General features: G+C 37.8%; 1 protein-coding gene across 3 annotated transcripts; it reads left to right on the top strand.

Annotated features, from left to right (window-relative positions):
- Window positions 1-131456: 131456 nt before the first annotated feature.
- Window positions 131457-286264, top strand: PDE5A (phosphodiesterase 5A). Of its 3 annotated transcripts, none has more exons than XM_068543365.1 (21): window positions 131457-131856; window positions 155408-155996; window positions 172071-172160; window positions 199980-200051; window positions 201702-201791; window positions 204835-204972; window positions 207341-207408; window positions 215693-215801; window positions 216853-216940; window positions 233339-233514; window positions 236718-236777; window positions 250002-250148; window positions 254885-255010; window positions 256825-256919; window positions 265155-265242; window positions 268963-269063; window positions 270753-270830; window positions 272701-272764; window positions 278099-278173; window positions 279510-279593; window positions 281739-286264. In XM_068543365.1, exons 1-21 carry the CDS (start codon window positions 131735-131737, stop codon window positions 281874-281876), a joined length of 2598 nt encoding a protein of 865 aa, XP_068399466.1. In that variant the 5' UTR covers window positions 131457-131734; the 3' UTR covers window positions 281877-286264. The 3 variants fall into 3 exon arrangements, with proteins under 3 accessions (XP_068399466.1, XP_068399468.1, XP_068399467.1); XM_068543367.1 differs by lacking the exon at window positions 131457-131856 and adding an exon at window positions 132220-132448; XM_068543366.1 differs by lacking the exon at window positions 131457-131856 and adding an exon at window positions 133116-133330.
- Window positions 286265-288358: the final 2094 nt, after the last annotated feature.

Below are 288358 nucleotides of genomic sequence, written 5' to 3'. Positions count from 1 at the left end.
TAGAGCCCATGTTCCGCAACAAGGGAAGCCACCGCGATGAGAAGCCTGCACGCTGCAACGAAGAGTAGCCCCTGCTCGCCACAACTAGAGAAAGCCCGCGTGCAGCAACGAAGACCCAACGCAGCCAAAAATAAATAAATAAATAAATTTATTTTAAAAAAAAGCTTGGAAGTTCCTCTTTTTTGGCATCAATTCAAAGGAAAATACTGCTACACATTTGCTTTTTGATATGGAGATTACTATGTTCTGATCTACATAGTGACTGATTCTCTTTCAAGTGGGTTTCAATTGATAGCTATAAGGATAAAAGCAACTAAGAGAAAAACAATAAATGTATAGACAACTTCTTAAGGTTTATTTTGTAATTATTTCACTTTGGGAGTTAAGAATAGGAAAACAAATATCAATTGTGTTCATAAGCTCATAAGAAAAAATAACAACTTTGTACTGAAGACAGCTGACCTGACTACAAGAATGTTTTGGTGCCAACAGTTTCTAAGCTTTGTTTCCCAGTTGAGCCACAGTATTAGAAACCTGACTTGTAAAGAGTAGGTCCTGAGGGAAATGGAATTCCCTCTTTTAATGAAGCAGCCATGGAGAAGATAGACCAGCCAGGAGCAGGGCTCCACTCCTGATTATAGAAGCAAAGAAGGAATCACTGAAGAAGAACTGAGACCTGGTCAAAGAAAACCCAGCAGTGTATGTCCTCCTTACTCAAGGACACAGAAAACCCACCTCACCCTTTTGGCTTTTGTTAGAACAGGGATCCTTGACAAAGATGCAGCTGCAATCACTAATATCCATCACCATTCCCACCTATTTCACTAAATTAAGCTTAATTCATGAAAATACCCTCCCTAGGACCAGGGGTGCAAAATTAGGAGAACTGGTTCTCTCTTATTTTTCCTTCTTTTCACTGCACCAGTAAATCAACTTAAAAAAACAAACAAACAAACAAAAACCTATGAGGAGGATTCATTCAAATGAGTTCAAGAGGGAGGGAGTAGCATAAACGTCCTACTTCCTACTAGAAAAATGGTACAGATGAACATATTTCCAGGGCAGGAATAGAGGTGCAGACATAGAGTACAGACATGGGGACACAGTGGGGGAAGGGAAGGGTGAGATGAATTGGGAGATTAGGATTGACATAAATACACTACCATGTGTAAAACAGATAGCTAATGGGAACCTGCTGTAATGCAGAAGCAGCTCAGTTCGTTGCTCTGTGATGACCTAGATGCGTGGGATGGGGGGGTGAGGGGGTGGGAGGGAGGTCCTAGAAGGAGGGATTTGCTTCGTTGTACAGCAGAAACTAACACAACATTGTAAAGCGATTATACTCCAATAAAAAAAAAATTAACTTCTTGCTCTACAGCAGTTAAAAAAAAAAATTGCTCTAGCACAGGAAATTCCCTGGTGGTCCAGTGGTTAGGACTCTGTGTTTTCACTGCCAAGGGTGCGGGTTTGATCCCTGTTCAAGGAACTAAGATCTCACGAGGCGCAGCCAAATACATTTTTTAAAAAATTGCTCTAGCATATTCAGTGGCCATCTTTAAAACTCCTTCACAATGTGCATAAGTGAGTTAATCTTGACTAGAACATTATCAGTTTTAGTGTTTATTCTAAACAGTTTTACTGAAAGTTATTTTACATATGAGTAATATAAACGTTAAAGAGTCATTAATAAAAGCATCAATTTTGTCTAGATGGCAGTCTAAAGTGTAAGTACTCCTGTGATACCAGGATTAAAAGTCACTATAGTGCCTGGGATGGTGATTCACACATAATGTTGTGGATCCAGTATCCATAATTGAAAGAGTATTTAAATCCATATTAAGACTGACATGAAGTTTAGTAAAATATGTTGAACACTCAGTTTCCCCCAGATGAATGCTTCAAAAAAGAATGGAAGATTTTTGGAGCCTAAGGGAAAGGGAAATTTCTACTGTAGCCCACGCAGTAGATACTTCTGTTTTATAGGTGCTTGTTTTGTTTTATTTCGTTGCTATGTGTTTAAAGTGTGTGATATTGTGAAATTATTATGGCTGAAATGTTTTCTATAAAAAAAATTCTCCTAGGGAGGGCTAAGGAAAACTCCCAATAAGTGGGAAAAGCTGAGAAATTCAAACAAGCAGGTATTGAGCAGCAGCTGGTCTCAGGATCTGTCACTCTCTCTGTTCAGCAAGTAAGTGACAATACACAAATAAGTGACAAATTTCTTTACCTGCCCAAGCCTCCAGTGGCTCCCATCTACCCTATGTAAAATTTCAAGCTCTACATATGACTTGCAGATCCTGTCAGGCTCTGACCTCCGTCTCCTCTTCCATCCCAGATCTATATATTTATTAAGATATACATTCCCAACAAAATGTTTCCATGTTCAATAATAATTTATCAATATTTATAGGAAATTCCCTGGTGGTCCAGTGGTTAGGACTCTGTGCTTCCACTGCAGGGGTCACGGGTTCCATCCCTGGTTGGGGAACAAAGATCCCACAAGCCACATGGCGCGGCCAAAAAAAGAAAAAATATAATTATGTTTCACTAATCAATTGTGTAATGATAATTATTATAATGCAACATAATCCAGAATAGAAATATTAATGTTTCAAGCCTTGTGGCCGAAGTAAATTTTTTTAAAAATTCAATTTCAATTTAATAGACATAATTTATTTAAAGTATAATAGGCTGATCAATGAAAGATTTTCAAGCAAAAGCATATATTATATTAGGATGACATGATATGGGATAAATGGAATAGAACTACGTATTTTAGGAGAAAAGAAACAATATAAAAATTCTTATAGTTAAAAAAGAGCTTGTCAAGTTTGAGTCAATTGTAGTACATCATCGTATTTCTAGAACCTAAAACAATGTGTGTTTATTATTCAATGAACCAGAGATATCCTCTTAACCCAGACTGAAAAAGAGAAATAAAATAATGGAAGAAGCAGAAGAGCACTAACAACTGTGTGCTCCAGGCTAGCCAAACAGAACAAAAACGTGTTAGAAGCAAGAATATAACTGTGAACCATAGAGAGTTCCAGGTGACACTGGAGAACTAGGTCTAAAATTAACTCATTGAAATGAAAAGTCTTAGAGATAAATCGGAAAAAGCATTTAGAACTATGCCTGGCATATGGCAAATCCTCATAAATATTTGCCATCCTTATTATTTTATCACATCATTATCATTATCAGTGGTCTTAGCCTATTTGGACTGCACCTAAGCACTCTCAGCAACTGGGGAATTTCCGAAGGACATTTTCAGTCTTCAGTCTTTGAGTGGACTCCCCTGAGCCACTTGACTGCCCTCCTTCTTGACTCCCATGACACTCACACCTGTTTCTATTTTGAAAATTCTGGTCACTATGTAATTCTTGTATAATTATATTTTCTTTTTCATAAGCTACCTACTGCTCTATACTTCCATCCTCAGCTCATCTCTCTTCTTAGCCTATATATTCTCTCTGAGTGATGGTTTCAACAACCCCTTTGGATCATTTCTAAGTCTGTTTATCCAGCTTTACCCTGTCCTCAAACCTCTGAACCACATGTCCATTAGGAGCAGATTTGGATGCTCCTAGTGGACAAAATGCATTCACCATTTTGCCCCCCAAAATTTTCTTACCTTCTCTCGGCTCTGTTAGCTAGTAGCACAGGCATTTTCCCCCTCACCAAAAGGAAAGATCTAGCATACATCCATTGCTTCTCTTCTTCTGTCAGCACTATTTCCTCTTATCATTAAGTCCTTCTCATATTACTCCTAGAACATTTGTTAATGCAGTCCCCTCCTCCTCCCCATTCCTTTCACATCACTGCTCTTGTTCAGGCCCCACAATCTCTCAACTGGACTACTGTAATGGCTTGTTAACCGGTCTCTCCAACTGTAATCTGCCCTCAAATCCACACTCCCTGACCATGTCTGTCTCCCTTAAATATTATTCAGTGGTATCTTATCCAGCAAAGGATCAAGTATGAGCCCTTTAACACCACACGTGAGGGCCCCCATTTCCTCACCTCTGTCTCTTCCAACACATTGTGCCATATCATGCTCCAGAAAGATGAAACTGCATGCAATCTTTACTTTGCTTGATCCTTTTCCTGAAATGTTTGGCCCACACCTTTTGTCTTAGATAATTCATATTCATTTATGCCGAGAAGCCTTTCCTGACCTCATCAGTCTGAGGGCTAAGGGTCTTGATGTATACTTCCTAATTATCTGTACAATATCTTTACCTATCTATCCATATCTGTAGGTCTTCTATTAGACTATGATTCCAGTAGGACATGAATTTTGTCTTATACAAAGACAAAATTTTGTCTGTTTATCCCCAGCACCTTATCACAGTGCTTCAGCTATAGTCACTGCACAATGAATGTTGAACAAGACTGAAGTTTTGAGTAATTGCACACAATTCAGGGCCATATTTGGGTAAACAAACAGGATGAAATAGTTGCTTCCCGGTGGAACTTAAAATCTGTTTTAAATGAGGCTTCACCAAGAACCTAAAAGGGAAATGTAAGAAGGAAAATGCAAAAGCTTACAAAGAATTCTAAAATACAAATCTAGTTACAGATTGTCCAGACACGTCAATTTTTTCTATTTCAACTTTATCAAGTTTCATTGCTTGAAACTTGAAAACAGAAAGACTGAATTAAATAGAGGTTTAAAACATGCCATGCTCTCTCTCATCTCCATGCCTTTACGTCAATTTTTTCTATTTCAACTTTATCAAGTTTCAATGCTTGAAACTTGAAAACAGAAAGACTGAATTAAATAGAGGTTTAAAACATGCCACGCTCTCTCTCATCTCCATGCCTTTACCCACGGTGCTATAACTTTCACAATTTTCTTCACCAGGTTAACCTATACGCCTTCAGTCTCAGCTCATCTGTATGTCTAAGGAAAGATGCCGCAATAGTTAAATGCAAAAGGCATTTCACAAAACAGTATGTATACTTTGATTCTGTCTAAAGATATATTTGTCTCTGTGTATATTCAATCCAAATGTATCCTTTTTTTTACACAAAACTATTCAAAAGGGTACATTATCTACCTCTGGGAAGTGGGATGGAAGAAGGACTGGCTCAGAGAATTTTTACTTCACCTTCATGATATCTGGGAGGAGTTCATACTTCACTTCTGTGGCGTCTGACTGGACCTGCCCAGACTGGGTCAGGTGCTCCTCCTTTCTGCTCCACAGCATCCTGCACAAACTCTGGAGCACAGCAGCATCCCAACGAGTTTTTATAGTATGTTATCTGAGTATCCGTGCCACTACCTACAAGCTTTTTGAAAGTGAAATTTATTTCTGTACTCCCAACTGGTACCTGACATATAATAGAAATTGTTTTTGTATTCTAGAAATTCAACAAATTTCAACAAATATGAACAACTGAATTGAATTCTCCATGACTATCAATCCTGGTGCTCTTTTTCAGGAACGGAAGTGGTCAGTTTGACAAGAAAAAGTGCTCAAAGCTTTGAAATTCAGTTTTTTTAGATACGTCCCAAGATAAGAAAACCCTCTATATTCAGTCAAATTTGCAAACAGCTTGCCAAAATTCAGGAGACTTGCTCTTATATCCTTGTCAAAAATATACCAACCCACTGAAAATAGGTAATCAAACAATTACTTGTACATGAAATGTTCATAGCACTATTCACAAGAGCCAAAAGGTAGACACAACCCAAATGTGGATGTATGGATAAACAAATTGTGGTGTATTCATTCAATGGAATATTATTCAGCTTTAAAAAGGAATGAAGTACTGATGCATGCTACAATATGGATGGACCTCATAAACATTATTCTAAGTGGAGGAAGCCAGACACTGAGTATCACGTGTTGTATGACTCTACTTAAATTAAATATCTAAAATAGATAAATCCATAGAAACAGAAAGCAGACTGCCAGTCACCAGAATATGGGGGACGGTGGGGAAAACAAAGAGTATTCAGGGTTTCCTCTTGGCATGAAAAAAAACATTTTGGAACTATATAGACAGAAGTCATGGTTGCACAACATTGTGAATATATTAAATGCCACTGAATTGTTCACTTTAACAAGGTCAATTTTATGCTACATGAATTTTACCTCAATGAAAATAAACATGCCAACTGCTTATGACTTAGAAGTAAGACAGAAGTACTTACATAAGGGCTAATTTTATGTCTTTACCATCATACACCAAGTATTTAAAGGGAGGGAAGTTAACATGTGATGTAAGTCTTATTCATTAATGGATAGCTAAATTTTCATGAGTATATTCTATTTCTATCCAGTTTTAAAGGTTTGAGGGAGATGACAAAAAAAGAACTACTGGGAGAGAAGGTCTATAGCAATTAATTTTTGGTATGTTCTAACTATAAAAACAGATTAGACGAATTTGCAAGGTTCATTTTTCTGCAGCCCTTAAATTTGTTTTTAAAAGCTAAATTTAGCTGAGCTCTTTCTGATAACAATCAGAATTAATTCTTTTATCATTATTAAATAATCTATCTGTATATGTGCTATAAACTTGAAACTGTAAAAACAGATGACTCAAGAATATGAAACTTAGATTCCTTGAGAATGATGTAATCACATTTGTTTGGATCCAGCTATTAATGTTATCCCAGATGGCATTGCCTTTGCTGTCATTTCCATGAGAAAATGGAAATGATTTTTCCATATGGAAAATGTTAAGGATTTTTAGTACAAAATAACATACATACTTTGTTAATAATACTAAATGGTATCTTAATGACATGGAATAGTAAATGCAATTCCTTATATGCTTACCTTATGGTGAAAATTACTTAGGCTTAATAGAGGGTTGCACAGGAATGCACAGTGCATGGTAAGGTGATTTTAAAATGTATTATATAATTTCTAGAAATACTACTAATATCCCAAGGGTAACTGTACAACTTATGGTTTCAATTAAGCTCAGCTCAACAAATATTGACCCTCTATTATATGCTGAACACTGTAAAAGGGGAGAAAAAGATAGTAAAAAGAGAATTACTACCTTTAAGAAACTCACAGTCTGATGAGAGCCACAGAATCCAAACAAGTTGTAACTAGATAGTTTTATGTATAATAAAGTATGGACATATTACAAAAGTAGTACAAGGAAGGTAGTAATGAGCTCAGTTTGGAGAAATTAGAAGGAATGGTACATGAACTGGCCTTAGTAGAATGAATAGGAGTTCAAGGGGTGAACAAGCTGGGAAAAAATTTTTCAGATGGTCTAGGCATATAAAACAACCTTGTCATCTTCGGAGAACAACAACCAATTTAATACCAAAGGAAGAGGAAGAAGAGGAGGGTGTGGGAAGAAGAGAAGGGGGAAAAAAGAAGGGGAGGGGAAAGAGGATGGGAGAAAAAGAGAAGCAGAAAAGGAAGAAGTTAAGAATTGAGAAGTGCCAGAAAATCTGTTTCTGGAGAAACAGATTGGGACCAGATTAGGAAGGGCTTTGTTGAGCTTGAACTACCTCTTCTAAGCATCAGGGAGTTACTGAAGGAACTCACCTGGGGAATGATATGGTCAGACTGAAATGTGGAAAGGTCACTCTGGTAACAATATGGAAAAACTGCAGGGGCAACTCTGAAACCAGGAGGATCAAATAACAACCTACTGTTATAGTTCAGGCTGGAGATGACTAGAGCTTGAACTAACATAAGACCATTGGTGACACAACAGAGAAGACAGACTTGAGATACAACATGAGTGACCACTTGGGTACTGAAGGTGGGAGAACACAGGAAGTGCCAAATAACTTAAGAGTTTTCTGGACTTTGGATAGTGGTGGTGGCATATCACTAATGCAGACAGGAAAAGAAAAGTGCAATTGTTTCAAGGTAGAGAAAGGGGAGCCACATTGCTCAATTCTGGGTATACAGACTGAGGGACTTATTAGACCTCCAGCTGAAGATACATATTTAGGGTTATTCATTTTTAAGTAATAATTTAAGACAGAGATAGATGACATTATCCAGGGAGAGAATATAATGAGAAGAGAACTAAAGAGAAAACCAAACTCAATCATATTTCAAGTAAGGGTTACTCTAAAGAAAATATCACAGAAACAGTAGGTAATCCAGAAGAGCATGATGTCACAGAAATCATGGGAGGAAATACTTTCAAGGAGAAAATAATCAACACTGTTAAATGCCAGAGAAAAACTAAGTAAAATAGAGACTGAAAAATGTTCATTGGATTTGGCAACTATGAGGTGAAAAGTAATATAGTGGTAATTTCAGCAGAATAAGGAAGGCAGAATTCAGGTGGTAAATTAAGGGCAAGGAAACAAAGGTAGTTTCTTTTATCCATTTATTATTTTATTTATTTAATCAAATTTTTATGCTTTATTTTATAAAGGTATTATTCCAGTAAGATGGTAAAGAAGGACAGAAATAAAAGAGGTATTCACCATAGGAAAAACGTTTCAAAGAGTGTTTTAGGCTTCTTTTTAATGTTTTTAATGTCAGTTCAGTCTTTTTTTTAAGAAAATATAACCACTGGCAGGTTGACCTCTAAAATTCTCCTAGTGGCAGGACAATCACTGCTGAAATTTTTGAAGGTTTTGAAACAGAAACTATAACATTTTAGGAAATCCTTTGCAGCAGAGAAACAGACATCGGAGAGCAGGGCACCCTAATAACTTCACATACTGGCATGAACAGCAAATGAATGCCTTCAGAGGTGCTGCATATCAAGAAGCTGTTGACACCATGGAGGTGGTAACACGTGGTGGTTAAGAACAGCTCTGGAACCCATCTGTCCAGGCTCAAGGCCTGGCTCTGCCACTTTCTCTCTCTGCGACCTTGCCTAATTTACCTGTGATCTTGCCCAAGTTAATTACATTGTCTTCAGTCTCAGTTTTCTCACCTGTAAAATGGAGACAATAACTCAATCTACATAATAAAGTGCTGCCAGGAGTAAATGAGATAACATTTCTCTGGCATTAAGTGATTAGAATGATGATGTTGATTTGGTATATTTTGCTAGATGGTGATGATGCTGATTATACATAGTTTGTAAAATCTTATTTAAAGCTATGAAACTGGATAAGACCATGAAGGCAATGACAGTAGACGGAAAAGAGAAGAGGTCTAAAGACTGTTCCAGGGCTATAAGATATTAGGATCTTGAGGAAGAACCAGCAAAGGAGACTAAATTAGAGCAGCCAGTGAAGTAGGAGGAAAACTTGGAGAGTAGACTCATGGAAGCAAAGGGCAGAAAGTGTTTCAAGGAGAGGATAATTGAGTCAAACAATACTAATAAGTCAAATAAAATGAGGACTGAGAATTGATCACTGGATTTAGCAAAGTGGAAATCTTTGACCTTGACAAGAGCAGGTTGGTGGACCTTTATATCCTATGTTAACATGTGTATGGCCTTGATCACTTACGTGCAAGCCACTGACTAGTATAGATTTTTGCTCATTACAGAATATGATCCAAATAGGGACAATGAAATGTGGCTGATGTTTGCTGGGGACTTCTGCAAAAGATGTTTACATGCTGTTCTCAGAGAACCAATGCAAAGATACACGTTCTGCCACTGGATGTGATCAAGAAAATGAGTATCACTGGGAATTGCTGGCAGACATTTTACAATCTTGAGAAGTAGTTGTTTTGCCACAGAGGAATAGATAGAAGTCAGGCAGAAAAAGAGTCACTAATGACATAACTGAATTACCAGTTATCTGAAGTTCAACAGACCTCTACTTATCCTCACCAAAGTCTGCTTGGCTCAAGATAGCTATAATAGTAAATAAATTCCATGTTTTATATAAGCCATATTAGATTTTTCTGTTACTTGCAAAACAGATATTCCTAACTAACAGTGCAATTTATCAAGGCTCAAATTACTTGATCTGGGTCAGGGGAGAGGCAATGGTTACTGGAAGGATTCTGGACAGTCAATAAAAATAACTCCCACCACAATCTATATATTACACATGACCAAATCCTGCTCTTCTTCATTTCTGTTTACTCCCCCATTTTAAAGACATTCTAATGACCTATAAAATTAATTAATTGATTTTTTAAAAACTAGAATTCTGTTCTGAGAGGATTCTGGGAAAGACAGCAATAAAATCTAAATGTATTATTTCCTATCCATTCCTACTTTGAATCTGTTTGCCTATCTTAAGCCAAGCAGCAGTTGGTGATGGTGAGCCATTGAGTATAAGTAAGATACTGAGTTCTGAAAAGGTCTTGGCAGAGGAAATAATGTTGGACCCTTTCCAACATGGGGCAAGCATGAGTCTGAAAACCAAACTCAGAGACCCTCAAGATGAAGTTCACACTTGGTGAATGCTGGGGAATGCTTCAAAGTTTTGTGCACCCCCAAGCATCTAAGGTTGACATGGTCTCTTGTTACATTTCTTAGCCTGACTAACGAGTAGGCTAAAATTTCAATATTTCTGAGGGCAGGAAAGTGTGAGTAGAAAGAGGAGCAGGAAGATTCTCTCTGCTGTCTAGATAGAGTCTGGCTGTCTACCTGCTGTACCATTCTCCAGGGAGTTAGACACAGGATGCCTTGCTTATCACTAATGAAACCACTGACACTCCAAGATCTGTACTCAGCTCCAAGCCAAGAAAAATAACAACCTGTTATGATAACAACCTGAAACAGAAAGATCAAAGAATATAGGTTGCCAGTGAAATAGAGCTCCTGGAGAGATTAATGACAAGTTGAACAAAAAAACTTGAAGAGCACTTTAGTACAGCACACACACACACAATCTAAATATGCATTTAAATCTAAATAGATAATGGTAAACTGTCTGGGAATGTGTTTTTAAAAGTACTAAATAAGAATTCTTAAAATGATAGTCTAATGAGTTTAGAAGTGTTTACCTCAGCAAAACCTAGGAATTAGGGACAGGGGCAAGGTGGGATTGAGGTGAAGAGACTGGGGAATAAAAATATTCCAAACTTCTCACCTGGTGGGATGCAGTGGAGAAGATAAGAAGTGAAAGCATGCTTACGGGCATATCTTGTTGGAGTGAGTGGGATAATAATTAGAAGTGGAATGCCTTCGTAGATAAAAAGGCTGGTCTTTCCTCTCACAACGTATACATATATCAAAGAATCACATTGCACACTTTAAATATATTACAGCTTTATTTGTCAATTATACCTCAAAAAGCTAAAAAAAAAAAAAAAAGAGAGCGAGAGAAAGCAGAGAGGAGAGAGAGAGAAAGAAAACAAGAGTCTAGTGAAGTATTAATTCCTTCATCCTGCTGTACCATTCGGACTTCTGTGTTCTAAGAGTCAATATAGTTCCTCCTGTGCTTAAGTTTGGGGACAAAAAACCTAGGTATCTCGTTTTTAAACAGTAGTAGCAGAGAAATATGTGTCTGACTTTGAGTAGCCGAACAGGGGTGCTTAAAGGGGTGAAGGGAAATGGAAGGAATAGTAACCTGAAAAAACCAGGGAAATAAGAATAAACTGAAAATAATAAAGTAAAATAAGAGGAAAAATAAAGGAAACAAATGAAAAGTATCACACGATATGCTCAATGTCAACGGACAATACACTTCTATTAAAAGATTCAGCCACGTGACCAGACGGCAGACAGCAGAAGCAAGAAGAACTATAATCCTGCAGCCTGGGGAACAAAAACCACATTCACAGAAGGATAGACAAGATGAAAACTCAGAGGGCTATGTACCAGAAGAAGGAACAAGATAAAACCCCAGAAAAACAACTTAATGAAGTGGAGATAGGCAACCTTCCAGAAAAAGAATTAAGAATAATGATAGTGAAGATGATCCAGGACCTCGGAAAAAGAATGGAGGCAAAGATCGAGAAGATGCAAGAAATGTTTAACAAAGACCTAGAAGAATTAAAGAACAAGCAAACAGAGATGAACAATACAATAACTGAAATGAAAAATACACTAGAAGGAATCAGTAGCAGAATAACTGAGGCAGAAGAACGGATAAGTGACCTGGAAGACAGAATGGTGGCATTCACTGCTGCAGAACAGAATAAAGAAAAAAGAATGAAAAGAAATGAAGACAGCCTAAGAGACCTCTGGGACAACATTAAACACAACAACATTTGCATTATAGGGGTCCCAGAAGGAGAAGAGAGAGAGAAAGGACCAGAGAAAATATTTGAAGAGATTATAGTTGAAAACTTCCTTAACATGGGAAAGGAAATAGCCACCCAAGTCCAGGAAGTGCAGCGAGTCCCATACAGGATAAACCCAAGGAGAAACACGTTGAGACACATAGTAATCAAAGTGGCAAAAATTAAAGACAAAGAAAAATTATTGAAAGCAGCAAGGGAAAAACGACAAATAGCATACAAGGGAACTCCCATAAGGTTAACAGCTGATTTCTCAGCAGAAACTCTACAAGCCTGATGGGAGTGGCATGATATACTTAGTGTGATGAAAGGGAAGAAACTACAACCAAGATTACTCTACCCAGCAAGGATCTCATTCAGATTCGATGGAGAAATCAAAAGCTTTACAGACAAGCAAAAGCTAAGAGAATTCAGAACCACCAAACCAGCTCTACAACAAATGCTAAAGGAACTTCTCTAAGTGGGAAACACAAGAGAAGAAAAGGACCTACAAAAACAAACCCAAAACAATTAAGAAAACGGTCACAGGAACATACATATCGATAATTACCTTAAACGTGAATGGATTAAATGCTCCAAACAAAAGACACAGGCTTGCTGAATGGATAAAAAAACAAGACCCATATATATGCTGTCTACAACAGACCCACTTCAGACCTAGGGACACATACAGACTGAAAGTGAAGGGATAGAAAAAGATATTCCATGAAAATGGAAGTCAAAAGAAAGCTGGAGTAGCTATACTCATATCAGATAAAATAGACTTTAAAATAAACAATGTTACAAGAGACAAGGAAGGACACTACATAATGATCAAGGGATCAAACCAAGAAGAAGATATAACAATTATGAATATATATGCACCCAATATAGGAGCACCTCAATACATAAGGGAACTGCTAACAGCTATAAAAGAGGAAATCGACAGTAACACAATAATAGTGGGGGACTTTAACACCTCACTTACACCAATGGACAGATCATCCAAAATGAAAATAAATAAGGAAACAGAAGCTTTAAATGACACAATAGACCAGATAGATTTAATTGATATTTATAGGACATTCCATCCAAAAACAGCAGATTACACTTTCTTCTCAAGTGCACACGGAACATTCTCCAGGATAGATCACATCTTGGGTCACAAATCAAGCCTCAGTAAATTTAAGAAAATTGAAATCATATCAAGCATCTTTTCTGACCACAACAATATGAGATTAGAAATGAATTACAGGGGAAAAAACGTAAAAAACACAAACATATGGAGGTTAAACAATATGTTACTAAATAACCAAGAGATCACTGAAGAAATCAAAGAGGAAATCAAAAAAAACCTAGAGACAAATGACAATGAAAACACGATGATCCAAAACCTATGGGATGCAGCCAAAGCAGTTCTAAGAGGGCAGTTTATAGCTATACAAGCCTACCTCAAGAAACAGGAAAAATCTCAAATAAACAACCTAACCTTACACCTAAAGGAACTAGAGAAACAAGAACAAACAAAACCCAAAGTTAGCTGAAGGAAAGAAATCATAAAGATCAGAGCAGAAATAAATGAAATAGACATGATGAAAACGATAGCAAAGATCAATAAAACTAAAAGCTGGTTCTTTGAGAAGATAAAATTTATAAACCATTAGCCAGACGCATCAAGAAAAAGAGGGAGAAGACTCAAATCAATAAAATTAGAAATGAAAAAGGAGAAGTTACAACAGACACTGCAGAAATACAAAGCATCCTAAGAGACTACTACAAGCAACTCTATGCCAATAAAATGGACAACCTGGAAGAAATGGACAAATTCTTAGAAAGGTATAACCTTCCAAGACTGAACCAGGAAGAAACAGAAAATATGAACAGAGCAATCACAAGGAATGAAATTGAAACTGTGATCAAAAATCTTCCAACAAACAAAAGTCCAGGACCAGATGGCTTCACAGGTGAATTCTATCAAACATTTAGGGAACAGCTAACACCCGTCCTTCTCAAACTCTTCCAAAAAATTGCAGAGGAAGGAACACTCCCAAACTCATTTTACGAGGCCACCATCACCCTGATACCAAAACCAGACAAAGATACTACAAAAAAAGAAAATTACAGATCAATATCACTGACGAATAGAGATGCAGAAATCCTCAACAAAATACTAGCAAAGAGAATCCAACAACACCTTAAAAGGATCATACACTATGATCAAGTGGGATTTATCCCAGGGATGCAAGGATTCTTCAATATATGCAAGTCAATCAATGTGATACACCATATTAACAAATTGAAGAAGAAAAACCATATGATCTCAACCGATGCAGAAAAAGCTTCTGACAAAATTCAACACCCATCTGTGAGAAAAACTCTCCAGAAAGTGGGCATAGAGGGAACCTACCTCAACATAATAAAGGCCATATATGACAAACCCACAGCAAACATCATTCTCAATGGTGAAAAACTGAAAGCATTTCCTCTAAGATCAGGAACAAGACAAGGATGTCCACTCTCACCACTATTATTCGACATAGTTTTGGAAGTCCTAGCCTTGGTAATCAGAGAAGAAAAAGAAATTAAAGGAATACAAATTGGAAAAGAAGAAGTAAAACTGTCACTGTTTGCAGATGACATGATACTATACATAGAGAATCCTAAAGATGCCACCAGAAAACTACCGGAGCTAATCAATGAATTTGGTAAAGTTGCAGGATACAAAATGAATGCACAGAAATCTCTTGCATTCCTATACACTAATGATGAAAAATCTGAAAGGGAAATGAAGGAAACACTCCCATTTACCATTGCAACAAAAAGAATAAAATATCTAGGAATAAACCTACCTAGGGAGACAAAAGACCTGTATGCAGAAAACTATAAGACACTGATGAAAGAAATTAAAGATGATACCAACAGATGGAGAGATATACCATGTTCCTGGATTGGAAGAATCAATATTGTGAAAATGACTATACTACCCAAAGCAATCTACAGATTCAATGCAATCCCTATCAAATTACCAATGGCATTTTTTACAGAACTAGAACAAAAAAATCTTAAAATTTGTATGGAGACACAAAAGACCCCAAATAGCCAAAGCGGTCTTGAGGGAAAAAAACAGAGCTGGAGGAATCAGACTCCCTGACTTCAGACTATACTACAAAGCTACAGTAATCAAGACAATATGGTACTGGCACAAAAACAGAAATATAGATCAGTGGAACAGGATAGAAAGCCCAGAGATAAACCCACACACCTATGGTCAACTAATACATGACAAAGGAGGCAAGGCTATACAATGGAGAAAAGACAGTCTCCTCAATTAAGTGGTGCTGGGAAAACTGGACAGCTACATGTAAAAGAATGAAATTAGAACACTCCCTAACACCATACACAAAAATAAGCTCAAATTGGATTAGAGACCTAAATTAAGACCAGACACTATAAAACTCTTAGAGAAAAACATAGGAAGAATACTCTTTGACATAAATCAAAGCAATATCTTTTTTGATCCACCTCCTAGAGTAATGGAAATGAAAACAAAAATAAACAAGTGGGACCTAATGAAACTTCAAAGCTTTTGCACAGCAAAGGAAACTACAAACATGATGAAAAGACAACCCTCAGAATGGGAGAAAATATGTGCAATGGAATCAACGGACAAAGGACTATCTCCAAAATATACAAACAGCTCATGCAGCTCAATACTAAAAAAAAAACAACGCAGTCAAAAAATGGGCAGAAGACCTAAATAGACATTTCTCCAAGGAAGACATACAGATGGCCAAGGAGCACATGAAAAGCTGCTCAACATCACTAATTATTAGAGAAATACAAATCTGAAGTACAATGAGGTATCACCTCACACCAGTTAGAATGGGCATCAGAAAATCTACAAACAACAAATGCTGGAGAGGGTGTGGAGAAAAGGGAACCCTCTTGCACTGTTGGTGGGAATGTAAATTGATACAGCCACTATGGAGAACAGTATGGAGGTTCCTTAAAAAACTAAAAATAGAATTACGATATGACCCAGCAATCCCACTACTGGGCATATACCTAGGGAAAACCACAATTCAAAAAGACACATGCACCCCAATGTTCATTTCAGCCCTATTTACAATAGCCAGGACATGGAAGCAAACTAAATGTCCATTGACAGACGAATGGATAAAGATGTGGTACATATATACAATGGAATATTACTCAGCCATAAAAAGGAACGAAATTGGGTCATTTGTAGAGGCATGGTTGGATCTAGAGACTGTCATACAGAGTGAAGTAAGTCAGAAAGAGAAAAACAAATATATATTAACACATATATGTGGAACGTAGAAAAATGGTACAGATGAACTGGTTTGCAGGGCAGAAATTGAGACACAGATGTAGAGAACAAACGTATGGACATCAAGGGGGGAACGTGGTTGGGGGGCAGGGTGGTGTTGTGATGAATTGGGAGATTGGGATTGACATGTATACACTAATATGTATGAAATGGATAAGTAATAATGACCTGCTGTACAAAGAAATAAATAAAATAAAATTCAAAACTTAAAAAAAAAAAGCAAATAGCAACTGAAACATATCACTGTTAAAATTTTGCTAACTATCCTTCCGCAAGTATTCCCATTCATTTATTCATTCATTCCTTCATTCAGCAAATAAGTTTTGAGTGCCTACTCTGTGCCCTGCGACTCACAGTCTGTGTCCTCAAGGTGCTTTTATTCTAGTCATGTCTGGTAGTAATAGTTTCAATGAAGAAAAATAAAGAAGGGTATTAAGCTTAGAGAGTGAAGATGTTATTTTAGATGACATCATCAGGGAAAATCCTTTCCGATGTGGTAACATTTGAGCAAAGATGTGGAGGTGAGAGCAGAAAGATGGGGACATTTGGGCAAAGGGGACGGCTGTGCTATTAAAGTTGTGAGACGGGACAGTATCTGACTAACAGTGAGGACAGAGGACCAGTGTCCCGAGGGAAGGGGAGAGTAGTGTGTCATGAGGTTAGAGAAGTTACAGGGGCCAGATTCTACTCTGACTGCGATGGAAAGCCGCAGGAGAGTATTGATCAGAGGAGGCTCCTGATCTGATTTCTTTTCAAAGACCCACTCCGGCTGCTGCTTGGGGGATGGACTGTAAGAAGGAAAGTGTGGAATAGGGAGAAGACTGTAGTTGGAATCGAGGTGAGAGCTGACGGTGCTTGGACTAGAGTGGAGCAGTGGAAGAAGTATATACACATACAGGTATAGCCATATACTTATACCATTTTACAGAAATGGCACCATATCTGTGCTGTACGTGTGGTTCAAACTTTTCTTATTTACTCCTTTTTCTTTTGTTTGTCTCCCCATTACCTGATCTCTAGCCCACACCCCTCTGCTCCTCCCTTCCGGTAACTAACATAAAAAGCCAGCCAGATATACAACGTTTCAAATTTATCTCCATTTTTATAAATCACACATGGAGGACTTTTTGATAATGCCTTTCTTTACAAAAACTGATTCATACTATCTTACTTTGCTGTGTGAATTTTCAATACTTTTGATAACTTTTCTATTTGGTTGTTTGCCTTTTTCTTACTTTGAAGGCACATTTTAAGTATTGACTCTTTTTGTATCATTTATTACAAACATTCTTTCTCATTTAGCATATGTATTCTGACTTTATGGTTTATGGTATTTTGCCGTACTTTAACAATATTTTGCATAATAAATTATGTCTATCCATCTTATAGTTTCTTGGTCTCCTTTCTTTCTTTAAATCATCTCACCTTAGCCATACATATATTCCAAATTTTCTTCTAAAATTTACTTGTTTTTGCTGATTAAAGTGTGAAATAAAAGTCTAATCAATACCTGATTTAATTCTTTACACAAACTCCATTTTGAGTACCAAAAATCTTGTTTTTCAGTTGGTTTCAGTTGTTTTTTAATTAATTATGCCACCCAGACGCCATTACAAAGGTCAGCAATTTTTATGCCAGAAAGTGTTGGTCTCTCCTGTAAAATGGTTACCTCTATGTATGTCTCCTTTCCTCTACTGCAATGTAAGGCCCTTGAGGACAGATTCTTGCCATTTATCTTTATGTCCCTGTGCTGATTTTGAGTTCGTTTGCCCTCAGGTCCATTTCTTATCTCCAGATTAGGAGACTCAAGAGGAAGAGGGCTAATGCCTGCTGCCTGCAATTCCCTGTTCCCTCATCAACCGCCTCCAGCTGGGTTCGATTAATAGGAAACACTAGGTGAGATTAAAGAGTGGGAGGAAGGGAGAAGCCAGGGCATTCCTCCTTCTTTTCTGAGTCAGCCAGCATCTCTGGAGACAGCAACTCTCCTCCATGATCCCAGTTCTGTAACCCTGGCCCCCAAACCCCTATATGATCACCCTCTCCTTTTGCACACCTAGATGGTAGTAGCTTCCTAATGTTGCCTTACTGTCCCCCGTTTGGCTTCTCAGCTCTTCCATCATCTAAGTAAATCAATTCTCAGCTTTAAATTCCCTATATTTACTTGATTCAGCCCTGATACATTCTCCATTAATATTTAACTTTGTGCCTTAATCAGAAGAAAAGCTCAGATTTTTTTAAAGCAATGAATATCATGATGGCCCTCCACACAGTAACACAATTACTGGGAACTGCTCATTCTTACCTATTCAATACCCAATGCAATTTAACTGACCACACATTGCTAATTGAGTGTCACATAGCCACCACCTCCAGAAACACAGCATCCCGTTTCTCCATCACCACAAGCAATGATACTATCTTCATTCACAGATTCTGCAGACTCTGGATTTAGTTCGCAATATCTCTGTTCTTCCTTGCCCTTCAATAGCATCTTTTCACTTATGATTCCACTAAATGTATAGATTATTAAAATCTTTCCTCTTTGGGCCTCCATGCTGTCAACTATCCAAACTGATCTGTCAAATTTATAAAGCAACTGATATCTCTTGAGAGCCCAGTATCTGGCAAACAGTATACAAACCAGAAGCTACAGGGTTACCATGATACAGTCTCTCTGAAATCTCAGTTAGCTGGTAATTATAATTCAGTGTGATAAAGGATGTTTTGGCAGGCAGAATTCTGAGATTTCCCAAGATCCCCTACCCCTGGTACAATCCCTTCCCCTTAAGTATGGGCAGGATTTGTGAATATGAGGGGGAAGTCCCTCCCTTGATTAGGTTATATTATATGTCAAAGGTAATGGGTAGTCATTCCTGCGATTATGTAATGTTACATAAGACTGAGTGTTAGAAGACTGAGAAGAAAGACTCTCCTACCGGTCTTGAAGAAGCAAAGACCTTGCCGTGTTGTAGAGAGGGCCATGTGTCAAGGACCTGACCTGAGAGTGGGCCCAGTTAACAGCTATTAAGAAAACAGGGACTTCAGTCTTACAGCTGTAAGGAAATGAATTCTGCCAACAACATGAGGGAGCTTGGAAGCCTAACTCTCCCTAGTCAAGCCTCCAGATGAGGACACAGCCAGCCAACATCTTGATCTTGGCCTTAGATCCCGACCCACAGAAACTGTGAGAAAATAAATTTTATTGTTTCAGGTGCTACATTTGTGGTTATTTGTTACACAGCAATAAACAATGAAAACAGATTTGACAGAGGTAAGCAGAGGATATTAGGGCACAGAGGAAAAGACCTAGCCCAGCCCATGGCCAGGGATGACTTCCTGAAGGAAGACCAAAAGTTGAGACCTGAACACTCTGCAAGGGTTAGTCTAGCAAAGGGAGGGAAGTAGAGAAAGGAGGGATCGAGAGATACTTCAGATAGAGAATCCTGGAAGTGTGTGTGTGTGTGTGTGTGTGTGTGTGTGTACGACAGAGAGAGAGAAGCACAGACTATAAAATCTTTCTCATTAGGTCTCTAGTAATTTTATCATAAATTTTACCATAATACCCTAGGTGCAGAGAACAGCTTCTTTGACTCACAGTAGGTCTTCTCCACCTGCCTCACATAACAACTGTTTCTTCATCTCCAGGATGCCACCTTGAAGTACCTCCTTTTAGCCTCTACCCAGAATCTCACACCTCACCACCAACAGTGCATTTGTGTAACAACTGTGTGAACCTCCGTTCATGGTATCCTTGGCTTCTCGATGGCTAGGACCACGTCCAGTTTATGTTCTGTCCTGTTTTAGTTTCTGTTATCATACCATAAACACCTGCTGACTGGCTAATTTATTTTCTGGCAAGCAAGGCTTAATGATATCTGAGCTATTCAAAGTAGAAAGAAACCTCTCTCATCCCCAGCCCCCAGACCACCATTCAGGTCTTCTTCTCTCATGGGATATTGAGGGGTTTGGAAAAATGGATAATGGGCTAGGAATTTCATTTTTATCTTTGTTACCAATCAAGTGTATGTATAGTTAAGCTTTTTTGAGTGCACATTATGTGCCAAGCATTGTGTAAAGCACTTTACATGGATTACCTCATCCTGTGCTCACAACAAACCTACAGATAGATGTAGTAGTATATTCCCCATTACACAGACATGGAAACTAAAGGTTAGGGAGATTTAGTAAGTAGCAAAGCAGGGATACCAGCCCCAGCATTGTGCATCTAGAGCGCAGGCTCTCAGTCACTATAGTATAGTGTTTCTTCAGGTCTCAACCTGGATATTACTCCAACCAGGAAGTCCTCCCTGACCACAGATGCACCCAAATGATTTTGGACATGGGAAGCTGTCTCCTCCTCAGGGGATTTTATGTTCAGGCACAGAGCTGAATTGACACTGCTTGGATTTAATCACAGTTCTGCCATTTATCAACTTCGTAATCTTAATCCCTTGAGAAAATATGATTACTCTTACTCTGACCCCGAGAGAGCTGAAGCAGGTACGTATACTTAGAGTAGTGCATTTCCTACTACCTGGAGACAAATGAAAATGAAAACACAATGATCCAAAATCTACGGGATGCAGCAAAAGCAGTTCTAAGAGGGAAGTTTATAGCAATACAAGCTTACCCTGGGAAACAAGAAAAATCTCAAACAATCTAACCTTACACCTAAAGGAGCTAGGAAAAGAACAAACAAAACCCAAAGTTAGTAGAAGGAAAGAAATCATAAAAATCACAGCAGAAATAAATGAAATAGAGACTAAAAAATAATATAAAAGATCAGTGAAACTAAGAGCTGGTTCCTGAACAAGATAAAAAAAAAAGATAAACCTTTAGCTAGACTCATCGAGAAAAAAAGGGAGAGGGCCCAAATCAATAAAATCAGAAACGAAAAAGGATAAGTTACAATTGACACCACAGAAATACAAAAGGATCATAAGAGACTACCATGCCAATAAAATGGATAACCTAGAAGAAATGGACAAATTCCTAGAAATCTACAATCTCCCAAGACTGAACCATGGAAAAATAGAGAATATGAACAGACCAACTACCACTAATAAAATTGAATCAGTAATTTAAAAATTCCCAACAAACAAAAGTCCAGGACCGAATGGCTTCATAGGTGAACTCTACCAAACATTTAGAGAAGAGTTAACACCTACCTTCTCAAACTATTCCAAAAAATTTTAGAGAAAAGAATGCTTCTGAATTCATTCTATGAGGCCAGCATCACCCTGATATCAAAACAAAACAAAGATATAATAAAAAGAGAAAATTACAGGCCAATATAACTAAATAACATAGTTTTAGCAAACTGAACCCAGCAATACATCAAAAGGATCATATACCATGATCAACTGGGATTTATCCCAGGAATGCAAGGATTTTTCAATATCCACAATCAATCAATGTGATACACCACATCAACAAATTGAAGAATAAAACCCATATGATCATCTCAATAGATGCAGAAAAAACTTTTGACAAAATTCAATATCCATTTATGATAAAACTCTCCAGAAAGCAGGCATAGAGAGAACATACCTCAACCTAATAAAGGCCAGATATGATAAGCCCACAGCTAACATCATACACAATGGTGAAAGCTGAAAGCATTTCCTCTAAGATCAGGAATACGACAAGAATGCCCACTCTCAGCACTTTTATTCAACAAAGTTTTGGAAGTCCTAGCCACAGCATTCAGATAAGAAAAAGAAATAAAAGGAATCCAAATTTGAAAGGAAGAAGCAAAACTGTCACTGTAGATGGCATGATACTATATACATAGAAAATCCTAAAGACACCTCCAGAAACTAGTAAAGCTCATCAATGAATCTGGTAAAGTTGCAGGATACAAAATGAATATACAGAAATCTGTTGCATTTCTATACACTAATAACAAACGACCAGAAAGAGAATTTAAGGAAACAATCCCATTTACCATTGCATCAAAAAGAATAAAATACCTAGGAATAAAACTACCTAAGGAGTTAAAAGACCTGTACTCTGAAAACTATTACACTGATGAAAGAAACTGAAGACAACACAAACAGATGGAAAGATATACTGTGTTCACAGATTGGAAGAATTAATATTGTTAAAATGAACATACTACCCAAGGAAATCTACAGATTCAATGCAATCCCTTGGTACCCAAAATACCAAGGGTATTTTTCACAGAAATAGAACAAGTACTTTTAAAATCTGTATGGAAACACAAAAGACCCCAAATAACCCAAATAATCTTAAGAAAGAACAGAACTGGAGGAATCACACACCCTGATTTCAGACTGTGCTGCAAAGTTACAGAAAGGAAAAGAGTATGGTACTGGCACAAAACAGACACATAGATCAATGGAATAGAATAGCGAGCCCAGAAATAAAACCATGCACTTAAGGTCAATCTACAACAAAGAAGGCAAGAATATACAATGGAGTAAAGACAGTCTCTTCTATAAGTGGTGTTGGGAAAACTGGACAGCTCCATGTAAAAGAATGAAATTAGAACATTCTCTAACACCATATACAAAAATAAACTCAAAATGGATTAAAGACCTAAATGTAAGATTGGAAACCATAAAACTCCTAGAAGAAAACCTAGGCAGAACATTCTTTGACATAAATGGCAGCAATATTTTTTGGATCTTGTCTCCTAAAACAAAGGAAATAAAAGCAAAAACAAACAAATGGGACCTAATTAAACTTGAACATTTTTGCACAGCAAAGGAAACCACTGACAAAATGAAAAGACAACCTACTGAATGGAAGAAAATATTTGCAAATGATATGACTGATAAGGGGTTAATATGCAAAATACATAAACAGCTAATAGGGCTCAACATAAAACAACAGTAACAACAACCCAATTTTAAAATGGGCAGAAGACCTGAATAGATATTTTTCCAAAGAAGACATACAGATGGCCAACAGGCACATGAAAAGGTGTTCAACATTGTTAATCATCAGAGAAATGCAAATTAAAGGTACAATCGGATGTCACCTCACATCTGCCAGAATGGCTGTCATCAAAAAAAACATGAATAACAAATATTGGCGCGGATGTGGAGAAAAGGGAACCCTCAAACACTGCTGGTGGGAATGTAAACTGGTGCAGCCACCATGGAAAACAGTATGGAGGTTCCTCAAGAAACTAAAAATAGAACTCCTGGGTACATACCTGAAAAAAACAAAAACACTAATTCAAAAAGATACACACACCCCAATGTTCACAGCAGCACTATTTACAATAGCCAAGACAGGGAAGCAACCTAAGAGGCCATCAACAGAGAATGGATAAAGAAGGTATGGTATATATATATATACAATGGAATACTACTCAGACATTAAGAAGAACGAAATTTTGCCATTTGCAACAACATGGATGGCTGTGGAGGGTATTATGCTAAGTGAAATAAGTCAGACAGAGAAAGACAAATACTTATGATATCTTTTATATGTGGAATCTAAAAATTAAAACAAACTAGAGAATATAACAAAAAAAAAAAAAAAACAGACTTACAGATTCAGAAAACAAGCTAGTGGTTACTAGAAAGTGGGGAGGGACAAGATGGGGTAGGGGACTAAGAGGTACAAACTATTATGTATAAAATAAAAAAGCTACCAGGATGTACTGTACAACACAGGGAATATAGACAATATTTTATAACAACTATAAATGGAGCGTATCCTTTAAAAATCGTGAATCACTATGTTGTACATCTGTAACATATAATATTGTACATCTACTGTACCTCTATTTTAAAAAAAGAAAAATATGATTACTATTATTCTGATCCTCAAGGGGGTTAAAGCAGGCACATATCCTTAGGATAGTTCATTTCCTACAGCGAAATAGCAAAATTGCTCTTAAGTCAAGCATTCCTTTCCAGGCATTAGGATGATAAATGTCAGGTATGTTGAAAGTTGAAATGTCCTTTGAAACATTACCTTAATGATACTTTTTAAGCTATTTATAATAACCAGAGGGAGAAGGGACTATAAATGAGTATTTTTACATTTGTGATCTTTGACGGTGAACTTTAAATAACACTGTTGTAAACTATGAAAAATTTCAGCTGATTCCCAAATCCCCAATAACTTCGCAATAAGGTAAAAAAGGATGGTGTTCAAGAGAGAAGCTCTGAGCAGCTATATACGCAATACAGCAGAGGGTGAGTAGCATGTTCAAGACAGGAGGTCAAATTGCCTCTTTCACTATTTTCGATGTAGCTAATGAAGGGCAAAACCTCAAAATGTTCAGCGCTCCATGACTTTTCAGATCAACGTTGGAAATTGTGAGTATAATTCATGTCGGATATTGACTTACTGAAAAATACAGATGTAGAGAGAAAATTTCAGCATTTTAATCTTTTCTAAATATGGTCTCCTTGAAATACAGCGGGAAAGGTCTCGACTGTGAGCCAAGACATGTGGGCTCCGATGCTGGCTCTGCCTTAACTAGCTGTGTGGCCTTGGCAAGTCCCATCGTCTCATCGGGCTTAGCATCCTTGTCTTTACAGATGAGAGGATGGGGAGCCTGACTGGAGGACCCCACAAGTTCCCTCCAGCTTTAATAGCAAATGGAATAAACAACTTGGTATCTTTTATTTATTTTTGGTATCTTTTATGTTTAAAGCAGATGATCATCTTTGAGAGCATACACTTTAAATAAAGCAGTGGTTTAAGGCATCTTGGAAAGGCATTTTCATGGCCACTGGCTGGAGGAAAATAGATGGCAATTAACATCTGGAGTCAAGACAAAAGTAAGTGACGTAAGAACAGTACTTAAATATTTTCCTGAGCATAGAAATGGAACTTTCAGGATTATCATTTTTAAAATTGTAACTTTTCAAAATGTACATGATTGGTAACCACGTGAAAAAATAAGCACAGCATAGTGTATATAAAACGTATTTTATAGAAACAGACTCACAGATTTCGAAAACAAACTTACGGTTACCTAAGGGGAAATGTGCGGGGCGGGAATTAGGAATTTGGGATAAACATACACACACTACTATATATAAAATAGATAACCAACAAGGACCTACTGTATAGCACAGGGAACTCTACTCAATATTCTGTAATAACCTACATGGGTAAAGAATCTGAAAAAGAGTGAATGTATCTATATGTATAATTGAATCACTTTGTTGTACACCTGTAACTAACACAACATTGTAAATCAACTGTACGCCAATTAAAAATAAAATAAAATGTATTTTACATGTAAATCTCAACTATAGAAAGCAAAGCCTTCTTATGAATTATTTTCAAACATTCAAATTAGATTTTAATTCATAACAGCCAAAATTTCCAGTGAACTTACATATATACATATATTTGTATATTCACATACTAATATAGATGAATTATTGCTAATCGGCTTAGTGAATTTCTAAGCATTATACATTTTTTTAAAACTAGGCTTCAATGTAATTATACTTCTTGTAACTCATCGGGACATTCTTGCTTCAGAGAGCTATGCAAGCCCAGAGAAACCCTTTATGTCTGAGTTTCACACATGAAATGGGAATAAAGTAATACCATATTTCCCTAAATCTTTACAGAGTAGTATATTCCACCAAAGTAAACTGGAAGTAGGGATTGAAAGTGCTTGTCAATGGTCTAACAGCTAATGGAAAGTCATTTCAAAACTGATGGAATGGCATTTCCCTTGGGAATTCGTGTGAATTTTACTGGCATGCTCCAAAATCTCTGACTGACTCCTGGTTTACCAATCAAGTTTTTGTTTTCTGTTGCTGTGTTGATACTTATTTGTCTTGCTTATTTTTGATTCAGTTTTCCCTCTCCCAGGAACTCTTATGAGCAAATGTGATGATCTGTAGGCATATTTTGAAACTGCATCTTTCGTATCACTGTCAGAAGATTATCTAATCCCTGATCTAAATTGTAATACAAATGCCCAATCTTATTTCTGTCCTAGTGAAATCAAACAGCTCAGAGATATCTCTCAAATCCATTATCTATCCTCTCTGCATTCTTCAAAAGACATAAACTAAATTGCTAAACCTCTCCCTGAGAGTCGGTAAACAATGAACAGGATGAAGGTACCCCAACAAGTGAGAGGGGAAAAAATTAGATTCTACACACTGAGCACACATACACACACATACATACACACATGGATGCTTATCTATGTTTTGACCAAATGCCACATTTAGAAAGTATTAGAAAAATTTATGTACGCTATATCCCTGTTAAGCATGGGATTACTGTGAATAATTCTAATTCTGCAGTTACCATTAGTAAATGGCAATTGTGTATCTTCCAGGTGGTCTTAACAATGAATGGTCTTGGTCTCCTCTGAATAGAAGGAGCTGCCTTCCAACATGGGTGATCTGCTACTTCTGAGATTTTTTTACTCTGGTTGCTCTGGGACGTTTAATGGTCATTTAATCAACCTTAAAGTACTCGTTGAACTAGCTCTAACTAAACATTGTGATTTAAGTGGTGAGATTAGTGAGCTATTGCTCCAGGGAAATTGATGTTTTGAACGTTTCTAGGGCAACAGTTAATCTCTCCCAGCAGCAAGTCTGTTGGAAAATAAGTGGATGGGAATATTCAAACCCTTTTAAATTAAAGGAAACACTATATTTGAAGATTAAGGTCGATGGAGAGATGCAAACACATGTCAAGGATACAAAGGCTCATGCTGTTTATGTAATGACACAGTTACTCAGAAAAGCAGAAATCAAGACAATTTCACTTGATTAAATAGTTTTTTGTTTCCGTAATTTTGGTTTGTTTTGGTTTACTTTTTGGTAAGTTACTTTCTGTGGTTTTTAAATACAGTTAACTGCTGATCTGCCTAGAGGTTTGGCTCTAGGAGAATCTGAAGTAACTGTGTAGCCCTTACAGCAATAGACAGGAATCTATGTGCAGAGCTGCAAAATAAGCAGATGCAAAGGAGAACAAAGGCAACTACTTATTTGCCTTTCTTTTTTTCGTTTTCTATGATCCTACCATTCTTCTTGGAACTACCTTTCCTCTCTATTATTTAATGTCCATTATTGATAAACCTGGAAAACAGATATTCCTCTTCTGTAACAGAACATTTTCAATTATAGTATTTTTTTTTTCCTTTCAAAATCTGCAAAGGCTGGATCAGGGACTAATAATCTCTTAGAAATGAGTGTCCTTTTTATATCTTTTTCCTCTCATGCATGGTGAGCAGGGGGTTGGGAAGTGGAAGACACAGTAGTTTTGGTTTCATATGCTTTACTGGGGGAGGAAGGAAGCCTTTCCATCTTCAGGAATCCTGCTGCATAATGCAGATATGGGTAAGAAGGATCAAACCTTTATCAACTGACATAATATTTCTCTAACTGATGACACTCCAGAGAGAAGCAGAAATTCAAAAAGGCTTTACAGAATAATGAGGGATGCTACTAAAGGAAATCTGGGAAGAAAATTAAAGGGGAACAAAATCACACCTGTAATCATATAACCTGCTAACCACCGGATTAGTAATCTCCCTAGATGGGTAGTTTGTTTGTTTACTGTTTGTTTTGGTGGAGAGGGGAAAGACTGTGGAGAGGGTACAGTTCTAAGAACATGAGATTCTCCATCCAAGGAAAAGAAAAGCTCATTGAACACTTAACACTTGTCCTTGTATACACTAGTTTAGTGTACCAGCTCACCCCACCTTCTTTCCTTTTAAACAAGTTCATGTTGTACCAGGTTCTCTCCTCCAATATCCACCAAGAAATGAAAGTTTTGTTTTTCTTCCTTTCTTACCAAAGTAGCTACAGAGAAGTGCTTTATTTTGTTTAATAGAGTAATTTGAAAAACAGGTCCCTGAAGAATCAGAGTAATCTCAATATACATAGAAAGAAAAATATAAGTGAATGGCAAGTTCCCAACAGCGCATTGTGTGACTGGCTGACCTCAGCAAAATGTGTATTTGCTTGTTTTTCTTTTTAACAAATGTGCTATTTTAACACCTGCTCACTAATGAGAGCTATCAATGTTTCCAACTGACAAACAGCCAATGCAGAAGGATTAAGAAGAACATGGATAATAATTTCCTTGTAGGTAGAAAGAAAAATTATCACTCATGGTGTGTTTAAAGGCGGTCTTTCTGCCAGTGTTATTAAGTTCCTTGGGGAAGGGAGAGTTCCCAGTGCTTTACAAAATAAAATTTAAAAAATCAATGTGTTCAACTTGTTTTACCTATCTGAGCACATTTTGAAGACCTTCTAAAGAAAAGTGTCGTTTTTCTAAGTTTTCTCTGATACAATATTTTTTTAGAACTACCTCTTCTTTTCATTATTCTAGATTATCACCATTTTGCCTCTCCTGTGTTAGAGCAAACACAAATAGATGAGAGAAGATTTAGCAAGTTAAAAATAATAAGCACTTTTAAAAAAAGAAGAAGAAGACTTGGTAAGGATTATTTGATTATGTGTTCTTCAGTAAATCTATTTCTTAGCTACACCTATTAAAAAAAAAATCACACCCAAGGACCATGATAGAGTACAACTATTGTGAAAGTACTCCTTATCAGCTGCCAATTGAAAAAAAAATCTCAGGAGGCAATGAATTCAGTCAACATAGACCTTCTGAGTTTCAGACCTGACCTGTTGAAAGGAATGAATAAAGTTAAGATGCTTTTATTTATAACTTTTAATTCTGCCAGATTAAACACCTAAATCTCTTTTCCCTAAATTATTAACATGTCTAGGTAGGGTGAGATTATTCAGAGGTTATTTTTCAAAAAATTTCCCAAACTCTGGCACAGGATTGGCAATATCCCTATAATGTTCTTTCATTTAAAGAGTGGTGCTGAAGGAGAAAAAAATCATTTTAGTTACACTTTGTAAACTGTCTAGTTGACAAAGAGCTTTCATAAGGGTATTTGTTTTGGTGAAATAAATTGGTACTGATGCAGAGAAACTGATTCGAGAGAAAAGGATGCCAAAGAGGAAACGATGGAGGGATATAAATCAAATAGTAATACAAGGAAGAGATTTAGTGACTAGCAGTAAATTGCTTATTCATGGCCCTTTATTGATATTATACTTCCAACAACATGCTATAAGTAATACTAAAATCTTTGTATTTTAGAGGCACATTTAATATTTACTCAAAGTCTTAAGGAATTCTTCACTCAATTTAATATACTTTTTTGCATATTTGATGTAAAATTCTAGATATAGCAAATATAGTGTATCAACTGAAAAAAAAATACACAACCTAAAAGTTGAGAATTATGTTTTATTCAGTGGACTTTCTGAGGACTTAAGCCCAGGAGTCAGCCTCTCAGATAGCTCTGAGGGACTGCTCTGAAGAGGTAAGGGAGGAACCAGGATATATAGGAGTTTTTACAACAAAAACCAGGTAGTCAAAACATCAAAAGATTACTGTTAATTAAAGAAAACCAGACAGCTCAAGTTAATAAATTTAGCACTTTTCTGTATATGGGAAGATTCAAGAGTCTGGGTTCATTGAGATCATTCCTTTGATATGCACCTTAACTATCTAGGGCCAGTATCCTGGTTTTTTCCATCCTGAATCCCCTCAAGGGTGCACAGTCAGGGCAGCTGCAGTGGCTGAGGGCTAGACGGCCCCAACATCCCTTGTTTACTGACATGGCAGGTGACATTCTTCTTCCACAAGCAAAACTATCCCATTCTTATCCCTACTGTTTTCCCTTCCCCTAGAGGTATTTGGAGGGTCATAAGGCAGAGTGTTTAAGATTCCACGTCCATACTTGGTAACCAGTTTGACAACCTCTTAAGCTCCGAGGATTATTTTATGGTCAGTACAAATTTAGTCTTAGCCAGTATGCCAGAGCTGGCTCATCCTGTCTTTAAGACCCAATTATTAAACTTTCAGGAGGTTTTGGAGCCAACCGACAGCACCTTGGTAGTTTGAAATTGGCTATGTGGGAGTATTTACACCATGTTAATTGTCACACCCACGCCCCCCCCCCCAAGCCTGAGAGATGGTTAATAAACATTTACCAGTACACTACTGGCCAGAGCTATTCTTTGACTTTTTCATAAAACGCCAAGGAAAATAAAACCAATTATATAATTCAGCTTTGACCAAAAAGCTAAAACATTTTATGGGTTTTTTTTAACCAATAATTTTAGAATTTCAGGAATTGGTACTATTAAATTTAAAGACTATAAGCCAATCAAATCATATTAGATTAGGCTTATCTGTACATAATTCTATTTATTTTAAAGCTTGAAATAATCTCTTTCAAAGAAATATATTCACTTTATTCAGATGCATTCAGTTAAGTGAGTTCCATGAACTCCAATCCCTTTCTTCTGCCCCTCCTCTGTTTTGAGGATTTAGCTCTATTGATTCCACAATTTGACATCCTCAGAATACATTTGTCTTATGAGTAACTTTATACATAAAAAAATGTATTTACATTATTAGCCATTTGGGATTATTCTCTTGAAGAAAGACCAAAAAAAGTCAGAAGACAATACAGTTGACCCTTGAACAACACAGGGGTTAGGGGCTCCAACCCCTGAGCAGTCAAAAATTCATTTATAACTTTATGTCAGCTCTTCATATCCATGGTTCCATATCCGGATCCAACCAGCCAAGGATTCAACCAACTGCAGATCATATAGTATTGTAGTACATATTCAGTGAAAAAAAATCTGTGTAAAAGTGGACCCTCATAGTTCAAATCTATGTGTTCAAAGGATAACTAATTGTAGTCAAATCGATAGAAATCAGAGTGACTGTAAATGTGAAATGTAAAATCCCCTGAGGAGGAGAGAAGGAGACAGCTTCCCAGGCTCAACATTATTTGGAGACAGCTGTGGTCAGGGAGGACTTCCTGGATGAAGTGTTGACCAGATTGAGATCTGAAGGGACACCACACAATAATGATTGAGACATGAGCTCTCATAAATTCCTAATGGACAATAAAAAGATACTAATATGTCTGCACATGAACCTACTAAAATTTTCCCCAACTAAATTTTTATACAAAAAACAAAGTTGTTTTATTCACTTTGGCTTTAGTTTCACATTTGAGGAAAGCACAATGCTGGTAAAGACTTCTTCTCTTATTTCTCTGGTGAAAAATAGGCCCTGGATCTCTGCATAGTAAGTACTTAGCACCTCTGTGGCAGTGTTCAATATAAACCAGATTATGAGAGTATCTTCTACGTTTACAGGTGGACCAGGTTCACAGTGAGGTGAGAGAGCTTAAACTTTTCTTTTTTCCTGGGTTTGGCTCTTGCTTAGTATCCCTCAGGAAATGAGCTGTTAAGGGATGTGCTGCCACATCAAAATTCTGAAAGAAGATACCTTAAAACCACCAAAGTAAACCTTCCTTTGGATAATTCAGCAGGCTGATTATAAGCACATTTCCTCACTGACCAACAGAACAGAAGTAAGTACTACAGCCAAAGGCTTGTTCCAGAAACACTTCTGACCAAATAGTTTTCTCGAGCTTTAGCTTTGTGGGTTCATATTTGATCACTTCAGCACTTTGCTGGTTAAACTCTGATATGAAATGTGAATCCCAGAAAGTGTTGTTTCATCCCAAGCAGCTGGAAAATTGCTAATTCCTTTTACCCTACCACTTGCTGTAGATTCAAAAAGATCATTCCAAATTCCCACTATTTATTCTGCTCAATAAATTGTCTTGTTCTGTGGTTTTTCAGGAACTTTAACCAACAGTCCTAGTATCTTTTTGTAAATGTTGTCTCATTTTAGATAACTGCTTTAAACAAATGATCTAAGCTCAGAACCAAACTTATGGCAGCAGATTCAGACTCAAGCCCTCCAGAGCACTGGTATCTATACTCCACATAACATGTAAGAACAGAGTTTCCTAGGTCAGGCAGGACAAGACCTCCACACCAGTGAACTCTTACCTCTTCTCTGATTCACATCACCATTATGTACAATTTTTCTCTAAATCGGTTTCTTTTAAAATAAGTCAAGTATCTTTGTAAAATTACAGACATTATAGTACTACTAATTTTCTTTAATTTGTTAAAATATTACTTCAATGACACTAACTCTGAAAAGTTATAAATGGCAAACGGCTTTTTCTTAGAGCATACAAGATACCAGATACTTCTGCTTTCTGTGAACCAGTGATGTTCATAAACTTGATCAATGCATAATCATTTAAGAATCAATTAGGATAGAGTATGAGCCGGTTGGTGTGAATCTGGCTGTGTCCACCACTTTTTAACATCTGTTAGGGCAGTGGCCAAGTGTCACGTACCACAGCTGGATTCTCCCTGAGTGAATGGCAGTTGACCAGAGGGGGACTGAAATGCAAGCGTTCCCTGAACATATGCTCTTGATTCTAAATAATTTGAGGCTCTTGTTTTATATCACTAAAACCAAAGAGTGTCCAGGTATGAGGGGGTCTAGCCCAGATGGAAGCCTAATCAAGTGAATCTCTGAGTGGGCCAAGCAGAACCAACCCTGTCCATCCCTTTCCCCAGGATCTGAGAGCTGATGGTCTCGGAAAGTGCTTTAGCCCTACCTCTCCCTTTAGTTCTGGGCTCTATGTCCAGCTCCCTCATCTAGACCCATTTTTAAACTGCTAGGAAACTCTGGGTAGACGGCATATCCATGTGGACCACACATCTGTATGATCATTCTCTGTATGTGTTTGGACCCTTTACTATGAAAAAGCCATCACAGGCCCCATTTAGCCATCTGATTCCAGGTTAGTTCCCTGTCAGACTCCAGGAATTTTGTTAAGCAAAGGAAGAAGCCTCTCCCAGTCAATCTTACCTTCTGATGCAGGCATGTTAGTTCTAGATAGCCCCACAGACCTAAGCTACAGTAAGGCCATCAGAACATTATATGATACGGGGCCTTTCTTCATGTTCGCAGCAATAGCTTATTAGATACTGAGAACAAGGGCGGGTTTTTTTCCTCCTGTTGTATTACATATTTTATTAGTAATCTAATAAACACAATATTAATATGTTTGTGCTGCTTAGTCAATGCCAGTGAGTTCGCACTGTCAGCATTTTGTATCACTATTTATCCTTAATATTTTTCTCTGGGAGTGCCTTTGAACTAAACAAAGAAGGACAATTCTTCCTGTTTTTCCATTTCCTTCTCCATCTCCCTGTCCTTTGGGCTGCTGTTATACAGAACACTAATTTATAAAAAGAATGGTGTCTCAGAAGTGATGAAATACAAAAATTTTAAGCCCCTTAATTGCTATGTTTGTTTCAATTCTTACAACACTGAATTCTAATTTAGTCTCAACATTCTGAATTAACATTCCAAGGATTCTTTTATCTAGCAATGATGCAAAATACCAAGCTGAGAGTCAATCACAAGAAGAAGACATACAATTTCTACACAATTTATGTTTGGTTTTGCATTCAGGCGCCTGGGAGAACACTAGAACAATAATGTTTGCCATTTTCAGGTAACTTCAGTTTCCAGTGTGCAATATAAAACCAATTTGAATAGGATTTTTAGCATTCTTTTCATTACTTATTAGACTCTCATTTAGTGAGACATAGTGTGTATATGAATATGTCATCTTATTTCTCGTTTCCCCCAAATACATGATATTATACTTTCAAGTTATGGGCTAAAAGTAGAAAAAAGATTCACAAACATTGTTTATGTTTGCTTTTGCCTGACTAACGGCAGTTGTATCACATGGCCCTGGCCAATGCTTGGGGAAGGCTGCCAAGTACACACAGACAGGCCAAACGTCACTAAAGATAAGCAAGTCACAATGCGTGGTTTGTGGTGGCACCAAACACCTGCTTAAAATAATTCCTCAAAATAAAAGAAATTCACTTAAGGGAAACGCAGCTTATTTTAAGAAATTTTCCTCTGGTATATTTCTTCTTTTGAAATTTCAATAATATCCTGTTGGATAGTCATTTTTGTTTGGGCAGCTTCTCATATGAGGGTCATAAATCACAAGGAGACACAGACCAGACTTGGTCTCCTCTGTCCCACACAAAGGCAACCTGGGACCCTTGATTAATGCTTTGCTTTCAAATTAATGCTAACTGTTGTTACATTAACTTGGGAATAAATTAAAACTATCAATAAGAAATAATAAACCTTAGAAACGAAACTGAGTTATTTGTAGCGAGGTGGATGGACCTAGAGACTGTCATACAGAGTGAAGTAAGTCAGAAAGAGAAAAACAAATACCATATGCTAACACATATATATGGAATCTAAAAAAAAAATGGTTCTGATGAACCTAGGGGCAGGACAGGAATAAAGACGCAGACGTAGAGAATGGACTTGAGGACACGGGGAGGGGGAAGGGTAAGCTGGGACGAAGTGAGAGAGTAGCATTGACGTATACACACTACCAAATGTAAAACAGATAGCTAGTGAGAAACAGCTGCATAGCACAGGGAGATCAGCTTGGTGCTTTGTGACCACCTAGAAGGGTGGGATAGGGAGGGTGGGAGGGAGATGCAAGAGGGAGGGGATATGGGGATATATGTATACATATAGCTGATTCACTTTGTTATACAGCAGCAACTAACACAACAATGTAAAGCAATTATACTCCAATAAATATGTTTAAAAAAAAAAAAGAAATAATAGATCTTTAAAAATAACCATGCTTGCAAGGGGTAGGGCTTGTGGTGTGATGAACTGGGAGATTGGGATTGACATGTATAAAATGGATGACTAATAAGAAAAAAAAATAATTAATTAATTTAAAAAAATAATAATAACCACGCTTTAGTAGAATAAGCTGAGCTATCGAAGTGCGGCTATACCTAGAGCAACACTGCGGTGAATTTAACCCAAAGGACTTACAACTTAATAAAGATATATGAGATGGCATCAAAGCATTTTGGCAAAATATTTTCTGCCACTTTCATGTAGTTTGTTTTAAAATATGTTAACTCAGTCTTCAGAATTTAAAAAAATATCTTAATATCTTCTATAATGTAACTGTTTAAATAGCATTAGCATTAGTACTTACTGGACTCTTTCCAACATTAGGGTTATGGGTTGAAATTATTGCTTTAATCACTTGAGCTGAGACATCTCTACTTTCAGCACTTGAGGCAAAGGAGCAGGAATGGCGACGCAACAGAGAGTACACTGATTTTAGCACTAACATGTGACTGATCTTAACTGACAAGTCTCTCTTGTCTATTATCACGGCTCTCACCCCATTATCTCTGTCTAGTTCCAACCTTCATTATCTCTAACATGGCCAGCGACAGTAGCTTCCTCTCAAGGCTCTGGGCCTCCAGTCTCCCTCTCCCCCAACCCACCCACTACTCTGCAGGAATCTGGTCATTTGACACCTTTCCTTAAAGCTCTGGCAATTGTTCAACTGCCTATTGTACTTGACTCTATTAAGTAAACCAATTTTCTATTAGGTAAATCAAATGATAAACCAATTTCTTCACAATTCATCTTTAACCTATTTCTTCAGCCTTATCTGTAACCATCCCTTATGCATTCGTAAATACCCTGAACTGTAATTTTTACCACAATGGCTAAAACACAGACTGTGTGATCAGACTGTCTCAGTTCTAATCCCAGTAGTACCACCTTCTAGACGTGCGAGCTAAAATTAAGCGCTTAATTTTTCTAAATTTCAGTTTTCTCATCCGCAAAATTGGTATCAAAACGTTGTTGTTAATATTAAATGACACAATTACTCAACAAAGAGTAGCTAGTACTAATCACAGCAAATTAACACTTTATTCACTCTCACTTACACGCCTTTACCCAAAGCTACTTGCCTGATGTGACCCTCCCACCTGGCATCCTTTTTTCAATGAATTCCTATCTGTCCCTCAAAGTCTGGTTCAAATGGCAACTCTCTTTGAAAGCCTTCCTGTACCATTTCACTTAGAAAAAGGTAGTTGCCCCCGCTGTGGTAATCTTACAGCATTTTGTGCATACTGCACTATTACAACATGCGTCTTCCTAGATCTATATACACCTTCTCCCCTACACTGTAAGATCTGCATGGGAAACAATAATATCTTTGCATCCTTGTATTATGGGTTGAACTGTGCCCTCAAAAAAATATATATTTAAGTCCTAATACCCAGTACCTCAAAATGTGGCTTTATTTGGAAATACGGTTGTTGCAGATATAATTAGTTAAGATGAGATCATAATCGAGTAGGATTGGCTCCAATTCAATATGATTGGTGTCCTTAGAAGAAGGCAGCAATATGAAGACAAAGAGACAGAGAAAACACCATGTGAAGGTGGACGCAGAGGTTGGAGTGACACATCTACAAGCCAAGGAATGCCAAGGATTGCTGGCCTTCACCAGAAGCTAAGAAGAAGAAAGGAAGGATTCTTTCTGAGGGCCTTCAACCAACACCCTGGTCTCAGACTTCTAGCCTCCAGAACTGTGAGACAATAAGTGCCTGTTGTTTTACGCCACCCAGTTTGTGGTACTTTGTTATGACAGGCCTAGGAAACTAACACATATTCCCAGATTTAGGGAAAAAACTCCAATATATTTGTGTTGAAGAAACAAAAGACTTTAAGAATTTCACTTATCAATTTGGACTTACAAAGAAAAATAGGAGCATATGTAGATGGCTATATTAGATCATCAAAAATTCTGGCTCTAAGAATCTATGATTCTGTGTGATTTCATATTTTAGTGTCATATTTTAACTTCCCCATCTAAAAATTTCTAAGATGATAGATTCTTAGGACTTTGAAAACTTTGCTACATTCCTCCTTGCCCTGTAACCTACACTGATTACTCATAAAATGAAAATTATTATTAATCATCAAGGCAGTGATATAAGGTTTTTCAACAGATGATTCATAAAAATGACATAATTATTCATCTTTATATGTTATCTGTAATCTAAGGATATTGTGTCTGAGACGCTAGAAAATTTTTCTCAAAGCATTTTTACTTATAACATATTTGCTCTTAGTGGTCTATTAATCTATTATAGTGTTATGCTGATACGTTCCCTACACCTAGAAATATTAACTTACACAGAAATAAGAGTGTAAAGACAGATAAAACTAATCTTATATTCTAGGCCAGAATCAAGGTCTACTCTCTACTTTAGAAACTGTAGCTAAGAAAGAGGCGGAAAGAAACCTAGAAGAATTTGGAACGAGAAATGTAATTTCAGTCATTGTAGTTAGAAGGGATAGTCATTGTATAAGTAAAAATTCCAAAGTATACAAGGAAGGCAGAATGCCATACTATTTGTGCCTAAAATAACACATTATGATAAAGTAAAACAATTTCATTCTTAGAGCATCGAAAATCCAAGATTATGAAAATGTGCTTTCTGAGATCTCTCTGAGCCTTAACTTTAAGAATCTGCAGTGAAGGTACTAAATCTGTCATAAAATAGAAAGCTCTGCCCTCCCTGAGCCAAATATCCAGTTTTCTGACACGTACATTTACTGTTGGCTCTAAATAGATAGCTCATCTTTTATTGCTCAGGTCTGTGAGCACACGAAGGAAGCCAGCTCAGCCAGTCCAAAGAAGCAAGCCAGAGTGACAGTCCAGTTCTCTGGCTTGTGGAATTCCTATGAGTGTACATGTTCTATTCAGTAATCCAGTAATCCAAGAGCCATGCAATAGTCAATAATCACAGGTTATGTTTTATCCCAGGCCCACCATTAGTTTTCTGTGGCAGCTTTGGGTAAGTTACTTTTTTTCTGAAGATCAGTTTCTTCGTTTGTAAGCCAGAATAATGACAGTGCCTGCTTCCTAGGATTTGTTGTGTGGATTAAATGAGAAAAAGCTCAGAGTGCTTAACATAGAGCCTGGCATATAATAATCACCCAACAAAAGTTAACTGTTATCTTCAACATCATTATTACTGGGGCGGGTAATAGAACCAGGAAGCAAGTTAACGGTAGGACCATGCCTATTAATGGACACATGATACTAACACTCTAGAACAGTGACTGGCAAACTAAGCCTGTGGTTCAAGTACAGTCCAAAGCCTGCCTCTGTAAATAATCGTTTATTGGAACACAGTCACTCCTGTTCTTTTACATGTAGTCTATGTCCACCTTCCCCTGAAGGTTGAGTAGTTGTAAAAAAGACCATATAGCCCGCAGATCCTAAAATAGTTATTGTTTGGTCCTTTAAAAAATAAAGTTTCATGGACTTCCCTGGTGGCGCAGTGGTTAAGAATCCGTCTGGCAATGCAGGGCACACGGGATCGAGCCCTGGTCCGGGAAGATCCCACATGCTGTGGAGCAACTAAGCCCGTGTGCCACAACTACTGAGCCCGCGCGCCACACCTACTGAAGCCTGCGCGCCTAGAGCCCGAGCTCCGCAACAAGAGAAGCCACCGCAGCGAGAAGCCCGCGCACCTCAACGAACAGTAGCCCCCGCTTGCCGCAACTAGAGAAAAGCCCTCGCGCAGCAACAAAGACCCAACACAGCCAAAGATAAATAAGTAAATAAAAATTTTAAAAATAAATAAATAAATACATTTGCTGATCCTGCACCAGGCCCTTGCTACCTCAGCATGTCAAGAATGTAGACACTCAGGCTCCCCAGACCTACTGAACCAGAATCTGCGCAGTTACACAACATCCCCAAGTAACTCACATGCACATTAAAGGTTGAGATGCACTGGTCAAGGCCAGGAGTCAGCAAACTTTCTGTAAAGGCCCAATAGTAAATATTCTAACCCTTGGGGCGATGCATCTCTGTTGCACCTGTTCAACTCTGCCTTCCTAATTCGAGAGCAGCCGTAAACAACATGTAAGAAAATGGGCATGGTTCTATACCAATAAAACTATTTATGAAGACTGAAATTTTAATTGCATATAATTATCTTACATCACAAAATATCCTTTAAATTTTTTTCAAACATTTAAAAATGTTAAAACCTTTTTTAGCTCATGGACCATAGAAAAACAGGCAGCAGGCTGGATGTGGCCCACAGTCTGCAGTCTTAGTCTAGGCTACTGGCACATCACTGCTGAGCCAATACTCTGCCCCTCCCCACGACTCTAAACACCTATTTACATTTTCTAGCTCATGTGGCTTTACAGAAGTTACATGTTACTTATCTGACTTATCCTAGAATATATTTCTGTTCCTCCTATATAATTTCTAACTTGTAATATATTTCTGTAAATATTTCTGTCAAATGATATGATGGTATACTACATCTTTTTTCATGAACAGAATAGAACATAGCACAGAGAAGCTGAGCTAGGAAGAGATATTTATAGATCTATCTATCTACCTATCAATAGATTTCATATATATATACATATATATGTGTGTGTGTGTATATATATGCACACGCACACACACACACACACACACACACACACACACCTGCCTCTGAAGGAATGAAAAATTGATCTTGATGAAGAACTCTTTGGCCCTAAATTTGAACCAACCATATTAAGCATTTCTAAATATGCCGTCAGGGTTCAAGACTCCTTATTTGATATGCAAACCTTATGATATACTGAGATTTTAAACAAATCAGTATCATAAAAGAAGCTTAATTCATAGAAGCCTTTAATTAATGTTTAAAGTTTACTGAAGTTGAGTTCAATAGAGACCTGTCACTAATAATGGGTAGATAAGAGGTCTTGGTTGAATTAACATAACATTAATAATTTAGGATCAGCAATTTAAGAAACATGAAAGTACTCAAAATTCATCAAGAGCACAATCTATATGAACTATTTGAACAATCTTACAGGAAACATTTATATCTAAAATTTTTAACCTGAATGAATTTGTTAGAATAGGTTCTGACTCCTGGTCTAGGCTAGTGCCACATCTTTATATATACTTTTGTTTTTACCTTATTGACTCTTTTTTATCTTTCTACCATCATTCAGTTTTCTCTCTCCTTTCTAGGATAATTTGTTCTGTGAGACAGGCTAAGATAAAGACCTTTTTACTTAATCTGACAAATCCTTTAACTGAAAATCATTCACTAATGAAGTATTTCCCCCAGTGTATTAATTAGGAAGATTTCAGCTACAAGAAACAGAAAATCCTCGCTTGACAAGCTGAAGCCTTATGAAATTTATTATTTTATATAAGAAATTCTGAGGTGAGGCAGCTTGGGAGTCGCTAAATTCAATGTCTCAACAACATCATGAAGGACAAAGGATCTTTCCATAGTTCTATACTGCATTCTTCAGGATGTAGGCTTGTCCTTAGGCTAACTACCTTATATCATAACCAGACAAAATAACATCTAGTAAAAATAATGTCTTTTTTTGTGTGTCTCCTTTTAATTGTGACAAAAATTTTCCCAAAGTTCCCCAGAAGACTTCACTTCTTGCACTAACCAGAAATGCATCATACCTATTGCTAAAATATGAACAGCCAAGAAGAATGGGAAAGCATATGGCCATATTGAAGAGGTTAAATTATCTGAACAAAAATCCCATATTGGAAAGAAGGAAGGAGGAAGGGTGCAGGAGTTATTGAGTAGTCAAACAACACTAATATGGCAACTGGAATTTGTATTTAGCAAGTTGTCACTAATAAAGCATAACCCATTCATCAGCCGGAGTTAAGCTGAAGGTAGCTAATTAATTTTCAAGAAACAGATAACACTGGGAGAGTCTGACAGTGACCGTATAACCCAAACATTGGCGTAATATAGATCTGAAGCAGCCAAAATGTAATTACAGAATTAAAGGCACATACCACAATCTGAGAATAGCTACAGAGTTTGGCAAAACCTAACCCTAAAACCTTTCATAGATCAACGTCCATCATGTGATTCAGCCAGCTGGTATCTGTAACCCCCACTCTGGCTCCAGCCAACTTTCTCAACGATATGATCAGTTCCAATTAAAATAATTGCTAACTGATTAGAATCTGCATTCTTTTTAGATTCCTTTCCATCCAGCTCAGTCAAATGTTTGTCATTTTAATAATATTCCATTGGCTCCTGAATTCCCCTCACATTTTTGTTGGCTCTTGATCATAATTTTACACTCGTCAATAGCAACCAACACTTGCTTTTACAGGTGGGACATTAGGGAGCAGTAGGGACTGTGGAAAAAATGAAGAGCATATGCTCCACTTATGGGACCAGCTGCTTCTCTGCTTGGGTCTCTTAGCTGATGCTAGTGATTTTCAATATGGTGAGATTTTCCAATTTTTCAAGAGAAATCAGGAATCTAGATGTTTATGTAGCAATCTCCCAATTTGTCAGTGTTGGCACTTAATTACTGGGTACTGATTACACAAAGATATTCATTTTGTGAAAATTCCTTGAGCTATACACTTTGATTTGTATATTATTCTGCATTAAAGTATATGTACTTGAACACAAAGTTTACTTTAAAACAAGCAAAAACGAAAAACCAAAATAAAGCAAACTTAAGTTAAAAACACTCCAATATGATCTACAGGCTATCAGTCCGTGACCACTGGGGGAGCTGTCTCCTACAGCTTCATTTCAGGGTGCTGTAGGTGGGAAGAAACAAGGCTTGGTCAATTCAGTGGCTGATGAGCGATAAGAGGACTAAAATAAAAAGAGAAGTTGGTGTATTCTCTTCCTTCTGTCTCTCACTGTCCATCCTTAGTGTCTACCCAGCAGCAGAAGGCACAGAAAGCTTGGTGAGAACAGAGCACTGTTTCTGAGACCCAGCTGGTGTAGCTATGCAGACTGTTACTGTTTATTTTTCCCAACTATTTCCTCAAGCCAGGAAACAAAAACCTATTCTAAATATAACCTATTCTAAAACTACTCTAAAATTTCCAAATATAACATAGAAAGTTCTCAAACAAATTTCCTTTTGTGTAATTTAAAAGTCTAAATTAGAAACTGACTGATATTTGTTAATATACAGTAGGACCTGACATGTTTCAGAGACACTTATCTTACTTTCCTGTTATGTTTTGCTCTTTTTCATAGGAATATAGTTATATGTTGAGTAATTTAGGATGGGAGTATCTCTTAGTGGGCTTCACAACAAGTAGTTTTGTTGACCTATTTATTTTAAGTATTTTGCTGCTAAACATGTGACAGTTATACTTTCTTTTTCCCATGAATGTGGGAAGACACATTTAAACACTTCAACTTGTGAGAATCTGCTTACTTCCTCTGCAGAACATTGAAGAAAAAAAAGTTGCTATTTGAACAGTAAGATTAAAGCATTTAAGATTTAAATGTGATTTAAAGATTTAAATATGATCAGATATCTAGAAATAACACACTCCATAAAGAAATTGTGAGAAATCACAACATAAATATATTGTAAATGAACAGCTCAGAAATGTAATATAATAGGAACATAAGTGATGCTACTAAAGCAACCTTATTAGAATAAGCAAAACAACACCAGACAAATTCTATTAGATTTTTTTTCACAAAGACTAGAGGAAAAAATAAGATAAAAACTGGTGGTATTAGAGTTTGCCATTCTTTAAACTTAAGGGTGAACTGTAGCTTGAGAATTTTCTAAAGGTTTAATGAATAATTATTTCCCTTTAAATCCAAAGTTTTTCCCTAAGAGCTTTTTGGAGAACTATCTGATCCTTGACAGTACACAGCCCTGGCTTATGAATAACGCAAAAATAGCTTAAGAGGGCAGGAGTCTTCTATGTATAGACTTGTGTGTGTACATACTTAAACTGTTTACAATGGAAACGTAACCAGAATAAAGATAAAATTACCGACTGGATTCTTAAATGACATAACTACTGCCTCAGAGTCTTGGGAAAACTATTGCTCAGAAGCTTCCAGGATTCCAAGAAATCAACCAGGAAGTCTAAGAGAAAATGTAAGAAGATTTTAATTAAAAGTTCATTATCTAATCTAAGGTGATTTGAGTGCTTCTATAGATGTTTATGAGATTTTATCACCTGTCCTTAAGGTTCATAAAACACATCACTTATACACACAACAACCATATAAGTCAAACTCTCTAAACTTTCAAGTTACCATCTAGCTTAAGACCATCACTTACCTTGATTTAGTACATTGCTCTAGATTCTTCTTAGATGGAATAGATATTGGGAAAGCAGCTAAAGACACAGACAAGCCACTGACCTTTATCTTTTCTCTCTAAAAGGCATTTAAGGGCTTCCCTGGCAGCTCAGTGGTTAAGAATCTGCCTACCAATGCAGGAGACACGGGTTCGAGCCCTGGTCCGGGAAGATCCCACATGCCGCGGAGCAACTAAGCCCGTGCACCACAACTACTGAACCTGCTCTCTAGAGCCCGCAAGCCACAACTACTGAACCCGCGTGCCACACCTACTGAAGACCATGTGCCTAGAGCCCGTGCGTGCTCCACAACAAGAGAAGTCACCGCAATGACAAGCCCATGCACCACAACCAAGAGTAGGCCCCCCTCGCCGCAACTAGAGAAAGCCCACATGCAGCAACGAAGACCCAAAGCAGCCAAAAATAAATAAATAAATTTATAAAAAATTAAAAAATAAATACAAGGCATTTAACAGAACTTCCTGTTTCAGACAGGTAAGATGTTGGTTTATGTATATTTTCATCTATACTAAGTATTGAGGCCTTGGAATCGGAAAGATCATTTCGGTTTTTCAAAAAATGAAGGGAAATTGAGGCAAAAGACATTTTCCATGTGTGTACTAATCTGTTACTTTTGCTACTTTGATTTTTGGAATGGAAGGTGAGATCCTATTGGAGATCAGACCCTAGCTTACTTCTTGAAGGCCCTTCCGATCCTGTGAAGTACATGACTCCATGAATACTTGCACAGACCCTAACAACAGCAAATTCAAATTGTCCCATAATAAGCTGCCCTTCAGACAAACAGTGACTCTTGTAGTGTATCTGACTTTTACTTCGAAACAAAATACAGGGTAGGAAATTTTCCAAGTTCTCATGCTAAGATTTATTGTCTGCTATTAACCAATGTTCCACATACCTTTATTTAAATCTTTCTTCTCATATTGAGAAAAGTTGAAACCTCCCCATCACCAGTATCAGCTGCTGTCATGAAGCTATAGTGAACAGCCTCCTGTGTTCACAAAGCACCTTACAGATCCCAGCATTCTTAAGCACTCCTGGTTCTTCTGCCTCAGATTCTTTTGTCCAAAGAGGTCACTGAAGAAGCAAATTCACTGATCAACATTTAGTTTGTTGGTTTAAAAAGAAGACATTTTGTGATTTATAGAGAGCATTTCACCAACACTATAAGCCATGCATGTGGAGTTCCAGAATACAGAAAACAAAATCTGTCTTATTTTCATAATTCCACATATCAACATGTGATAGAACAAACAGTAATAACAAATACCTATACTGTGAAACGCAAATCAACACATACTCTCTCACTCCATGCACACTTCTGAAATTATTTCCATACTATCTAGTTCTGTAACCTTAAGCCCAATGGATGGGTGGGGGGGGAAGCACAAATACGAAGCCATCACTAAAGCAACAGAAAGAACATACCCCGGACTTACTTGTTGGTAAGATTCTAAAAGCTAAGAATGGAAAGCGTAACAGGAAATAATAGTTTGTTTATAAACAGCTTGTTTACCGACCAAACAAGAGTTAGTCCATGAACGTCCTAACGTGGTCAAATCCATTGTTAAAATATCCCCTTATCTTACACAGCTTACAATTACTTCTAAATGTCACTCGCCTTAGTGACATCTCCCTCTCCTTGTTCTCTATCGCAACATGGTGTGTAAGTAATAATGAGCTGAACCAGGACTGGAGGCGCCTAGTGACCCAGGTGGTTTTCCCACTGGCTTTGCCGGGCACGGCTTCTGCTCCTTCTGCGACCCTCCTAGTTGCTGAGAGTGAGCCTGTCCCTTTAACCACCCCCCCCATGCCCCCCATAACCAAGTCATCTTTTAAATCCTGAAACTCCTCCGATTTCTTGATTTCTGCCCTTTTGAAGGAACTCTGGGTCCCAGTTTTTTGTTGCTGTTGTTTTGTTCTGTTTGGTTTTTGTTTGTTTGGTCCTTCTGGTCTCTGTGAATTTTCTTCGTATTTGACCCCAGGAATCTGAACTTCCCGCCCCCCCCAGCCCCCCCCCCCCATTCCCACTTCAGGAGTGACTTAAATGACGGAAGGCAAAGTCCTGAAAACGATCAAATTCCAACAGTCAGGGACCATTACAGACAGTGTTTCAGCGGCCACACGCCTGTGGCTGAATCCGAGGGCACCGAAAGGGAGGAGGATGCCGTCGAATGCACCACTGTTTGGAGGAGTTGCGCAGGAATGGCCAACTGGTGTTTGGCCAGAAATTCGGTTTCCCCTTCTATTCTCCTCAACGTGCGAAGGACTTGCGAGGTAAACTTACTCTTTCTAAAACATGTATGCTCTTTTTATCTCAATTCACTCTTCAAGCCTGAACTTGTCAAAGTCTCTTGCAAAAACACGTATCCCCATCACGGTACCCCTTACCCACCTCCCCTGGAACATTCCGTCACCGCTCTCGCTGTCTTGCTCCCTAGACTCGTCTGATATCCACCCCTCCCCCACCCCCGGGGGCAAGCAGGGCTAGGACACCAGACTTACCTTGGTCACAGGAGGCACAGGGCAGGTGAGGGTGGCAGGGTCAGTGGTTTCTGAGTGCCCAGGAGCGGGTGGTGTTTGGAGGGAGCCGTCCTCGGTTAAGCAGCACGAAGAGGAGACCGAGAGCAGCGGCCTGGGTCCGCAGCGGGAGGGCTGTAAAAGCAGACAGCGCCAGCACTTTCAGGCGGGCTCCATTCCGGTGGCCTCCTGCCCCACAGCCCCTAAGTTTCTAATACTGGGAAGGAACGGTGGCCTTCCCGTCGCTGAGACCTTCCTCGCTCCTTGGTGGGCGCATGTGGGCGCCTGCTCCGCTCTCTGCCCACAGGAGGCGCAGGGGCTCCCGGCTGCTGAGAGCCTCCAGCTTGCGCATGTGCAGTCTGCTTCCCGGAACCGGCCTGTGCCGGTCTGATCCTGTCAGGGCCTGTTGGACCAGAGTTTGGCTCGGCACAGGTGAGCCTCATCCAGGAGCTAGACCCTCCCACCCTCCGAAGCCCCTTCTACCCGCTGACCGGCGCCGCTGGCAGGATAGCTTGAGCCAGACCCCTCCTTGCCCTATCTGGGATGTAGAGAAACTGGAACCCATTTGGATGTGTGTGTGGCGGCCACTGCCCTAAACATCAAATTTACTGTGCTGTCCCCGCTTTCAATGGGGCCCAGCAGAGGGAACGGTTTTCACAGTACTTGGCGTGCCTCCCTCCCTCCCTGCCAAGATTCTTCCTCATACCTAACCGGCAGCCCGTCAAACCCGTGGTCCACGGAAACGCAGCTAGGGACAAGCGCCGAGGAGAAATGGGAATCTCTCCTTGGGAGAACAGGGGGAAAAGGCTGGAGAACTTGGTACCCGCGATGTCTCATGCCCTAGGAGAACAGAGGTCAGGAAGCGGTCCATGCTGTCCGGCCCAGCGGGCTGCGGGAGAGGAGGATGATGGTGACTCCAGCACAGCTGGGCTTGCTGCTTAGGGGCAGAGATGTAGGGAGGAGGCTGGGGCGGTATCATAGGAGACGCTTTCCCTGCAGACCCAAGAAAGGAAATTATTTTTGGAACTGGAAAGGAAAGACCTTGGGATCCTTTCTTCTTTTCCCAGGTCCTTAGGAGCAGTCATTTTTAAATTAATATAGTCGTCCTTCAAACGGTATTATACGAATTCAATATAATATATGAATTTTAAGATTATACTTCCATTTTTCTCTCTCATTCCTTGTGCCATAATTTTCATGCGATTTATTTCTACTATATGTTACTAATTGTTTCTTCAGACACAGTAGCTCCTATGGTAAGTTTTTATTTAACTTTTTAAGAAACTGCTGAACTGTTACCCAAAATGAGTGTGACATTTTACATTCAGCAATATGTGAGGTTCCAGTTTCTCTACGTCCCTGCCAACGCTTGGAATTGTTAGCATTTTCAGTGTAAGCCATTGCAATGGGTGTATAGTGATGTTTAATGGTGATTTTAATTTGCATTTTCCAAATGATTAATGATGTTGGGTATTTTCTCTTGAGCTTGTTAGCCATGAAGTGTCCAAATCTTTTTCTTTTGTCCATTTCTTAATTGGGATGGTCTTATTATTGAGTTATGAGAGTTCTTCATATACTCTGTGTATATATTGCGTTTACACACTTTGTCAGATATATATTTTGCAAATATTTTCTCCCATTTTGCAGCTTGCCTTTGCATTAACAGTCTTTCGACAAGTGAAAGTTTTGGTTTCAATGAAATCCAGTTTATCAAATTTTTCATGTATTGCTTATGATTGTTTTATCTAAGAATTCTTTGCCAAACCCAAGATCATAAAGATTTTCTCACATGTTTTCCTCTAAAAGATGTATGGTTTTAGCTCCTATAGTTACATAAATGACCTATTTTGAAATATTTTTGTGTGTGTGTGTGGTTTAATGAAAGAGCTGAGATTCATTTTTTTCCATACAGATATCCAGTTATACTAGTACAGTTTCCTGAAAAGACTATCCATTCCCCCTCTGATTTTTTGATACCTTTGTTGAAAATCAGTTGATTATGTGTGTTGATCTGTTTCTGCATTATCATTTCTGTTCCATTGATCCATGTCTATTCTTCACCATTATTATATTGCCTTGATTACAATAGCTTTATAAGCCTTGAAATCAGATGATATAAATCCTCCAGTTTTGTTACAGTTGTCCATAGGTATCAAAAGCCATGCATGCTCAAGGTGCTTAGATAAAATGGCATAGTATTTGCATATAACCTTCACAATCCTCCCGTATACTTTAAATTATTTCTAGGTTAATTGTAATACCTAATACAGTGTAATGCTATGTAAATGGTTGTAAATGCTATGTAAGTAGTTGCTGGTGCATGTCAAATTCAAGTTTTGCTTTTTGGAACTTTCTGGATTTTTTGGAGGGCAGGGATATTTTTGATCCACAATTGGTTGAATCAGTGGTTTTGGAACCCATGGGTACAGAGGGTCAACTGTATTTTAAAAACTCATTTGGAAATTCTAGATCCTTTGAATTTTCCTAAAAATTATTCAATAAGCTTGTCAATTTCCACTTGCACTCATTTATGAAAGATATATTTACTGGATATAGAATTTTAAGTTGACACTTTTTTGTGTCACCATTTTAGAGAGATAAGTCCAGTATCTTTAGAATTGCATAATTTATGACAAGAAGTCTGCTGTTATTTTTATCTTTGTTTTTCTGGATGCAGTGTATCTTTCCTTCCTTGATGCTTTTAAGATTCCCTCTTCAACATCTTTTCAGCAGTTTGATTATAGTGAAACTTGGAGAGATTTTATTATGTTTATTTCACTTAGGCTTCATTTTGCCTTTTGGATCTGAGGGTTTATAGTTTTTTTTAATCAAATTTGGAAAACTTTTGGCCATTGTTTCTTCAAATATTTTTCTCTTCCTTTCCTTCTTCCCTGGAAATCCAATTGCAAATATGTTAAATCATTTGTTATTGTCTCAGGTCACTGAGAACTAACTTTTCTTAATCGTTTTTTTCTCTGTGCTTCATTCTGAATACTTTCTACCACTGTTCAATATGTATGTTGGATTTGTGCTGTTTAAAAGTTCTTGTCTGTTAATTAATTTTACTATCTTTTTCATTTTGGATCTGTTTTATTGACTGACTTTTCTCCAAGTTATGGGTCACGTTTTTCTCCTTCTTCAAATATGCGGTAATTTTGTTTGGATGCTGGACGTCATGGTTTTATGTTTTTGAGTGCTGCATTTTATTATATCTTTTAGGGTGAATCTGAATTACCTATAGTGCTTATTTAGTCCCACTTTTAAGGTGAGGCCTTTCTGGGGTCTCTAACTAAATGCATCATATATTCACGAAGGTCTCTACTTTAGATTATGGGAACTTGAATGATTCTCAGACCTTTATGAACTCCAGAAATTTTTACAGCTTACAGCTCCCTGATAATTGTTCTGTCCTGTGATATTGTTCGTGTCCAATGACATATTTGTGGATTGATATTCAGCCAAAGATTCAGTGGGACTCCTCTGAAGATATCTGGAGCACTTCTCCATAGCTCCTTCCTCCTAGGCAGTCTGTTCCACAAATTCTAGTTGCCTTGGCTTCCCAAGTGATAATTTCTGTCTCTTCAATTCACTGACATACCCAAGTTTTGTTTGTATTCCACCCTTCTTCCTGTACTTCAGTGGAAGTTACTTCCAGGCAGAAAGCCTGGGCAACAGTAGGGTTCACCTAACCCATTTGTTTCTCTTTCATCCAGGATTACCGTCCTGTGTTGCCTACCATCAAGTATCTTAAAATAGTTATTTACTAAAATTTGTCCACTTTTCTAATTGTTTTTGAATGGAGGGTGATTACATATCCTTGTTATCTCTCATGGCCAAAACCCGACATAACTTAGAATGGGGTTTGGTTTTAGAAAATTCTGAGATTTAGTACCTCTGAAATAATAGAATTAAAACATACATTTGGCTGTTAAAAAAAAAAAATGTAGCTACCTTTATTATTTAATCTCACACATCCTCTGAAGTCTAATTCCTTCTACAAGCAGGAAAAGATAAAATAAAATTGGACTAATAAAATTAAGTCAGCTTCTTTTCATTTTAAAATATTTTGGGGAAAAAAATAAGTCAATTAAAGGTTAGTCACAACTGTTTCTCCCCTCTTACAGAGACTTCTCTAAATCTCTTTCCTCTACAACTGGCTTGTGGGTCCAGGCCAACATGGTGATATAGAGAAAGCTCTTTGGTTCACATGCTGTCTTAAGCAATTTTTCCTTTCCTCCCTTATCACTGAAGAGCCCACACCAATGCCTGCTGATGTATGACCAGTCTGGTCTTTTTCCATGGTTTCATCCGCCCCTGATGCCTCTGGATCTTATCGTGTTCCCTCATCCTAAGGTCCTTATAGTGATTCTTTTCTGTTTTACGGATGGTCTCAATCTGTGACCTTGTGGGAGGCCCAAGAGCCATCAGCCGACTTTCCTCACCATTTCACAATATGCAGAATTCTTTGAGGCAGTCTTCGAACATTGCCTCAGAGATTGCTCTTCTTCCCAGAGACTACATAGCACCAACACAAGGTTAAATGCAGGGTTTGCTATAGAGCTTACAGCATGTCCTCTTCCCTCTCCCCAGGGCATTAGCACCCAAGCAGGTGAGTATGTCCTCATATCTATACTCTCCCACTTCTCTTTCTCTAGTTTTCAAATCCTGTTCTTAGTGAAAAGGAACTCCCCATCCTGTTATAAGGGAACTTTCCTTGCGGTATAGTCCTTGTTCTCTTGATGCTGTGGCTTATAAATACAATACTACAGGAATTGAGTGAACCAAGCCCAGACTTTTACTTGTAAAGAGAAGCTTTTGAGCCTTATAAAACACTCTTGTTCTTTAACAAAGCATGACTTCATGAATAAAGTCTTGCAATGTATTTAAAAATGTCAGCTCTTAGACTCAAAGAGGAATAAAAGACCTCTTTGTTCTGTACCTACTCTCTGAAGCAATAAATGCCATTGATTCAACAGATAGGGCAATCATTAAACACCCAGGGACTAGGGAACAAAAAATAAACACTGATTTAATACCTGAAAAAATATTATCCCTTTTACCTTTATAGTAAATCTTTGCATGAGGATTGACTTTCATCATATCCTCTTCCTCTCTTCTAGCATCCACATGGCTTAGTTGTAATAATAGTAAGAGCTAAAATGTACTGATTGCATAAGTTATGTCAGGCACTTCTCTAAGTGTTTTAACTTCACTTAATCCCCATAACAATCCTATGTGGTATGTATTATCATTACTTCTATTTTACAGAAAGGAAAGCTGAGGCACAGAGAGGTAAAGTATCTTGCCCAAGATCACATAGACACTTTATCTTGGATAAAATTACTTAACCTTTAATTTTCAGAATTTTCATCTGTAGAATGAGGATAACAATTGTAATAATATAAATGAGGCAGTATGTATAGCAATTAAGCAAAAGCTTCCCAGATCCAGACTGCCTGGGTTCAAATTCTGTCTCTGAGTTACCAGCTGGTACCCTTGGGTTCCTTGAGCTCTCTGTACTTTAGTTGCCTCAACTATAAAGCAGGAAGGATGGTAAATGTATCTGCCTCTGAGGATTATTATGAGGATAAATGCATTAACATAAGTAGAGACTTGGACCCAAACATGGCACATTACAAGTTCTCAATAAATGTTAGCTCTTTTCAAAGGCTCACCCTACCTTATCTGAAATCCTGGAGACGAGGCAAATTTTAGAATTTAGAGACATTTTTTAGAATGGCAATATGGAACATTACCCTAGTAGGATCTGAGAAACACCCCTTGACCAAACATTAAGACTTCTATAGCAAAATGCACAAATATTTACTTTTAATGGGATAAATAAAAGCTAAAAATATCCTCATGTCAGTTCAGGTCAGATTTTGCTGTTGAATCAATTATTTCAAGATTTTAGTTTTCAGAGATTTTTATTTTAGACTTCAGATGAGGTATTATGGACTGTATTATTTCATATTGTTCTGAGGATTAAATGAGGTGGTCTATGTAAGCTAAGTCAAGCACAAGGCCTGGCACATAGTAAGTTCTCTGTAAGTGTGCATTTGTCATTGTTATTGAAATTAATACCGTTAGTATTACTATTATAGTAAATCCACAAAATCTTTACATCTAGAGCAGCAGCTTCATAGTTCCTTTGCAGTATTCTCCTAGACAGTCTCACAGATCACTTGCTATGAAGTTCCTCGATTTCCTTATTCTATCATATTTTATGCCTGGGCATGAAACTCGGCTATCCCCTTTATCTCCGCCACCTTCCTTGGTGAACAGTCCCTTATTTGATCCCCCAGCCTTGTCACTGTCTCATCAAGTCACAGTGAATGAAAGAACACAGCCTCCTAGAAAAAGGAAGAAAGAAAGAATAAAATAATGCCTGTCATTTGTTGAGTATTTGCTCTGGGATCAGTGCTAAGTAGTTTATATAATTATTTTTTTCATCGAAGAATAGTTGATTTACAAGGTTGTGTTCGTTTTAGGTGTACAGCAAAGTGATTCAGTTATATATATATATATATTCTCTTTCAGATTCTTTTTTTTTTTTTTTTTAATTTATTTATTTTTGGCTGTGTTGGGTCTTCGTTTCTGTGCGAGGGCTTTCTCTAGTTGCGGCAAGCGGGGGCCACTCTTCATCGCGGTGCGCGGGCCTCTCGCTGTCGTGGCCTCATTTGTTGCGGAGCACAGGCTCCAGACGCGCAGGCTCAGTAGTTGTGGCTCACGGGCCTAGTTGCCCCGCGGCATGTGGGATCTTCCCAGACCAGGGCTCAAACCCGTGTCCCCTGCATTAGCAGGCAGATTCTCAACCACTGCACCACCAGGGAAGCCCTCTTTCAGATTCTTTTCCCTTATAGGTTATTAAAAAATATTGAGTATAGTTCCCTGTGCTATACAGTAGGTCCCTGTTGGTTATCTATTTTATATATAGTAGTGTGTATATGTTAATCCCAATCTCCTAATTTATCCTCCCTCCTCCCCTTTCCCCTTTGGTAACCATAAGTTTGTACTCTGTATATGTGTGTCTGTTTCTGTTTTGTATGTAACTTCATTTGTATCTTTTTTTTTAGATTCCACATATAAGTGATATCATATGATATTTGTCTTCCTCTGTCTGACTTCCTTCACTAAGTATGATGATCTCTAAGTCTGTCCATGCTGCTGTAAATGACATTATTTCATTCTTTTTTTTTTATGGCTGAGCAATATTCCATTGTGTATATATACCATATCTTCTTTACCCATTCATCTGTCGATGGGCGTGTAGGTTGCTTCCATGTCTTGGTTATTGTAAATAGTGCTGCAGTGAACATTGGGTACATGTATTTTTTTGGATTATAGTTTTCTCCAGATATATGCCCAGGAGTGGGATTGCATGATTATATGGTGGCTCTGTTTTTAGTTTTTTTAAGGAACCTCCATAGTGCTCTCCATAGTGGCTGTACCAATTCACATTCCCGCCAACAGTATAGGAGGGTTCCTTTTTCTCCACACCCTCTCCAGCATTTGTTATTTGTAGACTTTTTGATGATGGCCGTTCTGACCGGTGCGAAGTGCAAATCATTGTAGTTTTGATTTGCATTTCTCTAATAATTAATGATGTTGAGCATCTTTTTATGTGCCTGCTGGCCATCCATATGTCTTCTTTGGAGAAATGTGAATTTAGATCTTCTGCCCATTTTTTGATTGGGTTGTTTGGTTTTTTTGATCTTGAGCTGTGTGAGCTGTTTGTATATTTTGGAGATTAATCCTTGTCTGTCGCATCATTTGCAAATATTTTCTCCCAGTCTGTGGGTTGTCTTTTCATTTTGTTTATGGTTTCCTTTGCTTTGCAAAAGCTTTTAAGTTTAATTAGGTCCCATTCGTTTATTTTTGTTTTTATTTCTGTTACTCTAGGAGACAGATCCAAAAAGCTACTGCTGCAATTTATGTCAAAGAGTGGTCCTGCCTGTGTTTTCCTCTAGGAGTTTTATAGTATTGGGCTTTACATTTAGGTCTTTAATCCATTTTGAGTTTTTTTTTGTGTGTATGGTCTTAGACAGTGTTCTAATTTCATTCTTTTACATGTGGCTGTCCTTTTTTCCCAGCACCACTTATTGAAGAGACTTTTTCTCCATTGTATAGTCTTGCCTCCTTTGTCATAAATTAATTGACCTCAGGTGCGTGGTATATAATTATCTTATTTAATTCTCTCAAGTACTTTATGGAGTAGGTCTTGACATTCCCTCTTTACAGACTGAGAAACTGAGACATGGAGAGGTTAAATGATTGCCCAATACTTTAGAAAGAAAAGTATTTAGAAATACTTTTTCTTATGCTTCCTCCTCCCCTCCTCCCCTGTGGGAAAGAATCATAGTTTATTCACGTTTTCTAAAGGATACAAACTGTTCCAAAGTATAATAACCACTGAGATTATAGATATTATTAAAATAGTAGATATTATGGGTAGGATTAATGAGTGCGATCAGATGCTAGATTCAAGTGAGATATATTTGCAAGTCTGCCTTCCAACCTAGGTAGTGTAACATTGTTGACTCTGTGAAATGGGGGTTCAAAGACATCTCCAACAACACACAAGGCTGTAACCTTCTCTTCTCAGCTCACCTTCAGCATTTTCCCCACAACCTCCATCTTATTCACTCCCTAAATCCTTTTTGTGTACTCTCTCCAGTCTATCACCCTCACCAGATTAAAATCTCCTTTGAAACCAAGGACCACGTCTAATTCCTCTTTCTATCCATCCCCAAACTACAATGTTTTACACATAGTGACTTCTTGATATGCTTTTGATGAAACAGAAACTAAAGCAATACCTCAGGGGAAATCTCAGACTGGCATTGCGGCCTCAACTGTGTCCTTATTTTACACATGCATCAGTCTCAAAATCAGCTACAGCCCTTACATTCCTTTGAGTTCCCAGAAACAGAAGAATCTGAGGTTCTTGTCAAATAACTATAAAAGAACATTTTAAACAGTATAGTATTTCTGCAGGCAAACATCCTCTTAATTATTCCTATTCTCTAGTCTCCGAAATTATAAAATGCACTCCCCTTTTCCTCCAGTTCCTGTGTGTAGGATGCAGATGTGTAGAAATAGGCTGTGGATGGAAACCCTCAAAAATTAAGCCCAAGTCAATTCAAGAATTAAAAAAGAAAAGAAATCCACAGACAATCCCTATCATTTCTTTATTTTTCAGTATTGCTTTCCTATAAAACACACCTATGTAAAAATGATACAATAAAAGCTATTTAAACGATACGACTTCATCCCAGTCATCTATGGAGCATATGCTATATAGCCATTTAATTTGAGTCTTTCTGTTCTCCAGAAAACCATCTTTGTCTCTTTTCCTTTAGTAAGGACTTTATTTGCATGACAGTTTGGGTCTTTGTGGGATACTGGCACTATTCTAGGATAGTGAACACTCAAATTTATGTTTCCATATTCACTTAAATATCTGCTGGGATCAGCATGTTCACATGGGGGGATTGAGGGGCAGCAGGAAGTGGGGGGGGTGGGGAAATTAGGAGACTTGTCTCATTTGTTTTTATCTAAATTACATATCACAGATCAATGAAAATAAAAACTTTTTCAAAAGATGATTTTCATACAATTAAGAGAATGGTAATTGTTTTGCTGGTAAACATATTAATAAATTTGTGGAGGTAACTGGAGGGAGGGCTAGGGCACTAAAAGATGGTTCCCCAAGCCTCTTTTTGGTGTAGCCACTATTCATATGCTACTTTATATGTTAAACCACATGATTCCGCCACTGAAAATGTAAATAAAATTTGAATTTTAAATTAATAAGCATTCAGAAGTAGAAGGCATTTCTGTTCTTTCTTTTTTCTATTTTTTTCAAAGGCATATCCATTGACCATGCTACAGATTCTGGGTAATACGAAGATACCAGAGATTTCAGGGTAGAAAGTGTGTGCCTAGCCCTAACTTTGGCCCATAAAAGTCTTTAAATTGCATCTTATAACTGTTGTCAAGTGAATTCATTCAAACAGCAAAATCAATTTAATCATATATTGTTTTAGTTTTATGATTAAATAGTTCCAAGGAATATATTTGAGTAATTAAAAAAATATATTTAACCTGAAAAATCCATTCTATGATAATAATAGGTAGTTACTCACATTTTTTCCTAATGTCTAAGTAAAATACTGGGGTTTGGATAGGGCAAATCAATTGTCTAAAGTCACTCAAAGGGCAAAAGTTTTGAGGAAAAGGAAAGTTTCTTTTCACCTTATTAATAGTAAATCCAAATCAACTGAATAAGTTAAGAAATAAAAAAATTCAATAAAGAGTTTCAGTTTTCATTTCATCTTGTATGCAATAAACATTAAATTCTAATTTAGATATATTTTATTTAAACATTTTGAAAATGAGAAATAAATGTCATCTGCAAGTGTTAAATAGTAGATGATTTTTAAGCACTTCTATTTTGTATAATCAATTTTTAAATTAAAATTTTATAAAAAAGAGAAGAGAGCATTTAAAAAAAAATAAGGAAGACGGGTGAGACATTTTACAGTTTCTCAGTTGCAAGGAACAGCACTTCCTTTTCTCATGATACCAGAAGCTCCCTGCATGGTGTACTGTGTCTTATTAGATAGAATGTGTCTCTCCCTACAGCAGAACAGTGATGTTACTTTCCCAACAGCTGATTGGGTCAGTCTGCCTCAGGGCACTCAGTTGACCACAGGTTATTACATTCCCAAGACTGAAGACCCTCCTTTTCTTTCCCCAGCACTTAATGCATCGTTTCTCTCTTTAGAAATTCAGGCTTCTTCCTCTGAGAAGTAATACGAAAGTCTGCTGAATTATGGCTCTTTCAAACTGGAGCTTGATCTATTTTTTCTTCTTTAATTCCTGGAGAGTAAATGGAAAAAATATGTTTAATTCCCGATGTAACTTTGACCTCCATTTAATAGAATGGACATTTGAAATTTTTGCACTGAAAAAAATTGTTACACAGTTATTTGAACTTTATTTCAAGAAGACTAGACTTCTGTTGGATTGAAAATTATGGGTAAAATTAGGGAATAAAGGATTCATGAACCAGGAATTGTCACTAACCTAGTTTATTTTAATTACTGTAGATTCTACAAGAGAAAAACATTCTCCTCCAGTTTACACAGTAATGAATGAAATTATGTATGGTGAGGGATCATTTTTGTGGCTCACAACTCTGGAGCCTGTGGAGCCAGAATGGACAAATGAAGTGAAGGTGCTTTGATGTCTAAATTCCATTGATAACTTTTAAGCAAAAATAACAGTAGAGTGAGTTGTGGAAATAGCAGTGGAAGAGAGTGGATGTCTGAAGAAAAATATTCACACAGTTGTTTAACATTGAACTGATCAAACAAAATAAAATTGTGAGCCATTTTCTTCTAAGGAAAATAGGATGTTTACATTCTTAATTTTCCTTTTTATCTGAGTCCAAGTATGGAGAATCTAAGAGTCTAAGGCTGGCTGGATCTCCCTATAATTCTCCTTCAGAGAAGCCTTCAGTGAGGAATTAAGAAAACCAATATTAGGGAAAGGAAGCTGTTTTAGTGCGAATGTGGGAAGCTGGGGAGAAGGGGCTAAGAATATAAAACAATAAAGTCTAAAAGGGAAATACATCCAAAAATCTAAATTCGTTCTCTTTTGCTAGCTATTTGACTAGCATCAAATGACTCAACTCTAATAAATTTAAGGCAGTAGTTTTTAATCAGGCATAAGCATCAGAATTACTCACAGAGCTTTTTCATAACGCAGTTGCCAAGATGCCACCCTAGGCTTTCTAAAACAGAAACCATGCAAGTGGGACATGGGCAGAGATCTTTTTTTAAAAAGTTCCACCAGTTACTCTGAAGCATACTTCAGCTTAAGAACTACTTTTCTCATATAGTCCATATTTCCCCCAGGCCTCACCACTCTGTGCTTACAAACAAAACCACAATAACAACTCTGATCGCCCTCCAGGTGTAATTGAGGGTCTCATCCACCCATTTCCATAGTCCCCAAATGCATAGCACAGGGTTGAAGAGCACTCCTCCAAGATTTTTCTGCCTGTCCTCCCTTGCTGAGGTCCTGGCTAGCGGAGTCACTTGAGAGTGGTACTTAACACTGGCTCCCTACTCAGAGTGCTGACTCCTATCCTGGTTCTTGCAAAGTAAAACCCCTCAAACCCAGACAGGCTTTGTTATCTCAGAACAAGACTGTGTTATGCCTAGACATGGTGAAAGGATGCTCCTTCACAGTCCAGAGGCACCGGCTCACTGAAAGACTGAGACCTAATCACAGAACTAGAGAACTATTCCCCTCCCCACACACCTCACCACCATATTAATAAAGGTCTATTTACAGCAGTTTCTTTTACCACTAAATCATGTTCAGCTCTCAAGAAAAATTACAAGGCATACCAAATGGCAAAAAAACACCGTCTGAAGAGATAGAACAAGCATCAGAACCAGATATGGCGGGGATGTTGGAATTATCAGACCAGGATTTAAAACACCTATGAGTAATGTGCTAAGGGCTGTAATGAATAAAGAAGACAGCATGCAAGAACAGATGAGCAGTCCGCAAAAACCAAAACAAAGAGAACAAAGAGTGAACAAAACAGAACAGAATATCCAGGGACTTAGGACAACTACAAAAAGTGTAGCATGCATGATGGAAATACCAGAAGGAGAAGAAAGAAAGGAACAGAAGAAATATTTGAAATAATAATGACTGGACATTTCCCCAAATTAATGTAATATGCCAAGCCACAGATCTAGGAAGCTCAGAGAACACTAAGCAGGATAAATGCAAAAAACAAAAAACTAAAACTAAAACCCTACACCTTGGCATACATTTGCAAATTATGAAAAACCATAGATGAAGAAAAAATTCCTGAAAAAAGCCAGAGGGGAAAAAACACCTTATCTATAGAGGAACAAAGATAAGAATCACAGCCGACTTCTCCGAAGCCATGCAAGAAAGAAGAGAATGGAGCATAATATTTATAGTGTTGAGAGAAAATGATGTTTTTCCCTAACCTCTATCCTGCTTCATCACCTTGGCCCCTAAGCCACATGATAGGTGCCTTGGTGCCAGTGGAAACAGATTCATCTTGCAGTCCATGTCACCACCAGGGTTCATACTAATTCCATGGGACCCATTAATAGAAGAGACAGCCTCCTGTCCACCCATATCCCTTTCCATTTCTATCTCCAGACACCCTCCTCTTTGAAGATACTTTCCTTCTATGTAAACTACCTCACCAAAATAGCCTCTTTGAACTTTTAGCTGCACCTTTTCATCAAACACATACCAAAATTCCAAATCCCAGTTTAGGTTGAGATGAGATCCCTATTACACTAGTAATTCTTTTACGACAATACCCTTTCTCTCAAGTTACCTAAAATCTAGCTAAGTCCAAGGGGATCACAAAGTCTTAGATCAAGTGAGTTGTTAAACTTCTGTGGTTACCCAGAAAATGCGGTTAACATCTGCATTTTCAAACCCAAGGACCAAGTGTCTTTTGGATTGCCCCATGGATAAGGGGAGCGAAAAAGATTGAGAGGGCATTGGGTAGAAAATGTATACTCAGGTCTCCAATCTTAAAAACTATTTGAAAAAGTCTTTAAAAAATGATACAGTGACCTTATCTACAAAACAGAAATAGGCTCACAGACGTAGAAAACAGACTTATGGTTACCAAAGGGAAAAGGAGGGGGGAGGGCTAAATTAGGGATTTGGGATTAATAGATACTACTATATATAAAAGAGATAAACAACAAAGACCTACTGTATAGCACAGGGAACTATGTTCAATATCTTGTAATAACCTATAATGGAACAGAATCTGAAAAAGAATATATATATATATATATATATATATATATATATATATATAAAAATCACTTTACTGTATACCTGAAACATTGTAAATCAACTATACTTCAATAAAAAAATAATAAATTACAGAAACAGAAAAAAAATATTAAAAAAACAGAAAACAAAAAGTTGCCTGTATCATGTCATCAGTTCCTGATCTCCTTGCCCCCTGCAAGCCTCCTCGGCTCCCTGCTTCACCCCCACTTCCCAAATCTTCTTGTCAGGGTTTTTTACCTTTGCAAGTGTCTCCACCATCCAGCCAATTGTTCAAGTTAAAAGCTAGTTGTCAAATCTGGCTCTTCCTTCTCCTTCCTCTCACCTCCCACAACAGATCTATAACCAAGTCCCATTATACTCTGAATTTCTATTGATTCTATTGTCCCTTTTTCTCCATTCCCACCATCTCTAGTCCAGACTTGACATCATGAAACTAATGCAATAAGCCACAACTGATATCCTCAAGTCCACTTTCATACCCTGAAAATTTTTCTGTGGTACAAATGGAGTAATTTCTTTAAATGTCTGCTTCCCTCCCTATTGAAAATCTTAAAATCTCCCTAAATCCTTTGAATGTCAGAGTCTTCAAATATAAATTGAGGATAATGATTTCTACACTGATGGTTATTATAGTAATTTGAGAGAATGTAAAATATATGTATAGACAACATGTATATAAAAAGCCTGATACTTTACTTGGCATGTGTCAGAAGTTATTATTTTTTTTCTTTCTAAGGTAATTGAGGGCATTGGACTAAATGGAAAAGCAAAAGTCCTTTTCAGCTCTAAACTTCTATGGTTGTATGTTACTAAAAGAAGCTGGGATGTACCTAAATTTTAAATTTGATGCCATACTCTTGAGATTTTCTATTGGTAATAAAATACTGAACCACATGGATACAGATATGACTCATATTAGGCTATGTCAAAGATGATAAAAATCACTCTTGTCTACATATTACACTTTGCCAGCCCCAGCTCTGTCATCTTTTTTCTCCTGGGTCATAGGTTGCTGAAGGATTGCTCAGGCTAGGGAGTCAAAAGGAAAGAGTCAGAGCTTCAGATAAGTCAAGCCTTAAAACAAACTGAAATAAGAGATTTAATATAAGCACCACTCATCTTATCTTTGTCTCAAATGGGCAGGGGTTAGGGGGGACAAGTTTCCAAAAGTGGAAGTGATGGATCATGTTTTTCATGTTAACCCTGAAGAAAGGAGAAAGGAACAGTCATAGAGAGGCATAACAGATGGTCTTCTTAGAAAGATTATACTTTATAATTTAACTGAACTGAATTGAATTTAACCCCCACTCCCACCCCAGGTTCTCCTCCACAGGAATCTGAGGGTCAAGATGCTGGGGAATGAGAAATTTGTAGTATTTCCTCTGGTTCCTAGAACTATTTCATGTCGTCTGAACCTGTATGTATATATGATAACTGGTGAATGGGTTGGCTCCTAAGTGTGGAGTAACTACTAGGCAAGGGATATGGATAAAGAATACAGAAGGAAAATGGTGTTTCTCAGCACCTTGAGATTCAAAATGAGCTGTGAAACATACATCTATATGTGTATATATATAGTAGCTTCTTCCAAATGCATAAGTCTATGTTCTGCTCTTTCCCTGATTGTCTTCTCCACATTCTAAACTCCTGCTTCATCATTCGGTTCTTGAAAGGGACCCCTTGGATCAATGACCTATCACATACTCAGTCATTCCTGGAATTTCCGCAGACTTGGGAATCACACCATTTCCTTTTCAGTCTGTAGTAGATAAACATATCTCTCTCAATGAATGAAGCAAGAGTTTATTTGCTTAAGATAAATAAATAAATGAATGAATGAAGTTTGAGAACTCCCCACAAAGTTGGTTCTTACAGCTTGAATCTCAGAGTCTTCACCTCTAAATTGTGGGTAGAATGCCTACCTTGTTGATTGTTACAAGAAACTGAGAGTTAGAAATGAAAAACCTTATACTCTGCTTGGCAGAGAGTAGGCAGTTATCTTTTCCCTTAATAAAGCTCAGCGATATCCCAAATTTGGAAATTAAATTTGCACACAAATCCCTAGGACTAGCATCATAAGGATTTTTTAAATAGTTCATAGCTCATGGTTCCAATATACATGTTTAAAAATGTCACATAATTGATGACATCCACTAGACTTCCAAGGACATACTTGGCTTTCTATTATGAATTCCAATACTTGAAAACCTTGGGGGAAAGTCTTCTGTAATAGGGTATGTCAAATACAAGCTCTGTTTTTGCTTATTTATACTAAATAGCCTCTAACCTCCAGTTCACTATGCTGTACGAGATTTATTTACAAAGTCTTCAGCCAGAGCTAGAGTTCCATGAGTTCTGAGTATACATGAACTTCCCTTTAGCAAATTATTTTGGGTCAGTTTCTCTGATGTGACTTTGATTTCAGCATGTTTGTCCACTTATGTTTAGAAACTACATAGTTATGAACAATTTTTTTCCAATGAGAGCTATTTTCTTTTAAGAGTATACTATTTAGAACAAAAACTAAATTTATTGAATACATTCCCACTTGGGTTGTAAATTAAATTCTGTAGACAATGACATGATCATTACATCTTAAGCAAGTCAGGAAGTTATATAATTTTCAAAATGTGTAGTGAACTCAGTTGACCCATATTTTGAAAAGCATTCAGATTTCTCCCTGTGGAATAATATGAATCACACACAAACCCACATTTACCTAGCTTTTTTAAAATGTAGGAAAACTCAGGTTTCTTTTGCTAAGTAAATTACATGTTATTCTTCAAGATAATTGTCGTGTGACTGCTTTAGTTGGCTAACCTTGTGTTCTCACCCAGATATAATATTATTTTAAAAGAAATTGTTTTTATATGAGGTATGGGGTAGGAGATTCTGAAAGTACAAAAATCCGTGTCCAAATCTTTAATATTTAATCAGGTTTTTTCAGCACATTCACAAAAAAAGCAAGGTGAGCATATTTGAAAGTGACATTCATTCTTATAATTCATTTTGATACTATTCTTTTTAGAGCTTTTATAAAATTATTTCCGAAGTGAGATGTTCATATATGAAACTTCATATACTGAAAATGCTACCTCCTGCAGAAATCTAACTCAACTATAGATTTAGTGATAAGCTGAGACATTGGCTTATCTTGAGACTATCAGGTGTGTGTAATGATAATGTAACCATAAGCACCTGTAGAACACTTACACTATTGAAAGTGCTTTTACATTATCATTTATCATTTAATCACAAATAGTTACAGACTTCAATAAATTTTTTTGGATTGGTCAAAATGTAGAAAAAAACCCTAAATTTATATCTCAAATAACTTTTATTAGTATTTTACTGATAAGGAGATAGAGCATTTAACCAGAAGAAATAAATACAGGTTATGAACAAATATGTCGGAGAAACGGTTTTTCATTTAACTATAAAAATGCATATACCATGACTACTATCAATTCTATTGAGTTTACTCTTGAATATATAACTACATTATAACTTGAATGGGTTCAACAAGGGCACTGGCCAGATGCCACAAAGCTTAGGGACTAGAGCCTGACGTGTTAAAGCTCAGTTAGGAATTCAACAAGAAGGAGCCAAAATCTAGAAAGGAAATGGAGGGTGCAAATCATTGTTCCTAAGAAGCACAGTAGTCATAGCTGGGGAAACCAAGTATGTGTAATAGAACCACAGCCTAGAGCAGGGCTGACCATGAGAGGCTGATCCAAGGGGGCAACAAACAGGTCCAACTGGACTGGAACAGGATCCAAAGTCCTGGGATTACTGGGTGTAGAGTTGGAGTGTGAATTGTACGCCCTCACGGGTCAGCTGGTACTTAGTTAGGTACAGGAGGTAGAACTTACTTAAAGGTGCATGTAAGGGAAGACAGATGAAATAGATCAAGTCTTGTTAGTCTTCACTTTGTGGTTATGAAACAGTAGGAATAGTGATGCAATTGCTGACTTCTTATTGATTTGGAATATTATTCAGACTGAATTTTTAGGAATCAGTTTCTATAATTAACATTTATAAGTAATTAGAGAAATTAGAATGATTATTAAATATCTACTAAATTCCAAATAAAATTACTTTTAGGTCATTTTGAAGAGGATAAAGCTTAAATCCTCCATCCTGATCAATAGGAAGAATAAAAGTATTTCATAAAAGCTTTAGGCCTAGCACATTGACATGATAGATATTAAAAATTATTTGTTGATTGAGCATGAATTATTTCTGATTTGTTGCAGTTTGGGGTGACTCCTTTACTAGTCTGTTAGTAAGTGAAAATAAATACTGCAATTCAATATTATTTTTGTTTTGTTTTGTTTTCCTTTTTACCTATGTGATTATATAATTCCAGCAAAGCCATTTGCAGGATTCTGAATTCTGATTTTAATTATACATATAGGGTCTTTTTTTGACTAAAAACTGTACTTAATTATCCACCCTTTTGTTTTCACGGAGGATGTTTCTGCCTTATGTTAGTTTTGATCTTTAATACATACATTTTTTTGAAAAATGTTCTGAGACATTTTTGTGTCTCATGAGGTTAAGGGAAATAAGTCTCCATTAGAGGATGTTGGTTGATACAGGGAAAATAACATGGTAAAATAGCAGCTCAAAGGTAAGTTTTCAAAATACCTCCATTGACTCAATGTGAATTTGTGTGATTCACAGAATCAAACTCGGGAACTGCTGGTAAGAAAGGAAACTAAAGAGCAGGCAAAGGAACAGAAATATGCCAAGGACTCAAGGGAAATTTCAGGAATAAAGAATAACAACATCTAAGGGCCTAAATAAAAAATCAAAAGTTGCACCTTATTGCATTTTGGCACCAGTGTGTGCCTTGAATTAAATATTTGAAATAGCATTTTATTCAGAGACAAGTATATAAATTAAAAAGTGAAATTAAAATGCCTGCAACTAATACCAATATAGAAAATCCATTCTTCTCCTCTTCTCCTGACCCCTACCCCACAGTAGGAGGTTGACCTTCACTATTTGTTGGCTCAGGAAGAGAAATCACACATCACCCCCAAAAGTTGACCTGACCAGGGCAGGAAACAGTTCTCCTGGGAATCATACAGCATTTATAAGTCTCTTGATAACTGCATCAATGGTGTCTAGGTTTGCCTCTTTTAGCTCCTATTTTTCTATGCCCTCCAAACCAGTGCAAGCAGAGAGGCTTTTTTCCTAGTCCTAGTGCAGCCCCAGAATGGCTGCTGTAGAAGTGAGAGATTGGGGGACATGATGTTGATTCAGTTAAGTCTGATAATCAAGACTGGATTTGTGAGAGGATTTGGGGAGGTAGATTTCTCTTCTGTGCCCAGAGCAATATGTTTTTGCACTCTTAGATGCTGCACAGTAAATTTAATGGTAACTGTGTGTTTATTTGTATGTGGCTAGGTGTTTTCCAATATCCTGAGAGAGTGCTGAAAAATACACACACACATAAACCCATACACACTTAGTGGAGAGGCAGAAAGACCAACTGAACTGTAGTAAAGCTTAGCTTAATCTTCAAACTAGAGAAATGGCATCACCATCAATTTAAAAAAAAAAACCTTCACAGTCAGACTGCCAGAAACCTCACCCAGGCCAGAGGTCCTCATCATGGCAGCCTTGGAGATAATCAGGAAAATTCTCTTAGAGACTTTGGCTGCTTAGCTCCAAGCGTCAACAGGGACAGTGATGTTATTTTTTAAATAATTTTTTAAAATATATTTTTCTGCATTTGCTTTATTTATTTTCGTATGTGTTGGGTCTTCGTTGCTTCACGGGCTTTCTCTAGTTGCGGCAAGCGGGCTTCTCTTGTTGTGGGATCTAGGCACGCGGGCTTAGTTGCTCTGCGGCATGTGGGATCTTCCCAGACCAGGGCTCAAACTCGTGTCCCCTTCATTGGCAGGCGGATTCTTAACCACTGCGCCACCAGGGAAGCCCCAGGGACAGTGATGTTAATCAACAGTTAGCTGTCCCGTCTTTGCCTCACCTTCACCTGCCACCACACCCACACATATACCCACGTGTATTCATGAATAGGAACTGTTTCTTTACCATCCTTAACACCTTCTGTATTGAGGTGAGTGGTCCCACATTTGTCTCCTTTCTGCTCTTTCCTCAGACCAGAGTGTCAAGATACGAGCATATGTACACAGAAACACATGGCGATCTCCTAAATATTCATTTGGCTAACAGTCCAGCAAATTCCAGTACTCTGAGGATTAACTAGTCACTTTATTTCTTTTGGAAAGCTCTACTATAACTGAAGCCCAACATTTTGTTTATGTTCCACTGTTTATCTTCCAAGGAACATGCTCAAATGTACTCATCATGACAAAGTACCTGCTGTGGAAATACATTTTACAATTGTGAGACATGAAGACTTTTTTTGGAGGAAGAAGGGTTATTATCGAATTTTTTAAGATTTTTGATCCCTGGTACGAGTGGACAAAATATAAGATTCTTAGAGATTTTAAACAACTTAACTTTAAGTAGTGTTTCCAGCCTCTCTTTAAAGTTAAGCAGATCCACCTTTATGTTAAATGGATTATTTGAAACCTATAAATACAAACAAGTTTCATTTAATTGTTATGACCTCCTCCTCCTGCAACAGCACTTTTTGAAGAACTGCTAACAAACAGTAAAAGAAAGATTTGCATTTCAGAGCCCTTTACTTCCCCAACCATGCACTAGTATGTATTCTAATGAATAATGCAAAAACTCAGTGGCAGGAAGCCAAAAAGAGAATAAAGAAAAGCAAAGATGGAGATAAAAAACAACTCCACAAACTATCCCATTAATCCTTGAATGACTGGGAACTGTTTATTAGTGAGCTCATTTTTTTGTTTCAGTTATTGACTAGAGAAGGCCGGCTTTGCAGAGCATCATAAAGCATGATTGAACAGAGGCTCTCTCAAAGGCTCAAGTCCCTATTTTTTCCCTACATGGATGTTAACACTAGAACTATACAAGTCATATAACGTTGAGAAAAGAAATTAAGATTTTAGTTTCTTCTCTAAATATATTTTCATGAAAGTAAATTGGAAATAAAAGAACTCAGGGACTTTATTGCTTGTCTCAATGGCTAGATTTTTGGCATTTATATTTAAACAAATAACTCTAATACGATGTAAGTGCTATATTCAAAATATGTACTATGGAAGACAGGCAATAAATTATATCAGTAGCAATTAAGATGTATATTCTTAGCCTTTTTGACCCACATTTTATTCAATTATCAGCATTCAACAAATATTTGTTGAGCACATATTATATGCCAAATATTTCCATCTAACAATGCCAACTATTATCTCCAGAGATTATTAAAACAAAGATTATTAAATGAATGGGGATTAATAGAGAGAGCAGATGATTTATTTGTCTTAGGAACATGAGAGGGAGAAAGAATTTAGAGACCTGGCTGGACCAGAGGTGTGCTGATAAATGTTTAACAACCGGCTGTCCAGGGTTTAAAAAAAAAAGGAGGCCCCATTTGTAGTGTTTGTTAATTAATGTGGTGTTAATACCACCACCACATTTGATTTCAGTCTACCAACCTGACATCACTGAATGTGGAGTTGGGAAGAGACAAATATAATCCATTCTCCTGATCCCTTATGAGCCCACTCTAGCACATCATTGTTAATACTCAACGATGACTTTCCGGGGTCACCCTGAGAGCCTATCTATGACTACATAACAGGAAGAACTGGGAGGTTAAATAGCTTTGCAAAGTGACTCATACATGCCCATAGATATATTTATATATGCCTACATTGTCTTTATCTCTCTTCTTTTAGAGCATCCAGTCTCACTAGCTGTCTTTCTTTAGCCCTCTGCTACACTGAGCAACTGACCTCTGCTACCACAAAGAGAAAAACAGCTTCTGCTATGGGAAGCTGGCAGTAACTTTGAGCTGCTTCTGCAATATGTTCCACCGTTTTGTCACACAGTATTAAAAAGAGGTGTACTAGGGGATGAGATTTAATAAAATCAGTAAATGTTTCTGCTTCATCAAGGAAATTCTTGAATAAAACTTGCAGTTTTCAATAAGAATATGTTAAAATAAAGAATTCAATGACTATAAGCCTTAATTAGAGCTAAATTTCCAGAAGTTTATCCACTATTGCTTTTGTACCATCAGTACAAATGTCAAAATAATTTAAAGGGCCAATAATATCTTAGTTTTATCATGAAAATAATTTTTACCTTGCAAGCCTCATAAAAGCATCTCTGGGCCTGCTAGGGGTCCATGGACAACACTTTGAGAACTACCACTCCAGTGTAAAGTCACAAATGTCTCTTGGTTTGGTTATTGCAATAGGCTCCCCACATCCATTCTGGCTACCTTGTAATCCATTCACCAACAGACAGCCAAAGTGGACTTGTAATATGGCAAATCTAATCATGTCACTTCCTACTCAAAACCCTCTTATGACTTCCCATTACTCTTAGGATTAAGTGAAAACCCTTATCATGGTCGACAGAGCCCTCTATGATTTGGTTCCTGCCTACTGCTGCAGCCTCATCTCCCTCTGTTCTCCTCTTCAATCTGTTTGCAACAGCTACGTTAGCTTCTTTCTGTTCTTCAAACACAGTAGATTCATTCTAGCCCCCAGAGTCTGCATGTGCTCTTCTTTGTATTTGTAATGCTTTCTCCACACTCCATTGACCTGATTAACTGGACTTATCTTGCAGTTATCAACTTAAATCTCACTCTTAAGAGGATTTCCTTACCTGTCCCTTGTTAGATCCCCTGTCATAAATGCTCACCTTCTTGTAACAATATAATTACTGATGTACTTGTTTTTGGGATCTGCCTCCTCCAAGACCATAACTGTTCTCAAGGAAGAGACTATGTCTGTCATGCTCTCCATAACAGATTAAGGGCTTTGAATGTTGTCTGATTTGATTGAAGGATGTCACCTAGTATGAAAAAGAAGGAATTGGAACTTTATCTACACATAAATGTCAGTCTTTCTGCTCCTTTGACTGTGTATAACACTGACTCTTTGGACCTCAAATGAGGGAGCAACAACCTTGAAAAGACTTTTATTATTTAAAAAACATGCAAGCTGGAGGTGCAGAGAACATGTCCCTCATTCCCCCCAGGAATTACGTTAGAGCCAGACCAGCATGGTTGTATTCAAAACTGAAACTCCAATAGTGAAGATTTTGTTATAGGGATAATTTTGTCATACCTAAATTTCTCTTTCCTTTAAGATAATGTCTTTCCAAGGAGGTTTCTAAATTCTTCATTGAAAGAGACTTCAAACAATCTATAGATGTGTTCCAGCAAATATCTGAACTCTGGCAGTAAGTGTAGCTCAAATGTGGACTTCCACTACACATTACCAGTCATTTTATTATCTCATCCATTCCTCCATTTTAGTAAAAATATTGAAGTATGTACTAGCTCTGAGTCAAGTCTATAACTTTTTGACTTTCCGAAAAAATTATCATACTCCCAAGCTTAACACCACAGTAAGTCTTACCTCTAGAAAATATTGTAGCTCTCCTTCTATTAAAGAAAAGTGTGCCAGAAATTAACTCTAGGAGGCTCAAAGTTCTTCTTTGGAGTATGCCCAGTGTGACTTGTATGTGTCTTATGCCAGGTGGATGACCAGCAGGTGACTGTAAACAGCAGCCTAAGAAGGTACAATTAGAAGTTAAAATTTTTAATTATTTTTGCTTGGTTCGAAATAAGGCACCAAAATAAGACTTCCCAAAATACGCCTGTAAATATTCTTTATTAATTCTACTCAAAATGAAGTTGATGCATCTTACACAATGCAATGTATGAACAATTCATATTATCAGAATTGCTTGGTGATGAAAAGTGAAAGTTGTGGTTAAATGGCTAAATATTTTATTTAAAATGTCTCAACTACATTTAGAAGCATGTGAGACATTGTTTCCTTTTTCTATTTCCTGCAGTATTCCTCCCAAAGCTAGAGTTTGTTTTAAAAAGATAAAGATTAAACACTGCAGTGAATTACGGCTGTGCTCACGTGCAAACATCTTTTTCTTTTTGCTTGTCTTTGTGAATATTTGAAATCTAATATTTATCACATTGTGTTTGAAAAAGAGACAGGTTAAAATGCAGCTTGAAAAAGAGAAGTTGGTAACCGTAAGAGATCTAATTACAATGAACCTACCGTAACTGGGTCAGCAAGAGGCTAGGAATGAATTTGTCTGTAATGGAAATAGGCACTTTTCTGGAACATTTACATAGCTGATATTGTGCCATCGCCTTGGATGTAATCAGTCATTTTTTTAGATTAGGTTTGAGAAAGGAATCCCAGGTTGAAAAGTTCAGAGTAGAAGGGTAGTATCTAGAGACGAGCTAGGAGTTGTGCTTGGAAACCTAGACATCGCCGATTGTTGAAAGGAAGAAAGCAGCAGGAGTCCCAATCCCGTGAGTGTGGAAGCATCAAGGAAAAATTCCATCCTCTGCAGCAGTTGGATGACATTGTCACTGAATGGTTTGGAATTTACCTATGTCCTTTTATATTTACTGTTTCTAATTTCCTTTTCTATTTGTAGTATTTGATTTTAGGCTGTTCGCCCAGCTGACGAGTCATACAGTGCTCCATAGTTCTATTGGGTCTCCTCTAAGGAAATTTTTGCTCACAAAAGCTGTAAGACTAAATGACTTATCTATGGCGTATTATACACAGATTTCTTGATCTCAAAAAAGCTGATGGCACAATTTGTACATTATCCTGCTTCTTGCTTTTGATTTTCTCCTTGCTTGCTCTAGGCATACGTTCCCCATGGTTAGTGCCTTCTCCAGAGCTAGAGCAAGAGTTCAAATTCACGCCAGTTATGTTACTAGACGAACACTTTGAGAAAGATACGGAAAATAAGAAATTACCAGCAAAAGTGAGGTTTTTAAATTATCTATGAAGATAATTGATTCATATTATACATTCTTTCTCTAGAATAGCACTGTCTGGTAGAACTTTCTGTGATGGTGGAAATGTTCTGTATCTGTGCTGTTCAGTGCAGTTACCATTGGTGCAACTGAGTAACTAAATTTTTAATTGTATTTCATTTTAATCATTTTAAATTTCAGTAGTCACTGTATGTATAACTGATTCACTTTGCTGTACACCTGAAACTAGCACAACATTGTGAGTCAACTATACTCCAATAAAAATTTAAACAAAATTTAAATAGCCACATGTAGCTAATAGCTACTGTACTAGTCAGCACAGCTCTCAAATATGCCTTTCAGTTATCATGCTCAGCTATACAATGTCATTTCATTAATTCCCAAACTACCAGTTTAGGAACCATGATTATTTGACTTGAATTGAACTAGTATATCACTGACTTTTTGAACTATGAAGAAAATGGCTGATAATCAGATTAATAATGTAAAAAAATTATAGACCAAAAGTTCAACTTTTATAGGGACAGGAACTCATTACAAGACCTAGTTTAGAACTATTAAAAGTATTTATAAATTAATATAGATAATAAATTTGTTAGATGATGAATCACTTTTAGTATTCATTGATGTGAAGCAGGTCTAAATGGACCTTTACTTGGAAACACTCTTGTGATGGTTAATTTTATGTGTCAACTTGACTAGGCTAATGGAAGGCCAGGTAAAACTTATTTCTGGGTGTGTCTGTGAGGGTGTTTCCGGAAGCGGTTAGCATTTGAATTAGTAGACTGAGAAAAGAGATCCTCCCTCACCAAAGCAGGTGGGAATCATCCCATCAGTTGAGGGCCTGAATAGAACAAAAAGGTAAAGGGAAGGCCTCATTCTCTCTTCTTGAGCTGGGGCATCCATCTTCTCCTGCTCTTGGACATCAGAGCTCCTGATTCTTGGACCTTATGACTCTGGGACTTAAACTACCAACTCCACAAGTTCTCAGGCCTTTGGGCTCAGACAGAATTATACCACCAGCTTTCCTGTCTCTCCATAACTGCGTAAGCCAATTCCTATAATAAATCTCCTCCTATATATATCTGTATATGTTCTATTGGTTCTGTTTTTCTGGAGAACCCTGCCTAATACAACTCTTTAATAGTTATTCATTTATTTGAACTGTATGCCAGACACTGGACTAGTGCTGGAGATTTTTAAAAAGACTTGCCTTCAAGAAGCTCATTTTTGTCCTAGAAATTAAATATGTATCTTTGACTTATTATAGTTTAATATTAACATAAATATTAATATATTTACCACCTTGAAGATATGCAAGGACATTAAACCATTTAATGTCCCCCAAAAAAAAGCTCATTTTTAAAGATGTCACCAGCACTTTATCTATTGTATGTCATATGTTTCTGAGCTTTTCCCAGGTTAGTACTAAGTAATGTTTTTTAATATTTCATTTAATTGTATTTCATACTGATTATTATTTATATGATTTATAGTTTCTTTAATATATTAGCATATAGTATAGTATATATGTGTGTATAATATATATCTCAAATATTTAAAGTTTTGGCTACATTTTTAGGTAACAATAAATTTAAAACTTTCCAATATTTAAACCATGATTTAGTTTTATATATAGTATATAGCACTAATGTACTAGTGTAAGTACTATATTCCTCATAATAAGCACTATAAGTTTAACTATATTTATATAACCATAAGAATAACTACACATATTAATACAGAGATAAGTAATAGTAATTTCTCCTTTTAATTTCTTGCATTATTATTTTAACACCTTATATGTGCTATCATTAATAAAAATGATGAATTGATTTGCATTTAATGAAAGGGACTTAATATGTTAGCCTTTCCAGGAATATTGAGCATTGGCTCTGGGGCCAGACTGCCAAATTGTTCAGTTCCTAGCTCTCTCACATACTAATTATAACCTTGAACAAGTCATTAAACTTATCCGTGCTTCAACATCCTCACTGGAAAAGTAGAAAATAATATTTGCCTCTTCATGGAGTCCTTGTGAGAATTACCTTAAAAGATTCATAAAAAGTGCTTTACATAGTCCCTGACACATGATAGTGCTCAATAAAACTTTATTATTATTTTTTTTACTGCTACGACTACTGGGAGTATTGCAAGACATAGATACATTTGAGACCCTGTGTCACCTACTTAGAGGAGATATTTGAGGAAGGGAAGCTTGCCAATGTTCATGTATTATTATAGTATACCAGGTAGTATCTGTCTTCATAGAAACTAAGCCAGAGTTTAAATACCAGAAGATTTTTACTCTAGGTATCTAAATTTGTAGATAAAATCTTCAAATATTTTCATTTCCTTGCAGAAGCTTAATTTACTTATATTTTTCCTCTCAGTACAAGGTTAGAAAGTCCACACTTTTGTAATTTTGTACTTTATTTTAAAGAATGTGTGTTTAACATGGAGTCATTGCAGAAGATTCTCCCATGTTGAAAACAAATTTACTTTTATCTTAAGGACATGTGTATATGAAATTTGAAAATGTAGTCTTTACCCTGTATGCCTCTAAAGCCAAGGGATGTATATATTAAAAATGTGAAAAACTTCTAAGAAAACTTTTCCATAATAAATACTGCCCTAGAAAGGATGTAATATTTGAGAAAGGCTATGATCCAAAAGCATGCTCAGAAATTTACAAATAGAGCATTGAATTAGATCTCTAAATGCCACCATGAACTCAGTAAACAGATTTAGCTGGCAATGCAAATCAAATTGGGAAAACTGAATATCTCAGTAATGGTTGCTAATTTCTCAAGCCTCAAAGATTTATGTCTTTAAATTCATGCTTAAGTCAGTATTATAGTATATGGAATGTTCCATGAGCTTAGTTTAAGCCCTACATTACAAGGTATGCACTTGTAATTCCACTCCTCAAACTATATGCTTATAGGACATTTGAAGGAAATAATTGGCTCCAGATATAATCTATTTGCCCTGATTGATCTTAACTGTTTAAAAGTACATGCATAGAAAATAAATGGAAAATAAATTTTAAAAAATATAATAATAATAATTGGCTCCAAACTGGAGAGCTAAATAGGGAAATGTGAGCAGTAAGCGTGCTTTTGAACCCCTGTTTCTCTCTTTGCATTAATTTTGAGACCATTAGCTGCTATAACAAATAAACTTACAAATGTATGATAGCTCAAATACAGTAAACATTTATTTCCCACTCATGTTAAGTCCAAAATGGGAATTCTTGGTTGACAGATGGTCTTCTTTGAGCAGAATTCAGAGACCTAAGCTTCTTCCAGTTTTGGATCCATTATTTTCAACATGTTGTTTCAATATGTCAGGCTAGTCTTCAGCTAATCAAAATGGGGTGGAATAAATATCATCAAGTGGAGTGGTTTCCTGGACCAGGCCTGGAAGTAGACCAGGCCACTTCTACTCATATTCCACTGGTTGGAATTCAGTTACATGACCACACCTCACTTCAAGGGAAGCTGGGAAATATAGCCCAAGATATGCCCAGGATGACAGGCAACAGTGCCACCCTCCTCTGGATAATCTATACCCTGCAGACTATAGTTTCCTCTCCTCAGTCACTAGTGCTCTCCCAGTTGTTTCCATCACCTCTTCAATTGCTGGGGGAAAGTAGTCTATTTAATTCACAGTTATGTGTCAGCCCTGGATGTGCATTTTAAAAGCAGAAGACTGGAGAATGATTACTCCATAAGAAGACAAATGGAGGAGTTTTGTTGTTTTCTTTGTTTTGTTTTTGGTTGTTATTTTGTGGGCTGGGTTGGTTGGTTGGTTGGTAAAACAGGATCAACAAGTACTTTAGGCAAGCTCCTTAGTCCACAAAAAAGACAAATTCTAAAAACCAGTCAATTTTTTGGAAAAAAGGGTGGGGGGAGGATACAAATGAAAGAATAAGTAGTATAAATAGCATCTATTTCATTCTGGCTTTTTTCTAATGTCTTTAGCTATTCACAATGTAAAGTACTGGCAGATTGGTGTCGCTACTGGTATTAAGTAAAAGATGTATCTCATCAAGTCAACAATAGAGACCATGTGTCTTAATTACTACGCTGAGTTAATATATAAAAGTAGAAATCGTAAGTGCAGCATGTTCCAAAACTGAAATCTTCACTTCCTTTCACAAACTTGCTCCGCCCACATACTTTCCCTTCTCTGTATTTTTTTTTAAATAAATTTATTATTTTTTTAAATTTACTTATTTTTCGCTGCGTTGGGTCTTCGTTGCTGCGTGAGGGCTTTCTCTAGTTGCGGCGAGCGGGAGCTACTCTTCGTTGCGGTGCACAGGCTTCTCATTGCGGTGGCTTCTCTTGTTGCGGAGCATGGGCTCTAGGCGTGCTGGCTTCAATAGTTGTGGCTCGTGGGCTCTAGAGTGCAGGCTCAGTAGTTGTGGCGCATGGACTTAGTTGCTCCGAGGCATATGGGATCTTCCTGGACCAGGGCTCGAACCCGTGTCCCCTGCATTGGCAGGCGGGTTCTTAACCACTGCACCATGGGAAGTCTTCCCTTCTCTGTTGATGAAACTTTATTCTAAAGTTGCACAAGACCAAAACTTTAGAATCATTTTTGACTTCTCTCCTTCTCTCATACCTCTTATCCAAGCTTCTCTCTTCTCTTATCCAGGAAATCCTGTTGACTCCATATTCAGAATACCCAGAATATGAACCCTTCACTGCTGGTTTGAGCCTCCATCCTCTCTCACCTGGATTACTGAAATAGACCCCTAACTAATTTCACTGCTTTTACTTTTGCCTACTCCCATCACCTAGACCTCCATCCCCCCTACACACACAGAGGGACTACTGTCAACCCATGGGGTGGGGGAAAGAAGCAAAAGTTGAAGCAGTGAAATTAGTTAGGATCTACTGCAGTAATCCAGGTAAGAGGCAATGAATGCTCCTACCACCTTCCCTCTCAATCAGTCCACTTTAGCCTGAATGTCCTATAAATATTTCATTGTGTTTCCCATCCTCCTACCCAGAATTTCCAAAACTTCTTAAGCCGATTTTTCATTTTCTTTTTTTTAAATTGAGATGTAATTTACATATAAAATTGTATTAGTTTCAGGTATAAAACATAATGATTTGATATTTGTATATATCACAAAATGATCACTACAAGAAGTCTATTAACATCCATTACTACACATAGCTACCAATTTTTTTTTTCTTGTGATGAGTGCTTTTAAAATCTACTCTCTTAGCAACTGTCAAATATGGAACACACTATTTGTAACTACAGTCCCCATGCTGTGCATTACATCCCCATGATTTATTTATTTTATAACTGGAAGTTTGTACTTGTGCCTTTTGAGCCCCTTCACCCATTTGCCAGCCCCCACCCCCCACCTCTGACAAACACAAATCTGTTCTCTGTGTCTGTGAGCTTGTGTTTTTAAAGATTCCACATATGAAATCATACAGTGCTTGTCTTTCTCCGTCTGACTTACCTCACTTAGCGTAGTGCCCTCAAGGTCCACCCATGTTGTAGCAAATGGCAGGATTCTATTTCTTTTAATGACTGAATAATATTCCATTGTATGTATAATACCATATCTTCTTTATCCATTTATCTGTCAATTAACATTTAAGTTGTTTCCATGTCTTGGCTATTGTAAATAATGCTGCAGTGAACATGAGGGTGCATGTAGTTTTTTGAATTAGTGTTTACATTTTCTTCAGGTAAATACCAGAGAAGTGGAACCGCTGGATCACGTGGTAGCTCTATGTCTAAGTTTAGGAGGACCCCGCCATACTGTTTTCCACAGCGGCTGCACTAACTTACATTCCCACCAATGGTGCACAAGGTTTCTCTTTTCTCCACATCCTCGCCAACACTTGCTATTTCCACGTCCGGTAGTTTCTTCATAACCGTCTTTGCTGTAGACACGTTTACCGCAAGCATTCTTGCTGGAAACGTTTTTGCCACATAACTACTTAGCCACAAGGCAGTTTTGCCATAAAAGATAAAATAACAAAAAATAAAAGAGGGACATTAAAAGGGACATAAACAGGAAACATCAAAAATGAATAATAAAATTAAAAAGACTTTATCGCAAAATACAAAATATTTGAATACATTTAAAATCTGTGAAGGTTCTTGGCAATACTGTGCAAATAACTTATTTTGTGGTTTGTACCTAAGCACTTGTCTTCAAAGTCTTTTTTTCATAGAATTTTCTGTCTTTTTTTCTTTTTTTTTTTGCTTGTTGATCCTTCTCCTTGTTGAGCATCACACTTTTTCTTTTTCACTAAAATTTCTTCCTTCATTAAGATAGACTTTCCAAATACTAGAATGCATATTTATAACTGAGCTTTTTATTGTGTTGTGAAAGCCTTCCACACTGTTGTTTGTTCGTGGAATATTATGTCATGTGTCCATTGAGAGACATTACAAAGTTCTATGGGAAATGTGGATCTGGCCTCTTTCTCCTCCCATGTAGTGTGTTTCAAAATAAAAAACCAATTCTTGGTGTAAAATCATCATCATCTGTCATGCTTTTTGTATGTCAAACCAAGCTATCAACCAGTTATTTTATCTTTTACAGCAAAATTGCCTTACAGCCAATTAGTTATGCAGCAGAAATGTGGCAAAAATGCTTGTGGTAAAGATGCTTATGGCAAAAGTACCTAGAAACATTATTTCTTGGTTTTTTAAATAATAACCATTCTAACAGGTGTAAGGTGATATCTCATTGTGGTTTTGGTTTGCATTTTCCTGATAATTGGTGACGTTGAACACCTTTTCATGTACCTGTTCGGCATCTGTATGTCTTCTTGGAAAAATATCTATTCAGATCATCCTACACCCCCCCATATTTAAATCAGATTGTTTGGGGTTTTTTGCTATTGAGTTGTATGAGTGATGTATTTTGGATATTAACCCCTTATCAGATAAATGATTTGCAAATATTTTCTGTCATTCAGTAAGTTGTCTTTTCGTTTTGTTGACGGTTTCCTTTGCTGTGCAGAAGCCTTTTAGTTTGATGTAGTTCCATTTGATTATTTTTGCTTTTGTTCCTTGTGCTTTCAGTGTCAAATCCAGGAAATCATCATCAAGACTGGTGTCAAGGAGCTTACTTGATTTTTCTTTTTTATGTAATATATAGTACTCTCTAACATATTTTATGATTTGCATAATTTTTATGTTCATTGTTTGCCTCTCTTCCAGAATGTACACTCCACAGAGCAGAGATTTCTTTTGTCATTTTTTCCTATTGCTACCTTTCCAGTGCCTAGAAGAGTACCTGACACATAATAGACTCTCTATGAATATTTATTGTATGTTGAATGCATTTTTCTAGACAGCAATATATAATTTTAAAAATTGATAATCCTGGCAGTTTTAAGCTTTTCTAGGTCACTATTACATGCTAAAGAAGTTTTATCAAAATTCTTGGGACCGGGACTTCCCTGGTGGTACAGTGATTAAGACTCCATGCTCCCAATGCAGGGGGCCCAGGTTCGATCCCTGCTCAGGGAACTAGTTCCCATGTGCATGCCACAACTAAGAGTTCGCATGCCACAACTAAGGAGCCCACCTCCCACAACTAAGGAGCCTGCCTGCCACAACTAAGAGACCCAGTGCAACCAAATAAATAAATTTTTCTTTTTTTTAAAAAAGAGAGACACCTAGTTCTAAAAAAAGCAAACAAAAAAATCTTGGGACCAATATTTCTCAAGATGTATTTGATGGAAAATTAATTTCACAAAGTACCCTTGCCAGACAAGTTTATAAAACATGGCATACCATACCTCCCTCTTAGAGATTTGCAAAGTCTATTAGTATATTATAGTCTCTGAGAGAGTATGCTGTAAAGAAACCTATTTAACTCTAATGCAGCATTTCTCAAATTTACTTAATGTAACTCTTTTCTCATGGAGCAGCTATTAGCATCCAATGGAATTATTGCTCTGCAGCTTATATTGGGGAAATATTGCTTTTGACCAATGGTTTAAAAATAAAAATATCCAAATGGGATTTAACCCAGAAATGAAAGGTGGGCTCAACATATGAAAATCAATCATTGTAATACACTATATTAACTAAATAGAAGATAAAAGCCACATGATCATCTCAGTAGAGTCACAGAAAGCATTTGACAAAATCCAAAATTCTTTCATGATAAAAACACGCAACAAATAAGGAATAGAAGGGAACTTCCTCAACCTGATAAAGGACATTTACAAAAAACAAAAACAAAACCTCAGCTTACATCAATCATACTCAATGGTGAAAGACTGAATGTTTTCTCTCAATGATCAAAAATAAGAATGTTCACTCTTAACACTTCTGCATAACATTAAACAGGAGGTATTAGCCAGGGAAGTTAGATAAGAGAAAGAAATAGAAGCATCCAGATTGGAAAGGAGGAAGTAAAACCATCTCTATTTGAAAGTTACATGATTTTTATGTCACACACACAATTAGAACTAATAAACAAGTTCAGCATGGTTGCAGGATACAAAACCAGTTTACAAAAATAATCATTTATATTAATATACACTAGTAATGAACTAGGAAATGAACTTAAGAAAACAATTCTATCGATAATAGTATCAAAAAGAATACTTAGGAATAAATCTAACAAAATAAGTGCAACATAAGTAACTGAAAACAACAAAATATCATTAAAAGAAACCAATGAAGACCTAAATAAATGGAAAGACCTGTTCATGGATGGAAAGACTCGATGTTGTTAAGATGCCAATACTCCCCAAATTGACCTACAGATTCAACACAATTCCTATCAAAAATATTAGTTGACATTTTATTCAGAAATTGACATGCTGATTCTAAAATTCATACGGAGATTCAAGGGAACCAAAATAGCAAAAAAAAATAAAGCTAGAAAACTCACACTTCCGGATTTCAGTACTACAAAGCTACAGTAACTAAGGCAGTGTGGAACTGGCATGAGGATAGACAAACAGATTAAAGGAAAATAATTGAGAATTTTACAACAAATTAATGATGGAGCTGAGATTCAAACCTAGGTCAGACATGAAAATCCATGTTTCCCCACTACCATTTAATTTTTGTTTTTGTTGCTCTCTGTATTCTCCAAAATACATACCCCAGGATCATGTACCTAGTAATCAGTCAATAAGTAACCAATGCATAAATGAACAGTGCTTCTGGTGATGACCGCTATCTTATAAAGGAGTGAGTGGCATGTAAGGAAGGATAATTATATCTTTAAGTACAACCCACCAGTTACCCTGAAGTCAAAGAAAGAAATTAAAAGCTATAGTTGTCTGTGTGCTGAATACAAAACACAGATGGGGTTTCTATGCTCTAACATCCTTCACCCTTCAGAATGGATTGGTAAGAATATAAGTAAAAATTATCAGCCTGAAATATAAGACACTAAAACTTAAGATCAAAACTAAAATTAGAATAACCAGGAGACTTTCACCTCAGATTCTAACTTTTCCTGCCAACCTATCATTTTCAGGGAGATTAAGATCAGTGTTGGCTATCTGGGAGGGGGAACATTACATATACACTAATACACATGAATTCTCCTGGGAAGTCCTGGGAGGCACCGTAACTTTTAAGATCCCTGGAAATTTTTAGTCTTGAAATAGATTCACCAACAAAACAATCCTAAAGAGTTTAACATCCTCAGCAACTAATGTGCACCATCTCAAACCTGGCTCCTCTGACACAGAGAATGAAATGCTACCACAATCAAGCCTGACAGTAACAATGTTGAAGCACTAAGTGGCTTTCTAACAAATTTAGACTTGACAGTTATTTTCTCTTTCTCTTGTCTTAGTGGATTAGTCCACAAGAACTCTGCACATTTTCTGGCTGCTGAGGGGAATACACACTAACCTATCTGCCTGCAGGCAGCCATCCAGGATGGATGCCCTGCAGATGGGGCTGTAGGGTGTACTTGTGACAGCTGTTTGACAACACAGGGGAAGGATGTCCAGAGGAGATTGTGGGTGACTGCTAGGCCAAACTTCTCAACTTCTCATTAGTCTCCTTTTATAGACTTAAGAGCTAACCACAAGCAGTTGCATGCTTTGATAAAAGTGGATCATAGAGGGCTTCCCTGGTGGCGCAGTGGTTGAGAATCTGCCTGCCAATGCAGGGGACACGGGTTCGAGCCCTGGTCTGGGAAGATCCCACATGCCACGGAGCAACTGGGCCCGTGAGCCACAATTACTGAGCCTGCGCGTCTGGAGCCTGTGCTCCGCAACAAGAGAGGCCGCGATGGTGAGAGGCCCGCGCACCGCGATGAAGAGTGGCCCCCGCTTGGCGCAACTGCAGAAAGTCCTCGCACAGAAACGAAGACCCAACACAGCCACAAACAAACAAACAAATAAATAAATATATAAATAATAAATAAATAAAAAATAATAAATAAATAAATAAAATAAATAAATTTAAAAAAAAAGTGGATCATAGAAATGGAAATAAATGCCATATTTGACACACATTTTAAGTTCATTTCTTTGGACAGTTGAATGTAAACCATTGTCTTCTATGGGGCAGTAATGTCTAACAGGTATTTTTAAAGGCTTTATATTTTATCTAACATTATTATATAAATTAAGCCATTTTAGGTAAAACAAATAGCATCTGAATATTGGTATTTCAATGTTTCTAACCTATAAAATCATCTAGAATAATTTGCTGCATTTTTAGAGCCTAAATTTTCCTGCTTATGAAAATAGCAATAATAAAAGTCATCCTTCTGTTTCTTGTGTTACCAGGAAAGCTATTGTGCAGATAGTGTAAAATATCCCTCTGGTATGAATTTAGCCTTGAATGAATGATGTGGGCCTGAACTAAAAGAGTACAGGACCTTATAGGGTACCTTCTTGGGAGCCAAACTTAAAAGGTTAATTTGTCTTCCTCCACTTGTTTAACTTTTGCCCTGATTTCATTACTTAGTTCTCTTAGCTTGTTATGTTATATATGTATTTTGTAAGAACCTGCCCAAGCCCTTTTGGAATAAAATGAGGGTATAAATAATCAAATTTTAATTAAATAGTATAATCATTTAGTTGGATTTTCTTAAGCACATGCTGAGTGATTACAGGGATGAAACAAGGAAACAGTAGAAAATTTTAGTGTTTTATTTAGGAACACCAGATTGTTAACCACTTAAAATACATAGACCACATATACATAAATAAGGCTCTCCTTAACATTTGGGAGAAATTTTAAAATGAAAAATTGCTGGGAGTGAGAATCAAATATTTATTAATATACTTTTATACTACATGTTATGTGCCAGACACTATGCTGGTTGTTTTACATGTATGATGTATGTTCTATTATTACCACTATCCACATTTTACAAATGAGGAAACTGAGGATCAGAATGGCTAAGTACCTTGCCTGAAGTCACACTGGGAAAAAGTAGCAGCCAGGATTTGAAGCCAGACAGATTGGCTACGGGGTCTATTACACAATTGGGCTGCATTACCCCTCCAAACAGCACAAGACAGTTGTGTAAATAGCTCTGTGAGTCTCAGTCCTGAAGGCTCAATAGCATCATCCTGGAGAGGGGGTGAGGGGAGATTAATACACATTCTGATATATGGGCCCCATTCAGAAATCATCACATATATTTTCTAAAATCCCTACAGGTGATTCTATTCTTGTACTCTACGTTAAGAACTACTGAAATAGATGAACCATCAATTTCAGTTTATAAACTAAAGAGCAGCAAGGACTTTGAAGGGATAGTCTATGTTCTGAGCAGGCTTTTTTTTTTTTTTTTTCCAACAAAAACTTTTCCAAATATTTATTTTCACTACTTCTTTTTTTTTAAATTTTTATTGGAGTATAGTTGCTTTACAATATTGTGTTAGTTTCTACTGTACAGCAAAGTGAATCAGCTATATGTATACATATGTCCCCTCTTTTTTGGATTTCCTTCCCATTTAGGTCACCACAGAGCAGTGAATAGAGTTTCCTGTGCTATACAGTAGGTTCTCATTAGTTATCTATTTTATACGTAGTATCAATAGTGTATATATGTCAATCCCAATCTTCCAATTCATCCCAACCCCCCTTTCCCCCTTGGTATCCATACGTTTGTTCTCTACGTCCCTGTCTCTATTTCTGCTTTGCAAATAAGATCATCTATACCATTTTTCTAGATTCCACATGTATGTGTTAATGTATGATATTTTTCTGACTTACTTCACTCTGTATGACAGTCTCTAGGTCCATCCACGTCTCTGCAAATGACCCAATTTTGTCCCTTCTTATGGCTGAGTAATATTCCATTGTATATATGTACCACATCTTCTTTATCCATTCCTCTGTTGATGGACATTTAGGTTGTTTTCATGTCCTGGCTATTGTAAATAGTGCTGCAATGAACATTGGGGTGCATATGTCTTTGTGAATTATGGTTTTCTCTGGGTATATGCCCAGGAGTGGGATTGCTGGGTCATATGGTAATTCTATTTTTAGGTTTTTAAGGAACTTCCATACTGTTCTCCATAGTGGCTGTACCAATTTACATTCCCACCAACAATGCATGAGGGTTCCCTTTTCTCCACACCCTCCAACATCTATTATTTGTAGATTTCTCGATGATGGCCATTCTGACTGGTGTGAGGTGATACCTCATTGTAGTTTTGATTTGCATTTCTCTAATGATTAGTGATGTTGAGCATCTTTTCATGTGTTTGTTAGCCGTCTTTATGTCTTCTTTGGAGAAATGTCTATTTAGGTGTTCCACCCATTTTTGGATTGGGCTGTTTGTTTTTGTGATATTGAGCTGCATGAGCTGTTTGTATATTTTGAAGATTAATTCTTTGTCAGTTGCTTCATTTGCAGATATTTTCTCCCATTCTGAGGATTGTCTTTTCATTTTGTTTATGGTTTCTTTTGCTGTGCAAAAGCTTTTTAAGTTTAATTATGTCCCACTTGTTTATTTTTGTTTTTATTCTCATTACTCTATCTGAGCAGGCTTTTCAAAATCTTTGGAATATAGGAATGATTAAAATGGGTGCAGTGTCACAGTGATAAAAACAGTTATGAGAATAATCACGACCCAAAGAAACCAAGCCATATACATACAGGTCCCAAGCTGTCACTATCCTGTCAACAAAAGACATCACAGTTGCAGCAGTAGGGAGTTAGATTCTATATTCAAGAGAATACAGAAATTTAAGTCCAAAGGTGAAGGAAGGAACACCAAGGAATAACCTCTCTTACAGCATGTGTAGGTTACACTTTCCATTAATAGAAATGGGAAGAAGTACCATTGTAAGGTAGCCACCCACCAAGCTAAATATACAGCTGCATACTCCATTTTTACTACATGAAAAAGAATATCCTTTTTAACCTATGTTTTATGGTCAAAACTCTGTGAAATATCTTGAACCACTTTAATTTGTGATAGAAGATCACAGAGATTGAAGGTTAATTTATTAAGTTCATTTATTCTGTACTTAAAAACAAGACTTTATTTGGAGGAGAGAGAGCAAGAGTAAAGGAGCAAGAAAGAGATTAAGTGAAAGAGGCTAAGTAAAGTAGTAAATTAAAGCTAAGGTGTGTATTTACCTTGAGAGTTGTTGATTCCTCATGGAGACATATGATGCAGTGCCTTTCAGTGTCAACCCTCCAAACCCTTGCAGTTATTTTAGTTCCTGGAGTTTTCCAGAGGCACAGAGGATTTAACAAATTACAGAGACTACATATGTGAATTATTCACTGGGCTTTTTTGGTGTATTTCCTTCATATCCACACTGCTAAATGCAATTGTGTTAGGTGCCAAATTCCTGAAAAAAAAATGTTGCTCTTTTCTCAATAATGTTTAGATGCTTCAGATCTTTTGGGACATGGTGGAGATATAAAGAAGTAAATTAGTATTATCTGTGCTCAAAGGCTGCCCGTGTTTATTCCTGCACTGATATCAACCTGATTTGCTAATGAGGTGACAATAAAATGGTAGTTATAGTTCCCTACTTATATTTCACTATGAGGTTCTTAACTTTAGGGGATAAACTGCTATTTGTGCCCAGAAACGCATTCTTTCACCTAATTTTATCTTGACTGCCATGTGGTAAAAAATCCTTAGCCTTTATGTGGCTGATTCTTTTTTCTTTCTTTCTCTTCAGGCTTTACAGTTTTTTGGAGCAGTTTTACTGTTTGAAACTATAAAAGAGCTCCTTGAGAATTTGGGGGACTAGCTCCATATCGATATGAATATGCCAAAGGACAACATTCTGTATCATCCTTCGAAGACTTCTATTTGCGAGGTATTATACCAAGTTGTTTGATCCTAAGGGGAAAATCTACCAAACGGTAAGAAAAGTGATAGCCAAAATAATCATCATCATCATCATCATCATCTGTCATTACCGATCATTTGGGCAGGTTCTAGGTTGTCATTTTCCCTAGCCTAAGTAGTTTGAAGAGGCAGGCTAAACAAATTAATACTCTGGCTAAGATTACAGAGCAAACAGTATTTCAAATAAATATTTTCTGGCACGGTAAAAGCATCTGATGATCTACAAGGCATTGTTCAGCGGGGGAATGTTATCTGAGGAGGGTCATTCACAGAAATTCCGAGGGCTCATCTTTCCCTCTTAACCAGCACTCCGCAGTGGCTGCGCTTGCGCGGCAGACCTAGACTCGTCAGTGAGGCAGGCGGGCAAGTGTAGGTGGAGTCAGCTTTGCGGAGCCAACGCCACCTGCAGAAGGGCTCCAAGGTGTCCATTTTGAGTCGAAGTTACAGAACACTGCCGTTTCAACCTTGGGTCTCAGCTCCATCTCCTAATTCAGCTTTAGCAGCCATTAATACAGTAACTCTTTCTCAACATTTGTGTCTACTTTTTACCACTTGAAACTCAGAGAACAGAGGGGGTGATTCATTGACTCCTAACTTTTTTTTTTTTTTTGAGTCCTAACTTTCGATGGCCACCTTAGGCAAGTTGCTTCACCTCCCTATATTTTTTAGGAATAAAATGCTCAATACTGAGGGTCCCTTCAGCTATTTCAACTTTCCTAAGTAACACATTTTTTAAAGCCAGCTGCAGCTGGCTGTAATCAAAAGTAGTCAAATGTACATGGATGTTGAGAAAAGGGAACTGTTGTGTACTATCGGTGAGACTGTAAATTGGTGCAGCCACTATGGAAAACAAAACGAAAGACCCTCAAAAAATTAAAAATAGAACTATCACATGATCCAGCAATTCTACTTCTGGGAATATATTCAAAGGAAACAAAAACACTAACTCAAAAAGATATCTGTGCGGCACCCCCCCCCCACCCCCCGTTCATAGCAGCACTATTTACAACAAACAAGACATGGAAATACCCTAAGTGTCCATTGTGGGATGAATGGATAAAGGAGATGTGGTGTATATATGCAATGGAATATTATTCAGCCACTAAAAAAAAAACAAGAAAATCCTACCATTTTGTGACAGTACAGATGGATCTTGAAGGCATTGTGCTAAGTGAAATAAGTCAGATAGAGAAAGACAAATACTGTATGATCTCACTTATAATCTTAAAAAACAAGCAAAAAACCAAACTCATAGAAAAAGAGATCAGGCCTGCAGTTACCAGAGGCAGAGGGTGAGGGAGGGGGAATTGGAGGAAGATGGTCAAAAGGTACAAACCTCCAGTTATAAGATAAGGGCTAGAGATGTAATGTACAACATGATGACTATGGCTAACACTGAAGAATGATATACAGGCATATTGTATTATTGTGCTTTGCTTTACTGCACTTCAAAGGTATTGTGTTTTTCACAAATTGAAGGTTTGTGGCAATGCTGCATTATCAGATGATGGTTAGCATTTTTTTTTAATTTTATTTATTTATTTTATATTTATTTTTGGCTGCGTTGTGTCTTCGTTGCTGTGCACAGGCTTTCTCTAGTTGCAGCGAGCGGGGGCTACTCTTCATTGCGGTGCATGGGCTTCTCATTGTGGTGGCTTCTCTTGTTGCAGAGCACAGGCTGTAGGTGCACAGGCTTCAGTAGTTTTGGCACGCGGGCTCAGTAGTTGTGGCTCGTGGGCTCTAGAGCGCAGGCTCAGTAGTTGTGGTGCACGGGCTTAGTTGCTCCGCGGCATGTGGGATCTTCCCGGGCCAGGGCTCGAACCCGTGTCCCCTGCACTGGCAGGCGGATTCTTAACCACTGCGCCATCAGGGAAGTCCCTGGTTAGCATTTTTTAGTAATAAAGACTTTTTAATTAAGATATGTACATTTTTTAGACATAATTCTATTACACACTTAATAGACTACAGTATAGTGTAAATATACTTTTACATGCACTGGGAAACCAAAAAATTCAAGTGACTCATTGTGATATTGTGATATTCGCTTTATTGCAGTGGTCTGGAACCAAACCTGCAATATCTCCAAGGTGTGCTTGTGTAGGCAAGTTGTTGTGAGGGTAAATCCTAAGAGTTTGCATCACAAGGAGAAATTTTTCCCCCTTTTTTCTTTTTTTGTTTCTATTCTTGTTTTATCTATATAGGAAGATGGATGTTAGCTGAATCTATTATGATAACCATTTCACAATGTATGTAAATCAAACCATCATGCTGTATGCCTTAAACTTATACAGTGATGTATGTCAATTATTTCTCAATAAAACTGGGGGGAAAAAGTAGCCAAATGTGCATTTCTCTAAAAACACCACACTTACGTTCAGGTCTACAAATTTGTGAGACTTTAAAATAGGAATTAAAAATACAAAATAAATTCTCATCTACACTATTTCCTTCTATTCCGTTAAGATAGTAAATCAAATATTAAAATATCTTCTTTTCCATTAAAGGAATTTTACAATTACTATTATTTTCTTACCCATTTAGGGTAAAGATTGCATCTAGAAGATTCAAAAGGTAAAAAAAAAAATACTGTATGAAAATATATATGGATCCAGCATGTATTCATGAAATAAATACTCCAGGGCCTATCATCTCCAAAGCCAAATTGCTGTGAATCAAAAACTGAAATATGATTGCAAACCATTGCAGTGACATATTTTTGCCTAAAAAGGAAAAGGATAGAAAAGAGAATAATTTCATCTTTTGAACATCTAGATGTGCTAAATACTATGTTAGAGACATTTATATGTTTATATAATTGAAACCCCTGCAACAGTTTTGTGATGTTGATATTTTTATCCCCATTTTTATAGAGAAGTCAGTTGAAGTCCAGAGAGATTGAACACTTGCTCAAAAACACACTGTTAGTAAGATCTAGAGTTTGAATCCCTATCTGATGAGCCCAGAACTCAAGTCTTTTCCAAATCATTCTCACCATGTGCTGGCATGAGTTACACTGGGTGGTGGCAGTGGAAAGTGTGCACAGCTATGATGACAGCGTGGTTTTTCACTTCTGACAGGATAAACTCCCTTTATACTCCCATCATCTATGTTTTTCTTCAAAGAGCATCTATTCAGTCATAAGCCTCACATCCTCAGGAAGCAATTGTCCCATCATTCTTAGAGGACTGTTATTTCCTTAAATGTTAGGTGGAATGAGGTCACACATCAGGCCCATGGCAACCAGTCTTTGTTTAATGTTTGATAATGCATTTGTCTTAAGGTCAAATGGGATTATTACCAGAACTCTACTGAAACATAAAAGCAAATGGAAAAGGGACAAAAAACAGGGTTGGGTCAGAGATCAAAAAAAAAAAAAGAAAGAAAGAAAGAAAAATAACCATCACAGAATGGATTTGATATTGAAAAGACAAAACCTGGGGACAAAAAAGCAGTAATAGAAATATATTTTACAAATGTCATAAAAATTTGTTTAAAAGACAGATTTCAGTTTTGCAAGGCAAAGGAATGAAATCAAGAAAATGCTTGCTTCTTTGCTGTAGAGGGAAAAAAAGCTAGTAACAGATGACATCAAAAACACAGTCTTCAATTTTACTCCTTCATATATTACATTTTATTGAAAAAAATAACATACATATAGGAAATATGTAGGCATTAGCCTACATATACATAAGTATACATCTCAGTGAATTTTCATAAAATGAGCACACCTGGATAACTAGCACCCAGGTCAAGAAATAGTACCTTTCCAGGATTCCAGAAGTCCTCCTCGAGCCCCTGGCAGTTCACTGCCCTGCAGAAGTAACTCTCCTGACTTATAACACTATAGATCAGTTTTGCCTGTTTTTATCCTTCACATAAAAAGATCATAGAACGTGTACTTCTTTGTGTCTGACTTCTTTTGCTGGACACTATATTTATGAGATTTCACCCTTATTGTTACGTGTAGCAGTTGTTCACGTTCATTGCTAAATAGTATGTCATTGAATGAATAAAGTGCAGTTTACTTATCCATTCTATATTTATAGATATTTGAATTGTTCCCAGTTGTGGCTATTAGGAATGCTTAAGAATATGCATATTCATGTACCTGACTTTCTGTAGTTCACATATCTGCCATATATGTACCGACGAGTGGAATTACTGAGTCATTGGCTGTGCATTTGTTCAGTTTTAATATTACGAAAAGTTATTCTGAAGTTGCTGTATCAATTTACATTCCTGCTAATGGTATATGAGAGTTCTGGTTGCTCCAAACCATTGCCTGAGATTGGTATTGTCAGTCTTGTTCATTTTAGACATTCTGGAGTGTGTGCCGTGATATCTTAGTGTGGTTTTAATTTGCATTTCCCTGATGACAGATGAGGTTGAGAACATTTTCACATGTTACTGGCAATTTGGATACACTTTATTTTTTTGTCAAGTGTCTCTCCATGTAAGTCTTTTGCAACATTTTCTAATATGTTTTCTATCTTTTTTTTACTGATCTGCTGAAATATTTTTTTGTATTCTAACTGTTGGTTTGTGTATTGCAAATATCCTCTGCTTTGTGGCTTGCCTTCCTTGATATTATATTTTATCAACAAGTTTTAATATAGTATGATTTATCAGTATTTTCCTTTTTGATTAGTGTTTTCTGTATCCTGCTTAGGAAGTCTTTCCCTACTCCAAGTTCATGAAGTTATTCTCCTGCGATATCTTTGTAAACTTTTTTGTCTTACCTTTCACATTTAAATCTTAACATCACTTTGAATTGATTTCTGTGTGTGGTAGGAGTTTCCTTTCTGAAAAAATACCTGTTCTAGTCGGTCATCCAGGACAAGAGGTAGCACAACAGGAAAATCACACTAAAGTGAAAAAAACAATTTAATTGTAAAGCAGTCTTAAAATATTGTATATGTTTAGATTACTTGTGCTTGAAGATGGGATCCTTATTTATAAAATGTATTGGCAGCTGTCACTATAGAGTCAGCAGCTTTATTCTGAAAGGATAAGAAAGAAAAATAAAGTGACTTTTTTTGGACACTAAAGAATACAAAGCCCCTAGTTATTTATGGTGGTGAGGGGGTAGTCAACTCCCTATTCAGAATGAGTTCAGGAGCTTTAGCAAGGGTTTTACAGTCAAAAAGAACTAGGTTTATATTTCACTCCTACCACTTACCAGCTGTAACTGCTGCAGTTATCTAACTCACTGTGTGTTCTCATCTGCACAATTAAAGTCATACCCATCTCCGTGGGTTAAAGGGAGGAGACAATTAGATACCATATATGTTTTATTCATTGTTGTGTCTCTAGCACTTACCACAGCTTATGTCACACAGTAGGAGCTTAATATTGCACTCCCATCTGTTTACACTGTCATTACCAGTTATCTACACTCTGTTTAGAATAAATAGAGGGGCTCCCCTGAGGGTAAAAAAGCAAGAGGTCCTGAAGCAACTTCGAAAACATGAGACTATATACTTTCATAATTTGGTCAAAGCAAAATTAGTAAGACAGCTTAATGTTGATACTCAAGAAGAAAGTAGAATATCATTATTTTGAAATGTCCTTGAAAGGCCAGAAATAGAGTAATTAGCATGGCTTTGCAAACCCAAGTAGTGCTGGAAAGACCAGTTTAATTTCTTTTCCTTATATATAGCAATGCTGATAAAGGGAAAACTCTTTAATCTAATCACTAAGAGCTTTCATTTCATCCTACCCAACATTCCTGGGAATATACTAAATTCTTGCTCCTCAAAGTGTAGGCCTTAGTCCTGTATCAGCAGCGTAAATATCACCTGGGAGCTTGCTAGAAATGCAGACTCTCAGACCTACTGACTCAGAACCTGCATTTTTAGCAAAATCCCCAGGGGATTCTTAAGCACTCTAATTTTGAGAAGCACTGGACCAGATAGCAGATTAAAGTGTCTACTGATCTGGTAACCCACACTTAAAAAATAAAGCTAGGAATGGAAACAAGGATAGAAAGGAGGCGGGGAGCGGGTGTCAAGCTGAAGAAATGGTAACCATCCTATATAAGGTCAGTTTATTTGTTAGCAAGGTCATTTTGACTGCAAGTCCCAGGAACTGGGCACTGCATGCTCTCAGCCAGGGCTATTTATCTTTCCATTTATCACCATTTTTTGGCTCTTTTCTCCACAGTTTCAAAAAAAAATCATAATGATTGGATCTTACTTGTACTTTTGATTTCTATCTTAGCTTAAAGAGGACTGCAGGCAAACTGAAGGGAAATAAAATGGAGGAAAGGAAGGAAGCAAAGTCTCTAAAAGAAATTGCAGCTGACATGCTTCATGGTCTCTCATTCAGATACTGATTCGGCCAAAAACTATTCTCCTTTTCAATCTCTGACTTAGAGTCCTAAACTCTTTATCTATACTTTCTATGTCCTCCCTTTGAAGAGAAAAACAGCACGAATGGATTGGGCTAAAGAGTTTCTACAAAAGTATTTTTTGTTAGTTGGTTTGTAGAAGTAAACTCTGGTGAACTGAATAAATGAAATGGGTGGCCCAGATCACTGTAGTGGTCTAAGAACCTAAAAGTTTGTGAATTGCTAGGTGGTTAAGTCCATTCTATTAGTGGGTACCCCAAAGACTTACTGTTTATGGTTTAACTATCTTTGTTAAAGAATGTTGGTAAAAATAATGATAATAGTAACAATCACTAGTATGTATGGATTGGTTAATGTATGCCAGGCACTGTGCTAAGTGTTTTGGATATAGTCCCACATTTAGTTTTCTCAATAATATAGATGAGTTAGGGAGATTTTATATCAGCATTCATTTACCGAGTCCCAGTAGGTAAGAGGAAAGTAAAAGTCACAATAACACAAAATATTCACTAATAAGTTGACCACTTATAGAATGAATTCCCACTCAGACAAGCATCACTTCTATTTAATGCAAGCATCCCAGTACAGGAGCCAAAGTTTCTGTCTCTCACTTTCTTGTTAATTGTATGACACATCCAGCACCACAGTGAAAACCAAAAACAAAGTATAATTGCAGATTTTGGAAAAGGTGAAGTTGATAAAAAAAATATGTTGGAACACTGTTCAGATCACAGGCAAAGACATTAACAAATGAGGACCTGGCAAAATTTAGAATAGTTAACAACCGAAAAAGAGAAAATAAGCAAACTGTTAGCAGGTTATGTTCTTCATAAAAGAAGAATTTATCAAAAGATTATGATCCTGCTAAAAAGCCATATGTGAAGTAAAGATTGTCTGTCATGATATTATATAATTTTATCCCCAAAAGTATACCAAAAATTAATAACTGATTCATTCTTTATGCAAAGAAATAACTTTTTGAAACGTTAACTATGAATCAAGAGGAATTCATTTTCATATACTTTAGCTTGAATTTTTAAAGATGAATTTGCAAACTGCACACAATTTGCTATGAATAATATAAAATGATATTTGAAGTGTATTCATTTTAAGTGGGTTTTCCTTTCAGTATCAATCCTGCTATTTTATTATTATCCATTTTTTAAAAATTGAAGTATAGTTGATTTACAGTGTTGTGTTAATTTCTGGTGTATAGCAAAGTGATTCAGTTATACATATATATACATATTTTTTTCATGTTCTTTTCCATTACGGTTTATTACAGGATATTGAATATAGTTCCCTGTGCTATACAGTAGGACCTTGTTGTTCATCTATTTTATATATATTAGTTTGTATCTGCTAATCCCAAACTCCTACTTTATCCCACTCCCATCCACTTTTCCCGTTGGTAACCATTAGTTTGTTTTCTATGTCTGTGAGTCTGTTTCAGTTTTGTAAATAAGTTCATTTGTACCCTTCTTTTAGATTCCACATATAAGTGATATCACATGATATTTGTCGTTCTCTGTCTGGCTTACTTCACTTAGTGTGATAATCCCCTTTAGGTCCATCCATGTTGCTGCAAATGGCATTATTTCATTCTTTTTAATGGCTGAGTAATATTCCACTGTGTATATATACCCCATCTTCTTTATCCATTCATCTGTTGATGGACATCTAGGTTGCTTCCATGTTTGGGCTATTGTAAATAGTGCTGCTATGAACATTGGGGTGCATGTATCTTTTTGAATTAGTGTTTTCATTTTTTCCAGATATATACCCAGGACTATGATTCCTGGATCATATGATAGCTCTATTTTTTAGTTTTCTAAGGAACTTCTATACTGTTCTCCATAGTGGCTGCACCAATTTACATTCCCACCAACAGTGCAAGAGGATTCCCTTTTCTCCACACCCTCTCTAGCGTTTATTATTTGTAGACCTTTAGATGATAGCCATTCTGACCAGAGTGAGGTGATACCTCATTGTAGTTTTGATTTTCATTTCTCTAATAATTAGTGATATTGAGCATCTTTTCATGTGCCCATTGGCCATCTGTATGTCTTCTTTGGAGAATGTCTCTTTAGGTCTTCTGCCCATTTTTTGGTTGGGTTGTTTGTTTTTTCAATATTTATTTGTATGGGCTGTTTGTATATTTTGGAAATTAATCCCTTGTCAGTTGCATCATTTGCAAATATTTTCTCCCAGTCCATAGGTTGTCTTTTTGTTTTGTCTATGGTTTCCTTTGTTGTGCAAAAGCTTATAAGTTTGATAGGTCCCATTTGTCTTTTTGCTTTTATTTCTATTGCCTTGGAAGACTGACCTAAGAAAACATTGGTACTATTTATGTCAGAGAATGTTTTGCCTATGTTCTCTTCTTGGAATTTTATGGTGTCATGTCTTATTTATTTATTTATTTTTGGCTGCATTGGGTCTTCATTGCTCCGTGCGGGCTCTCTCCAGCTGAGGCGAGCGGGGGCCACTCCTCGTTTCGGTGCACAGGCCTCTTACTGCAGTGGCTTCTCTTGTTGCAGAGCACAGGCTCTAGGCGCTCAGGCTTCAGTAGTTGTGGCACGTGGGCTCAGTAGTTGTGGCTTGCGGGCTTAGTTGCTCCGCAGCATGTGGGATCTTCCCAGACCGGGGCTCAAACCCACGTCCCCTGCATCAGCAGGCAGATTCTTAACCACTGTGCCACCAAGGAAGTCCCATGTCTTATATTTAAATCTTTAAGCCATTTTGAGTTTATTTTTGTGTATGGTGTGAGGTTATGTTCTAACCTCACTGATTTACGTGTAGCTTTCCCAATACCACTTGCCAAAGAGACTGTCTTTTTTCCATTGTATATTTTTGCCTCCTTTGTCCAAGATTAATTGACCTTAGGTGTGTGGGTTTATTTCTGGGCTCCCTAGTCTGTTCCATTAATCCATATGTCTGTTTTTGTGCCAATACCATGCTGTTTTGATTACTGTAGCCTTGTAGTATTGTCTGAAGCCTGGGAGGGTTACTCCTCCAGCTTTGTTCTTTTTCCTCAGGATTGCTTTGGCCATTCTGGGTCTTTTATGTTCCATATAAATTTTAGGATTATTTCTTCTAGTTCTGTGAAAAGTATCATGGGTAATTTGATAGGGATCACATTAAATCTTTAGATTTCTTTGAGTAATGTGGCCATTTTAACAATATTAATTCTTCCAATACAAGAGCATATTATATCTCTGAATCATCTTCAGTGTTTTATAGTTCTCAGCATATAGGTCTTTTCACCTCCTTGGTCAGGTTTATTCCTAAGAATTTTTTTTTGGATGGAATTTTAAAAGGGGTTGTTTTTTTACTTTTCCTTTTTGATATTTCATTGTTAGTGTAAAAAAATGCAACCAATATCTGTATGTTACTCTTGTCTCCTGCTACCTTGCTGAATTTGTTTATTAGTTCTAATAGTTTTTGTGTGGAATCTTTAGGGTTTTCTATATGTAGTATCATGTCATCTGCATATAATGACAGCTTTACCTCTTTTCTTCCAATTTGGATACGTTTTATTTCTTTTTCTTGTCTGATTGCTGTGGTTAGGGCTTCCAATACTATGTTGAATACAAGTGGTGAGAGTGGGCAAACTTGTCTTGTTCCAGATTTTAGCGGGAAGGCTTTTAACTTTTCACCATTCAGTATTATGTTAGCTGTGGGTTTGTCATAAATAGCTTTTATTATGTTGAGATGTGCTCCCTCTATACCCAATTCGGTAAGAATTTTTATCATGAATGGATGTTGAATTTTATCAGATGCTTTGTCTGCATCTATTGAGATGATCATGTGGTTTTTGTCTTTTCTTTTGTTGATGTGGTGTATCACATTGATTGATTTGTGTAAGTTGAACCATTCTTGTGACCCTGGGATGAATCCAACTTGATTGTGGTGTATGATCTTTTTTATGTGTTGTTGGATTCAGTTTGCTAAATTTTTTTGAGAATTTTTGCATCTACATTCATCAAAGATATTGGCCTGTAATTTTCTCTTTTGGTATTGTCTTTGTCTGGTTTTGGTATCAGGGTGATGGTGGCCTCATAGAATGACTTGGGGAGTGTTCCTTCCTCTTCAATCTTTTGGAAGAGCTTGAGAAGGATCAGTATAAATTCTTCTTCATATGTTTGAGAATTCTCCAGTGAAGCCATCTGGTCCCGGACTTCTGTTTGCAGGGAGATTTTTTCGTTTTGTTTTTTTTTAAATTACAGATTCTATTTCACTTCTAGTGATTGGTCTGTTCACATTATCTATTTCTTCTTGATTCAGTTTTGGTGGGCTGTATGTTTCTAGGAACTTGTCCATTTCTTCTAGGTTGTCCAATTTGTGGGCATATAATTGTTCATAGTATTGTCTTATGGATTTTTGTATTTCTGTGGTATCAGTTGTTAGTTTTCCTCTTTCATTTCTTATTTTGTTTATTTGGGTGCTCTCCCTTTTCTTCTTGGTGAGCCTGGCCAGGAATTTGTCGATTTTGTTTACCTTTTCAAAGAACCAGCTCTTGTTGTTATTGATTTTTTCTAATTTTTTTTAAGTCTTTGTTTATTTTCTCTCTGATCTTTATTATTTCCTTCCTTCTGCTGACTTTAGGTTTTGTTTGTTCTTCTTTTTCTAATTCTTTAAGGTGGAAGGTTTAGGTTATTTATTTGAGATTTTTCTTTTCTTTTTTCCTTTTTTTTTTTTGAGGAAGTCCTATATTGCTATGAACTTCCCTCTAAGAACTTCTTTTGCTGCATCCCATAGATTTTGTATGGTTGTGTTTTCATTGCCATTAATCTCAAGGTATTTTTAAATTTTCTCTTTGATTTCATTGTTGACCCATTGGTTTTTTTTTTAGTAGCATGTTGTTTAGTCTCCGTGTAATAGTTTTTTTTCTCCTTTCTCTTTCTGTGGTTGATTTCTAGTTTCATGCTGTTGTGGTCAGAAAAGATGCTTAAAATAACTTCTGTCTCCTTAAATTTGTTGAGGTTTGTTTTGTGTCCTGCTATGTGGTCAATCCTTGAGACTGTATCATGCACTCTTGAAAAGAATGTGTAGTCTGGGTTTTGTTTTCTTTTTTTGGATGTAATGTCCTGAAAATATCAGTTAAGTCTAACTGTTCTATTGTATCATTTAGGATCTCTGTTGCCTTGTTGATTTTCTGTCTGGGAGATCTGTCCACTGATGTGAGTGAGGTGGTAAAGTCTACTATTATTGCATTCTCATCAATTTCTCCCTTTATATCTGTTAATATTTGTTTTCTGTATTTAGGTACTCCTATATTGGGTGCATATATGTTAACGAATATAATATCCTCTTCTTGTATTGATCCTTTTTTCATTATGTAGTGTCCTTCTTTATCTTTGTTGATGGCCTTTGTTTTTAAAGTCTATTTTGTCTGATTTGAGTATTACTACTCCACTTTCTTGTCATTTCCATTTGCATGAAATATCTTTTCCATCCCATCACTTTCAATCTATGTGTGTCCTTTGCCCTAAAGTGGGTCTCTTATAGGCAGCATATTGTAGGCTCTTATTTTCTTATCCAATCTGCCACTCTATGTCTTTTGATTGGAGCATTTAGTCCATTGCCATTTAAGGTAATTATTTATAGATAGGTATTTATTGCCATTTTAAACCTTGTTTTCCCGTTGATTTTATATTTCTTCTTTGTCCCTTTTTGTTTTTCCTTTTGTGGTTTGATGGTTTTCTTTTGTATTATACTTGTGTTCTCTTCTTTTTGGTTTTTGTGACTGTATTTTATGTTTTTGATTTGTGACTCTATTTTATGTTTTTGATTTATGGTTACCCTGTTTTTCAAGTATGTAAACCCCTTCCTATCTCTACTTTGCCTTAGACTGGTAGTCATAGAGGCTCAAACACATTCGAGGGGAAAAAAGTCTACATTTTCTTACTTTCCTCCCCCACATTTTATGATTTTGATGTCCTCCTTTACATCTTCATGTTCATCCTTTTGCTGTTCATTGTGGTCATCACTTTCACAGAAATTTTTTTAATTCTTTTTTTTTTTTAATCTGAGTACTGGCTTATTTAAGTGATTTACTTTCCAAATGTGATTTTCTCTTTCCTATAGATTCTTACTTCTTTTCTCTTTAGAAAAGACCTTTCACTATTTCCTTTAGGATAGGTTTAGTATTGCTGTATTTTTTTAGTTTTTGCTTGTCTGAGAAATTTTTTCTCTCTCCGTATATTCTAAATGATAATCTTGCTGGTAGAGTATCCTAGGTTGCAGGTTTCTCCCTTTCAGGACTTTGAATATATCTTGCCACTCCCTTCTGGCCTTCAACGTTTTGGTAGGGAAATCAGCCTTATGGGGGTTCCCTTATAATTAACTCTTTATTTTTCTCTTGCTGTCTTTAGAATCCTCTTTATTTTTAACTTTTGCCATTTTAATTATAATATGTCTTTGGTATAGGTCTGTTTAGGTTCATCTTGTTTGGGACTTTCTGCGCTTCTTGTAACTGGATATCTGTTTCCTTCTTTAGGTTTTGGAAGTTTTCAGCCATAATTTCTTCAAGTACTTTTTTGATCCCCTTTTCTCTTTCTTTCCTTCTGGGATCCCTATTATGTATAGATTATGGTGCTTTGTATTATTCCATAGGTCTTGTATATTGCTTTCATTTTTTTCATTTGTTTTTCTGTCTGCTGTTCTGATTAGGTGATTTCCATTATCCTATCTTCCAGATCACTTATTTGCTCTTCTGCATTATCCAGTTTTCTATTGATTGCCTTTAGCTCAGCTTTTGTCTCGGCAAATGGGTTTTCTAATTTTAACTGGCTTCTCTTTATAGTTTCTAATTCCTTTTTCCAGTAATCTGCATTTCTATCAATAGCCTTTCTCAATTCCTTCAGTATTTTCATTACCTCCTTTTTGAACTCCGGATCTGGTAGACTGGGGATGTCTGTTTCATTGTTTGTTCTTTCAGCGGAATTCTCTTGATCTTTTAATTGGGAGTGGTCCTTCTGCTTCTTCATTTTACTTATATTTCTCTGAATCTATGCATTTAGGAGAAACAGTTTTCTACTGTGGTCTTGAAGGGCTATTTTTATGTGGGAGTATTGCCTGCCACATCTTTCCTCAGTGTGTGTTGGCCGTTATCCTCCTGATAAGGGGTATGATTGCTGTTGTGGTGACCAGAGCCTGCACTGGATGTTGAGCGGGGCCTCATCTTTGCTCTGTGGTTGTCACAGCCCTGTCGGGGGCAGGGTCTGCTCCCTGGTTGTTGGAGTAGACACCCCCTGATCCATTTCTGAACTGCAGTATGAGGTAAGCAGGACTGGAGCATTCCTGCTGGGAGAAGAGTCACTAAGTATTCCTCTGCAGGAGCTGTCCACCAGGAAGTGCACTCCGTGGTGTCACCTGTCACCCATTGTGTGGGCTCACAAAATACATTGTGTTTGGCACTGCCCTCAGCCCGAGGTCAGGCACTGGGACTGCCATAGTTGCGCACCTGGACCTGCCTTGGGAGCTACTGAGTCAGTCCTGACCCTGGCCCTGCCTCTGCATGCTTGACTGCAGTAATCCACTCAGATGTCCCACAGGCACTGAGTTTACAAAGCTGCCTGTGGTACATAAATCCACAGATCACACAGCTGCTGAGACACTCAAATTTCAGCCCTGCTTCTGAAGTCATGTGGCCCCTGGGAATCCACTAGGATTTCAGCCTTGCCTCTGTGTACAACTTGATGGTGCTTGCGTGCTCCCAGAGCTGGTAGAGGTGGAGCTGCACCCAGTGTGTGCATACCAAGAATGAGACTGCTGTGGCTGTCCCTGTCCCTCCCTTTGAGCGCACAACTTAACAATGGGGCTTCAATGGTGGAGCCAGGCTCCTTCCTGCTCACACCCCCAGTTGTGGCTTGGACCACACTCCAGCCCCTTCAGGCTGTCTCCATGCAGCCAAGCCCAGTTCTCTCCCCAGGTCTGTTCTCTGAAGCTTGAGTTTCAGCACCCAGGCCCTGCGCTCACCAGCCACCATGAGGCCTCAGGCTGGGGACTGCAGTGAGATGGTCAGGACCTTCTCTGCAGGTCTCTCTCTGTTCTTCCCACTACAATCCAGCTGCTTCACTCTCCTCTGAGGCTCTGAAGCCCCCCTTCTGTCCCAGCTCATCTTACTGCTGGTGAAGGGCCTTCCCAGGGTGAGTGAAACTTTTCTCTTTCACAGCTCCCTCCTAGGGGTGCAGGTCCCACCCCGATTCCTTTTTTTTTTTTTTTTCTTTCATCCTACCCAGTTACATGGTGATCTTTCTTGCAATTTTGGTTGTATGAGATCTTGTGCCAGTGTTCAGTAGGTATTCTGTGAGAACTGTTCCACATGTAGATGTATTTTTTATGTATTTGTGGAAGGAGGTGAGGTCCACGTCCTTCTATTCTGCCATCTTGATCCGGCTCTTATCCATTTTATATATAGGAAAACTGAGGCCTTTATATGGCTCTATAAATTGACTAAGATCACAGCCAGACATCCATTCTGCAAGATCCAGTCTTAGTCCTTCAGAGTATTGCTACTAAAATTAGGATTCTAAAATCATTTCTAATAATAAGAATTTGACCAATGAAGCCAACAAAATGAGACAGAGGAACTTTAAATTCCTGACCTCTAAAGTTGTTGAAAGTAATATGATGATATAAGACATAGAATAGGACCTGGGGAACTCACTGAATTTATTATTTGGGGGTCAAGATGCATCTTCTTCCTTAGAGAAAGTGAATGTAACTGGGACTGAGAGAAAAAGTTTTCTAAAGATATGGTATTTGGTGGAAAATTTAGTACAAAGCAAATCTGAAAGACGAGAGAACATCTGTAACCATAAAACCATGTCATCAAGCCCAATGCTACATTCTGCTCAAGTTTACGGACTGTGACCATGTCATTGATTGCACATCCAAATTGAAACAAACGATGCAGTACCTATGGGAACTCTGGATACAACCTTTCATTTATAGACATAACTGTAGGTCCCAGACTACACAGGTGTACATGCTAATTGCAGCAGTGACAAATCCCCTCATGATATAAACTGAATGACAAATGGAATATCTGCTGGGCACCACATCTTTTAATTCCAATTGCTAGAATACATAGCCTTGTCTATTCTTACTTTTCATATATTTGAGGAAATTTAGTCTGCTCAAATTTTTAGTTAGATAAACATGATATCCTTGGGGGAGAGGGGAGAGAGAACAATTTTTTATGGTTCATTATCAGAGCTCCCACTGGCTCAAATTAATTGTAATTTTGTTAAAGATGTAAACAACAAAAAGCAAGAAAGTTTACTGGTGAGAAAGATGTACTTGAACTGGGGAAGTTGGATGCTTTCCAATATCAATCTCAACTTGAGAACAATCTCAACCCTGTTAGTCAGTATAACAAAGAAATCACAAGACACAAAATACATACATAATTTGCTTTACTTTTTTTTAAAAAAAGTCACTGTATATTAAGAGACAGAAATATGAATGCTTATCACTTTAGACTTCTAGGACAAAATAAAATAATTGTGTATAATTGGTAAGATGAATTACATGGTGATTAATGTTTAGTTGTGCACATTTGCAAGGGTGAAGTGACACTAAGCTGAATGTTCCAGCATGCACTCACATGAGGGTAAAGTTATAATATTTAAGCTAGGATATCTAAGGTAAGGTTGCATAGAATGGGTGGATTAGGCTTTATACAACTATATAAACGTATGATAGTTTGAAGGAAAAGTCAGGGAGGTCTTTGAGGATATAACATTTTAATAATAATAATAATAATGAAAATCATAGGCACACCACTATGGATCCAGGGTGAATTAATTGTGAATGAATGAATAAATGAATGAATTAAGTATTTAGTCAATGACTAAGCTAAAAGCCTACAAACAAAACTGAGAAATGCTTAAAGTGTATGAATGCAAGATCACTGGATGAATATTTATGTAAGCATGGGAAAAACAGAGCAATCACCCCAACAGGATATATTTGGACATGTCAACAGAAGTCTCTCAAAAGCCCTAACACTGCAGAAAATGGCCTGCAGCATCTGGCCCTAACTTATCAGCTTGGAAAATCCATCTGGGCAAATCATTGTCACCATTTTTTGGTGTAAACTAAAATAATCGTCTCCTCAACTAGAGACTAGAGTCCTGGCCACAGTCACAGTCACCTCATTTGAAAGACTCAACCAAGGGAATGTGTGTGTAAGGGTACAAACAGGCACTATAACAAATGTCACTTCACCCTACCATATGTTCAAATAAATCATCCAATTTGTAAAACCCACTATCTATATTGAATACCATGTTAGGCAACAGAAAGGAATTTATAGTATGTTTATGAAAGTTTTCAAATAATACTAAAGACAGGTGGGTTAATTACAGACAAAAACAAGGTAATAGCTAGTTACCAGGAGAGACTGGTTAAAAAAAAAGAAAGTCTAAAGAGTCACATAGGACAACAAATTAAACGTGTTATCTCAATCCTTAGCCCTACACTGTCATATAATGCTTACATATAGGATAAATAGGAAAATGGGAGTTAAAAAGTATTTTTCCCTCAAAGTTAATCTGTGTCAAATCAAGAGCTTTGTATTTGGGGGCCTTATATTGCCCCCAAAATTGGGAAACAGTAGAGAGTCTTGGAAGAATCTTAGGAATAACGAATAATTTAAAATATGCTAAGTCCTGTGAAACGTTAAAGATGTATAGATAAGAGAAAAGAATAGCTGTCTTCTGAGAGTCTTAACCTCACATTTATTTCAGTGTAGTATAAAACAAAATATTTGTTTACTGATTTTAGATAGAATGGAACTCTTTATAACTGTTTTACAGGAGGATGATATCAAACCCTTATAACCACAATGAGCTACCAGTTCATACCCACTAAGAAGGCTGTAATAAAAAAAGATGGACAATAACAAGTACTAATGAGGATGTAGGGAAATTGGAATCCTCATATATAGGTCATGGAAAAGTAAAATTATGCAATCACTTTGGAAGACAATTTGTCAGTTCCTTAAAAAGGTAAACAGAGGGCTTCCCTGGTGGCACAGTGGTTGAGAATCTGCCTGCCAATGCAGGGGACACGGGTTCGAGCTCTGGTCTGGGAAGACCCCACATGCCATGGAGCAACTAGGCCCGTGAGCCACAACTACTGAGCCTGCGCGTCTGGAGCCTGTGCTCCGCAACAAGAGAGGCCACGACAGTGAGAGGCCTGTGCACCACGATGAAAAGTGGCCCCCGCTCGCCACAACTAGAGAAAGCCCTTGCACAGAAACGAAGACCCAACACAGCCAAAAATAAATTAAAAAAAAAAAGGTAAACAGAGTTATCATGTGACCCAACAGTTCCATTCCTTATATATACCTACGAGTATTGAAAACGTATGGCCACATAAAAACTTTTACATTAATATTCACAGAAGCAGTATTTCACAGTAGCCAAAAGTAGAAAAACCCAAATGTCCATCGATTGAAGAATGGGTAAACAAGATATGGTATATCCATACAGTGGAATATTATTCGCTCATAAAAAGGAATGATATGTGCTACAACCTGGGTGAACCTTGAAAACATTATGCTAAGTGAAAGAAGCCAGACATGAAAGACCACATATTATATATTTCCACTTATATTAAATGGTCAGAATAGGCAAACCTATAGAGGTGGAAAATAGATTAGTTGATCTGGAGAAGGGATGGGTTGGGGAGTGACAGGGAATGGGGTCAGAGTTTCTTTTGGGGGTAATGAAAGTGGTCTAGGATTAGAAACGTTTTGGAATCATATAGTCATGATGTTTGTACAACTTTGTGAATATAGTAAAAACCAGTGAACTCTATACTTTAAAAGGGTAAATTTTATGATAGGTGAATTATATTTCAGTGTAAAAACTGTATATGTGAGTAACTAATATTAGGAAAATAGTTATTGTATTTTAGAAAAAAATGTTTTATCTAAACTAAAATAACTTCTGCAGTTTAAAAATATTCATTAAAAGGATAGTGCACATCAGCTGTTCCCTCTTCTTTAGAAAAGATGAAATAAAAACAGTGGACTGAAATGATAAGATTAATTATACAAGGTCTCTGCCTACATAGACTTCCCCGTACAGTGGAATAGACAACATGCAGACAAATAATTACACTACGTGAAATACATGGGGAAAAAAATGAGAGATCTATACAAGGTAATATAACATACAAGAGAGAAGGTCTATCTCTTGGTGACATCAGTGCTTAATGAGCTTCAAAGTTAGTATAAATAGATCTGCGTCTTGACGGAAGAGGGCATCTTCCCCAGACACACAGGGTGTGGAAACACATGCAGATACAAAGAGCATGTCGGCTTCATGGGTCTGCAAGTCATTCTGTTGGGCCAGAACTTATAGTTTTTGCAGAAGAGCTGATTTGGCTCAAAAGGTTTTGTGTTTACAAGGAATGAAACGATGAGCTTTATTCCATAGGAGATGGAGAGCCATCAAAGATAATACTCAAGAAAGTCAACTATTCAGATTTAATTTTAAGCAGATCATGCTGGCAGCAATGTAGGTCAAGGATTGGAGGACTACAAGACTAGAGGCTGAGATATTCTTAGAGAGTAAATGGTTAAGGCAAGTAAATGTTGAAGCACTATTGGCAGTAATAGAGATAAGGCGACCAGGTATGGAGATACTTAGAAAGGCACTGTGAGCTGAGGGAAGAGGAGGAATTGAGAATGACTCATTTCTGACTTAGGCAGGAAGATGTTTGTTTGTGTTGTTTCCATTTCTAATAAAATTACATTTAAATTGTAATGTTGAATTTGAAGTGTTTGCTCCAAGATTAGAAATCTAGTTGGTAGAATTTTGAGTTTTCAGCGAGGGGGAGAATGTCTGGGCTGGAGATATATATTTGAGGGGTCATTAGAACATTCCTGAACTAATGGGAGTGGTGGATAAGATTGAGCAAGAAGAACTGATAGAAAAAAGAAAAGAGGGCAAAGGCCAGAAACCATTAGAAGCCTAGATTATGGATAAGGCAGCATAGAGCCTGGCACACATTGCTCAGTAAGTATTTGTTCAGATGAGTGGACAAGTGAACATCACATTTGCTCCCAAGGATAGCAGGTAGGATGAGGGACTGAATATGGAATCAAGAAAGAAGGATGCCACAGAATCTTCTTTCCTAGTTGTTAGTAGGTCACAATAAGAAATAAAAATCAGTGCTCTACATTGGTTGGGCATAAAATTTTGGAAATTTTAAGCAAAGAGATGAGATTGCTGAGGAAATAAGTATGAATAGAAAAGAAAGCTGAAGACTGAGTTCTAATCAGGAAGAGGAGGTAGATCCAGCAACTGAGAGAGACAAGCAGCCAGTGAGATGGGGGTAAAGGGAGAAGGGAGTGGTGTCTTGGAAACCAAATGAAGAAAACAGAGAAGGGGTAGTCATTGCTCCAAATGCTGCCAATAAGTCAAGATGCGACTGAGAATTTTATGTTGTATATGGCAGGGTAGAGGTCATTAGTGACCTTAACAAGTGCTCTTCTATGAAGCTGAAATGGGAGAAAGCTTAACTGCAGTGGGTTTAAGAGAGAGTGCTGTGGAGGAGTCAAATATGTGGGTTCAAATAAAAGATCCAGGCAGAGAATGAGGAAGTGAGGAAAATAGAAACAGGTATGGAGTTCTAGCATACAAGCAAGTAGAGAAATGGCAGAGCTAGTGTGGGATGAGGAGTCAAGAGAGGGATTCTTTTTAATGAGATGGGAGATATTCCACATGCTTTTAGCTGGTGGGAATAATTTAGTGCAGAAAGAAAGGATGATGCCGAAGAGAGAAGGGATCAGCCTAGCCTCAGAGAAGTTAAGGAGGAACAGGACCCACTACACAAGCTGTGGGGGGGGGGGGGGTTGGTAAGAGCCATGCTACTGCAGGAAAAGCAGAGGATGTGGGTCCAGATGTAGGAAACTCAGTAGATTTGGTAGAATTTAATTTTGCAGATAAGAAAAAAAATAGTAATAAATAACTTCCCAAGAACCAGGAAGCCAGGATAGTTAATTTAATTTCTGTCTAAAAATTGTGACATGTTAAATGTTGGCCTAAATGAGACATAGTATTATTCCTTAAAAATAATACTATTATTTTCATAAAGTAATTTGTCTCTTAGTAAGTGTAAGAATAAAATGCTATAAAAGTTTGAATATAGGAGGTAGCTGGTTTTTACATATCAAATAATATGACAGCAATTATATTGGAATCCATGTAAAGGAAACTTTAACACGACTGGAAGATTTCTAGGGTCACTTAACTAGCCTGACGTTAAACAGGAAGCCATCAATAGCAATATTTACTTTAGGAATACATATCTAAGTCAAACTCAGAGGGGTACATTTCCTTATAAAATAAACAGAAAATAAATGCTCTAATAGCTATCTTCCCAGTAATAGTGTATTTTCACAAAACACTTTTAAATAATTAGAATTTATTAATGTATTTTCACAAAACACTTACAAATAATTAGAATTTATTTTACATAATAGGCATTCAAAAAAAATCCTTTTTAATGAATACACAGATGGATGAATAACTTTGAAGAAACATTGAGGAGCTTTCTGGATCCTATGAATAGTCCAATTATTCTTCAAAACATGAGTTACCTTCCCTTATATTGGGCAATAGAACATTGCCTGTTTGGGTCCTAAAGCAAAAGAAAAAAAGCATTATAAGCTCTAAGTCAATTAGCTTTTGTAGAACTAATTAATATAAGGGATAAATTTATCTGAATAGAGTCGTATTTTTATTAGATAGTGGAAGAAGGCTTGAGCAGGCAAGGTAATAGAGATTTCAAAAGGCACTAGGAAACATTTATTTTCTAAATTCAATGCTCAACGAATGTTGGTTATGATTATAATTATCACTATTCATGTTTTCACTAACTTGTTTTGCAACTAAAGTTTCTTTACAGTTAGTGATTAGTTTTTCTTTACTGTAAATACAGCAGTTGGGATACTGTCTGCACCTTATCAGGTGATAATGTGACTTAAACAACCTGGATTTTTATGTCCAACAGGGAAAATAATAATATTTAAATATTACACTTTGCATATATATATTCAATAAATATTTATTAATTTGGTTTAAAGATTGTACCTATTTCACATGAAGTAATAAATGTTTAACATAATAAACCATCAATCCAAGAAAAGGTTGGAAAATAGTTACTATAAGATCAATTGGGGACAATACTGTGATTATATATGAACAAATTCTGACCAACAGAACAGATGTCTTGCTACTTAAAAACATAGAATTATTGCTTTTTGCAAAATACATAAATACAAAGTAAATGTAAAATGCAAAGAAGAAATCTCTCTGGGATGCCAAAAGTCAGTTCTCTAGCTTACAGAAGAGCTGGATAGTTTTTACCCCTTTACACCAAATAAATGTACCATAAATGCTAGTTGGGAAGGAAAGCAAGTAAACTTAATCTTTTTTTACATAAAAAATAAATGCTTTTTTAAAAAAAGTTAATAATTTGATTATAGACCATAAATAGTCACTTAAATAAATTCATTTAAATTTTAAAAGTAAATCTGGGTCCTATTTTATACTCAAGAGCATTATTCAAGTCACAAGCGTACTTTTAAATTTGAGTGTAAGTGAAATGGTATTTCATAAGTGCCAATTAGGCTTCTCTGCTAGATCTTTAAACAACATGGACACATTATTTTAGGTTAATTGCTTGAGGCAGTCTCACTTTGAAATCCCATATTGGTAGTTCTGTGATCATTTCAATTCAGAATGCTTGCTAAAAATTTTATGTATTGCTGTCATCTACTCAAGGATCAAATGTTCTTTTTAAGGTACCATTACAACTTGAAACAAATTTTAATGGCTCTGATTCTAGTGATTCTCTTTAACTGTACCTGAAAAGTAACTCATGGCCTTTTCTTAATTTGTTGGATTTTTAAAAATCAGCTAATTTTTTAAAAATTTTAATCATGTTATGTGGTGTTAAAAATATGCAGAGGTTCTACAGCAATTCATACACAAATATATACCCATCTTCACTCTTCACCTTCCTTTGCCAGGTAAATTATTACTTGGGCTTCTTGTTATCACAGGAAACTTGTAATTTCACAAAACACACAATGTACAATGTTAGGGAACTGAAACTTGATGACTTCAGATGAACGGGTATATTGTAACTGGCAAGTTTTTAAACTAATGCAGTCCTTAGGAGGTGTTTATTTGGCTTGGCGGGCCCCTAGGTATAGACTTCTGGGTTTGCGTAGGTCTTACCATTTTGATACCACGAGCAAGGACTATCTTTTTTACTTGTTTTATTGACTCAGCATCAGAATAAAGTGTTGATAGTGCATAGATTAGGGTACTTTCAGCAGCAAATGACAGAAAACCCAACTCAAACTAACTTAAAGAATCAGACATTTATTGGCTTACTTAGCCAGAAGACGAGAAGAAGGAGAGGTGTTTTGGTTTCTTTAAACACTCCCACACTTTTAAAAATATGGGGAGATTGCGGATTTCTTTGCGACAGGGATGGGGTGGGGGTTAGAACTAACTCCCCAGAGATCAGACAAGGTTAAGGGAGGGCTTGGCTGCTGTTTTTAAATGCAGTGTTTTATGTTCCCTTTCTAGAAACCATCTGCAGCGTTAGGTCAGAGCGCATTAAAATGAGCCACTTCTGAACAAGCAGCACCCAGGCCCTAGGCCCTGCTGTGAAGGCCCCGGCAAAGGTTAGGGCTTGGTCTGCGTGATGTTCCTTCCCGTGCTCGTCCAAGCGGTGTTCTGCCTCAGAGTTCAACTTGCATCAAGTCACCTAGCAGAGATCAGCCATTCCTGGGCTCAGTGAGGAGGTTTGTTCATTTCAGGTGCCCTTAGCAAATGACTCCCAAGACATTTAAGTGGCCAAAGCTCATTGGTTAATGAGGAGAGGTATGCCATGTATAACAGAGTTACGCAGTTCCTGGATCAGGAGTGAAGTTTACTTAAGCAAAGCTTTTGTTACTATTAGCCTGTTGCATCCAGATTTCAAGACTGGGAAGGATTTGCCTCAAAGCACGCTCCAAAAATTCAACTGAGAAATCCCAAGGAAGCTGCCTGAATCTCCCTGTATATTCTTATTCAACATCATGTAAGGGACCAGACAAATCAAATTGCTGGTTTTTGCCATGTGGCTGACAGGATCTTGGTGCTCAGGCCGGGTGTCAGGCCTGTGCCTCTGAGGTGGGAGAACTGAGTTCAGGACATTGGTCCACCAGAGACCTCCCAGCTCCATGTAATATCAAACAGCGAAAGCTGTCCCGGAGATTTCCATCTCAATGCTAAGACACAGCTCCACTCAACAACCAGCAAGCTCCACTGCTGGACACCCTATGCCAAACAACTACCAAGACAGGAACACAACCCCACCCATTAGCAGAGAGGCTGCCTAAAATCATAATAAGGTCACAGATACCCCAAAACACACCACTGGATGCAGTCCTGCCCACCGGAAAGACAAGATCCAGCCTCACCCACCAGAACACAGGCACTAGTCCCCTCAACCACAAAGCTTACACAACCCACTGAACCAACCTTAGCCCCTGGGGGCAGACACCAAAAACAACAGGAACTATGAACCTGCAGCCTGTGAAAAGGAGACCCCAAACACAGTAAGTTAAGCAAAATGAGAAGACAGAGAAACACACAGCAGATGAAGGAGCAACGTAAAAACCCACCAGACCAAACAAATCAAGAGGAAATAGGCAGTCTACCTGAAAAAGAATTCAGAGTAATGATAGTAAAGATGATAGCAAATTCTTGGAAATAGAATGGAGAAAATACAAGAGACATTTAACAAGGACCTAGAAGAACTAAAGAGCAAACAAACAATGATGAACGACACAATAAATGAAATTAAAAATTCTCTACAAGGAATCAATAGCAGAATAACTGAGGCAGAAAAACGGATAAGTGACCTGGAAGATAAAATAGTGGAAATAACTACTTCAGAGCAGAATAAAGAAAAACGAATGAAAAGAATTGAGGACAGTCTTAGAGACCTCTGGGACAACATTAAACACACCAACATTCGAATTATAGGGGTCCCAGAAGAAGAAGAGAAAAATAAAGGGACTGAGAAAATATTTGAAGAGATTATAGCTGAAAACTTCCCTAATATGGGAAAGGAAATAGTCAATCAAGTCCAGGAAGCACAGAGAGTCCCATACAGGATAAATCCAAGGAGAAACACACCAAGACACATATTAATCAGACTATCAAAAATTAAATACAAAGAAAAAATATTAAAAGCAGCAAGGGTAAAACAACAAATAACATACAAGGGAATCCCCATAAGGTTAACAGCTGATCTTTCAGCAGAAACTCTGCAAGCCAGAAAGGAGTGGCAGGACATATTTAAAGTGATGAAAGGGAAAAACCTACAACCAAGATTACTCTACCCAGCAGGGATCTCATTCAGATGTGACGGAGATATGAAAACCTTTACAGACAAGCAAAAGCTAAGAGAATTCAACACCACCAAACCAGCTTTACAACAAATGCTAAAGGAACTTCTCTAGGCAGGAAACACAAGAGAAGGAAAAGACCTACAACAACAAACCCAAAACAATTAAGAAAATGGTAATAGGAACATACATATCGATAACTACCTTAAATGTAAATGGATTAAATGCTCCCACCAAAAGACATAGACTGGCTGAATGGATACAAAAACAAGACCCATATATATGCTGTCTACAAGAGACCCACTTCAGACCTAGGGACACATACAGACTGAAAGTGAGGGGATGGAAAAAGATATTCCATGCAAATGGGAATCAAAAGAAATCAAATATCAGACAAAATAAACTTTAAAATAAAGACTGTTACAAGAGACAAAGAAGGACACTACATAATGATCAAGGGGTCAATCCAACAAGAAGGTATAACAATTGTAAATATTTATGCACCCAAAATAGGAGCACCTCAATACATAAGGCAAATGCTAACAGCCATGAAGGAGGAAATCGACAGTAACACAATCATAGTAGGGGACTTTAACACCCCACTTTCACCAATGGACAGATCATCCAAAATGAAAATAAATAAGGAAACATAAGCTTTAAATGATACCTTAAGCAAGATGGACTTAATTGATATTTATAGGACATTCCATCCAAAACAACAGAATACACTTTCTTCTCAAGTGCTCATGGAACATTCTCCAGGAGAGATCATATCTTCAGTCACAAATCAAGGCTTGGTAAATTTAATAAAATTGAAATCGTATCAAGTATCTTTTCCAACAACAATGCTATGAGACTAGATATCAATTACAGGAAAAAATCTGTAAAAAATACAAACACATACAGACTAAACAATACACTACTTAATAACCAAGAGCTCACTGAAGAAATCAAAGAGGAAATCAAAAAATACCTAGAAACACATGACAGTGAAAACACGACGACCCAAAACCTATGGGACACAGGAAAAGCAGTTCTAAGAGGGAAGTTTATAGCAATGAAATCCTACCTCAAGAAACAAGAAACATCTCAAATAAACAACCTAACCTTACACCTAAAGCAATTAGAGAAAGAAGAACCAAAAAACGCCAACGTTAGCAGAAGGAAAGAAATCATAAAGATCAGATCAGAAATAAATGAAAAATAAACGAAGGAAACAATAGCAAAGATCAATAAAACTAAAAGCTGGTTCTTTGAGAAGATAAACAAAATTGATAAACCATTAGCCAGACTCATCAAGAAAAAAAGGGAGAAGACTCAAAATAAGAGAATTAGAAATGAGAAAGGAGAAGTAACAACTGACACTGCAGAAATACAAAGGATCATGAGAGATTACTACAAGCAACTATATGCCAATAAAATGGACAACCTGTAAGAAATGGACAAATTCTTAGAAAAGCACAACCTTCCAAGACTGAACCAGGAAGAAATAGAAAATATAAACAGACCAATCACAAGTACGGGAATTGAGACTGTGATTAATAATCTTCCAACAAACAAAAGCCCAGGACCAGATGGCTTCACAGGCGAATTCTATCAAACATCTAGAGAAGAGCTAACACCTGTCCTTCTCAAACTCTTCCAAAATATAGCAGATGGAGGAACACTCCCAAACTCATTCTACGAGGCCACCATCACCCTGACACCAAAACAAAACAAAGAAAGAAAACTAGAGGCCAATATCACTGATGAACATAGATGCAAAAATCCTCAACAAAATACTCGCAAACAGAATCCAACAGCACAGTAAAAGGATCATACACCATGATCAAGTGGGGTTTATGAACCCAGGAATGCAAGGATTCTTCAATATACACAAATCAAACAATGTGATAAAACCATATTAACAAATTGAAGGGGAAAAACCATATGATCATCTCAATAGATGCAGAAAAAGCTTTCGACAAAATTCAACACCTATTTATGATAAAAACCCTCCAGAAAGTAGGCATAGAGGCAACTTACCTCAACATAATAAAGGCCATATATGACAAACCCGCAGCCAACATCGTTCTCAATGGTGAAAAACTGAAACCATTTCCTCTAAGATCAGGAACAAGACAAGGTTGTCCACTCTCACCACTACTATTCAACATAGTTTTGGAAGTTTTAGCCACAGCAATCAGAGAAGAAAAAGAAATAAAAGGAATCCAAATTGGAAAAGAAGAAGTAAAGCTGTCACTGTTTGCAGATGACGTGATACTATACATAGAGAATCCTAAAGATGCTACCAGAAAACTACTAGAGCTATCAATGAATTTGGTAAAGTAGCAGGATACAAAATTAATGCACAGAAATCTCTTGCATTCCTGTACACTAATGCTGAAAAATCTGTAAGAGAAATTATGGAAACACTCCCATTTACCATTGCAACAAAAAGAATAAAATACCTAGGAATAAACCTACCTAGGGAGACAAAAGACCTGTATGCAGAAAACTATAAGACACTGATGAAAGAAATTAAAGATGATACAAACAGATGGAGAGATATACCATGTTCTTGGATTGGAAGAATCAACATTGTGAAAACAACTATACTACCCAAAGCAATCTACAGATTCAGTGCAATCCCTATCAAACTACCAATGGCAATTTTCACAGAACTAGAACGAAAAAGTTCACAAATTGTATGGAAACACAAAAGACCCCGAATAGCCAAAGCAATCTTGAGAAAGAAAAACGGAACTGGAGGAATCAGGCTCCTGGACTTCAGACTATACCACAAACTACAGTAATCAAGACAGTATGGTACTGGCACAAAAACCATAAATATAGATCAGTGGAGCAGGATAGGAAGCCCAGAGATAAACCCACGCACATATGGTCACCTCATTTTTGATAAAGGAGGCAAGAATATACAATGGTGAAAAGACAACCTCTTCAATAAGTGGTGCTGGGAAAACTGGACAGCTACATGTAAAAGAATGAAATGAGAACACTCCCTAACACCATACACAAAAATAAGCTCAAAATGGATTAAAGAACTAGATGTAAGGCCAGACACTATAAAACTCTTAGAGGAAAACATAGGCAGAACACTCTATGACTTAAGTCACAGCAAGATCCTTTTTGTCCCACCTCCTAGGGAAATGGAAATAAAAACACAAATAAACAAATGGGACCTAATGAAACGTCAAAGCTTTTGCACAGCAAAGGAAACCATAAACAAGACGAAAAGACAACCCTCAGAATGGGAGAAAATATTTGCAAATGAAGCAACTGACAAAGGATTAATCTCCAAAATTTACAAGTAGCTCATGCAGCTCAATATCAGAAAAACAAACAACCCAATCCAAAAATGGGCAGAAGACCTAAACAGACATTTCTCCAAAGAAGACATACAGATTGCCAACAAACACATGAAAGGATGCTCAACATTGTTAATCATTAGAGAAATGCAAATCAAAACTACAGTGAGGTATCATCTCACACCAGTCTGAATGGCCATCATCAAAAAATCTACAAACAATAAATGCTGGAAAGGGTGTGGAGAAAAGGGAACCCTCTTGCACTGTTGGTGGGAATGTAAATTGATACAGCCACTGTGGAGAACAGCATGGAGGTTCCTTAGAAAACTAAAAATAGAGTTACCATATGACCCAGTAATCCCACTACTGGTCATATACCCTGAGAAAACCATAATTTAAAAAGAGTCATGTACCACAATGTTCATTGCAGCTCTATTTACAATAGCCAGGACATGGAAGGAACCTAGGTGTCCATCGACAGATGAATGGATAAATAAGATGTGGCACATATATCCAATGGAATATTACTCAGCCGTAAAACGAAACGAAATTGAGTTATTTGTAGTGAGGTGGTTGGACCTAGAGACTGTCATACAGAGTGAAGTAAGAAAGAGAAAAATCAAAACTGTATACTAACACATATATATGGAATCTAAAAAAAAAAAAAAAAATGGTTCTGAAGAGCCTAGGGGCAGGACAGGAATAAGACACAGACATAGCGAATGGACTTGAGGACACGGGGAGGGGGACGGGTAAGCTGGGACGAAGTGAGAAAGTGGCATGGACTTATATATACTACCAAATGTAAAATAGATAGCTAGTGGGAAGCAGCCGCATAGCACAGGGAGATCAGCTCAGTGCTTTGTGACCCCCTAGAGTGGTGGGATAGGGAGGGTGGGAGGGAGACGCAAGAGGGAGGAGATATGGGGATATATGTATATGTATAGCTGATTCACTTTGTTATACAGCAGAAACTAACACACTATTGTAAAGCAACTATACTCCAATAAAGATGTTAAAAAAATAAAATAAAAATAAGGGACTTCCCTGGTGACGCATTGGTTAAGAATCCGCCTACCAATGCAAGGGACATGGGTCCGATCCCTGGTCCAGGAAGATTTCACATGCCGCAGAGCTACTAAGCCTGTGCACCACAGCTACTGAGCCAGCGCTCTAGAACCTGCGAACCACAACTACTGAGCCCGCATGCCACAACTACTGAAGCCCACCTGCTTAGAGCCCGTGCTCCGCAACAAGAGAAGCCACGGCAGTGAGAAGCCTGCGCACTGCAATGAAGAGTAGCCTCCGCTCGCCACAACTAGAGAAAGCCTGTGTGCAGCAATGAAGACCCAACGCAGCCAAAAATAAATTAAAAAAAAATTTTTTTTAATAATAATCCTTTTAATCAGTTTGAGTTTACCTTCTATTTTCTTCAGAGATCCTGACTGAAACAATTGTAAATAATCACGCAAGCCAGATTCTCTAAAATAGTAACTCCTACAGGTGAAACCACATTTCATCTTGTGGGTAACCTTTCCTCTAAGCACTCCTGGAATCAGAAAGAGGGTAAGGGGCTGTGAAGGGTTTTCTAGGCTACAGACCCAGCTAGGCCCATGTAGGTGTGAACGAGCCTTCACATGGTTCCAACCCCAGCCTGCACATCTTCCACCTGAGACTCCAGGTGTAGTGGATTAGCAACCCTGCTGTACCCCATCTGAATTCCTGACCCACAGAAACCATGAGACATAAAAACTTATTATTGTTGCTTTAAGCCACTACATTTTGAGGCACCTTGTTACACAGCAACAGATACTTGTCCTCTCCAGTGTCTGTCCACTGAGGAGCTCCCACCCTCTTTCTCTTTTTTGCTGTCCATCATCTCTGACACCTGTGAGAAGAGGTGGTACCAGCACTCACTGACCCTAATCACACAGCAGAGCAGGGTGACTCATTTCTCCCGTTTCCTAAGTCTTTCCTGGCAAGACTTCACAGCATAACACAGTGGTAAAGAGTGTACACCCTCTAGCTGAACTGTGTGGCTTCAAGTACTAGCCTAGCTCTGCCACTTACTAGCTGTGAGCCCTTGAACCGGTAATATAATCTCTACATGCCCCAGTGTCTTCATTTGTAAAATGGCTGATAAGGTTATTAGGAGGATCAAATGAATTATTATTTGTATATTGTTCCAGAGCGCCTTAAACATAGAATGTGCGACATAACTGTTTGTTAAATAAAATAAGACAGTATGCCAGAAAATGACCACTTTCCTCACAAAGCAAAAGAATGGGTAAGACTCACTGAATCCAGAAAATGTAAAGTATGGCATTAAAAACCTAGTCTCTTCTAAAGTATTCTAAAGTATTTCATTAAGGGTAATGTACTAATTACCTGATATGACTATACACACATACTGTTTTGCTAGTTTGTCTCTGGCTTTCTAAAGCATAATTTTGAACCTCTTACATAGACTGTAGCTTTCTCCCCTGCTCTTTAATAAATCTTGAGACCTGTATATCAGGTCTGGTATATAAGCCAAGATCCTGACAGGAAACAGATGACACTCGGCGAATTTAATTAAGTGACTTTTTTTTGAAAGGTGGAGAAGATTTTTAAAAGGCAATAATAGGGGCTTCCCTGGTGGCGCAGTGGTTGAGAATCTGCCTGCTAATGCAGGGGACGCGGGTTCGAGCCCTGGTCTGGGAAGATCCCACATGCCGCGGAGCAACTGGGCCCGTGAGCCACAACTACTGAGCCTGTGCGTCTGGAGGTTGTGCTCCGCAACAGGAGAGGCCGCGATAGTGAGAGGCCCGCGCACCGCGATGAAGAGTGGCCCCCACTTGCCGCAACTAAAGAAAGCCCTCGCACAGAAACGAAGACCCAACACAGCCATAAAATAATAAATTAAAAAAATAAATAAATAAAGGGGAAAAGATGGTTCAATTAAAAAAAAAAAAAAAGGCAATAACAAAGGATAGTACAGCTAGAGATGGCACGGAGCCGTTAGCTCCCACAGGCTGTAAGGCAGACGTAGTTCTATGGAGAGGGTTGTCTGTAAGAGACTTTGGCAGAGGGACACAGCCAACCAGGGCTGACCCAGCTGGGAGGTTACCAGGTGTTCGGTTACTTATTGCTGTGAAACAATAATCACATACTGTGCTCACAATTTTGTGGGTCACTAACTCTGGCAAGGGCACAGCAGAGATGGATTATTTTTGCTTCACAAAAGCCTGGAGTCTCGGCTGGGGTGGTTTGAACAGCTGGAGATGTTTGAGACAGCTTGACAGGGGTCATATATCTGGGGCCTCAGTACGGTTGTTGGCTGGGTTCCTTGGTTCTTCTCCATGATATATCTGCTGGGATTGCGATATCCTCCAAGATATTGTCTTCACTCACACGTCTGCCTCGGAAGGCTGGAACAGCTAGGGGATGGCCAGCATGTCTCTCTCTCCTCGGTCTCTCCGTATGGCTCCCTCCAGCAGGGAAGTCTCGGGGTAGTTGACTTCTTACAAGACAGCACAGAGCTCCAAGAGTGAGTGCTCCAAGAGACCTAGGTAGTGGGGGCTTCAAGGCTTCTTGTGATGCCATAGCCTCAGAAGTCTCAAAATGTCACTGCCACTGCATTCAATTGTTCAAGCAGGCTACTTAGGCCAGCCCTGATTAAAGGGGAGAGGAGAATTAGACTCCACCCTTCCATGAGAGAAATAGCAAAAAAAATTGACATCATGTTTAGTTTACCATATCAGGTTATTAAAGATTCTGAGCTCATTTTCCTCCAGGCCTGCCATCTCTTTCTGATGCTCCCTATAAACCAAGGCAACCAATAGCCAGAGGGCAAAAGAGCTTGTTTATTTTTAATCCTGCTAAAATCTAATAAAATGAGAAAACTTACAAATTTATAAATATACAAATTTATATTATACTTTAATCACATATATTATTAATATCAATACAGTCATATTCATATTATTTTTTTAAATTGAAGTATAGTTGATTTACAATGTTGTGTTTCAGGTATACAGCAAAGTGAGTCAGTTTTATATATATGCGTGTGTGTATATATATATACACACACACACACACACATATATATATATACTTTCTTCAGATTCTTTTCCCTTATAGGTTATTATAAAATATTGCGTATAGTTCCCTGTGCTATACAGTAGGTCCTTGTTGGTTATCTCTTTTATATACAGTAGTGTGTATATGTTAATCCCAAATTCCTAATTTATCCCTCCCTCCCCCTTTCCCCTTTGGTAACCATCCGTTTGTTTTCTATGTCTGTGGGTCTATTTCTGTTTTGTAAATAAGTTCATTTGTACCTTTTTTTTTTTTTTTTAGAATCCACATATAATTGATAGCATATATTTGTCTTTCTCTGTCTGACTTATTTCAGTTAGTATGATAATCTCTAGGTCCATCCATCTTGCTGCAAATGGCATTATTTCATTCTTTTTTATGGCTAATATTCCACTGTATATATATATACCACATCTTCTTTATCCATTCATCTGTCGATGGACATTTAGGTAGTTTCCATGTCTTGGCTATTGTAAATAGTGCTGCAATGAACATTGGGGTGCATGTATATTTTTGGATTATAGTTTTCTCCAGATATATGCCCAGGAGTGAGATTGCAGGATCATATGGTAACTCTATTGTTAGTTTTGAAAGGAAACTCCATACTGTTCTCCATAGTGGCTATACCAATTTACATTCCCACAAACAGTGTAGGAGGGTTCCTTTTTCTCCACACTCTCTCCAGCATTTATTGTTTGTAGACTTTTTTGATGATGACCATTCTGCCTGGAGTGAAGTGATACCTCATTGTACTTTTGATTTGCATTTCTCTAATAATTAGCGATGTTGAGCATGCTTTCATGTGCCTGTTGGCCATCTGTATGTCTTCTTTGGAGAAATGTCTATTTAGGCCTTCTGCCCACTGTTTGATTGGGTTGTTTGTTTTTTTTGATATTGAGCTGTGTGAGCTGTCTGTATATTTTGGAAATTAATTCCTTGTTGGTTGCATCATTTGCAAATATTTTTTCCCATTCTGTAAGTTGTCTTTTCGTTTTGTTTACAGTTTCCTTTGCTGTGCAAAAGCTTTTAAGTTTAATTACATCCCATTTGTTTATTTTTGTTTTTATTTCCATTACTCTAGGAGATGGATCCAAAAAGATACTGCTGCAATTTATGTCAAAGAGTGTCCTGCCTATGTTTTCCTCTAGGAGTTTTATAGTATCCTGTCTTACATTTAGGTCTTTGATCCATTTTGAGTTTATTTTTGTATATGGTGTCAGAGAATGTTCTAATTTCATTCTTTTACATGTAACTGTCCAGTTTTCCCAGCACCACTTATTGAAGAGACTGTCTTTTCTCCAGTGTATATTCTTGGCTCCAAAGGAACTTGCTTATATGGTCCTTATAGGTCAGCTTTCTGGGGAACAGAGTAGGACCTGGAGGAACAAACAGAAGATATCCAGCATATCCAATGAGTCTCTTAATCCTCAAATACTTGTTTTAAGGCTTTCAAGCACTGTGCTAGAGTTATATAGGAGTGTGTTCTTGAGAACATAGGAATGACCAAGAGGAGAGAATCATATAAGCCCTTCATTACCTACATTTGTATTTCCTATTATTGTACCTTTCATTCTTGCAGTGTTAATCTGTGTTCATATAGAACAGTGTTCTTTGGTTTGCGCTAGAATTTCATTCCCTACATACCCTCAATTTCTGGTGCTTCAATATCCCCTCCAGTTAGACTCCCCTCCAACTGGAATCCCACCATTGAAATATTCTTGGCAAATCGTTCTTACACAGGGTGGGTAGCAACATGTTAGTCTGTGTGTGCTAGCATGCTGAGGCTTGGGATGCAGTGCATTTGTACCCCAAGAGACTAGCAATGTCAGATACTATGTCCCCTTCCATCATGAGGTTCTATTTAAAAAAAATTTTTTTTTCTTGATGGAAGGCAGGGAATGGTAGAGTATCAGGTGAAGGCCTTAAAATCATACTGTACATCCTTTTCTGTTTGGTTTATCATCGGAATCAAATAGTTAATACCTTTTTCAGCAAAGACTAGTAAAGTAGCATTCTTCTTCTATACCTTCCAGAATTTTTTGCTATCCAGTAATTTTAAAACATATTACAGTTTCATTTTAAACTAAGTCTCATCACAGTTTTCCAGATTCCCCAAGTCAGAAAGAGCTTTTTTCTCCTGAACTGTCCACATACTTCTAGCGACAAGTGGTGTAAGACACATTCATATTTCAACAGGATGTCTGACCCTTCTTGTCCTGAGATTAGGTGATTCTGAAGAATGGGTGGTAGGAATATTCTTATAATTCATTCCTACAGCAGGGCAGCTAGCAAAAACTTAACAATAAAAAGAATTGACTTTGAACCAGATAAAGATACCCCCTTAAACCAAATTAAATGTATACCTATGAACTTCCTCTTAGCTGGATCCGCAAAACGCCTTCAGCCACTCCAGTGATATTACTGAAGAAGTCCGAGGAGGAATTTTGGGTGGAAAGAGTCAGTTGTCTTAATCAGTCAGCAGTTAAATAGTTGCAATGATGTGGTCACATTGCTAGGGACTCGCTCAGAGACTCAGAAGGGGTCCTGTAAATGAATGATCCTGGAAGCTTCTGTAACTTTGGGATAAATCCACCTCTGCCCCTTTTGCAGATGATTTTTCCTCAGGGGGAACCATTGCTCTTCTCTGCCTTTTTACCTAGATCAGGGACATCCTGATCCAGCTTGGCACACTGTACCCGCCCAAGTCCTGCCTCCCCCAGCCGCCTCCCAATGCTAAATCACAGGTAATAAAGATACATGTTTTAGTTCCTCTCTTCCACATGTTCCAAATTCCTTATACAAATTAACTCCATCCTAGGGACCTTTTATACTCAAGGGGTCCTAGGGCATGGCAGCCTTTTGTTTCAACTGTCATTCCCCCTTCAAACAAGGGAAACCTTCCTATACCACATGTACATAGCTAAAGACAAAACATCACGTGATTCTTAGCAGAAGATCTGATTCAAAGAAACTGTTGCCTCCTTTCTCACAGGTTGGAAGTGTTCACTTAATTTTTAATTTCCCCCCCTCAAATTTTACCTACAGGTATTGCCTGCTTCAAGAGGCACCCTGTTACTTTTTTTAGGTGACTACAGCAAATACATGTACATATATTTATCAATTACATACTATAATATTTTAGGTTATGATGTGGAGCATACACAATATACTGTTCTCAAGGACCTTATAATCTGGTATTCAATACTTTACTTAACATTAAGCAACCAGCATGTGCCAGACAGTATTGTGGGAGCTGGGACCCAGTGGTGAATAAAACAAACTCAACGTTGTGGAGCTTACAGACATCAGGAATAAACAAACAAATAATAAATATAGAATATATTGTCAGAGTAGATAAGTGTATCAAGAAAAATAGAGCTGTGTTTGACAATGGTCTGATCGTGTGTCCTATTTACTTACTCAGAAGACCCTTCTGAGGTGATACGTGAGCAAAGATCCACATTAAGTGAGAGGTTGAGCTATGCAACTCTGGGTTTTTTCAAGTCAGAGAGGGCAGGTGTGAAAGCCCAAATTTGGGAGATTTATTTTATCTTAATAACAATAAAAATCGTTAATGAGTTACAAGCGCAGTAAATAATACATCAGAAACATTATTCATTCATTCAATAAATGATTACTGAGCCCTATTATGTTCCTAGGGATATAAATATGAACACAAGGTCCTAGAGGTGTTCAACTAAGACTAGCATGAATAAGACACAGGGCCTGCCCTCCAGAAGCTCATGTCTTGATGTGGAAATAAATTTCAAGTAGAGGATTACAATACAGGGCAATGGTTGAGCAGGTGCTATGAGATTACTTAAAAGGTATACCTAAATGAGCCTTGGGTGGGAAGTGGGACCCGTAGAGGGCCTGGGAGTGTGAGTTTCCTGGAGAACTTAATCTCTAAATTAAATCCAGAGGAAACAGTAGGAGTTACCCAGCAGCCAAAGAGAGCAAACTTCAGCCTCTTGCAAAGTCCTGGGAAAGTGAGAATATGCTACATTTAAAGAAATGTGGCACTGATGCTTCTAGAATAAACCAGGTTCAGATCACAAATGGCTTTATATGTCCCACTGAGAAGACTGTCCTCTATCCAGAGGATAATGGGGAAACACTAAAATGTTTTAAGAGGGAAGTGACTCCATCAGGCTTACACTTTGGAAAGATCACTCTGCCTGCAACATGGAGAATGCATGGCTTCAAGGATAGAAGACAGGAAGTGGGCTGGAGAAAAGGGGATGGATTTAAGAGTCATGATGTAAGATCAATCTTCAGGACTCCATGATTGGTTGGAAAAAGAGAAAATTATGAAATGAATTATTTACACCAAAAAGGTGACTTCAGAGAATAGATTTGGAGTCAGTTTTGAAAGATGTGCTGGATTTGAATAGATGGAGTGAGGAGTTTAATAGAAAGGAAAGGGCTAGAAATCCCTTCATGTAGCTATTCTCCAGGTAAGAACTACTGAGCTCTAACTGTGTGCTGGGCACTCTGAGTACTAAAGTATATTTATTATATCCCATAATAGAACAAGTCTATGTGAGCCATTGTTACTACTGTTACAGATAAGGAAACTGAGGCATTGGGCAGTCACACAGCTGGCAAACCAGGGTTATATAAATTTCCAATCCAGACTACAAAAATCAGTGCCATTACTTTATAAACATTTCTCATTTTACCAAAAAAAAAAAAAAATGTTTCCCACCAGATCATAGGTGAAGTAATTTTGGCTATTTAAAATATACAAAGAAACAAATTCGCTCTCAGCATAAAATAAAAACACCAAAATAATGTCACTACTGAAGAGATGCAAAAAGTCTAATGCAGACTCTGAAAGCATTCAAAGAGGAATTTCCCAAAATGTTTTGAGCAATGGCAACACAGTTTATAAAAACATATGGCCGGGCTTCCCTGGTGGCACAGTGGTTAAGAATCTGCCTGCCAATGCAGGGGACACGGGTTCGAGCCCTGGTCCGGGAAGATCCCACATGCCGCGGAGCAACTAAGCCCGTGCGCCACAACTACTGAGCCTGTGCTCTAGACCCCGCGAGCCACAACTACTGAGCCTGCATGTCACAACAACTGAAGCCCATGCACCTAGAGCCCGTGCTCTGCAACAAGAGAAGCCACCTCAATGAGAAACCCATGCACCACAAGGAAGAGTAGCCCCCGATCACTGCAACTAGAGAAAGCCCGCGCGCAGGAACGAAGACCCAATGCAGCCAAAGATAAATAAATAAATAAATATTTAAAAAAACAACACATGGCCTTCCAAGGTAACTATTGCAAAGAGAAAATCACTTGCATTGATCAATTCTAGAGTTTTAAGACATTATTGAAATGTTTTTCAGGTTCCCAGGCCTAATATGAAAGAAATTTTGCAGGCTTTACTCTCATGCTGGAATAGCTTGCACAATACTTCTAATATATGCACCACCTCAGTGATTTCATTGACAGAGAAGAATGAAAACAAATAAACTGAAGGAATTGGGGCCTGTTCTGTGGAGTATTTCCTTCTTTCGACTGATTTACTGATTACTCTTCTTGGAAGTGCTATTATTTAAGACAACATTTTATGTAAGCATAGCTGGAAATTTTATCCTAGAACTTCCAGATATTATGACTGCATGTTATCACCTTTAAATATATTTTTCATTTCCCTATAAGAAAGGAATGGGAAAATTGAGTCACTGTGACTATATCTATCAATATAAAGACTGAACTTCTAGCTTCATCTAGATCTCTGTACAACCTTTGTTTATTTAAAAAATGGAGTATTTTCAAGGCATGTATCAAAGTGGAGTGAAAATTTTTGCACACCTTAAGTATCGTTAATTTGGCAGTCTTGTTTGAGTTTTAATTGATTTTACTAAATTGTAAAATGTTGATTTTTGTTTTCAAAGAATTGAGTCAAAGAAGTTTATCCAAAAGTTACTCCTAAAAGATGAATGTTATCTCTAGTCATGAGGTTCTTTCTTTTTCTCTAGCATAATAATTAAATCACACTTTTCCTTATATATTTGGAAGGAGGCAGGCTTCACAATGGTGTCTATGCAGCCATCTGAGATTTTTTAAATGAGACTGAGCATCAACTAAAAAATTTTTTTCTATAACTTATAAAGGAAAGACAAATGACTCTCTAGGCTAGAATCAAGATCAACAAACCTGTATCTCTTGGTTTTCTTGTAAAAATACACATTTTTGTTCCTTTAACCTTCAAAGAGTTTATTTTAAATGACCTACTTTTAAACTGGTTTTTAGTTAAGTGTGTCACACCTGGATGCAGTTAACTTAAAAGTGTTTCACTCCTTGCTATTTCTTTCTAAACTAATTATTTTATTTTTAGTCATTCTGACTAGCACAGGATATTTTCTCTAGAGAATGAAATCTTTTCTTTAGTAGGAAAGTGGATGAAAAGAATATAGATTTGTTCTGGATGTAGGTGTTTTAGGTTATTTCATGTTTCTGTGAATGGTTAATATTATATATCAATTAAAACGACATCATTCCTCTGTTTTAACATATTCTCCATCTGCAGGTGAAAGGGCAGCGAGGAACCTCAAGGTTCCCCTCTAGGGAAAAAGTCCACAGTTGTTTTTCATCATGAATCCATCTGTGTTGCATCCCTCTGTCAGGAAAGTGTGTCTAGTATCTGTCCAAAATCTCTCCTGTTTTAATGTAAGTAAGTCCATTTCCTCTATGTGTGACCTTCCTTGATATGAAGAACAGCTGCTTGCCATCCTCTGTGTAATGTCTTTTCACGTGCATCAGCCTTTGTATATCAAAGTGAATTCTTGGCTGCTTCAAGAGACTTAGGTAGAAAACCCTATGTTTGATATGAGGGGAAAATGCTGTGTACTGATTGGAATCATGACACTGCACTATGACACAGTTTTATTATTCATCGGTTGGCTCTGTCTTTGAAATTGAGAATTATGGTCTGATTTAAATTCACGCATTTAAAATATTAGGCTGAGCCCTACTGTGCAACAACTTGAAACATGTGCTCCAACACTGTCCTCAGAAAACTGCTATATCACATGAGCCTAGTGCTGCTAAGAATAAGCTGGTCTTATTAAGCTTATTCTAAAGACCACTTCTAAAGACCACTAAAAGAAATAACCCTTCCCCAGAGATCAACTGCTGACATATTTACATACATACAATAAGCAAAAGTACTGCCAAAGTACTCTAAGAAAAAGCCCACATTTCTTTTTAAATTGACCCAACAAATATCTACTGAACACATGCTATGTCCCAATCACTGTGCTTTATTATACAATATTATTCTAGTTGGATTCCTGAGGTGGCCTCCATGACCCCCTCATCCTGCTGTTTACACCCTGGTATGATCCCCTCCCCTTATGTGAGGGCAAAACCTTGACTTGCTTCTTTCAACTGAAAAAAATGTACAGCCTGAAAGTTGAGAATTATGTTTTATTTGGTGGCCTTACTGAGGACTATATCCCAGGATACACCCTCTCAAACAGCTCTGAGGAACTATTCCATAGACGTAAGGGAGGAACCAGGACATAGAGGAGATTCTGCTGGGAAACAAAACAAAACAACAACAACAACAAAAAAACCATGTAGTCGAACATCAAAAGACTACTGCTAACTAATCACATACACACACAAAAACAACAACAACAAAAAACAAAACCCAGGGACTTCCCTGGTGGCGCAGTGGTTAAGAATCCACCTGCCAATGCAGGGGACATGGGTTTGAGCCCTAGTCCGGGAAGATCCCACATGCCACGGAGCAACTAAGCCTGTGTGCCACAACTACTGAGCCTGTGCTCTAGAGTCTGCGAGCCACAACTACGGAGCCTGTGTGCCACAACTACTGAAGCCTGCGTGCCTAGAGCCCATGCTCCACAACAAGAGAAGCCACCGCAATGAGAAGCCCGCACACCACAACGAAAGAGTAGCCCCCGCACGATGCAACTAGAGAAAGTCCGTGCGCAGCAACGAAGACCTAATGCAACCAAAAATAAATAAAATTAAATAAAATTAAAATTACAACAAAAAAAACCCAACAACCGACAAAACCCAGACATTTCATCTTAATGATTTTTAGTGCTTTTCTATTTATGGGAAGATGCAAGAGTCTGGGCTCACAGAAATTGTTCCTTTGTTATGCATCTTAACTAACAATATCTAGGGCCAGTGTCCTGCTTTTCTCCAGCCTGTATTCCCCTCTGGGCACACTGTTGAGGCAGCTGCAGTGGCCGACGGCTTGATGGCAGGCAACATTCATTGTTTACTGAAATGGCAGGGAACTTTTTTTTGTCCACATTTCCAACAAATAGAATATGGCAAAGGTATGTATGTATTTATGTGATTATGTGTATGTGACTGTTTGATTACATTATTATAAGCTTATACTGCCCGTCTTGTTGGAGGCTGCCTCCCTTGCTGGCTTTGAGGAACCAACTGGCCATGTTGGGAAAATCCGTGTGGCAAGGCACTGACAGTGGCTTTGAGAAGCAGAGATTGGCCTCCAACCAATAACCTGTAAAGGTCTTCAGCCAGAACCCAGCAAGAAAAAGAATTTCTCAGTTCTACAATCACAAGAAATTGAATTCTGCCAACATCCTGAGCGATCTTAGATGAGAATCCTTCTCCAGTTGAGCCTCAGATGAGACTGAAGCTCTGGCTGACACCTTGGCTGCCTTGTGAGGCACCTCTGAGCAGAGGATCCAGCTCCACCAACCTAGACTCCTAATTCACAGAAACAGAGGTAACGAATGTGTGTTGCTTTAAGCCACTAATGTTGCGGTAATATCATTGCATAGCAATAAATAATGAAGAGCTCCTCAGTCTTTGTCTTTCTTGACCTTGAAATCTTTGAAGCATACAGGCCAGTTATTTTGTAGCATTTCTCAATCTAGGTGTGTTTTATGTAAATCCCTCAATCTCATCCTCATGATTAGATTCATGTTTTTGGCAGTAATGACACAGAAGTAACGTTGTGTCCTTCTCAGTATATTCTATTAAAAGGTGTATACTGTTGGTTTGTCCCAGTATAAGTGATAATAAATCGAATCATTTGGTTAGAGAGGCATCCACAAGGTCTCTTTGTTGTAAAGATACTATTTTCCCACGGTAAGTAATAAGAAACCTGTGAGGAGATACTTTCATTTTATTTTATTTTATTTTATTTTACTTATTTTTTATTGGAGTGTAATTGATTTACAATGTTGTGTTAGTTTCTGCTGTACAGCAAAGTGAATCAGTTTTATATATATATATATACACTCTTTTTAAGATTCTTTTCCCATATAGGTCATTACCGAGTATTAAGCAGAGTTCCCTGTGCTATACAGTAGGTCCTTATTAGTTATCTATTTTATATATAGTAGTGTGTATATGTAATCCCAATCTCCCAGTTTATCCCTCCTCCCTTACCCCTGGTAACCATAAGTTTGTTTTATATATCTGTGACTCTATTTCTGTTTTGTAGATAAGTTCATTTGTACCGTATTTTTTTAGATTCCACATATAAGTGATATCATATGATATTCGTCTTTCTCTAGAAGTCTGACTTACTTCACTCAATATGACAATCTCTAGGTCCATCCATGTTGCTGCAAATGACATTATATTTTGTTCTTTTTTGTGGCTGAGTTATATTCCATTGTATATACGTACCACATCTTTATCCATTCCTCTGTCTATGGGTATTTAGGTTACTTCCATGTCCTGGCTATTGTAAATAGTGCTGCATTGAACAATGGGGTGCATGTATCTTTTCAAATTATGGTTTTCTCCAGATATATGCCCAGGAGTGGGATTGCTGGATCATATGGTAGCTCTGTTTTTAGTTTTTTAAGGAACCTCCATTCTGTTCTCCATAATGGTTGTACCAATTTACATCCCCACCAACAGTGTAGGAGGGTTCCCTTTTCTCTACACCCTCTCCAGCATTTGTGTGTAGACTTTGATGATGGCCATTCTAACTGGTGTGAAGTGATACCTCATTGTAGTTTTGATTTGCATTTCTCTAATGATTAGTAACGTTGAGCATCTTTTCATGTGTTTGTTAGCCATCTGTATGTCTTCTTTGGAGAAATGTCTGTTTAGGTCTTCCACCCATTTTTGGATTGGGTTGTTTGTTTTTGTGATACTGAGCTGCATGAGCTGTTTGTGTATTTTGGAGATCAATCCCTTGTCAGTCACTTCGTTTGCAAATATTTTCTCCCATTCTGAGAGTTGTCTTTTTGTCTTGTTTATGGTTTCCTTTGCTGTTCAAAAGCTTTCCTTTGCTGTTCAAAAGCTTTTAAGTTTAATTAGTTTAATTAATTTTGTTTTTATTTTCATTAGTCTAGGAGGTGGATCAAAAAAGATCTTGCTGAAATTTATGTCAAAGAGTGTTCTGCCTATGTTTTTCTCTAAGAGTTTTATAGTATCTGGCCTTACATTTAGATCTTTAATCCACTTTGAGTTTATTTTTGTTTATGGTGTTAGGGAGTGTCCTACTTTCATTCTTTTACATGTAGCTGTCCAGTTTTCCCAGCACCACTTTTTGAAGTGACTGTCTTTTCTCCATTGTATATTCTTGCCTCCTTTGTCATAGATTAGGTGACCATGGGTGTGTGGGTTTATTGCTGGACTTTCTATCCTGTTCCACTGATCTATATTTCTGTCTTTGTGCCAGTACCACACTGTTTTGAGTACTGTAGCATTGTAGTATAGTCTGAAGTCAGGGAGTCTGATTCCTCCAGCTCTGTTTTTCTTTCTCAAGATTACTTTGGCTATTTGGGGTCTTTTGTGTTTCCATACAAATTGTAAAATTTTTTGTTCTAATTCTGTGAAAAATGCTATTGGTAATTTGATAGGGATTGCATTGAATCTGTAGATTGCTTTGGGTAGTATAGTCATTTTGACAATATTGATTCTTATGTGAGGAGATACTTTAAGCTATGTAGATATCCCACCCATCATCACAGTCTCATTCATTAGTTTTAGCAACCATTAATAATTTTTTAATTACTTGATTCCTTTTATATTTATTAGTTGGCGTTCTACTGTAAGGAACATTCCTTTCTCTTCTATTTATTTGCTTATCTAGTTATTTATATCAGTATGGAATCACAGTTTCTTATTTTAGTCAATGGTTTAAAATTTGTTGCTATCAATATATATTTTGATATTCCAATTGCTGCAGACTTGTACATTGGAAGCCCCTTTCATATATGTCCTCTGTTCTGATATGTTGGTATCATTTTTAAGTCTTTCTTATTTTCTGTCAAAACAAGATTTTCCAGGCATATTTTGTATTTTCCCTGTCACAAACGTGGAATCTTTTCTCCAAAGACTCCTGGTTTCTTTTAAAGTGAAGAATGGTATTTAGAAACCAAAATCTGGGACTAAGTGTACTCATTGTCACATGAATGTCATTGCTTCTAGTATCTCTCAGTGACAGTGGAATATATACTGAGATAAGTTTATTAAAATATGTGCAAGACATGTACACTAAAAACTATAGGACATTGCTGGGAGAAATTTAAAAGATCAGAATAAATGGATAAATATACTATGTTAATAGATTCTAGGACTCAGTGTTATTAAGATGTCAATTATGAAGATGTCTTCTGCTTAGCATCTCACAAGGCTGCAATCAATTTATTGTCTGGGATCATGGTCTCATCTGAAGCTTGACTGGGGAAATATCTGCTTCTGTGCTCACTCCAGTTGTTGGTGGCATTCAGTTCCTTGCCGTTATAAGAGTGAGGAATACATTTTTCTTTTTGGATAGAGCTCCTTGTAGGCAGTCAGCTGGAGGCTGCCCACAGCTCTTAAAAGCTGCCTGCATTTCCTTGTCATGTGGGATTTCCCCACATGACACATGCACACACACACACCCACACACATTTAATTTTTAACCTCCAATTCCATTTCAACACCACAATGTACCTTCTAGGCTTCCCGTTCAACGATGAGAAACCTAGATCCCATTATATGTGCAAATGTATTTACTCAGTTTTTTCAAGCCTGGAATATATAGGTTTGCTGCAAGGAAACAGAAGATATTATGTGGTATTTGAAAAAAAACAAGGCAGGAAAGATGTCATGACTTTTATAATTTGTGTTCTCTTTTTTGGAAAAGGAATTTGATCATCCATGGTTTTGTTTGTTTTTTCTAGTTGTTTGAATAAAACCTTTAGCAGTAGAGGTCAGTAAAAATCATGCAGAACCTTGTAAGCATGTTAGAGAGTTTGGGTTTTATTCAATGGGAATACATTGGAGGGCTTTCTGTTAAGTCATTGAATGTTTGTTTGTTGTAAGTAGCATTCACATCATTTTCCAAGTTATTTCCTGGTAATGTTTATTATTTACTCATTCTTCAACTTATTCTAAAACAAGATTTGAGATGGTTAGAGCAATCCATACCAAAAAGTTAGAACATACATAAAATAATGGAGCAAATTGGGATAAAGAATAAATGGAGCTGGAGAACAAAAGGCCAGGGTGAGGCCAGTTCAAAATATGCTTAACTTTAAGTACTTTAAAGTCACAAGAGGTATTGTTTTATCTGAGTTTTCTAGAGACTAGAACATTTTGAAATGCCTCATCCTCCATCCCTTGAGATATACTCACTCAGGTTAACAGGCCTTCACAGTAACCCTCAACCCAACATCTACACTACACAGAAATGAGACTCATGATGGGAGAGTCCACAGATTGTTTGTCTGTCTTGCACAAACTTTTCGGAAGCCTTCCTGGTTTCTGATAATTTAACCCTTTGACGTTAGGAGAGAAAATGGACATTTGGATAATGCCTGTTTATTTAATCATGGTAGCCAGCCAAGGCAAGCAATTCAAGCCAAAAATTCACTCCATCTTTAGTAGGACGTAGAGTTTTAAATTATAATTGACCTCTTGAGAGGAGAAACGCGTGGCTTTCCACAAGGAAAAACTGAACACTTTTGTTCATGAGCACTGTAATCACTATCACAGTAACAAATTAGAAGAGAACTCTCATTTTAAAATCTGATATAATTTATTATGCATTACTTCATACTCTACTCCTTTGCTTGGTTTTTATTGGTTTGTGGCTACTTGCATACAACAATGAAGTTTCAAAGAAACTGAAGTTACAAAAGGACAATTATTTAATGCAGGAAGTATAAACCATTGCATTGGGGGATTGGAAGACATTTTTTTAAGTTCTCATATTATCTGTTTAATGATGTGTTTCTATGTGGTGAGTAATGTCTTACATTCTTGCCAAGAATATTTTGAAAGGAGTTTGTTAAAAGTATGTGGGCTAAATCACTTTTGGTATATCATTGCTAATGGTGTCATTCGCACGTTGTGAAACACAGCTCCAGTTTAATTTTGCCAAAAAAATTAGGTCATGGCAAAATACCACACTAAAACTGCAGGGAGATGGGGATGAGGGTAAAGCAAACGAAGACACCAATTCTTGTTTGTAAAGCATGATAGGGATTGGACAAAACAGGGTAGTAAGACTGAGCCCTTTTAAACAGATACTTTTTTCATGGTGTGTGTGTATTAATTCCAGTTCAGTATAAATGAATTAACTTAAAATTGGGTTAACTGGCTGCTCTGGTACCTGGGTAGGGCCCTTACTCTCAAGTTAACCTAATTGTACGGAGACGCCCTTGTTTTCTGACTTCATACACAAACCATCGTGATTATTATATTTCAATCTACCTTTTTGTTTTTCCAGTCAGGAAAAGGGGCTTAATGCAAATTAAGCCTTTGATGAGAAGGCACTTAATTTATAATAATTATTGTTGTTATTATTAACATTAAATCACGGGAATGGCTTTGTTGGAAGTTACCCACCAGGACCTGCAAATCTATTGCGGTGACACACGCCCCAACTCTCCTTACCCAGGAGTGAGTGGTCCTTGGCTGGGGCGCTTTGAGCCACTGCGCTGGCTGAGCTCCGAGGAAGGTGCGTCCCCGCTCCTCCCAGACCCACGCGCTGGGCTGGTGGAAAGCGAGGCGGGACAGTCATCGTTCTCCCAGGCCTGAGGAAAAGTGCCCGGGCTACCACCACTTCTCATTTTCGGGCGAAACTAACCCCAGCTACCGCTCTCTGGGCTTGGGATGGTTCTCCACAGCGCAACCTTCCCCTTCCTAGAGTGGGACGCCCAGCGAACACACCCAAAGTCACCTTTGCGCGCTCCTCTGGAGCCGGCTCGGCACACAGCGCACCCCAGCGGCCGCCTTGGCTTCCTTCTAGTCCTGGCCACTAGGCTTCCGGAGAGCTCGCCAGTCGCCGCCGCGGCCGCCTCGGAATCTTGGGACTCGAGAGACTGCGAGAGCCAGTCTCAGCCAGACCCCAGGGAAAGCGCGGGGCTGCTGCACCCCGCCACACCTGGGAGCGGTGAGGACCGGGAGAGGCGGGGCGCGGCAGGAGGGTGGCCCGGTGCCTGAGCAGCTTCGCCGAAAGCCGGCCGGACTGGAGCAGGGCGAACGGGGAGGGTCTAGAGGCAGAGTCCAGCTCCTCCAGGGGAGGGACCCCAGCTGGGGTGGAAAACCAGCACCAGCAAGCTGCAGAGACGCGCCGCGCTGATCATGGAGCGGAGCGGCCCCGGTTCCGCGCGGCCGCAGCAGCAGTGGGACCAGGACTCGGTCGAAGCGTGGCTGGACGATCACTGGGACTTTACCTTCTCTTACTTTGTTAGGAAAGGCACCAGGTAAGAAGAGGACCCACGGAAGACCCTGCCGGGGCATGGAGCGTGACCTGGGGCTGATCTCTCTCCCCTATTGAATTTTCCCCTTCGTTAACCATTAAACCGTCTCCACTCTCAGGCCCTTTGCTTTTGAAGTAGGGCCATGATCCTGTTACGGTGTAGAGACCTCGACTTTAAGGCGAGTACAGTCGAAAAACCGTCGGATTCGATCCAACTTGCTCACAAAGTTCAAATACAAAAATGAACGTGCCGACCTCCCCCCCCCCCATACACACACACACACACACACACACACACACACAGGCTGCCACTCCTGGTATTCCCTGGGAGCAAGATTATTTTCATATATCTGCGCTCACGGGCCTTCCTCTAGCCCTTCTCTAGCCTCCTTGTTCCCCTAAATCTCCTTAGCGAAACCAAAACAGTTTTTAAGCCCATTCCCTGCAGCTCCGGAAGCACCGTTTCCAACGCGTTCCCTGTGGCTCCGCTCCTCCCCCGTCCCTCTTCGCCCCGGCCCTGGCGGGGCGGGGAAGCCCGGGTAGGGGCGAGACCACGAAGAAGCCCAAAGGCAGCAACATGCCGGAACCTTCCCAAAGTGAGTGCTGTCGCCTTTTGCCCCCTTCCAGTCCCCTGGTTGTCCCGCGCTCCCCCTTTCCTTCGCTTTTGCGCGCAAGGCGGCGCCGCCGAACGGGCTCCGCGGAGGGGTTCGTGGCGTGCACACAAAGGGCGGTGGGGAGGCGCGACGGCGAGCGGACCCCGGCGGGTGACAGGTCCCGCAGCCCGAGGCGACCCCAGAGGCCAGCTCTTCCTGGTCTGGAGCCAAGCGCTGGGGCGGCTGCTGCGGAGGGCGGGGAGGAGGGAGCCTGTCCTTTGGGAGGCGGCTGCGCAGCGAGCAGTCGGGGCGCGCGTGGGAAACGCTCGCGGGAGACTTGGAGAGGAATTGAGGCTGAAGCCGAGGGGCTCGGAGGGTGGAACGGAGAGTGCGTGGCAGGCGGGTGCCCCGAAGCCGGAGGAGTTGGTGTGAAGCCGGGGCGCGGGCAAGGCTGCTGCGCTCGGACTCGGGCTGACTCCCAGACGCACCCCTTTGGAGAAGGGGCCCGAACCTCGCCGTCGCCGGCTCCCGGCAGCGGCCTTCGGGCAGCTGACGCTGGCCGCCTCGCCGGGAGGGAGACGCACGCGGGGCGGTGATGGTGAAGGGGCCGGCCGGGGCTGGGCGCTGGGCTCCCACTCGCCGGCGCACCGCTGCGACTCGGCCGGGCGCTCCCAGCCAGTGGGCGGCGCCGTGCGAGGCGAACGGGCGGCGGCGGGCGGTGGCGCGACCGCGGGGGCGGTAGGGGAACCGGCTTCGAGTCAACGGCCTCACCTGGGCACGTCGTCGCCCCCCGGCGCCTCCTGGAGTCCAGGGTCCGCCGAGGCCGCCTGATCTGCACCTCCAACTCACCACGTTTGCTATGTTGCCTTTTGGGGACAAAACAAGGTACTTGCTTCAGCATCCCCCCGTCTTTCCCACTTTCCCCGGGGGCGCGGTGGGGGCCGGGTGCTGGGGGGTGGCACCCGGGTCACACCGGCGGGGCGACGCTTCACTGAAAATGGACTCCATGAGATTTTTGTCTTCCTTTACTTTCCTGTGGTTGTAATACTTTGAGGTCTTAGATGGGGCTCTTTTTAACTCCGCGTCTCCTAACGAACGTTCAGAGTTGGTGTCGATTTGATCACTTTCGGGCGTTTTTAATAGAGGCGGTGGCTTCGGCGCAAATCTTCTCTCTTCTCTTTAATTACTCCGCCCTCCTTTTAAAATCCTCTTGGCCGCTTTCGCCTTCTATCAAAATCCTAAATCTGGAGCGACCAGAGGATAAACCCTGAATGGAAAGTGGTTTCTTTTCGAAGAGGACTTTTCTGCGAGTTTGGGGTGAGGCACTAAAACCATCTAGGTCTGGAATTATCGATTGCTGGGAGCCAACAGGTTTTAGAGGTCACCTTCTCCGAGGCCATCTGTCCCCGGTTTGCTTTCACCCTTGCACACTTCCACTCCTCCACCCTTAATGAACTATAGCGCATAGAATGGGGAATGGGCAGGAGAACTGGGCTGATATTTTAAATGTGTAGGAGGATGTTCTTTAGAGATGTTCTTCAGGCAGATTATTAAGAAAGAACAAAATTACTTATTTTAAAATCAGCGTAAATGTCCTTTATCTTTTTTTTTTTTTCTCCTCTCCCTTTAAAGACATAAACTTGGGATTGTTTGGTGGTAGGTTTTAACTCATACATAAAAACACTTCACTTTGACAGCCTGCCAAAACTTTGAGTTACTTTTTTTGGGAAAATAAATTGAATGAGTTAAGTTACATTTCTTTTCACATTACTTTTTTTCCCAAGTAGCACAGGATTAAAATCCCAATTCTCAAAAGTACACTGCTTAGTGTAAAATTTAGACCATCTGAGACTCTATTAAAGGCTTTTTTCTTCAGTTAGGGTTTTTATATTACAGTTGATGTTGACAAGAGGCTGAACCCTTTCTGTGATATATATGTGTGTGTGTATAATCTTGAGAGAAGAGTTTATGTTGAGTGTAAGCCGGAAAATGAAAGTGTAAGACATTCAAGAGTAGGGCAGGCCCTCAATTTTAGGAGTTACAAGGCGCTGAAAGTTGTCAGTGTGAAGAATATAATCTAAGTCTTATGCGTAGCCAGAGGTTTTTTAAGAAACAGTATTCCAGTTTGGGCTTATATTTGATGGCATTAACTGGAGACTTAAAATAAGAATGAGAGATTGGGCACTAGTTGATTATAAAAAGGCCAACCTGCTGAACACGGTGTGATTCACATGGTTGTGATCAAATCTTATTACAGACACCTTAACTTTACAGCTAAGTCGTTTGTTTGTTTGTTTGCTTTAACAAGAAGATCACATTACTTTGCTTTTTTCCCTTTTCTTACACAATGTAAAAAATGAATACTGTATGTGATTCAGGAAACCCATGCAACCGAATAGCAGCATTTGGTGAGTTTTAAGATTTTAAATACATTTGGATTCACTGAGATTGGCCATCTGTGCCTGTAAACAGTCTCATTGATAGAACTATTTCTACCTTATTTGATTTAATTGTTGTTTGACATTCATGCATGCTTCTCTATTCTCTCCTCAGACTGAATGGTCTGCATTCAATAGTAGTCACTGAATAGAAGGAAGGTTCTGGCACTAAACTTTCATTTAAACACCTGTGAATTTTGGTTGACCTTGAAAGCAATTATTGCTGCTATATTACATTGTTTCCTATAATTATCTTCAAATACAGAGCTAATACAGAACTACACCTCCTTAAAAGCTATAGCTTGCAGCACACAAATAGATGCTTTTCAGCAATCAAAACCTGTTTAAGCGAATTTTGAGAGTGTCAGTTGAACAATTTGTAACTTAATCTATAGGCATAAAAATTACTTTGAGACTAGTAACTAAAACCTATGGAAAACCTCCACCCTCGCTATCATAGAAAACTGCAGTCCTACGAGTTTGAGATGCTGTGTTCATTAAGGGCTTTAATGCTTGTGCATTCACAGATGAAGCCTTTCTGCTGCTAATGCCACTTTAACAGCTGTTGTTATTCTTGACAGCTTATTAGAATAACTTACCTTTCATTAGTTACTAATCAGCTCTGTGATTGTGCACGATGTTTTAGATCATTTAGAATTGTAGGGGTAATATGATTGACTTTTTATTGCTTTGTTTTGTGCTAGACAAAAGCTTGAGAATATTTGGCATATACTGGAAATAGGAGATACTAAGTGAGGACAACTTTTTATGACCACTTGGATCAAAGTCCAGAAACAGAAGTTTTACACTCGCATGTAGTTTTTTATGATAGACCTTTTATTTGACGCTGCAAAGCTGTGGTGAATTAGTTGATGTTCCAGGTCCTGAGTTTGGGATTCTTTCTTTCTTTCTCTCTTTCTTTCTTTCTCTCTCTTTTCTTTCTTTCTCTTTCTTTCTTTCTCTCTTTCTCTCTTTCTTTTTCTTTCTTTCTTTCTTTCTTTTCATATTTTTTTCTCATCTCTAAAAGCTGTAACTTTTTTTTTGCAAGATATTATCTTAAAGTCAGATGACAAGTATAAAATAAATATTGCTATTCAATCGTAAAAATGATTGTTTCTATGATCATATAGGAATATAAACTCACAATTTTCAGACACGGTTTGTTAAGCATATTTTGTTAAGCAGTCACTAGTGTTGAAGATAATAAAATCCTGTGGGTATTGACTCAGTCTGGCTTTGATATTATTTCTAATATTTTCATTATGGTAATTCTGGTGTAATAATGTCCTTTTATCCTTGTATTGCTTATAACCAGGGTCCTTATAGCCAGCTCGAAGGTAACTTTTAGTGCTCTAAAAGTACTCATGTGGATTGAATTTGGATAGGATTGAATCTGGAAGAATCCGTAGGAGCCCCTGAAATGATGTTTCTCATTGCTCTTCTATCACTAGTGTTCTCAAGGTTTCATATTCAGTTCCATTTTTAAAGCCCCCAATACAAGATCATGATTCCTAAAACTGTGGTACAACTAATGCATTGCAATTAGTCATTCAAAATAAATCTATTTGCTTAGTATAACACTTAAATAGGCTTGTGGTACAATTCAGTAGCTTTTTTTTCAGTTTGTGATCTGAAGATCTATTGGAATTGCCAATATTTTCTTAATATTGTCTTCAGTACCTAAAGATGAGCAGTTTTTAGCATTTTGATTATGTTGTGCAACAAAATTTCCTTTTTAAATAGTTCCACCTAAAGAAATGACTTGAGTCTGGTCTCTGATATCATTTCTTTTAAAATATTTGAAAGTGCTTTCAAGTTGTATGGGTAAAGTTTGTACCTTCACCCTTATCTGATTACAGAGAGTATGTCTTACTAAGTTGCTTCCCTTCCTCCAGATTTGAAAACATGAATTAACTTAAAACTGCTTGAACTTCCTGCTACATTTTAATAATGCTTGGGAAAGAGTTCTTTCATACTTGAAAAGGCTTTAAAAAAAAGTGTTTGGTATTTATTAGTTTGTCCCCCAAATATTTTTCAAACTAACAGTTTATTAAACCTGTAACTGTTGTGTTGAGTTAGGTTTTTTTCTTTGTTCTCAGGGCTAATTGTAGGATAAAAATTCTTCTTAGGATAAAAACCTTTGGTAAGGACTGCAGGGCAATTAAATAAATCACTGAGTTGATTGACATTGGAGGGTTGAAAAATGACTAATTTTTGAGTTTAGAATGCAGACTAGCTACCGACTTTGCAGGACTTCCTGTGAGATTACTTTAGCTGGACAGATGTAGATTCAGTTGACCAATGTTATAGCTGATTGATGTGGCCTTGGAAATATCTGTTAAATCAGGTTCTCAGTAAAAAAAAAAAAAAAAAAAAAAGTGCCTGTGAATTACAACCTAAGAATAAAAACTGAAGAAAGTCTTTCCACGTGAGTCATTCATTTGATATTTAGCTCTGTAATCTTATTTACCGACTTGGTATTCTCATTTTATTTTGAATCATATTTTTTTTCATGGTGTGAGTGCTTTATTCATTTTCTCTAACTGGTAGGAATTTATACTTATTGCGAACTAAATATTTAAGGCAGGTAAAGAAAACAGTGTTAAGTTCATAAGAATCATTCTGATGAATATTCTAAAAAGCTTTAAAAAAGCCATATATATGGAGATATATATATATATATATATATATATATATATATATATATATATATATATATATATATATATATATATATATATATATGGAGATATATATATCCATGTGCCCCCTTTGTAGTTTGTAGTGAACATGCTTTATAAAGTCTTAGGTGCCATTGTTAGCTTCTGTGTTCTTTGAGACCTTTCTCTTGATTCTGAATTGTAAAGTAAGATTAACTTTTTGCAAATTGTCTTCTCTGAATAATTTTATTACATCTAAATTTGGGAGAGAAAAGATCCCTACCTGATATCATATCCCTGGTAATAATTATTTTAAAAAAAGCATCACTTCTACTTTCTGTTGAATAAGTATAGTGAGGTCATAAGAAGAGAAAAGATCCTGATTTTTTTTTTCTTTGTAACATCTTTATTGGAGTATAATTGCTTTACAGTGGTGTGTTAGTTTCTGCTTTATAACAAAGTGAATCAGCTATACATATACAGATCCTGATTTTTTAAGCTGATGAAATAATTAAAACACACACACAGGATCTTTGAACTTTAGAGTTGGAGGAGATCATGTAGTCCAGTGTCTTTCAAATTTAAGTAATGTTCCCCTGTTAAAGAAAGACATTCTTATTGATACCCAGTATCTTAGTTAAAAAGCTTTTGGTCACAAGTGACAAAAACTCAACTTGAACTCATACATAATTAACTCACATGATTGACGTTCCTGGAGATTGGTTTGGGTGTGAAATAATCTTGTCAACATTCTTTTTGTCTGTATGTCTATCTAATCAATCTGTCTTCCTTCCTTCCTTCCTTCCTTCCTTCCTTCCTTCCTTCCTTCCTTCCTTCCTTCCTTCCTTCCTTCCTTCCTTCCTTCCTTTCCTCCTTCCCTCCCTCCCTCCCTCCCTCCCACCCTCCCTCCCTCCCTCCATCCGTCCTTTTGGCCCTACACTGCATTGGCTTTATTCTCCGGTAGGCTTTCTTCGTGAGCTGGAAAAGTTTCTTCTTGGCAAGGTTATGTGGGTCTTAAATTTCTCATGTTTGAAAAGTACCTTCTTATCCATATCAGCCCTCTCAAAATTATTTGGCCTTGCTTGCATCACTTGCCTGCTCTGGGCCAGTCATTGTGTCCAGAAGAATAAGGTTGTCTCACTACTTTGTTGGGGCAGGTAACCCATAGTGTGATATGTTAGTGGGGGGGAGGGGGAGGGGAATTCCCAAAAGAAAGTGATGTGAGTGCATCCACAAGTTCCAGATATCTGCCATACCTAGTATTGACTTTCTCTCATTTTAATGTGTTATATGAGGAATTCTTAAGAGTAGGTATAATTTAATCGTAGCATTTATACAACTGTAATACCAAAATAAATGTATAAGTTAATTATGAATAAAATGATAAAACTCTAGCCAAATGCAAATTGACCACATTCATTAAATCATCCTTGTAGAGTGAATGTGGCCCTGATTGGGATGCAGGGGGGTCTGGTGAGGTCAGCTTGCCTTTGCTATAGTTGCCTTGTGATGATTCATTTCTCCCACTGGGTCTCTCATAACAATCATGAAACTTTTAGTCCTATAGCACAATACACCAGCTTTTGGTTTTTATTTGGCTTGAAAGCACATTTACATATTAAATCTACCTCTTTTATTTTCTCTTTATCCCAGAACCATTGGGCGGCAGTGTGATTGTAAATACAAATACAAACTTGACTGCTAAAATTGCAGGATAGTATTTGATTATAAGGTGGTCATCCCAGTAATTTAAAGTATACATCTTTTACTTTTTTTTTTTGGTTTTAATTGTCATTAGTGTGAAAACGCAAAATTGAAGCATTTCCATAGAGAAACTACAGATCTTCAAAACATAATTGCTCTGGACTCTCAGGGCTTCTCATACCTCATATTCGGCCATGCCAATCTAGTCCAATCTTTCCCATCTCTAAGCTGCTAAACAAATCGGTTTACATATTTACAGCATAGATTTTGGTTATTAGGTTTTCTTTCAGATGCAAGTAAGTTTTCCTTTAAGGAACATTTTCCATACATGTGATTGTGAATGCATGGAAAATTACAAAACATGTCTCTTCCAACTCTTGGTCAAATTTGAATGTAAAACCATGTGAAGCAGTTCTGTATTTTATTTATATTTGGTCCCAGTAAGCTTCTCAGATGTTTTCATAGCTGGAGAAAACTTGGGAACATTAAATAACTTTAGACAGCATTTGTTTCTAATCCATGCCAGAAGCAAGGGAACTACTCACTGTAACATCAGAGTAGAGATTATTGGAGGAATCACTTGGAGGTGTCCCAGATAGCCCGTTTTATTTGATATACTGTTATAGTAGGTTAATCTTTTATTCTTCTAAACTGTTGCTTTTTTTTCTTTTTTTTTTTAAATTGAAGTATAGTTGATTTACAATGTTGTGTTAGTTTCAGGTTTACAGCAAAGTGATTAATCTTTTTCATATTCTTTTCCATTATAGTAAACCATTGCTTCTTAAAGGGGATGCTGTTTGGCATTTGGTAGTGATACTTTTTGTTGTTGTGAGAAACTGTTCAGCGTATTGCAGGATGTTTAACATCCCTGGGCCCCAGACACTAAATGTCAGGAGCACCTGATTATTGTGACACACACTTCCAAATGCCCACCAAAAGCTGGCACCACTACTTGGTTGGGAGCCACTGTTCTGAACTCTTTAAAATTTACTTCAATTTATGGTGGTTAAGGGCCCCAGATAGGACAGATTTAAGCTTCAACCCCAGAACTACCTCTTTCTTAAAAGTATGACCTTTAGGTACTTTAGGTACTTTATTTCTTTGCTTTCTCTGTAAAATGGGAATAATAGCATTTACTTCTAGGGTTCTTAAGAAATTTAAAGGAACTAATACATATTTCCTTATCTTTTATAGAGTGATTTTCAGTAGGTTACTATTTATTTTACCTTGAGAATCATCAGTACCTTAATTATAATTGCAAACTTTGAGAGTCATCCCCTTATTCTGATAAGTGGGAGTTAGAACAACAGAACAGGGATTTAATAGACTTTGTGTCCTTCTCATTTTTTAGACGAATTTTTATTAATGGTTTAAACGGAACCTTTTGTGGATTGTGTAAGGTACTGGAAAGGGAATTGGAATGGGAGTCCAGACCTCCCGACTGTGTCCCAAGCTTTGTGACTGGCCCAGGTTAATAAATCTTGGCTTTAAAATGGGAGGTAGGAGGGGGTGAGAAATCAAGGCAGAGAAATTCATAAATGAGTTTAAAAATCTCTTTCAGCTCTAAGCATTCTCGATTCTCACCAGAGGAGCAGAGTATCAACTTCTTAGATTGAATAGTTTTCTTTAAGTATTTTCCAAGTATGAGTGGTGGATCTAGGTCAAATTTTACAAACAACACAGCTAGAACTGTGTAAAATAAGGATCCAAGAGCAGGAGAAATATCTAACATTATATTTTATGTGAGTTATTTTTATGTTTTTCCTACAGATAAAGCACATTTCCATATAAATTATCAACCATCCCTTTTTAGACAGGAAACTAACACACTCTTTGTAATTCTGGTTTTAGTGGTTAATTCATATGAATGATGAAAAAAGCACTGGAGAGAAAGAGAAAGGGGTGAAGTTTTTTTTTTTTAATTTATTTATTAATTTTTAATTTTTTTTAATTAAAAAAAATTTTTTTTTATTATGGTTATATTTTAATCAGTCATCAATTTTATACACATCACTGTATACATGTCAATCCCAATCGCCCAATTCAGCACACCACCATCTCCACCCCACCGCAGTTTTCCCCCATTGGTGTCCATACGTTTGTTCTCTACATCTGTGTCTGAACTTCTGCCCTGCAAACCGGTTCATCTGTACCATTTTTCTATGTTCCACATACATGCGTTAATATACGATATTTGTTTTTCTCTTTCTGACTTACTTCACTCTGTATGACAATCTCTAGATCCCTCCACGTCTCAACAAATGACTCCATTTCGTTCCTTTTTATGGCTGAGTAATATTCCATTGTATATATGTACCACATCTTCTTTATCTATTCGTCTGTCGATGGTCATTTAGGTTGCTTCCATGACCTGGCTATTGTAAATAGTGCTGCAATGAACATTGGGGTGCATGTGTCTTTTTGAGTTACTGTTTTCTCTGGGTATATGCCCAGTAGTGGGATTGCTGGGTCATATGGTAATTCTATTTTTAGTTTTTTAAGGAACCTCCATACTGTTCTCCATAGTGGCTGTATCAATTTACATTCCCACCAACAGTGCAAGAGGGTTCCCTTTTCTCCACACCCTCTCCAGCATTTGTTGTTTGTAGATTTTCTGATGATGCCCATTCTAACTGGTGTGAGGTGATACCTCATTGTAGTTTTGATTTGCATTTCTCTAATAATTAGTGATGTTGAGCATCTTTTCATGTGCTTCTTGGCCATCTGTATGTCTTCTTTGGAGAAATGTCTGTTTAGGTCTTCTGCCCATTTTTGGATTGGGTTGTTTGTTTCTTTAATATTGAGCTGCATGAGCTGTTTATATATTTTGGAGATTAATCCTTTGTCCGTTGATTCGTTTGCAAATATTTTCTTCCATTCTGAGGGTTGTCTTTTCATCTTGTTTATGGTTTCCTTTGCTGTGCAAAAGCTTTTATGTTTCATTAGGTCCCATTTGTTTATTTTTGTTTTTATTTCCATTACTCTGGGAGGTGGATCAAAAAAGATCTTGCTGTGACTTATGTCAAAGAGTGTTCTTCCTATGTTTTCCTCTAAGAGTTTTATAGTGTCTGGTCTTACATTTAGGTCTTGAATCCATTTTGAGTTTATTTTTGTGTATGGTGTTAGGGAGTATTCTAATTTCATTCTTTTACATGTAGCTGTCCAGTTTTCCCAGCACCACTTATTGAAGAGACTGTCTTTTCTCCATTGTATATCTTTGCCTCCTTTGTCATAGATTAGTTGACCATAGGTGCGTGGGTTTATCTCTGGGCTTTCTATCCTGTTCCATTGATCTATGTTTCTGTTTTTGTGCCAGTACTATATTGTCTTGATTACTGTAGCTTTGTAGTAGAGTCTGAAGTCAGGGAGTCTGATTCCGCCAGCTCCGTTTTTTTCCCTCAAGACTGCTTTGGCTATTCGGGGTCTTTTGTGTCTCCATACAAATTTTAAGATGATTTGTTCTAGTTCCGTAAAATATGCCATTGGTAATTTGATAGGGATTGCATTGAATCTGTAGATTGCTTTGGGTAATATAGTCATTTTCACAATATTGATTCTTCCAATCCAAGAACATGGTATATCTCTCCATCTGTTGGTATCATCTTTAATTTCTTTCATCAGTGTCTTATAGTTTTCTGCATACAGGTCTTTTGTCTCCCTAGGTAGGTTTATTCCTAGATATTTTATTCTTTTTGTTGCAATGGTAAATGGGAGTGTTTCCATAATTTCTCTTTCAGATTTTTCATCATCAGTGTATAGGAATGCAAGAGATTTCTGTGCATTAATTTTGTATCCTGCAACTTTACCAAATTCATTGATTAGCTCCAGTAGTTTTCTGGTGGCAGTTTTAGGATTCTCTATGTATAGTATCATGTCATCTGCAAAGAGTGACAGTTTTACTTCTTCTTTTCCAATTTGTATTCCTTTTATTTCTTTTTCTTCTCTGATTGCTGTGGCTAAAACTTCCAAAACTATGTTGAATAGTAGTGGTGAGAGTGGGCAACCTTGTCTCGTTCCTGATCTTAGAGGAAATGCTTTCATTTTTTCACCATTGAGAATGATGTTTGCTGTGGGTTTGTCGTATATGGCCTTTATTATGTTGAGGTAGGTTCCCTCTATGCCCACTTTCTGGAGAGTTTTTATCATAAATGGGTGTTGAATTTTGTCAAAAGCTTTTTCTGCATCTACTGAGATGATCATATGGTTTTTATTCTTCAATTTGTTAATATGGTGTATCACATTGATTGATTTGCATATATTGAAGAATCCTTGCATCCCTGGGATAAATCCCACTTGATCGTGGTGTATGATCCTTTTAATGTGTCGTTGGATTCTGTTTGCTAGTATTTTGTTGAGGATTTTTGCATCTATATTCATCAGTGATATTGGTCTGTAATTTTCTTTTTTTGTAGTATCTTTGTCTGGTTTTGGTATCAGGGTGATGGTGGCCTCATAGAATGAGTTTGGGAGTGTTCCTTCCTCTGCAATTTTTTGGAAGAGTTTGAGAAGGATGGGTGTTAGCTCTTCTCTAAATGTTTGATAGAATTCACCTGTGAAGCCATCTGGTCCTGGACTTCTGTTTGTTGGAAGATTTTTAATCACAGTTTCAATTTCATTACTTGTGATTGGTCTGTTCATATTTTCTGTTTCTTCCTGGTTCAGTCTTGGAAGGTTATACCTTTCTAAGAATTTGTCCATTTCTTCCAGGTTGTCCATTTTATTGGCATAGAGATGCTTGTAGTTAATTTATTTATATATTTATTTACTTATTTATTTATTATATTTTTAAATTAATTAATTAATTATTTTATTTTTAGCTGTGTTGGGTCTTCGTTTCTGTGCAAGGGCTTTCTCTAGTTGTGGCAAGCGGGGACCACTCTTCATCGCGGTGCATGGACCTCTCACTCTCGCGGCCTCTCTTGTTGCGGAGCACAGGCTCCAGACGCGCAGGCTCAGTAGTTGTGGCTCAGGGGCCTAGTTGCTCCATGGCATGTGGGATCTTCCCATACCAGGGCTCGAACCTGTGTCCCCTGCATTGGCAGGCAGATTCTCAACCACTGCGCCACCAGGGAAGCCTGGGGTGAAGTTTTAATAGGAGACCTAAAAAACACGATCATGCATTGTGTTTTGTGGGTCATTCAGGGCCTGCAAATTTTTCCTCTGTTTTGTTTGAGGCACTCTGCAAATCTCCCCAAATGTTACTGTTCCAGGGTAACCTCCTTGAGACCCAGGCATCAACCTACTTACAGAATTCCCCCAAGTAAGCCCCCTTGGGTAGGAATTAAAATGGATCAACTTTAATCCCCAGATCTCTTGTAGCAGAGTGTTGAAGCATTGTTTTATCAAGTATTAAAATCATTCTCCAGTTTAGAATTATGGTTATTATGAAATATTGCTATGGTTTTTATTTTAGATAATTAGTTGTATATCACATTTGTTGTCAAACAGTTTTATTATATCTGTGATATTTTGAAAAAATCGTCCCCCAAATTCTATAACTTATTTTTAAAAATTAAGTTCTGAGTAGTAATAGAAAGTGATTTTTCTCAACTACATGTTCAGCTCTTAATCTCTCTGTGTTATTCAGAAAATTTGTCATATGTAAGTGTGGTTATTGGTCTAGGGAGTCTATGTTTTTTCAATTCTAATTTGAGAAAATACCAACATTAAAACAATTTTTTTTTGCACAAGTGTTTCTATAGAGAAATTAGTGCTTTTAAACTAGGAGCTTAAAAAGAAACAATGGCTAACATCTAGTTATTCTGTAGAAACCCATGAATAAATTCTTTTTATTTTTACAAAAAAATTAATTGCTTTTGAAAATATATTGCAGTTAATGTTCGATTAACTTGGGAATTCCCTGGTGGCCCAGTGTTTAGAACTCAGTGCTTTCACTGCCAAGGACCCAGGTTCAGTTCCCAGTCTAGGAACTAAGATCTTGCAATCCATGTGGCACGGCCAAAAAATAAAATGTTCAATTAACTTAAAAACAGTAACTATCACATATTAAACACTGTGTACCAGACTCTATGCTATCACTCTATAGGCATGATTTCCCTTAATTTTCTTAAGAAGCCTATGAGGCTTAATGCCGTTATCTCCATCTTATAGAGAGAGTAAATAATGCACCTGAGGTCTTATCTTAGAAGCAGCTCTGGAGTTGAAGCCTAAGTCTGTCCCACCTAGGGCCCTTACCCATCATTTTCTACTGAAGTTCAGTATCAATGTTAATGGAAGCAACGCAAAGACTCATAGATTTAATGTCATGAGGAATTTAACTCAGGAAGAGGCTAAAGTTTCTCCTAGGGCCTCTTAATGTGCAAGCACATTACTAAATGAGGTGCCTAGAGACTTTGCCCAAGTGGGTTTCATTTCCATATATTATTTTAGAGTATAAAAAGTAGGAACTCTCCAATAACATTTTAAAATAGAATGGCTGAAAGTTTAGGTACTGGACTGTTACAATTATATTTTTAGTATTAGAACACAAGTACCCTAAGTACAGTATATTTTCGAAGAATTTTTATCCTCTGATACATTATTTTAGGCAAGAGTACAAAGCACATTAAACTAGTTGCTGTACAAGTAGGTTTCATCTAATTATGTTTTTAACTCATGAGAATTATTATGTTTACATCAGAATTTTTCACTGCTTCGTAAATTTTTCTTTTCCTTTTCCTTACTTTTCTAGATGCCAAGAAATATTCTATCTAGACAAGGTATTTTAATTATTTTTCCCTTTCAAGGCATCTGGAATACTGAATATATATTTTAAGGTATTTGTCTTTTTAAGATTCGTTTTGTAAATGAGTGAACAGTTCAACTTTGGTAGAAATTAAAGTTATTGCTGCATGGAGCCCCTTTGGACACAGGCGTGTGTGTGTTTATCTCTTTTGCTAATCATATTTGAAATGTTATGTGAGAGCTTGCATCCCATATGCAATAAGTTTTGCATATCCTATTTAATACTTCTAGATAGTAGGCATTTGGAAGAAGCTGTGACTTGTTTAGATTAGTGGAAAATTTCTAGAACACAAACCATAAACCGTAGTTTTTCTTCCTGTGATAGGTAATAATATTGAGTGAAAATGAGAAATTGCAAAAGGGGAAAAGTTTCATTCTTAACAGTATGTGTCATCATACAGTGACCTTCCATTTCTTTCAATGAATATCACTAATTAATTTGTAAAAATTTTGTAAAGTATGAGATGAAGTGTAGCTGATATACAAAAACTTAAACCTATTTAAATATCCATTAAAAAGATATTATTAGCTTGGTACCATTAAATTTAATCATTAACTTAATTGAATCTATCATTTTAAGAATGATACACTTTTCATCTTCTTTAATAATAGGAGCACACAGGGTGTGTGGTATGAAATATATAGCACTTTATTTCTGCCATGTGTGTAATTTTGATGAGATAAACTCTTTGTTATAACCGTTATAAAAAATGACAATTCACCTTCCAGGCTTTCTACCCCCCAGAATTCCTTCGATGTTTTTTTATCATTCACGAATGAATTTATTCATTCCATTCCTCTGTGTAGTACTAAAGACCCCAAATGTCTGACAGTGGAAATGTCAAGCTCAGCCTTTTCCTGCAGCAGCTGCTAGAACCTGGCCGCCTGGCCTTTTGCGTATAGTTTTGTAGGGTGATCCACCCACATTGAAGCACTGTCTTGAAGAATGCAGTGCTGTTAGTGCTATAAAGAAGCCTCGTGAAATCAAAATATGTTAAATGGTATTCCTCATGACACTGATTTTTATATTAAATCATCATTGCATGGACAGTTTGAGCTGCAAGAGTCTTCAGTAAAGTAGAATATTAAGACAGTAAACTTCTGATTGGATTCATTGTTTTAAAAGACTTGAGTGCTCGCTTCGGCAGCACATATACTAAAAGACTTGAGATTTAAAACCCAAGTCACATTTATGGTAAACTCGTGACAAGTTTTTATCTTGGCTTTATTTCCTGGTGTCTAATTAGTATCAATCTTTTGGGTTCTTTACTTGCTCAGTGTGGGAAAGGGTTCCTTAGTGAGCCCTGAGCAGCATCTGTGGTACCTACAAGTTTGAAACCACAGATGGTATTCACATTCATGTCACCTGAGAGGAATAACTCCCAACATTGATTTTGGTACCCTCCAGGGTTTCTCTAGTTATTTTAAGACATATTGTAAAAGTTTAAAAACAAAACTAAATTGAATTTACCCATTTTAAAAAGATATATAATACAACTCATTTATGAGGTAAGAAATTTTTTGTGTAATAAAATATGGAAGGAAATAACTGACTGGAGGATAATAAAACAGATTTTGGTGAGGAGAGAAGGAATGATTTGGATGGGATGTTAAACATCAGGATCTTGTCATCGATTATAAATTCTCGGCATTAATTTTTATTGTATTTCCCTTGGCCGTGGCTTTATTTCAAGGGTCCAGGGCCTATTGTTTTTCATTAACAGCCTTGTAAAAGTTAAATCAACTCAAAGACTTCAAGAGGGCCGCTCTGCTTGTGATTGCAAGACAGTTAACAAGGACTTGCTTATACACGAAGGCAGAGTCTCCAAGTTATTAGCGCTTGGAGCAGAGGGTAAAATACCTTTGTGGAACTTGCATACATTTCATTCTTTCTGCTCAAATGGCTAGGATGTAACTTATGGAGAGTTATGATGTAACTCTTCTATTTAGGGGGAAAACTTAGTGGGATTCTTTAATAAATGACAATCTGCAGTATCTGCTTTGGACAAGGACTTTGAATGCTCAGGATGCACGTAGCCAGCCTATTTCCAAACGCTATTAGACCCACTCGGCCTATGGACCCATACCACCTGGAACACGACCTCTTTCCCCCTCACTTTCTCTGATTCTCTTGTCTGAACTTTATGAGGAAATGAACAACCATTGCTCTTTACCCCAGCCCTATGTCTCCATTGGAATGAATACTAAGGGTCTAGGAGATAGCAACATCTTAAAAATATGGAAGAGATTTTGAAATGCTTCCACATGCATTTTCTTTTTCTTTTTTTAAAATTTTATTTATTTATCTATTTATTTATTTTTGGCCGTGTTGGGTCTTCGTTGCTGCTCATGGGCTTTTCTCTAGTTGCATCGAGCAGGGGCTACTCTTCGTTGCAGTGTGCGGGCTTCCCACTGCGGTGGCTTCTCTTGTTGCAGAGCACAGGCTCTAGGCATGTGGGCTTCGGTAGTTGTGGCGCACTGGCTCAGTAGTTGTGGCTTGCGGGCTCTAGAGCGCAGGCTCAGTAGTTGTGGCGCACGTGCTTAGTTGCTCCGCGGCATGTGGGATCTTCCTGGACCAGGGCTCGAACCCATGTCCCCTGCGTTGGCAGGCGGACTCTTAACCACTGCACCACCAGGGAAGCCCCACGTGCATTTTATAACTTGTCTCAAACATCAGCCCTGTGTGGTGGGTGAAGCAGTAAGAAGTCTTTCCCCTGTTTGAAAATGGAGAAGCTGAGGGGCAAAAGGAGATGACAGGAGTTGACCAAACTAATAATCATCACCTACTGGCCTACTGATAATGTAAGAAGTTGTGGGAGTCTTCATGACCTGTTCATACAGCTGACCATTTTTATAATGAAGGACTTGTACTCTGGAGAAAACGACCTCCAGAGAAGTTGTGATTGGTTCAGCCTCACATCTGTGTATTCTTATAGTTGGAACTAGAGTTGTTTCCTGATGGCCAGTTTGGTATTCTTGACTTTATACTCTGCTGAAGACAGTCAGCACCTTGCACTTCATGAAGAAGGTAGAACAGGCAGTATTTCCCCTATTATGTAGAGGATGAAATTGAAACTCAGAAGAAGAAAATTGTTTGCCACTGGTCACAAATCCCATTGGCAGCAAATGCTAGAATAATGATTGGAATTTTGGATTTATGGCTGAAAAACACAACTTCTCAGGGTGCTTTGTAAGTCCCAAGAATTTTTAGCAATTAGTCAACCTCCCTTTTATAAGTAGATTGCAGTTTGTTTTTTCTCTATTAAATATATGGTATGGTTTGGACAGTAAAATGAAAAGGCTTGATTTAAGGAAGAATTTTATGCCACAAATTATTAATCCAAGAGCTTTCAAAAGGTTCAGTTATCATACACAGGATCACAATGTGGTACACAGGATCCTTCGTGCTCTTTCGATGATAAAATTAGTATTAGTGGTTTGATAGCCTGGAGCTCATTAGTATGCTCCATAGGACCTACCTTTTCTTTGTTGTCTATCTGCCAATAATTTCAGTTGGGAAAAACAGAACATCGAACGACTAGTGTGGCCAGCTAAAATACAGGACACCCCGTAAAATTTGAATTTTAGATTCTACTTATATTAAAAAGTTATTCATTGTTTATCTGAAACTCAGTTTTAACTGGGTATCCAGTATTTTTATTTGCTAAATCTAGCAGCCCTGAGAATTACTCTTCTCTTGAACACATTTATTATACATTCTTTTCAGTGCATCATTTTAGGTTTATAAACCATGGCCTGTTTTCAGAGAAACATAGGCATGGGATTCAGTTAGATTTTTTTCAGGACACAATCCTTAAGAACATTTGTTCTCTGAGTCCCTTGAGGCAGTGTTTTTACCTCAGTGGTTTAGTGTGCCGTCCTTTTACGATCTGGATGGAAAGAATTAAGTTAGAGAATGTGTATTATAAGTGATTTTATTCTCTCTATGCCTTGTGTGTTTAAATTTGATTTTTGACTCTTTCAGATGCAGCTAGACATTATGAAGTGTCTTCATGACAAACATTGATGTTCTGGGAACTTCTATAGTCTTACAGGCTGTAAGACTTGGAATAGGAGACCTAGATTTGATTCCTGATTTTGCTGCAAGCTAGCAGAATGTGTTTGGTTCAGCCATTTAATTTAGCTGCATAATTGAGAAAGTAGGATTGTTAGTGCCTGCCTCACCAGGTTTAAATAAAATGGTGCTTTTTTTCCTTCCAGTATCACTAATGTAAATACTTTTCAAAATATCATAGACTCAAGGAAGAGAAAGAAGGGAAAATAGAGATCCTGTCTCAGGCCATAGAAGTGATTTGCTCCAGTCAGAGCTACCAGCCAAGTTTCTTGAATCTCATCTGGCATATTTACCCTCGTATTTGACATGTTCATCTTTCCATCTTTCTTCTTTCACATGCAGTTACGTATAACTTCATATGACAGCAAATTCAGTACGTGTATAAATTAACTTCTGGACACAATATAAGCTTCAGTTTAGGGAGGAGAGGTCTGGGCTTGCTCACTCCTGTATCCCTGGTGCCCAGCCTAGTTAGTGCCTGACACTCTCAAGGACCTTCATGAGAATAATCCATTCTAGAGAAAAAAGACACTTAAAAGTGAATCCAGTTAAAACCGAAAAATATCAGTGAAAAGGTTTTGATTGGAACTTTATCTTGAAAAATGGAACCACAGGTTATGAAAGTAAATTTACCTTATTTTGGACTTAGTAAAATTTAGATTATAATGAAAACTCCAAGCTGATTTGTAAAATACACAATTTTCTGGCAAGACTATGCCATAAACCAATATCTTTACTTCTTATTTGACGTTTGCAGCAGGATCCTAAAGAGAGTCTTTTTCCCCAAATATAGGTTTGAAAAATTAATATTTGAAGATGTCATCAGTTTTTCCAGCAGCCCTTCTTAATCTAGAATGCAGTTATTTGAATAGAATTCTCTTTTCAGGTATTTGTTATGTCATGATCCTTGCTGTTTTTTAATTTTTTGATTGTTAGCTGTTTTTTTATTGAGCTTAACCCTTAATTATCAGTGGCTTTATGTAATATTAGAATAGTTCTCCAACATCACTTTGGTTTACTTCTAGAAATTCTGTATCTTACATAAGAGTTTAAATTTCAGTCTGCAGGTGATTTGTATTTGCAGAGATTGAAGTATTAAAAAACAATCAACAGGAGATGATAGATATTAGTCTTAGGAAGGACGGCCCACTTCATACAGCCACATAGTTCATGCACTGCAAAACGTCAAGGGAAGCCTGAAGGGAGAGAGGTGTGAGAGATGATTTAACTTTATTTACGGTTGGTTTATAAGTGATTGTTTTGATGTTATGATAACATATGTTTTCCATACACAGGGATATATCTACAGGGACTCAGATAATCAGTAAGGTGGTCATGAGAAAACCCTTTCCCCCATGACTGGTGATTAATAAAAATTGTTGATTGAATCACTGAATATACCAGGTCTACTGTTCCTGTGTCATTTAATACTGAGTTCATCTCTCCAAGAGAATATCTAGAAATGAAACACTTGTGAGACTATTAAATATAATAATACAAGACACCTAACAAAGAATTTTTGGACACTGGCTCTGTTTAAGACATATATTAGGCCCTACAGGATATATGAGGGTAAATTAGCCATGGTCAGTTATGAGGCTTACATCCAAGGGGTGATGAACAGTGTTGATTTTCTGTAACAAATATATCAGCATTCACATTTTCAAAAGACTGTTGTCCCTTTTAATGCAGGTAATTTAGGAGTCTTCATTTATTTATTCATTCACTTCACTCAAATATTTATCAAGGACTTAGTATGTGACAGGCGTTTTCTAAGTACAGGAATGCAGTCGTGAAGAAGACAGACAAGTATGAATTTATATCTCATCGGAGGAGGCAATAAGCCAACAGATTAATAAACCAGAAGAATAGATGATAGTAAGAATTCAGATAGCGTGGGGGGAGAACGTAATGTGTCGGCGCCACCTGAGGTGCAGTGATCAGGGAAGACCTGTCTGCACAGGAGATGAGGAAGCTTGTGATCAGCCAGGTGCAGGTGAGGAGAGCTTTCCAGACTGGGAGCAGTCTGACGTGCTTAAGGAGCGTCAGGGAGGCATGGGTGAGAGGGACTATGGTAAGGGATTGAAAGAGTTTGAGTTTTATTCTCAATTCAGTGAGAAGCCAAGTAGGGTAGTTAAGATGTTAAGGTTTACTTTGCTCGAAGATTACTCTGGCTACTGTGTGGAGAATGGATTGAAGGGAGGCTAGTATAATATCAGAGAGACCAGTTAAGGGGCTGTGGCCACAGTCCGAGGTGAGAGATGGTGGGGTTTGGACCAGGGAAGTGGTACAGGAGATAGAAATGAGCAGATTGGACTATAGGGTTTTAGAAGTCAAGGTGACAGGACTTGGCTGCTGGATTAGAAGAGAGAGTTGAAGGAAACAGAAATCCAGAGTAATTCCTACGTGTTTGGTTGAGTAACTAAGGAGATGATGGTGCTACTTACTAATATGAAGAAACCTGGCAGGGAGTGAGGCTGGAGCAAGATGAAGGGTGGGGCATTAGGAATTCTGATTTCACCATGTTAAGGTGTCTGTTTAGACGTTCACATGGAGCTGTCAAGTAGGTGGTTGGATTAAAAAGTTGATCACCATTTTCCAATGAGAAGGTAAGAAATAAGATGAGGCTGTGTTTCAGGTTTGTAACTGAAATAGTTAAAATGCCTCTTTTTATATTGATTTGAGAATTTAAGTTGCATGTACGTATTTTTAAATCACATGATATGTTAATTTAAATGTATCGCTTTTTTTCCTGTCTTACATTTTACAAGACAGTTTATTCAAATGCTTCCTGTACATTTTTCACATGCATGTCTGACATCAGTGTCTTTGGCACTACTACCGTGATTTTGGAGGTTATGTAAGCATTTCCCAAGGTATGTTCCCCTCATTTCTATCGAAGTTTTTGAGATACAGCATTATTTTAATATCAATGTATGTTCTCATCACTGGAAATTTTGTCTCAAGCCATGGCATGCATTTATAAAACATTAGGCAATTATATTTTAAAAGACTCTGTGCTAGAGGTATACACCGGAGATCTGTACAGTATACTTACTGCATTGCTTTTTTAAAAACTTTTGTTTATTATTATTATTATTATTTTGGCCGTGGTGCATGGCATGCAGGATCTTAGTTCCCTGACCAGGGATCAAACCCGTGCCCCCGGCAGTGGGGACGCAGAGTCTTGACCACTGGACCACCAGGGAAGTCCCTACATAGGTTTTTAAAGAGAGCTTTAAAATTTATAACTATATCTAACACTTGGAATTATGAGGTAATCCTGATAATATCTGTGTTATCTATTTTTGACCCATTTCATTCTGGACCGGTGCCATTTCAGGGTAATATATATTTACCAAACAGTAGAGTGTTGTTCAAACTAAAATAATTAAGGGAACATTCTATAAGTGAAAGACTTAGTAGAGACTCTGAAAAAAGGCTAACTCTTCTTTCCCCCTTCTGGATCTTCTTTTTTCACTTAATAAATTGTGGTGATTATTCATATCAGTATCCATGACCATTTTTAAATCTTTGTCTAGTGTTACATTTATAAATGTGCCATGATGTGTCTTCCAGGCTTCTGTTTGTGGTATTAGGTTTCTTCTTATCTTTGCTGTAACAAACAGTACCACAGTAAATAAATACCCTGGTACTTCCTTTGCCACATGTGTAAAATCTGTGCAACAAAGGATAAATGCATTTTAAAACTTGTTAGATATTGCCTACTTGCCCTCTGAAGAGGTGTTATCAATTTCTACTGCATCCGAAAGGATGAGAGAGTGTCTGTATCCCTACACTCTCCAAAATAGTACACTGTCAGACTTTTTTATCCTGGCCCTTTGGTGAAAATAATCAGTAAGTCATTGTAGAGTGGAGATTGCATTGCTCTTATAGGCCAGTTCTTTTAAATATCCTCAATGGTAGCAAGTTTTTGTCTTTTGAAAGTAAATTTGAGTTTTGGAAAAAGTCAAGTCTAATGCATAAGATATATATGAAGTTAGCCATTACTCTAGGTTTTTTGCGGTTTTATTTGCTTGTTTTGAGAGGAAGGCTCAGTGAAAAAGAAGATCTAACTTTCAGATAAAACTAATATTCTTATATGGCTTATGAAATTTTTTAGAAGTTAGTTTCAAAAGAAGAGTTCCAAAAATGTCTAAAGTAATGGCACCATCAATTGGCATAAGATTACAGCTGCCCAAGAGGAATTATTTGAATTGAACAACAATCATTTGGATATATATGATCCGGTATATTTGTTTAAAAAAATCACCCACTGTGAAGGCTTTATCTCAGACAGGTTTCTTCATGGGATGGCACATTAACAACATAAATAATTTAAGTTTTCTCGGACTGAATTTTTTATACTAGTTATGCTTACTTTTTTGTTTTCCTCCTTTATATAAGGAATAGATAATCTAGAAGAAGAGATCATTTTTACCATTATCTGAACAAACATTATCAGGATGATATTAATGGAAATCTACAATCTTTTTACTACATACCAGATCAAATTGTTTATATTTTTCATTTCCCTTTCTAAATCTAATGTATATATAGCAATATAGATAACAATTATCTAAAATTAAGCATATTAGCTAGCCAAATTCAGATACATTTTTAAAAATATTTAACTTCAGAACAAGTTGTGTGTTTTAAATAGCAAATTAATTTCCGTATCTATGTTTTCCTAAGACTATTGTTAAATTTAGTGTCTTTTACTTTAATACAAATTGATTTTGAGAGGAGCAGACTTGACACTTGATGTATGGTAAATCAGACATCTGAAAATACATGTGTATAGGAGTCAGGCTTTATCAAAGTGTTCATTGAAGCACCTGTCCTCTACAGATTTTCAGAATAAAACTGTCTTAAATAAACCATCTTGTTTTTATTTTCTGTGACAGATCGAACCATCACTGCCTCAGTTTACCATGAGAGGATTTTTAGAAGCTTTCAGGGGTAGCAATATTTAAGGAGGGGTGTTCTTAAGTTTTTTTTTTTTTTTTTAAGATTTATTTATTTATTGATTGATTGATTGCTATGTTGGGTCTTCGCTTCTGTGCTAGGGCTTTCTCTAGTTGCGGCAAGCGGGGGCCACTCTTCATCACGGTGCGCGGGCCTCTCACTACCGTGGCCTCTCGTTGCAGAGCACAGGCTCCAGACGCGCAGGCTCAGTAATTGTGGCTCACGGGCCTAGTTGCTCCGCGGCATGTGGGATCTTCCCGGACCAGGGCTGGAACCCATGTCCCCTGCATTGGCAGGCAGATTCTCAACCACTGCGCCACCAGGGAAGCCCCTTTCTTAAGTATTTACTGTGTCTACATGTTCTTTTCTGCAGAGAAATGGTCAATGCATGGTTTGCTGAGAGAGTTCACACCATCCCTGTGTGCAAGGAAGGCATCAGAGGCCACGTGGAATCTTGCTCTTGCCCCTCGCAGCAGAGCCCCCGTGCAGAGAGCAGTGTCCCTGGAACACCAACCAGGAAAATCTCTGCCTCCGAATTTGATCGACCTCTTAGACCCATCGTTGTCAAGGATTCCGAGGGAACTGTGAGCTTCCTCTCTGACTCAGAAAAGAAGGAGCAGATGCCTCTAACCCCCCCACGGTTTGATAATGACGAAGGGGACCAGTGCTCGAGACTCTTGGAATTAGTGAAAGATATTTCTAGCCACTTGGATGTCACAGCCTTATGTCACAAAATTTTCTTGCATATCCATGGCCTCATCTCCGCTGACCGCTATTCCCTGTTCCTCGTCTGTGAGGACAGCGCCAACGACAAGTTTCTTATTAGCCGCCTCTTTGACGTTGCAGAAGGTTCAACACTGGAAGAAGCTTCAAATAACTGTATCCGCTTAGAGTGGAATAAAGGCATCGTGGGACACGTGGCAGCTCTTGGTGAGCCCTTGAACATCAAAGATGCATATGAGGTAAATAAAACTGTTGGAACAGAGGCGGGGTGGGGGGTGGAACATGGGTGGGGCATTGGACAACTACTGTGAATCGTGGGGATATTTGACACGGAGATGTAATAATGTGTGTACTTATTTAAAATGGGAATATATGGCAAGAGCTTTCCCATCTTTTTTTTTTTTTTTTTTTTAGATTTTTAGAAATTTCATGTAATGTCTGAAACATTTCTGTTAACATATTTCCATACAAATAACCCAATGAAAGTTTAGTATTAGTTGTTTTGTTTGTTGTTTTATACTGCAGGTTCTTATTAGGCATCAATTTTATACACATCAGTGTATACATGTCAATCCCAATCGCCCAATTCAGCACACCACCATCCCCACCCCACCGCAGTTTTCCCCCCTTGGTGTCCATATGTCCATTCTCTACATCTGTGTCTCAACTTCTGCCCTGCAAACCGGCTCATCTGTACCATTTTTCTAGGTTCCACATACATGCATTAATATACGATATTTGTTTTTCTCTTTCTGACTTACTTCACTCTGTATGACAGTCTCTAGATCCATCCACTTCTCAACAAATGACTCAATTTCGTTCCTTTTTATGGCTGAGTAATATTCCATTGTATATATGTATCACAACTTCTTTATCCATTCGTCTGTTGATGGGCATTTAGGTTGCTTCCATGACCTGGCTATTGTAAATAGTGCTGCAATGAACATTCGGGTGCATGTGTCTTTTTGAATTACGGTTTTCTCTGGGTATATGCCCAGTAGTGGGATTGCTGGGTCATATGGTAATTCTATTTTTAGTTTTTTAAGGAACCTCCATATTGTTCTCCATAGTGGCTGTATCAATTTACATTCCCACCAACAGTGCAAGAGGGTTCCCTTTTCTCCACACCCTCTCCAGCATTTGTTGTTTGTTGATTTTCTGATGATGCCCATTCTAACAGGAGTGAGGTGATAACTCATTGTAGTTTTGATTTGCATTTCTCTAATAATTAGTGATGTTGAGCATCTTTTCATGTGCTTCGTGGCCGCCTGTATGTCTTCTTTGGAGAAATGTCTATTTAGGTCTTCTGCCCATTTTTGGATTGGGGTGTTTGTTTCTTTAATATTGAGCTGAATGAGCTGTTTATATATTTTGGAGATTAATCCTTTGTCCGTTGATTCGTTTGCAAATATTTTCTCCCATTCTGAGGGTTGTCTTTTCGTCTTGTTTATGGTTTCCTTTGCTGTGCAAAAGCTTTGAAGTTTCATTAGGTCCCATTTTTTTATTTTTCTTTTTATTTCCATTACTCTAGGACGTGGATCAAAAAAGATCTTGCTGTGATTTATGTCAAAGAGTGTTCTTCCTATGTTTTCCTCTAAGAGTTTTATAGTCTTATATTTAGGTCTCTAATCCATTTTGAGTTTATTTTTGTGTATGGTGTTAGGGAGTATTCTAATTTCATTCTTTTACATGTAGCTATCCAGTTTTCCCAGCACCACTTATTGAAGAGACTGTCTTTTCTCCATTGTATATCTTTGCCTCCTTTGTCATAGATTAGTTGACCATAGGTGCGTGGGTTAATCTCTGGGCTTTCTATCTTGTTCCATTGATCTATGTTTCTGTTTTTGTGCCAGTACCATATTGTCTTGATTACTGTAGCTTTGTAGTAGAGTCTGAAGTCAGGGAGTCTGATTCCTCCAGCTCCATTTTTTTGCCTCAAGACTGCTTTGGCTATTCGGGGTCTTTTGTGTCTCCATACAAATTTTAAGATGATTTGTTCTAGCTCCGTAAAAAATGCCGTTGGTAATTTGATAGGGATTGCATTGAATCTGTAGATTGCTTTGGGTAGTATACTCATTTTCACAATGTTGATTCTTCCAATCCAAGAACATGGTATATCTCTCCATCTGTTGGTATCATCTTTAATTTCTTTCATCAGTGTCTTATAGTTTTCTGCATACAGGTCTTTTGTCTCCCTAGGTAGGTTTATTCCTAGGTATTTTATTCTTTTTGTTGCAATGGTAAATGGGAGTGTTTCCATAATTTCTCTTTCAGATTTTTCATCATTAGTGTATAGGAATGCAAGAGATTTCTGTGCATTAATTTTGTATCCTGCAACTTTACCATATTCATTAATTAGCTCTAGCAGTTTTCTGGTGACAGTTTTAGGATTCTCTATGTATAGTATCATGTCATCCGCAAACAGTGACAGTTTTACTTCTTCTTTTCCAATTTGTATTCCTTTTATTTCTTTTTCTTCTCTGATTGCCGTGGCTAGGACTTCCAGAACTATGTTGAATAATAGTGGTGAGAGTGGACATCCTTGTCTCGTTCCTGATCTTAGAGGAAATGCTTTCAGTTTTTCACCATTGAGAATGATGTTTGCTGTGGGTTTGTCATATATGGCCTTTATTATGTTGAGGTAGGTTCCCTCTATGCCCACTTTCTGGAGAGTTTTTATCATAAATGGGTGTTGAATTTTGTCGAAAGCTTTTTCTGCATCTATTGAGATGATCATATGGTTTTTATTCTTCAATTTGTTAATATGGTGTATCACATTGATTGATTTGCGTATATTGAAGAATCCTTGCATCCCTGGGATAAATCCCACTTGATCGTGGTGTATGATCCTTTTAATGTGTTGTTAGATTCTGTTTGCTAGTATTTCGTTGAGGATTTTTGCATCTGTATTCATCAGTGATATTGGTCTGTAATTTTCTTTTTTTTTAGTGTCTTTGTCTGGTTTTGGTATCAGGGTGATGGTGGCCTCATAGAATGAGTTTGGGAGTGTTCCTTCCTCTGCAATTTTTCGGAAGAGTTTGAGAAGGATAGGTGTTAGCTCTTCTCTAAATGTTTGATAGAATTCACCTGTGAAGCCATCTTGTCCTGGACTTTTGTTTGTTGGAAGATTTTTAATCACAGTTTCAATTTCATTACTTGTGATTGGTCTGTTCATATTTTCTGTTTCTTCCTGGTTCAGTCTTGGAAGGTTATACCTTTCTAAAAATTTGTCCATTTCTTCCAGGTTGTCCATTTTATTGGCATAAAGTTGCTTGTAGTAGTCTCTTAGGATGCTTTGTATTTCTGCGGTGTCTGTTGTAACTTCTCCTTTTTCATTTCTGATTTTATTGATTTGAGTCCTCTCCCTCTTTTTCTTGATGAGTCTGGCTAATGGCTTATCAATTTTGTTTATCTTCTCAAAGAACCAACTTTTAGTTTTATTGATCTTTGCTATTGTTTTCTTTGTTTCTATTTCATTTATTTCTGCTCTGATCTTTATGATTTCTTTCCTTCTGCTAACTTTGGGTTTTGTTTGTTCTTCTTTCTCTAGTTTCTTTAGGTGTAAGGTTAGATTGTTTACTTGAGATTTTTCTTGTTTCTTTAGGTAGGCTTGTATAGCTATAAACTTCCCTCTTAGAACTGATTTTGCTGCATCCCATAGGTTTTGGGTCGTCGTGTTTTCATTGTCATTTGACTCTAGGTATTTTTTTATTTCCTCTTTGATTTCTTCAGTGATCTCTTGGCTATTTAGTAACGTATTGTTTAGCCTCCATGTGTTTGTCTTTTTTACGTTTTTTTCCCTGTAATTCATTTCTAATCTCATAGCGTTGTGGTCAGAAAAGATGCTTGATATAATTTCAATTTTCTTAAATTTACTGAGGCTTGATTTGTGACCCAAGATGTGATCTATCCTGGAGAATGTTCCGTGCGCACTTGAGAAGAACGTGTAATCTGCTGTTTTTGGATGGAATGCCCTATATATATCAATTAAATCTACCTGGTCTATTGTGTCATTTAAAGCTTCTGTTTCCTTATTTATTTTCATTTTGGATGATCTGTCCATTGGTGTAAGTGAGGTGTTAAAGTCCCCCACTATGATTGTGTTACTGTCGATTTCCTCTTTTATAGCTGTTAGCAGTTGCCTTATGTATTGAGGTGCTCCTATGTTGGGTGCATATATATTTATAATTGTTATATCTTCTTCTTGGACTGATCCCTGGATCATTATGTAGTGTCCTTCCTTGTCTCTTGTAACATTCTTTATTTTAAAGTCTATTTTATCTGATATGAGTATAGCTACTCCAGCTTTCTTTGGATTTCCATTTGCATGGAATATCTTTTTCCATCCCCTCACTTTCAGTCTGTATGTGTCCCTAGGTCTAAAGTGGGTCTCTTGTAGACAGCATATATATGGGTCTTGTTTTTGTATCCATTCAGCCAGTCTATGTCTTTTGGTTGGGGCATTTAATCCATTCACGTTTAAGGTAATTATCGATATGTATGTTCCTATGACCATTTTCTTAATTGTTTTGGGTTTGTTTTTGTAGGTCCTTTTTTTCTCTTGTGATTCCCACTTAGAGAAGTTCCTTTAACATTTGTTGTAGAGCTGGTTTGGTGGTGCTGAATTCTCTTAGCTTTTGCTTGTCTGTAAAGCTTTTGATTTCTCCATCAAATCTAAATGAGATCCTTGCCGGGTAGAGTAATCTTGGTTGTAGGTTCTTCCCTTTCATCACTTTAAGTATATCATGCCACTCCCTTCTGGCTTGTAGAGTTTCTGCTGAGAAATCAGCTGTTAACCTTATGGGAGTTCCCTTGTATGTTATTTGTCGTTTTTCCCTTGCTGCTTTCAATAATTTTTCTTTGTCTTTAATTTTTGCCACTTTGATTACTATGTGTCTCGGTGTGTTTCTCCTTGGGTTTATTCTGTATGGGACTCTCTGCGCTTCCTGGACTTGGGTGACTATTTCCTTTCCCATGTTAGGGAAGTTTTCGACTATAATCTCTTCAAATATTTTCTCTGGTCCTTTCTCTCTCTCTTCTCCTTCTGGGACCCCTATAATGCGAATGTTGTTGCCTTTAATGTTGTCCCAGAGGTCTCTTAGGCTGTCTTCATTTCTTTTCATTCTTTTTTCTTTAGTCTGTTCCGCAGCAGTGAATTCCACCATTCTGTCTTCCAGGTCACTTATCCGTTTTTCTGCCTCAGTTATTCTGCTATTGATTCCTTCTAGTGTAGTCTTCATTTCAGTTATTGTATTGTTCATCTCTGTTTGTTTGTTCTTTAATTCTTCTAGGTCTTTGTTAATCATTTCTTGCATCTTCTCAATCTTTGCCTCCATTCTTATTCCGAGGTCCTGGATCATCTTCACTATCATTATTCTGAATTCTTTTTCTGCAAGGTTGCCTATCTCCACTTCATTAAGTTGTTTTTCTGGGTTTTTTTCTTGTTCCTTCATCTGGTACATAGCCCTCTGCCTTTTCATCTTGTCTATCTTTCTGTAACTGTGGTTTTTGGTCCACAGGCTGCAGGATTGTAGTTTTTCTTGCTTCTGCTGTCTGCCCTCTGGTGGTTGAGGCTATCTAAGAGGCTTGATGGGAAGCTCCTTTCCCATCTTTTAAATGTCAGAGTTTCTTTGCTAATGTCTGGGTCAAGGATAGAGGCCCGAGAGAAGTCTTGTCCTGTTTTTCTCCTTAATGATAATTTAACATAGGTCATCTCATAGTTGTATTCTTTCATCTTTTTACCTGATCACTATACATATCCCCTATCTATGTTATCTCCACGTGAACTTCTGGGGATTTACTAAGATTCTAAAATGATAGGTCCAAAAACCATCAGAAAACCAAACCCATAGTCTTTTTAAATTCATTCATTCAGTTAATCATATTCATTCATTTGAACTCCCATTGACAGCAAAGTCTGATTTTCTTTCTTTCCACTCTTTCATTTGTTTTATTAAACAAATAAATTTATGGATAGCTTCAAAAAATGGAAATTTTTGCCCTATAGTATTTCGATGGAAAGATTTGATATTTTGATGGAAAGATTTGATATTTCTTCCACTTTTAATTCAGTTATGGACTTAAAGATTACACTATATGATTCTTGAAATTTCCCATTTAAAATTAATCTTTTATTACTAGAATTAGAGGTTTTAAACAAAGCATCTTAATTGAATGACACTTAGTATGTTTATGAATTATGTTCTAGCTACTTATCACGTGGTACACTATGAAGGTTCCATAGTAATACTAGCTTGAGGCTCCTCTGTGTAATTTGAGGGGTCATAGATGTTTTAGTCACCCCTGTATTCCTGATGCCTAAGACAGTGCCTGGAACATAGATATAAGTCTTAATAAATAGTGATTGGGAGAAAATTATAGTAGGTGAGATAAATAAGTAGAATGGAAAGCAGGTCATAATAGATCCGGGGAAAATGTGTTAGGTTCAGGGAAGCAGGAGATCATATATAATTGGGGAGATGGAGAGAGGTTTCTTTGAGGAAGCAGTGATTGATGTGGACCCTGGAAGATGGGTGAGATTGCAGTAGATTGAGTTGTGTGCATAGTGAGATCCAGATGTAAAGAAGTTTGCAGAAGAGACAGGAAGTTGGACCCTGTGGTGCTCGTATGGAAATGTGTGGGTGACAGTCAGTATGGATGCTGAGGAGCTACTGGAGATTACTGGGGTCTTGAGTGCCAAGCTGAGGAGTATGTGTTTGATTCAGAGCTATGAGGAATAACTGAAGATGGCTTGAAAGGGGAACTGGCATGATTCCGACTGTGATTTAGAAAGATGAATAATATGTTGGTCATAAAATGAATTGGAGGGGAAAATGCTGGAAACTGGGAGGATAGGTTATTTTAATAGTCTGAGGAAGTAAGGAGCTGAACCAGGGCACTGGCCTTCAGGACCAAAAGGAGGGAATGGATTAAAGATGAAGAAGCGGAATCTGCTAGACTTGGCAGCTAATAGGAGATGGAAGTGAGGAGAAAAGAGGAGTTGGAGAAGACTCAGGTCTTGAAGTTGGTTGAATAAATAATGGTAACTGGTGGGGAATACTGAGGGCAGGGATCTGGGGAGAGATGTGATAGTTCGGATAGGTTAAATCCTGAGATAGGTTTCAGAATCCACTCTATACCAGCAGTCTTTTCCATTTTGATTCTTCACGGAGCTATCTCCATGACCTCTTTGAGCTCTGTGAGTAACATCACACCATGGCAGACTCCAAGAGGGGTATTAAGGACACAGCTGCAGAATCGCTGCCAAGTTTGCAGAATTCCCTTCCTGTCTTAGGTGACAGCTGGGTTTCCGCTTTTCAATGGCACTATAGTCCCAAGTACAGTGGGACCATAAATATGCTTCAGCTTTGCTGAGAAAGCCTTCATTTGTCTGCATGGTCCTAAGTTTCTCCGGCCCTGAGGATTTCTTCATTTATATACAATTTATTTAATTTGTTTACCATCTTTAGAGTTTTGATGGTATAATTTTTGTCTCGCAGTTAGTAATAACTTAATTCTTGTACTGCCATCTGAAATAGGCCCAGTGTCCTTGATTTGCAGTGACCCCAGGGTGAAGCCTCTTAGCTGTGGATTTCTCATGTTGCTGCTTCACCCTCGACACCCTTGATCTGTGTTTATAGAGGCCTTGCAGAAGTGATTCCTGTCCCAGGAATTTCATTAGAAGTTGTGGGATTGATCTGTGACATAATTTACATCGGTATTAACAGTGGAAGTCAGTTGGCTAGTGGCTAATTCATTACTCAGCCCACTCATAGCTTGAATAGTCAAAATACTGTCTCATAGCCTTTTGTGAAAATAATCAGAATATCAAAGTATATTCTGTTTTCTGAGTCCTACTTCTTTAAATATGTGTCTGTAAAAATGACACATTTCTTCAGCTTATGTGACCATAGAACACTTAAAAGTTATAATGCAGCAGTAGAAAACCAAGAAGAGGCCATGAAATAGAGTAGTGCTCAGACTGAAGCCAAGAGTAAAAATAATAGTCTCCTAGATAGATTAATTGTAAGAAATGGTCAACATTTGATTCACTTTTTAAAACTTTGTAACAGAATGATATAAGCTTGGGGATTCAACTGTTTTATTACTAATAAAATAACACATTCATATTTTAAAATATAAGACAAGATCGACAACTTAGACCAGTGAGTCTCAATTAGATCACAAATACCAATGATGTTCAGTCACACATCCTCTCCTCTTTCATCAGCCCATCATTCATGCAACTTTCTTGAATATGGCAGAGCATTTATTAATAATCAAATATTAACACATAATAATCAGAGCAGCTGTATAAATGTGTTGGCATTATCCTCATATATAAAAACTAGATATCATCCAGTATCTAGATTGGATTGTGTATTAGTCAGTGTTCTTCAGAGAAACAGAACCAGTTGGATAAATAGAGATAAATAAGAAGTGATTTACTGTAGGAATTAGCCACTTGGATATGGAGGCCTAGAAGTTCCACAGTCTGCCTTCCATCTGCAAGCTGGAGAATCAGGAAAGTTGATGGTGTAATTCAGAGTCTGAAGGCCTAAGAATCAGGGGGGCCAATGGTATAACTCTGGTCTGTGTCTGAGGCCAAAAGCTTTAGAACCAGGAGCTCTGATGGACAGCAGGAGGGCAAGAGAAGATGGATGTCTTAGAGAGCAAATTTGTCCTTCCTCTGCCTTTTTTGTTCTATTCAGGTGCTCAAGGTATTGGATGATGCCCACTGGCATTGATGAAGATCTTCTTTACTCATTCTACTGATTCAAATGTTCATCTCTTCTGGAGACATCCTCACAGGCACACCTGGAAGTAATGTTTTATCAGCTATTTGGGCATCCCTTAGCCTAGTCAAGTTGACACATAAAATTAACCATCACAGATTGCCTGAACCCCTGGTTCCATGTCTTATGGAAGCCTTAAGACTCCACAGGATTTCCTATGTCAAAGGATTTCTATTGTCTAAACAGCTCTCTTTTTCCTAAGTCAACTGGAATGCAAAACTTGGGCTCTTCTCCTGTTTCCATGGGACAGCCTCTCCATGGATACCATGATTTCTAGGGAGAAAACTTGGAGGATCTTAGGGAAGGGTCACATTGTCACTCCTGTGGCTTCACCGTGGAGCTGCTACTCCTCCCACTCCCACTTCATTCCTCCCTTTTCAGTCCTTTTCCAGGTAAATAAATCTTCACCATCTCTCATCCTGCAGGTCTCACTTGCTGCTCAAGTGAATTTCTGGTGAATAAAATTATTTCCAAAATGAATTTCAGAGGAAAGAGATAACAATAGCAACTGTTCTAATTTTGATAAATTCTTTAATTTTGCTAAATTATTATATTTGATAGTTTTGTCATGGTGTAGTTGTGCCCCAGGGGACACAGTTTGGGAACTGCTATATCTTTGTTCAATGTTCTAATAATCTCTAGGTATTCCACTTTGTGGAAGAAAACCAGCGCATGTAATTTGGCAAGTCTACTGTGTTATTTCCTTTTTGTTTCCTGTTATTTTTATTTTTATACCATTTCAAGCTTACAGAAAAGTTGCAAGACCAGCATCAGAAACTTGTGTATACCCTTTACCCAGATTCTCCAATTGTTTATATTTTGCCCCATTTGCTTTATTATTTTCTTTTCCTATATATAATACATATAAGTAATATATGCATATTATTTTTTTCTGAACCATTTGGCGACATTTTTACTAAATATTTCAGTGTATAGTTTCTAACAAGAATGTTCTCTTACACAATTGTGATACATTTGTCAAAATCTGGAAATTTTATGATACAGTACTTTTATCAAACATTCCATAGTCAAATTTGGCCAGCTGTTCCATGAATGTCCTTTATAGTTATTTTTTTTACTCTGATCAAGGCTCTAATTCAGGATTACATATTGCACATACTTGTCCTATCTCTTTGGTCTCCATTAAATCTGGAATAGTTTCTCAGTGTTTCTTTATCTTTCTTTACATGTAGTTTGGAAGAATACAGGCCAGTTATCTTGTAGAATGTTTTTCTTGAATTGATTCAAGTCACGCACTTTGGGCAGGAATACGACAGATGTTGATCTTGAGACCTAGTTTGGTTTTACAAACAGCAATCAATTCTTTACTTCTTCTACACCAGCTGGGGTGTCCTACAATCCAGCTCAATTCTGACACTAGCTCCTGGAGTTAGTGCAGACCCCACAGGTTAAGGACTGAGTCCCATAGTGCTGTCCCCACTTCAGATACCAGCCCTAAATAGGATACCCAGGCTAGCCACACTTATGTCTGGCTAGCTACAAATTCCGGGGTTCCCTGCTCAGGTTTAATAATTTCCTAAAATGACTCAGAACTCAGGAAAACACTAAAGCACTACTTAAAATTACAGTTTTATTATAGAGGATGCAGTTCAGAAATAGCCAAATAGAAGAGGTGCATAGGGCAAGGAGCGAGAGGGGGGGACACAAAACTTCCATGCGGGGGGCGGGTGGGGGGGCGGCATGGTGCACCACCATCCCAGCACACAGTTATCTCCACCAACCCAAAAGTTCCCTCAGATCTGATGGCTTGATTGCTTAAATCATTGGCCACTGGTGATTGGACTCAAGCTTCAGCCCCCTCTCTCCTATCCAGAAGTCAGTGGTGGGGCTGAAAGTTCTAATCCTGTAATCACTTGATTGGTTTTCTTGGCAGCCAGCCCCCATCCTGAAGCTATTTGAGGCCTTCCGTCCCCCTCCCCCTGCCCCGTGAGTCTTCTCATTAGCATGAACTCAGGTATGGTTGTAAGGGGCTTGTTATGAATATATAAAGAATCTCCTGTCACTCAGGAAATTCCAAGGGTTTAAGGAGCTCTATGCTAGACCAAATATATTTTTTATTATACCACAGACCTGCTTAGCATATGTTACCAGGTAGCATATGATGTTACTTTACCCCAGTATTGATGATGTTAAATTTGATAACTTGGTTAAAGCGGTATCCACTAGGTTTTTCCACTATAAAGTTATAATTTTCCCATTGTAATTAAGTATCTTAAGAGGAGGTATTTTGCTATTGTGTAGATATTCTATTCCTCATCAGTACCTTTACCAGTTTTGTCATCCACTGATTTTCCAACTTCATAATACCTTCTATATATATTAGTTGGCATTCCAATGTAAAGAAGAGCTTTGCCTTCTTTATTCATTCATTATTTATTTATTTCTATCATTATGGACTCATGGATTTTTATTTTGTTTAATGAGTTATGCTCTGTTACTATCTTTATTTATTCAAATTCTCGGATTATATCAGATTTACCGGCTCCTATGTCTTTTTGATATGTCCCCATCACTCTTGGCATTTTCTTGCTTTCTAGGGGAGCTGAAAGTTTTAACTGCTTAACAAGATGTTCCAGACTCATCTTTTACTTTCCCTGCCCTAGCCCTATGATCATTCTTTTTCTTAAGGAGCCCTGGTTCCTTTCAGTGAAGGGGATGGTATTTAGAAACCAGGATCTAGGCAGTAGGTGTGCTCACTGCTACTAGTTTATCAGCAGACAGAGCTAGAAAAAAAAATATACACAGACACACATACACTTATATTTTATTTATTTATTCCTATATCTAACGACTCACTATATGCTAAACAATTCTTACCTCCAACTTCATTCTAACACCTCAAGGTATATTTTTTCTTCCTCTTTTCTTAATATATATAATATAATATTATATATATTATATATGTAATATATATATGTTTTCTCAGATTCTTTTCCCTTATAGGTTATTAGAAAATATTGAATATCGTTCCCTGTGCTACACAGCAAGTCCTTGTTGATTATCTATTTTATATATAGTAATATGTATATGTTAATCCCAAACTCCTAATTTATTACCCTCCCCTTTCCATAAGTTTGTTTTCTATGTCTGAGGGACTGTTTCTGTCTTGTAAATAAGTTCATTTATGTCTTTTTTTTCTTTTTTAGATTCCACACATAAGTGATATCGTATAATATTTGTCTTTCTATGTCTGGCTTACTTCACCTAGTATGGTAATCTCTAGGTCCATCCGTGGTGCTGCAAATGACATTATTTCATTCTTTTTTATGGCTGAGTAATATTCCATAATACACACACACACACACCAAATCTCCAACAAAAGAGGCAAGAATATACAATGGATAAAAGACAGTCTCTTCAATAAGTGGTGCTGGGAAAACTGAACAGCTACATGTAAAAGAATGAAATTAGAACATTCTCTAAGACCATACACAAAAATAAGCTCAAAATGGATTCAAGACCTAAATGTAAGACTGGATACTATAAAACTCCTAGAGGAAAACATAGGCAGTACACTCATTGACATAAATCATAGCAATATCTCTGTGGATTCGTTTCCTTATTCTTCATATATTTGTGCATGTGCTCAAGCCATGTTCCAAGCTCTTCACTCCTTTCTGTAGAATCTCTTGTCTTTCTCTTCAAGCTGAAGAACTCTCATTAACACTTCTTTAGTACTGGTCTGGTGGTGACGAATTCTCTGATTTCGTTTATCTGAAAATGGCTTTATTTTGCCTGTAATCTTGAAAGATATGTTCACTGTCTGGACGATTCTCAGTTAATAGTAGTTTTCTTTCAACACTTAAAAAGTTCTCCCACTTTTTTCTGGTTTTCATTTTTCTTATGAGAAGTCAACCAGGCTTCATTTTTCACCTTATATGTTTCATAGTATATATCATTTTCACACTGTGTATATATTTAAGGTTTTCACTAACTTTGGGAAATTTTTGGTCATGTGTTTAAATATTTTTTCTGCTCCATTCTCTTCTCTTTGGACTCCAGTTGTATATATGTTAGACTATTTGATGTTGTCCCACAGAACATTGAGGCTCTGTTAACTTTTTACAGGGTTTTTTTGGTCCTCTCAGTCCTTTTGATTAGATACTTTCTGTCCATCTGTCTTCAGGTTCACTGACCCTTCCATTGTTTCCAATCTGCTGTTAAATCCATCAGTGAGCTCTTCCTTTTAGACTTTGTACTTTTCAGTTCTAGAATTTCCATTTAGCCTTTTTAAAATACTTTTTCTTTCTGCAGAGATTTCCATCTGTTCATTATTACCATATTTTCTCTTCAGTCCTTAAATACATTTATAATAGCTGCTTCGAGGTCCCTGTTTGTTAATTCCAACATCTGAATCATCTTGGGGTCGTTTTCTATTGACTGCTTTTTTTTCTTCACTGTGGGTTTCAATTTCCTGTTTCTTCACATGTGTTGTGATTTTTTTTTATTGTATGCCGGACATTGTGAATGTTTTGTTGCAGGGCATTTGGATTATATCAACTTCCTTTAAAACAGAGCTGACCTTTGTTCTTGTAGACAGTGGAGTTACTGGAAGATCCTTTCGGTCCTGTCAGGTTTGGTATTATTATTTGTTAGGATGGATCTACTTTAGTTTTAAATTTAGTCTTAGGGACTGCTGCTCAGGTCCTTACCCCCAAGGAGTGGCCTTTCTGTGTCTCGACTGAATGCCTGAGGTGCCTAGTGAGGTATCTCCTCTGGTGGGGAGAACCCCAGTGTCTTCAAACATTTTTAGAATTGGTATCACCATTCACTTTCAGCCTTCAACAGGTAATCTTTGCTAGGTCTCTTAGAGTCTTGCCAAATACATGTCTGAAGTGACTAGCCACTCAGTCTTCTGCCACTCCTTCTTTACACCCCTAACCCCACCCAAAGCACAGCCTCTCTTATCAGGTACTTTGCCTTGCACATACCAGCTACTTTAGAAGCCCTGAATTCAGTTCTATTTGGAACTGTTACTCTGCTTGGATACCACCTGCCTGCCCCCAGGAGGAACCGGATTATTGCAAGGCAATCATGTGTATTCTCTTCTTCACTGTGTGTAGTTTAGTTATTGCATGTATTTGGTCTAATCTTGTATTTTTCAGCAGGAGGGCAAGTCTGGTACTAGTTGTTTTATTATGGGAGATGGATATCTAAGCTTTGTGGTTTTTTACACTGTCATGTTCTCATAAACAGTGAAAGAACTAATCACAATAATAATGAAATAATAAATAGTGCTCCATTTTTCTTTCAATGTTTCCTGGACCTAGAGGGGTTAGAAGTCCTCTATGTGTTTATAGCCCCTGCACTGGGTACATTGTTAAAGGAAATATTCTTTGAGATGCCAAAATTCACTTAAAGTGATTTTGAAGCATACATTACTCTTACCTCCTTCAATGAAGAATGAAATCCAGGGCTGCTGCTTATTTTAAACTTCCAGTATGCACAAAAAAATTCTATGAAAGTGCTACTAATTTCAGACTCTTGCTTTGATTAGATAGTTGGGTTTAATCCTCTTTTTTATAAATTGGTCTCGTAATTCAGATATTCATTAACAAAATAATTGCTGAGGATGCATTTCTATTCATATTTTGATTATTAGCTTGCAGAATAATTCACTATATAAATTCATGATTTTTAACTTCTTTTAATTTATCCGTATCAGCATCCTGTCTTCTTTCTTTAGATACCTTGCAATATAGCATGCTATTTAAGAACTGTTTTTTGGAAACATTGAGCCAAGGTTTTCTCTTTCTTTCAGTATAACTTTGAGCATGTTTGCAGAAAAATTAAAAATGCAGTAGTATATATTTATAATATAAAATATTTATATTGATTTTCCACCATTTTATAACTTTTCTTTTGAAATTGCCTTTAATGCCATGTTTGGTCCTCTCGTGGGGAAAATTGGCCTCATTTCTGACCCTAGTTGATGGAATCTAGTGTAATCATTTACTTCATTCACAACTTTGGCTTTGCGTGACTTTAGACTAATTAAAAAAAAAAAAAAAAAAAACGAAATGACCTTCAAAGATGAGGATTTTTCCAGTGTGACTATTCCATATTTTCTGAAGGGAATTCCGAAAGCAGAGTTTTTAGAACAATAATGCCATTATTAGGTTGAGCATCTAAGTTCCCAAGGCTATTGCTTTGAAGGGAACAATATTCATTCAGATGTTTATGTTCTGGTATGTTTGCTTCCGTTCTAATTGTATCTCATATACTGGTCTCTGTCCATTTCCTTGAGTATGTTTTTCCTCCTACCTGTAAGATTTGCTTTAAACTATAGTAAGCTATAAGTGATCATGTTGGATAACTATGATATCATTTGTTAATGAATTCCTTCATTTGTTTAACAAATGTTTTTGAGTTCCTGTGCTAATCTTGGGAATACATTGTGGTGAACCAAAAAAAGCCCCTCATAGAATTTACAGCCTACCTTTGACCTTCTCAATCTGGTTTAATGGAAAATAGCCTGTATCTTTCTTTCTTTAACCCACATTTAGAACTTTTACGCCTTTCAGCAGTCCTTTGTGATTATTGGATGTGGGAAGATGTGCTTTGTAAGAGAGGAAAGAGATTCAAAAGATTGAGGAATTGTTTATAGTCTGATGAAGGCCATGCAGTTTTATTATATACAAAAAGAAAGAAAAGATAAGATTTTAATTCTTATGAAACACCTGAGATAGAAATACAGAATACTGAGGAAATATATGTATATAGTCATTACAAGGGAAGTCAAGTCAGTATTGAAAAGGTCATTTTGGAGGTGGTGGGTTTTATAGGAAAAGTTTCAGACCAAAGATGCTTTTCTTTTTCAGAAGAATCAGTGCGATGGGAATAGGCAAATTGTATTACAGAGGAGGAGAGTTGCCACTTTTTCCTGAGTTTAAATGAGGCTATCTAAATTGGTTAATATTTTGAATTTCCTTTATTTCTTTTTTTTTTAAATTTATTTATTTATTTATTTATTTATTTTATTTTTGGCTGTGTTGGGTCTTTGTTTCTGCACGAGGGCTTTCTCCAGTTGCGGCGAGTGGGGGCCACTCTTCATCGCGGTGCACGAGCCTCTCACTGTTGCGGCCTCTCCCATTGAGGAGCACGGGCTCTAGAGCACAGGCTCAGTAGTTGTGGCTCACGGGCCTAGTTGCTCCACGACATGTGGGATCTTCCCGGACTGGGGCACGAACCCGTGTGCCCTGCATTGGCAGGCGGACTCCCAACCACTGCGCCACCAGGGAAGCCCTCCTTTATTTCTTAACATTTGTTTACATCTGTATTTTTTTCATAAATACTAGCTGCTAAAAAACCCTTAAATTTATCTTTGTCAAAGATGATATGTACTTGTATGATTTGGTGCCTTTTACAATAATAAAATTGTCATTCAGAACAACAAGGTGAGTCGACGATTAGATTTATCTAATCCTATAAATCAGAAAAATCAAATCAATCTTTGAACAGGTCAGTCACTAAATTGAATTTCTTCTTCCTTACTAGGATCCTCGGTTCAATGCAGAAGTTGACCAAATTACAGGGTACAAGACACAAAGTATTCTTTGTATGCCAATTAAGAATCATAGGGAAGAGGTAAGCCAATTTTCCATTTTGCTCTAAAAGGTCATTTAGAAACATTTTTCTTTTTGAAAAAAATTTTTCACTTTGCACACTTATGAAATAATGCTGTAGTGACAAGTTGACTATAAAGTGCTTAAATGTTCTGCTTGATGTTTTTTATTTAGACTTTAGTAATAGGGTTGACTCCTGATACTTTACTTTCACTTAGAAATAAATTTTAGACATGTCATTTCTTTTTTTTAAATAAATTTATGTATTTATGTATGTATTTATTTATTTATGGCTGCGTTGGGTCTTTGTTGCTGTGCACGGGGTTTCTCTAGTTGCGTTGAATGGGGGCTACTCTTCGTTGCGGTGCACGGGCTTCTCAATGAGGTAGCTTTCTTGTTGCGGAGCATGGGCTCTAGGCTCGCGGGCTTCAGTAGTTGTGGCACACGGGCTCAGTAGTTGTGGCTCGTGGGCTCTAGAGCACAGGCTCAGTAGTTGTGGCACACGGGCTTAGTTGCTCCACGGCGTGTGGGATCTTCCTGGACCAGGGTTCAAACCTGTGTCCCCTGCGTTGGTAGGCAGATTCTTAACCACTGCGCCACCAGGGAAGTCCCTAGACATGTCATTTCTTTACCCCTCTTTCCTGAGGACCTTACTGAATCCTAAGATGTATAATTGTGATTGTAATCAATTTATTTCATGTTGTATTTTACACATCTGAATAATGCTTATTTCATAAATGGTTATCCAATTGCAGTGGTAATCAGCTGATTTTTTTGTTTGGATTCAAAATGAGGTTTTGAAAAAATAGAAATTGTATATAACACCAAGCAAAATTTATTGTGAAATTGTAACAAGCAAATGAAAATAGGTTGGTTTATATTTCACCTAACTAGAAGGTTTGGATTCTGTAAGCTCTGAATTCTCTCTTCATTTTACATTTATTTGAGAAAAAAAATAGTTAATCATCATTTAAACTGAATGCTTCAATTGAGTGTCCTCAGCCCTGTCTACACATTACAATCAACTGTGAGACTCTATAAATATTGCCAATTAAATTAGAATCTCTAAGGGCAGGGTCTAGATAGGGATACATTTTTAAAGATCCCCAGATAATTCTAAAGTGTAACCAGGGTTGAAAATCATTTTCCTAAGTGAAAACAAATAGATTGAAAGAGCCTGTATTTGTGGTTCTTAACCTTGGCTGCACATTAGAATCACCTGGGGAGCATTTCGAAATTCTAATGCCCCCGAGTTTCACCATAAATCAGAATCTCTGGGGTTGGGACCTAGGCATCAGTATTTCTTAAAGCTCTCAGGTGGTTATCATGTGCTGCTAAGGTTGAGAACCACTGCCAGGGATACAAGAAACACTTTGCTGGTTCTACTTGATGTATATTCAGATTCTGACATCTTTCCTTTCCCTCCTCCATCCAGTCCTTTACCAAGTCCCATAGATTTTTTTTTTTTTTCTGTTAGTGTTTCTCATTTTGATCTCTTTCTTTTCATTCCTGCTGCCTGTACCATAATTCAGATCTTGAAGTAATGCCTGAACTTTTAAAATATTCTTGTAAGGGGTTTCTGTACTTTAAGTCAATTTCCCTTTAATCCACCCTGCATATGCCCTTGGGAATTTTCCTAAATCACGGTTTTCTAAATCAGTGCTTCTAAAACAATAATGTGCCTATGAATCTTAAAATGCAGATTCTGAATTCAGTAGGTCTAGGTGAGACCTGAGTGAGATTCTTTTCTAACAAGCAACAAGTTGATGCTGATGCACTGGGTCTACAGATAATTTGATGAGCAGGATCCTAAATCAGTCACTTATCAGTAGTCTGAGATAAGTTCTCAGTGCCTTAAGAGTTGCTACATGGTTTCCTAAGAGGGTAGTTACAGCCACAGTTACTAAAAATTCCTGCAGCTACAACATGCATATGAGATTAAATAATTAATTAGCTAATTAATTGTGAATGAATAAATAAAATTGAAAAGTCTATGCCATGCACGGACCAGTGGTGTTCTTAAGCAGATTGCCAGATAAAGCAAATAAAAAGCATGTCTTATGCAATATTGGGGACATAGTTATACTAAAAAATTATTTGTTGTTCATCTAAAATTAAATTTGACTGGACATCCTATATTTTATCTGGCTGCCCTAGTTATAAACCAAGGATTATGATTGTGTGCACTTAAAAAGATGATGTTCAGCTTTTAATTTGTAAGTATGTTTTAAAACCATGGCCTGAAAAACAACTTTGTACTGGCTGAGAGATTCAGCTTGAGTCATGCTCTGGTTAAATATCTCTTTTCAACTAGCATGAACAGTGGGGATTGGGGGAACCCATGAGAATGTGCAACAAAATCACCAGGGTGAAGTAGGTGAGACTGCCCTTCTGTAAGAGAGCATCCTCTGGATACACGCGTTTCTGTCTTTATGACTACCAGTGAGGATGATTGAAACTAAAACAACAATAACAAAAATCCCCACTGTATTGAGGTATAAATTACGTACCATAAAATTCACCCATTTTAAGTGTATAATTTGATGAGTTTTTGACAAATGCATGTACAGTCATATAACCACCACTATAATCAAGATACAGAACATTTCTGTCCCCTCAGATATTTCCCTGTACCCCTTGTAGTTGATCTCCTCCTCCTCCCTCAACCCCCAGCCCCTGAGAATCACTGATCTGTTTTCTGTCACTATTGTTTTGCCTTTTCTAGAGTGTCATATAAATCATATAAGTGGAATCATACAGTATGTAGTCTTGTGTGTCTGGCTTCTTCACTTAGCATAATGCTTGTGAGATTCATCCATGTTATTGCGTGTCAGTAGTGTGTTCCTTTTTATTGCTGAGTGATTATTCCATGGTATGGATGTGCCACAATTTGATTATCCATTCATCTGTTGATAGACATTTGAGTAATTTCCAGTTTTTGTCTGTTAGAAGAAAAGCCACTGTTTGCATATAGGTCTTTTTGTGGACATGTTTTCATTTCTCTTTGGTAAATATATAGGAGGGGAATTTCCAGGTCATATGGTGGGTGTATGTTTAATTTTATAAGAAACTTCCAAGCTCCTTTCCAAAGTGGCTGTACCATATTGCTTTTTTATCAGCAATGTATGAGAGTTGCAGTTGCTTCACATCCGAGGCAACGCATGGTATTGTCAATTTTTTAAAAATCTTAGCCATTAAATTTGATTGCATGAATGAATAACCCCACTCTCAGCCAGGGGTCGTCTGCTCAATTACAGACCTCATTAAAGTGGGTTCAGCTGCAGGTCCCCAGATTGTGATTGTCCAGAGCTCTCCTTAAGATTTCTGCTGGGTTCCTCAGCCTCCTCAGGGCTATCTTCCTCCATGCTCCCTCATCCTCTCCTGCTGTCTCTGTTTCACCCTATGATGATTTGATATGAAGGCTGAGCTCTTCACTGGTTTCCACAAAAGTTTTTTCACATGAAGCATTTCATGAGATAAACAACCTTCAGTAACTTCACTGGAGTCTTAGTAACTTTACTGATGGGAAGGTTTCCAAACAGCTTTTTAAACGTCTTGCTGACCCTCCCTATTCTCTGTCCTCTCCCCCTTGTTCCCTCTCCTCCCACGCTCACCCTGCCCGGTTTGAAATTATTTCCTGTGAGAATTATTTCTTCAGAAAAAAAGGAATGAAGAGAAACAGTCAGAAAAACAGGCATACTCTCAGCATGGCTGTTGAAGTATAAAAAGTACTTTGGCTGACCGAGAACCAAGGCCCCTAAGAAGATGCCATATACGACTTCCAGAATTATCCTTAAATTTATAGCTACATAAACAAACTCAGGGCAATGTTTGCTGTTGTGTACACGTAATAGAAAGTACTCTTTCTCCCACGAAGCTTTTGAAATCAAAAGGGAGGGTCACAGTAAGGCTTTTGGGAGTAATTGTTAAGATTGCTTGCTCTGGGCTTGAATCCCATCTTCACCACTTACATGATGAGTAACCAGGATGGAGCTGGTTAATCCCTTTGATCCTCAGTTTTCCTCATCTGCAAAATAACGGTTATAAAAGGACCTGCCTCACAGGGTTGTTGTAAAGGTTAAATGTGTTTGTGCATGCAAAGGGCTTACCATACTTTCTGGCACACTGGGAGTGATCAATAAATGTCAGCTGTTATTTTTTAAAGGAGACATAGAACTAACTGAACTCTTATGAGAAACAAGGAATGATAAAGTTGTATGCAGAGGTCATCAGCCACATAATAACCAAACAGCTGGGATCAAGTGACAAGCAGCACAGTCCCTGACTTAACTGGTCTGTTACCCTCTAACAAACTTTAAGCGTAAAAGAAAAATATTTTTCATTGTTTTTCCTCATAAATGAGGCAGAGTAAATTTGGTTTCTTCTCTTTGTGTTAGTCCAATTGTATTGAGTAAGCCAACACTGATTCCAACTAATTACCAAGAAGCCTAAGAAAAAATGTCATTACTGACTGTTTATAAAACGTCTTGGTACCTTTTAGTGACCTCAGTTACTTAAGGTACCAACTCTGGAGAGCTGCTTGAAGGGAGCAGTTGAATATTGAACACTAAAGTCTGAACTACAACAGAGTCCAGAAAATTCAGGAAGATTTTTAAGATTCAGTAAAATGTATAATCACTTCATCCGTCTCTCGTGAAGTATTTAAACTAATTAAAAATTTTCAGGAGTTCTTTTCATTCGTGTTATAATCATAAGTGTAATAGTGCAATGCCTTTTTAGAAGTCAGGATCATAGATATTCCTAAAACTTCCGTGACAGAATTTTTTTTTTTAAATCACAGAGGATAAGTTTTTGCAATTTTCCCCTCTCCATACTCCCTTCTAAGACAATGGCGTTAACGGGCAAAGTGAGTGTGTGTGTGTGTGTGGGAGTGGGGACTGAAGAAGCTAGAGGAAGCTGAAATAATTTATTTTGGAAAGGTCAGAGAGCTACTGGCTAGAGAAGATGAAAGAAGACAAAAAGTAAAGGGGTCCGGGGAGAGAAGAGAGCCAGCCCAGGCTCTATAACAGAATGGCTTGAGGGACGACAGAGTAGGACTTTGGAAATAACTGCCTATCCTGTGGAAACTATTCTAAGGACTTGACATATATTAATTCATTTAATCTTCATAACAACCATAGGAGGTAGTCATTATTTTATTCACACTTAACAGATGATGAAACTGAGACACGGGACATTTAGGGAACTGGGCCAAAGTCACGTAACTAAAAACTGGCAAAGCTGAGCTTCAAACCTAGGCAAGAGGGTTTCTTAACATTCTGCCGTGGGTGATGACTGCACTCTCCTTTCTTCCCCCTCAGTGTTTTCTTGAGCCGCTGCAGTAAACATTTAGGTTACTGTTGATTTGGGGGTGGGAGGTACCCTGATGTGAGATATGGCTCCATTTGGAAGCAAGGCTTGAAGGTAGAGACAAGGAGAGCTGGCTATATTCTGATGGCTCTTCAAAGTTAAGTGTTGACACCACCCTGCAGACAGACTCTTTAAAATGAGAGAGAGTGGTGGCGGGGAGAAAGAAGGGCAGGGAGCAAGGGGGGGCGGAGAGAAAGAGGGATCAGAGTCACATCCTCTATAATGTCTTAAGGGGAATCCATCCAGTAAACAAGAAGAAATTTCTACCAGGGATAAAAGAGTTACAGGAGCATGTTTCATGTTAATCTGGGCCAGTGTGCTCTGTGATATGCACAGGAAGCATCATGAAAAAAATTTGCAGCAAGTGTGTGAATTTTTAGAGCTGCTGTTAAATTTCTTTCAGGCTTAACACTGGATTTTTCAGACCTGGGCACTTGGATCAGTTTTATATTTTTGTCACATGCATTAGTTATTTCTATAACCAGATGGTTCTTTTATGTTTAGTAACGAAGTTCAGGGAAGCTCAACTCTTTCTCTCTAGCTCAGATGACCTATTTCTGAAATAGTGCCCTCTCTTGAAGTATTGCTTGTTATGACATGGTGGAGATGAGTGCTTTTTTTTTTTTTTTTTAATTTATAGGGGCTGCACCATTGAGGTAGAAGCCAGGACATTGTGAAATAATGCAAGTTCTGTGAAAATTTCGTATTGATCTGAGGTAGAGATTATATCCAATAATGTCAGGCTAGGCTGATACCTGTTTTCTCTTGGTTGAATGTCAATTCCAGTTATTAAGTAAAAATCTAATTTGGAATCAGAGCTCTTATCCTCCTTCTCTGTTTTTATCATTTTGATTTTATTTTATCATATTTGATGATATAATTCTTTGATGCAAATATAGCAGTTGTAATAAAAGATTTATGATAAGTTTTTTTACAGTGTAATAAAGGAGCATTTTTATCTAAATATCCAATTGTTTTTATCTTCTTTTAAAAGAACAGTGAAAAACTTCAAAAAATATGGGCAAATTTTATGAGATTTTTATGAAATAAATATAATACTTTGATGAATAAAAGAGATTTAATGCCTGCCAAAAATCATAAAGTAAAGCATTAATGGAATCAAATGTGTAATTCCAACTGCATTATATAAAAGTAAATGTTTTCTAGAATTTAAGCTACATAACTTTATCTGTTCATCCCCCCCCAAGTTAAAAATATTCTCATCCCCGCCCCCCCCCCCCAAATTATCTTGTTTTGAAAGTAATTGTTGAATCACTGCAATATGTAGAGTCCTGGTCTAGGCAGTGAGGATATTAAAAAAATGAAGCAAGGAAGATACTTAGAAACTTTTTTTTCATTTTCAATAAGAGGGAGATCTTATATACCAAAAAACAAATATCAGTACGAGGTAACAAAACAAATGTTAAATGAGTTAAATATTCAGCACCCAAGTTCAAAGGAAAGTCTGTGGATTTCAAGAACTGGAGGAATCACAGAGGAAGAACGAAAGCTGTGGTTTCATACAGCAGATCCCTGCTGTGTTTATCCCACAGGCTTAAGAGAGGAAGCTTGAACATGCTTTCTGTGAGAGGGTGGAGACAGGGTAGATGCTTGCCTATGATATTCTGCTCACACTACTGACTAGGGCTTTTCTTAAACTTGTCATGTAAGCTTGGAACAGATGAAGAACATTACAGCTTTATACATAATCCTACAATTCCAAGTCAGACTAGATGAAAATATAGCTATAAGAATAAGCAGAGTTTAATTGCAGACTGTCAGTTGATCTAGATCTATTTTGGTCTTAAAGAATTGGCTAGTTACGTGTTTTTTGAAAACTTATAAATTGTCCATTGCATTTATTCCCCTGTGATATTTTCTTGTAGCTTTGTTTTAGAAACAAAACAAAAATACTCCGAAAAGTTTCCGTCGGTTCTGGACTTGATATGGCGATGGTGAAGATCTTTTCTTTTTCTTTTTCCACATTACCCTTTAAATAATAAACAAGTGTATTTTACAAAGAAGACGGTAACCGCTTTCCTAAGGGAAGAAACATTTCTCAAGAGCATCAGATGAAAAACATAATGCTAGTAGGTTCAAAATCCCTGAGGTCACACTACTGATCCAGGAGAAGAAGAAAGAGTGAATGAAAGCTTGAGACTGAAGATTAAGTTAATGGTAGGCTATATTTACCCAAATCTTATTTTGAATGCTCAGACAATTTGGTTCAGACTGAATGCTATGATTTATTCAATATGGGTCTTCATTGGTAGTTTTAGAATAACCATTCCAGCACTTGTTGGAATGCATTGCACTTTTAATTTGATAGAGCATTTATAAGTTTAATTTTGAGAATTTTTATATAGATCCTGAATTATGACTAGTAGAGGTCTGAAACCAGTTGCAGATAAGCATAAATAATTTCTCTGTATAATATCTGACCCAGAACCACATAATTAGACCTGGGGATGGATTTTGATTATTAAATAATTTTCATGCATTCTTAAAGAGTTAAGGTGGTTGTCAGTGAAATTTCTGCACTCTCTCTTTCTCTCTCTCTCTCTCTCTATATATGCAAACATCTACATTCATCTAAGAGCCAAGATTATATAGGTAAAGTGCTTTATAAACTATGTACTCTGTATTCCTTCTTATTAAATCCTCAGCTAAAAGTTCCTACTTGTTTCTCTTCTACCATAGAGTGGAAATTAATATTCTAGGCAGAATTTAAATAAAAGTATAAATTTTATCTTATAAAATTTTTGAATCATATTTTTCTTTTTTTTTTTATATCACTTGGTAGCAGTGATAAAATGAAAATGATCTGGATTTAGAATTCCAGATCCACTTGATTATTACAAATTATTTGATGATCGTAAGTATGTTAGTGATCTCTTGCAGCATAACACATTACCCTAAGCTTAGTGATTCTGAACAACAGCCTTCATTATCTCAGTTTCCGTGGTTCAGAAATGCCAGAGGGGCCCAGCTGGCTGGGTGCTTCTGGCCCAGGTTCCCTGCCTGTGGCCGCACTCAGGAGGCAGCAGGGGCGCCTGACTCACGCTCGAGCGTGCACTTCTCGGAGTGCTCACTCACGTGGCTTTTGGCAGGAGGCCTCAGATCCCGGCCAAGCGGGCCTCTCCACAGGTCACTCCGTGTACTCAGCATGTGGCGGGGTGAGCAAGGAGGAAGCGGCACTGCCTTGTATGACCAAGTCCCCAGACCTGTTCACCTTCGCCTCACGGTAACCGTTCGTCAGAAGCCAGGCATCAGGTCCAGCCCAGACTTGGGGAGGGCAGTTAGGTTCCACCTCTTGAAGAGAAGAGTATCAAAGAATGTGTGGAGATGTTGTGAAACCACCAAAAGTACTATGTGCATTTTGAGGCTTTAGTCTCTTTCCTTAAAACTGGTCAGATGATAAATGAGGAACTCTGCTTGTTAATTAAAATAATATCTTAAACAACAAGGGCCTACTGTATAGCACAGGAAACTATATTCAATATCTTCTAATAACCTGTAATGGAAAGAATCTGAAGAAGAATAGTTGTGTGTGTGTGTGTGTGTGTGTGTGTGTGTGTGTGTGTGTGTGTATAAACTGAGTCGCTTTGCTGTACACCTGAAACATCATAAATCAGCCATACTTCAATAAAAAAATAATATCTTAAAAATTAGTGCTTCTCAACCTTTCATATACTAAAAATAATATGAACTACCAGAGGTAACACAGACTAGGTTTAAATAAGGTGGCAAGTTGGGGTGTGTGCTCTGCCAGATGGGCTTGAATCAAAGGGAAAAGAGGAAGTAGAATTAAAAGAGGAAGGCTGAGGAGAAGAAGAGGAAGATGCCTGCCGTTTGAGCTGCGGCAAACCATCGAGGTATTAAAAGTCTTCTAAAATGTTATGTCACAAATGCAGGTCTTCATGAGATCACTGTTTGTGTGTAGCTTAGGTACTTTGCTGCTTAATGCCCATGGAAAATGCTCACTGGTGCATCCTTATTATTTCTCTGCACCATTGTTTTCTGCCTCCCTCATGGATCAAGATTGGAGGGAACCTGTCTAGTAAATACCTTGGCACTGGAGGCGAGGCTGTGCAGCCAAGCTGAGGCAAGATCATGAAGTGTCCTCAAACTGCCATGTGAAGGAGGTGCTGGATTTTTTTTTTTTTTTTTTTTTTTAAGCCAAGAAACATTTGCTGTCATTTAAAGATCTGTGTGGCCATAGCGTTAAGGATGAAGAGTTTTCTTTGTTTAATCTCTAACCCAGAGCCACATAATTTGACACTTGATAGATTTTGATTTCCATATTTGTTCATACACGGAGAAAGTCCTGGGTTTGGAAGCAGGGAAGTTGGTAAGGAGGCTTTTGCATAATCCAGACTAGGAGTGGATTTGTTACACTGCTGTTTAGGTGGTTGAGGGATTGATTTGATGGAGGGTTAAGTAGAAGGAAGAATCTAGAATACTTTCTAGTGGGGAGAATTGTGATATTCCCTAAAATAAAACATGCAACGGAGAGAATTGGTTTGTGGGGATCAAAACCATTAGCTCTTTTCGGGGGTATGTTGTTTTACTGTCTATTCCTTTCTCCTCTCTCCTCAAGTCTCAGCACTGCATCCCCACCTCCACTTTCATCTGGTGGTCTTGCTTACTCTTTCAGTGAAAAATAAAGCAGTTACAGGAATAATTCCACAAGAGAACTTCCCCAGTCTCTTTCCCCCTGCTCTTGCATCTGAGTTTACATCCTCTGGTTTCCCTTTTAAATTAACCATCTGTGAAATAGCAAAGGTCAGTCTCGCACTTGTGCACCAGATCTCATCCCATCTCATCTGCTCCAAGACGCGGCTCAGCAGCTCTCCCCTCTGTGACCAGAGTCACCAAAATTCCCCTCTCTACCAAACTGGTTTATCAGCATACAAACACACTGTTATTTCTCCCATCTTAAAAATGAAAGCAAACGCTCATTGGACTACATACCTCCTTTCAGAGATCACCATTTCTCTGATTACCATCAGAGCTAAACTCTTTGAAAGAGTTGTCCACGTTTGCCATTTCCGTTTCCTCCCAGTCTCCGGAGCATAATCCACCCAAGCCTTCACCCTCACCGCTCTGTGGAAACCACTCTTGGCAGGGTCGCATGGCGTCCATAGGGCAGGAGCTTATGATCATTTCTCAATACTCGCCTTACCCGGCAGGTCGGCAGCATGTGGCATTGTTGATCACTCATTCCTCCAGGACAGAGTGTCTTCACTTGCTCTCCAGGACCTCAGACTCCCCAGTTTTTTCCTCCCATCTCTCTGACTGCCTCTCTGTCTCTTTAGCTGGTGCCCGCTCATCACAACACTGCTAAATGGCTCAGCCCTGGACCTTCACTCACTGCTTATGTGATTTTATTTACTCTCATAGTTTTAAATACCATTTGCATGCCAACCAAACTTATATTGCAACTGTATTGTTTCTTCAATTTAAACTCATATATTCAACTGCTTACTTGCCTTCTCTACCCATATATGTCTAACGGGCATCGTGAACTTAATATGTCTAAAACATCACTCCTAATCTTCCTTCCCACTAAACCTGCTCTATACTCATCCCCACCACACTTAACTTCTCTGTCATCCCAGCTATTCAGGCTAAGTTCCTTAAAGGCTAAAATCAGGCTAAATTCCTTCTTTCTTTCCCCCACAGTAGATATCCAGCTGATCAGGAAACACCCTTGACTTTCCCTTCAATCACTGCTCTCCACCTGTACTTCTACCACACTGGAGCTTCAGTGTGGAGCCATCAGTATGGAGCACCTGAATTATTATAGTAGCCTCCCTAACTAGTGTCCCTGCTTCAAGCCTTTAACGCCCTTCAGTCTATTCTCAACACAAATTTTAGAAAACATGCTAGATCTCATCCCTCCCCTGCTCAGAACCCTGCAGTGGATTTCCACTTCACTCTCTAAGAAAGGTCCCCCATGACCTGGCTCCTGAAGCCCCTCTTATCTCACCTATTGTCTCCCCCTGCCAATCCTCTCTAGCACACTGTTGTTGTTTTCTCTCCACCCCAGGGCCTTTGCACTTGCTGTTTCCTTGTCTGAAGTTCCTTTGCCTAGTTCTCCACATGGCTCAGTCTGTCACCTCCTTCAGGTTTCTACTCAAATGACATCTCAGGAAGACTTTCTTCAGCCATCCTTATTGACTATCTACCATTATTTCTATCCCTGCTGTTTTCTTCATGACACTTAAGCACTTAATCACCATTCGACATACTACATATTAACTTACGGGTTCATTTCTGTTTCCCCTCCCTAGACTGTAGGCTCCATGAGAGCAAGGTGAGACAAGAATGCCTCACAGAGGAGGTGACATTTAAACTGCATCTGTGGTATGCAATAATGCTAGCTGACCTGAGAACTTCTTTTTCAAAAATGTTTCTCTGCCGTCTTGAAGCATGGAAACCAAAGTAGATTGACAAATTAAGGGATTTCAGGTAGAAATTTAATCAAGGCTATGTGGTAAATAGTAGTAGGACTAAGATCTTCCTGCCGACCCTTAGAGATCAGTAATAACTATTTTGTATTGATGTTATCCTCCCCATTTTAGATGAAGAAATATGGACTTCATCAAGTTAAGGAAATTTCCTAATATTCCATATCTATTAAGTAGCAGAGCTGGAATTGATACCCATGTCATCTTATTCTAAGGCTGCATTTTTCTCACTGTGAAATAATTACCTTCTTTCATCTTTATTAACGATTGTACCTGAAAAGCTACCAGTCAACTCTTTTTACTGTTTTAGTTTTTGAAAATGCAAATTATGGACTGGAATAATAGAATGATTAAAATCTAGAGTTGCCAACAATGATTCCAAATTAAATGCTTTGTATATTATCTGACATAGCTGTGTGGAGGAGGGCATGTCTCTTTGTGCTGGTAACACCTAAAACGAGGAGTTTTGCTAGTGAGACTGGTGTCTGTCTGCATCTGAGCTTTCATATATGATTATCTTTTCAGGCTCATCTTCCATTTGGAGGAAAAAGCACTTAGAGGTAAAATATTATGTTCTCTATACGAAGGATTTGTTGAGTGTAAAAAAATTATAAACACACATACATTTTTCCCCTGGATCTCTTAAGTTAAATGTTAGGAATATCTAGCTTCTATGATGTGAATATCTAACTGGCTATGATGCAGTTAGGTGGTCCAGTAGAGGCAAGAACACTGATCTGAACACTTAGTTCAACTCCCATTGAGATGGCGTTCCTTTGATACCACCTTTAATTTGCAAGTGAGATTCAGCCTATTCAGTGTTTTCATGCATGAAACTTGCTTTCTGCCACTTTTGCTGTGTTATTTCTCCTCTGTTTGTATTAGGTCCACATTTATGAGCACACCCCTTTACCCTGTAATTATCAGGAAGCTTTACTAGCACAGCACCTGGCCAGCGTATAGAGGCATGGACCTGTTGTAAGTGCAGGCAGTACTGGAACAAACTCAATCCTGGGTTAACAGAGTCCAAACCCAACAACACTGTCCAGGGTGTGCTTTGCAGGCCAGCACCTGGCAGAACGCAGGACACCACCCTGAAAATAAATCATAGTTATTAAATAGATCCAAGGCTCTGAAGTCACTTTTGGCAATGTCATGTGTAGTGGTGGGCATAACAGTGATAGAATTATTCTGATACAAAGTACAGTTTGTACAATATATATTGAGGACACAATTTTTTTTATTGTTATTTTGGACTTATTCCCAATTAGGCAGAGAGATAGAGTTTGAAAGAAAGAGTTCCGACTCTAGCAAAACAACTGTCTTGAGTGCTGGTTTAAGATCAGTGATTCCTTGAGCAACTTTCTTCACCAGTCTGCGCTTAAGGTGACTTGTCTGTGACGTTTCAACATGAGGTACAGACACACAGTGGGGGGTTTGACAGTGGTCATCGTGAGACAAGGAACGTGACAGTGCCCACCACAGAGCTCGCCACCTAGTGGAGGTTCAGAAGATGGCTGTTCCCTCCCTTTGGAGTGTTGCAAGGCCAGACAAACGGAGGAATGGAAAGTTAAATAAAAACGGTGAACACTGCGCGTACACTGCCATGGGAAAGACAGCAGGCTCCTTTCTGCTGTGTACCCTTTGCGTCTCTGTCGTTTTTAAAGGGCACAGAAGGAGACTCTGCTCATAATGGTTATGTGCTGCTCTGTCTCAGGCCTGAATCTCTGTATCCCAATGGACAGAAGGGTCTGATTAGAAAGCAGCAGGTCCCTGTGGTTCTAAGACCTTTACACCTCATTGCTTAAAAGCTGGTGTGGCAGAGAGTTTGGTATTTGGCAAGGAAGAGGAAATTGTGTGTGTGTGCGTGCGCTCAAAGGGATAAGAATAAACGCTAGGATTAAGAATTGTTCCCAGCAGCCCCTTGTCTGGAAGGAATGCAGTCTCAGGTTGGCACCTCTCCCGCTGGACGTTCCCAGGGCAGGACAGCTACTGACCCCCAGAGGTGGGTTTGTCCCGGTGCCATCTGGGGAGCATCCGTCCTGCCTGGTAGCACGGAGCAGACGGTCAGGACCTCAGCGTGCTCCAGGACAGCTGAGAACTCAGCACGTGGACCACCACGTTCAGATATCATCAGTAATTACAAATTTACTTTTAAGACTTTCACATACTTTTTGAAAACCAAATTAGAGTTTACATACAGTGAAATATGCAGATCTTCATGTACAGTTTGATGAGTTTGACAAATGTTTATTCATCTGTATAACACCCCAGTCAAGACAGAGAACACTTTCATCACCTGTGTCAATGCCCACAACCCATGGGCAACACAGTTCTGATTTTTATCATCAGAGACTAATTCTGCTTTTCCTTGAATAACCTGCTTATTTTTGAAACTGCATTATTACCTGTTTTCGCCTGAAACATAGGATTCTTTATGTTACGTAAGTAGTTCTTGGCTATAAAAATGTGTCTTTAAGGTTTATAATCAAAGTCAAAGAAAGCAGAACTTTTAAGCTGCCACTTTGGATTTGTCTTTGTTTCTTTTTTTAAAATTTATTTTATTTATTTATTTTTGGCTGAGTCGGGTTTTCGTCGCTGCGCGTGGGCTTTCTCTAGTTGCAGTGAGCGGGGGCTACTCTTCGTAGCAGTGCACGGGCTCTAGGCGTGCCTGCTTCAGTAGTTGTGGCACGCGGGATCAGTAGTTTTGGCTCGTGGGCTCTAGAGCGCAGGCTCAGTAGTTGTGGCACACGGGCTTAGTTGCTCCGCAGCATGTGGGATCTTCCTGGACCAGGGCTCGAACCCGTGTCCCCTGCATTGGCAGGCGGCCTCTCAACCACTGCACCACCCGGGAAGCCCTGTCTTTGTTTCTTAAAGTTATAGTTTTGAAATTGTTCCATTCCCTTTGATGAAAGCATGCTTTAAAAAGATAAGCATATGTATGGGGTCTGAAGACAGTCTTGGATGTACTGGAAAACCAGTGGTCTTCATGATTCCTCTAGTTTAAACAATAGTGCTTACGAACCTGTATTTTATATACACTAGTGCTGGTTTCACTTTCCCCTGCGGGGGAGTAGCAGGAAGAACACAAGCTTTGGGATCAGACCTGGAGAGCATCTGGGTCTGCACATTCTTGCACTACCTATTTAACTTTTCTGAACATCAGCTGCCCTTGTGATAAAATGGGAATCATAATATCTACCTGAAAGGGTTGTGACAAAGGTTAGATGGATTAACAGACAAAGTGCCTGTTACGTAACAGGCCCTCCCTTTTCCTTTTCTTAAGTGACAAACTTTTTGGCATTATAAGTTTTTTTCTTTCTTTCTTTCTTTCTTTTTTTTTTTTCTTTTTGGCTGTGAATAGGTTTATTAACTAACTATATTAGGGCCGCTGGCCATCAATCATGTATTTCTGATGCCAGTTATCTTCAGGGCACTGCTCTTTATATCTTTCAACTTCCTAGAAGCTTCCCTTCACCTTGGCTCCCTCTTCCTGGCCACCCAGGCTGTGAGAATAGACTAAAATCATCCACTTCTATACGCGTTGCTGTCTTGTCTTCCAACCCTGGAAGATCGATACACATACTCCTGAGAGAAACAGGTGTAGCAGTGCCTGTACATACAGAGGGATAAAATGAGTCCCAGCCAAGTAAAGTCAGTCTTACCATTTAAAGAAATATCAAACCTTGATTCTCAAATTCATTAATGAAAGCCAGACAACCCAAAACAACAAAAAGGTCAAAATTGGCAAAGGTACACATAGGCAACACAGAAGAAGGAAACCAATGTAGCCAGTAGTAACTAAAAACCAATAATAATTAAAAAGCTCTCTAGTAATCAGGGAAATGCAAATTAAAGCAATAATGAGATACATTTTTATACCCAACAGATAGACAGAGGTTAAAAATTTAGCCTCATAATACTAGGGGTTGGTTAGGACGTGAGGTTAGCAAGAACCCTTGTACATTGCTGATAAATATAAATTTCTGTAATCCTTTGAAGATTTCATCAAAGAAGCTCTCGCACATGTGCACAAGGAGACCCATACAGAGATGTTCAATGTGGATTATTTGTAATAGCAAAAACATTGCAAACAACCCAAACATTTGGGGATCAAATGAGCAAAATTTGGCATGGAATACAATGAGACTGGGAAGGAAAAAGTCCAATTTGTTGTTATCTTACTTTAACTTAAAAAAAAGAGGAAACATTAGCAAATATTAATGCTTAGTAGTTCTGTATCAATGGCTCTCAAAGTGTTTTCTGTCCCTATGCCAGCAGCGTTTGGCATCACCTGAGAACTTTTAGTAAAACAAGTTCTCAGGAGCCAACCCAGATCTCTGACTCTGAAACTCTGGGGGTGGGATACAGCAAGCTGTGTTTTAACAAGCCCCATTTTACCACTGTTCTAGATGACAAGGACATGGATATTTACTATATTTTTAAAATTAAAAATTAAAACTGACAATCTCAAGCTTTTCTTTCCCACTCTCCCAAAGCCGTTTTAGGCTATAAGTTTCAACTCCATAAGTAAAGGCTTATTAAGAGTATGTATTTCTTACTGACACACGAAGTTTTTGTATGTGGACAGATCTCTTAATATCAAGCAAAGAGCAGAGAAAAAAATGGGCAAAATTTTTTTTTTAACATCTTTATTGGAGTATAATTGCTTTACAGTGTTGTGTTAGTTTCTGCTGTATAACAAAGTGAATCAGCTATATGTATACATATATCACCACATCCCCTCCCTCTTGCATCTCCCTCCCACCCTCCCTATCTCACCCCTCTAGGTGGTCACAAAGCACTGAGCTGATCTCCCTGTGCTATGCAGCTGTTTCCCACTAGCTATCTATTTTACATTTGGTAGTGTGTATATGTCAATGCTACTCTCTCACTTCGTCCCGGCTTACCCTTCCCCCTCCCCATGTCCTCAAGTCCATTCTCTGTGTCTGCATCTTTATTCCTGTCCTGCCCCTACGTTCATCAGAACCATTTTTTTTTTTTAGATTCCATATATATGTGTTAGCATACGGTATTTGTTTTTCTCTTCCTGACTTACTTCACTCTGTATGACAGACTCTAGGTCCATCCACCTCACTACAAATAACTCAATTTTGTTACTTTTCATGGCAAAATAATATTCCGTTGTATATATGTGCCACATCTTCCTTATCCATTCATCTGTCGATGGACACATAGGTTGCTTCCATGTCCTGGCTATTGTAAATAGTGCTGCAATGAACACTGTGTACATGACTCTTTTTGAATTATGGGTTTCTCAGGGTATATGCCCAGTAGTGGGATTGCTGGGTCATATGGTAGTTCTATTTTTAGTTTTTAAAGGAACTTCCATACTGTTCTCCATAGTGGCTGTATCAGTTTACATTCCCACCAACAGTGCAAGAGGTTTCCCTTTTCTCCACACCTTCTCCAGCATTTATTGTTTGTAGATTTTTTTGATGATGGCCATTCTGACCGGTATGAGGTGATACCTCAGAGTAGTTTTGATTTGCATTTCTCTGATGATTAGTGATGTTGAGCATCCTTTCATGTGTTTGTTGGCAATCTGTATATCTTCTTTGGAGAAATGTCTGTTTAGGTCTTCTACCCATTTTTGGATTGGGTTCTTTGTTTTTGTGATACTGAGCTGCATGTGCTGTTTGTATATTTTGGAGATTAATCCTTTGTCAGTTGCTTCGTTTGCAAATATTTTCTCCCATTCTGAGGGTTGTCTTTTCGTCTTGTTTATGATTTCCTTTGCTGTGCAAAAGCTTTGAAGTTTCATTAGGTCCCATTTGTTTATTTTTGTTTTTATTTCCATTTCTCTAGTAGCTGGGTCGAAAAGGATCTTGCTGTGATTTATGTCATAGAGTGTTCTGCCTATGTTTTCCTCTAAGAGTTTTATAGTGTCTGGCCTTATATTTCGGTCTTTAATCCATTTTGAGTTTATTTTTCTGTATGGTGTTAGGAAGTGTTCTAATTTCATTCTTTTACATGTAGCTGTCCAGTTTTCCCAGCACCACTTATTGAAGAGGCTGTCTTTTCTCCATTGCATATTCTTGCCTCCTTTATCAAAGATGAAGGTGACCATATGTGCGTGGGTTTATCTCTGGGCTTTGTATCCTGTTCCATTGATCTATATTTCTGGTTTTGTGCCAGTATCATACTGTCTTGATTACTGTAGCTTAGTGGTATAGTCTGAAGTCAGGGAGCCTGATTCCTCCAGCTCCATTTTTCTTCCTCAAGATTGCTTTGGCTATTCGGGGTCTTTTGTGTTTCCATACAAATTGTGAAATTTTTTGTTCTACTTCTTTGAAAAGTGCCATTGGTAGTTTGATAGGGATTGCACTGAATCTGTAGATTGCTTTGGATAGTATAGTCATTTTCACAATGTTGATTCTTCTAATCCAAGAACATGGTACATCTCTCCATCTGTTTGTATCATCTTTAATTTCTTTCATCAGTGTATTATAGTTTTCTGCATAGAGGCATACAGGTTTTTTGTCTCCTTAAGTAGGTTTATTCCTAGGTATTTTATTCTTTTTGCTGCAGTGGTAAATAGGAGTGTTTCCCTAATTTCTCTTTCAGATTTTTCATCATTAGTGTATAGGAATGCAAGAGATTTCTGTACATTAATTTTGTGTCCTGCTACTCTACCAGATTTATTCAGTAGCTCTAGTAGTTTTCTGGTAGCATCTTTAGGATTCTCTATGTATAGTATCATGTCATCTGCAAACAGTGACAGTTTTACTTCTTCTTTTCCGATTTGGATTCCTTTTATTTCTTTTTCTTCTCTGATTGCTGTGGCTAAAACTTCCAAAACTATATTGAATAATAGTGGTGAGAGTGGGCAACCTTGTCTTGTTCCTGATCTTAGAGGAAATGGTTTCAGTTTTTCACGATTGAGAATGATGTTGGCTGTGGGCTCGTCATATATGGCCTTTATTATGTTGAGGTAGGTTCCCTCTATGCCTACTCTCTGGAGCGTTTTTATAATAAATGGGTGTTGAATTTTGTTGAAATGTTTTTCTGCATCTATTGAGATTATCATATGGTTTTTCTCCTTCAATTTGTTAATATGGCGTATCACATTGATTGATTTGCATATATTGAAGAATCCTTGCATTCCTGGGAAAAACCCCACTTGATCATGGTGTATGATCCTTTTAATGTGCTGTTGGATTCTGTCTGGTATTATTTTGTTGAGGATTTTTGCATCTATGTTCATCAGTGATACTGGCCTATAGTTTTCTTCCTTTGTGACATCTTTGTCTGGTTTTGGTATCAGGGTGATGGTGGCCTCATAGAATGAGTTAGGGAGTGTTCCTCCCTGTGCTATATTTGGAAGAGTTTGAGAAGGATAGGTGTCAGCTCTTCTCTAAATGTTTGATAGAATTTGCTTGTGAAGCCATCTGGTCCTGGGCTTTTGTTTGTTGGAAGATTTTTAATCACAGTTTCAACTTCAGTGCTTGTCTGTTTATATTTTCTATTTCTTCCTGGTTCAGTCTCAGAAAGTTGTACTTTTCTAAGAATTTGTTCATTTCTTACAGGTTGTCCATTTTATTGGTATATAGTTGCTTGTAGTAATCTCTCATGATCCTTTGTATTTCTGCAGTGTCAGTGGTTACATCTCCTTTTTCATTTCTAATTCTGTTGATTTGAGTCTTCTCCCTTTTTTTCTTGATGAGTCTGGCTAATGGTTTATCAATTTTGTTTATCTTCTCAAGGAACCAGCTTTTAGTTTTATTGATCTTTGCTATTGTTTCCTTCATTTCTTTTTCATTTATTTCTGATCTGATCTTTATGATTTCTTTCCTTCTGCTAACTTTGGGTTTTTTTTTTTTTGTTCTCCTTTCTCTAATTGCTTTAGGTACAAGGTTAGGTTGTTCATTTGAGATGTTTCCTGTTTCTTGAGGTAGGCTTGTATTGCTATAAACTTCCCTCTTAGAACTGCTTTTGCTGCATCCCATAGCTTTTGGGTCGTCGTGTCTCCATTGTCATTTGTTTCTAGGTATTTTTTGATTTCCCCTTTGATTTCTTCAGTGATCACTTCGTTATTAAGTAGTGTATTGTTTAGTCTCCATGTGTTTGTATTTTTTACAGATCTTTTCCTGTAATTGATATCTAGTCTCATAGCACTGTGGTCGGAAAAGATACTTGATACAATTTCAATTTTCTTAAATTTACCAAGGCTTGGTTTGTGACCCAAGATATGATCTCTCCTGGAGAATGTTCCATGAGCACTTGAGAAAAATGTGTATTCTGTTGTTTTTGGGTGGAATGTCCTATAAATATCAATTAAGTCCATCTTGTTTAAGGTATCATTTAAATCTTGTGTTTCCTTATTTATTTTCATTTTGGATGATCTGTCCGTTGGTGAAAGTGGGGTGTTAAAGTCCCCTACTATGATTGTGTTACTGTCGATTTCCCCTTTTATGCCTGTTAGTATTTGCCTTATGTATTGAGGTGCTCCTGTGTTGGGTGCATAAATATTTACAATTGTTATATCTTCTTCTTGGATCAATCCCCTGATCATTATATAGTGTCCTTCTTTGTCTCTTGTAATAGTCTTTATTTTAAAGTCTGTTTTGTCTGATATGAGAATTGCTACTCCAGCTTTCTTTTGATTTCCATTTGCATGGAATATCTTTTTCCATCCCCTCACTTTTAATCTGTATGTGTCCCTAGGTCTGAAGTAGGTCTCTTGTAGACAGCATATATACGGGTCTTGTTTTTGTATCCATTCAGCCAGTCTATGTCTTTTGGTTGGAGCATTTAATCCATTTACATTTAAGGTAATTATCGATATTTATGTTCCTATTACCATTTTCTTAATTGTTTTGGGTTTGTTTTTGTAGGTGTTTTCCTTCTCTTGTGTTTCCTGCCTAGAGAAGTTCCTGTAGCATTTGCTGTAAAGATGATTTGGTGGTGCTGAATTCTCTTAACTTTTGCTTGTGTGTAAAGGTTTTAATTTCTCTGTCGAACCTGAATGAGATCCTTGCTGGGTAGAGTAGTCTTGGTTGTAGATTTTTCCCTTTCATCACTTTAAATATGTCCTGCCACTCCCTTCTGGCTTGCAGAGTTTCTGCTGAAAGATCAGCCGTTAACCTCATGGGGATTCCCTTGTATGTTATTTGTTGTTTTTCCTTCCTGCTCTTAATATTTTTTCTTTCTTTGTATTTAATTTTTGATCGTTTGATTATTATGTGTTTCGGCGTGTTTCTCTTTGGGTTTATCCTGTATGGGACTCTCTGCGCTTCCTGGACTTGATTGACTCTTTCCTTTCCCATGTCAGAGCGACTATAATCTCTTCAAATATTTTCTCAGTCCCTTGTTTTTTCTCTTCTTCTTCTGGGACCCCTAGAATTCGAATGTTCCTGCATTTAATGTTGTCCTAGAGGTCTCTGAGACTGCCCTCAATTCTTTTCATTCTTTTTTCTTTCTTCTGCTCCCTGGCAGTTATTTCCACCATTTTATCTTCCAGCTCACTTATCCGTTCTTCTGCCTCAGTTATTCTGCTATTGATTCCTTCTGGAGTATTTTTAAGTTCATTTATTGTGTATGCATCACTGTTTGTTTGCTCTTTAGTTCTTCTAGATCCTTGTTATATGTTTCTTGTATTTTGTTCATTCTGTTTCTGAGATTTTGGATCATCTTTACTATCTTTACTCTGAATTCTTTTTCAGGTAGGTTGCCTATTTCATCTTCATTTATTCAGTCTTGTAGGTTTTTACCTTGCTCCTTCATCTGTAACATACTTTTTTGTTGTTTCTTTTTTATTTTTTTTTTGATGGGTGGGGCTGTATTCCTGCTTTACTGGTTGTTTGGCCTTAGGTGTGCAGCGCTGGAGTTTGCAGGCAGTTAGATAGAGCTGGGTCTAGGTGCTGAGATTAGGACCTCCGGGAGGCCTCAGTCTGATGAATATTCCCTGGGGTCTGAGGTTCTCTGTTCAGTGGTTTGGACTCGGAGCTCCCAGCACAGGAGCTCAGGCCTGACCTCCAGCCTGGGAACCAAGATCCCACCAACTGGTTGCTGGGGGTTCCTCCCATCCCCTTAGGTGTCCGTGGTCCCCCACCAGTGCCTGGTAGGTGCTCTAATTGTGCGGAGACACGAATTCTACATCCTCCTAGTCCTCCATCTTGACTCCGCCCTTTGTAACAGCTTTAAATGGAGTATAATCTAATGCATACAGATCAGGAAGCTGTCTTAGAGAACAGCATTCTCTGGCCCATTTCAGTTCCTCCTAGATCAACAAGCAGGGTGACCGCTCTGGCCCAGACCAAAGAAATCTACGACCTCACTGAAGGCGGGGGCTCAGGTCTGGGCGACCGTGAGAGGAGGGGCCAGGCCTGTCCAAGGCGACCCCTCTGAAAGCCTGAGCCAAACCTGTCCTTTAATGTGCTCCATACGTCCCAGAGCCCTCCCTTAACACAGGCCTCACCAAGCACACCAAAATGGGCAAATTTTATTAACTATTTTTCAGATGTGAATTGTCCAGTAAGTACATCACCTAAATAAAACTTTGATATCTGACACTTCTCCCATTATCATCAAGAACAAATATCTGTGAAGCACTGAGTACATTCAGAGTCTGATGCTTCCTTAAGACATAAGATATAAATCATGTCCTTAGGAAACAATTGAGTTGGATGTGAACAGAGAAAATGAGGTTAAAAATGAGAATACCTCATTGTCAGATTATAGCACCCTCAGCTGCAACACAGAATTTCAGAGGGCTTTGAAGGGAAGCTTTTTTGGAGACAGCCTCAGCCGAGAAACTAGAAGGTAATATTTCAAGGAATGACGTGAGCAAAGGTCTTTGTAGCATTCTACTTCAAAGACCCATGTAAGTGATTGTAGTTCAAGTTGAGCATATGGAATCAGAGTCTTCAATTTTTGTCCTATAGATGGATGCATGGAACCATTAAAAGCTTTGAGTAATGAGATGACTTGTATGTGCAAAGTAGTGTTTCAGGAAGGGAAATTTGGACTTAAGTGTCATAGATGGACTGAGGCAAGAAAACAATTAGCAGTGAGATGCCAGGGCTTTCAAAGAAAGTGAGGATTTAGATGGTGAAACACAAGATATAATGTGGGGTGAGGAAGAGTGAACAAGGAATGGGAGCATGTATGAGTAATTCTAATGGAACATATTAGTTTGTTATTGCTGCTGCAAAAAACTACTGGAAATTTAGTGGCTTAAAACAACACAAATGTATTATCTTATAGTTTTGGAGGTCAGAGTCCAAAATAGTTCTCACTGGGCTGACACAGAGGGTCAGCAGGGCTGTGTTTCTATGTGGAATCTCTAGAGAAGAATCTATTCTCTTGCCTTTTCCTGCTTCCATGGGCTGCCCACATCACTTAGCTTGTGGCCCCTTTCTAGCTTCATAACCTGCAGCCGCGGGACTTCCCTGGCGGTCCAGTGGTTAAGACTCCACGCTTCGACTGCAGGGGGTGTAGGTTCAGTTCGATCCCTGGTTGGGGAATTATGATCCCACATGCCTCTAGGTCAAAAAACCAAAAAAACATAAAACAGAAGCAATATTGTAACAAATTCAATAAAGACTCTAAAAATGGTCAACATCAAAATAACAAAAAACATCTTTAAAAAAAAAAAAAAAAAAAACCCTGTAACTGCATCTTAAAATCTGTCTGACTCTCCTGCCTCCCACTTTCCATCATAAGGATTCTTGTGATTGCATTGGGCCCACCCAGATGATTCAGGATAATCTCCCTGTCTCCAGATCCTTAACTTAATCACATCTGCAAAGTCCCTTTTGTCATTTAAGGCAGCATAGTCATAGGTTCCAGGGATTAGGATGAGGACATCTTTGGAGGCCATTCTTTTGCCTACCACCTGGAATATGACCATAATTTGCTGATTGCCTAGGATTTGGAAGAGAGGTGGAAAAGCCTGGATTGGTCATGTCAACCCTCTCAGTTTCATTTTATCTGTAAAACAGGGGTGGGCAAGAGGATGGGGGTGGGATTCCCTTCCAAGCCTAACACTCTGACTAGAATGTCAGCTCCATGAGTACAGGGATTTGTGTCTGTCTTGTTCACTACTGAGCCATCTTCATTGTCTAGAACAGTGACTGGTATATTAAACGTGTGTATTAATTATTTGTTGAATAAATATTTGTTGCTGAATGAATGACCGAGTCAAGAGAAAGTTTGAAAAGAGCACTGGGAAGAATTCTCCACTGGCTCCTGTCTACGTTAAGTTCTTGTTTCCCTGGTGAAGTAAGGTTTTCAGCTCAGGTTACAGATGGTCTAGAATCCGGTCATTATAATAGAGACATTCTGCAGGTGGGACAGAGGGATAGCTAAGATTTGTAGAGTTTGTTCCTTTTCTCCCTGGCTTTTAGCCTCCATGCTGAGCATCCCCTGGAACTAGGAACGGGGAGAACAGGGAAATGTATAGTAGGGATTGATGTATGGCCTCAGTAAGGGTCGGGGCAGCTGCTGATTGAAGAAGAAATTGCTCGCTGTGGCAGTGATCACTTGTCCCTGAAGCGACCAGCTGTCACATTCCTCACTGATCACCCAGCGAGAATCAAGTCTTGCCCTTTGCATTCCTAAAAGAACACTTGACCCTGTGAGGACATAATATTCATTTATGCTCTGAAAAGTGCCAGTGCAATAGAAAACAGAGAAGCTTTTTTGTGCTTTAAAAAAAAAAAAAATAGCATAAAGTATTGGTGTTTGAGAGTACTGCAGGTAGATAGCAGGTAGGCAGAAGTGATTGGGCTTCTGATATGGAAGCTAAAATTTTTAGGGGCTTTGCCTCTCAGATATGAGGTCTGACAAATTCTTGCCATAAAAGCTGTCCTTGAAAACTGACATTTAAAAACCTTGTCTTGAAGAAAATTAATTTGTTTAAAGGAGCAATAGATGGTAGAAAGAGGAAAGACTTTTTATCAACACAAGGAGGCCAGGGGGTGCAAGTTTTGCTAGGCTCCTTGAAATTTGGAGAATCAAAGTCTTTTTGTCTTTTACTGTCTTATGTTACCTTGGACAAACACTATACCTTTCCTCTGATTTTTATCTGTTGCTTTTATCAGTGGTATATTTAAAATGTCATCCAGCTAAGTATTGAGGCACATGTGAGTATCAGATATATTTTCCTGATCTAATAGTCCCTTGAAAGAACTTGACTGTTTTTTTAAAAAATAATTAATTATATTTAAATAATCATCCCTTAAACAAATTAACCTCTAATATCTAAATCTATAAAATTACTAGTGAGAGAAATAATTGGTCACCGGAAAGGATGAAAAATTCTTCACTGGAAGTCTTCATTCCATGAAGTTGCCTAATGATTAATATCTTGCCCTGATGTTAGGGGAACAAAATTAAATATAGTAAAGAGCTGGTGTTCAGCGGGTGCAAAGCAGGGTTTAAAGCCTGTGAACAAGACTTCTGGTCAGTTTGCCAGACTGAACAGGTGCAGAACACCACCCACCTCCCCATTCTGCAAACAAGTAGAGAATAAAGTTTCACCAAAAGCAATTTTAAAAATTACAGATGAGCTCAAGAAAGGGAAATCCCAGGGTATCAGAAACAAAGAGGGGAACCCAGGGTAAGCAGCGTGAATGACCAAAGTCCAGATGGGCTTCGGAGATGTGAGACTCAGGATGGTAGGGTGAATGCCTGCGGGTAACATCTGCAGGCAGGGGTGATGAGTCCCCTCCACAGACACGGTGGGAGCAGGGAGGGGAAACTAAACTCCCACGGGAAGCCTAGGTCTGTGAAGGTTCCATCCATGGAACCAGGCCTGGAAAACTTTTCAGCAACGAGGAAAGCTTGCCTCTGCCTGCAGCTGCGAGACAAAGAAGAGACACCAGTGAACCATGAGAGCAGGGCTTGTGCCCCACAGGGTGTGGAGTTCAAGTTCACGCCACCAGTGCAGTGCCAGACAAGCAGCAAGTCGCTATGCCTGACACTTCATGACTCAGGGGACATGGGGCTCCCATGGAAAACAGTCCCTGCTATGGGTGAGCTTACACTCAAAACTCAGTATGTTCTAAGAGATGAAGGACAACTGGCACTAGTATTTAAAGGAAAAAAAGAAAGAGGAAGAGAAGGAGGAGGAGGAGGAGGAGGCGGCGGGTTTGAGAAATGAATCAAGTAGAAATTCTCGAAGTGGAGAACAGCTATTGAACTACGTGAACGGTGTTGTGTTGGTTGAAAATTGTCTTGCTTATGGTACATTGACTCACACGGCTCCAGGTACAAACAGCACATCAATACATGCTTCTTGTAATACTGTATAATTATCTGAGAAGGTTTGCATAACAGTCTCTTTATCTGTTTTAATCTCTTCTTCCTTAAAATGAAGATTTAAAAATTTGACTCTTTTATCAAACCATTTATTAAAGACAAATAAAAACTCAAATGTCATCATTTCTGAGAAACCTTCTCTTTTATGCATATTTGGTCTCCCTTCTGTGCTCTTAGCAATCTGTGGGCATCTGTATCATCAAAGTGATCAAACGTGTGCTGTAAATATATGTTTATGTATCACCCATTCTTGATTCTTGAGCTCCTTCCGGGTAGCCTTTCTCCCAGTTTTTATCACTCCTTGGTACACAGTAGTCACCACAATATTTGTTGAGTAAATGAATGAATGCTTAAAATAAAATCACCAACTTATACTGGTAGCACTATGTATTAGACCCCAGTGACCCTCAAGAGGCTCCCATCAGTTATATTCAAGTGAATGTGCCTGGCTGCAGTCCAGACGTTTTGACCTTAGACAGAAGCTTTTGTAGGCATTTTGTCATTGAGATTGGAGCATCGAGAAATCTGTTAGCCAAGAGCTAAAGAGTGTAAAATAGGTACAGGATAATTGGATGATTCTCCTTTTTAAAATCAACATCTCTTTACTCTGTCGTAAGGTGGGGAGGAAACGTGTTGAGAACAGAAAACGACATCAGACAAGAATGTATTTCTCTGTCCTTGCTCTGCTATCTTGGAAGGGAATTTTTTATATCCATTTCTTAAAGCTAAGGGGCTAGAGTGAGCTGAGAAAAAAGGATGGACCATCCACACAACACTCAGGACTTTATATTTCTAAAGTATAACCATTTAGAGGATAATAGCTTTTTACACTGATATTAAATTGTAGAAGGAGGAAACAAGTAGAATTTATAAGTAGTAAAGAGGAAGCAAAAGTAAGTTGAAGGTCTTTAAAAGACTAATAAGGTAATAACACAAACTTCAAGTTGGACCTAAATGGGTAAGTAAAATATACTTTTAATTAGGAAGATGAGAAGGTTCTTAAAAGTCTTGCTAAATGTTTTGTGGAAACTTAAGACATATTCCCAGAGTTTAGCTCAGTCTTCTTAAGACGTAGTTTATCTTTCAAACGCCTTCTGATTTGAAATAAGGCTCAGTCTGTTTTTCAATAAAACTTCTTTCCACCAAAGTAAGTCTATTGAAGGTAAGATAATTTTCAAGTTCAGAAATTTCAAAAGAAGTTGGAAAACATCCCTACATTAAGAATTACTTTTACCCTAATTGGTCCTCCTGCATTTTAAATTCTGTGACTGGCCATTGGTCCTATTTCATTTTTAGTAAAAGAGCATTTAGCCCATTTGAAATATTATATTTAAAACCAATATAAAATGTTCATTTAATCATATATTCTATTTGAAATGTGATATAAATTTAATGTTTATTTTTTATTCAAAAGCCATGAGAAATACTCACATAAAAAGTGATTGCCAGTAATTTCTTTCACAGGGCAGCATGAAATCCCAGAATCAAATATAGTTTGGGACCCAAGAAGTTAGAAACATTTGAACTCTTATTAGGAAAAAAGAATGTACAAAATGATACGGAACTAGTTCAGATGCTGAGGGGTTTGTTTTGATTTTGTAGCTTATTGTTATTTTAAAGCACATGTAGAAATTATTTTGTAAACACGCTTTGGTGAATTCATACCAATAATTTCAGTCAACGAAATTACCAATGTTCTCTTCTTATACCAGGTTGTTGGTGTAGCCCAGGCCATCAACAAGAAATCGGGAAATGGTGGGACATTCACTGAAAAAGATGAAAAGGTACCAAAACTTGGGTCTGGTATGATCTCAATTTAGGAAGATGCTTTCTCTTTAGAGTTGTATAGACCTCTGGGATTAGTGATTGCTGAAATTGTTGATCACAAAAACATTATGGTTTAAAATGATCCGAAATGTTCTAAAGTGTCTCTTGCCTCTGGCTAAATCAGTGCTGACCTGAGTTTGGAGTCGTTGTGGTCTTCAGTCAACAGAACCCCGTCCCCACTGCCTCCTCACCATGCCACCAAGCCTCCCCCGGGGCTGTGTGCATGTTGCGGCCATCCGGAGGGTGATACGGTGTTCTAACTCTCTCATTTACTTTTCATCACTGCTATCAAGAAATTCAACATTACGTAAAATCCCTAAAGCACTGCTCCAAGTTCAGTGCTGCAGGTCAGCTTAAAATTAGAATTGGCTCCTGGTGAAGCAAATGCAGAATGTTTTATAAGCTTTACACGCAGACGGTGGGGCGCCAAGGTGTGAATTCAGGCTGAATGATGTGAATTTAGCTTCAGAAAGAGTGGCAGTCAGCATTATTTTATTACCCTTCTCGTCCAACTCTGAAGGAATACATTCCTCACGCCACATCGACATGCTTTCCTTTTAAGGACAGAAGCCCTTAAACCTGTTTATAACTTCATTCTGTCAGTAGGTTTTATGATTTCTCTTCTTAAATATGCAATTATATGTATATCATGGAGCTCACTGAATTCTTCCTATTCAAGCCCATTGCTATTTCGGTCACTCCCCTGAAAATTAGTAGGAGCTTTTGGAAGACATTCCAACAAGGCAGAGTTATTTTTGTCTCATGTTGTAGGCTGTGTTGGCACTAGTGTTGGTCCCCGTGTCTTAATTGCTTCAGAACATAGCAAGTACCTTTTTAAATCAGTGTAATAGACATCTAGTCTCCTGTTCCATTAATGACACATGAGGATATTTGGCAGGGAACATGGTTCTAGACTGGCTATTTATTCCGTTATTTGTTTACAGTCCATTAATGTAAACCCCTCTTGAAAGATTTGCATTCTTAGGCTGTATCATCTCTTGGCAAAATAAATTCATGCTTGTGAATAAAGTATGCCATGTAAAGATTTCCTTTCATCAATAATTAGTATAATTATGAGCACATCACCTTAGTATAGTATAATGAGGGTGATATATCATGTTTAAAATGATATATTTAAACTAATACTAAATTTGCAATTTAGTATGGGACTGCTATTGCCAATATTCTCCTAACAAGATTGTGAGCTTTCAGTTTGCCCCAGTAATAAGTTACAGGCTATTTTTACAGTCTTAGCTTAAACCCAAGTCTTAATATCATTTAGAGACTACACCAAATTTTGCATGGAGTGAATTTCAGTTTCACATGGTGTAAAGAGATCTGTGTCTCCTCTCTTTCTCTTTGCTAATTTCCAACTACTGTATGACTTTAGGAGACTGTGTTAACAGTTGTCATCTACTGGTTGTACCATTTAGCTAACACTTGCTTTGCATCAGTTCCTAATTTTATGCAGAATAAACATCTACACTGTTGGTTTCCAAATATTTATTTGAACTGTAAATATTTTTGAATGTTGTTTGTTTTCAAACAATATAACAAGACAGGTTATTGACAGTTCTTATTTGGCTGTTGTCTTGCCTGTTTTCTAGGACTTTGCTGCTTACTTGGCATTTTGTGGAATTGTTCTTCATAATGCTCAACTCTATGAGACTTCACTGCTGGAGAACAAGAGAAATCAGGCAAGTCTGATTACTAAAGAGAGAGTGTAGAAATTCTTTTTTAAAAAATGGTTAAATTGTTATCCAAGCAATATATATATATATACACACACATATATATATATATATATATACACACATCATTAGAAATCCAAACCGTGCAGATTCAATTTCTAAATATTTTAACTGTTTCTTCTAATAGTTATTTTTTCCATTTTGTATTTTCCATGAGCTGTTGCTTTATCACTCTTAACAGATGAAGATTTATTTAACTTATACCACCCTTTATTTTGCCATTATGGTACCAGTATTTTTATGTCACTGTTTAAAGTTATTGGATGAGTTGTGCGTGTAATATTAAGAGTTTTAGTTCTTATTCTGTCAATTAGAGACATCATCTCTCTTTTTTTTTTCCAGAATATGCTTCTGTATTTTATTATTCATATTAAAACAAAAGATACAAAATGTGAAAATTATTGTAGAGAACTTCTAGAAGCATGGGAATAAGCTCAGGAAACACTGTAGAACACTGATAGAGACATCATCTCTTATTTCATCCTTTATAAAATGAGGATCTTAGCATCCCTCATCTCTCCTTCCCAATTACTGCTCCTTACCTCTGCTTTTCCTATCTGGACTTTTTCTTTTATATTGCCCACATTGATAACATATATACAGATGGTCCTCAACTTACATTGGTTAAACTTACAATTTTCCGACTTTACTATGGTGGGAAAGCTGTACACATTCAGTAGAAACCATACGTCGAATTTCGAATATTGATCTTTTCCTGGGATAGTGATATATGTCATGACACTCTCTCATGATGCTGGGCAGTGGCAGTAGCCACAGCTCCCAGCAGCCACGCCATCACGAGGGTAAACAACCAATACACTTAAAACCATTCTGTCCCCACACAACCATTCTGGTTTTCACTTTCAGTACAGTGTTCAATAAATTACATGAGATATTCAACACTTTATTATAAAATAAGCTTTGTGTTAGATGATTTTGCCCAACTGTAGGCTAATATAAGTGCTCTGAGTATGTTTAAGGTAGGCTGGGCTAAGCTGTGATGTTCAGTAGGTTGGGTGTATTAAACAGATTTTCGACTTTAAATATTTTCAACTTACAATGGATTTATCAAGATGTAACCCCGTCGTAAATCGAGGAAGATCTGGTATTGTGCTACAACCATTCTTGACTTTTCTAAAGCTTTGTCTAGGTTAATTCTAAGGTTGCAGTTTAAAATAAAGTGTTTATAAGTACCGTGATGTAAATGTTGTTCTTACTAATTATGTAAATGTTGTTGTTCATAATTACCTTCGTTATATAACTTAGTTTTTCTTGTTGTTTCTGAAATCTCTTCTTTTTTCCTTGAACTGTTTGCTCTAGTGTAGCCTCATGTTGTTGGTCCCCCTCCCCCTGCAAACTCTCCATTATTTAGGCATTCTCTTGAGTTCTTTTTTCATGGAGAATCTTCAAATTGAGGTTCTCTCTCTTTCTTCTTTCAAGCAAAATTATTTTTCCCCATGCCTGCTGCAGAGGGGTCATCGTAGAACTTTCCTTCACTGCTTTCTTAGAAAGACTCCACTGGTTATCCACTGGATCCCAGAACTCTGTTTTTCTCAGTTTACTCCCTTGTTCTAGTGTAGCACATTCTCAGTTAACTACTTGAGAACCGGTATTGGTGAGGTAAGCTCTCTGAGTCCTTGCATGTATGAAAATATCTATTGTACCATCCTACCAATTTGGCTGGGTATAAAATTCTGCATTGAAAAATTAGTTTCTCAGAATTTAAAGGTAGTACTGTCTTCTACTAGCATTCATATTGTTCTGATTCTTGGTGCTTTTTTTTTTTTTTTTCCTATAAGCTTTTTGGATTATTTATTTACTGTTGCTTTTGTAACTGAATTTCACCATATGATTCTTTTTTTCATTCATCATGCTGGTACCTGGTCATTCCTTTCAGTCTGGAGACTTAAGCCCTTGGGTTTTATGTAATTCTTTTTCATTATCTCTTTGATAATTCATCTCCCCCACCCTTTAATTTCTCTGTTTAGAACTTATGTTAATAAGACTGTGGACCTTGCATGGGCTTCAACTCCAGCATCTTCCTGACGTCTCCCTGCTCCATTTTTGCCACCCATTAATCCAGTCCTCATTTTTACAAACATACTTGTGATTCTTGTCACTTCTCTCCTGCAATCCATCACAGCCCAAACTGCTTGAAAAGAAGATAGGGCTTTTGAGGTTCTTTATTCACTTACCTCTGCAATCTCATCTCCCTAGTTCTCCTCTTTACACTCTATATTCTCATAAAACTTGATCAAAACTTGCAATATGCTACTTTCTCTCAATTCAGTTCTTTTTCACTGAGATATTTTCCTTCCCCACTTCACCTGAACAATTCCTGCTCATCTTTCAGGCCTCAGCAAGGATATTCTCACCTCCAATAAATTTTCTATAATACCCTTTCTCCCCCGCTCCTTGCAGAAATACTTTGTGAGACTAGATGAAATCCTGTGTGAGTAAAGAAAAGAGAAATTATCAGGAAGAACACAAAAGGAACTCTTAAAACTTTGTTTATTTTGGACAATATTTGCTGTGCTCTGTGAAAATGCTGGCAGTGTTGATAAATGTTGATCTCAGAAGTTTGGATCACCAAAAACAACAGTGTGTTTTATGTATCAGACACTGTTCAAAATGCTTTATATATGTTAACTTATTTAGTCCTCACAACAGCTCCATGATTTTGGTACTATTATTATCCCCATTTTCAAGAAACTTGCCCTAGATCACAAAGCTAGCAGGAGGGGAAGCCGGGATTAAAAACGGTTGGCTTTGGCTTCAGAGTCTGTGATCCTAACCAGTGTGCTAATTGTAGTAACAATCGACAGGGAAATTTTGTTAGTAAGCAGAGACGTATGTATTTAACACTTGAATGGCAACTTGGTTGTAACTTGTTAGATTATATGTAAACAACTTACAACCCATATAAATCATTGTATTGCTTTAATAATTACAAAGTTACTAATAGTAAGCTCTTAATTTTTTTGTCTAGGTGCTGCTTGACCTTGCTAGCCTAATTTTTGAAGAACAACAATCATTAGAAGTAATTCTAAAGAAAATAGCTGCCACTATTATTTCTTTCATGCAGGTGCAGAAATGCACCATTTTCATAGTGGATGAAGATTGCTCCGTGAGTACAGAGTATGACTTTTTTATTTTTAGAAAGACAAATTTTATATTCCTTAAAGCACTGCTTTAAACCTCACGTTGGCCTCAGAACTCTCTCTCAGATCCAGCTGAATATGGTTGTTTATGTGAAGCCAATCCAAGTGTGAACTGTTCTGGTGGAAAAGAGGTAGAGGTGAGGTTGGAGGATGCCTTCAATACATCCTTTCACCTTGTCGACCCTCCACTTAGTATTACAGTTACTGCTGGTAATGTCAGTGTGCTGCTTTTGTCAGTGGCTACACTACCTTGATGGAGAAATACATTGTCATTACAGTGTGCAGACCTTTTCTGGTTGAGAATAGTTGTGCTCTCTTACTATGAACAGGTAGACCACCTTCTGAATGGGCTGGCTATAAAAATTTCTTTTTACCAGCGATTATGTAGAAACCAAAAGGCATGGCCCAATGGAGGCAGTGCTGCTAAAGGTGCCTATTAGTCCCAAATTCCTTACCCACCATGGAAAGCCACTAAACTGTTCCAGCTGGTAGATTTCAAGCCATTGATTTGTAACGTAAAGAGACAGGATGTGTGTGGAAAGATGGAGTGTTCTCATACAGTGCTGGTTACTTCTAGACAGGCCAACTGAGTTGGCTGTTAGCATCAGGGCCTTTAGCCCAAGGTTGTTTTCTTTTATGCGGTTTCCTTTCCTTCTCAACCAATGAACCACTGTTTTTGGTATATTTCTTTTTGATGTAGTTGTTTGTTTCCTTTTTCCTTTAGACCCTGAGAACAGGCTCTTCATTGGTGGGTTAGGAAAAAGAATGGGAATTCTCAAGTGTGTAAAGTCAATTACAGTCCACATATGATATCTGAATTGATGGTTTTTTGGGAAGTAGAATAATAAAAGATATTTAAAACTTATATTTTAAACTTTTAATTATTTTATTAGATAGTAAGACCATACTGTGTGATGCAACATTATCTGAATCATCTCACTATGCTATGAGATAGTCAGTATTGTCATGGATATTATTTAATATTTTCAATCAGTTATAAACTCCTTAATATAGAGATAATTACAAGATTGTAGGTATCCTTTTAAAGTTCAGGTCAGAACTCTTTAATGCAGTATGTCAGTTTATCATTTTTGCTCTGTGACCTGCTCTTTGGCATTTAATTTTTGAAAGTTATACATAAGGGCACTCCTTTTTTTTAGGCAATTTAAATATCACTTTAATTAACATTCAGCTCATCCAGTTAACCCCTATCATGGCAGCAGTTGACTGGTATCAGTGCTGCTTTAAAATATAGCTCAGCAGTATGCCCATTAATATTTTTGCTTGCTTTTTAATGACTTAATTTGGTGGGTGTAGCAGTTAAGTGACTTGATGTTCATTTATACTGTAATTATTTTTTGATTAAAAATATTTCAACACATGAGCAGAAATCCAAATGTGAACAAGAAAAAAAATGTACTCAGTTCTTCTGTCCCCAAATTAAACTGATATCATTGTTTTATTTGTGTTTCCTTCTAATTTTTTATTCAGTTGTAGATATAGTATGGGTGCAAATGTGTATTTTGCTTTTTAATTTAACTTCAAAAATACTTCTCTATGTTGTTAAAATCTTCATAATTTAATGATCTCATAAAATATTACTGAATTAGGTGTCTTCAAAAAGACCCAACAATAGCAATCAATGTATGCATAAAAGCTAAAACTTGGGCTTCCCTGGTGGTGCAGTGGTTGAGAGTCTGCCTGCTAATGCAGGGGACACGGGTTCGAGCCCTGGTCTGGGAAGATCCCACATGCCGCGGAGCAGCTAAGCCCATGAGCCACAATTACTGAGCCTGTGCGTCTGGACCCTGTGCTCCGCAACAGGAGAAGCCGCGATAGCGAGAGGCCCGCGCACCACGATGAAGAGTGGCCCCCGCTTGCCACAACTAGGGAGAGCCCTCGCACAGAAACGAAATAAATACGCCATAAACGCCATAAATAAATAAATAAATAAATAAAGCATGACAAATTAAAAAGAAAAAAAAAAGAGCAAGTCTCTACATTTAAAAAAAAAAAAGCTAAAACTTGAGGATTTTGAATAAATATAGAGAAAATTTGAAGCTCATTATTTATTAACAGCTGGCAGAAAAACAAAAACTCAAATAAGCATTTTTGCAAGTCAGTATCGGAAACAACAGCAGCATGGTTCTAAGTAATAGTAGGTAGACTTGAGGATGTCGTGAGCACTTAGGTCAGTTTTGTCTGAAAAAGTGAAAAGAAATTGCGAGGATTGGTGTCTTCAGTCAGTTCCACAGACTCATATGTCTATATTTAGATAGTTTTCATTACATTCCCAAACTTATTTCTCAGTCTGGGTCGTTGCTCTGTTTTCAGGATTCTTTTTCTAGTGTGTTTCACATGGAGTGTGAGGAATTAGAAAAATCATCAGATACTTTAACAAGGTAAGAAAACTTCATTATCTGTCTGTCTTTATCACAAGTATGTAATTTTGGCTACATAGTTATTTCACGACCTATTTAATTTAAGACATAGAAGCTACAGCTGCTTTTTTCCTCCCACAAATAATTTCATTTGTGAAAATACTTTACTATTTGATGTTATATGTCCAGGGTTTTTTCCACTGCATTTGACCTGTTGGAGAATTCTTTCATAGAGTGAATGGTGTCATAATTAGTATAGGCCTGGGTACAGTGTGTTTTGTGAACTGACTCATTTAAGACCCGCAAGTACTATATTTCAATTATATTTTTTCATTGCATATTAGACCCTCACTGGAAATTTGACAGGCTTCTGAACACATTTTTTTCGATGAGTCTATTCTGCTTTGGAATCAGCCGTAGGATTTAACTAACACCAGAAGGAAGCCTGTGATCTCAGTCACACCAATACATGTACCCTATGGCTAGAATCAGACCAGATCTCTATTGTAGTTCATTTCTTTTTCATGTTTTTTTTTTTTTAATTTTAAAATTAGTATTCGTTTTTTGGTTGTTGTTAACTGGTATGCAGAAACAATAGAAAGTATTAACATATCAAGGTTATACTTGTTACTGGCCCAATTGTATATTTGCTTTCTGAAGAATTTTAAAAAGGATTTAGAGTAAATTACCAAGTGTTCTTGTCATATTTCCTTTTGCACCCTTAGCAAAACAGTGGTGGTTTTTGCTTAAGCAATAAGCTAGTCTAAGGAATATAAGTCTGCCAGGGTAAAGCGTCAGGAATTCTTGGGCATAATGCTGGTTTTATCACATTATTCATTATTCATTTGTTTCAAATTATTTCACTCCCTAAAATAATTTGTGTCAATTTATATTACTCCTAATTATTGATATTATAACTTAAAAGCCCCATATGATCATGGAAATAGAACATTATTTTAGCTTTACTATCTGACATTAAAGTTCCAGATTTTTTACGCTTCAGTTGACTTATCAGAGAATTATTTCATGTAGCTGAATGATGCCACAGTTAGTAATGTCCTCAGTAACCAAGCTCCTTGGTGGTGATACTTTAAAAATAACCTCTGTGCAAATCTAACTATAGAACATTCTATAAGATAACTGGCCTGGTCTCTTCAAAAAGTCAATGTCATTGAATAAAATGGAGGCAGGGACTGTTCTCAGACCGAACAGCCAAATGCAGTATGTGAACCTTGATTAGATCCTGGTTAAAAACAAATAGCTATCAAAGACATTTGTTAGGACAGTTGGAAATCTGAATATGGACTGGATACTGGGTGTTGGTGGGGAATTATTGGTACCTTTTCTTTGGAATTAGGAAGATACTGTGGTTAGTAGGAGAATGTTCTTATTTTTAGGAGATTCAGGCTGGTGTATTTAAGGATGAAGTGTTATGATGTCTGCACCTTAGTTTAAAATGGTTCTGCCAGGCGGGGGTGATAAATTAGGAGGTCGGGACTAACATATACATGCTACTAAATATAAAACAGATAACCAGCAAGGATCTACTGCATAACACAGGGAACTATACTCAGTGTTTTGTCATGAACTATAAGGGAAAAGAATCTGAAAAAGGGAAAAGAATCAGTTATACATATATGTGTATATGTATAACTGAATCACTGTGCTGTACACCTGAAACTAACATGACATTGTAAATCAACTATACTTCAATTAAAAATTCCCAACAAAAAATAAAATATGGTTCAGCCAAAAATAAATAATTAAATATATCTAAATTAATATATTTAAACAAATAAATATGTTTGCACATATATATATAGATATAGCAAATGTGGCAAAACATTAAAAATTGTTGACTCTAGGAATAGGATATTCATTTTACTTTCAACTTTCTTATGTATTTCAAAAGTTCATCATAAAAAATTGGAAGAAAATGTTTGTGATAAAAACTTGGAAACAAAGTAAAATGAAAATCATCTCTGTAGATCATATAAAGCAGAACTGCCTGAGTTTGCAACTGCAAGAACAAAACACTTAAGTGCACAGCCTGGTTTTGTTCCGACCCTCCTGATTAAGACTGACCCCATGGATCAGTGTGAGGTCTGCAGAGCTGTCTTCTGCCCTCTGTACCCTGTCCTTTCTTCTCCTCTTTTCTTTTCTCTCATTTCCTGTCCTCTTCCGTGTTCCCCATCAAGATGGAGAAACTGTTGACTACAGTGATTTAGAGTTGTTAGTTTAAGTGATTATATTTAAATCAAAACTCATTATTTCAAGACTGTTATTTTAACAATATGATTATAAGACCTTTTCTTCTATTAAAAGAATTTCAGGAATTAGCAAAGGAGCAAATGTAACTTGGGGGCTGATGGGGAATGGGTTTGACTCAGAAGGTACACCTGACTTAGGTCTTGACTGGTGACTTGGGTGTGGGATGGGTAGTCAGGGTACATAAACCATGGTATCTGTACCCAGAGATTTTTCTGCTACGCTGGAGTTTTTGGTTCACAAAGTTAAAACAGAATAGCTGATCTTTATTTCCCTCTTGGCATTGCTGGTCGTGAACTGAAGTTTATATCCCGTCTCCACGTCTATTCTTTTCTAAGCTTCTGTGTGTGTATTTTCTGGCATATTTGACATTGTTTTAGTTGAAATTGAATCCTTTTTGAATATGTGGTAATATGCACATGTCCTGGTGAGTATGTATGTATCTTTCTTAAATACTGGTATTGGGCTATACTGCCTAGGTCAGTTATGAAGTCTTATTCTTAGGAGGAGCATTAATAGATACTATTTTGATTTTATGATACCATACATTTTTGTTGCTTTTTATAAAGAACATTTTAGAAAGCTTCTAAACATGTAAATATTTGATTATTTTACTTTTTGTCTTGCATAAATAATAAATTGCTATATAGACAAATAAAAAAAGAAATATATACATGTATATTTATGAATTTACATATATCCAGAGGACAGTAGGAAAATCAGTATGATAATGCATATTAAATGTATAAAATGATGGGAATTCCCTGGCAGTCCAGTGGTTAGGACTTGGCGCTTTCACTGTTGGGGCCTGGGTTTGATCCCTGGTCAGGGAGCTAAGATCCTGCAAGCCGTGCAGCATGGCCAAAAAGAAAAATATTTATATAAAATGATGAATTATCTACATTTACCTTTGAATATTTGTATAGCAGCATATGCCTGTGTAATTTTATTTTATGTATTCACATTTGATTTTTGTTGTGAAGTCAGACAAGTCCTCTTATTTCTGATAGCTGAACAAGCCCGTGACGTGGTATGATAGTGACCTCTACTGGTCAATATGCATTAAAAAAAACCTGAGGTCCTACTATATATATCTCTAAGTCTTAGTATTTATTATTTATTTATTTATTTATTTTTTCATCTTGATCTTTTGTTAGTACTTTTATGAATTCATCAGTTTTCCATTAGGTCTTAGTATATATTTAATTTGTTTCTGATGAATATCACGTTCCCTCTCTGTAGGAAAAATGGAAGATATCTTTACACTTTTTAAAATTATACCAAGACAGTCTTAGTATAAAGATTGTTTTATAAAGGATAAATAGGTCAATGTGGTTACCTTAAAAGAGACTAATTTACATGGATCATTTAAACTGATTCATTAACTGATTTTGAAAAGCAGTTTGATTTGATAATGATAATGAAAATTATTCAACACCAGTGCCTTACATTAGCTAATAGTTAGCCTTTATTATACTGATGCAGTAAAGGTCCTCTTAGTGATGTAAATATGGTTTTATTTTAACAAAAATTAGATTTCAGGCTTAATTTTGTGAAAACTCCGAATTAAAATGGTGTTTAGTAACTTCAGCTTTTTGAAGGACTAACTGGTATTGACACCTGACCAGCAGATTCTGTATTACATTTCTAAAATTGCTTATTAATAGAACTTAGGCCTCTCCAATTCTCATTATTAAACACTTTGTCAGTCCAAAACACTCTTCCATGAGATGAAGTGCTAGGCAATTTGATGATGTTAGCAGTAAGCAAATCATCCTTTTTAGGCAGTTATGTATCAGTTTGGTACTTTTCCAACCAACCCACTAATTACCTTTTATAAATTAAAATAATTTATTGAAGACAGTTTTGAAATGTTAGGTGTAAAAATAAAAAATATTCTGGGTGAACATTATACATAATTATTAGAATCATATCATCACTGGGATAAAGCACAGTAAACTGTTGGAGTTTGGGTCCCCTGAGAATTCAGAAGGGAAGCTCATTTCCAGATGGTGGGAGGTTTTAGAGTTTCTGTGCTTCGATTCAAAGAGCCACCTAATTAGAAGGAAAAAGTGCGTGTGATGTGGTACAGTTTATGTTAGCTCTTAATTTTAAGAAATAGGTATTTTAGTGCTATAATTCCATATCAGTTAACTTCATGTTAATTTTAAATGCACATTTTGTCATAAAATGACAAATACATAGAATTACTCCTTTAAGCCCACTTTCTTGGAATACATATACTAGTTAATACTTGTTATATAGTTATAACTATATTGGAAAACAATTATAGTTAAATACAGTAACACCTACTATTTTTAAAATAGTAGAAATGTTTTTACTACTTTAAAAAATGGTAGATAGAGAGTGTAAGAGTGTAGACTCTGAAATCAGACTGATTGTATTTAAACTTAAGTTCCACCACTTACTAGCTATAGCGCTTTGTGCAAATTATTTAACCTCTCAAAGCCTCAGTTTCTTCATCTGTAAAATGGAGATACTGATGGCAGGATTGTAGAAAGGACCAAATGAGTTAATGCACATAAAATGCTTCAGAAAATTTCCAGCACATAGTAAGTAGTCAGTAAGTGTTAGTATTTCTGTGTCTCTTTGATGTGTTTTTCTGTCTTTGGTTCACCTAACCTGCAGTGATTCCCATTTACATCTAAAAGCACAGACATTTCTCACTGTTTCCAAGCTTCGTGTCCCTGACTGTCTTCCCAAGGATGTACTCATGTACACCTCCCTTGATATCCACTGTGCAAAAAGCCTTAGAGGTCTGAGTTAGCCCACGCCTTCCAAGAAACAGATGCGAAGACTAGATTAACTGTATAAGGCATTTATTAGGGGAACCCCATGTGAGAGTAAAGGGGGAGGGATCTGGGAGGGGATGAGAGAGCCATGAGCTCCCCACACAAGTCTGAACCAGAGTGGAAGAGAGGGTAAAGAAGGAAAGAGCATTGTGTGCAAGTGTCTTAGGCAGCCGAGCAGTTCTAAGGAAAGTTTGGCCAGGCTGTTGGGGAGTTCTGTGGCCAAAGCCTCCTGGAAGCATCCTGGGTCTCCCAAGCCTGGGCTGCCTCAGTGTCCCTGCTGTGTGTGCTCTGTCTTTTCCCAGGAGCAGCCCTGGGAAGTGTGTCTGCAGTATAAGCACAGCCCTGGGCTTCAGAGCACAGTGACTAGAGACCCTGGTCATTTAGGTCTCCTGCAGTTACAGGTCTGAGAGGCACATTTGCAAGGCTACCAGAATATTCCTGTTATTTAAAGGAAGATCCTATCCCTTTGCATTGCACTTTCAAAATCATCCACTACCTGTCCTAACATCTTCAGCCTGAAACCATCACTTTATTCCTAACAATCTGTAACTGTTTAATGTTTCCCAAATATACCTAGAACTCTTCCATTTCAGCAATGTTTTTATACTGTTTTTCCCCCTCCTTTTCATTCTTGATGTCTTTCTATGCATCCTTAAATCTTACCAGCCTTTTGCGCATTTCCCTAATGCCCCCTCTTCTCCAACCCACTCCACCAAGGGGTTATCTGTCCATCTTCTCCACATGTGGTGCTTTCATTGTTACCAGTTTTATTAGTTAGGATTAGGTTTGAGTGTGAATCATAAAAACCCAAAGTAAAAATAGCTTAAATAAGAATGCAATATTATTACTCTCTCCTGTAAAGACCCAGAGGCAGGCAGCTCAGGCTCTGTGTTGCTGCTCTGTTCTACAAAGGCCTCAGGGACCCAGGTACCTGCAAGCTTTCTACTCTGCATCTCTAGGGAGTGGCCCTTCCCTTCAGGGTCCAGGAAGCAGCTCCAGCCTTCATATCCACGCTTCAGATGGTAGGATGGGGGACAGGGAAAGAAGGGGCAGAGAGCATACATCAGCTGCCTTTTAGGTAAGCTTTCTAGAAGCAGTCACATTTCCTGTTGCCTAGAACTTAGTCACATGATGATCCCAAGCCACTAGGGTGGCTGATAAATGTGGTCTTTATCCTCAGCGGCCATGTGTCCAGATAAAGAGAAAAGGAGAAGAGTTATTGAGGGACCCCTGGGGGCTTCTGCACTAGACTCTGCTCAAAGAGGACATGCAACTAGACCTTGTATTATTATTCATTCTCTGTCACAATCCTCTACTAGATTACAAGCGCCTTATGACAGCTACTGACCTCTAGAAGCTTGTCTCCGCATGGTGCTAAGGGTGCCTCTCATGGAAGAAGTGCTCAGTCTGTTGTTATTGAGGGGAGGAAGTAAGAATTTATTAGCACTTTTTACAGAGTAAGAAATAAGATGCTATCACGTAACCTTAATAAATCTAATACTAATTTTTCACTAAAGTAACCATCAGGAAAACTTAATATTTTCAGGGAATTGAAAAAAGAGTTAGGTTTCTATTGATTTAAAAGTAATTTTAATACTTCTGCTTCTCTGTATCAATGCCTATACATCTGAATTTATGATCCCTGGCAAGTTGCTTAACTATTTGGGTTTCATCTGGCTCCCACTGTTGACATAATGACGATGATAAGAACAATAAAAGTCATCATCATCATCATCATTTTAAAAGAGATTTGGACAAAGATATCCTCTCCAGTGTATTTCTTTCTCTCTGTAACTACCTTTTCATTTTTCTTATCTTTACTGTAGCTTCTTATTTTCTTTTCGTGAGACTTTTGCTGTCCATGAAATATTTGTGGTTTTAAAATAGTTTTGTTAACCTAAATACTACACTTATAACCTTTTCTTGGGATTCTACTCAAATAATATGTATGAAATAGAAACCCAGGAATGTCCTAGGTCTGATGTGTCTGACATTTTGCATGCCTTCCCACATTATCAATCTAGGCTCAGAAAATGTTCAGTCTGAAGGTCATGTATTCCTGTGTTACTATTGTCATTTCCCTTTCATTCTTTATCACTTGTATATAATACTGGACATATGGTCAGTACCTGATTTGACCAAATTACACTTAACCTAAAATGTACAGGAAAGAAAGGAAAGACTCAATTATCTTGGCCAGGAATGAGGCCACAACTTCAGGAATCTTTGTGGAATCACAGTGATTGAGAACATCATTTGAAACCACCGTCCTAGAAGCAGTTTGGCAGGCTGAGTGAGAAGGATGGAAGACAGGAAAAGATTAGCACTTGGAGAACTCAGACCAAGTAGACATTTTTCCTGATATTTTTTCATTTTTCATTTTTCCTGATACATTTTTCACATATTTTATTTTGAAATGCCTCCCACTATTAGGCTTTTCTATTTTCTTCAGTTAGTGATCTTACAGTTAACACAGGCACATACTTATGGCTGGAGCAAATTTCTATAACTTGACCCTCTTTGCGGAATTCATCCCCATCACCAAGGAACATGGGAAGTTTCCTGATGAAAAGACACGTTCTGTTCTGTTTTCCCAACTCCAGTACTGGCACTGCACTTATGAACCCTGTGACATCAGGTTAACCTTTTATGTTCAACCTACTAAGCAAGAAACTGGGAAAATGTTGTAAGTTCAAAAAAATTTTTTTTACTTTAAAGCAGAAAAAAGAAGAGAGAAGAGCTTAATAAAATTCTTCTAGGCCTGCTCGATTTTCCCCTTGGTCTGAAATGTGTAAAAGATTGTTTTATTGGAATGGATAGACTAAATAAATAACTGAGGAAGTAAAAACAGACACTAGACTTTAGTCATTCTATAATCTGATGAGAAAATAAGACATAGGGAAAAGTCATATGGATTTTACATTAAACAGCACAAAAATCAACATGCCCATTAACAGTGGTAATAAGATTACTTAATGACATTTTAAACTTGTTTTAGATAGCTGAAAAATTGTGGGTCTTTGTTTTCCCAAAGCATTTCAGTTATAGTAACTACCAAAGTTGTAAATCATCAAATATGTTTAAAGCTGCATTTTCCAATTAAGATATACACTTTGCTCTATAATTTAAGACTGGTATGTTTCTCTTATAATCACCTATTTGACTTCGTTTTGCCTGCGTTTTTTTCACTGCACAGAAAGAACTCATCTCTGTTCTCTCCACAGGGAACGTGATGTGAACAGAATCAATTACATGTATGCTCAGTATGTCAAAAATACTATGGAACCACTTAATATCCCAGATGTCAGTAAAGATAAAAGATTTCCCTGGACAGTAAGTAACCCAATTTTAGACTTGGAGCTTGAAGGCTGTTTCCTATCAGATCTGCACTTAAACTAGTTACTCTTAACTGAAGGACTGGCCCTAGAATTGGCTCTTTGGGAGTGATCTGTGCTTTCCGTGATCTGAGGAAGGAGAATAAAACAGCTTGTAACATCTGTTGAGAGGTTATCAGCTATACTTGAGTATTTTTCTCTGTACTTTTATTAGTTTTTTAAACATGTATTAATGAACTATCATAAACTAATTTTGAGGTAATTTAACTATTACCTACTTAATGACATTCTTTAGATAGTATGGCTGGAGTTCTTGAGTTTACCCTCAAAAATTAAGTTTCATATGGCTTAAATGCCTGTAATTGGTAATCTACCGCAGTGAACAGCTCTGTGGAAAACTGAATATCTGTTTTCCTTGAGAGCAAAGCTACAAGGGTCAGTTTCTCAGACATTGAAAACTTTGAATTCTAGTATTTTTTCTCATCTAACTTCAGAAAAGCATTGCAGTTTGAGGCAGCTGCCTTGACTTTGTTATTTGCCTGTCTAGGAGAACTTTTTAGAACTTTAGCAATAAGGGCAGTAGATAACAGTGGTAAAACTAAACAAGGACAAATTTGTAACATGTAGAATCCTAGGTGGTGTAATGCTTTTGACTTCTGCCCCTCTTGTTAAGTTATTTCAGACATCCACTACACAGGGATAGTAGAAACTGAATAAATACTTTGCTTAGTATTACTGTAAGCTGCTTGGAGAGTTTAAAATGGAAAATAAAAGAAATACAGGTAAATAAAATGGAAAATATGGAAAAAATTTTTTAAAAGAAAATAGGATATTTAGTTTTTTTAATAATGTAAAGACTAATTGCTTTATAGTGCATTTATGTGAACTTCATTATACATTTGTACATTTTCTACACTCTGATGTTATCTCCAGCTAATAAAAGAAGAATATATTAGTGGCTTCTGAGGTCCAATATAGTTTTCTATAGCATCTAATGGACAAACAGTCTTCTCATAATATTTAGCTGTCTTGTTTTTCTTTTTGTTTAGAATGAAAACACAGGAAATGTAAAACAGCAGTGCATTAGAAGTTTGCTTTGTACGCCTATAAAAAATGGAAAGAAGAATAAAGTGATAGGTAAAGCCTTTTTGTTGACCTCTACTCTGCACTTATTAAAGAAAAACATGTATTCTCAGAAACTTCTTTCTTTCAAGTGTAAATTTAAAGACTAAAATGTTTGAAAAAAAGATAAAAATTGGAATGATAAAATAATTTTGAAATAACTTTATATTGATAAATGTCAACAAACATTTGTTAAATATCTTATTAACTATGATGTATTTTGGTAATTGTAATCCTGTTTCAACAGAAATTTGGTTTAAGAATGACATGTTGAAAGTTAGCAAACTGAGAGAGATTGAGTCGATAATGTATATTGTTTTAGGGCCTCACGTCTTGGTTTCTGGTTTTTCTTTTTTGAATACATGGTTTAGATTGTAGGTTGTATTCATTGAACACTCCACTGCTTTAGGCACTTGGGATAAGTCAGTGAACAAGCAAAAACCCCTGCCTCAGGGAGTTTACATTCTTACATGAAGGTTAGTAAAATGTGTCTACTGCAGGAATGATGGAAGAAGGCATTCTCATAAAAATGAGATGATGTTTCCTATTATTGACATATTTATTTCTTGGCATTGCAGGTTATATTAAACGTAGAACAGAAAATGTGAGGTTTTGTATGCCAATCATGCATGATTGACACTGTGAAAACAGTCTGAACTGTTAAGTATTCTCCCAAGAACTTGGAACAGAGGCTAAACTTTTAAATAAAAACCCTAACGGAGCAAGGCTTAGCTATATAAATTTACCTTAAAAATTCTGGTGAGTTTCCAGGTTGTAAGATTTGACTGTAATTTCATTAAAGAAGAGTGTTGGTCAGAAAGGTCGGTGCGGGGGGAGGGGGAAATCGTTCATGAAAATGGGGGGAAAAAAGGACAGATATTGAAAGTGCCTCTCCAGTTGTGTGCAGTACTCGGGGAACCTTTGCCTCTCACATGGAGATGGATGTAGAAGGTTGTAGCAGTGTATAGGGTGTGCTGACCACTTGGCAAGGCCAGCACTTGCGTGGCGATAGATGCAGCAGGTTGTAGCTGGTACTGCTCACTGATTCCAGTCCGTTTGCTGGCATGCGTCCTCACTGTGAGATGGATACACGGGTTTATGCCATTAAACAAGCCACCAATCTGACTTCCCTTGTTCTGATTATTTTCTTTCCAAGATATGTTAACTCATAGGAAGATAATGCATTCTTCATACCCTCTCGAATACATTGCTTGCTTTGCCAGTTGTTTCTTATTGTAAATCAGTGAACTGGGCTTGAGGCAATGGGCTGAGTTGCAGGTGCATGTACTCGGGTTTCTGGGACGGATCTATTTCTTGTTGGACATTGATTATATTTTATTTATTTATTTATTATTATTTTTTTAAATATATATATTTTTTAACATCTTTATTGGTGTATAATTGCTTTACAATGGTGTGTTAGTTTCTGCTTTATAACAAAGTGAATCAGTTATACATATACATATGTTCCGATATCTCTTCCCTCTTGCTTCTCCCTCCCTCCCACCCTCCCTATCCCACCCCTCTAGGTGGTCACAAAGCACAGAGCTGATCTCCCTGTGCTATGCGGTTGCTTCCCACTAGCTATCTATTTTACGTGTGGTAGTGTATATATGTCCATGCCACTCTCTCACTTTGTCACATCTTACCCTTCCCCCTCCCCATATCCTCAAGTCCATTCTCTAGTAGGTCTGTGTCTTTATTCCCATCTTGACACTAGGTTCTTCATGACCTCTTTTTTTTTTTTCCTTAGATTCCATATATATGTGTTGGCATACTGTATTTGTTTTTCTCTTTCTGACTTACTTCACTCTGTATGAAAGACTCTAACTCCATGCACCTCACTACAAATAACTCCATTTCGTTTCTTTTTATGGCTGAGTAATATTCCATTGTATATATGTGCCACATCTTCTTTATCCATTCATCCGATGATGGACACTTAGGTTGCTTCCATGTCCTGGCTATTGTAAATAGAGCTGCAATGAACATTTTGGTACATGACTCTTTTTGAATTATGGTTTTCTCAGGGTATATGCCCAGTAGTGGGATTGCTGGGTCGTATGGTAGTTCTATGTTTAGTTTTTTAAGGAACCTCCATACTGTTCTCCATAGTGGCTGTATCAATTTACATTCCCACCAACAGTGCAAGAGGGTTCCCTTTTCTCCACACCCGCTCCAGCATTTATTGTTTCTAGATTTTTTGATGATGGCCATTCTGACTGGTGTGAGATGATATCTCATTGTAGTTTTGATTTGCATTTCTCTAATGATTAATGATGTTGAGCATTCTTTCATGTGTTTGTTGGCAATCTGTATATCTTCTTTGGAGAAGTGTCTATTTAGGTCTTCTGCCCATTTTTGGATTGGGTTGTTTGTTTTTATGATATTGAGCTGCATGAGCTGCTTGTAAGTTTTGCAGATTAATCCTTTGTCAGTTGCTTCATTTACAAATATTTTCTCCCATTCTGAGAGTTGTCTTTTGGTCTTGTTTATGGTTTCCTTTGCTGTGCAAAAGCTTTTAAGTTTCATTAGGTCCCATTTGTTTATTTTTGTTTTTATTTCCATTTCTCTCAGAGGTGGGTCAAAAAGGATCTTGCTGTGATGTATGTCATAGAGTGTGCTGCCTGTGTTTTCCTCTAAGAATTGGATAGTGTCTAGCCTTACATTTAGGTCTTTAATCCATTTTGAGTTTATTTTTGTGTATGGTGTTAGGGAGTATTCTAATTTCACTCTTTTACATGTAGCGGTCCAGTTTTCCCAGCACCACTTATTGAAGAGGCTGTCTTTTCTCCACTGTATATGCTTGCCTCCTTTATCAAAGATAAGGTGACCTTATGTGCGTGGGTTTATCTCTGGGCTTTCTATCCTGTTCCATTGATCTATGTTTCTGTTTTTGTGCCAGTACCATACTGTCTTGATTACTGTAGCTTTGTAGTATAGTCTGAAATCTGGGAGCCTGATTCCTCCAGCTCCATTTTTTGTTCTCAAGATTGCTTTGGCTATTCGGGGTCTTTTGTGTTTCCATACAAATTGTGAAATTTTTTTGTTCTAGTTCTGTGAAAAATGCCAGTGGTAGTTTGATAGGGATTGCATTGAATCTGTAGATTGCTTTGGGTAGTAGAGTCATTTTCACAATGTTGATTCTTCCAATCCAAGAACATGGTATATCTCTCCATCTATTTGTATCATCTTTAATTTCTTTCATCAGTGTCTAATAATTTTCTGCATACAGGTCTTTTGTCTCCTTAGGTAGGTTTATTCCTAGATATTTTATTCTTTTTGTTGCAATGGTAAATGGGAGTGTTTTCTTAATTTCACTTTCAGATTATTCATCATTAGTGTATAGGAATGCAAGAGATTTCTGTGCATTAATTTTGTATCCTGCTACTTTACCAAATTCATTGATTAGCTCTAGGAGTTTTCTGGTAGCATCTTTAGCATTCTCTATGTATAGTATCATGTCATCTGCAAACAGTGACAGCTTTACTTCTTCTTTTTCGATTTGGATTCCTTTTATTTCTTTTTCTTCTCTGATTGCTGTGGCTAAAACTTCCAAAACTATGTTGAATAGTAGTGGTGAGAGTGGGCAACCTTGTCTCGTTCCTGATCTTAGGGGAAATGGTTTCAGTTTTTCACCATTGAGGACAATGTTGGCTGTGGGTTTGTCATATATGGCCTTTATTATGTTGAGGAAAGTTCCCTGTATGCCTACTTTCTGCAGGGCTTTTATCATAAATGGGTGTTGAATTTTGTCGAAAGCTTTCTCTGCATCTATTGAGATGATCATATGGTTTTGCTCCTTCAATTTGTTAATATGGTGTATCACGTTGATTGATTTGCGTATATTGAAGAACCCTTGAATTCCTGGAATAAACCCCACTTGATCATGGTGTATGATCCTTTTAATGTGCTGTTGGATTCTGTTTGCTAGTATTTTGTTGAGGATTTTTGCATCTATGTTCATCAGTGATATTGGCCTGTAGTTTTCTTTCACTGTGACATCTTTGTCTGGTTTTGGTATCAGGGTGATGGTGGCCTCGTAGAATGAGTTTGGGAGTGTTCCTCCCTCTGCAATATTTTGGAAGAGTTTGAGAAGGATAGGTGTTAGCTCTTCTCTAAATGTTTGATAGAATTCGCCTGTGAAGCCATCTGGTCCTGGGCTTTTGTTTGTTGGAAGATTTTTAATCACAGTTTCAATTTCAGTGCTTGTGATTGGTCTGTTCATATTTTCTATTTCTTCCTGGTTCAGTCTCCGCAGGTTGTGCATTTCTAAGAATTTGTCCATTTCTTACAGGTTGTCCATTTTATTGGCATAGAGTTGCTTGTAGTAATCTCTCATGATCCTTTGTATTTCTGCAGTGTCAGTGGTTACTTCTCCTTTTTCATTTCTAATTCTATTGATTTGAGTCTTCTCCCTTTTTTTCTTGATGAATCTGGCTAGTGATTTATCAATTTTGTTTATCTTCTCAAAGAACCAGCTTTTAGTTTTATTGATCTTTGCTATTGTTCCCTTCGTTTCTTTTTCATTTATTTCTGATCTGATCTTTGTGATTACTTTCCTTCTGCTAACTTTGGGGTTTTTTTGTTCTCCTTTCTCTAATTGCTTTAGGTACAAGGTTAGGTTGTTCATTTGAGATGTTTCCTGTTTCTTGAGGTAGGCTTGTATTGCTATAAACTTCCCTCTTAGAACTGCTTTTGCTGCATCCCATAGCTTTTGGGTCGTCGTGTCTCCATTGTCATTTGTTTCTAGGTATTTTTTGATTTCCCCTTTGATTTCTTCAGTGATCACTTCGTTATTAAGTAGTGTATTGTGTAGCCTCCATGTGTTTGTATTTTTTACAGATCTTTTCCTGTAATTGATATCTAGTCTCATAGCACTGTGGTCGGAAAAGATACTTGATACGATTTCAATTTTCTTAAATTTACCAAGGCTTGATTTGTGACCCAAGATATGATCTCTCCTGGAGAATGTTCCATGAGCACTTGAGAAAAATGTGTATTCTGTTGTCTTTGGGTGGAATGTCCTATAAATATTAATTAAGTCCATCTTGTTTAAGGTATCATTTAAAGCTTGTGTTTCCTTATTTATTTTCATTTTGGATGATCTGTCCGTTGGTGAAAGTGGGGTGTTAAAGTCCCCTACTATGATTGTGTTACTGTCGATTTCCCCTTTTATGGCTGTTAGTATTTGCCTTATGTATTGAGGTGCTCCTATGTTGGGTGCATAAATATTTACAATTGTTATATCTTCTTCTTGGATCGATCCCTTGATCATTATATAGTGTCCTTCTTTGTCTCTTGTAATAGTCTTTATTTTAAAGTCTGTTTTGTCTGATATGAGAATTGCTACTCCAGCTTTCTTTTGATTTCCATTTGCATGGAATATCTTTTTCCATCCCCTCACTTTCAGTCTGTATGTGTCCCCAGGTCTGAAGTGGGTCTCTTGTAGACAGCTTATATACGGGTCTTGTTTTTGTATCCATTCAGCCAGTCTGTGTCTTTTGGTGGGAGCATTTAATCCATTTACATTCAAGGTAATTATCGATATGTATGTTCCTATTCCCATTTTCTTAAATGTTTTGGGTTTGTTATTGTAGGTGTTTTCCTTCTCTTGTGTTTCTTGCCTAGAGAAGTTCCTTTAGCATTTGTTGTAAAGCTGGTTTGGTGGTGCTGAATTCTCTTAGCTTTCGCTTGTCTGTAAAGGTTTTAATTTCTCCATCAAATCTGAATGAGATCCTTGCTGGGTAGAGTAACCTTGGTTGTAGGTTTTTCTCCTTCATCACTTTAAATATGTCCTGCCACTCCCTTCTGGCTTGCAGAGTTTCTGCTGAAAGATCAGCTGTTGACCTTATGGGGATTCCCTTGTGTGTTATTTGTTGTTTTTCCCTTGCTGCTTTTAATATGTTTTCTTTATATTTAATTTTTGATGGTTTGATTAATATGTGTCTTGGCGTGTTTCTCCTTGGATTTATCCTGTATGGGACTCTCTGTGCTCCCAGGACTTGATTAACTATTTCCTTTCCCATATTAGGGAAGTTTTCAACTATAATCTCTTCAAATATTTTCTCAGTCCCTTTCTTTTTATCTTCTTCTTCTGGGACCCCTATAATTCGAATGTTGGCACATTTAATGTTGTCCCAGAGGTCTCTGAGACTGTCCTCAGTTCTTTTCATTCTTTTCTCTTTATTCTCCTCTGCAGTAGTTATTTCCACTGTTTTATCTTCCAGGTCACTTATCCGTTCTTCTGCCTCAGTTATTCTGCTATTGATCCCTTCTCGAGTATTTTTAATTTCATTTATTGTGTTGTTCATCGTTGCTTGGTTACTCTTTAGTTCTTCTATGTCCTTGTTAAATGTTTCTTGCATTTTGTCTATTCTGTTTCCAAGATTTTGGATCATCTTTACTATCATTATTCTGAATTCTTTTTCAGGTAGACTGCTTATTTCCTCTTCATTTGTTAGGTCTGGTGTGTTTTTACCTTGCTCCTTCATATGCTGTGTGTTTTTCTGTCTTCTCATTTTGCTTATCTTACCGTGTTTGGGGTCTCCTTTTCGCAGGCTGCAGGTTCGTAGTTCCTGTTGTTTTTGGTATCTGTCCCCACTGGCTAAGGTTGGTTCAGTGGGTTGTGTAGGCTTCCTGGTGGAGGGGACTAGTACCTGTGTTCTGGTGGATGAGGCTGGATTTTGTCTTTCTGGTGGGCAGGTCCATGTCTGGTGGTGTGTTTTGGGGTGTCTGTGGCCTTATTATGATTTTAGGCAGCCTCTCTGCTAATGGATGGGGCTGTGTTCCTGTCTTGCTAGTTGTTTGGCATAGGGTGTCCAGCACTGTAGCTTGCTGGTCGTTGAGTGAAACTGGGCCTTGGTGTTGAGATGGAGATCTCTGGGAGATTTTTGCCGTTTGGTATTACGTGGAGCTGGGAGGTCTGTTGTGGACCAGTGTCCTGAAGTTGGCTCTCCCACCACAGAGGCACAGCCCTGATGCTTGGCTGGAGCACCAAGAGCCTGTCATCCACACGGCTTTTGGGAGGTCTGACGTCTTCTGCCAGCGTTCAGTGGGTGTTCTATAGGAGCAGTTCCACGTGTAGATGTATTTCTGTTGTATCTGTGGGGAGGAAGGTGATCTCCATGTCTTACTCTTCTGCCGTCTTCTCCTCTCTCCTGATTTTATAAATCAGTCTTGTGAACTTAGGTACTGTTCTCTACCCCAGAGAGTGGGATCTGTCCTCAGCATGGTAAACTAGTTTCTAAGCCTACAGGGCTGGGCTTGCTGACTGCAGTGCATTGCCTCATAAAGCCTCTTGGAAGCCAGCCTGGCGATTCCCTGAAGGCTGTTCATCACCTGCATGCTTCTCAGCTCTCAGAGAAAAAAGTAGAGCCTAGTGAATCCATATGTCAACTCTCTTTTCAAGATTATCACCGATCAGATCTCTAACATAAACAACAGAAGAAAACTGACAAGGGTACCCTACAATATGAAACTACATAAATGTTTAGGATATAAAATTTTATATTCTAGGAGTTAGGTGGAAACTACATTATAAATGTTATGCTTCTTTTTTAAAAAATTTTTTTTGAATTTTATTTTATTTTATTTTTTTTACAGCAGGTTCTTATTAGTTATCTATTTTATACATATTAGTGTATATATGTCAATCCAAATCTCCCATGTTATGCTTCTTTAAAATGCTTTTTGATATAAATATAGAGCTTTCCAGAAGCTGCCTTTGACCTTTGAAAATGTGAAATGGATTCCAGAAGCGATGCATCATTTACTAATAAGTTCTGATAAGAAGGAGGACAGAGTGGCAACTTGCCACATCAAGGCACATCTTCGCTTTTTCTCAGCAGCATCTCTTTGGAATAACTGGGAATGGGGAGTGGCTGGGGGAAGTTATACATCAGGCTTTTTCATCACTTTTCACATGTGATAAATAAGAGGAGTTTGGGGAAGTGCAAAGGTCCCTGGATGGGAATAGGGCTCACAACATCCGGCTGGCTCCACTCTCTCTTTAAGCATTTAAAAGGTTATGGGCTTTGAGCCCTGGTCCAGAAAGATCCCACATGCCGCGGCGCTACTAAGCCCGTGCGCCACAACTACTGAGCCTGTGCTCTAGACCCCGCGAGCCACAACTACTGAGCCCATGTGCCACAACTACTGAAGCCCACACGCCTAGGGCCCATGCTCCACAACACGAGAAGCCACCACAGTGAGAAGCCCGCACACCTCAAGGAAGAGCAGCCCCCGCTCGCCGCAAGTAGAGAAAGCCTGCACGCAGCAATGAAGACCCAACGCAGCCATAAATAAATAAATAAATAAATAAATAAATAAATTTATTAAAAAAAAAAAGGTTATGGGCACATTATTCAACTAACTAACCTTTCAGATCCCTTCAGAATCCATATTCTGTGTTCCTGTCACTGTTTCAGACAAGTGAACAAAGAAAGAAATACCATTTGAAATAATCAGACTTCTCTTGGCATACATTTTGTGTCACCCTGCTTGATAACAGAGTCAAAAGTAAGTAAATGTTGTCTTTGGAAAGGAAAAATTCCCTGCCAATAAAAAGAAAGAAAGAAAAAATGATTTCCCTGGTGGGGTTTCTTGGGGGGGGTTCAGGTTAATTTCAAGAGGGAAAATTTCCAGTGTTCCCTGCTGTCTTCGTAAGTGTGACAAAACAGAGAATTTGAATTCTCGACTATACTTTGTACTCACAGATGCAGCATGGAAAACATCATGGCCATAGATAATTTTTCTTACATGTCACAGACCAGATTCTGCTAGTATGTAATTCTAATACAGAATCCCCACAGAGTTCCATACAGAAAGACACACGGGCCCATGTGTTTTTGGTAATCTTCTTTCCCTTCCTTTTTTTTTTTCCCATTACTGACAATTAGATGAAATTATAGACATTAGACCAGTACGGGGCCCGTTGTATCACCAAATGTATTCCCTGAGGTATTTTTTCATATCAGATGTTTTCTCAGTGCTCTAGCTAACACAGAGTGTTTCCACCACTTTGTTTTCAACACTATTAAGAAAATACTTCCTCATTCAAATTCACTTATTTTAACCAATTATTTCCCCTATTTATTAGACTAAGTTTGCCTTTTTCTCATATCATATTTACTAGAAATTCTTATGCCTATTTTCCATGTCAATTTCAGGGCATATTTTGAAGAAATTAGTTCCATTCCCATCCAAAAAATATTGTTGAGAACATCTCCACTTTAAATAGCTTATATTTTCATCTCTCTTTTTTTTTTTAGTGAAAATGTAATAAAAATCATAGTGTTATACCACACGTTGTTTGACAGTGAAGTATGAGAGAGGAATATGTATTTCTTACTGAATATATTTTCTAAACTGATTACCGTCCTAATGCTCTGCTCATCTATGTGTTGCAATATGATCCCAAGACATAAGTAAATATTGTAAAATTATGTAAGTTTAAATTTGACTTCTTAATTTTATTTTTCATATTAAATTATATCATTTGGCAATATCACGAACTATTCATTTGTTTTTAAAAATATTTGCTAGGATTTTCCTAATGCAAATAAAATTACACTGTGCAGTGTCATCCATGGTACATACTGCTTATATTGCTTAAAGTATACAGTTTTTCCCAATTAAAGAATTGTTAATTATGATTAGTGATAAGTGCCAGGAAATAAGGCTATAGGGGCAGTAATAATGGAAAGAAAATGAGAAAAAAATAAAACTAGGAGATTATAGCTTGAAATTATAAAAGTGAAAATCTATAAAATAAAAATAAATATAAGGATTATAGTTTCAAGAATTGATTGAAGAAATGGAAAAATAAGAGAAACCTCATAGTAGCCCTGGAAAACAGAGACGCTTACCTTTATTGGACCAGAAACATTGAGGAATTTCTAGAAGATAGGAAGAATATACTATTTGTAAGAACACATTTTACACAGAATGGGAAAAATTTTAGTAGAGATAACAATATCAATATCAGACAACGTAAATTTTAAGGTAAAAACATATACTATACAGAATCACTTTGCATTGATTAAGTTAAATTCACAGAGGGAAGTGTAATTGTCATAAATGCTTCTATAAACTAAATAACATCATTGACATACAAGAACCAAAGCTATTAAAAATACAAGGAGAAATGGACAAAATGGTGATCATAGTGAGAGTCTTTAGTACCCTTTTCATAGAATGTTAAAGTACAGGAAAATATAAGGAAACATTAGAATTGATTAATACAGAAAATGAAATGGATTTAATTGGCATATAAATATTTACTTTTATATTTCATAATTTAAAAACACAAATTCCTATCAAATATTCATCAGAAATTTACAAATATTAGTGATACACACACATACAACACAAACTTAGTCATTTCTGAAAAGTAGAATTGACAACCACTGTCATGGATCACAGTGCGTTAAAACTAGAAATGTGTAATAAAAGGATAAATTGGAAGGAAAAAGCTCACTTAGACACTGAAAAACATTCTCCCAAATGACAAAGAAGAAATCAAAAGTCAAAATGAAACTATAGCATTTTAGAAAATTAGTGGTTGTATCAATTTAACTTAAAAACTCAAGGTACAAGGTCAAAGCTATATATATAGGAGTTATATAGCTTTAAGTATTTTGCCATTATTAATTAGGACATGATGAAGTTATTTGAACTAAGTGTTCAACTGAAGAAATTAGAAAGCACCTTTCTCTTTCTCACCCTCTATGCTGCCCCCAAAGTAAACAAATAAATAGGAAGAAAGCAAGCAGAGGAAAGAAATTGAAAAGATAAATTTATGAAATGAGAGAGGATAGTAAAACAAGAGATAATGGGCAAACACAATAATAATAAACAAACCTCCAACACAGATAATGAGGGAAATAAAAGAAACACAAATAGGAATGAGAAAGGAAATGTAATTACAGATACAGAAGGAACTTTAAAAGATGTTAGATAATACAATGTACCAAAAAAATATGTTTTGATGAAATGGAGAAATTCTATAAAAATTGGTAATAACCAATACTAACTCAAGGAGAGTTTAAAATTTTTCATAGAAGAGGGTGTGGAGAGAAGGGAACTCTCTTGCACTGTTGGTGGGAATGTAAATTGATACAGCCACTATGGAGAACGGTATGGAGGTTCCTTAAAAACCGAAAAATAGAACTACCGTATGACCCAGCAATCCCACTACTGGGCATATACCCTGAGAAAACCATAATTCAAAAGGACACATGCACTCCAATGTTCATTGCAGCACTAGTTACAATAGCCAGGTCATGGAAGCAACCTAAGTGTCCATCGACAGATGAATGGATAAAGAAGATGTGGCACATATATACAATGGAGTATTACTCAGCCATAAAAAGAAACAAAATGGAGTTATTTGTAGTGAGGTGGATGGACCTAGAGTCTGTCATACAGAGTGAAGTAAGTCAGAAAGAGAAAAACGAATACCGTATGCTAACACATATATATGGAATCTAAAAAAAAAAATGGTTCTGACGAACTTAGGGGCAGGACAGGAATAAAGATGCAGACGTAGAGAATGGACTGGAGCACATGGGGAGGGGGAAGGGTAAGCTGGGACGAAGTGAGAGAGTAGCATTGACATATATACACTACCAAATGTAAAACAGATAGCTAGCGGGAAGCAGCCGCATAGCACAGGGAGGTCAGCTCGGTACTTTGTGACCACCTAGAGGGGTGGGATAGGGAGGGTGGGAGGGAGACGCAAGAGGGAGGGGATATGGGGATATATGTATACATATAGCTGATTCACTTTGTTATACAGCAGAAACTAACACAACATTGTAAAGCAATTATACTCCAATATAATGTTAAATTTTTTTTTGTTAAATTTTAAATGATGTTTAAGATGTTAAATTTTTTTTTCATAGAAGTAGTTGAGAAAGTTATATTTTTAAAGTCACTAAAAAAAAAAAAAAAAACACAACTATTTACCAAAGTAAATTCTTACCAAAGCAATGAGAGGACAGGAAAGGATGAAATAAGGTGAGGCATGGAAAAGGAAAAGGCAAAATAACTTACAAAATGATAACGATTGTTGAATGAAAGAACCTAAAAGAATCAGCTGAAAGTACCTATCTAAAACGAGAGTTGCAGAAGTTCCTGGCTATCAAATTATTAAAAGAAAATAACTTTCTTACATGCCAAGACAAATTTTTTAGAAAATAATAATGGAAAAAGCATCCCATTTACAATAGTAACAAGGAATAAACTTGGTCAGAAATAGGAACATCTATATGAGGAAAACTATAAAAGTCTACTAGATAACTTGAAAATCTTTAAGTTATCTTTAAGTAAGTGAACTGATATAACATTTCCTGATGATAATAATCTATTATTTAAGATGTTAACTTTTTGCAGATCAGATTTATATCAATTTTAATACATGTCCTCATAAGATTTTTTTTTCAGGGGGTAGAGGGATTCTTGACCAACATGTATAAAATTCATCTGGAAGAATAGCATAAAAATAATCAAATAATCAGAGTGGATGGATAGAGAATTGCCTTGTCAGAAATTAAAATAATGCTGCATAAGTAACATTATTAAAAGTATTATATGTGTGCTAGAAGAGATGGCAAGATTGATGGAACACGATGGAAAGTCTAAATGCAGACCCAAGTCTGATATAACAGTTGTGTTATTGTGCATAATAGAGTATATTTCATTGTTTCTAAGATACCATTGGTTGAAACACACCATTTTATGTATCTTTAAGAAAGAAAAAAATGATTTCAATTACATCATGACAAGCAATTGATTAGGATGCATACTGATTTCATAACATTTAAATGTGAAAAAAGTACATAGTTGAAATAAGTATGAATTTATTATTTAAGGTGACAATTCAAATTATTAAAGAATGGATAACTATTTAAGTTTTGCAAGAATCCAGTAGCAATTTAGGGAAAAAATTAAGTAGAATTAAAAGATTAAATGTGATAGAATGAATCTGTAAAAGTGCCAGAGGAAAATATAGGTTTGTATGTAATTTTAAAATGGGGAAGCTTCTTTTAAAAGCAAGACACTATAGTTGAAAACTTAAAAGGTAACTGTTTTAGTTACTTGAGAAATGAAATCTTTTCTACAACCAAAAAACTCCCTAAGTTAAGACAATTGACAAATAACAAGTGCGAAAAAATTATTCGCAAGGTAGGTGACAAGGGTATAAGGGTAAGTCTTACACATTAACAAGACAGGATGCTAATTTTGGAGCCCATGTTGTGCAGGAGAGAGGACAGGAGACCACAAGCAGGATATAAGAATTGACCCCCTGCTCTGCCAAGAGGCCAGAAGGAAAACTGTGGTTGGTAACAACATCTGATCCCTGGAATTATAGAAAAGGAAACAAGTTTGTGTTTAGAAACTGTCTAGTCCCTTCAGCATAATTTCCAGAGATGCCTTCAGTGCCAACTAGCTATCAGAGCTGCTGTGATGACCGTGTGAAATAATGTCTGTACAAGTACTTGGTGAACTCTAATAATATTAACACTGATATTTTACTATCTAACTGTACTACTTCTTGGTTTTCTCCTAATATATTTTTGAATGTTTTATTTTATTTTTGTATATAGTTATTGGTTTTTGTTGAGTGATTTTGTTTTATTTTTGGTTCTGCAATAACTACTTTGTTTTTATATATAAGTGATTCTGATTTTATATGGCTTGCTAGTAGATGTGGCGTTTCAAATGACCAGTTTTAAATTTCATTATTGTACTCTTTATCCACTCTTCCAGATCTTTAATGAATAAGTTGTGAAAACTACCTGTAAACAGGCCCAAGCTTTACATTTTCTCAAAGAACCCTATTTGTTTGTTATGAACCTTTTTCTTCTTCAGAGCTTTTTTTTTTGTTTTTACGACTTGGGTACTTTTGTTTGATAGAATTAAATTTTATGAAGGGTGTAAAGAGATCAACAGGATTGTCTTGAATGCTGTATAAATGTGACTGCTTTCAAAGAAGAGTTAAATTATATTCCTAAAGGGGTAATTTTTCTTCACCCCTTTTCTTGCCCTGAGCGTAACTCTGTGTCTGCGTGTCTGTATCTATAGAGGTGGATTGTGACACAGACACACTTTAGCTGTTCTGCCCTGAGCTGTGGTTGTTACAGCCAACTCTTCCTACTTGTACACTTAACATGCCATTTTAGTACCTTTCAATTCCTGAGGTATTAGTTAATACTGCTTAATATATTCATTCAATGACTGTTGGCCAAGGCCCAGGTTTGAACCGCTGTCCAGGAAAGGGTTCCTTACCTCGGTCCCAGGCCCAGCAGACTGCCTGATGGCCACGTCTCAACCCCTCCGGGTTGTCTTTTCCTTCCCATACATGCAATCAATCTTATGCAGTGATAAAAAGAAAAATCTTGATTATGAAAAATGGCCATCAACTAGGAGAAAACTTTAGTAAAAATTGAAAGGCAGTTACATTGTGACGTGAGGATAAGGCACAGACTGCGTGACCCTCAAGAAAACGTGATTTGGGAGATAGCCGGAAGCCCATATAAACAGTTCCATATTTATAATTTGGGGATTCACAAAGGTTGGAGGACATAACCCAGGCGTGCTTACCGTACATGGGACATGGTCTTTTAAGATAATGAATGCCGACTGCCATATTTACACACGGTTCTTACTTGCAGTGTCCAGATTCATTATGTCTTGCTTAAAATTTTTCTTGATAACGGAATGTGTTAGAGAAGTAATCTCTGCAGTACTAATACAGATAGATAAGGACGCCTTTACTGTCTAAAGTAGAAAAACTCCCACAAACAAGAAAGAGCAACATGAGCATACAGATAATTTGTAGGGTTAAAAATAAAGTGCACACCAGTGGTAATAAAGGGATTTCATGTGCAGCCATGCATCACCACGAACGCTGTGAGATCCTTTTGTGCTCCAGGAAAAATAAGAGATAACAGAATATAGTCTTCATGGGAAAGTGGTTTGGGTCAGAGCCGCAGTCCTGCATTCTTTCTTTAACTCAGTAAACATTTTTTGAGTCCTGCTATATGCCAGGCATTGCTGGCTGAGGAAGTGGAACTGAAAAAATAAAATCTCTAAGCCCAAGATATGTACGTCTAGAAAGAAAGACAGAAATAAAATCCCCCATGATACTCCAAATGATAAAGTTAAGGGGATAGAAAGGAGAAGTGCCTGCCTCACCCGGGAAGTGGGAGGCCTCTGGGAGCTCGCTGTGAAGGGCATGTAGGGATCTATTGGACAGCAGGAAAGAGAGCAGTGGGGAGCAGTACAGGCCAGCGGAAAAGAATAGGCAAAGGTGTGGGCGAGCAAAATGCAGTCAGGGAGCTGCTAGCAATGATCTGATGGGGGTAAAAAGGCACAGAGCAGCAGTGTGGTAATAAACTAGCCTTTGGGGCTAGGCTGAGCTGGGGTTTCAATTTTAGACATAAGCATACTAGCTAAGTGACCTGGAGCATATGACTTAACCTTCCTGAGACTCAGTTTCTTCATCTGTAAAATGGGCATGGGCACACGTTCCTCACAGTGTAAACTGTGCAGACCTGTGTTCATGTGTGTATTAAAGCACTGTACCTACATGCACATGATGGAAGTCTATATTACATATGCAGAGACAGAAGAGATGAGGACTTTAACCCAGAGGTAGGAGGTCATCAAACCCCTCACAGAGACCACTAGGCTCAGAGTCCCATAGAACATACTAGTTCAATAAAGATTTGATGTAATCTTCCATTCATATCGACTACGTGTTTGACTTTCTAAGAAAGGCCAGGATTTGGGAGGTTAGGTTATGATTGTCTCCAAAGATTAGTTCTGCTTTTATTTCTAACTAAATAGTCATTTCTTTGTGCATTTATTTGCAGTATCAAAAAATGATTGGAAATATTCTCCTGGATGCAGAGGTGCATATTTGAAACTTGAGACTGTCTATATGAATTGTCTGTTTCCTACATTCTATTTTGTATGTAACTGTTTTTTAACTTCTGGCTTCTCAGTAAGGAAAGGCAGTCTGTGTGACCCAAAATTCTGATGTGCATCAAAATTGCTCTCTTGGCAAATGTACAAAAATCCAGTTAGTCTCCAAAGGACAAATTGTCTTTGGGGACTCAGCTGATCTGAAATTTGCGACCGAGTCTGGAAGAAAATAGTACTCTAGGATTTTTTGAACACAGACAACATACATTTAGGACTATGTGAAACAAGTTCTCATGTAAATTGATTCAGATGACTTTTCTAGCTTATATTTGTGAGGATTCATTTGCTTATTTGGAGATACCAAGCATTCCTAAGAGAAGAGTATAAGACAGTCTTGCCGGGGTTGGGGGGGGGTCTTAAAGTCAGTGAGAACTGTGACGATGAATAGTAACATTTGCTTGATTTCTTGGATTGTTACAGGGGTTTGCCAACTTGTTAATAAGATGGAGGAGACCACTGGCAAAGTTAAGCCTTTCAACCGAAATGATGAACAGTTTCTGGAAGCTTTTGTCATCTTTTGTGGCTTGGGGATCCAGAACACACAGATGTACGAAGCAGTGGAGAGAGCTATGGCCAAGCAGATGGTCACATTAGAGGTGGGCTGACACTTACAGGACTTCTCAGTCTCTATGGCCAAACTCTCAACTTACACTTCTCCCTGTAACAGCTCTTGGTGTCTGTTATATCACTGTATCTTTACGACAATCATGTGCTTTAGATGATCAGATCCTTCTCTCCTCATTTAAACAGCTAAGGAAACTGAGACCCAGAATATTTTAGAAACTTGTCAAGGGTCTTATGACCAAACCAAAGCTCCAGCCATTGGTCCCTTCAGTCCTCTGCTTTTTCGGCCAAAAGCAGTCCTTGACCTTAATAATCCATTCACACAGATGTCTACTGCCACTGCACCCCGTCTGTCCCTTCCCCATTGCCTGAGCCTCCCCATCTCTCCTTGTGAGCAGTTGTATTCACACGTTTTAAAAAACAAAAACAGAAATCCTAAGCACTCAGAATCAGAAATGAGGAAAAGTGAAAGTCTTTCAAATTACAGATGTGTGGATCCCACTTCTAAAATTCTGATTCAATAAGTCTTGGGTAGAGGCTGGGAATCTACATTATTACAGAGCTCCCCCAGGTGATTCTGAATGTGAACCACTGGCTTGGGGCACTGACCTCAGGCAGACTCCCTCCCAAGCAGGACAAGCCTACCCAAGTGGGCCAGCCCTTTCCAGATGTATTTCACTAACTGCCTGAAGATGTTCACTTCGTGTAACGTGGAAATTTCTTACATCATAGACCAATTTAGGGAAATAGACTTCATAAAGGGCATTACTTAGTCCTTCATACACTGGTGTGAAATATACTTTAGTGTTAGCCTACTCTTAGCTAGTAGAGATCAGTGGAAATCAATGTTTGGGATATGGATCATTAACTTTTCCTCCAACCCCTAATAAATAGATACCTAACCTAAAGAGCTAGAAGGATATATAAGTCAAGATTTACCAATAACCAAGATGGTATGCTTTACTTTCTAATGTGAATATATAACACTAATAGTTTTGCTATAGTGTTACATAAGAGACCTTGGCTTAGAAACCAGTAGAAATCTGTTTCAAATACACACACACACACATATGTATGTGTGTGTATATATACAAACAAATATACATATATTTCAAATTACATATATGCACACATGTACATATATGTACGTGTGTGTGCACGTGTATATACAATTTTTAAGCGAATTTTTTTTCACTGTTTCCATGGCTTTGCACTGAAGAATTGAATCTAAGCCAGCTATCAATTTTTTTTAAACTTTTAAAAAACTTCCTATTTGGAAAATTTCAAACATAATGCTAAAGTAGAGAGAATAGCTTAATGAGCCCCCATGTGTTCATTAGCTGTCTTCAGTAATTATTGACCTATGGCTACTATTATTCCATCCATACCCTTGCTCACTTCTCTGCACTCTTCTTCCCTATTAATCCATTGATTATTTTGAAGCAAATCCCACATATCATATCATTTTGTTCAAAATCTCTGAATATTTTCCTGATTGAGATTTATTTCTATTTTTACACTATAGTTTTACTTCAGTTAAATATATGAGTAATTAGGCTTTCACTTAATATATACATTTTTCAATTCATTATAGGAAGGTATATGTACAATCACAGGTTTAACCTTGAAAAAATTTTTTCTTCTGAGGTATTGGATAAAAGCTAGGGACATAAACCCCTCATGTTTTCTTATGACAGGGAATTATTTTGACCTGGAAAACATCATTATAATGACAGTGAAACAACAACAATAATAGCTAACCTTTATCAAATGCTTACTCTGTGTTCTCACTTGTGTTAACAAAATTAATCCATACAACCCTATGAGTAAGGTGCTATTTTTATCTTCAGTGTGTGATGAAATTAATTTTTTTTAACTTAGAATGTCATGTTATTCCTTTATTCACTTATCCATGTTGCATTGCACTGATTTATATTAGACTAATTCATGGTCAGAGTCTTAGCCTTTCTCAACAAACCGCCTCTGTGGTGTCAGCAGCAGCTTAACTGTGACCTGTCAATTTCCCAGGAGCAGGAGACAGCAACTCCAAGGTTCCTGAGGTTTCCTAGTGATTAATGGTTCAAACACTAAGACAAATCAGGTGTATCATAGTATTATAACGTTCTGAATCACAAGATAGTAGATGTATATACCATTTGGCTTTAGATTTTGAATTGCTTAAAATTTTAAAAACTATTTCAAGGAAAACTAGTTTGGGCTGCTGAATTACTTGGCTCACCATTTAAAGTCTGAACATGGGATACCTTTTTATCACTGATTCTAAAACTTTGAGGGATTTTAGTAAATCTGTGTTGACTCTGTCAAAAATGAAGTTTTAAAAATGTATTTTTTAAATATGATAGACAATATAAAATGCAATCACTACCTTGGTTTAAAAGAATGTCTAAAATATTATTCCATTACTTAGAAGTTATCACTTTTGAAAATGGGAATGAATGATTCTCATGTTAAGTTATAAGAAGATAGTAAACCTGCCTTACCATCTTCTTACAACTTAACTCACTAGGGCGATGGGAAGTGTACTAGATTGGGAGTTGAAAGCTGGGTTCTAGGCCCTCTTGTCTTCTCACTGGGTGTGAGCTCACAGCCAAGTCATGGGGATCCCTGAGCCTAGGTGTCCTCAGCTGTTAATGGATAGACTTATAGACCAGCCCTACTCTTCTCAGTTCTTGAATCCTGTGAGTGTAAAAGGATCCTTGAATCTGTGTGACATTATATCTCTGCTGTGCAGTTTTTCCTTATGAATTCTCCAGTGGTTACACGCTTCATCTGAGAGCCACTTCTAGACTACTTTCTTTCCAAATATCAACGTTAAAATGTCAGTTTATGCAAAGGTCTTTTATCTTGATTCTGTACACAAGTAAAAATAACTAAAGTCAGTTTTTTTTAAAAGAAAGTGACCCAAAATTTTCTGCCAAGTTTGACCTAATAGTGTGGCTTATAAATAATGTGTTTGTTATATCAACAATGTCAGAGGAAAAGTGACAGTTTTCTTTGAACATAGGGAGTATAACTTTCTGTTTCCGTAATAAGCATTTGAATCAAAGTCTGGGATTTTCTCTCTGTTGAAGAAAGCAGCAAACAAGATATGATGTTCTGAGGAGTCTAGCTGTCTCTGCAGGAAGTTTTAGCAGAATCTCAGGCTTGAAATTGTGGTCTATGTCTGGTAGTCCTCTCTTGTATAACCTGCATTCCTTCTTTTCTCGCCCTGTAGGTTCTGTCATATCATGCTTCAGCTGCAGAGGAAGAAACAAGAGAGCTCCAATCCTTAGCGGTAATCCTCCTCCTCTTTCTTGGTAGAAATGACTAACTAGAGGCATCTAATTAATACATAAATATGCTTCTCTCAGGACAACTGCTTCTACTGGTAATGGTCCCCTAGACATTTAATTAAATGTGGTAAATATTTATATGGACATTTATAAAAATATCTAATCAAATCTACTTTCTTGCAGGGCTAGAAACTCACTGATAACACAGAGCAAAGGATAGCATCATATTGATTTTGTAATACATTATATGATTCTGATATTTTTCCAATAATTGTTATAATCTTTACATCTTTCTTAAACCAAAATTAAATTTAGTTTTCAGTTCATGGGGGAGTGTGGACAGGCGACTGCAAGGTGGTTGGTTGGTTAGAGTAATAACAACAAAGATTTTATAGCTTGTAACTGATAATGTACTCTGTGTTATTAAGAATTGAGAGTGATTTTAATTTCTGACCATATGGCTTACAGAATGTTATTTGAAATTGGGTTCAAATGAGGTCAGTTCCTGAATTCTCACTACATTCTTATTTAGGATACTATGAGAGAAAACCACATTGATATGTAGGTGGAATGTCACGTGTTCTAGGTCTTGATTGAGATTGCCTTGGATGAGATTAATGAAAATTCGAGGCACTTACACATTGACAACCAAGACTGACCCTCTGAGTTTAAATTTACTTGAGACAACATAAAGTCTATATGAGATGTGATGAGAGTCACGTAAGGAATGAGAAGGGTCATTGAGATCGTTGAGATTCTTTTTCTTTGTCGTCATCACCATGGCTTGCCAAATGTTCACCCTCTGTGCCCTTACATACATTTTCTCATGTAAACGGGGCAGCTGTGCTGTGAAGCAAGGGACTTGCTCACGGTCGCAGTGGCAGGAAGTGGAGAGTCAGGATACAAACTCACACTGTCTTTCTCCAGAAGGCATGCATATAATCACTGTCCTATCTGTGATGGGCTGTTAGGGAGAGAGGAGGCTAAAGATGATTCAGATGTTCTGACCCTGGTAATTCAGAGAATAGTCATCCCATTCATTAACAAAAGTGGAAATATTAAGAAGGAAAACGGATAGATTTGATTTAGAACATGGTAAGTTTGAGGTAAGTGAACAACCAAATAGGCATCTTCAACAACCAGGAAGGGCAGGTCTAGAGTGGGGAGGGGCCGGTGGGCAGAACTAGAGGCGGTGATTTGGAAGTTAAATCATGGGATCTGGGGGAGTCCCATGGTAGTGAAACAATGGGAATGGAGCAAGTTGGAGAGAGTGCAGGAAGATGTGCAAGGCTGCAGGCAGAACTCTTGTGGGTATAGGTTTAGATGGAAGGTGTAGGGAAAGAAACCAGCTAAAGCAGAGAAGTGGGAGTTAAACTGGGAGGAAGGTTTAGGCTAGGGCAGTGGCACAGAAGGCCAGTAGAACAGTTTTTACAAGAAAGGAGATCCCATCAGTTGTTATAGGAAGGATGAGAAATAGGACTGAGAAGGCTGCTGGATTCAGTGATTAGGTGATTGTTTAGAAGGCAACTTCAGGAGTGAAACTGCAAAGGGTATGAGTAAATGGTGAGAAAATGGAGGAAATGAATACAGACTATTTTTTAAAATATGGTTTGTATGAAAGAGAGAGTGAAATAGCTAAGACGGGTGTTGGCTGCATCATGTGAAGTTCTTTACTTGTTTTGTTTTGTGTTTGTGAGCAGGGTTTGCTCACAAGCAGGAAAGCCAGCACGTTCTTGGACAAAGGCATAAGGTCCAGGGTGAGTGTGAGACTAAGAAATTTAGTCAGTTTCTTTCAAGAAACTGAAAGAGGTCTGGACCTTGAAGTGGCCTAGGTATTAAAGAGACATTTCTTTGGCCAAGACGAGAGAAAAGGTATAATAATAATAGTAATAGTAAATAATAATAGCTACACTTAATTGAGCACTTACCATATGCCTGGCATGTTTGAAGTTCTTTGTGTGTTAACTTAAGTGTATTAAATCCACAGCCATCCTATAAGGTCAGTATTAGCATTTTGAAAATGGAATTTGAGGTTGAGAGAGTTTAGATTGTCCTACTCGGGATCTCCCAGATCGTGAGTGATGGCGCCAGGACTAAATCCAGGCAGTCCAGCCCCAAAGCCCACACGTCATTGCACAGCACTGGAGAGAATGAGCTAGGAAAGAAGGAAAGAGAATCAGGACTTATAGATGTTCTTGATTAAATCACTGAGTAGAAAGCTGAGTCATCTGCCAAGAACAGTTGAAGGAACTTGAGATGATTTCATCTGAAAGATTCAGCTTCTCTAGGGGTTAGCCTCATTTGAATTGGCTGTATTTCTTTTGTTCACGGTGATGTTTGAAGGAATGAGAAGTTTTTCAATTATTTACAAAGATTTAGAGGTTTAAAGTATCTCTCACATCAGGCTTAATTGCCCGTTTGTCTAATCCTCGTAGAGTGATAAAGTTTTGAACTAACTGCATACTGTGAGCTGGAAATGATCACATGGAGAGATACATTTTGAAGTGCTTGCAGGCTTTGTGGGATTATTAAATTAGCTCTAAAATGAGGGCAAGGGTACACTTTGTTGTTTTAGATAAATAAAAACTAGCAAATAGAGTCATTTCTAAAGATAATGCTTAAAAAATCCATTAGGATATTAAACTTTGCTTTTTTCTTTGAAAATAGCATAGTCTTTCAGAAAAATTTGAAAATTATTTTCTCAATTATGTTAATAATTTTAACAAGAGAAAAACACTTTGGAAAAACTGAGAATTGCTATATTGCAGTATTGTTCAAAACCATCTGTTGTTCCACTTGGAAAACAGATTTCTGGCAGCTGCGTTGAGAAATTTAGGATAACGTAGCTTGTAGGTCAAATAATTCATTTGAATTGGTTGGAATTCAGCAACTGATTTCAATTCTGTTTTCTATCATCCTAATAAAAATTCCTTTGCAGCCCCAAATACACAGGTGTCTGCATCATCCAGAAATTACCACAATTGCTGTCTTAGTCATGTGTCTGATGGTTTATCTCAATTTAAAACCCAAAATAAATTGAAAAGCTGTCAAATGCTTCTCAATTTTTATTTTTAGAAATCAGTTCTTAAAAGAAATAAATAACGTGCTTAAGTATACTAAATATTTATGCCTATGTTCAGAAAAGTTTTTTAGTCATAACAAAAGTATAACAAAGTTGATAGGAAATTCAGAATCCTTTTTTTCCCTTGCTTAACTTGAGTTTTTATCCCATTTTTAATCTTATTTTCTTTTGGCTTAAAATTGGGTGTAGCAGAAATAGGGCCTTAAACAAGCATTTTGCCATATACCTTTTAATGATCCTTACAAGTTACTGAGATAAAAATAAAAGGACCCCAGCTGACCTGGTTATGGTTATTAGAAAGTTGTTAGTTAAGATATCAGAATGAAATAAATGTTTATGTATTACAAATAACTGAATATTTGATTGATTGATTGCCTTTTCTGCCTTCTCTTGCTAGAAGAACAGTAAATAAATACGTTTTAGAGTTTAGTTTTTTAAAATAAACTTCTCAGTTTTGTTATGGAGTCAGTGCTGATTCAGTTTCAATCCCTACAGCTTCTGCTTTATAGCAGTTTCTTTAATCACACGTAATGTATCTCAAAGCAAACTGAGACCCTGTTGTGATCCTGAAAGGTCTTCTGTATCAAAATAGAGAGAGAGGGAAAAGCTGGCCACTTAGGCAGGATTTCCTAGGACAGAATTTATACCTCATCTTGACCTTAACCTTTCCGAGCCAGAAACTTCACATGAACCCTCTTGATCAGGCATGTGTGTGAAATGCTGCAGGTAACAGCAGTAAGGGGCAGAGCCAGATACCTGACCCACATCTCTATTGCCTAAGGCAGTGTTAGAATATAGAGCCACTTTCTTATGTCAAGATGATCATCACATTCCTTCACTTTGGGGGAAAATCTCTATGGATAGTCAAATTATAAATGGAAAATTTTGAGCAGATAATAATAAAGAAGAGTTGACCCTATGATCTAGATAACTAGTGTCACTGAACTGTAGCAACAAGGCATCCAGTAAGGCATCTTCTTCCTTAAAAAGTGCTAGAAATACTCTGGAACAATTTGGGTCCTTTGGACTTCCTGTACACTGTCAGTTGATGCATTCATTTTTATAGACGTCTATAACATGAATTGGGCTATATCTTTTCCACGTTGCAAGATTTAATAGATTCTGTTTGATTCTTCCTACTTTCATTTGACAAGCAAATCTTACCTATTTTGCTTTGATTTTACTAGTGGATTACTTCCAATGGTAGTCTTAGCTCCAAAGTATGGTGGCACTGTTCTTGAGCTTCTTATATACTAATTAGATGCTAACCAAATCTGAGTGTATTAGTCCCAATTGTAGTCATACATTTTCTCTGAAGTTTTACTTATAAGCATATATGTATTTTATTGGAATCTTGACATTATTATGTGCCTTCTTTACATGGTTTTGAAAAACCTTATGCTCATTATTCAAGTTTTTTTTATAGTCTGTGCCTCTTCCCTATTGAGGTTTAAAGGAATCCATTTATATAATGTTAGAAAGAAGGAAAAATAATAAAATATGTTGATATAGTTATTGAAGAAAATATACTAATCTAGTCCTGCTATGCCTTATTCACTTCTTTATTCTCTTTAAGATTTGGTTCCACATGCTGAGTTGGAATATTCACCTCTCTTTGTATTAGTAGGTTTCTTTCTCATTCATATTTGGATCCACTTCCTTCTTAGAGAAAGATATATTCTAACAGCCTTGTAAACTAATTGTGTGGGGTTTTTTCTTTGAAAACACATTTTCTGTGCATGTTTAACGTGGGGAAGAGAGACATTAGCCTTCTTCTGTAAAGTGTAATGTGATGGCTGTCAGCGTGGCTTTGTTCAAAGACCCAGACCCAAACTGCTCTGCATAAAAGAGTGCCCCAAGAGGCAGGCTAGTGATGGGGACTGATAAGGAGCACTTAAAATACCTGACTGAGCATCTCTCCTTGTGGCTACCAATAAACTCATCAAATACCTACATTAATTTTATTCCTGAAAATAATTTCCTTAAAGAATGGATCCTTGAGGAAAATCTCCTTCCCTCTTAACATTTGTATCGAATAAACATCAAGGAGTAATGTAACAAAATGCCTTCATAAAACACTGAAGCTAATTGGAAGAATTTGACATTTTATGGAAGACCAAGTTCAGTGGCTGCCCTTCTTTCAGACTTATTTTAATAAATAACTTTCTGAATAAGGGCCTTTTCTTAAGAGTTGACTATTAGGAGTTGTTTCTGTGATTTCTATTTTAGCTCTTGAGATTTGATACTTCAGACCTAAGGCAGGCAGAATGCCTTTGATTGAAGTGTGACCTTTTTTGTGTAAAGATTATACAGTTGAGCAAATTGTGTAGCCACATGTCTTTATTTTCTTCCAAGGTTACCAGAGGCTTTGCCACAGGCTAAATATAAACCTTTTTCATGAGACATCCACCAAAACTATGAAACTCAATAATTTTTAAATGACCCTTATATTTACCTTACCCAAGTGTATTATTTTCCATGAACATGTGATTTATGGGCTTCAAGGAGACTATACATTTTATAAACGTATTATTTCCTATAAAGTTTCATTTCCATGCTTGTGTAAAAGGGACCCCAGTGTGTCCCTTTTGTTGTGTAAATGGACTTATTTCATAATAAGAAATAGTTGAATAAAAGAAGGGCTGTCATTTGTCTTAAGTAAGGTACTAATAAAGCTCAGGAATTATTCTCTTTGACTTTAGAAAAATAGGTGACTTTATTAGTCAGGATTCTCCAGAGAGAAAGAACCAGAAGGAGATTTCATATATGCATAAATGAGAGAGAGAGAGAGATTCTGAGGAGTTGGCTCACATGCCTGTGCGGGCTGAGAAGTCCACAGTCTGCTGTCTGCAGACTGGAGGCCCAGGAAAACCCGCGGTGTCATTGAGTTGAGTCTAAAGGCCTGAGAGCAGGGGAGCTGATGCTTGAAATCCCAGGCCCAGCGCCTGAGAAGATAGGAGATACCCCCCATTCCAGCGGGCTTGGAGGAAGCAACAAGGGGCATGTCCCTCCTTCTTCCACCGTTTGTTCTATCAGGCCCTCAGTGGATTGGATGATGCCCTCCCACGTTGGGGAGTACAGTCTCCTTTACTGAGTCCACAGATTCAAATGCTCATCTTATCCAGGAACACCCTCACAGACACACCCAGAAATAATGTTTCATTTGGGCACCCTGTGGCCAGTCAAGTGGAGACATAAAATTAACTATTACAAATGACTAAAAAAGGTAGTTAAATGTGTACTTACATTCTCTGTCATTGTGTTGTTAGGGATCACTTACGCAAACTTATTAGCATCCTTGTGTTGTTGCACTTAAACGATATATTTCAATTTTTTGTGTGTCTATCTTCTCCATCAGACTGTTAGTTCTTGAGTCATAATAATAATAGCTACTATTTAGTGATTGCTTAACAGGAACCTGGTTTACATGTTTTGTTGAATAACTGAATGAATGATTCTGGAAAATTCAGACTTTTAGGAAGCCTATAATCTAGCATGAAATAACACAATTCACGATCCTTCAATGCATTCAACAAGATTATGCTTTCTTTTTTCTTAAAGTGATTATGAAGCTAGAAATAATTTAATAGTTTGAATAATTTAATAGAAATGAATAAAACAGCGGCTAACTGGTCATAGAGCTTTCATTTTCATGAATATAGCATGATGGTTAAGAACGTGAGTCTAGAGAGAGATGTCTAGGTTCAGATTCCAGCTCCATGATCTCGGGCAAATCTGTGACTTCTCTGAGCCTCAGTTTCTTCATTTGTAAAAAGAGAATAATGAAAGAACCTACCTCAGAGAGTTGTAGTGACCAGAGTTCCTGGTACATATGTCTCCCCCGCCTATTATGTATCAGTTATTATTAGTAGTGGTGATAGTTGGAGGAAAAGCAGTTCTTCTAATGTAGTAGGAGCCACATTGAGGCCTTCATCTTCTCCGTCATGTTCCAAGCCTTTTTGCCCAAGCCATTCTAATTATGCACCATCAAGAAAGTTGTTGGGGGATGGAGGGAATGAAAAGTGCCCACCAAACTGAGAAGGTATCTTGAGACTGAAAAAACAAGGCAGGCAGCTCCATACAATCAATGGATCAGTTCATTGTAGGGTAACTTACAGGGTAGGATCGGATGGACAACAATTTGGAAGCATTCACAGCTGCACTCCACACCACCGAGGGGCCGCTGGGACAATTTTACGGTTAATCTAGGGTATACGGGTATGTGCTTGGAAACAGGGAGTGCATTCCTAAGTCAAGATTTATGAATGGGTAGCTAGTCTCAGGGGCGCTGGGAATTCGTCAGTGAAGGTCTTCATCATTGTTTGGAGCTAACAGAGCATAGAGGCCACCTGGACCTAATGATTGTTAAAAATATCTTTAACTAGAAAGCCCTTGATGACGGAGAAATGATTTACCATATAGTACAGTCCTGGGGAGGGAGGGTCAGTGGAAGGACAGGAGGAACTGTATGGGCCCAAGATGGTGTCAGTTATGCTAACAGCCATACAAAAGTATGCACTCATTTTCTAATTAGGCAAAAAAGAACAACAGGTAGGCGGAAAACAGGTAGGAAGAAAAAAGCACCATGTGTTCTAAAATAAATGTAAACCTTTTGTTTGTGAAGTGTAACCAATTCTCTACTTGAAGGGAGTTATCTAGAGTTGACCATTTTAAGTAACGTCCTACCCAGAGCTGCTAAAAAGTGGAAAACTTTTGGTCATTGCTTTCCCATCCTGAGTTTCCAGTGTTCTTGCAAGTGAATGAATCAAAATATAATGACACTTAAAACAAGCTGAAGCTGAGTTTTTAAAATTACAGTAGCGAAGTATTCATTGTGCAGATGAAAGAGGGAATTCAGCTATAAAAAATTTTTCAAAAGTAAATAAAGTGAATAATTGAACTGTAAGAGAAGAAGGCATAGTCTATAATTTATCCGTCGTGTCTGACTCAGCATGGTTCATTACTAATGTTTGTGTTATAGCTCTTTGCCAAATTAAACTGAATATTATGAAGAACTGATCAGGTGCTTGATGATCACAAAAAATGTTTCATTTATACATTCACATTTATCTCCTATTTTATGTGGGTATTATATTAGGTGTTCCAAATATAACAATAAGTAATCAATCTCTGTCCTCTTGGAACTTTAAAGAATACTGAAGGACTATATGTATAACTTAATTATATAATATTATATAATTATAATCAGAAGAAATGAGCTATGACTGTAAAGTATAGGCATCATGTAATTATATACTGTAGAGACATATTCTGGAGTGAATGGTTTGGGATATGTGTAGTTATCCACATCTTCTTAAATGTCTCAGTTCCATTCTTGGTGCCCCACTTGCTCCTGATCAATGCTCTAATGTTCACATAAGAGATACGGCAAGTATGTGATTTCACCCTACACCGTCATTCAGCAGCCTACAGGATAAGTTTGTGTGTGGGTTTCGAGATCTGGCTCACTTTGGAAACTTTCATGTACGCCAGAATCAGAAAGCCACTAGGCCATCTCCTTCCGGAATCAACCATCGCAGCATAGTTTGGGGGTGAGAAAGCTGCTGCCAGAACTGAAGTCTCCGCAGCTGCATAACACCCGCTGGAACCACATTTTAGAAAAACGGGTTCCTCATGTGGTAGGCACTGTGTTAGTTTGAAATTCAGGTCTCACTCAAGTATACCTCATTGAAGAAACCAAATTTCTTCTGGAACCCTAGCTGAAAGGGAGTCAGGGAAATATATTTTTGAGCTTTCTTGACTCTTCAGAAAATGAAGGCTCACTAGGAAAAGGTTGAAACAGATGTTATGTTAATGGAGTCTTGCTACAGTATCTACCACAGAGACCAGTGAATGTTTCTCTGGTGCAGCTGAGACATAAAAAAATGGGAAAGAACTAGCTATACGAAAACTTGGGCGGGGGGGCGGTGTATTCTAGTCAGAGGAGGAGAAACAGTTAAAGAGGCCCAGAAGTGAGAGAGAGAGCGTTAATTAACCTTGAAAACAAATGGCCAAAACAGAGACACCTCTCCCCGCCTTGCATAAAAAAATCAAATGATAGCAATTTCCAAAAACTCAATTTTTCCTTTAGAGCATTATTGCAGTAAGTATAGAGGCTACCACGTACCCAGTCTGACCCTCCTCTGCACTCATGAGAGGCTAGGGTGCTCTGTTTAAGCCAGGAGGAGTGGAATATCCCTTCTCTCACGTGTGAGGAATTAAGCATGAAAAGCATAGTATAACCATAACAGCTAAGGAGAACCATCCATTTACTTTAAATGGTGAGAGAGTCAGAGACGGAGCTTGGGCCTGTACAGGAAGGTCACTGGCAAGATTTAGATGCCACTCACAGGGTGGCCTTGGATTCCAAAGTGAGAAGGCAGTTACAGATCCTGGAGTCCTGTGGACACAGAGATAAATTAGACCTTGGAGACAACCCCCTCATTTTACAGGTGAGAAAATGGGCAGAGGTTGAACATCTTGTTCAGGGTGACGAAGTCAGTGGGGCATCGGGACTAGAACCCCTAATAGCAAACATTCCTTTACCATGTGCTTCACCTTGCTTTCAGGTTTCTCTTTTTATGATCAGTATCTAATGCCAAATGCAAACGTGGTAGCTGATCTAGGATAATGCCGGCTGGTGATCAATTTATTATATAGCTCCCCATCAGTCAGATGGTATTCAGAACAGCTGGTTTTAATTAAAGATCACTGAGCAGTTGAAGTATTTTTATAGCTCTGAGTACTGCTTCCTTGAACCCAGTCCAGTCCTCTTCCCAAGGATATGTCCAGTTCCACCCTTAGTGAATTTCACTTCCAGAGTTTTGTTTTGTTTTGTTTTAATTTTTGCAAGAATGGTGAAAAGGGATCAAGACATTAGAAAAAAGAGTCATAAAAAAGGGACTTAAATGAAGAATTTCCTCTAAAGAGTCATGAGAGGTAACTAGTTTCTTTATTAGTTTGAGTGGCAGATATAATTAAAGAACTCAGAAGAAAAATGACTTTATACTACCAAACTGTTTGCCAGGTTGAATCTTTAACCCAGGGAGCTTTGTATATTTTTTATATTCCATATTTGGTTAATTTGACACAAATTAGAACTCCCAACCCTAGAAAGGCTTAACTATATTCAGATGAAGCACTAAAACATCTAATTGCCATTGCCTGAGAATTCACAGGCACTGTGCTTTCATGTGGGGAAATAAGCAGTATTGTGCAGTATTAGGTGGTATCATAGTTCCAGAAGTTCGAATTGGATTAGTCAACCATAATACATATACACATTTATAGCTTTACAGAATCTATAAAATATGTTATTTGTCTTCAACATCATGATGCAATAAGTTATATTATCCCCCAAAGAAAAACAAAGTCAGAAATCTCACTTTGCAAATTCTAACAAATCAAACGGTCAGTGAAAGAAGCTATAAAAATCCAGAATTGTATATACATAACCTCTCCCAGAAATACCACATATTTTTTTTCCCTGCTATTAGTAAGATGTAGACTATTTCGTTTTATAAAATGGTAAGTTAGAATGACAGGCAATATGTTTTACTTAAAGTCTCCTTTATCCCAAGCCCTTTCAGGGCAGACAGAAAGTTGAATTCTCTGGTGATGGTCAGAGAAGCAGTTTACGAGAGCTTTAAATGATGTGTGACTTTCTCATGGCTTATTAGCAATCGATCCCAAGAATTCCGAACCTCTGTATCACTGACCACAAGGTTCTGAAGGAAAATGTCTGCACATCCCCCCTAGGTCAGCTTAGAAAGGTTGAGTCGTGGTGTGACGTGGCTGAACAAGCAGAAGAAAAGCGTCTTTGCTCTCAGGAGACAGCGGTCGGGAGTTAGAGTGTAGAATGGAGCAAGGCACAAGCCATGTTGGCCGTCTTTATCCCGTAGTGTTTAGAATATCCGTTGTGGAAGGAAAGAGAAAACTTCCTGCTCTAAGAATAATGATGCCCTAAGGAACAAACATCTGTTCTCTTGTGCAATGTTTAAGGGAAGCAGCTGTCATCTGCTCTGAGTTAAAAGGTGGGCCTATTCCCACCTCCACACTTCCCCGTTCCCCTCAAGCTGTCTGCTCCGTCTCGATGTTGGAGGCTGGTGTAAACAGCGCTACCCTTTCTCGGAGCATTTTCAGCCCTCCTTTCTTTCCCTAGTCCAGCCCACGCATTAGCCTGTCCAATTGGCTGAACAGAAGGCGTATTTTCTCGTGAATTTTGGGCTTGGGCAAAGAGTCTTGGTTTGGAGTATGAAGAGGGTGACATTCTTTTAAAGTTTAAACAGGTCTGGTATATGTAAGTAAAACACGAGATGGTCCCGATGAGCAGAGAATGTGCGCGCGCCCTCAGGCTGGTAGGGGAAAGTTCTAGATTGCTCCATAAGGTTTTAGTAGTATTGACCTTTTTACTTCACAAAAGATGGAGGGAAGGCAGAGAAGTGATATACCAGATTCTCAGAAGAAACTTAAGGGGTTTGGAGGGAATCAAGGAAAAAACATTGGAAAGAACCTGGTTTTCTTCCCTCTGCCCCACACCAAGTTAAAGCCTCTTTTCATCACGTAAATCTCAGCCACATCTGGCTAAGGCAGTTAAAGTGCTGGCAGAGTGAATAGTCAAGGGGATGGAGGAGTGGGGTTCTTGTAAGTTCCCATGCCGGCAGGGGCCCGGCAGGAAATCTAGGAGAGAAGCCTGACAGCTTTGCTCAGTATGAGGGAGCCCGGGGGGCCTCGGCTGTGGCCAGCATTGCTTCATGGGAATTGGGGCTCAACGTGGCCGGATTTTCCAGGAGACGCCAGAAATCCTGTTTTATTGTTAAAACTCTCCCAATTTTTAAATAGTATAACAAATTCGGTGGTTTTTAAAAAATATTCAGTACCAAACCAAACAAATTAGAATGCACTTGCCAGGTCTGCTAGTTTTCTAACTCAAGTTAATGGGCTCTACCCTCCTAAGAAGTTTTGGGACCTTAAAACCAGAACTTATAACTCAAATTAAGTGAAGGGAATAAGGTTTTTCCCCTTCCATTCATTTAATAAATATTCATATTAACAAATATCAAAACTGTATCCATCTGTAGACACAATGGATACAAAGATGTGTAAGGTACAGCCCCACCTGTCAGTCGCAGTGTACTTAGGAGACAGATAAACAAGAAATTACATTATAGTGAACTTTGTGTAATTAAACAGGTATTCCCAAGGTGGGCTTAGCTCTGAAGGGCATTTAACTCTTCTTTGGATGGGAACTGTGTCTTAAAGAAGTCCTTTAGTTAAAGAAAGTAGGAGAAGCAGGAGGTAAAAGGAACGTTGATTAAAAAAAAAAAAAAAAAAAAAAAACCAGAGCAAGGTGTATTTGAAGAAATTGCAAGTGTTTACTACAATTAAATGACTAACAAATCAAAACTGAGGATGTTAATTAAAAAACAGATCCCCCTCCAAAAAACCAGTGTCTTAACCCATCCCAGACCTACTGAATCAGAATCACTAATTCTATTTTTAATAGGCACCCTAGGTGATTCTTGTGGTCAGGCTTGGGTAAAGTAGGTTCTGTTGGTCTCTAGATTAGAGATTGTGTCAAATCTGAGAGCAGCACAGTCTGTCTGCATTGGAAGCCAGGCTCCAGTGCTCACCTGGCTGTGCTTCCATGGGTAAGGAAGTGTTGATCCATGCTCACGTTTCTGTACTTGAGAAATGGAGCTAGAGCATCGATTTCATAAGGTTGTCTTGAGAATGAAGTGTAAAATGCTTAGAACATTATCATTATCCGGCTCACCACTTATCCTCTGGGACGGGGCCAATAATTACTCAATAAATATCTGTTGAACGAATAACACTGAGGAGGTATAAAGGGGCAGGATCACCGGAGTCCTTAGTTCTGCCTACTCTTCTAGGTACAGTTACCCTCTCTCCTCCACCTGGCCTACCTGGAACCATATTAGTTACCCACATGTGACTCAGTTTAAAAAAAAAAAAAAAAAAAAAAAAAGGAGTGACTTCTACATTAAAAGATTTCTAGTATATGACATTAAAAGGAAAAAAATAAACACAGTGTGCTATTTCCCCATAGCAAAGCAAGAAAGCTTTGTGAATCACTGCTGCTCTAACAGCTTTATTTCACTTTCTTCTTCTCCCCTTACCTAAGGCTGCCATGGTACCATCTGCCCAGACCCTTAAAATCACCGACTTCAGCTTCAGTGACTTTGAGCTATCTGACCTGGAAACAGCACTGTGCACAATCCGGATGTTCACTGACCTCAACCTTGTGCAGAACTTCCAGATGAAACATGAGGTAGGAATGCGGTGATGTCCTCTGGAGTGTGTGTGTGAGTGTGTGTGTGTGTGTGTGTGTGTGTGTAAGAGAGAGAATTAGTTTTGGATGCTAGTATGGAATAAGGATTTTTAAGTTTCAGAGATTCACATTCTGTCACCTAATGCACACCCAGGATGTTTAAAGAAAAGTTATCAGCCATTAAAAAGACATGTATTGGGTTCCCACATGTATCAAGCACCAGGCTGAAGAATAGGGGAGAATATTCCCAACAATGAGAGCAGGATGTGCAAAGGCAGGAGGACAGAAAGAGGGGGTTGGAGGTATGGAGCACTGGTTGAGGGGGTGAGAGTGGTGAGAAAAGCAACCAAGAAGCAGATCCTGTAGAACCTTGTACACTATTCAGAGGAATTTGGATTTTATCCTGAAAACAATGGTGAGTCACTGAGGAATTTTAAGCAGGGAAGTAACATGATCTGATTGCAGAGGTTACGATAACACAGTAGAAAGAAGGACCAAAACAGAGTGAACTCCTTTGGAAATGAGGGAGTGAAGAGGTTGATGTGAAGCCAAGCTCTTGGTTCAAACAGGGTCACCCATATTGGGTGAAGATGAAAACTGATTTTAACCCCCGTCGATTACCTTGTTCGCCTCTCAGAAAATAGCAAGACTGAAATCAATACCTTCTAATACCAGTTGGGAGATATCAGGGAATTCTATTCTGTTTCATAATGGCTACGTGTATCTCATCAAAGAATAAGGGAGAATGGAAAGGCCAATATGAAAAAAAAATTCAGTAATTTGCCTTTAAAACTACTTTCTTCCGGTCAGTTGAATGTCTAGTCTCCTCGTACAGATTTCCTATCTGGAAATGTAAATACCTTGAAGGCCTCCACTATCCAGCAATCCATTCATTCATAAAATGAAAATTCATTAACAATAAACAGTGTATCCTGTACTGTGCTAGGTACACATTTCAGTGATAAGTCGTCCCTGCTCTCAAAGCCTCACTGAGGCGTGAAAACTGAGGGCTAATATAGCTAAGGGTAATACGGTGTCACTTCTGGTATTACTGGGGGCCTGAATCTAGTTCCTTCTTTAATTTAACCAAAGTTTATATTACTCTTGGGTGAAAACAAAGACCAACTGTCTGTAGACTCTTCTCTAGTAATACTTCACTCCTATAAGAGCGTGTTGATTAAGAGATATCGTATCATTTAATTATTTTAAGAAGCTCTCAAGAAAGGTTCTTTGGTTATTATTGTCCCTGTTTTACAAATGAAGAAATTGACATAGCATGGTGGAGTAGAAAGTTCATGGATTTTGAGTCATAGCTCTACTAGTGATTACCTCTAATTTCTTTGGGCAGTTAATCTCTCACATTCTCAGTTTTGTAATCTGTTAATTGGGAATAGTGGTATGACCACCCCATGGGAGTCCTGTGAGAATTACACATGCATCTGTGAGATTGTCTATGTGCATGCATGTGTATGTGTGCACACTTGTATATTTTGATTAATATACAGGTGTAGAGTACATGTCAGTTATCCCTTCCTTAGACCAAATTTGACCATGGTTATACTTCCCTATCAGATTTCTCTGTTGTAGGTTATAGGGCTCATTTTAAAAAGCCTTTTCTATTAATGGAATGAAGATCTCATTTAGAGCCAGAAGTTCTAAATGCAAATCTCAGTTCTGCTTCTTGCCAGTCACGGGACTTACAAACCTAGATAGCGACTCAAATCCCTTTCCATTCCTGAGATCGCCCATACTTTACACTAGTGCTGAGTTTGTTGAAAGGGCCTGGACAGAACAGGAATATGATCCTTGTACCTACTTATGAAATTCTTATATAAGTTGATTTATTTCTTAAAAACATAAGCTTTTAGATAGCATCTGAGTGTTGGGTATGAAGATAGTCACTGAGAATTTCTTTTACAGTCTTGATTTTTACCTTTCCTTGAATGTTTATCCATTAGGCAGATATTTCTCCTCAATGTCTCATTCATCTCCTCTCCTTTTCTGTTTGAATAACTACTATTCTAATTCCGGCCAACATCAACATGAACATTGCTATTATTCTGGTTGGCCTTCCTGCCTTAGTGACTCTTCTGTTTTGTTTATTTCAGATATTATTGTCACTGTACATTTCAGATATAATTTTAGGATGATAAAATTAAAATGTTACTGCTAGAGAGGATGTTAAGCATCATGAAGTGCCCCGACAAAGAATATTTCCTACTGAAAGTTATGTCAGATCTTCATGTCTCTGCTTGGCTTCCAAATCTTGAGTTACTCTCCTATAATTCTTGCTGGTCTCTGAAGCAGATTCTTCAACTCTACTCCAACAAATCTGTGTGTGCTGTACTTGTTTTCCTTGACCTTCTGTCTTTTACGTGTCATTCCTCCCCTGAATGGACAGGACGGCTCCACTTCCAAGTCTGCTCCAAGTATATTGTGCCATAACATACTTTTCCTCAGAGCCTGACTTAAAAATCTCTACTTCTGGGAGAACCTTAGGATTGACTTCATGCCACTTGGAATGCTATTGACAGTTTATAAATTTGTGCTCTCACTTTTATGTGAATTTATTTCCTTTATATGTGCGCTTTTGTTACTTTCACTCACTACTGATTGAAATTCTTGAAGGCAGGAGCTGAGCTGTGTTTTTTCTTTCTTCGCTTTCTCCCATAGCATCTTAAGGATGCCGTGCAGGACTCAGGAGGCCTTTGTAATGTTGGAGACTGATTCAGTGTATTGAGCATGCTCCCTAGGGCCTTCCAAACTGCGCATAATTATTCAGTAGTCCTGTACGAAAGATTGTACTACAGATTTGAACACGCCAGGCATATCCACCAAGCATTAAGCAGATCTGACCATAATTTTCCTAAATGCTGTTAAGAACATTTGATAACAGAATCCAAAACTGTACTTGAATCTAGTTACTAATTAGATACAGTGGGGTATCCATTGGGTTACCTAGTTCAATAGGCCCATTTCCATAGAAGCGGTATAGGGAGTCCAGTGGTTAGGACTCAGCACTTTCACTGCCATGGCCCGGGTTTAATCCCTGTTCGGGGAACTAAGATCCCACAAGCCATGCAGTGTGGCCAGAAAAAAAAAGAAGAAGAAGCAGAATAGAGTAGTCCATCAGGAATTAGGTTTCATAGAGTCATTTTGGTCATTATTTCACATTATATGCATAAGTGCCTATTTAATTATATCTACAGATTTATGATTAGTAAAGAGATATGTCCATAGGTTAAATTTCTGGGTTTTCCTGCTTATTTTCCTTGACTCTTTAATTAGTCACCAGTAATTTTCTATGACACTTCACTTTCTAAGCATATCAAAGAAAGTTAATTGCTCTTACTTAAAATTCTCCTAATAAGATGAATCTATCATCTTCGGGGTCGACTTTGTTGAGAAATGGCCAGGCTGCAATGTACTTCAGGTTAGCACGTCAACCTTAGGCATACGGAAATCCTCTGGGAAATATGGTTTCTCAGGGGTGAAAGAGCTAGGGGACATTTGGGTTCTTTTGATCAGAATTCCCTGTGAACTGCGTCATAGAACAGGAACAAAGAGACCTGAAAAGAAAAGGGAGGATATGAAAGCATTGATTTTTCTGCCAAATCCTCTATAAACAATTTCTACCAACAAAGAAGAAACCTTGTTTTTGGCCTACTTTTGCAGCCAATCAAACTGTGTCGAATATTGTTAAAGCAACATTCGTTTCCCTGGTACTTTTTCTATTCCCCAGGGCAATGCCCTTTGTGTTTGAAATATCTCCAGTGATACACGTAGGGAGAAGCACATATTTATTTTTAGAGATCCCCAAAAGTATAGTAAATCATTCAGTATTGAAGAGAGGCAGACTCTGATGCTAACACAAACACAAAATTATCAAGCTCACAGCCCATGAGTCCCTGGGGATTTTACTGAATACACCACTTAGGAGTTGAATTAAACCCAGCTTGTGAGATTTTTCTGAAGTCTATCCTTTTTTTCCCCATCTTTTAAAATATGAGTATAACACACACACACACACACACACACACACACACACACACACACACACACACACACACACACACACACCCCAGGGCTTTATGTTGCATATATTATTTTTTGTGAATTACTTCTTGGTAACCAAGCAGTAACTCTGCCTGAATATTTAAGCATAGTTTAAAAGGGACAAAGATTGGGACTTGGAGCTCCAGTTTGTCCTTGGACATGTGCTGTGTGCCTTGCCCCCAAGCCATCCCCAGAGCCTCGCACAATTACCTTTGCAGACATACAGAATGGGAGCATGAGAAGAACTGGAGACTGGCCGCTTGCATGGCTCCCTGAGAGTGAATTCATGCACGTGTGACTGCCTACCTGGACTCTCCTAACTGATGACACATGGACATAATACCTTTTAAAAAGCTAGTCTGTGCCCTGCCCATGACAAAAGTACCTTTCTTTGAGCTGCCTTGCATTTCACATCTGACTTAGCTAACATGGTGGTTTGCACGGTAGGCTCTGAAGTCAAACTGCTGAGGTTTGACTTTTGGGCCCACCCTTTCCAAGCACTGTGACCTTGGGCAGGTCTCTGAATGTCACTTTCCTCATCTGTACAATGATCAAAATGGTCGTGCCTCCCTCAGAGTCCCGGGAGTTAGATGTAAATGCTTTGTACAGTGCGTGAAGATTAATAAATGTGTGATGAACGTCAGCAGTTATTTTTACTACTTACGCTTTATTTCCTAAAGGTTCTTTGCAGGTGGATTTTAAGTGTTAAGAAGAACTATCGGAAGAATGTTGCCTATCATAATTGGAGACATGCCTTTAATACAGCTCAGTGCATGTTTGCCGCACTAAAAGCAGGCAAAATTCAGGTACTTCTTAGAGCCATTTATATATTTAAGACATTTTGTTGCTTTGCTGCAAGAATACAGCATATTCTTTCAAGTGTTTTTTAATGTGCACTAATGATGATTGAGAATAATATTTAATGCCACATACAAAATAAATTACATTTTGTTAATTAAGGAAGACTGGTATGGCAAAATAATTTCTAATTTTCTTTCATATATAATATATATGGCCTATTTTTAAAAATCTTTAAAATAGTTTCATGTTAAACTTAATAGCCTTTGGGCAAATAAATGCTTCCTTCAGAGGAAAACTCTACAATATAAGAAAAGTATCAAATTTCTCATGTTCACATTCAATCTGCTCCATAGTAGAATTCCTCAAAAACCACTCAGGTCCTGAACTTGGCTCCATAGAGGAGTCCAGGGTTCTCTGTCACATTTTCTCTGGAGCACTCTGTTAATTTTATAAGTACTATTTCATGGAAAAGGTTTTGGTTTCATATACATTGACCAGAGACTGTTTACAGGAAGATCAATGCAGAAAACGTTCACGTAATTCGTTCTTTTCTGGGCCAAATTTTTCATATCACTGTCCTTAGATTCTAACTTCAGTGGGAATTGGCAAGTTATTCTATGTCAGTGATTCCAGGCGTACATCATAAGACTGTTTTTAATTCAGAGCTTCCATGCTCTTTTTTATTTAATAAATTCTAAAAATGTTATTCACTGTCTCTACTTTCATAGAGTGCACATTTTAGCTGGCTAGAGCTAAAAAAAGTGATTGTTGTCCAAGAAGCCATATCAAATACCATAGTAGTACTTTCCTGCCATAGCAAACATTTATAAGAAATAGGGTGAACTTATTTGGGGGTATGGGATGGTCATAAGGACTATACCACTGAAGCCTATCCTCGATTTTTATGAAGAATAACAAAATGGTGATTTTTGTGTATGTTGTAGACATACTATATAGAAAGTTGAGAGTTGCAGCAGAATACAGCTGATAATAGTTTTACCTTGTGTTTTCTTTCTAATGAAGGAGAACAGTAATACAGATAATACAAATGGCAGGTATTAAAAAATAACCTCTATTTGGCTTTGGAATATATTGCACAACTTTTCAAAGCCAAATTTTCATTCCTAATCCTCTATTTTTTCCTATTGTTTGCTAATATTCACATTGTCTATGCTTCTAATAGAAGAAAGTGAAGGATATAGCAACTGACAACAGAGAGCGAAGGCAGCAGAATCTGCAGGGAACTGAAAATCAGAGAGAAAACAATTATTTAAAGTTTATTTGGTGTAAAATCGATAGCTAGTGGGAAGCAGCCACATAGCACAGGGAGATCAGCTCGGTGCTTTGTGACCACCTAGATGGGTGGGATAGGGAGGGTGGGAGGGAGACGCAAAGAGGGAGGAGATATGGGGATATATGTATATGTATAGCTGATTCACTTTGTTATGCAGCAGAAACTAACACACCATTGTAAAGCAATTATACTCCAGTAAAGATGTTAAAAAAAAAAAAGTTTATTTGGATTATTCCACATATACATATATAGATTTTTAAGAATTAAAAATATTGACTATAGGTGGACAGGTTATTGATCATTTGAGGCATTTGAACTTTTTCTGTTGATAATGATAATCCCATTCTGAAAACAAAGTACGACTGATTGCCTGCAGAGTAGGATTCTAGCGTGAGTCCTGTGGGACTAGAAAGCACATATGTAAAGCACTAAGGAAAAAACCACGTGATTGGTGGAAAGAGGTGGTATAATGCGCTTTACCAAATTGTTCTTTCTCTTTCTCTCTTCTACTCTTCGGTCGTGCAGAACAGGCTGACTGACCTGGAGATACTCGCACTGCTGATTGCTGCCTTAAGCCACGATTTGGATCACCGCGGTGTGAATAACTCTTACATACAGCGGTAAGGCATTCACCCCAGCAACAGAAGAGACTGTTTCTTTTAAATTGTAGTTTTAAAAGTAAAAGCCACAGCATAATTTGATGGTACAAAATTTCAGTTGGTCAAGTTCCCATAACATACTCTGGTTTTATTAAAGGGAAATGGAAAAAATAATGCAAGTCCAATATTGTGTTGGTAACGTCTCTGGCCTGAAGTTCAAAAACTATTTATGTTGAGAATCTTACTTCATTAGATAATTACCAAGCGTTTTGCTTTAGTTTATATACACCCAGCTTAGGAGCTTCATTGGAAAACTGTTAAGACTAGATGAGAAAAGGTAGTATTTCACCCTGGAATAAAAGATAATATTTGAAAAGTGCTTAGCTCTATCCTAAGTACTTAGTAAGTGTTGCCTAGAAAGAGGCTTTTGGTCTTAGTGAAGGCAGTGGAACACAGTGTTGGAGACTTTGGGCTCTGGGGTCAGACTTGGATTCAAACCCTACCTCTGCCACAGAGTTCCTGTGTGACCGTGGGCAGGACACTCGTCTCTCTACACCTCCATTTCCTGGCTTGTGAAGTCGAGATAACAGCATTCCTACCTCATAGGCTTCATATAAGTTTTAAGACATAACACACGTCACTACCAGGTAGAATGCCTGGTACGTATCTAAGTGTTAAATAAATCTTAGGAGCAGATGCTAGTGATAGTCCTGTCATCATCAGAAGCCTGCGTTTTGGCTGATTTTGCGAGTAAGATACTAACTCTTCAGACAAGCTTTTCAGGCTCCCTTCCGGACCACGCTTAAGTAACATTTGCAATGACAAATGAGATAATAAAGGTGATATCACTTTTCATCAGATTTTTGAGCCACTGTGCCATTTTTATTTTCTTGCAGCAAGTTAGTTGAAAGGCATACATTTTAATGGTGAAATCTCTTACTACAGAGCATTTTTAAGGTATGCCAGTGATTTAACTAATCTTATAATATCTTGTATCTTATAATCTCTAATATCTTGAGGGAATTTCAGAAAGCTCTCTAATCACATTCCCTTTATCTAAATACAGTGAACGGAAAACTTCATGTAAAAAGAATTGTAGCGATGTAGCAACCGTGTCCTCTGCTGACCTTTGATGGGAAAAGATAGCAAGCTCTTGCCTGACCATCAGAGGCTTGCTGTCTCCTCTTTAAAGTCTAATGTTTTGGAGAACTGACTGGGTGACATGTCCTTTGTACCCTGTGCTTTGTCATGTGATTGTGGTCCTGAGCCTCACATCGACACAGGAGTACTTATGGGAGGAAACAACGACGTGAAAAGATTTACAGTGCAGAGTCAAGCACAGCCTAAGGATCAGAGCCAGCGGTGCTGCCTTCTCTTCCGACCTCAGCACTGAACATCATATCATTAGGATAGGGATTATTAGTGTATGGATTGCCACACTGCCCTGCTTTGGAGTGAAAAAAACCACTAAGCTATTTTTTCCTTTGTTTATTTAAAAATAATTACCCGGAAAAACATCTGGAGAAATGTCATCCTCTCTTTGAAAAAAAAAAAAGTCCTGGGAAAAAGTCAGACTGCACAATCTTGCTTTCACATACACCGCAGAGCAGGCTTACCCTAAGTAATAATAACTTTTAAAAAAATTAAAGGAGTTTCAGAGATATTTATTTCTTCCTACATCCTTGTGGTTTCAGTAAAGGAAACCAAGAATTTCCCAGGGATGTTTCTTTTTTTTCTTTCCTTAGTGATAAACGAGTGATACCTCCAGTAGGATTTTCTTAACCAGGGGACTCTTTGGAGACTAAGAGTATCAGAAACATTTCCCTATAAAGAACTAACTTCTAAAAAGGTGTACTGTGTCCAGACCTCATCAGATATTCAAACACTCTGTAAAGAAAACCAAAACAACAAGACACAAAAATAAAACACATCAAAAAGACCAAAAGCCCTCATATGGTAGCAAAGTTAGAAACTGAACTCTGTCATTTGTTCTTGTTGAACATCTTTTCAGAAAATTAAATTGAAGTAAGATATCCCTTGTTTAGGAAACTGTGTTTTGATTCATTATCTGATTCTTTGATTCCTTCTTGGCTTAGGAAGATTGCCATTATGAAGGGCACTTCAAGTACGCCAGTGAAATATTTGGGAGAAGAGTTCACTGCTTGTGCTTTCTTCTCCCACATGGGTGGATGAAGGGAAGAGTGATTCCAGATAGTTATTGAATTATTCTTTTAAAAATAGGCAGTCATTGGAACAAAATGGCTGAAGTGCAGACGTCTGCTTATGTAGAGAAATTTCCCCACGTTAGGCCTGCAGTCAACATAAGAGGACCCTTGTAGATGCATTTATTTGGTTAGACTCAGGATTGGTGTTTTATAAATATAGTGAAATTATCCTACATTTTAGGCAAACAGATAATGTGCAGTTACTGGGGCCTGGCACTTTGCTAGGCAGAAAGAGAGCTATAAAAGTATAAAATTCGGTTTCTGTTATCAAGGAATTTTCGTAGTTTCATGAAACAATGGTGATTAATGCCAGAAAGTATCTAGTAAGTCCTGTGTTGTTTGATAACGTGGGCCGTAAGTGGTCAGTAGAGAAGGGGACTGATGATGATCGGCGTAGCCCATCCTTATTGTTGATGGAGGAAGCGAGACTGCAACCGGATCTTTGAAGTGCGTAGGATTTGGAGAGGGGAGAGCATGAAGGCGCTCCAGGAGCACCATGAAGTGGGCATATTCATGGAACAGACATGACGGCTGGTCTGACTGGTCAGAAGGCTCACTGACCAGGGATGGAAAGTAAGAGGATGAACACGTGGAAGTTAGAGGACCCTTCCGAGGGAGAGCTGGAAAACCAAGCCGTGCATTTTATATTCCGTGTAGTGAAAAGACAAGGAGCCATTGCTGCAATGGGTAATGAAGACATTGTTTAGGAAGAAAAGTCTGTAAGTAAGGTACAAGGTAAATGGGTAATAATTAGAACCACAGAGTTCAGCCAGAAAGCTGTTAGGTAGGGGAAGCCAGGTGTATGTGAACATCACATATTGGCTAGAGGGAGGAAGAGACTGAAGGAGAAAATTGTTTAAATATTGAACAGCTAGTTATATGCAGGCAGGAAGGGGGAAAATCGTGACTCCGGGTCCAAGAAATTAACCATGATGGTGCCACTGGTAACAACGGAGACCTGAGAAGTGTGTATGCACGTGTGTGTCCTTTGGGAGGGAGGACGGAGGGGAGAGGAGTTTTGGCAATGAGGAGAAAGTAATACATAGTATGGTGGTTAGAAGAGGTAGAATGACCAAATGAATGTTTTTCTCAAGATTAGCGATTCAGCAAAATCAATAAAAAATTTCCTAGTAACGACAATCAGACCATGTATAGTTGTCCTGGAAGAACTTGCCCTATACCATGGTCCTCTCTGCTCTGTGACAGAGGAACAGGAGTGAGCTAAGGTCGTGAATAGGCACGGTGGTAACAGGGTCAGCAGGCTCCGAGAGACTTAAAAGAGCAGTAAAGACAGCACAGGAATCACAATTTGTGAAGTTCACACTGAGGAGAGTCTATTTTAGCCAGTGAGATCATCCTTGGTAAGGTCGGAGGGCTTGAGAGACTAGAGATCTGAATATGAATAAAGTGCAAGTTCAGTTAGTCGCTAATAATAATAGTAATAATAATAATAGAAGCTAACACTTAATATAGCTCTTATCCCATGGCATTTGGAACTCCTTCTAGCACTTATATACATGAGCTCATTTGGTCCTTAGACGACGACACAGGAGCTGTGATGGTTATGGTGCAAATTCGAATCCTGACTATTCTCACCTTGTGACCTTGGGCAAGTCATTTAAATTCCCTCTCTATGTTTCCTTCTCTGTATAGTAGAATAATGACAGTGCCTGTCTCACAGGGTTTCTTATAAGGATTAAGGAGTATAAGTAGATGTAAAGTGCTTGGAACAGTACCTGGCACAGACTACATGCTCAACACGTTTTAGCTATTTTCACAGGGGGATACTGTTAAGGACAGATAGGAGTTGAAGATCTTGCTTTTTTTTTTTTTCCCAGGGAGGGACAGGGAGTAGCAAAGAGACTATGCCTGGTAGCAGCTAGGAGCTGTGGAACAAAGAAGGGATTGTCTATTGTTGATGTGAAAAAAAGACAATCAGCAGAGTCAAGGAGGTCTAAGAACTGGGGTCACAAGGTCAAATGAATCATCAACTGGAATATCTGTGGTCACAGAGAATAGGAACATAAACTAACCCCTGACTCATAGAAGGCAATAGTGATGATTTGGATAGAAATTGTGAAGTTAAGAATTAAATGGGTTGGGACTTCCCTGGTGGCGCAGTGGTCGGGAATCCGCCTGCCAATGCAGGGGACACGGGTTCGATCCCTGGTCCAGGAAGATCCCACGTGCCACGGAGCAACTAAGCCACAACTACTGAGCCCGCATGCTGCAACTACTGAAGCCCTGCACCTAGAGCCCGTGCTCTGCAATAAGAGAAGCCACTGCAATGAGAAGCAACAAAGAGTAGCCCCCGCTCACTGCAACTAGAGAAAAGCCCGTGTGCAGCAACAAAGACCCAATGTAGCCAAAAAATAATAAAAAAAAAAAAATTTTAATGCCAAATTTAAAAATAAACAAATAAATTACCAAAAAAAAAAAAAAAAAAAGAATTAAATGGGTTGACATGGGTCACAAAGAGTAGCTAAGAGATTTGAGCCCAGAGCGATATATATGGATGAGAAGCCAGATTAAGGGGGACGGTTGTTAGAATCAGTGAAAAGGAGTACTGTGCTGGGGTGGCTGTTTTTCTCACAGAACTTTCATTTTCTGTTGATTTCCAAGGCTCTGTACTTCGGAGACATTGGTTTGATTTCTGCATTGGCATCCTTATGCCACTCTCAGAGATGGACCAACAACTGCAGGACAAGAGGAGATGCAGGGAGGGCATGCTAGCCCGTGACTGCTCACTGACGTGTGGGAATAACCCAGGAGCAGGAGTGGTTTAATGGGTCCTTGTGACACACCCTCAAATAAAGAGGCAACATAGCCTTGTGTTTGAAAGAGTAAAAAGTAGCAGGATATAGAATGCATTGGTTTCCATGAATATCTTGGTAAATGGGAAATTTGTCACCCTTTCATTGATTCATAAATCCATATTTTTAGAATGTAAGTAAAGGCAAACACATAATTTGCATTCATCTATCTCACAAGCCAAGAATTTTCTCTAATGTGAAACCGTCCTTTCGGCATTGTCTAAAAATGTCATGTGCGTTCGAAGTTTTAAACATGTTTGTGTTATATCCACCTAATCGCATTTCTAGTCCAGCTTCTAACTGGGTCGGTGAGTGGATACTGTGTGCAGAGTGCTGTGGGTCACAAGCCAGTGTGATGCAGTGGAAAGGATGCGTGTGAATCCCGGCTCTGCCTTTTCTGTTGACCTTGAACAAGTTAGATAATCTCTCTGAACCTTTGGTCATCTAAAAAACAAATGCTAAAATGCCAGTTTTAGAGGTCTCAGCCTGGGTCACCCAGGAGGCACAGCCTGAGACAAAAGCTGGCGTGCATATAGCTGATGAGTGCGTGTGATCCCAGGGAGCAGGAATGCAGGCCTGGGAGTGGGAAACAGAGAAGAAAGGGAAAGCCAGGAGAAGGACGAGGTATCCAGCTGTCCACCCATACAGGCAGCTGGTGCTCAGTCCCACCAGGTGCTTTTGAGAAGTCTTACGACATGAGACCCAGAACTGTTCGCAAAAGGACAGAGACTGTAGGGGGAGGGGGCAGCTCCACAGGCTTCCACACCCCACTGGTCACAGGGGACCTCCAGAGGCCTTAACTCCCCACACTCCAGGCTGAGCAAGCGTGAGTGCAGAGAGCCCTCCTGTGGGCAGAAGTGAGAGGTATTCTCGGCGGGCCAGGGCAGGTGCCTTCTGATGGGCTCCTCGTGCAGTTTGTTAAAGCAGGCATGAAGCTGGACACTACATCAATGGCTGCAGTATGAGGTGGGACCGAGGGTTCTGATGTGGTGAGCTGAAGTGTCCTCTAGAGGATTATTGCAAAAATTAAATATAAACTACTTAGCACAGTGCTGGACATGGTATAGGCTCTCAGTAAATAGTAATAGGTAGATTCGTTTTCCCTAATGATAACAAACTCAAAAGGAATACAGGCTAACAGGGTAATAGACTTATAAACACCTAGCAGAATAAAACTGATACTAAACTAATACTGGATGTGCTTGGATTCCTCATATAAACGAAAATAACAGATACTCTAGAAGCTTTTCCTTTTCTAAGTGAAGGGAATGAGGAAGGCGGTAGCTGTACTGAAGTTGACTTGAGCTTATCCAGTCTGAGTGATGAGAAAATGCTACTGCCAAAATAGAGACTATAGAATACAGGCAGGATTTGGAGGGAGATCATCGATTCTGTTTATGCTAGGCCCTCTCTTATTCCGGGCCATCTCCCTGGAGCACCTCATCTACTCCTGTGGCTTGGATTTATTTCCAAGCATGTTGATGTGATCCACAGCTCTCTCTCCAGCCCAGACCCGAGTTCAGACCTTTATACCCATTTGGTTGTACCTCAGGCACCTTAAAATTAATAGATCCAACACTCAACTAGTCCATCTTCCCCTCCTTCATCCCCCATCTCTAATCATCTTCTCCCTTTTTTCCTGTGTCAGAAATGACAAAGCAGAAGCTTAGTCTCCATACTTTCCCCCTTCATCTCCCGCATCCCCACTAGCTCCCAACATCAGGATTCATTGCCAACTCCTAACTAATCTACCTCCTAAACAGCTCTTTTTATTTGGGATTCTACCACTGTAATCCAGGCTGTCTCTTACCTGGGTTACTAGAACAGTTTCCCACTAGTCTCCTAACTAAATCCCAGTAGTCTCCATGCATCTCCAGTCTTGGTTCCAGCAAATTTATCTTTTCTTACAAATCTGCTCATTTCAGTCCATCCATTGTCTTCCCACTGTCCAGTGATAAGCACAGTATCTGACCCATGGTACAACTCACTAAATACGGAAGGAACAAAGAAGACAAGGCACGAGTTCACTTGGAAAAGGTTACAACAGCAACAAAACATGGCAGTTTGGAAGTCAGCAATGTCGGTGGTGGGTTAAACACTAGGAGTAGATGAGATCACCCATCCTCTTTATTTTCGTTTTACTGTTCTTGTTTTCCCTTAAGCTTCTCTCACTCCAACTCATTGTTTTTCCTGTGTTACATTTGTTGTCTTGGGTAGCTTCTCTATCTTCAACAAATTAAATGCAAAGTAAAATAATGATTCATGTACTAGTACAGAGGAATAACAAATCAACTGTATTATCTAACACTTGTATCGTGCTTTACAATTCATAAACCCCTGTCCTATTAATTCGAGGAACAGAGACTTTCAGAACTATAACTTTTTGTCTTTCTTTTAAAGAACAAAGAGTGGAAATGGTGCTTTATGTTCACACGTGAAGGGTCATGAGAAGTAGGAGGTGGAGGACTCTGCTTGCAGTGCTTTAGAACTTGATGTTTGACTCTGTTACATATAATGAATTGACTATAATATTCCTCCCCTCACTTCACTCAGCCAAACGGTCTTTACTGTTTCCCCCAAGTTCATTTTAGAGCGCCGCCAGGATGTCCTGCATCGAAATAACCTGGATCCCACGTGGGGAGCTTTTTCTGACTCAGCTGTCTCCTTCCTTCCTCCAGAAGGGGATGTGCACCCACTGGCCCCCATTTCCTTGCCTCTCGTCACTCACACCTCAGCTAATTCCACCTCAGTTGACTCTTTTCTTATGTACAGGCACACGTAGGGATGCTGACCTTCAGCCTAATTTCAGAAGAAAGGCTTGCGTGGAAATTTATTTCAGATTTTAAATTAATTGCACTTTTGAAATTGAAAAATATTATTGGCACAGCTATTTCAGAGATTTTTTTCATGTGTAGAGAAGGTAATCCTTTGTCCTTATTCCTTCTACTATTTTAATAAATATTAAGACCCATGAAATTGTTCATCCTTTGAACCGGCAGCAGTTAACATTGGTATCTGAAAACAATTTGACCCTTTATGTGTATTTCCCAGAGATTCCCTCACTCTTCTTAGCAAAAGGAGAGAAACTTGTTAGCTGGGTTAATTTTTGTGCAGTAGCCTCTTTTTCAGTTAACCAGTAAGAAGACGAAATTGATGACTGATGTACTGGGGAAACCGATACTTTTTTTAAACTTGTTTCCTTTCTTCAACAAACCCAGAAGTGAACACCCACTTGCTCAGCTCTACTGCCATTCCATCATGGAACATCATCACTTTGACCAGTGCCTGATGATCCTCAACAGTCCTGTAAGTGCCTAATTTATGGCTGCAGAATGTTAACAGAGAGCTTTATAAATTCGGTTTTATTTTTAAGTTTTGGATTTATTCCCAGTAACATACATTCTTGAGCATGCTTTTATTCCTTTTTGGGTAAGAAGGGCAAAGCCAAAACATTTGAGATCTTCGCAGCCTCACTTCTCTAGAAACCAAAACTGTCTAAATGCTGCCTGAAAAGGGAAAACTGGTTACTCGCCTCCATTTGGTTCTCTTCCACATTAGAAACAAACAAAACTGGTATTTTATGGCTCTCAGTCCTGTTTTGGTTTTTGTTTTTGGCAAATGAAGTGGTTTATACGACTCTCAAAAGGTTTTCTTTCACAAGGCAATACCTTTTCCTCTTTCTATGGAAACTTTTGACCACTAATAAACATTTTCATTAAGGAAGAAAGCTATTCAACAATTTGGCTAAATGAATATTTATCAGTGTAAGAAAGCATATAATAATGTTACTCTAGTCATATTTATGTTAAGGAAAATAAGGTTAAAATGATATATGCCAAAATGTTCGCAACGGCTGTCTTTGTCTAGTTAAACTATTAATCCTTTTTTTATTTTCTGATTTTGATTTGTTGTTCATTATTCACATTACCCATTGTATGCGTGCATTACCTTTATAATAAGAAAACAGTGAAAGTTGTAGACGATTACGTTGAACAAGCACAAACGCATGGTATATAATTTTAAAGCAATTTTACCTCCATCTCTTTACATTTGCCCAGTGGCACTAGTTCTTCCCTGAGCCCCAGAAAACGCAGGCGGCCCATGACTTTTGTGGTCACTCTTTGATAAGTTTTACCCTCTAGTTAACTACTTCACGTCCTAAAATATAGCATACAGTTCTCAATTTAGAAACCAAAATGTGCAGCCCTACGTAGTAGTCCAGATTTGGGGCTCGATTTAAAGTTTCAGGTTCTCTCTTCCCACCCTGGTTGGCTCCTTTCGTCCCTCCCTTATGTTTCTTCTGACTCCTTCTTCACCCCCAAACCCCCATGTCCCTTCCTACCCCTCCAGACTTGGAGAATAGGAAACAAGAGGGGTAAGAACATTCTCAACAGACTGGTAGTGTGATGAGTGTCCCCTGTTTGTGCCTGGTAGGTGTTTAAGCCAAGTTCTTTTCTTACGAGTAATGCCATGATCCTGGCCGAGCACCTTAACTGTGGGGCTTTTCCACTGACGTCGCCTTAATATGAGTGACCATCTCTGTGCAGTTTATCGCCTTATGGCTCCTTCCTCAGCTCCTGGAACTCTGATTGTTGGCTTTCAGCTCCTTTCTGCTAAGGTTCTTTTGCCTTCTTTGTGGTCCTCTTGAACAGGACAGGACTTAAACCAACCCCATGCCTCCAAAACTCAGAGAAGGCAGGCCGTCCTGTAGGGTAGCAACCTCTCCTTCACTGCTCCATCAGAGCACCTAGCCAGCCTGTAAGTCTTGCCTTGTAGATTTTCCAGACAGGAATCAGACACAAGGGTACTGGAGCCCACCCCACCCAGCAAACTCCAGCAGGCGTACGCCGCGACTTCAAGCCGCTCTCTCTTACTTGAGTGAAGGGGAACGCAGTCGCACCTGTTGGTGCGGGTGAAGGGGTAAGAGTTATGTGGCCAGTTTGGGCACCTCCTTATAAATTCTGCACATGCTCTAGTACAGACTGCTACAGATGTGACTGTTTAACATGAATTAGTTGATATATGATTGGGAGGTAGGGGAATGATGTCAGTAAAATGTATAAGTTGTACTGTTTCATGAACAAGTTCTCTTGGGTAAGGTGCCAGAATTATGGGAGTTGAATTTTGACCTTCAGCAAGGAAGGAAGAAGCCCTCTGCTTGGCTCCTGCACGAGCAACCCTTTCGGTTCTGTTTTAGGAATATTGAAAATGGGCGCTTAGCCCTGAGGCACTCTCCCTCACCTTGGGCTGCTCTGGGCCCATGGGAAGGAGGTTGCTCTTCCTTCAGCACCTCCCTTAATACAGCCCCATTGTCTGCGCGATCCAGTTCCCCCTGTGCCGCCTCTGGGCCTCCACAAACCACCATTTCCACTCAGCTGCTTCTGTGCTTCTTTAATGGACTCAGAGGCAGCCTCCAGACTTGCTAGCCTGGCCTGTCCAAGTTACCTCCAGAGGTACCAGTTCTTGATTTGGTTTGTGCTCTGGTTATAAAGTTACATAGGCTTTGAGTGGTCTGCCCCCAACACTGTTTCTCCCAAGAACCATGTTATTTTTAGTGTGTGGTTCTTCCGAACTGAGACTTCTCAGGAATGTGTGTGTCGAGTTACAGCAGCAACATCTATACCTTCATTGGAATTTGCTGTCTTTGCCCTTCAGCTCAAACTTCATTTTAATATCCTATTTAGTTTTAAAGAAAATATGCTAACCTTTTTAAAAAAAAACCCATATTCTACAGTATGCCTATCACAGCTCTCTCTGTTATTAGATAACATAAAACTTATGTAATATAGTATTACTTAACATAAAAGGAATCTGGTTGTATCTATGGCTGGCCTCACATTATAAGGCCCATCTATATATTCTGTCTTTGTAAGCACCAATACACAAGAATTTACAGCCTTTGTTTTTGGAAGGGAAAATAAAAATACAATACCAAAAGACATTTCTACTTTTCCACTTGAAATAGTTTTGTCTTAAAATAAATAAAAGTATCAGAATATAGTTTTGTTTTGCCCAGAATCTAAAGTGGCTTAATATTTAAAAATAATGTTTCTTGTGTAATCACAGATTCATTAATTAGACGTATACCACAATTTCAGCATCAGTTATCCTCTAACCAATGTTTGAACCTGGCTCAGCAGTTTCCTTTCTTCAGAACAAATCCTTTACCTCCAGACCCTATTTCTAAGCTTCTGGGTTTTTTTTTTCTCAGCCCTGAGGTTTAGGAAGCACATCTGACTCAATTTACAGATGTTGTTTTGAGTATATTCTGGGTACCCAAGGTATGTTTTACTTAGTTCAAGATTAGAGAGTCACTGTGCTTTAAATTACAGGCCAGAAATAAAAAATGGTTACATAGCAAAAACTTTAGATAACTTGCACATGGATTAGCCACCTTTGAAATATTCCTTATAGATGTTTCAGCTCTTGCTTTCTTTATACCACCAGTAAGCACATCATTGCTCACACCCTCTACCCATCTGTATTGGCATGTTCCTGAGGAATACACACTGTTCTCAATATGAAGTTAAAATTATATAAATCTGCACCAGAAATGTTATTGGATTTATTACAGAAGCCATAGAGAAATGATTTTTAAAAAAATCAATCGTTTACAATTTCCTCACTCTGTTCTTCACATCTATTAATACAGTTTTTGATTTTTCAAAGTTTTACTTGTTCTCAGATCATAGCAGTTAGCCTGCCCAAAGGAAAAAGGCATATAGTTATTAGATTTGGGGCCTGGACTAAAGCCTAAGGAGTAGAAGAGTTGGAGAAACATGCATACTGTGGCCCATGAACCATCATGAAGCTGTTTTTTCTTGTATGACAAGGTGATGGGGGTGGGGGCATAGAGGGGAAACATTATTTCACGGTATTTACTTTATGTAAGCAGGTGTCCTCTATCTTCCTGAGTTCAGAATACTAGGCATGTGTTTAAGAGATGTGACTATTTTTCCAGATTTTGTTCTTATCAGCAGCTTCTCCAGGTGGAATGCTAATGATGGTTTTCTTTTTTTTATAAAGGGCAATCAGATTCTCAGTGGCCTCTCCATTGAAGAATATAAGACCACGCTGAAAATAATCAAGCAAGCTATTTTAGCTACAGACCTAGCACTGTACATTAAGTAAGTTTTAAGAAGTATGTTGATAAATCGGTCTTGGATGTGTTTGCATTGTTTCAAACTTTAAAACTCCACATTGGGGTATTTTTAGATTATAAGGACAGATGTCCTGGCAAAGCTGTCAAACTACGGAGCGGTTTCTCAAAGGAAGCCAGAAAAGTCTACTCCTTCTGCTTACTTAATGCTATAGAAATGACAGAATACAGAGTTATTTCTGATGTTTGTCTCTGAAATAATGCGCAAAGCAAATAACCATCTCAAGGTCATTCCAAGCTAGGCTGGCCAACCTGAAGGTTATACAGGCCATTTGCTTTTCCTCCTTTCCTTCTCTCCCCCAACTTCTGACCATTTCACAATTCCTTTATGCTGTCATCCGAGCTTACGTGGGCCGGAAAGGGAGCTGAGTGCCAGACAAGTAAATTTTGTTTCTTTTTATTGGATTTTGGCAAAAGAAGGATATTAATGCAGAACTTTAATGAAGTTAATGATTCAAAAATTAAAGTATGCTTTAGAGTGTATTAGGGATGTAGGTACGTTTGCATCATTAAACTGCCTTTCTAAAAGCAAGGAAAGACGTTGCTGCCTTTGGGCAAGCATTCGTTTCCCCCAGAGACTGAGGTCTTTGCTGCGCATTTGGGAGCGAGGGGAGTCCGGCAGTCACACTCAAGGGATTTCCCAGGAACACGGGCCTCACTCCCTCTGTACGAGGATGTGCATTATGGTTTTAGCCACTCTTTTGAGAAGTAAAAACAAACAGAAGAGACACACAAAACCACATACCAGATACCCACTGCTGTGCATCTGAAAGTAACTACATCTAAAAGAGTCTGTTTCCTTGGATTTTGGAGCACTTTAAAGTTAATTAGGGTAAAAGAAAATATAGTAAATTTCAGTGTATTCAAAATGATTGCAGAATAAAGATGATCAAATTACCAAGAATTTGAAAAATACCTGTAACCACAAAGACTTCCCGACCTTTTCAGGCCACATGGGTCTCCCCTCTGAACCCTTCTGAAACCTCTTTTCATTTTTGGTACTTAGTCATAGACGGGCAGTTTTGTTATGTAAGTTTCTCTTATGTTTGTGTCTTTGACTAGATTTTAAACACCGTGAAAGGAACTCATGTCTAATAATTTCCCAAGATGCCTAACAATGTTGAGCACATAGAGGTATTCACTATACAGTGAATGAATATTAGTTTATACTTTACTTGGTCACTCTTTGTTTCAGAAGGACTTCACAACTTTATAGTGACAGAGTAATTATTATGAACATTTTTTACCCTATACCATAATATATGTGAATGAGGTATATAAAATTAAACTGAAAGCATATAGATCTTATTATGCCACACACAAAATTTCTTAAATCATTCTTGGCATCAGACTTTTAACTCATATTGGTTCATTTTCTTAAAATCATGTTCAAGAATTAAAATTTCCATTACTTGTGATTCGTAGTTAAAAACGAGGTGAGATTTTAATGTTTCAACCAAAGAATATGGTAGAAGAGAAGAAGGGTAAGGTATTTAAGATTTTTAAATGATGATTTTTATATTGGATTCTAAGATGAGAAAAAACCATTTGAGATTTTTTTTCCCCCAAAATTTTACTCCATGAGTCTTTCTAGACCAAAGGGATAAGAGCTTGGGGGACTCATCATAACTACAAAATATTTTTCTTTATTTTAAAGGAGGAGAGGAGAATTTTTTGAACTTATAAGAAAAAATCAATTCAACTTGGAAGATCCTCATCAAAAGGAATTGTTTTTGTAAGTAGGATTACTATCCTTAAAGCTGAAGTTTTGCTACCTAATTAATTTTATTGCAATTAGTTGTTACAATGTGATGATCTTAGAGGCTGTCAGAATTCTTGAGTGTTGTACAAAAATGAATATTTACTTGAAAAGAAATGCATTTGCAAATTCAACTGAATGAATCACTTTTGTCCTAGAAGGACCTTTAAAATGTGGTAGAGTATCAGTACCAGGCTATAGAGTTTCCTTGTTCATACTCACAATTCTTTGGAATTGAAGACCTGAAAATATCATCCTAAAGAATGTAGGAGCGAGAACATGGCTGTGAAGTGTTTACTTCTCTTACGTGACAGCTGAATAGCGCTGTCAGAACTTCAGGGTTTCTGTTTTTCCTCACCTGTTCCTCTGTCCCGCCCTCCCATCCTTTGCTATTACTATCACTGCCTTTGTCATGACAAGAACTGGATCAATAAAAAAGAGCTAAGTGTCAATAATAAAGAAAAGATAGAGGTAGTAATACTAAGGATAGTGCTCTATTACAATTTTATAACCAACATTTCTTTAAATAGATTGGTATTACTTCACATGCAAACAAAGATGCAAATTATAAGGAAACATACAAATGCCCAGCTGTCCGTTCTCTATAGCCATGCTTCACCTAAGAGTCTCAACATGTTTTTAGAACGGTGCCTTAGAAAAGTACAGACATGCTACTGTGATTCGTGAACAGTTTTTCTCAATGACAAAAGTGGAATCTGACCACAATTCCAAGTCTGTGCCACAGTTTTCACTGCTCCACTCTCCTAACTTCTGACCTCTCGGCAGACAAGCACTCAGGACGTGTAGCGCCTGCGTTGCCTCTTCCACTCTTCACAGTCCAGATTGTAGTTAAGCTCACACAGGTGCATAGTCTTCTTTGGGGGAGGCAGTTTGTATTGGCAAGTATTATTGAAATCCTTCATGATTAAAGATTTCTCTGGTGCACTCATGACTTGCGAGAGAGTTGGTGTAAGAGATAGAGGCAGAAAACCATTTTCTTTGTGGCCTAATATGGTTAGGGAGAATGTACTTTTAGGTTGGGTTTCCCTAGAGGGACAAGTGATCCAGTCCTTTACCTTGAGTGCTTCTATATGACAGTGATGGCCTTTTTGCCTATGTCTTCAAACAAATTAAAAGGATTAGATGGCAGGTATTTGGACCTGACATGAGAAAACACTGCACTAAAGAGAGAACTATTTCCATACAGTAGTTTTATATAGTATTGAGTTCTAGAGCGCCTTGTCACAGACTCCAGACTCCAGCATGGTTTTCAACTTCTCTAACAAGCGAAGGAATAAACAGCATCATCCTTTCATTTCCCTCTTTTCTCCAGCAGATACTGTTCAATAATTCAAAGGCTTTTCACATAGGAGTCACTACATGTGTTGAGTGAATTAGAATGACCCACCATAGTTCTTGCTGTCACGGAACTTTTATCAGTAGGACAGCTGAAGTTATCCTTTAATGGTTAATTATTAGTAATCAATGTGTTTTCATCATACTGTCACTTAGATTGGAAGACCAAAGTAAAAAAAAAAAAAAAAAAATAGCAGGCAAGCTTTTGCTCAAAGGTTAATAATTTCTCTCCTGCTGCTAATCTGGAGATAAATGAGGCAGTGTGAAGGCAAATTCCAGTAGTTCACTGGGTAACCAAAACAATGACACTGTGATATCACTGTATCAGCCCTGCTTGTATGTAAATTCTATTTCTGTTTCTTTAGTCTATAAACTGCCATCCTCATAGTTTAGAGGGTTTTAATTCAACTTTTTTATTAGTAACTATTTACTAGGGTTTGTATTCACATAAAAGTAAACAGGAGTATTGGGCTTCTTTTTCCCTTAACAGAGCGATGCTGATGACAGCTTGTGATCTTTCTGCAATTACAAAACCCTGGCCTATCCAACAACGGGTATGTTGCTTAGTGACGATAAAAGTAATCATTAAAAAGTCAAAATAAGAAAAATCTTTACTGTTAAATGTAGTTTTTTGAAGTATTTGGGGAACTTTTTATCTAAATTTTAAGTAGTATTAAAAGCTAATTAAAAGATAATTGGACATAAACAGGTTTTCTTTTTTGGAGGACTCGTTAGCACTTAATAATATTTGTAAGATATATTAAGAAAGAAAGCATCTATATTAACACAGCAAAACCTAGCTGTTGATAAAGTTTAATTCCAATACTACTGCTGGCTTAGTTGGGGATTTTTTTTTAACACATCCCTTTAATAATATTAAAGTTTAGAAGAAGCAAACTTAATCTTCTTACGGTTAGCGTATTAGGCTATACCTCAACTCTAAATAGGCATTAACAGGTAGAACTTAAACATTTCTGGTGCTTAGAAGTATAGGACGTGTTGATATAAGATGCCAGGAAGGATCTGATCAGGGCCTGTGGCTAGGAGGCTAGAAATACATCCTCTCTCTAGATAAGTAACTGCTGTTAACATTTTGCAGAGGCAATAAAGGCCCTAAGCTAGAAGAAGGGGTGGGTGTATATGCAGTGATGTGTATGTTGTGGTTCTGTTTTCTGAGATTACACCTTGAACCCTAAATGTACTACCTGAGATTACTGGCCACGCTGTTGGTCACAGCTCTGGGCTGCACAGTCACAGAGCCCAGTAATGACAGGCTCATCTCATGAAACAAGTGCTGAGAAAACAGTATCGGGAGCGCACTCTCCAGTGTGCCAAAGCTGACGTGCCACAAGCACTCATGAAATGTCTTTACAGACCTTCCTGCTCCATAGTAAATAAGACTATATGCCCATTTCCAAATAGGAAAGAGAATGGAAGAGGGAAGAATTTGTCTTTTCATTTACTCTTTCTTTTTTCTGAATCAAACCCTGAAAAAGTACAGCAGTGAAGTTGGGGTCCAGACATAAAAAGCAACACTATAAAGCCTCTATAATTAAAACAGTTTGGTATTGGTGTCAGACCAGTGGAACATAATAGAACATTGAGAATTGCATAGAATGTTTAATATATAATAAAGATAGCATTTCAAATAACGGGGGGGAAAATAGACTTTACAAAATCATGTTAGGATGATTTTCCCATCTTCCATAGTCGGATGGCAAAAGACAAAATTGGATCTATTCTGCATACTTAAATTCCAAATGGGGCATAGAGTTCAGTGTAGAGAATTAAACCATACAAGTACTAAATAAAAACATTTGTGGATTCTTTTATAAACAAGGAGTGAGAAAAGTTTCCTAACCATGGCTCAACATGCAGAATCAATAAAGGAAAAGATTGACAAATTTGATTACAAGAAAATTTAAAAATTAAGAAAATTTTTTGCATGGCAAGGACACTATAAGCAAAGAAAGACAATGAAAAACAGGTAAAAATATTTGCAACTTTTATCTGATAGATAGTTAATATCCCTAATATTAAAGAACTTCTTAAAAATAGAGAAGAAAAAGACCAACAACCCTACCGGAAAATGGGCCAAAGATTTGAACAGAAAGTTGATTGATAGAAAAAGAAATGTGAATGGCTCTTACTCATTTGAAAAGGTTCTCAGAACCTCAATCATAAGAAAAGATGCAAGTTAAAACTACACTGACACATGGAACTTCCCTGGCAGTCCAGTGGTTAAGATTCCGTGCTTCCACTGCAGGGGGCAGGGGTTCGATCCCTGGTCAGGGAACTAAGATCCTGCATGCCACGTGGCGTGGCCTTAAAAAAACAAAACAAAACAAATAAAACAAACAAAACACAAATCAAAAACTACATTGACACAAAAGAACTTGTACAGAATCTCATTACAATTAACAGCGTTACTCCTAATAGTCAGAAACTAGAAACAACCCAAAAGTCTCTCAACGAGAGCATGGATAAATGTATTGTAGTACACTACTCCTTCACACAGTGGAGTACTGCTCAACAGTGAAAAGAAACTGAAACTGATACAGGCAACTACATGGATTAGTCTCATCAACACTAAACTGAGCAAAAGAAGCCAGGTACAAAAGAATACTGTGATGTCATTTATGTGGTGTTCTAGAAGAGGCAAAACTAATTGATAGGATAGCTGTTGGGTGGGGAGGGAGGGAAGAAGGTGCAGGGATTCACTGTGAAAGGGCCTGAGGGCACCTTCTGGGTGACAGAAATATTCTATTTCTTGGATGGGGTGTGTGTTACCTAGTTACATGCTTTTATTAATATACTGAACTGTATACCCATGGTCTATGCAATTCACAGTATGTAAATTCTACTTCATTTAAAAAAAGCACTGAGACACCATTTCTCAATTGTCCGATTGGCAAACACCCAAAGGTTTCACCACATACTCTGTTGGGGAAGCTGTGGGAAAAAAAGGAATGCAAAATACTATAACCCTTTGGAAGTATATGAATACACAAATTCATTTACCGTTACTCCTAAGAATGTTATCCCAAAATGTACTGGCAAGAATATAAAAAGACATTTACACAAGCCTATTCATTTTAGTGCTATTTGTAATAGCAAACACTGGAAATAACCCAAATGTTCATTAATAGGTTACTGATTGAATAAATTATAGTACATTTACATGATGAATCCTTTGCAACAGCAAAAAGAAATGAGGATTCTCTATATACTACTAGGGAGTGATTACAAAGATATATTATAAGTAAAAAAATAAAATAAAATAAAACAAAAGCAAGGCAGTGAAAAATGCGTATGGTATCCTACCGTTTATCTGAGAAGGGGATGAAATAATATATGTACGTATTTGCTTATATTTTAAAAAAACAGAAGGATTAATCACAAAAAAGTTAATTATTTCCCTCAGGGGAAGGGAATAAGATAGAGGGAACAGAGATATAAGCTAGAGTTGCTTGCATGCACTTGTTTTGTAGATTTAATTTACGAACCATGTAAATTGCTCTTATAGTTATAAAATAAATTGAATTTTTAAAAAATCACTTCTTAACCTTGAAAGTAAAATGAAACAAAATGATTTTGGTTGCAGAACCACACTGAGAGGGACTGTTTTATTCCAAGTGACATTAAAACAGTGATTTGACCATCTAACTCTGGCGAGATGTACACTGAGAACAAAAAGAACTCCAAAAAAAAGAAACCTTTAAAACTGTTTTTAATCATGTTAGTGGTAATTTTGTATAGATATTCAGTCACCATTGTGGGTGATGTGGGATAAAAGCAAATGAAAAATTAGATTGGTGTTGTTGAGAAGTAGGATTTTCAGCATGAGTGGAAAGATGAAGATCTAAGGTGGATAAGGTTTTGCAGAAATCCTGTAGTCCTGAATTTGAATAGGAAATACTGTATGAACTTACGTTGTATCTTAGCTCCATCCATTAAAAGGGCTTAAAAATAATGATCACCCTGGTAGTAATGAATGAACCTAGTGCCCAGATTGAGGTTTCCAAATACCTCAGTTTAAAGGAATTAGGGCTCCACAATGAAATGGCTGATTGCGGTTCCAAAGCAGGCAATGTACAAGATGAGCCTAGAACATCTTGTTATAGCAGAAAGCGAGGAAGCTATCAAAGACTGATGAAGCCATGTCGAAAGAACAAAGAAGCCAACTTAATATGCTCTCAGCTGGCCAAAATGGAACAATGTCTGAGTGTCAGTGAGGATTGAAATACATTATAATGTTTAAATCCAAGAGTTCAAAATAATAATAAAAATAATAAAACAAAACCTTCCATAGTCATCTTTGGTGGATGCTTGAGAACCAAGTTATTTTTTTTTTTCATAGTAACTAAAGCAGAGAAAATCAAGTATTTCTCGTGCTTTATTTATACAAATTGTACTTTAGGGCAGGGGTCCCCAACCCTCGGGCCAAGGACTGGTACCAGTCCATGGCCTGTTAGGAACAGGGCCGCACAGCAGGAGGTGGGCGGTGGGCGAGCAAGCGAGCAAAGCTTCATCTGTATTTACAGCCGCTCCCCATCGCGCCCATTACTGCCTGAGCTCCGCCTCCTGTCAGATCAGCGGTGGCATTAGATTCTCATAGGAGTGTGAACCCTACCATGCTCTGCGCACGCGAGGGATCTAGGTTGCGCGTTCCTTATGAGAATCTAATGCCTGACGATCCGAGGTGGAGATGAGGTGATGCTAGCGCTGGGGATCGGCTGCAAATACAGATTATCATTAGCAGAGAGGTGTGACTGCACAGAGACCATGATAAATCAATTGCTTGCAGACCCGTATCAGAACCCTATCAGTGAGTGACAAGTGAAAACAAGCTCAGGGCTCCCACTGATTCTGCATTATGGTGAGTTGTATAATTATTTCATTATATATTACAATGTAATAACAGAAATAAAGTGCACAATAAATGTAATGCACTTGAATCATCCTGAAACCATCCCCCCTGACCCTGGTCCATGGAAAAACTGTCTTCCACAAAACTGGTCCCTGGTGCCAAAAAGGTTGGGGACCGCTGCTTTAGGGTAACTAAATAACTGATGTGGGGAACTTTATTTTATTTCAGCTATAAAGGAAAAAGGAATGATTGCTTTGCATATTACATTTTTGCAGCCTCTTAATTAGTGAATCTAGACAGAGATCATGAAGGGTTGTTAATCTCACAGAGAGAGGCAACCAGGCATTATACAGCCCTTGAGAGAAGTACAGGGCACTGCCTGTGAAAGAGTTGCGGCAAAAAAAAAAAAAAAAATATTTCAAGTCTCAATCTAATCAAGTGTCTAGATCTCATTACTGGTGTATGGAAATACAGGGTACAGAGAAACATTAAATTTCATCATGGGAACACAATCAACAAAATCCAGACAGTGGAAAACTGCAGGATAAACAACCCAGTTTATTCAACAACAACCAAAATTATAAGGACTATTTTTAAAAAGAGAAGAGAAGGAACTGGTAGATTAAAAGAAACCTAAAAGGCATATCAATCAGTCTCAGTATATGGACCTATTTGATACTGTGTTTTACACAGCACCTCATACAACAGATGCTTAATAAATATATCGTTGATTATGCATACAGATGGGCACACGGTACTTTTTTTCCACTGATTGCTGAAGTTGAAATAATGTTGCTTTTTTCTGTGTAATTATAGAAGATTACAAACTCTAGCCTTTGTGATTAGGTACACATTAAAACAAATAAAATTTCTATTAGTTGTTACTGCTTTATTCTAATTTTACTGATGTGGTTGAAAGCTACAGCTTTTGATAGATTTTATTATCTTCATTGAAAGTCTCTGTTTTACAGAGTAATATGCTTTTATTTACCCAAACTTAGTCTGTTATTGATTTCAGATAGCAGAACTTGTTGCCACTGAATTTTTTGACCAAGGAGACAGAGAGAGAAAAGAACTCAACATAGAGCCTGCTGTAAGTATGAGACCTTGCTGGTAGGAATTATTCATATACATTTTTTATTGTAGACTCTTTTTATGCTTCTATGAGATCTTAGGAACAGAATTTCTCATTATTTTTAAAAACTTTTCTTACTAGAAGATTATACATGTTTGCTACAGAAAATAAGCAAATAACAAGTCATCATATTGTACCTATATTTTGTAATTTACTTTTTCCATTTAAATATCATAAGCCACTTTTCATTCTAACAGATGCTCTCTTATATATCATACATAATGGTTACATGAAATAGATGTAACCATAAGTTACTTTTTCGTACAATGTTTGCAGAGTTCACTATTACAAACAGCACTTTGATAAACATCTTTGTTGCTAAACATCTGTGGGCCATTTTTCATTACCTTGTTAGGATAAATTCCAGACTTGCTGTGTTGTAGGGCACACAGATTTTAAAGATTTTTTGATACATACTGCCTTTTTTGTATAGTGTAGGGAATCTCGAATACAAGAAGATTCTCCTTAAACCATTGGAGAAGTTTTTCCTGGAAATGAATGAGTTTTCCCTGGAAATGAAGCATAGAGTCTTTTTTTTCAATTCAAATGAACATTTATTGAGCCCACATTAAATGGGACATGGTTACGAGATGCCCCTCCTCCGTCTGTGTACCATTCCTTCCACCCTGCTTTTTATCCTCCACTGGGTACATCCTATGTCTCATTAGTCTTTTGCAGTTATTCAGTCTCCTACTATGTAGTAGTGGGCTTGTTCAGAAGCTCAGAATCTTCTCAGAAAATGGTGGGTAGCAGAGTGATGGTCGCAGCTAATGGAGAATTTGCTTCATTTTAAACAAGCACTGAGACAGACTCTTTGCTCCCCATGGAGGTGCTGGGCTTGTCCGCTGCACCAGTCATGAGCTCCTGGGAATAAGCAGCAGTGACATCTGCATAATCTTCACTCAAAAAGCTCTCTGTGTCAACTGAATTGTAATCAACTGTGGCCTCAGTGGCTTTTTCCACAAAGCTGAGAGTGTTTGATGCCACATCAGTAGACAGTTTGAAAGCATGTGTGTTCTCCAAATACATGTCAGCAGTGGACTCTAGGTCAGTGCTTGACTGTAGGTCAGCAGTTGATTCTAGGTCAGTGATCAATTCTGGGGGTCATGTGGGGAAAGTCACAGCCGGGGCAAACACGGGAGAGAGGACCAGGGCCTTCCTGAGTGTGGTAAGAAGGCAGGTAGGCAGGTATCTAGCCTTCCTCAGCTAACCCAGTGATTCATCTTTTTAGAGCCAACTTGCATTGTGTTCTTTAAGTAAATGCAGATCTGTGTGTGTCTGTTTCTGTTTTCAGGACCTAATGAACAGGGAGAAGAAAAACAAAATCCCAAGTATGCAAGTTGGATTCATAGATGCCATCTGCTTGCAACTGTATGAGGTATTTATTATGAAAACTACTAGACTTGCTAAACTTTGACCATGTTATGAATTAAATAAAACCTAAAGTAAATTGAAGCGACTAACACCAGGCGTATATTTTTTGCGTCTTAATCAACAAACTAGAAATAAAATTATCAGGATTATTTCTTTTGCTCATGAACATGCTGTTTGTACTGAATAAGGAACACATTTTATATTTACTGTTTCTCAAAAATGTTAATTCATTAATGTATAACTACCTAGTGAGTGCCTACCATGTGCTGGGCTCCAGCAAATTCGTGTAGGGAATGCTAAGAAAAATCACGTGCCAGTGCCTCCCTCAAGGAGGTATACTGTGCATACTCTATGTTCTTTTTAAGAGCATATTCTTTTTAAGTCTGACTTTTGGCCTAAATAAGGAAAAATAGTTATCTAACTTTTTCTCATTGTCATAGTGTGGCTTAAGAAAATTTTTAAGACGATTAAAAGAAGGCGGCTAGAAGAATATTGCAGGTTCCCATTTCCATATGCCTGTTGGCTTGGGGTTTTGTTTTGGGTTTTTTTTTTTTGCTTATTTATTTATTTTTTTGGTAAAGATATTCTCCCTAAAACATCCAGTTTACTAGTTTAGATGTTCATGCCCCAAATATAGAAAGTAGATGCTATCCTTGTCTTTAGAAGTTTAAACAGGAAACTGTCTTAAATTTTAAGTATTTGGGAAAAGAACATTTATCATGGAGTAATCATAGACTGTCAAGACCAGAAGAAACCCTAGAAATCTTCTAATCCAGACATTTCACAGATTCCGTCATTGAATCTGTAAAAAGTCCAACTTCCAGGGAGATGAAATGTTTGTCCCAAACAGGTAGTTAGTGGGAGAACTGTATTTAGAATCCAGTTCTCAGCCTGAGTCCAGGGTTCTAGCCAGTGGATAAATTTAAGAAAGAAGCTGTGGCTGAGGAGGGAAGGACAGGAGAGACAGCAAAAGAAAACAGGACAGAAGAACATTGGGTGTCAGGCCTCTGCACCACTGTCTCCCCACCTTTCTCGGCAATCTGTGCAGAAGTGTGTTCAGAGCAGTGTCTCCAACAATCCCTGAATATCTCATTCTTTCCATAACAGATGCTTTTCTTGTGGATTGGATTAATAGCTCCTCAGTTGTAGACGCTAATGTCTCTCTTGATTTTTTTTTCCCATGCCTGTAAATATAGTCAAACTAACAGTCAAATCACCCATTATAGATTTCATCCTTCTACATTTACTGTTTGTGCAAGGATTCATTTTATTTGACTCTCCTGTTGAATTCTATTTGATATAGACATGCATTTTTACCATTATTACAGAAGTAATATGTTGTTATAGAAAAATCAGAATACAAAGAAGCAAAAAGATAAAATCACTTATAATTCTACTACTCTGAGATAACCACTGTTATCTCCTTTCAGTGCATATGCTTTATGACATTTTCATGTATTTTTCATTTAACAAAAATTGCTCTTTGCGATCCATAATATAAGTAAGATACATCTTTCTGTTTCAAATGTGTTTCTATGACATTTTTAATGGCTGCAAAATAGTAACACGATATTCCTAACCCCGTTGTTGGGTATTTAAGTCATTTTCAATGTTTGTCTATTACAAAGAAATCTGCAGTGAACATACTTGTAGCTAAATATTTATGGCACTGTAGTTGGTAAATAATAATGTTTAGTTATATTAAACATATACATATAGTTATAAATTAATGTTTATTATAATCTTGGATAAAAATCTACTTAAGTACATTGAATAAAGTCATTTTACAGAAAAACAGAAAAACTAAGCAGCTCTCAAGGCAGTCAACACTTAGGGAGAACCATTTGCACTACATAAAAGCAGATGGATTATTTCTCTGCAAAACCGATTCCACACAGATCTGTCTCCATAGCTCAATAATGTTATTTTGGGATGTGTGTGTCTGCTGTCTCTCTCTCAGCATGTACTCCCTGTCTGTATAGCTTAAGAGGAATCGTTCATAAATGATCTGTGCTCACACAGTCTGTGAGAATCCCAACAGTGGGCCTGCTTATGAAGTGAGTGTACAATGTGGCCCTTTGCGTCAGGCCTGGGAGAGGGCTTATTTCCTAGCTGCCATCTAGTTGTTGGCTTTCTTTTCTTTCTTTAGGCCCTGACCCACGTATCGGAGGACTGTTTCCCTTTGCTGGATGGCTGCAGAAAGAACAGGCAAAAATGGCAGGCTCTTGCAGAACAGCAGGAGAAGACATTGATTAATGGGGAAAGCAGCCAGGCCAAGCGGAACTGAGTGGCCTATTCATGCAGAGTTGAAGTTTACAGATGGTGTATTCTGCAGTATGCCTAGTTTTGCTATACACTGTACAGATTTGGTGTATACTTTGCCACTGCTGTATTTTTATTTTTGCACAACTTTCGACAACACAGCATGAAATGTTTTTAGAGGACTATTGCATATTTTCTGTATATTTGTTTTATGCCACTGAACTGAGATTTTCAATGACACCTACTCTTAGCACATGGATACGAGCTCTGTTTGTTTGTGATATTTTGTGTACTGCGAGGTACAAGTTGCATTCTTGCACTGAGGCTGGTTTTTTTGGGTTTTTTTGTTTTTTCTTGCTGGGGATTTTAAATAATTGGTTTTGTGTTTTCTGAATTACCAATCTTTCTTTCAAGAATGTTGTTTGGAATCGTTTTTCTTAAAAACAGGCTAGGAGCAAAGTGAATATATTCTGTGACATTTAAAACCTTCATAGAATAGAGAAAAATGTTGGCTGAGTGGATTTTAAGAGGAATGGGGTATATTTGTCGACACTGTATTACCTTAACAAAAAAAGTTAAAACTTTAAACAAATGGAAAGTACTATAAGGTAGTACTGTAAAGAAAAGGCATTATTTAGTTATTTTGCTTTTTTTGTTGTTAGAGAACAGGCAAAAGAGAAATTTCTCATTTCAAGGCAATAAATCTATCCAAAGGCTACCCATAAACTCACTTTGATCTAACCTACCTGATGGAAAGCAGGGGAAACCTTGGGAGACGATCCAGTCACTGACTTTACTGAGGGATGAGTGTGATGCAGAAATGGAACAGCCAAGGATGGCTGCCAGTGAAGAGGACGTTCTGCTGGAAGACACTCCTGACAGTCAGTGAGTGTTCTGAATCCTGAACTTCCTTTTGTAAATAACTTCCTTATCGTTCACCTTATAAGCCACAGCTTGTAAGTCAACACTTTAAGACTCAACAGGAGAGCGAGAAAAAGTGATCATGGGAGCACTGGCCTGAAGTGAGAGATGACTGTATAGGATAAGAGGGTACAAAATGAATCATATTTTTTTTTCTGTTTGTTAAATGGAGTACAGAGAAAAGTACAAACAGCAAAGGGCTATCCTTGATATTAGGGTCAAAAATTAAATCGAGGGAACAATATGGTAAGAAACCTCAAGCTTGAGTAAACTTAGCAGTATTGAGTTTGTGACTGAGAAACTGCCATATTTTGGTTTACAGGACTAGTCAACCCAGAATCACAGAAGTTTGGGTATGCACCCTGAACACTGGCCCTGAGCTTGTAGTTAGTGGTATCTACTTCTCACAGCTTTTAGTACATTTAGAAAATGTTAACACTTTCTTAGAATTTGAGCCCATTTAATTGTATTCCCACTGTACATGTGTGCCCCTAAAGACACTTTTATTACATATTGGAGAAGTAGATAATGAACTGAGAACCTAGTTCAGGAAAAGAAAATCTGCTCTAAATATGCAATAATGTTCGTGGGCAAGAGTAGGAAGAGAGGTATTTGTTTGATCTGTTCACCCACTTCCCCACCCCTGAATAAAGTTTCTGAGTTTCTATAACTAGTTTCTATAGAAAAGCTCTTGGGGATATGATAATGCAGCATTCTCAAAGACTTTTCATTAAAACATGTTTTGCATTCATAACCATTTGTTCCCTAAACTACCTAAAATTCAACATATTCATTAAGTTTTTAAAATTCTGAGTGTGTATATGTATCTTGACATAAAGTGGCTTTATTCTTACCCTTCAGGTTTTAAAAAGAAAGCAAAACAAATTGTATTGCCATTACTTTGTAGCGGTAAGGGCTATGTATTACTGTTGTGACACCTGTATTTTCAAGATGTTATTCTATTTTATGTCATACACATGAAATCTGTGAGGTTGCCTCTTGGTGGCACTGGTGTGTAACTTACAAAGACTGTCACTAAAATAACGTATCTACATACTGGTATACACCTATGCATGCAGACACATTGTCTGAAGAATAGCAGTCTTTAACAACCTATCTATCTTTTTGCCGTACACACTGTGATTTAGCAGTTATGCTAAAATCTGTAGTCAAATACTTTAGTAGTTTGTTTAGAGCCCTCTAATATATGTCACTGAGATTTTTAAAGACACAGTAGGCTATGTACGGAGGATTTGTATGTGTGTCATTTTAACAAGCAAGAAGGTGTATTTAGATTATAAATTTTTGGTTTACTTTTAGATAATGGTTTATTTTACCTTACTAGTTTAGAAACTGAAAGAAGTGGGGCAGTGCCATACCTATTTCATTTTTGGGTATTTTAGTTCATACAGAAGAAGAGTGCTTCTTTAGGACTGGTTACTTGGTTCAAATAATTCTTAATTTTTTAGGAAAATCATTCCATACATGGATTATTACCTGGTACATGGGCACAAATTTTCTTCGTATGTGAATATTTCCTTTCCAGTATCTTCTCAAGTTGGAAAAAATACATATATATGTAGTCTTCTCTCACCCTACCCTATATTTATATTACCTGTAACCTAGCAAGAAGTTGTTCTTGCTCTAGATTAGTTTGTTTGTTTTCATTATAGCTGAGTACCATGATACCATTTCATTTCAATTTTCAGCCCCAAAAGTTCCCACTATTTTACTAAGTTGTGAGAAGATGTCTGTAAAATTGCCTGGTCTTGTACTTTTCACAGGATTGGCCTTTGCCAGCCACAATCCTGTGTGAACTTGTGTAAGTCTCTTTAACCTCTGTGAGTGTGAACAAGTTGTGCTGTTGAAGGAGTTACATTTGGGCTAAGCCTTGTCTCAGAGGAGGATGTCACAGAAGGCAGCTGCTGTGTAAGCCCTAATGGGCCCTGGAGACCACTGTCAGAAATGGGATAGCAGGCCACAGAGCAAGGTATCTAATCCCTTAAGTCATTTCCTGTGTTGAGTTTCCAAGACTGAGAAAAAGATAGTACATTTCTTTGGCTTCTCATGCAGATCACTAGATGTGTGAGATTTAGAGCTCTTTGAGCACCTCATCTCACGGTACAAACCCTGGACAATGATGTTTCACCACTGATCTCTTTACTATGAAGAATGGTTTCCTTCCATAGGAGTGTTGGAGAAAAGAAAGTGTATGAAAGTGTACTGGAAATAATGGATTGTGGGAGGAAACCGGTTACAGATATATTCTTGCCTAGCAGTGAAGTGTCTTTATTTTCAGCACAGAGCACAAATGTTAGACCTACTCCAATCTGATGTTCAATTTTCCTGTGTTTTCCACCTGATTGTACTCCTAAAGCTTTACAGGCCATCAAAAGAAATGCTGTTTGTTTTGTTTTACAAGATTGATTTAAGAAGGGGGAGGGGGAGGGATGTAACTGCTCTCCTCTCCTGGGAACAACTACAGTCAAAACAAGGTGGTATAATGTAACTGCTCAGTGTTAGACATGCCTCGATCCACCTTTTATTGAGTTCCTGCTGCATGTCAGGCACTGTGCTCCACTGGGGAGAGAGGGCAGTGACCTCAAGGAGCTCACAGTCTCTGCAGGGAGTGCTGGATAAGAGACTTACCAGCTTCTGATCCTGCCGATTTAACGTGAAAATATAGGGTACAGTTATCACTTTCATTTCCATCTATAACATATGTATTATATAGTTTTCCAAGGACCTTCTTTACCTGGAACTTGTTAAGAATCTGTCAGTGAACATCTTGTCTTCTTGCAAGCATGAATCACTTAGCCTGCTGATAGCTTAGCGAACACCTTATGTAAGTAAGGAGTCATATATTCCACTATGTAGATTATTTTTCCATATGCTAGCCAGGTAGAGATTACTCAAGAGTTCTCTTAGACTGTTAAATTGCACACAGTTTTGGACCCCTTCTGCTCCAGCGTAGGGAGTGAGGAAGAAAGTATTAAAGCTCACTTTGCCCTTCCACATGCTTCTCAAAAGTCTGTGTAAACATGTCTTAATAGATGTTGAACACCATGTAAATAGTTGAAAATATAAATTTCTATTTCAGTTTAAGAAAAAGCTTATGAATCATCACTAGCCACTGTTAATATCTATTTGTATTCTTATACCTTTTCAATACATTTGAACAAATATATTATAGTTTCTGGCACTATTTTTGTACTAGGATAAAGGAGTTACTATGTATATTATGTTTAGCTTTTAAGTCATTTTAAATAATTGTGAATGTTTATTTCTTGTCTTTCCTCTCCCCCCACCACGAGAACCATTTCATGTGACTCTCCTATGACAAAATCACTTTAAAGGAACACTTACCCACCTATGATCCCTATAAAGTCAAGAGATGGTCAGGGTGGTTTTCCATTGCGCAAACTCTTCACTTGTCAGTTGTTTCCTCATTTTGCCATGCTTTATAAAAATAAAAAGAAGAATGAACAAGTAGGTATGAGCGTTGTGTGATTATTAGGGACTCTGAATTTCAGGCAGGGAGAATGGGCCCAATAGTTTGAGAGACTTTAATCAAGCTAACCTGTGGTCCTACTAGCTGAAAAAAATGTGGTTTAATAAACTCCTTTCTTTCCTCAGCCTAGACACCTCAGTAATATTCTTTTTGTTAATATTCTTTGCTACCAGTTTGAGGGCAACATTTTCCATACACCTCACCACTTCTCAAGTCCCTAACAATTCTATAGAGGGTGATTGTTACCATCCTCAGGTTGCATGTGGAGCTAAGGCTTAGGAATTAAATACTTGCCAAATGGCATGAGCTGGATTCGATCCCAGATCTGTCTAGTTTGAAAGCAGGTATTTATTCCGCTTAATTCTCTTTTTGAATTTTAATAGTAAAAGGTCCCAAATCCATTCTTAGTGGATCAAATGGGCTGCCTAGAAGCATTAGATACACGATTTCCCACACCCAGCAGATTTGGTTTTGTTTGGGATTTTAGAGTTAACGTTCCTTTAGTTCATCTAGTAATAGCTAATGCCATGCCATCACAGAATCCCAGGTACCACCGTGCTTCGGTGCTGCTAGTCTAGAGGCATGGAGGTATAATTAAATGCAAGATTTCTGACTCGTTATTTAGTTTTGCCACTAGACAAGCCCTCTTCAGGTGGAGCAGAATATCTAGGCTATGCCTACTTCACAAAGCTAAAGGCAAAAGTAAACTGAAAGCTCATGTAAAACAATATTTTAGATCTTCTGATCACTAGAGTGCGCCACAGTTCCAGTTGTATTTAAATAAGTAATCTTACTGGGTACAAACAATGAATAAAACTGCTTTTTTAAAGATTTTTACCGGCTAAAGAAAAACAAATGGAAAAAATCAATGGGAATTAAGATTTGCTTACTTTCCTTTGTCCAGGATCATTTCTTTAAGATTTTCCCCAAACAATAACTGATCACCTGAAGTCTCTCTGATTGATACCCAATATTCCACCCACAGAGACATCATCCCTTCTTGTAGAAAAGGGAGGCATTTGACAACTCTCTTGAACCCACATTCTTGCTATCAGCTGTGCTGCCTTCTCAGCAAACAGGGATATATTTGATATATATATCTGATATATGCAAATGTCAGTATATAATTTTCTGTTTTTTTAAGGCATACAACAAATTAACAGAAACACTTTGAACCTGCAGAGAATATTCCTTGATTTTAAGCTATATTCAGCCTTGGCAGGAGAAAAACTCTATGTTTCTAGTTTACAACCCATTTTTTCAAAATAAAAATCCACAAGAATTATGAATGGAATCAAAATAATTATTTGAATCAAAAGAAATCTAATTAAATGGCATGCTTGCCTCATTTTAAGTGTACGTATGAGCGTGCGTGTGCGTGTGCATGTGTGGTGTGTAAATTATTCAGGAGCTAAGTTGACTCTTTCAGTCATCTGACAGAATCCCAATGGCACATTTTAGGATTCATCTTTCTAAGTGAATTTAAGGGACAAGATTGCATGGCTAAGGGGGAGAAAAAAGGAATGAACATGAACTATCACAATAGCTTTAAACATTAATATCCCCTATATTAATTACTTTTAGAACCATATTTCACTTCATATCACTGTTTCCCCTACCCAACAGGAGTGTTTTTTAGGCTTTATATGACACCAATCCAGCATATATGCCTCTAAGACACCAGCTTCCCCCTTTACCAACCAGCTCTCTGAAAGTCACGAATTCCCTGATCTCGCTGATGTGCCTTGACCAAGGAGGAAAAGCATATAAGACATGCTCAACAACTACCTCGGCTACAGCTGCTCTCTCTCTCCAGAAAAGCCAACAGAAGTAGTTACTAAGGGTGCTCTACCAAGTCTGTTAGAATGAGTAATGCACTTGGAGGAGTGTATGAAGGCAGGACCATGTCCTATCATTATTTCCTCTGTTTCTTAAACCTCTGCTTCTCTTTTTCTGTTCTGGCTCCATTCATAAGGGCTTCAAACATACTTGATTCTCCCCTGCCCTAAGAACACCTACCTGAATCACACAGCCCTCCCACCAGCATCTCTGTACTCTGTCTTGTACTTTGAAGG

The sequence above is a fragment of the Eschrichtius robustus genome, chromosome 4, assembly GCF_028021215.1.
Source record: "Eschrichtius robustus isolate mEscRob2 chromosome 4, mEscRob2.pri, whole genome shotgun sequence".
Lineage (NCBI taxonomy): Eukaryota > Metazoa > Chordata > Mammalia > Artiodactyla > Eschrichtiidae > Eschrichtius > Eschrichtius robustus.
This window is presented reverse-complemented; position numbering and strand designations above follow the sequence as displayed.

Excerpts from the sequence above, each read along its gene's own strand:
- PDE5A (XM_068543365.1), top strand. The coding sequence starts at position 131,735 with ATGGAGCGGAGCGGCCCCGGTTCCGCGCGGCCGCAGCAGCAGTGGGAC. Across the intron at positions 204,973-207,340 it reads TAGTGGATGAAGATTGCTCC|GATTCTTTTTCTAGTGTGTT; the intron begins GTGAGTACAGAG and ends CTCTGTTTTCAG. Across the intron at positions 270,831-272,700 it reads CATCAAAAGGAATTGTTTTT|AGCGATGCTGATGACAGCTT; the intron begins GTAAGTAGGATT and ends TTCCCTTAACAG.